Below are 288,358 nucleotides of genomic sequence, written 5' to 3' on the forward strand. Positions count from 1 at the left end.
GTAGTGCTTAGAGTAAACGTTACCATGACAGCGAACATCACGTGAGGTCCAGTTGGCGCGCTTGTGGTTTTAACTGCTTTAAACTGACGTCAGACTCAGAAAAACGTCCTTCACCTGTACTTATAAAGGAAGACGTCGTGCTCTGAGACACAGAAGCTGGATGTCCGTCCCACCGCCGTCTTTTAAAGCTCAGAGTATAAACCTCGTCTCCTCTGCAGGCCAGTTTCTGCTCCCGCCGTGTTGAACGGTATAAACCTTTCGCGATGACGCGCGCGTGCGCAGAACGTGCTTACACGTTCCTATTGGAGTGTAATCGGATTCAGGCGTTTACACGGATATTACTCTTCTATTTAATGGATTATTTAGAGGTTTACCCACCTCGCTCAATCGGATAGAAACTGTATTTCGATTGGCCTCAATCGGATTAGTCTATTGCGATTGAGGTGTTTACATGGACGTATTCTATTCCGATTGAGGTATTAGTTGGATTATTAACGGATTATCAGGCTGCATGTAAACGTGGTTTCTTCTTTTTCTTCTTTCGGCTGTTCCCTTTAGGGGTCGCCACAGCGGATCATCTGCCTCCATCTTGCCCTATCCATTGCCTCCTCTACTTTCACACCAACCATCTCCATGTCCACCTTCACTACATCCATAAATCTTCTCTGAGGTCTACCTCTTCTCCTTCTACCCGGCAGCTCCATCTCCAACATTCTTTGACCAATATATCCACTATTCCTCCTCAACACATGTCCAAACCATCTCAACCTGGCCTCTCTGGCTTTATCTCCAAACTGCTCCACCTTCACTGTCCCTCTGATCTGCTCATTTCTAATCTTGTCCATTCTTGTCACTCCCAATGAAAATCTCAGCATCTTCATGTCCGCCACCTCCAGCTCAGCCTCCTGTCTTTTAGACAGAGCCACAGTCTCCAAACCATACATCATAGCAGGATGCACTACTGTCTTGTAAACCTTCCCTTTCACTCTTGCTGCTATCCTTCTGTCACACATCAGCTCTGACACCCGTCTCCACCCACTCCATCCTGCCTGCACCCTCTTCTTCACCTCTTTTCTACACTGTCCATTGCTCTGGATGGTTGACCCAAGATATTTGAAGTCATCCACCTTTACGACCTCTACTCCTTGCATCTTCACCTTTCCACCTGCCTCCCTACTCACTAGTACATTTCCCTCTCTATCCTTTATCAGCCTAACCTGCTGTACATCCTTTTCAGCTCTATCTCTCTGTTTAGCCAAACGATACAAGTCCTTTACTCCTTCTTTACTTTCCAGCCTCTCATACAGCTCATCATAGTCCTGAGCCTTTGCCTTTGCAACCATTGTTTTTGTTATGCGACTAGCCTCACAGTACTCCTGCCTACTTCCTTCATCTCTCTGGTTATCCCACTTTTTCTTAGCTGCCATCTTCTTCTGAATACAATGATTCCACCACCAACTTTCCTTGTCTTCTTTCCTCTGACCAGACGAAACACCCAACACATTCTTGCCAGTTTCTCTCACCACCTTAACTGTAGTTTCCCAGTCCTCAGGTAGCTCCTCACTGCCCCCAATGGCCTGTTGCAATTTTTCCCTGAACTGCCTGCAACCATCCTCCTCCTTCAGCTTCCACCATCTAATCTTTGGTTCTGTCTTCACTCTCTTCCTCTTCTTTGTTTCTAATCTCATTCTACAGACAACCACCCTATGCTGCCTTGCTACACTTTCCCCCGGCACCACTTTACAATCTCCAATCTCCTTTAGGTGGCATCTCCTGCTAAGGATATAATCCACCTGTGTGCACCTCCCTCCACTCTTGTATGTCACCCTGTGTTCTTCCCTCTTCTGGAAATACGTGTTCACCACAGCCATTTCCATTCTCTTTTCAAAATCTACAACCATCTGACCTTCCGCATTTCTGTCTTTCACACCATACATACCCAGCACCTCTTCATCCCCTCTGTTCCCTTCACCAACATGTCCATTGAAGTCTGCACCAATCACCAATCTCTCCTCTCTAGGGACACCATCTACCACTTCATCCATCTTACTCCAAAATTCCTCTTTCTCCTCTAACTGACAACCAACCTGTGGTGCATATGAACTGACCACATTCAAAATTACACCATCAACCTCCAACTTCAGGCTCATGATCCTGTCTGACACTTTCTTTACATCCAGAACACTTTTCCCAAGCTGTTCCTTTACGATTATCCCTACTCCATTTCTCTTCCTCTCTACACCATGATAGAACAGTTTGAATCCACCTCCAATGTTCCTGGCCTTGCTTCCTTTCCATCTGGTCTCCTGGACACACAGAATATCTACCTTCCTTCTCTCCATCATGTCTGCAAGCTCTCTGCCTTTACCAGTCATTGTCCCTATGTTCAGAGTCCCTACTCTAACCTCCACACTCCTGCCTTTCCTTGTCTCTCACTGCCTTCAAACCAGCCTTCCTCCTCTCCTCTTTGATGGTCTTCGACCTACAGTAGTGCAATTTCCACCGGCACCCTGCTGGTCAACAGCACCAGAGGCGGTCGGTGTTAACCCGGGTCTCGACCGATCCGGTATGGCAATCATATTTGTGATCCGCATGATAGTTTTGGCACAAGATTTACGCCGGATGCCCTTCCTGACGCAACCTTCACCATTTATCCGGGCTTGGGACCGGCACCAGAAGTACACAAAGTGCACCCCTAATGGCTGGTTTTGCATGTAAACGTGGCTATTGTAACTAAAACAAAACATTTCAGATTGCCAGATTCAGGGCACTGTTTGCGTATCTATCACTATTAGGATTAACATGCATGTAGTTTCCAAGTTTCAAGTTTGTCATTTGCACAATATGTCAGGACATTTATGCATTGAAATGCTTGTGGTGATGCTCGGGTAATCACTCTACAGAAAGTAAATAAGTGAAGTAAAAAAACTTAAATATATTAAATATACACAAAATCTAGAGAAAATATACACAAAATATAGTGCAATATACACAGAATATAGAGACAATATACATAGTGTTAAGCTGTTATTGTCCATACCAGAGATGATATGATATAATAATAATACTGACAAAGTGACTGACTGAAAATGGTACTTGAGGACGGACCCACAGCTTCACAGCTTGTCCAGAAGCCTGACAGCCTGTGGGTAGAAACTGTTCATTAGCCGGGTTGTTCTGGCCTGTATGCTGCGAAATCTCCTGCCTGATGGCAGGATGGTGAACAGGCAGTGTGCCGGGTGGCTGCTGTAAAGTGAACAAAGCATTTAGAATTAGTAGGAGTGTAATGATTTTTTAAAAATCTGTAGAAATACAGTAAAACTAAGACGTGCCTGTGGCTTATGTTCACATATAAATGTTTTCATTTTCAGTTTATTAGAGCATTCAACAGAACAACATTTGAATCTAAACTGTTTACATCGTTTATATCTAATGCTGAAGCTAAAAGTTCACGTTAGCCCCCAAACAAACTAGCCACCAGCCAGCAAGCTAGTCAGAATACAACAAGGCAAATGTTTTGCATGCCTTGAAATCAGAGCTCACTCAAAATGAACTTCTCTGGACAGATAAACATTAGCGAGGCTTCACAGCTCTTAGATCTGTATCAGTTGCGCACTCCTGAAGTTTGTGATGTCACTTCGAGTTGAGGCTCTTCTGGGCTTAAACTGTATCTATATCTGATGCCTAATAATAACTGAGGATTTTCGACATCACAACAAATGGCAAGCAGGAGAAAGATGTGGAGTTCAAAAAGTAAACAACAAAACCCAGCGGCTGCACACGCGCAGCACCGCAACTGACCATTAGATGGCGGTGTTGTACAGCGCTGTTTCACTGCTTCACTTCAGAGTCGCTTTCCAATGCAACAGAAAATCGACCGTGTTAAAATCCACGCTGCACCCAAATCCACACACTTTCGCACTTATTAGCATGGTAAAGCTACTACGCCAACATTATAACCCCATTACTTCAGTATGTAGTAGATTATAGTAGTATCAGTGTAGCATTATAGTGCGCGGTTTTGGGCGCAGCTGTAGTTCTAATAAACCATCACTATAAGACGACGATGTGAGAACAACACCTTTTTATATTAAGATGAGCCGCGTTTATAAATGCAATAATCATATTCATGTCAATATTCATTCCTAGTGTTGGTTTCTCTAGTTTCAGCGCTGTACCTGTGATAGTAAACGGGCTGTGTGGTCTATAAAGTGGCGGCTGCCGGTTCTCAAAGGAGGCTAGATGTTGTTTTTTTGTTGTCAATGTCGTTGTTTGCTAGTTTAAAACGTGTTATGTGTTTATTGTGTTGTTCTCTGCTGGGGTGTGGGTTTAGTTGTGTGGCTACCGTTTTGTGGCTTGAGGAGACCACCGTGCTGTTTTCCCTGCAGCTGATGTGGCAGAATTCATCAAATCTCCTGTGTCTCCTTTTTTGCCACTGTATATGTCCACATATACACACATATTAGTTATTCATTTCTCATTGTCAAAAAGCAGTACACCTCAACAACTAAATACGTAATATAAGATTGTTCGGTGTTTAGTGCGTCCACAGCAGCCTTTATTACAGCTTCCATCCTTTACAGGAGACCTTTAAAGAAGTCTGCAGGGATGTTGTTCCACATTTCCAAAGCTCGGTCTTAGAAGTTGGTTACATTTTCTGGTTCTCTTGATCCAAGTACTCCCAAACGCAGTGACGCTGAGGTCTGGACTATGGGGTGGTCAGTCCAGCGTTTGATCTTTTGTGTCTGTTCCCGGTTACACATCCTTTCAGACTCAGAGTGTTGAGTTGTCTCCTCACAGTAGACGGATGGATTTTTCCAGATATGTGTAAGTATTACTGAGTGATCGATGTGTGTTATTAATGTGTTATAATTCTAAACCCTCTCTTGATATCACTGCACGTTGTTGTATTTTCACTCAGGCGCTCCTCAGGACCCTCCTCCTTCCCTCAGTGGTCCTCAGGGCCGCTTTAAAGCGCGCGCAGCTGCGACTCAGGCAGTGAGCGCGCGGAGAGCAGCAGAGAGCACGCGCTTAGATCAAACACTCAGAGCGGTTAGAGCGCGAGCCGCACACGCAGGAGCGTCACAGCAGCGCGCGGAGAGTTTAGTGGTGACGGGTTAAACGCACGCGGTATTTATTTATTATTATTATTATTATTACACAGGTTTAATATGCTGTTAATATTATTCATTAATATTCGGTAGAGCGGATTAGCCTAGAGGAGTTTAACTTCCACAGGGATCTGAGTGATTTATACTGCATCATAACGAAAACACAAACAACTACTGATCACTTCGGAGAAGCTGTCGCTGGAGGTTTATTAGTGCTCTATTAGCGGTTTATTAGTGATCTGTTAGTGATTTATTAGAGGTTTGTTGTGCTCTATTAGTGATTTATTAGCAGTTTATTAGTCGATTAGTCCCGGTCAGTTAGTGCTGACGTCTCGCGCTGTCATGCTGGCCCTCGCGCTGGAATTCCTCGTGGTGCTGCTGCAGGTCGCGTGGGCTGTGCTGGCCGCCGCGCTGCGCTGGCTCGTGCGGCCGAAGGAGAAGAGTGTGAGCGGGCAGGTGTGCGTGATCACGGGCGCCGGCGGGGAGCTCGGCCGCCTGTTCGCGAGGGAGTTCGCGCGCCGCCGCGCCACGCTCGTGCTGTGGGACATAAACAGCACGAGCAATGAGGAGACCGCGGAGATGGTCAGAGAAATCTACAGAGAACTGGACACGCAGACGGAGGGTAAGAGAGAGAGAATGAAGAAAGTCATAATGGAGAGAGAGAATGTAGGGAGTGAAAGAGGATGGCCGAATGAAGAGAGAGTGAAAAGTATGGAGAGAATAAAAAGAGAGAGAATGGAGAGAAAGAGAAAGGAGAGAGAACTGAGAAAGTGGAGAGAGCGAGAATGAAAAGCAAGTGGAGAGGGAATGAAGAGGGAGTAGAGAGAGTGAAGAGGGAGTAGAAAGAGAGTGAAAAAGAAGAAGGTAAGAACAGAGAGAGGGACAAGGAGAAAGAAAGAATGGAAAGGGTGAGAGTGAAGAGACAGAATGGAGAGAAAAGAGTGAGAGAATGAAGAGAGATAATGAAGAGGCAGTGGAGAGAGAGTGAATGAAGAGGGAGTAGAGAGAGAATGAAGACAGTCACAGTGGACAGAGCGACAAGAATGAAAAGGGAGCAGAAAGAGAGAATGAAGAGACAGAGAGAATTAGGGGAGAGAGAAAGAGAGAAGACCAAATCTTAGGTAATGCAAATTAGTGAAGGCAATACCAGCAAAGTGGAATATAGTATAATATATAGTATAAACAATATAGTATTGCTCTGATATTGACAGTGATGCCTTTGTTAGCGGTGAGTGGTGAGGTCTCACTGAAGGTGATGCTGAATGTGCAACATGTGCTGTTGTGATAGACGGATGGACATATTGATTGACTGATTTAGCCGAGGAAATGGCAGAATAGCACCTCGAATGCGTCTGCTGTGTCAGGACAGAGCCCGTCGTCTTAATCAGTTTGTTGATTTTGCTGAAGGTTTGTGTGTTTTGTGCATGTTCCTGCAGGTTCTGGATCAGAGGAGGGTTCTGCGTTCCAGCCACAGGTGTACACGTATGTGTGTGATGTGGGTAAGCGGGAGAGTGTGTACACCACCGCAGAGCGAGTGCGCAGAGAGGTGGGGGAGGTGGACCTGCTGATCAATAACGCCGGCGTGGTGTCGGGTCATCACCTGCTGGAGTGTCCGGATGAGCTGATTGAGAGAACGATGGTGGTCAACTGCCACGCCCACTTCTGGGTGAGTCTCGGTTTGAGTATCTCTCTAATGTAGACTGTAGCAGTTCAGATCAGATTTTTTGAATAATGTGATTTTTTTTTCTAGCTACCTTGATATGTTTCCCCAACCTCGTTCTTCCTCTCACTAGCCTCTTTATTAGAAACACTGACCTTGTACTTCCACTCATTGGCCACTTTATTAGAAACACCAGCAAGTTGGAGCTACAAATGTGGAGTTTCTGATAAAGTGGCATCAGATTTTGGGCTGCTTTTACTTGTCCAGCGGCAGATCAGTCTGATGACTTGAGGGGATAAAATGTTAATGCTACTGGTTAAGGTCAACTAAAAAACATTGTTGGGCTCTTCTGTGCATTTACCAATGCAGATGGTTTGTCTGTGTGTGTCTCTGAGTTTGTCTTAGCCATTTGTTTTCATTAAGCCCTTTGTTTGCAGCCAGAATTACTCTGTATAATTGAGATGGTATGTGCAGAATGTGTGGTCAGAGGAGCGTCTCAGTGTGACTGTTATGATCAGAGATAGTAAGAAGTCTGAATAGTAGTCAGTATTCAAACTGTAGTATCTGTCAGTATTGCTAAAAATCCATATTGCTGAGTGACACTTACACCACTGTGTTTGTATGAACATCATAATGTTCTCGCCAATTCTTAGCAACAGTAGCTTTCAACTGTTCCTTTTAGGATGGGGTGCTTGGGTGTTTCAACTGGGTCCACGCCAAAGCTTCACTGCTTAGCCAGGTCTACAGACCTGCTGGCTGGTGACAGTTGGCTTTCATTTATGGTTTTTGAAACTAGCTTACTGTTAGCATGTATTATTAGCTTTTTTAACTGAACTCTTCTAGATCTTTTGTTATTGGCATGGCGCCAAGACATTTACATAATGGTAACTGGTTTGTTTTCATTTGTTGTTAGCATTTTAAACATCACCTTATTAGCTTTTATTGTTACCTTTTGTAACTTTAGCTTCTTTGGACTGAAGTATTCCTTTATGGATGTGGCTCTTTGGTGTTTTAGTGGTGTGCCTCATCTCCAGAGCTCAGCGGTCTACAGACGTTTGCATAATGCTAACTGGTAACTGCGTTCATTTATTGATAGCTTTTTAGACCGAACTGTTCCTTCAGGGATGCGATACATTGGTGTTTGCATTGCCAGAGCCTATACACATATATACTTGAACAAAAGCATGACTAAATGGAGTTGTTGACCTTAGCGTATCCTTTATTTTGATATCCATATACATTTGCTAGTTGATTCTTATTCATTGTTAGCTTTTTTAACATTAACCTTTGACTGAACCTTTCCCTTATGGATGTGATTCCTTGGTTTTTTTAATAGGGTGCCCCTTTAAAAGTGTTTTGTCGTGCCACCCGTCCAAAAGCTCAGCTGGGTCTATAGACATTTGCATAATGCTAATTGGTAACTAGTAATGGTAATTGTAAGTAGTGATTGTTAACTTTTTTAACATGAACTGCTTCTGACTGAACTATTCCATCAAGTTTTGGGTCCTTTGGTGTTTTAGTGTGGCGCCCCTCCAAAACTTAGCCTGACACAAAAGCAGTGATTGGAGGGAGTTTGGTGGGGGTGTCCAGCTTTGGTTTGTTCATTAAAAGCCCATTGAAGAGCACATCCTGCTCGGAGAAGTGCCATTTGGACCAAGCCGTTTTCATCTGGCCTCTCTCTAATTAACCTTGTGTTGGTAAACGAACGAGCGCAGGACTTCTGCAGGCTGCATTGTTTCTGCTGGACCACCTGGGGGTCAGCAGTTTGCTGGGGTCATGCTGTGTTAAAGCCACACATTTGCAGACGTTTTGGGTGTTAAAATCTGAGCGGAGCAGGTTGTTTGTTGTTTGTTTATTAGCGGTAGAGTTATTGATGGCCGGCACAGAGACGTGTGAAGATTCACACAGCAGCAGACAGACTTTCACAAAGAATTAATTAAGCAGTGCTGATTGGGCAATTTGAATGAACAAGATGAATGCATACCTTTGAATTGGCGGTCTTTGAGGGTCCTGTAGTGAGACTTTGCGCTCATTTTATTTCACTTTTTTCATTAATTGTAGTAGGAATTAATGCAAGGGTTGGGTGATATGAAGATATGTTGTTAGTGTGATAAATTATGTTATGGTACTCTTTCCTGAGTATTTGATCAGTACTTCTACAACATTAAACAACTGCAAGGATCACAATTAATGCATGTAGACTAATTGTAAACAACATCAACCAGTGCAGACTGACCTAACTGTAAAGCAAGGTAGCTGATGGATGGCAGCCCATAATGACTTAATCATATTTCTTTAATTATTTTTTGAGAAACTGATTTCTTACTCTATCTTAAAAAGGAATTCCACCAATTAAAAAAAAAAATTCAGCATAAATAGTTAAGATGTAAACAAAGACATTTGCAGTGATTTGATGAAATGCTCTGATCTGGAGTCAGAAGTTGTCATAGTGATGGTAACATCCAAAGAGTTTGATGTAGAATTTTATTACATGAAGTGGTTATGAAACACTGCCTGATGTCTGAGACACTATTTTGTTACAGTGTTGAGAAGGATTAGGTCTATAATCTTTTTAAACCCCATTAATGGCGGTTACTTGCAGGGTATTGTGAGGCCAAAGAAAACAGATTTGCCACTTTTTTACCATCATTAACATTACATTAAAAAACTCAGACAACAAGTGTAGTTGGTTTTGGATAGTAAATAAAATGATTTGCATTGTAGACATCGAGGTGTCTGGTTTCTGTCACCTCCACTATAAAGAAATCTGAGTTGATCATTTTCTTTAGAGTGGAGCATTTAACATCAGACCACTCTGAATTACTTTGTTTACATCTGCACCACTGACTGACGTGGAAGTTTTAAAAGACTGGTGGAATTCCCTTTTAATTAATGCCTTTAATTAATGTTTAGCAGTGTCTTAAAGCTGAGTGTACACTGGACTATGTTGTGCAGTAGTGTTCCTGGTGCAGATGCACTTGTTTTGTGGTTTAGTTGGAATGCTCATTAAGGTTTTGAGAATGGTTTTTAAGCTGTGTGCGGTGAGTCCGCTGGTATAAGATGAAAGCAGACTTTAATGAATAGGGACGCGCGGTGGCCACAGTACGGAGGATGTGGTTCGTTAAAGCCACAAACCGGTCTACACCGGCACAGTTCTTTGTCTGTGAGACATACTTTAATTGGTCAGTTGGCTGCTGCTTACGATGTTTAACACACTACTCTGGATGGATGACTGTTGCTTCATACTTTCTGTGTTTTTTTAAGAAGATTTTATTTTTAATTCTGTTAGAAGAGCCACTTACAACCGATGAAAGGGGAATTCCAAATACTTTTTTTTAAATTACTGCCTAATTAAATGGTCAAGTTGTAAACAAAGTCATTCAGAGTGGTTTGGTGTGAAATGCTCCATTCTAGAGAAATTAGCTGAGGCAGACCTTTTCACAGTGGTGCTGATAGGAACCAGACATCCACCACCAAAAACTCCCTCACAGAAAGTTACATGGAATGTTTATGAATACGTTGCCTTTAAGACATTGCTTTATACTAGTTTTGAGAAGGTTTTGGCCAAAAAAAATTGTTTTATATGTTTATGTCTCAGCCACTTAATTATGCAGAAATTTTGAAAACTTGATGGAATTGTCCTTTAATTCTGAAACAACAGGAGAAATTGCCTGGAAAGTGCATATTCTGAAATTTTAACCCATAGCACATTTGTGGATGTAAGTAGAAGATAAAAGATAATAAAAGATATTTTATTATGATTGAATTTGATAAAATGTTACTGTGGTGTACAGTTGTTAATTACGTATGTAATTACATAGTTGCATTACATAGAATAGAAATGACATAATTCTCATAAATATCTCTACACAAATGAGGATTGAATGTATGTCTGTACTAATTGTCATAAGGTACTCCAGCATAAATGGGTGGAGCTAAAGTGACAGGCTAAATATGTGAATGTATGTAACTGAGTTGGTTGACTGTTTTTGCAGCTAACTTTTCATGCTATATCAAACTCACATGAGGATAGGAAAAGTTTGGAAAGCAAGGAAAGTTTGTTTTTTCTATAATATGGGCCCTTTAAAGGCCTCAGAAAGTGCATAACAGCCTTATTTTAGTCTTATCTTTCTTTTTGCTGGTAAGCTGGTTAGGTCTGTTTTTTCACAGTCAGTCTGTTACTCTGAGAGTTTTGAAGTGGACAGCTGTGTTTGGGAACAGTGCAGGCGATGAGGCCACATTCCAGATGGACCTCGTCTTTTATTTTATTGGATTGTATTGTGGGAATGCTGCAGTGCAGTAACAGCCAACAGGAAGTGAGGTCACTCTCTCTCTCTCAGCCGGTAAACTACTCAGTGAGAGTGAGTATGTAGTGAGAGAGTGAGGGGGATAAAAGTTAATACCGGAGTGATACTGTCTAAAGATACATACACTCATCAGCCACTTTATGGGAGCAAAACAGGAGAGGAGCAAAACTATGAATCGTACTTCACTTTCAGCTATACAGAAGCGCTTTTCTGACAAATCCAACTCTTCTCCCCTGCAGTGCTACTTGATCCGTGGTAGCTAATGTAGCAGGCTAAAACACATTATTTATTCAGTATGGTATTAGACTCAATATTAGCGAGTCCTAAAAATTATGTAGCTGTACTCAGTCTGAAAAAAATAGCGTCAATGCCTCCCTACAAAAACCCCATTACATCGTATTTTATACAACTATAGACTCACCAGCCACTTTATTAGGTACACTTGTTCAGTTGCTTGTTAACACAAATAGCTAATCAGCCAATCACATGGCCGCAACTCAATGCATTTAGGCATGTAGAGGTGGTCAAGACAACTTGCTGAAGTGCAGACCGAGCATCAGAATGGGGAAGAAAGGTGATTTAAGTGACTTTGAAAGTGGCGTGATTGTTGGTGCTAGACGGGCTGGTCTGAGTATTTCAGAAACTGCTGATCTACTGGGATCTTCACACACAGCCATCTCTAGGGTTTACAGAGAATGGTCCGAAAAAGAGAAAATATCCAGTGAACGGCAGTTGTGTGGATGAAAATGCCTTGTTGATGTGAGAGGTCAGAGGAGAATGGGCAGACTGGTTTGAGATGATAGAAAGGCAACAGTAACTCAAATAACCAACCAAAATCTCTGAGGAATGTTTCCAACACCTTGATGAAAGTATGCCACGAAGAATTAAGGCAGTTCTGAAGGCAAAAGGGGGTCCAACTTTTTACTAGCAAGCATCTTTAATGCTCCAGTTACCTTTGTACTAAATTAAGCATATCACTCAGCAGTATAATTGTGGTGCTGCATTTGTTCATATTGTGCAGCTCTAGCATGTATTTGAGGAAGTTTCTCTCTTCCTGCATTTCTGTCCTCATTTAATCCCCTCACTGCCCCTCCCCTCATCCTTTTCTTTTTCTGAAGTGAAGGATGTGATGTTGAACGCAGTTATTCACTGTGATTTGTGGGCAGCACATTCCACAAGTGTGACGGACACAGCTGTAGGCGGACGCAACGAGAGTGAATTTGGGCTTTGAAGAGGGATTCTGGCAAGCATCCCTGTAGAGAAGTGTGAAACGAAAAGCACGAGGAGTGGAGAAAAGAATCGATTCTTAGATTATATGTTCTTATTATTGTGATAAATTCCATCATAACACTCTTTTAATGATACTCAGATCATAAAAAAGTCAGATTTAAACCAACTAATAGCTGGTAAACAACAACAACCAGCGATACAGTTTTGTGTTTCAGGTTTACCGATACTGTGCTGATATCAGTTTGCCTTTAAAAAGCATCCAGCAGGGGAGCTGAGAGCTGTAATGTTGAGCTGCTGCCTGACCCACTTCTGCCACAATTACTTTCTTGTCTTGGGATCTGCTTGACAAGATTCCAAGTGGCAGGAGCCAGAGTTCTGCTGCATTCCTGCTAGACCTGGAGAAAAGGGCCGGCCAGGCAGAAGGGTCTCATTCGGGTAGTCTTAGATGGGCTTAGGGAGCCATGCACCTGTGTTTGTTACTTAACTTGGAAGCGTTCATATGTATGGTGCCGTTCAAAGCCACTTGTCAACTGTTGTGGTGTTGAATAGATTTTTGTTGCTGTAGACTTAGTTTTTTTTTTAAAGAGGTTATTTATAATTAGCACTTTCAATGTATATGGTTGAACTTGCTATGCTGGAGAGACTCAAAAAGAGAGAAGTTGCTTAATTTCGGCTTTGGATAAAATAGTCTTCTTGTAAGATTTGAATAGGATATTTTTACTTGTGAGAATGAAATGTCTGTTATTAATATTATTATTTATTCTTAGTTTGATTTCTTAAGCGTCACAGTATTTTTTCATCTCTATGAAATGCAACGCACACCATAAAGTAGACTTTAATCTGCAAATGTGTTTCCAAACCTGTTTACTTTTCTCTAAATGTATCTGTAGAAATAGAAGAGGAATTCCACTGATATTTTTTATTTACTGTGCAAAACTTTTTAGACTCATTCAGAGTGGTTTGATGTGAAATGGTAGATACTCAGATGTCTTTACAATGGTGGTGATTGGAATCAGCGGTCGCTACAAAACAAATGTAGCAATTATATTTACTATCCAAAACCAACAGCGAACCTACACGTGAGTTTTATATGTAATGTTGATGAAATAGTGGTAAATCTGAAAAAAATAAGCTTCCTTATTTTGCCTCAAAGCGCTCTGCATGTACCCCTCCACCATGAATGTATTGAACAAACTGGTTTCAGGGCCAAAATCATCTCAAAACTATTATGAAACAATATCTCAGCCATCAGTCTGTGTATTCATAACCATTTCATGTAATAATGTTCTGTGTGGGAGTTTTTAGAGGTGGATGTCTGATTCCTATCCCCACCACTGTGAATAATTCACAGTTTCTTTAGAATGGAGCATTTCACACCAAACCACTCTGAATGACTTTGTTTACATCTCAACCATTTAATTATGCAGAACTCTTGAAAAATTGGTGGAATGCTTTTTTAAATTAAAGGCTGATCAGGCCATTAAGGGTTGAACACTTTTTTGTTACCATAGGCATAGTAGCTTACTTCATTCAGGGCTTTGGTAGCACCAAATGGTTTACTTTTATTAGTGTATTCATTATATTCTTGTGTGTTGTCCAGTGATTCGTCATCATTCATTCGTTTCTTCCAATTTTTCTCTCTTAAGTGTGTTTTTTTTTCATGCAGCTCACAAAAGTAAAAGTTGTTTCTTTCTCTGAATTGTTTTGTTTAAGTTATCATCAGACACCAGGCTGGTCAGTCAAAGGAGGAAATATAGAAGATGCCACATTTAGTTTTCAGCACAGACTGGTCTCCTTTGTTGGACGGCTAATTAATGTCCGGCTATCCACACCCAACATTTGTATGTATTCCTGTTGTTTAAACAGTAGCACTAATCTAGGCTGACGCGGCAGCTGAGAAAAGCTTTTGTGCGGAGCACCGCACTTGAGTTTGTCTCAATTAGGAGGCGCACCGGGCATGGGCAGAGGAAGTTCTGCGCTGTTGGGAGTTAATTTAGCGTAAACGCAAGCGTTGAGAACCAATTACGGAAGCTACGAAGTAAGACATGAACTCGTGTTCGGCTTCACACGTTTTGTGTCTGAGAGGTCGGCAGGACCACGGGGGGCTGGATTCACAGCTCAAGCGATTTTGCGCGCTCTATAGCGGTGGCAAAAATATTGCATCACGATACACAGCAAGTTTTTTGGATATTTGCAAAAACAGCAGTGCTACAAAGATTTTGAATGTCTGCAAAAATAAACTAACGAGGAACAGGAGGAGAAAAAAATCAACTGGTAAAATTTAAGAATGCAGATATGGTTAAGATATGGTTAAGCTGATGCCGACAGTGATACATAAAGATTTATGAAGTGTTGAAACTTAAACTACCTCTACCTGAATTTGCACTACAGATAAATATAACATTTATTTGTGGGGTTCAAGATGCAGTTAAATTAATAAAATCCAGATACTTTCGTACAGCAACTTAACGATAAAATATCATTGTAAAAGTTGATGTGTATGGATAGTTTTAGTCCTAAAATCTGATCAGTTGAGCCGTATTTGAAGGCACTGTAAAGTACTTAATATGTGCATAGCTACCACCTCACATCAATTGAATTGATTGAATCTTTGACTGTAATCCTGCTCATATGGATAAATGAAGCAAGACCTGGGTTCTGTTTAAACTGAGTGGCTAACAACTTATTTTCTTTACTAAAAGTAGCCTGCTCTGTTAGCCAATAGGCTAAAATATAGCTAACAGGGTAAACAGCTCCTCTGTATCGTCAAAAGCTTTGAATTAAAGTCTGCTCACTCTGACATCTTGGCAACGCCACAGTGCAGTTATTTCAAGTCACACAAGACCAGATTCCTAAGACCAGACCACTGAAGGCCAAATTACCATTTCAAATACAGTAAAGGGTGGGACCCTGAAAACAGGCATCAGGTTGAGCGTTACAAGCTTTCCCATTTTCCAACCAGTGACCTGTCTCCTCCTTTATAATGTGTATGGTACTTGTTGCATGATTCACCGTGAAACTGCAATATAGAAAGTTTGAATGTCTTACATGCTTTATATCCCTTAAGTAGAATTAAACCACTGCTGAATCTCAAATGACTCTTTGCTCCCTAAATAGTGTGCTGTAGTTATGAAATTCTGACTTCTGCACTTAAACAGTCAAACTCTATTTGTTTGCTGTTTAATTGTGCATGTGGCTGAATCTCAAAGTGCTATTGGTTAAGCATATTATGCACTGGGTGCACTTTAATTCCTTTGTAGGGAGCCATTTGAGATGTGGGTGTGCTGGCTTGATGTATCCCCCACTCGAAAAGACTCGAAAACAGAGGTGCTAATTTGCATTGTCCTGGTGGTGGTAATCTAAGACCAAAAATTAATGGTATTTACATACAGTGCTTTATTGTTTTATTATTATATTACATTGTTATTTTTATTTATTTGTATGTTCATTATTGTATGACAAAGTTTTAGGCAGCTGAACGTTCGGCAGTCTCTGGTTGCTTAGCAGCTATAACATACTTTAAAGGAGCTATATTTTTAGTGGAATAATTTTTTTTCTCGATTATTATGAATAAGTATTTATTTACTAATGTATATTTTATCATATTTTATGTTGTCTGCAGTTTTATAAAAGCAAAAGGCCACTTGAAGTTACAGTGATTTTATCACGGTTTAGGAGGTCGTAACATAATTGATCACGAAAACGGTATCACCACACTGACCACCCCTACATTCTGTTTGAAATTGCTAAACTCACGTTGTCACATCACATTAATCGGTTAAACCTGAGATTAGAACAGACTAGCTGAACCGGTTTTCTGTGTACATTCTGTGTTTTAGTTCAGGTAGTAATTTTACCGTTTTGGCCAAGAAGGCCGCAACAGCAATCTAAACTTTTTCACTGACAGCGCTGACTGTAAACTCTGCAGCTGCTGTTGGTGTAAGCGATATGAGCCTCTTTAACTCTAACAATCCATTTGCTTCCATGCTAACCACCATTTAAGCATTTCAGCCGTCATTCTGTCCAGCACATCTCGGGTGACAGAATAAGATGCACTAATTTTTTTGTAAACATTGTTTCAAAATGTATTGTTAATCCATATAAAGAAGCTATACTGCAAAATCAACCTGTTTTGAATTTGTTGTGGTTGTGATGTCACAACCACAAACATATATGCATGGTGGCCTCCAGCTGTTTGGCCCCGCCCATTCAAGCTGCAGTTATATTTCAGCCGGGACTGCGTTTTGAATCAAGACAGAGCTTATTTATATACAGCAGTCCTTATGGCACAGTAACAACAAGAGGCTATACAGTTCTAAGGCATAAAAAAAGTTGGGAAAATTGTCATGTAAAAATGACTTATGGCTGTTTTTGTTTACCTAAAGCCAAACCAATGACATATTTGACATAAAGAAATGAATTTTAAGTAATATGTGCAATAATGGCCAATAAAAGAAACTGCAAACTGAACATAGTCAGTGCTGGAAATCACAGGTTGTATTATTCGTCCATTAATCACGCTAACCTGTTTCTGGACGGCGTGCATGCTTGCAGACAGTGCAGAAATTCCAGCAGGTTGTCAGATTGACGTTTTTAAAGCCTGCTGGCAGAGCTGAAAGGCATTTTAGCTCACGGAGCAGAACTGTGCGAGCTGGTACCACTCTCAGGCTCGTTTCTCTACATCACGTTTACGAACGCTGATATCACTGGCTGTATTAAGGTCTTCTCTGTTATTCTTGGCCTCCTGCTTTTTATATGCTGTTCATGGAGAATCCTCTATAAAGCCACAGACAGACTGTACTGTACTTCTGCAAGTATGCAGCAGTAAAAGGGCCCACAGCCCTGTTTTCATTTATTTGACTTTTTTCCCCAGGGCTCCATAACGTTTGTGTATGATTATACAAAAACAGTCATAATTCATTTCTACATGACTACATGACAATCTCTCTTCATCTAAATTAAATAGGCTGTTTATGTTACTGTGCCTGTAAGACTGATATATGTAAATTAACGCTGTTCTGATTGGCTGCCCTGTATTGTGCCTCATTGACAAAGCAGTCTGGGCTGAAACACGCCTTAGAACTTCAGCAATAATGTGCGTAGCTAAACTGCTGAATAGGCTGATATTTGTAAATGTGTTTTCATGACACCACAAAACAATGAATTCCATTGAGTTTGCAGCTCATTTTTCTTGTATGTGCTGTATGTACTGTGAAGTAAACATTTGACATTTGACTTACATAATGAACAGGTTTGAATCTGGACTCTTGTTTTTTCAAATCAGAAAAAGACAAAAGACGTACAAAATGTAAAACATCTTCACTTGTTTCAATGAGCTATGACACAGAAATAATTCCTAGAAAACTACAATATTTCTGACTTTAAATGCAACTTCTAATAATTAAGAAAACTCTATTGCTTCTCAAAATATCTGCATAATTAAGTGGTTAAAATGTAAAGAAAATCATTCAAAGTAATTTGGTGTGAAATTGTCTTTCTAGAGAACTGAGTGAGAATTATTCAGAGTGTTGGTTATAGGAACCAGACATCCACCTCTAAAAGCTCCCTCATAGAAAGTTATTACATGAAAAGGGTACGAATACACTGGCTAATACTGTCTGAGATCCCAGATGTTTTGTTATACGATAGTTCTGAGAAGGCTTTAGCCTAAAACGTATATTTAATGATGGAGGGATACATGCAAGACGTTATGAGCCAAGATAGTCCCTAAAGAAAACTTATTTTTCAGATTTATCACTATTTTACCATTATCAACGTCCCATATAAAAACTTAGAAAACACATGTAGGTTCACTGGTGGTTTTGAATGGTAAATAAAATGGCTGTATTTGTGCTGTAGACATTGCAACCCCTAGTTCCCATCCTGTTACTATGGATGGATGCATATGGGAGAGCAGCATTATTGCTTCACTGATTCATTCATTCACATCCAATTCCAACCTGATTTTTAAACCCAAAAAGCCAGCATTGCTAGTGTCATTGTTTGCTTTCTTCTAATGAAAGCACAACATATTACTTCCAAATGAAACATAATGTGTCTTGCTAATACTTCTGGAAGTTGTTCTTTGTCCAGATAAGTAAGTAAGTTCTGTTTAAATTAGTCTCGGGGGATCTTGTGGAAACGGAGTGGTCAGTAATAGCCTTTCAGACAGAAACAGAACTGTTCCTGAACTCCCTCAGTAGGGCTGAGCAGATGAGGATTGTTTAGTCTTTGTGAATTATTAGCAGGGGGAGGGAGGGGAAAAATCCTGGATCAAAGGGCTTTGGCAAAGATGAAGAGCATCAGGAAAATAACCCCTTTTCTCTCTCTCTCTCTTTCCCTCATCCTCTTCCAGACCACCAAGGCATTTCTCCCCAAGATGCTGGAGATGAACCATGGACACATTGTGACAGTTGCCAGTTCACTGGGCCTCTTCAGCACAGCTGGCGTGGAGGTTAGTGCACTGCAGAAACCGAATAAATCTACTGGCAGCTTCAGATAAAAGGAAAAACCATGGAAAGTTTAGAGAAGGCTTAGTGCAGTGGCTTATCACAGAATCAAACATCAGCATTGCAGCTACAACTGTAGCTGTATGTATACAACTCTTTAGATATTGTGATATTTTAATTGTCCTAAATAGTGGAAAATAATATGATATAAATGTGAGTTGAGTTGATATCTCCCCCACACCAAATATAAGTATCTACACAAGTCTAAAAAAAAAAAAAGATTGAACACCGCCCCCACCCCACCCCCCGATCAAATGACGTTTTGTTGATTTGAGTGAAAATAAATGAAAAGATATGAGAAAATATACATATAAAATGTAAAAAAGTCCACATTTTAAGTTATTTTTTTTAATATGGTAAATTCAGAAAATAAACAGTATTTGTGAATTAAAGCTCTTAGATGGCCAGTGTCCACCAGCAGGCCCAAAGTTTTATTACACAGATCTACAACCTATGAACAGCTCTGCCAGTTTGCATTTCAGGTCCCTGTAGATATGAATAAAAAGCCTGGGATTTTAAGGGGTTAAGCTGTGCACAAGTGTATTCTCTGTAGAGGATGTGTTAATTTATTTTCACTTAGAAAGTTGTGTAACTTGCATACTGTATTATGTAATCATAATATGTGCCATGAGTGTTATATATATGTAATACGTATTTAATAAGCCTAACCCTAAGTAACCCTCAGTTTACATAATGTACCACATACAGAAACAAATTTTTTGTGAAAAACATTTTACAGTCAGGGGCATTTTGCTGGTCCTGTATGTTAGAACTGATTTCCTGTTTTTAGAGTCCACAGACATAAACTCAGCAAGACATCTGCCTATAGATTCTTTTTCTGTATTGTAGCATTCATATTCAACTTTTTTAGTCTCTATTCATTAATTCACACAATGAGTCTTCTTTTCTTTTTTCTTGGATGTAAATACAGTCTGTTTGCTAGGATGGTTAAAGGATTGGTGCCAAACTGGTTACTCTAGCCTGCGCCAGTGAAAGGCCGCTCTGAGTTAATATTCTGCTGCTTGTACGACTTCCTTTCACTGCGGTCCAACCTGGTGTCATTTTTCCAGCGGCCTTTGGAGGGGTGGTGAGGTGGGGGGGCTGTCTTTTTTGTTTTGTTAGATGCCCATATGCTTGTGTTGTAGCAACCCTTATCCTCAAGTTAGCCTCACTTCAAAGCAGCCGGCAGCACATCTGACCCAATATAATGGCTAGGAACAGTGAGTGTGCGTGTTTATATGGCCAGGCCTTAATACAGTGAGTAAAGCTGCCGCTGATGTTGTGTGGAATCTCTTTATCCCTGTATGTTTATCTACACGCATCTGTGTTTGACCAGGCTGGTTTTGAAGATTATGTCCACAGTGAGCCACATCAAAACCTTCCTGCGGCTACACAAGACTAAAGAATGCTAATGAAACTGTAAAAGTTACCATTCTGCTGGAGATGTGTAATTACGAAAGAGGAAAAGAGCCTAGGGAGCTTCGGTTCCGCTCGCTTTTTAAAAGAATGCTGTTTTTTTTCCTTCCCGATTACAGGATTACTGCGCTAGCAAGTTCGGAGCCATCGGTTTCCACGAGTCCCTGAGCCACGAAATCAAGGCTTCAGAGAAAGACGGCATCAAAATGACACTGGTGTGCCCTTACCTGGTGGACACGGGCATGTTCCGAGGCTGCAGGATAAGGTAACTTATTGGATTTCCATTAAAGACAGAAGGAGACAATAGGGACGTAGTTCAAGTGGACACTGCTGAACAGCGCTTAGGGTAGCTTTGCTTGTGTCCACTCATGTCACACTCAGCTTGGCTTTCTACTAGCACAATGACGTCCCTACGCACGCACACTCTCCTTTCAGACACAGGCTCGCTTCTTTGACACGGGATCCAATTCCTGTCCCAACAGTAGTTACGATTACAGGTGCATAATAGATTAACTAAGCTCCTCAGCTGCTTTCAAGTGGTCTCAGTTCTATTGGGGTTTCCCACCTTGAGACAACACACGAACGAGGTTAAAAAACAAGTGCAGTGAAATTTCTGATGCAGAACTAATCAGCCAAGTGACATCATTTTTTCTCATGACCACGGAAAGAAGTGTAATCAGATAAAACAGGAGAAATGTCATGAATAAGGAGCTAAAACAGCAACATTGTACTGTATCGTGACTAGCTTGTTAGCTAAAGCATTAGCGCAGAACACTAAAAATCTGCTTTTGTTTTACATTTTGTACTTTTATAGTGTTCAATGCTCTAATAAACCAAAATTGGAAATATGAACTTAAGAGCATAAGGCACATTACCAACAACTCCTTATCTTTGCTGCATTGAAACATGCATAGGTCCAAAACAACAAATGCTAGCTAATTGCTTGGTAATAAGCTACAACAGCTGTTGTCCATGTTCTTTGTTTATTTTTGCGGTAGAAAAAAATTCCTCTGCCAAGAAATTTGTATTAGAAAGCTGCTATATGCTAGTCTGCTAGCTACTACAAACTGCACTGAATGACTTAAGTTTACATATACGAATGTATAAAAGATTAGCGCACTTACAGTCCCGTTTACTTAGTCTTGACTAACCTACAGGATGGAATGCCTTCAGGACCCACCCAAGTTCCACACCTTTTTAAAAAAATCTGAAATGAAGACTTAAAATTTTTTTTTATCTGGCCATATTCAGCACAATTCATTATATATCATTTAAAAGGCTATGTTCTTGTTTTCCTGTAGTCTGTCATTTAAATATAATGACTCTTGCCCTGCCTCTAAAATGCCTTCTGATTTTTGGTAGCATCACTGTTCACCAGTGGTAGAAAAAATAATATTAACCAATGGTCCATATGTTCTCTGAGATTGCCAGAGCACAAATGTGACAAAGTTTATCAAAGCGTATGGCTAAAGTTAGACCCACAGTCTTAACCCCATGTGTGTATGTAAACTTAGCTGACTTTGAAAAGTCTCTGAGCTTTTCTCATCTTGTTACTTTCTTCTCCGACTAGGAAAGAAATTGAGCCATTTTTGCCTCCACTGAGGCCGGAGTTCTGTGTGAAACAGGCTATGAGGGCCATCTTGACTGACCAGCCGATGGTCTGCACACCCCGCATTGTCTATATGGTCAACTTCATGAAAAGGCAAGTGCCGATCTTACTTTCTTCATTCATTTTAGATTTACCAAACAATGTAGATCATTTACCAAATGCATTTTTTGTTAAAGATTGAATGACAGTTGAAACTGGCATTTCAGCTGTCATTAGAATTTACAACCATTTGTCACTGTGTTTTGCACACTGTGAAATTAGACCTCTGCATTTAACCCATCCGTGCAGTGACACACCCACATACATGCACACAAATGAACACACACACTAGGGGCAGTGAGCGCACTTGCCCGGAGCAGTGAGTAGCCCTATCTACGGCACCCAGGGAGCAATTGGGGGTTAGGTGCCTTGCTCAAGGGCACTTCAATCATGGACTGTCAGCCAAGGGGATCGAACCAGCAACGTTCTGGTCACAGGGCTGGTTCCCTAACCTCCAGCCCACGACTGCCCCCATAAAATCTTTAACAAAAAATAAAGAAATAAAGAAACTTTTGATATTTAGGTCCACATGGTCATAATGACAGATTGTAATGCACTACAAGAATTTGGCACTTTGCCCATATGGTCTAATTTTTTTTTTGTCTCGATTCTAAATCTCCTGTTTTCTCTTTTTCTGTTCCAGCATCCTGCCATTCGAGGCCATTGTTTGTATGTACCGTTTCCTTGGGGCGGACAAGTGCATGTACCCTTTCTTGGCTCAAAGGAAAGAAGCTATGAACAACAACGAAGCAAAGAATGGGATCTAGACAACGACCCCCAAACTCCAGGGCATATTAGCTACCCACACAAGGAAACACCACTGAGAGCAGAGTGGACAGAAGAGAGACTGAATTCAGACTGGTGCACTTGCATTGAGCAGATGCAAAGGTTTACCATATTGTTCCTCTGGAACAAAGAAAGCTGTGTAACTACGCTAAGGATTTATTTGTCTTTATTATTTTTTGTTTGGTTCGTTTTAAAAGAAACCAACCATCTATATACTGTGTCAATAGTTTTGAAATCATACATGAGATATTCAGTAATTATTTACATAATGTAGTCACCAGCATTATCTAGTGTCTTTGTGAAAATATACAGTATGTTACTGTATGAACAGTAAAATCTTGTCACTTTTTTACTTGTAGACATGCACTGTAATTACCTAATTTCTCTACACTGCCAATGCTATTAGCTAAACCAGTACGCCACCTCATTTCCCAGAAACTAGAGGCAATCGTTTCATCTGTCAGAAATAAGACCCAATGTTAAGTACTGCGTTTAACCCAAATAAGACGGCAAACTACATTAAAAACCCAACTTTAAACCCAACCATACAGTCAACCCAATATTAAACCCAACTTTACAACCAGCTTTAAACCCAAACAATACAGTAAAGCCAACGGTAAACGCAGTGTTAAAGTCTAGCGTTAAACCTATTGTTAAACTCAATGATAACCCAATGGAAAACCCAACAACAAACCCAGTGCTAAACCCACTGGTAAGCCCAACCATGAACCCAGTGAAAGCTCAATGTTATTGTCCATGGCAAACCCAATGTTAAGTCCAAAGATGAGCTACCATTAAACCCCAGGGTTGGACTCAAATGTAAGCCCAACTTTATACCCAAAAGTAAACTCAGTGATAAAAAAGACAAAGTGTTGATGTCCATGGCAAATCCAACATTATACCCAAAATAAAACCCAACCTTCTCAAACTCTCATCTGATCCTTGTCTTTTAGACCCAAAAGATCAGTGTGAACAGTTTAGCTATTTCAGCCTTTTGCTGTCCTTTAAACCACCATCATTTGTTTATGTTTCCCCATAAACATGGTCCATACGCAGCTTTGGCTGCTTAGTGTGCATATGAAAGTTCAGCCTGCGTCTCTTGGTTGGTATACTTTGTGAAAAAGCCAGTCTGTGTTTTGAGCAGTTTGAAGCTCACTGAGTTGAACTGAGGGTCGCCGTCCTCCGTAGATAAGATCTTTCCTGATTAAAGAAGAGGAGAACAGAAACAAACCAGCCCACCTCTATTGATTTTGTGGGTCATTTGTCAAACTCTGTTTTTACATTGTATCTGGCTGGAAGAGGTGTGTGTCTTATTATTTCCTTTTTTAAATCAGCATATACTTCATTTTTTAAATCAGCAGTTCTCTGAAGCAGGGCATGGACTGAAGAAATTATGTGAACCATCGATTTGCCTGTGTTGACCGAAATGGTTTGAAAATCTCAGAAATCCTGCAAGGCATCCACTACATCTTTATTCCGATATCCAGCTGAAATCTATATCATGTTTCTTGTAACTTGGACTGAAATGGTTCTCCATGGCTAGATATATGGATATCTCGTATGTCTAAGAAAGTCATTTATGAATTTAATGTACATTCCAATAGGCACCATTTCTTCACTTATAGTGATGAGCCTAAAATCACTACCTCTTCATTATTTTATTTTATTTTTTTTTTGCCATTTGTTGACAGTATGACATTATGCCTCCTTTTGTAACTTTCTTAAGACTGCTCTGTAGAGGAGCAAACAATGTGGTTCCAATGTTTAGTGTCTCTACCTAACTTAAATTAATAAATTGATTTAGATTGTGACTTGTTTTGATAGTTGAAGTGTGATGGGATAAAATTTGCTGGGCTTTGTTCCTGTCTAGGTTTCATTCTATTACTATTTAAAAACACGAATAATGCTGTAGTGAAGTTCTGTGGTGTAAATATAGACCTAGCGTGGTTGTGTACCAGAGAACATTGAGAACACTACTAGCTATAAGGGACAATATATTAGTAGTGGGTGGTACAGCTTGAATTTATATCACGGTATAATTCGAATTTCTCTATTGAACTGGTTGAAAATCAGAGTTAAAAACGAATTTCAAACTTGGACTTGGCCATTTGTCTTTGAGTGACCCTAAACCTTAATTATGTTTATTTACTAAAATAAATGACTAAACCTTCCATTTTATCACTTATAAAACCATAACACTACCAAAACTTTACCAAAGCTTACAACCACTAGCCAGTTTATGACTAGCAACACAGCTTTAAACAGCTGCACACACATAAAATCATAAAATGGTTCATTAAAACACAAAAAGGTTTACTAAATTGTAGATTTAAAATTTAATACAAACTTTCAGACTTTGAGACACATTTAGTTTAAAAACATAGGATCTAATTGCCATTAGGGTCAGGGATGCAGTCCCATGATATACATATCAGAAGAAATGTGGAATTTTTATAACCAAAATGAACAGTAATGGTATTTATACACAAACTGGTCTCTTCCCTCCACGGCACCCTAACTGCATCTGCACTGACACAAAAGGGTTATAGGACCATCTTTGGTGCAAAATACTAAAACCAAAACTGAACAATATTTAGATAAACCTGCTTTCTAATAGCCCCATAGCCACGATTTGTAACGTAACAGGGCTGAATTTGGCTTCTTATTCAGCTATTTTTTTTTCCATTTTCCGTTCCACCTTAAATGGGTACGCAGTTATTACTTGCACCTGTACAGCTTGAATGTAACTGCGGCACCATTTAAGATGGAGCGGAAATTTCAGAAAACAAAGCAAAACGTCGAATTTCAGCTTCGTCTAATTTCTAAACATAATTTGTATCATCTGTGCATCCAACATACTCGCCCCTCTGACGGTCAGACACTGCTGGAAATTACCAAATACTGCAGTCGTTCATGTTTCGGTACCACCTTGTTTCGCGGCATCGTCTGACGCAGCTGACCGAATTAGCTCCTCGGGCTGTAGAAACGCGACGATCCGTCTGGTGCCCATGTTAGGCTAACGCTAACCCCAAAAGACCAGCCGTTCTTGTCTGTCCCCTGCCTCATAAACAAAGACTCCTTCGGGTGAAATGGACTAGACAGCGGGAGGTGAGTGACTGTACTGCGTTATTTTTATTTGAAACGTGACTGTAATACTCCTGACTCACATTCAGCTAAACGGACTAGCGTTAGCGTGGTTTGTTGTTTGTTCATTGAGCTATTTGCGCTGTACTAGTATAACGGTTATGACAAAACTCAACCCTGAGGAACAGTTTCAACCTGTATCTGTCCACCACTTTGTTCCTTAGTTGGGGAATAGAAGTGTCGCTCATTAGTGTTTTGCTAGGTCAATGAACCTGTGCTCACTTTTTTGTTTCTTGTCCCTTCTGGGACAATATGGTGACAATATGGTGTTCACGGCTATAACTATAGTTAACCCAGGTGAGTGAAGCTGACGAGCATACAACTGAAGAAAGCACAGAGCTCTAAAAGTCATGAACGTAGCTTCATAACTCCGGTTAGCAGGTAGATATTCTTGTTGAAATGAATGAACGCAGTGAAATGCCAGTTTAGGATGCTGCTAAGAGACTCTCTTTAACTTGTTTACACCTCTAACTGGATATTCTGCCCTCACTAGAGGCTCAGCAGGATAACAGAAAGCTAACAAGTTACCTCCAATAATAAAATTCTAAACAAAAAATCAGTTTCAAGCTTTCACGGAATGTTATTTAAGTAATAAACGTACAAGAATGTGACATATGCCTGTTATGAGCTGAAAATGTCTGTATTTAAACTAGAGCTGACATCAAAATCCAGCATAATGCTGAGCTAACTCCACTAGCTGGGTACTAACATTCGAGAAACATTATCTTAAGCAAATGAACAGATTTCTGCATTAAATATTGGTGTGTAGCAGCATGGCTTTGTGGTTTTATCCCTGTACACGAGCATGTAAACAAAAAGCTGACATGACTTTATTAGCATGAGTAAGCTGTGAACAGGGTCCTCTGACTGAAGCATTTCTCATGCAGTTTAAGGTTTGTTAAAAGATTGACGTCGAACATCAGCGCAAAAGCATTCAAAGATCCCACCGAAGACTTTTGGCAAGACTATATTTGAAAGCTGTCTACACTGGCACTTCATAATACAGGCATAAGCAGTGAATAGTAACAGTAACACCATAGTAGAATAGTAACACCAAGCAGCCACTTCATTATGTAGCTTACACATCCTTGTATCTGTCAGCTTCACTTACCATACAGGTGCACTTTGTAGTTCTACACTTACAGACTGAAGTCCATCTCTTACTCTGCATTATTTATTTGCCCTCTTTTACTCTGTTCTTCAATGGTCAGGACCACCACAGGAGCAGGTACTATTTGGGTAGTGGATCATTTTCTCCACTGCAGTAACACTGACATGATGGTGGTGTGTTATTGTGTGTTGCGCTGGTACGATTGGATCAGCACAACACACAATAACACACCACCACCATGTCAGTGTCACTGCAGGGCTGAGAATGATCCACTCAAATAATACCTGCACTGTGGGGGTCCTGACCATTGATGAACATGGTGAAAGGAGGCTGACCAAGTACGCAGAGAAATAGATAGACTACTGTCTGTAATTGTAGAACTACAACATGCACTTATATGGTATGTGCAGGTGATAAAATGTACAGTGAGTGTAGATACAAGGAGGTGTACTTAATGAAGTGGACAGTTGGTGTATACAGCTATACTTGAATATACATTCACTGGCCACTTTATTAGGTACAGTAAAAGTAAAAGGTTGGATCCCAATCCCCTTGCTAGTAAAAGGTTGGATCCCCTTTTGCCTTCAGAACTGCCTTAATTCTTCGTGGTATACTTTCAACAAGGTGTTGGAAACATTCCTCAGAGTTTTTGGTTGGTTATTCGAGTTACTGTTGCCTTTCTATCATCTCAAACCAGTCTGCCCATTCTCCTCTGACCTCTCACATCAACAAGTCATTTTCATCCACACAACTGCCGTTCACTGGATATTTTCTCTTTTTCTGACCATTCTCTGTAAACCCTAGAGATGGCTGTGTGTGAAGATCCCAGTAGATCAGCAGATTCTGAAATACTCAGACCAGCCCGTCTAGCACCAACAACCATGCCACGTTCAAAGTCACTTAAATCACCTTTCTTCCCCGTTCTGATGCTCGGCCTGCACTTCAGCAAGTTGTCTTGACCACCTCTACATGCCTAAATACACTGATTTGCGGCCGTGTGATCGACTGATTAGCTATTTGTGTTAACAAGCAACTGAACAGATGTACCTAATAAAGTGGTCGGTGCACGTATACATACAGGGAAAATGTATATAAAAAAATTCACCAAAGAACTAACTTATGGCATTTGATTACTTGGAAATGATGCATTGTAAAAGTGTTAAAGGCATAAATGTCCATTACTTTAGTGTAAAGCCCTTAGATCAACACAATGTCATTAACTTCATAAGACATCCTCTGTCATTTTGGCATTAGCTGTTTAGAAAAGTTCAAGGACTGCTTATTTCAATGCTTATGCATGTGTTATCACCTCCCTATGTAGGTAGACTTTAAAGAAGGTTTACTGACCTTTTAAACACTTCAGAATTGTTTGAGAACAAATTAGTGACAGTTTGACCATCATCAAATAAAGAGCATGATTCCCTTTGACACTGTTACCTTATTTAGCACTTAGGCTTATTTAATGTTCCAGTCAAACTAAACACTGCAGCGTGTTAAAAAAGTGTTACAGAAAGGTATTTAAAAGCTAAACATTTAGATTTACACTAAACTGGGGGCTGGTACCTTTGTTAGCCCCAGCTTGTAAAGTTAGAAAGTGACCCAGTGTATTGTGCACACGCAGCACAACGACGCAATGTACAGTGCATAGTAACTCTGAAAGAACGCTGAAAGAGCTCTTCTCTATTCACTATAGGCTTCTCTAATGGCACGATTGCAAAGCACATTCTAATTCTTTCCATCCGTGTGACACAGTCTTCCTGAGCAGAGCAAAGAGACAAAAACATGGATCATGTTAACGTTTATGTTGGTCTGGATGCATCACTCCGGGTTGGACCACCTACAGTCCAGCCGGCTGGAGTGGGAGTGGAGTTTGACTCACTTCTTCCATTTGTTTCTGGTCTACCCGGGCGGCCTGTGTTGTGGTTAGGGGTGTCATCGCCATAACGCCGCAGTGGGAAATGTGTCATACAGAAGAGAAGCTCGTCTTCGGCTGAAGACATGAATGGACTGGCAGTGAATGACAGTATTTCAACATTAGCAGCTATAATAAAACCTCAGCGTGCATTCTATCGTCAACTTAGCATCAATCAATAAACAAATCAGTCTTTATTTTGACTCAGAAGTTCATTTAGGGTAATCCTCATTTAACATTTAGCCAAGGAACCTAAACAGGGACTGTTAAAATTTAATTTGAAAGAATTAAAACAAATCAAAACTGACAAGACTGAATGGAAAAAGTAAAATAAAATAAATTAAAGCTCAAATAAGAAAGAGATCAAATAGCAATACTATATAATAGATAGATAACTAGATAACAGATAAGATAAACCTAAATTCTTAAAATTATTAAAACGGAAATGTGAAAGAACTGATATGAAATAAAACCGTTTCAGGCTGAGTGGAGGTGGTTAGATATTAAAGTTTTAAATGGTAGAGTGGAGCTTTAGAGTTTCCCATATTCCAGTTACAGTTGTGCACTGTAACTAAAGGCAGATTCTCAAAGTTCAGTAAAAACTCTAGGAACCTGAAGCTTGCATCCCTTGATAGCCAAGTCCTTCCACAAGATCCATGTCAAATGGCAATTTTTGTCCTCAGGGACCCCAGATGGTCCACAGTTTTGCTTAATCTCTATGTTGGGAGTTGGGATCGAGCAAAACTGTGGACCAGCTGGGGTCCCTGGGGACTGGTCCTCAAAACTGTGGACCAGTTTGAGGACCACTATAGCTTCAATTACTATTCCTCAGGGGGACAGTATTAGGAGAAAATAACACTAAGAACTCTAACTCCATCATACTTGTGAAGGTGTGGAATATTTTATGCAAAACTGAGGGAAAAACTCAAGGACACATAACTTGTTAGATCAATTTTCAATTTTAGTTGTTTGATCAAAAAGCCATGTGACAAAAATATAACATTTAGGCACTTTAATATAATTCTTGTGTCTCCTTTCTCATTAAAATGTAGAAATTATCACAAGGACATAAAAACTGAGCAGTATAGATTCAAGAAACGGTATAAAACAGATCCAAGGAGTTGATTATTTTATTGACGTGAATTACCTTTTCAGGTGAATTATAATCCATCAAAGAAGGAAAAATCTCAACACAGAACTTTTTCAGCAGTGACACTGGGCGACACTAGTAAAAATTTGATTTTTTTTAAAAGAAATGTGTCATACAGATGAGATATGTGAGAAATGTGTCATACAGATTATACCTGTGAATGATTGGCAGTGATCGACTCATGCAGCAGTTCAGCATTAGCAACAACAGTAACACCTCAATGTTAATGCAGTCAGTGTTGCAGCCTAGCTTGCATTGCTACATAGCCAAGTCACTCCACGAGGTGTGTGTCAAATGTCGAGAAATGTCTGTTTTTATCCTGTAGCGCAGTGGTCCTCAAACTCCTCAGGGACTCTAGATTTACAATCCTTATTCCCAAAACAGAGACAGAAGAAAACTGTGCACCATGTAGTGGGACCGGTTTGAGATCCCCTGCTCTAGAGTTTCAGTTACATGTTACTTTTCCCCAAAACAGTCTTCCCATCTTTTTTTGGGCCATGTAAACCTGAGAAGTCTTAAGTCATTCCTGTTGTACTTAAAATTAGAAGTATTGTAATAATACACTTATTTCATTGTTAAGTTTGGGTTAGAAGCATTTTTACGGTCAACAGAAAATGATCCAATCCAGGTTGTTTTCTCTGTGTTATCTAGGTAGACAGAGCCAAGCAAGCTCTTCTATTGGTTAAGACTTCAGGAGCTGGACTGAAGGCCTTGCACATTATGAACTATCGACATAGTTCGGCTCGACCAGTCATGCTTTGATTTACAATGGGTGGAACCAAGAAAGGTCACTAGTCCCTCTGGAAGTTCTCGATACATCACTGACTGTGAATATGAATTGTAGTCTGAGCAGGTTTCAGTGATTTGTTAGGAATGTTAAATAGCAGCAGCCGCCCTGCGCCAGGATCCTTTCCTGAAAGAGTCACTGTAAAACTGATACATACAACCTCAAATATTTGTTAATGTCTATTACAAGCTTCAGATAAAAGATGTGGAATGAGTGAATGAAGGCCGAGGTCTAATAGTTCACCACTGGATATTTTTGTTGAATTGATGCAGAACCTACCAACGTTCCTTCCTTAAAGGCTTCAGTGATCTCACTTCCTTGTGATCATGGCATTTAACTTTTTCTCTTTAATATATGTTAATATATGTTAATATATGTATATATTTATAATATGTTAACAAATCTGTGTGACAGGGTGGAAAGCAAAACTCACACAAATGGGCACAAATGACACTTTTTTTAATGTTTTATATACGCAGTGTACACCTGAACATGGCAAAGGTCTGAATGACTTGTATTTAGTAATATCTGAGGACTTTAAAGACAGTCTCCTCATAAAGAAAACCAGCATAGACCCCTAGTACCTACTATGTGTACGATTCCAACATCAGAGTGGTGCCATGACTTTAGAGGTCCATAATGTGAAAATTTCATGAGGAATGGATCAATAGAAATGGTCCTGAATAAAATTTTATTAATTCACATTAAGGTTAATGTTTTTCCACTTTGGTGTAAAGTGGAATTAAATTTCATAAAGTAGATGCCAAAAAGTATTTTTTAAATGTTTATGCCTCAAGATTACTCCTTTCCAATAATGAGGCATTCTGAATACAGCTCTCTCAATGAATATACAATTTTGAACAGCTCTGGTCATCATTTCAGACACATCTAACATTCATTTGTTTTTGTTTTCTGTTTCATAGCAATTTGTTGACAGCTATTATATTGACTAGTACAGTCATACTGGTTTCATATTCTTACATACATCTGAAACCCGGCTGGCTTTATACTGTTGACAACATTGATTCAAAACAGCAGCGCACCACTTATGAGTTATTTTCAGTGATGATACCAATAACAAAACGGGGACAGAGCCGCTGTTACTCAACATGTCAATGAAAAACGTAACGACCGCCACCTCATTATTACAAATCAATAGTATTTTCATTCAGAAGCATTTGTAAGAGTGAATGACTCTTAGTGTGCAGTATTTCATCATTAGCTGCATCAGAACCTCAAATACGCCCACTGAGCAATTGTTCTCACAACTATTTTGCAACCCTGATGACCAACCTATCTGATGTAAGTGTTACTAAATGTCAAGAATGCGCTTTCACAAAATGGGAGGTTTTTGCCTATAAATAGAAAGTTATTTCACCTCAGATTATCTACTCTATTGTACTGGAATGCAGTTTCATTAATAAATGTGTCAATGCTCTTTGAAAGTTCATGGATCATCCAGATATTTTATCTCAACTCAGTTCCTAAAGCTGAACGAACAGATCATTTAAATTTACATAACAGAATCAGCATGGCTCACTTTAGCTTCCACTGTGGAAAGTAGGCCATCTAATCGATCTATTTAAAACAGTGCTCAGAGAAGTGCTCCACACACGAAAAGGGTTCTATAGTTCAGTACAAGAACCCTCTTTGTGTGCTATATAAAGTAGTCTGTAGAAGAATCTTTAACAAATCTGTTTAAAGCACTCCATAAACATCATAGAAGAACCATATTTGGTGTCTCAAAGAATCTTGCGATGTATTTACATTTCTGTAAATGAGAGGTATGTCTCTATTTCAAAGATGGTTCTTGGAACCAAAACTGTTTTATCAGTCAGTCAACGGTTTCACCATTTAACCATGCAAAAAACCTCTCAAGAACCACGTTACCATGCAAATAATCACTTAAGCAGTCACATGCCTGTTTGAGATACCCCAGATCTAAATATAACTACTGCTTCTACTAAAGAACCCTTGAGGAGCCACCTTTCTTCAAAACATCTCCTTTCTCCTAGCAGAGTGAACAGCTTCTCCATAATGGAGAACCTCTTAAATACTTGAGAACCACTTTAACCTTGCAAGAACCACTTAAGCATTCAAATGGTTCTTTAAGAAGTCACAAATATTACACTAACTTACTACAGAACCCTTGGAGAACATTTAATTTAACAAAACATCTTTTTCCTGCCAGTCAATCTTCTGCTGAAAGAATAATTTATGGCACCTTTTTAGAGAGAGAACAACTTCTTCTTCATGGAGAACCACGCTATCTATGCAAAAACTCTTCAGAACCCTTTTAACCACAAAAAAGGAACTCTTAGGAACCATGTTAACCATGCAAAAAACCTCTTAAGCATTTAAATGCTTCTTTAAGATGAGTGTGAACAGCTTCCCCATCATGGAGGACCACTGAAACTGTGTAAAAAACCTCTTAAGAACCATGTTAACCATGCAAAGAACCTCTTAAGCGTTTAAATGCTTCCTTGAGATGTCATGGTTCTAAATATAACTGCTGCCTTTACTAAAGAACCCTTAAAGAACCCCCTTTTTAAAAAAAAAAAATCTTTCTCCTGCCAGCTGGTACCCTTCCCTGTTCTTTAACAAGGCTCAGTGGTCAGGGCGATGTCCAGTCTTCTCTGAGGCGTGACTAATCGGGTTGACTGAAGTTGTGTGGTGGGAGATTAGTTTTAATACAAAGCAAAGAAAAGAGAGCAATCCTGACAGCTCCATTCCTCCACCAGCAAATGGTCAGCTCCAATCCGTCTGCTGCAGAAACAGCAGCTGCCTCAAAGCAAAAAAGAAACACAGCTTAAGCTGCCTGCTGAGGAAATAATTGAATGTAGTCCTTCCAGGAATTCACACATTCAGAGAAAAAAAAAACTCAAGACTTAAAATGCTGAGTTTCAACCGCCTGCACTAGTAATTTCACTTAATAAGGCAATCATTTGGAGGTAAAAGGATCAATAACAAATAGCGGAAAATTCAATGCGAGTGCTCTCATTCCCCGCTGTGCAGAAAGCCACATCGATTTTACTCGTTTTTCACTGTCGGGGTTTGATTACTGGAGTGCAGGACATTCATTCATTAATGTCCTTCCCTCTGCTTTCATTACAGCAAGAGAGAGAGCATTAGTGACTTTAACCTGAGATATATCTCACAATTATTCATAAGCTAATGGTTTTCTCCAGACTGGTTTGGATTATGTTGTGTCTTCGACAGTTTGGTGGCTTAAATACCAAAAACAGTCATAATTCATTTCTATAAAGTGTCACTGGGGTGACAGTACCTTTAGTCATGGAACATAATTGTACCATAATCCACTAAAATTATATTTTCTAAGTTGTATTGACTCCACACACCCTGTCTTGTCTCCAGGCTATTTCCTTCCTTGTTCTGTTTTAAAATATTAGGTTCTGAAAAAGTACAAATATGTAATTTTCACTTGTGAAATAAACTTATTTAAGGTGCACTATTGGACCTTAAAACCACTGCTGTACTTTTGAAGGTACATTTACATTGTTTGTACCTTGATGAATAAAGAATGTACCTGTACAGAACCTTTATTTCTAACAGTGAACAGGGCTCTTCTCCAAACTTAGAATGAAAAGTTTCTGCCCCTTTATGTCTGATATATGTAAAAGAGCTCTATTCTGATTGGCTGTACTTGTTCAAAATGCAGTCTGGGCTGAAACAGGCCTTCTAACTTCAGTGTGAATGAGGGGGGCTAAACTGTAGGGTGAATAGGTGAGTAAATGAGCTTTTGCACTATAACAAAAACAACAAATAAAAACAAAGTATAGCAATTTGAAGTCAACAAAATAGGAAAATCACCTAATTATAACTGTTTATAAAACCATTCAACTAGCTTTGTAAAGCTATTTAGTCATCATAATTAATTAATAAGTTAATGGTCATCCCTGCATCCCCTCATCCATTTTTCTCAGTCTCATTTGTCATTTATAAAAAAAAATGTGGATTTAAATACCAAAAAATACCAAAAACCTTTCTTTAAATAATTATAATAACTTTCATAATTCATTTTACATGACCATATTCCAACTTCTCTTTAGCATTTAGGCTGGCTTTACACAGTGGAACTTTCATGCAACTTTAATTGCTTAAAACCTATATAAAACTAAACTGCACTAGAGCACAATGTTGAGCATCCTATAACTTACTTGATGCTCAGCCACAACAGTTGTTCATTACTCAACATTGAGACTAATTTCACTTTACATACTTTATACTTTACAAACTACAGACTGACACTGAGATGCTCCTGAATGAACGTCTTGTGCTACTAGGACAGAATGAGAGATCAGGTAGTCTTTAACCATAACAGCACTTAAACATTCAAGGCTTAACTTAAAAACAAATAATAAAAAAAATCTATAAAAATATATAGTAAAGAAGCCTACAGAAATACAGATAACAAATACATAGACACAGAAACAAATGGCTATAACGATAAAGATGATAAAAATCCTGCATATATGTAAACTATACACTATATAGTGAGAATGTTGTGTATCAGAAAATTTGGATAACTAGTGGAGTAACAATGTGTTGCATGCAACTTTTCAAATTGCTTTGGAAGTTGTGTAGCAGGCAAACCACAACATGCAACTAAGTAGCATGAAGGTTTCACTGTGTAAAGCCAGCCTAAAAATTTGGTGAGTGGAGCAATAGAAATGCTCCAAAAATATTTTTATTTAACTTCCATTTAATGTTAAGAATGTTTTTTCTTCTCCTGTGAACATATTGGAGGTTGCAACAGCGACAATATGTAGCAGATGGACATTGTATGAAGGCTTCTTATAATGAAAAATAACCACTAAATAATACAACAAAAAAAAAATCATTAGAACTTAATATGGGTTGAAATCCCACAAAAATGTAATTTTAACTCTGCTACATGACTTGAACTTTAGGTTGTAAGACTCGTTGTAAAAGCAGGTAAATGAAAATGTATCTGACTGTAGAGATGTTTGGGTTTTCATGCTGGTTCTTGGTGCGTCTCCTGATGTTTCTCAAACCCACACGGTCATAAAATGAACCGTTTTACAACAGAATTACAGATTAGCATGGCCTGTTCCTTTTTCTATCACTCAGACACAGTGAGGTGGCGATATGGATCTCCTCCAGCCCTCAGCTGTTCCGCTTAATGAGAGCAAAGACCTTCCAGAACCTTCTCTTGTCTCCAGCCGTAAAGGGCGGTTTGTTGTTGGGGTTGCATAGCTACATATCCATGTGTTCAGTTTTTAGACACCGAATACCAGGGCAGTGGTCGTCCCATGGAGAGCCGCGGAGGTCCATTAGCTCATCTGCTGAGGAATTTGATGAGACTAGCATGGAGATAACATGCTTACTCACACTAGCATTAGCAGAGCAGGGTTATATACTAGTATTCTTGGTGGCTGATGCCTTAATTAGGGTAATGTGGGGTAAAATGTAACATTCTTAATGTAGTTATAAAGAAGATGCTTTTGATCATCTCACAGTTCCATAGCAACATCATCTGTGAATGTTTACAGAACTTAAGACATACTTTAACCTACCATATTAATCTAGAGCAATAAAAGAAACTGCAGAAATCACTCCAGGTAATAATCACATGCTTTAAAACAAGCTACAGAAATAAGCCCAGGTTGTTTTAATCCTGTGCTATGAAACCAATCATAGAAATAACCCCTTCTCCTGTAAAGTTTTAATGTTGGAGACTTGAGGTTCTGTTGCAACGCATGACAACATACTTTCATATATTTAGGTGGGAAAGTTTGTCTGGTTCAAACAGAACTATACTGATTTAATTCAAGTTGGACTAGTATAGTGAATATTATATGTAGTTCCCCAATTAATTCCACCTGTCATGTAAATTGTGTCATTATACATGTTTTAAATGACAGACTGACCCCCAACTCATTACTACCCACCAACAGAATCCTACAATATTTCTGTTTTTTGGACAGTGACGTTGATGAAGGTAGGACTGAAGTGTTAAGTCATTAAGAGCAGAGCCCAGTGAGGCTTTAGCACAGCTCCATATGCTCCAGCAAAAGTTCCTGCTGGGTTTAATTCACACCATGTGTTAGCAGAAAAATACCACAACAGTTGGGTCGCTGTAAGGTGCGAATTATAGATCAGAGCTGAAGAAAATGTTTATCTTCTCTGAGTCGCTTTGTTTGGTAAAGTGGTTTAAGTTGTGATTGGACTCACGCGAGTGGCTCGGTTCAAAATTATCAATAAAAATTCACTGAATACATAGTTGAACATAGAGAGAGAGAAATAGTCAAATAAGCTCTTTAAATTTTTCTTACAATTGAAAACGGTTGAAATTTGTATTTTTAATTAAAAGATCACTGATTGAAAGAAGTATCTTCTGAGTAAATGGGCTGTTATTAGTTGTCAGTTTGAATGACTGCATATTAAACTGTCCTACTTGTCTTTTTGGTATTATTGTGTCTTTATATATGTGTCAAAATTTCATGACAACTGGCCCTACAGAAAGAGTAATAAATTGTTCAAATTAAAATTGTTGCATTAACTTAGATTAAAAGTTAATATTTTTTCCCACCTCACGTAAAAATTAATTTTTTGGGGGGAGAAATTAGGTTGTGTTCAGTTTGTTTTAGTGTTTGAATGATGTTCCGTCAAAATTAAAAAGCTGTAACACGTTTTCTCCAGGAAATAATGACACTCCAGCCTTACCGGTATGAAAGTAGTCACCAATACCAATTTTAAGGATTTAAAATTCCAATAAATGACAATATCAGCCAACATAATTCAATACGGTCAAACATTACACAAACTACAGCAATTTTAGTTAAAAATGAAACAGTGCACACTTAAAAATAATCGTGCCACAAAAGTGTTTGGTTCCCTCACCATGTTTGACAAAGATTAAGTGTGAAGAGCCTTTTAAAAGGTAACACAATGTAAAGGTTCTATACCAATTTAAGGGGTTTTCCTAGAACCTGAGGAGGTTTGTAATCAGTTTAAATAGGTTCTTCACACTCACACACAAAATACTTTATTTTTTAGTATATTAAACAATATTAAATTTTATTGTTCAAGATTTTGTGATTAATGTTTGTGATTGATGTTTACAACAGTAACTAATAGATCTAAGTCACCCTTAGATCAGCAGTATGTCGGTCAGGCCCTGACATAGACAATAAGGTTTAATAAAACAGAAAAAGAAAGACGAACACACAGGTATTTTTCAACACGAACTGATGTGATTTTACTGCATTTCAAAACTGAAACCTTTTATCATACTGTGCAACCAACAGAGAGAAAAAAATGCCCTCCAGGCAAAGTGAACTTAAACAGATTCAAGTAATCAGTCTTTTTAATTCACTGGGATCATGTGGATTTGGAAAGAAAAGCTGTTCTGGGAAAAGCACACAGCAAAACAGCATCTCTTTTCAAAGCTTCTCCAGAATGCAGTTATTAAAAGCACTCAGTTGATGCATTAAGTCAATACAACACACAACATGGGTGTAGATGTGTTGGACAAAACTGTGAGGAGAAGAACCGTAGAAACAGAATTAGCAGAAAGTTGCAAGGTCAGTATACCAGTTCTACCCCCACCCTCCAATGTACTAGTTAGCAATGTTTTTTTTTTTTTTTAGAGAACTTGTGAATCTAGAAGGTTTGCATTATCCAAAATGATGCAAAAAAAACCTATACTCGTTAAAAACCTTTCGGGTAATTCTGTTTTTATGGTACGTCATTTTAGAGGGCAAGGCAGTTGGTATTTTCTATACCAAAGCCTCCAGTTCCCTTCACTGGGGTACTTTAGGTTTCCTTTAGCCTCTACTTTTTAGTTCTAACATCAGTTTTATCCTTTAATTTTTTCTTCTGCATATGATACTCTGCAAGTCATACACATCCATATAGATAAATGAATGCTTTATGTCAGCATAAAAGGTAAGCTGGGTGACTATATATGAAGACAACAACTACAACTTTCACAGCACTGCCATTGGTTAATCTTTAAATACTCAAGCACTGTTATTCATAGATTAAAAGTAAAAGAAAACAATGTATCCCCCCAAAAAAAAGATAATCTACGGAACTTTGCCTTACCCTTATATTGTTTCATTTTATATCAATGGCATGATATACACCTGTTTTTATCCATACCACTTGGAGACTAAGTGAAAATTAAAAATAAAAAAAAGAAAAGAAAAAAAATTAAAACATCTATTTATCAGGGAAATGCTCTATATAGTCATTTAAATTTCTTTTTAAGTCAACAGTACCATGCATTAACTCATTATCTGATTAGTTTTTTTTTTCTTTCTTTTTTTTTTTACATTTGCTTGCTTCTTTTAATAGTTAATTTCTCCATACTAAATAAATGTGTTAAGATAGTGTTGTCTTCACATAGACTGAAAGAATGCTTTTTTTTTAAATCCTCTAAATCGTCGTTTCCTGGGACACATCCACCCTATTGCATGTTGACACGTGTGAAGGATACAGCGGCGGTCGCGAGGCTCCAATGGAGCGATGGAGGTTTCAGCTCCTAGACGACGGCCTTTGAATCCTTGCAGTCCTGAGCGGTGGTGCCTGAGTTAGTCTGTTTACTGTCCGTTCTCTCGGCCAGGTGCTTCGCTTGTCTACAAAATGAACACATGTATGCTGAACACTGAGGGGGTCAAATACAGGAAAATGATCCCAAATGAAAAAGTTAATTTCCTTACGAAAATGGAGAGTGATTGAACCTCTTAAGCATTTCTTAGTATGGGAGGGAAATATGACAATACTTCCAAGAAAATTTTGTTACAACATTTACCTTTTCAGTTGGAGCAAAGAAAAAAAGAACCAGTAGTGCTACATTTAAAAAAATACTATCAATGACTGATTATAGCCATTTTAATTCATTGCTGGTCAGTGTTTTACAGGTCCTGAAAATATCCACGATCTCCTCAAAAAAAAACTGTTTTGTACTTTGATTTAATTTGTCACAATAATGATCAATATTGCTGTATAGCCCAGCCCTATTTCCTGATATTACTACATGGTTACCCTGGTGTTTTAGTCTGTTAATGTGGTAAATGTTAAGAGGCTGCTAATGTGTCCAACATGGTTGCTTGCGTGTTACTCGGTAGCTGGTGTAGTGTTTCTAGGCTGGGGCCAAGCAGCTGCTGTGTAATCACAGGCGGTTGTTATGTCGTTGATGTAGTACTAGAGATGATTATTAGGATGTTGTTAGGTGGGTGCTGTAGTATCTCCAGTGGTTGGTGGGGGTTTGCCAGATGGCTGCTAAGTAACTGTTGTGTTGTTGTGGTTACAATGGTCTCTCTGGTAGTTTCTGATGTGCTGCTATGTAGTTGCTATAATACTGGACATGACTCGTAGGCTGCTGCTACATGGCCAGTAAGGTATCTCATAGTTGCACAGAGGGTGCTAAGTTGTTGCACTGGTGTTTCAGATTGTTGCTAGGGTGTTGCTAGGATTTCAGGGTGACACAAGAAGGGTGTACATAAAACATCAGCCCAAACTATATATATATATATATATATATATATATATATATATATATATATATATATATATATATATATATATATAGAGCTGAAACTCAAGTGCACTACATAATTTACAGAGTTTAAATACTGACTTTTGCACCCCAACAATGCAAAATATTGCTAAAAATTATCATTTGGGATTCATCCACATTCATACTCGACAGGTCACTATTTGACAGCAGAAGGTAGAATTTCTAAACTTAAATATTACATAGCATACTGTTTACCTAGGGAGTACACAGCCATTTGGGATTCAGCCTGGGTTTGATGCTACTTCTGAATGAAAAACAGACATTTCAAGCATGTAAGCCATTCAGGTGACATTCCTTTGACTTTTATATTGCCATTTTTCAGTGAGTCATATCATAAGTGCTTTAATTTAAGCCTGTGACATTAATGTTGGAGTTGTTTAGCATGTTAGCTTTCTTTTGCCTTGTTCACTAGCTGACCAGCCTAGTCCTAGATAAGAAGATAAGTGTTCAGCTCCTCAGTTTAAACAAAAACAAGTTCTTACTTCATCAGTCACTTGGTGCTGGATGCGATCAGCATTAGTCATTAGATGAATCCATTAACAGCAGAAAGATTTTTCGAGCCATGGTGCAGTAATGCAGAGTTCAGTTGTTGTGAGCCGGGCACAGCCATGGAATATTGTGGATTTTACAATGGTTTTGAATGCGGCTCAGCCAATCAGATTTCAGGGCTGGAACTATCCATTTTATAACGTGCCTTTAAGACAGATGTAAATAAACTTTTATTCTTACGCCTGCTTCAAAAAGCAGTATGATTTGAAATGTGAACTTTAGCTGCAATGATCCATTTGCTTTATGACAGCCAAGAACATCATATTTAATAATTTTTTTAGACTGTTATAAGCTGAAAAGACAGGGCTAGACTGCTATAAGCTGAATGGGTGAGGCTAGACTGCTGTAAGCTGAATGGGTGAGGCTAGACTGCTGTAAGCTGAATGGGTGAGGCTAGACTGCTCTAAGCTGAATGGGTGAGGCTAGACTGCTCTAAGCTGAATGGGTGAGGCTAGACTGCTCTAAGCTGAATGGGTGAGGCTAGACTGCTATAGGCTGAAAGGACAGGGCTAGACTGCTATAAGCTGAATGGGTGAGGTTAGACTTCTATAGGCTGAAAGGACAGGGCTAGACTGCTGTAAACTGAAAGGACAGAGCTAGACTGCTGTAAGCTGAATGGTCGAGGCTAGACTGCCATAAACTGAAAGGACACAGCTAGACTGATGTAAGCTGAATCTGCGAGGCTAGACTGCTGTAGGCTGAAAGGACAGAGCTAGACTGCTGTAAGCAGAATGGGCGAGGCTAGTCTGCTACAGGCTGAAAGGACAGGGATAGACTGCTACAGGCTGAAAGGACAGAGCTAGACTGCTGTAAGCTGAATGGCCGAGGCTAGACTGCTGTAAGCTGAATGGGTGAGGCTAGACTGCTGTAAGCTGAATGGGTGAGGCTAGACTTATATAGGCTAAAAGGACAGGTCTAGACTGCTATAAGATGAAAGGACAGGGCTAGACTGTTGTAAACTGAATGGGTGAGGCTAGACTGCTGTAAGCTGAATGGGTGAGGCTAGACTGCTGTAAGCTGAATGGGTGAGGCTAAACTGCTATAGGCTGAAAGGACAGGGCTAGACTGCTGTAAGCTGAAAGGACAAGGCTAGACTGCTGTAAGCTGAATGGGCGAGGCTAGACTGCTGTAAGCTGAAAGGACAAGGCTAGACTGCTGTAAGCTGAATGGGTGAGGCTAGACTGCTGTAAACTAAATGGGTGAGGCTAGACTGCTGTAAGATGAATGGGCGAGGCTAGACTGCCGTAAGCTGAATGGGCGAGGCTAGACTTCTATGGTCTGAAAGGACAGGGCTAGGCTGCTATAAGCTGAAAGGACAGGGCTAGACTGCTGTAAGCTGAATGGGTGAGGCTAGACTGCTGTAAGCTGAATGGGCGAGGCTAGACTGCTGTAAGCTGAATGGGCGAGGCTAGACTTCTATGGTCTGAAAGGACAGGGCTAGACTGCTGTAAGCTGAATGGGTGAGGCTAGACTTCTATAGGCTGAAAGGACAGGGCTAGATTGCTATAGGCTAAAAGGACAGGTCTAGACTGCTATAAGATGAAAGGACAGGGCTAGACTGTTGTAAGCTGAATGGGTGAGGCTAGACTGTTGTAAGCTGAATGGGTGAGGCTAGACTGTTGTAAGCTGAATGGGTGAGGCTAGACTGCTGTAAGCTGAATGGGTGAGGCTAGACTGCTGTAAGCTGAATGGGTGAGGCTAGACTGCTGTAAGCTGAATGGGTGAGGCTAGACTGCTGTAAGCTGAATGGGTGAGACTAGACTTCTATAGGGTAAAAGGACAGGGCTAGACTGCTATAGGCTTAAAGGACAGGGCTAGACATCTGTAGGCTAAAATGACAGGGCTAGACCTCTGTAGGCTAAATGGACAGGGCTAGACTTCTGTAGGCTAAAAGGACAGGGCTAGACTTCTGTAGGCTAAATGGGTGAGGCTAGTCTTCTATAGGCTAAATGGGTGAGGCTAGACTTCTATAGGCTAAATGGGTGAGGCTAGACTTCTATAGGCTAAATGGGTGAGGCTAGACTTCTATAGGCTAAATGGGTGAGGCTAGTCTTCTATAGGCTAAATGGGTGAGGCTAGTCTTCTATAGGCTAAATGGGTGAGGCTAGTCTTCTATAGGCTAAATGGGTGAGGCTAGACTTCTATAGGCTAAATGTGTGAGGCTAGTCTTCTATAGGCTAAATGGGTGAGGCTAGTCTTCTATAGGCTAAATGGGTGAGGCTAGACTTCTATAGGCTAAATGGGTGAGGCTAGACTTCTATAGGCTAAATGGGTGAGGCTAGACTTCTATAGGCTAAATGGGTGAGGCTAGTCTTCTATAGGCTAAATGGGTGAGGCTAGACTTCTATAGGCTAAATGGGTGAGGCTAGTCTTCTATAGGCTAAATGGGTGAGGCTAGACTTCTATAGGCTAAATGGGTGAGGCTAGACTTATATAGGCTAAATGGGTGAGGCTAGACTTCTATAGGCTAAATGGGTGAGGCTAGACTTATATAGGCTAAATGGGTGAGGCTAGACCACTATAGGCTAAATTAGTGGGACTGTTTTGAAACTTTAACAATGTTTACCTGCTACATTTACTGTTATTTCAAAAAAGCAAGGAAAATCCGATTTCAATTTTGATACAGCCCTTATAACAACAGAAGGAAAGTGGGATCATCCTGAATGAATAAAGGTGACAGATTTCTCAGGATTTTTCCTTCTAATTTCCTTACAGGCAGTCAGGCTAGAGAGTTTTTCCCTCTTAGTCTGAACATTTTTCTGTGCTGCAAAGCTGCAGCCACTGAAAATAAAGCCCTCTAACCTTTTCTTACGGCACACCTACTATGAAAATATTCTTGAACGGCTGGAGCGATTTCCGTTTTGGTGTGCCCATCATTTCCACACTCATATTTCATTCTCCACTGCCCTACTCATCAGATAAGATAATGAAAAGGTTAGAGAGAGAGAGAGAGAGAGAGAGAGAGAGAGAGGGAGAGAGAGAGAGAGAGAGAGAGAGAGAGCATAAGAGAGAAAAAGGATAAAAAGAAAAAGAGGAAGGGGAAAGACATGAAAAAAGAAGAGAGTGAGAAAGACAGAAGTACAAAGAAAAGTACAGAGAGAAAGAGAGAGATAGAGCAAGAGGCTGAGAGGTGCAAGTGAGAGTGATGGCGTAAGAGATGGAGGCAGAAAGAAAGAAAGAGAGAGAGAGAGAGAGAGAGAGAGAAATGAATAAATAAATGGTGAGTAAGTGAAACTGATTCCCATAGGCTCTCATTATTTGTGGATAAAGATCATGCAAAATCTTCCTCCGTGATAATTAGAGCAGAGCTGTGGTGGGAAATGGAAATCAGCACTACACTCCACAGAGCAGTGGCTTCACAGGGGCTTTACAACCAGCAGCTCTCTTGTACTGAGGCCAGGTGATAGGCTGTAAGAAACACTGTTCTGTTGTTTAAAGGTGGGAAAAAGGCAAGAGGACACTGTACTCTTATTTTCTGTTGTATAAAAAAGGTATGTCCCAAAAAATCAATATCAGCAGCTGTGGAACAATGGAGCACACATTTTGCTGTTGTCTGCCTAGCGCCAGCATGTGAATGCAGCATAAGCATTGGTCCCATCACGGCGAGAAAAAGGCAGCAGGTGAAAGTGTCAAGAAAATAGGGTAAAATAAATAAATAAAACAAAATTGGCTCATTTTGGCTCATTTTGCCCAGCTGGGCTCAGTCTGGGCAGATACTAACATGTAAAGCCACAGGAAAACTGAATTCACGTTTTCTTTCTAAGTCGGGTAATCTTTGTGGGCCATAATATACATTATTTTGGAAGATTTGTGCTCTAAATTAGGCATTATTGAAACTGAACATTTGTTTTTTACTGTATTAAATTTGCAAGAGAAAAAAAAGGAACAAGCTTTCTGAACATACATTTCACTTATATGTACTTACATTTCACATGATCCATTCTCTACTTTAATTGGTCCATCCACTGGGTCCAGTCCTTGTTCTGAAAGCTGTTTCAAGGCACTAAGAGCAGCCTGTGGATGGGAAACAAGAGTTTTACAGTGAGACAGTGACCTCACAATCCAAAAAAAAAAAAAAAAAAAAAAGCATTTCAGCATCCTACATCGAATCAATACAATGAGAGTATTGTAAGTATATGATTATTACATCTATTTTAAGTCATTATTACTGACAAAGTAATCTTATCTAGTGAAAAGATTCCACTGAACTGAGAGACAGTCCTGCTAATTTTTTAAGCATTACTTCAGAACAAATGATCTGGTTTAATTTGATAAAATGTGCTTATATAAGATTATTATCAGATTAATCTCTTAATATTCTTGTATCTTAAAATACAAAATATGCGACCTACATTTAAGACTTTCAGTTGCCAGCAAGATGTTATCCATGTGAGTTCTGTCACTTTTACACAAAAGTTTAACAAAGTAAAGATAAAAAGTACATCACAGAAGCCAAAATATGTTTGTTTTTAAATGGGCAATTTCTTCTGCCAAAAAGTTCTTCTATATGTCCAAGTGTTCAATTCTGAAAGCATCACACAAAAACTGCAGTCTGTGGTTAGTTATTTTGCATGTCAGGCAGTCCTTTCTTGTTAAAGCAAGCAGGTTTTTACCACAATATGCAACAAAGCCCACCAGACTCGCTCCAGTGTTATACTGCTTTAATACAACAGTTCATGAGTAATAGGGATATCAGTTGTATTCACTACTTTTACTGCATTGGTAATACTACAGAGAAAGAGTATGTGTGAGAGAGAGAGAGCAGGCAAATATGTGTGTGTGTGTGCGCGTGTGTGTGCCCACCTGGTCAGCGTGTGTGATGCTTACTGACTTTTTCTCCTACACACTGCCAATGAACACCAGATGTGCAGGATGGAGCGACCATGACATAAATCTAACAGCACCCCCACCCCCACCCCACCCCACCACACACAGATGTGAGGGAGACACTCACTCACAGTTATAATACTGTCTCACCCATCACTCCATATGCTGAACCACACATACACATACAAGAGCCTGATTTGAAGACAGCTAAACACAATTAAGGATGACTAAAGACAGCTAAAGACAACTGATGACTGATATAGAGAACTAAAGACTGAAAAGGCAACTAAAGAAATCTAAAGACAGATGGTTAAGGGCAGAAAGACAACTATAGATGAGTAAAGACTGACAAAATAAACTTAAAATAGGAATTCAAATAAAGGCAACTAAAGATGACTAAAGACAACTAAATACTGATATAGAGAACTAAAGAGTCAAACACTGAAAAGGCAACGAAAGACAGAAAGACAACTAAATACAAAATCAACTAAAGAAAACTAAAGTCTAAAGGAACTGAAGACAGAAATACAACTAAAGATACAGGCAGCTGAAGAAAACTACAGATGACTAAAGACTGATAAATCGAAATAAAGACAGCTAAAGACGGATACAGGCAACTGTGGATAAGTAAAGACAACTTATAAGGCAAATAAAGGCTGAAAGACAAAAACAAATAAAGACTGCTAAAGACAACTAAAGACGGGTAAAATGGACATAAAGACAGGTAAAGACTGATAAAGGCAACTAATGACAGCTAAGAACAACTAACCGCTATGAAGGACAGTAAAAGACAACTTCAGCCAGCTAAAGAAAACTACAGGCAACTAAAGATTACCAAAAGATGACTCAAGAAAATATACACAGCTGAAGACAACTAAAAGTAACTGACAGCAGCTAAAGGCAGATAAAAATAACTAAAGGCAGCTAAAAACCACTAAGGGCAGGTAAAGGCAAAAAAGACAACTTCCCTTCTAGTAAGATCACATATATTACTAGGGCCATCGCCGTACTAAAGAGTAAAGGAACACGCCAATTTATCAACTTAATTCTCAATGAAATTCCACAAGAAAGTAATAAAAAAAGCCTCTAGAAACAATATTGTATTAGCTGTATTAGTGGGACGTTAAAGGGCAGAGTGAATGAGACTGAATAACTTAATGATGGAGAAAAATCACTGCTAACAGCAGAAAAGCTGTGTTGATGTAACACACGCTGTGTGGAATGTCTTCTCCTTATCTGCTCCTGTAATCTCTGTTAATGATGAAGGCTTATCTATAGTGGAACATACTGCCCTGCTTTATACTGAGTGCATTCCCAGCATCTGCTGTAAATCAAATTTAAATAGATTTTTTTTGTTTGATTGATTATGAAAGTATGTAGGTCACAAGGAGGAGGAGACAGCAATGTAACTGTTCAATACAGCAGAAAACTCATTTAGAAGTGGTCAGACTTTTTGTTTGGCCTTTTCTGGTGAAATTAGAACATTGATTTTTATTTTTACATAAATATTGTATAAAACGTTACAGTCCTGTGCAAAAGTTTTAGGCACCTGAGACAGCTAAAGACTGGAAAAGGCAATTAAAAGACAATGACAGATAAAGGCAGGTAAAGACAACTTAAGACACCTAAAGATGGACAAAGAAGACTAAAGACTGCTAAAGACTGAAAGATAACTAAAGATAGCTAAAGACTTAAGGATAGAAAGACAACTAATGACAGCTAAAGATACCTGAAGACTGACAGACAACTGAGGAAAAGTAAAACCATAAAAAGGGAATTAAGAACTGAAAAACAAGTTAAGAATGATAAAGCTGAACAAAAGACAACTAAAGACTGCCAGCTAAAAACACCTAAAGACAGCAAAAGACAACTACAGACAACTAAAGAAAGCTTAAAAACACTACAGCATAAAAAATTGACAAATATGTATAAAACATACAGTACTGGGCAAAAGTTTTAGGCACCTGAGAATTAGAATTCAAAAGCTGTTGTAGGACGTTATTTACTTACTCAGAAAAAACACTAGTAAAGATAAATAACATTAATATCCAAGTGACTTTATTCAAGTCACTGTGTTTGTTTAACCATTTCCAAACATTTTTTTCAAGACACCCAGTATTAACTGCAGTTATCGTTTAATCTAATATCTGCTTTATCTAGTCACTAATTCATTAAATGGATCAGCTTCTTCGGAAGAAACTGAATAAATATATCTGATGGCTGGAAGCATCCAGAAGAAATCTGGAACCAAACTTTGTTCTTCAAACTCAAACTCACAAGATATCAAATTTTTTTTTCAAAACAGGAAATTTCTCACTTGCATATTTAAGCTTATTTTTATCTATTTTGAGAAACAGAAATATTGATATAATTGGGGTGAAATGGGCAATACAGTAGTACTGCACAAATGTCAGAAACCTTACATGTATTTCACTTATAGTCAAAACAGCCACACAAGCACAAGTTATTTTATCTTTAAGAGAGGGGAGAAAATCAAGCTCCTCTCTTGCTTCAGATCTGAAAAAGTCCACAGGTGTTTATGTCCATCCTTCCACTGTGAGAAGACAACACAGAGCTACGAGTCTGAAATGATGTATAGCTGTTAAGAAGCCATTACTGACAGAAATGGAAACAAATGAAGGCCAAAACTGAACATCCGAGATGTGGAGTAAGGTTGTATGGATTGAAAAGTCTAAATTAGAGATCTTCGGAAGCGACAGAAGGCAGTTTATGCACCACCAAACAAAGGACTCTGTTAGACTGTGTTTAAACCATCAACGGTCAAGCAAGGTAGAGGATCAATGCAAGTTCGGTACATCTGGAGTTTGTGATGTGTTTTTGAAAGAAGGCATAATGAATGCAAATGAAAAACATTTGATTCATTCTACAGTAAGATAACGAGCCCAAGCACACCACTGGGAAGTTCTTGTAAAACAAAGAAGCTGCTGGTGTTCTCAGAACAATGGTCTGGTCACCCTAGAGTCCAGTGTCCTCAACATCAGTAAACATGTTTGGGATTACTTGCATCACGAGAAACAAAAACTACAAAACTTACAAGAGCGAACTTAGGAAAATTATCCCTGCAGATTTCTTCAAAAAGCTGAAAGTGAGCCTCCTGAACAGAATGGAAGCTGTAATAAAGGTAAAGAGTGGACACTTCTAACACTGAGTTATTTTCTAATATGTGGAAAAATGAATAAGTTGTTAAGTCTTGACCTACAGGTTTGGACCAGACTGGAAATGAAATAAATAAAGTCTGGTCTCTGACTGCTGGACAATATGTCTATAAGCATTGTGATGTTCTACTGTTGCCGTATCGCCCAGCCCTGAGCAGCATGTGCTTCTCCATGGCCTGATAAAGCCCATGCATCACTGACCATCAAGCTCTAAGACAAATAGCCCTCTATCTGCAGTAACAATCCTCAACTGAGGCGTTATTTTTCTACAGAGATAGAGTGAGGATGAGTGAGATATCAACACAGGTGAAATGTGTTTAGTTTAGAGCGACAGTCTGGAAGTGGTCCATCCTTGCTAGACCCAACCCCCCCCACCCACTACAGATAACACACACCAGCACTCAGCAGAGGCATTAGCCGACAAAATGGATCTGTCTCAGCCAAACGCTACTTTGCAGGTTTCATTCATCACCTTGCCGCTGGGTTCAAAGGATGGAGCGAGGGGGGAAATGAATGTGGAATGTGACTAAAGGCTAAATATAGTGGTGTGGACTAAAAGGCCGAGGTGGATGAAGAAGAGCGAGCACTGTCAGAGGACAGAGACGACTCATTTTTCTAGGTCACTTTAATGGCTTTTCTGATTGCATTTTCATTTCCTTCACTGCCTTGGCTAAACAGTGGCGATTCTCCAGAGAGCCAGTGGCCAGCAGGAGGGGGGTGATAGATTGACAGGAATGGTGGAGGGGGTCCTATCATCCACCAACAACATGGAAACCCTCAAACCACCTGACAGTTTATCACTCACTAACCCAGGACAAAGAGAGAGTGGTTCAGATGCAAGCTAAGGCTAACATTTAAACTGCACATCTGTATCTGAACCTTTCAGGCTTCTCCCTAAGGCGATAGTTTGAAAGAAACTGGTGTGAAAGCACACCATGGTTATACATTTTAGGCCAAAACCATGTAACCTCATTCATGTAATACCTTTCTGCGAGGAAGCTATTAGAAATGGACTTCCTATTATCACCACTGCGAACAATTCTGACCCTAAGATTCTCCAAAACAGAGCATTTCACAAAAAAAACCCACTTTGGATGACGTTTCTTACGTCAGTGATGAACTGCGATCATTAGATTTGAGCTTTTTCTCCCTGTTAGAGATGAAGTCTGACTGCTAAACAGCAAGACTTTGATTTTTTTTTCCCCCCATGGTCCAGAGGAGGTTCCCACCACAGCGTGTTTCTGGCCCGATCCAAAAGCATCAGTGTGGCTCCTCGCTGCTCTTTGATCACCACGCCATTGTCTGTTTTGTTTGCCACCTTGCGGCGCTGAGGCGGAGACCATGGACCATTTAGTGCTCCATTAGCTCCAAGGAAGAGGAGCAGTGCTGCATCTTTGGCTCCACTATAAACAGCCCTGTGATCTAAAACACAATCAAACACTCTGCAGGTGTACACGCACACTTTCCCAACAGCGCTACAGACTTGGGTCCTTCCAAATGCCCGACTAAACGGAAAACCAAATCCTGCTCTGTGTTTTTCTTATTACACAACTTCAGCTACATCAAAGCAAAGTAAACAGCTGATGTCATCGTATCAGACCTACAAAAGGAGGGATTTAAATACATGCATGGTGTACTGAAGGATCTTTTTCTAGACAAAACAGTCACCATGTTAGTAAGAAGGCAGCAATGTTTATACAGTATCACAAAGCATTCATGCATGAAAAATGCATGAAAGAAATCCATGTAATGTTAATGTATCATCACTTTTACACAGACCATATTTTATCTTTTATTATTTTTTTCTGTTTAATTCAACATATAATCAATAAGTGAACATTAAAATGTGCAGATGTGTGTTCTCTGTAGAGGATGTGTTCACTTATTTTCACTTAATTCACTCAATTAATACTGGGCTTGAGAAGAGATTTGGAAATAGTTTAACACCCTAACATGCATAATATCACTACTTATTATATTAATATTGTTAGCTTTTCAAATGTATTTTTCTTTTTTAAATGATTGATTACGCACAACTCTGACATGCGATCGACGACTTTGCCATTTGGGTGCTCTGCAATTTAGTTGTTGATAACACTTCTATGTGAAATTAGCTTTATTCTTTTTATTACACTGTAGTGTGATTAGGGTGCGCTGCACTCAGTTCTTTTAAATAGTGTGTCCTCTTGATCAGAATATTAAAAATGCCTCAAAGAATCTAAAGATATATGAGTTGATTATCAACCTAAGACAGATTTGGACGTTTCAGAGGTGGTGGCATAGCTACGGCAACAGCAAGCCTGTTTTGGCTTCTGTTTAAGGTTTTATTTTCTAGCAGGAATTTGAATCCCTACTGTATTTGTAACACTACCTCTGTGCTTCACCATCATGCTCTGTTTTGTGCAAAGCTCTCACACTGGTGTTATCACATGCTCACATAAGTGTTTCTGAGCGATTTGTATGTTATTGTGTGGATGAAGAGATTTAAAAAACACTGTAAATAAGTGGACACATATGGGTGAGGCCTAAGATAATAGGCTGTGAATACTATTAAACACTGATAATAAAAGTTCTTCTGCAAACTCTGTAAGAGGAGAGCCTCCAAACCCCTTTGTAAGTGTATTTTACATCCATAAAGCCTTGCGCAGGCCTCATCGCAGCTGCAGCAGATGAGCCTCTGTCTGGAAACAGGACATACCACAGCCTTCAGCTCAATGAGCTGTGAAATCACACCAAAGGAGGAGCCCAATAGGAGGCAGACGAGGAATTTCTGCCCTTATCAGCTCCAGCTTAGACGCAAACATACTCTCCGCTTTTCCTCTCCACTCTTACTGCCCAACCACCAAAGTCACATCCACCACCCCCCACACACACAAAACAAGGAGAAACTCTTTCACTTTCTCCTCACTATGTTTATCACTGTAGAGATAACAGCAGAGGGAATTAGCAGAGTGATTAATACTCAACAGCTTTACATGTTCTTTACTGTTCCTCATTAACACGTTTCACATTCCTGTCTGGAAGATTTTGTTAACTTATAAGTAAAACAAGTATATAAACAAAGGTTTGGTTATGTAGAGGATGGATTAAACTTACTCATTCAAGGGATTTGTTTGTTGATTTTTACAGCTTTTTGCACATGATGATAATTTTGTATGTTATTTTGCTACTTGTGTTATAAAGCATTCTTGAATCTATGAGTGTGATCTATGAATAAAGCATGGTAACTTTACATGAAAAGGCAAAAAAAAAAAATTGAACTTTTAATGTATATTAATGTATAGAGATTTTGTTTTAAGTAAGTGGAACCACTTCTCATTCTGTTCATCAGGGAATGTTCAGACAGTGTAAAGCTACCGAGCTCAAAATGATACAGAATAATAAAATGCAGATGACATGACAACTTGCAAGATGCTTCTAGATTTTAAAGAGATATAAATAGTAAAAAATGTATATATAGAGAGCACAGTACAAGCAGCAGTTGTGGTTTCGACAGTAAGCAGACAGGTCAGGTAAAAACCAAACCCGCATAAGCCCACATATATACATATCTGTCTGTGTACCCGTTTTGTACCTGCTGAGGGTGGATTATGTGAGCAGACAGGTGTGACGGGAACTTGAGAAATGCAGACGTTCCTGTAAGTGCTTTTGGACATGTTTGGGTCAGTAGTTTTTACGAGGATCTTACAGTCCCCTCATACAGAAACTCTTCATTTCAATACGTAAAGAAAATGACTGCAATGTAGTTGTCTAGTGGCTTTAGGTAGGTGCTCTAATGTAAAAAATACCCTTTCGGCTAAACACGTACCGGTTCTTTGCTTACCGCAAAGCTGCGGTGTCTTTACAAAGGGAAAATACATCCGTCTTCGACACCTGCTGCAGCTCAGGATTTCTTGAAAACTCTCGAGGCCACACACTCACAGGAGTTGGCGGGAAAACTTGAATGACTATGGCTTTGCGAGTCACTGGGGTGAACAGTTGACGAACACCATTCTGTGGGTTCAAGGTACCGTTTAAATTGTATGTTACACATTATATAGACTCAAGATATAGTCCTTCATTAGACTAGTAAATGGTCTAGTAAATGATTGTGAAGCTTTTATGGAATTCTTTTTTCTCCTCAGATCTCGGTTTTATTGAATGCACATGGTTGATCCAAATTACATTTGTCTTGGCCCAGTTGTGATACGGACTTTGTTCTACTAATGCCCATCACTATAACAAGTAATAGTTTTTCTTTTTTGTTTGTTTGTCTTTTAATTATGTATTTACCTTTATCTTCTCTTTACATTTTCCTTTCCTCTACTGGTGACTGGCGTCATTTTTGTTTTTGGTTGTGACTGTCTTGGTTGCTTTGCTGCCGTTCATGCTTCATTTGTAGCTTTGTTACCCTGTTGTTTGGAGACAGGGTTGGGAGGGTGGATACGGGTCTTACCAGGTCGTTCTGCAGTTGTTAGATTAGAAAAGGCACTCAATGTTCAGTCTCTCTCACGGGGCCCACACACACACACAAATACATATATGCCTTATCTATTAAGATATGTATAGTTTATATAAATGTACTACATGGAACGTAAAGGTTTGGGCCATGCAGTTAAGTAGAATTTTTTTTTTACTTTTCTGAAAAAAGAAAACTTCTACAGCAATTACACACACTTCTGATGAAGAGCATTTTAAATTAAAAAGAGGTTGGGTGGGGCAGGTTTTCTTCTCCTCCTCTCCTCAATGCCACACAGAAGTACTGCAATCTTAATTAGTAAGCATCTACCGTTTACATGTGAATCTCTAATGACCCTGAGGGAAGATTTGTTTTAATTTCAGATAAACTGTTGGGTCAACACGTTACCATACTTGGTGTTTATGCCCCTAGTGAAGATTCCCCCCAAATTTATGTTGGACACAGTATTGTCTTTTAATCAACATTGTAAAGGGATGGGACTCTTGGCAGGTTTAACTGCACACTGGGCCATTTATTGGATAGATCTTCACCCAGCACATTTTCTAATTCTAGATGCTCATCAGTTTTAAAAGGCATGTGTAAGAATGCTGATCTAGTTGATATCTGGAGAGAACCCATTGACTAGAAATGACACTTTTTATTCTAACCCGCATGCTTCTTATTCCAGATTCCACTATATCTTTATCCCAAGTAGCTTTGTCCACATGGTCCAGTCCTGCCAGACTGATTCAATTGCCATATCAGATCACGCCCCAGTTAGTGTACATGTCAATTTTGACACTCCTAAGTGTAAAAGCAGACTCTGGAGATTTAATTGTTCCCTTTTAACGGATTCTGCATTCTGTGATCTAGTATGTTACTGGGTTAAAGAATAATGGGAATTTAACAATGAATGTAATGTCTCACCATTTATGCAATGGGAAGCTCTGAAGGCCACAATCCATGGGCATATTTTATCTTAAACCTCATCACGTCAATAAATGAAAATACAAAATTGGATGTATTTAGAAAAAGAAGTAGCATACCACGAGCAGCTGCAAATATCAAATCCTAATGAATTCAACTGGGCCTCTTTATGTAGTACCAGAGCTAAACTTAATCTAAAACATACAAATCATATTAACAAATTGCTTTTCTAAGCAAAAGTATTACGAACATGATGAACTTAGTAGGTTGGCTTATCGGATTAAAAAAGAACATTTAGAGTGATTAATCTGTGAGGACATTGACGGGTTCACATACATATGATCCAACGGTGATCAATACAACCTTTAAAAGTTATTATGAATCCTTATATAAATCCCAAAATGACGTTTTATAATCTGATATTACTGCATATTTAGATAAAGCATTTGACAGGATTGAATGGCCATTTTTATTTGCTGTTCTTAAATTCGATTTGGGTCCTACTTTAATTCATTTAGTTAAACTGCTATATGCTGATCCGCATGCTACTCTCAATACAAATGGGTTGCTCTCTGAAAAGTTTCAGATAAATCGAGGAACAAGACAAGGCAGCCTTCTCTTGCTTTTTTCCATGCCGACTGAACCACGGGCAGAAACAATTAGGTGCTGCCAGGACATTTTAGGTATTGAAGCAGGAGGAGCAGACCACCAAATCTCAGTCTACGCAGATGATGTTTTGTTGTATATGGCCCATCCAGAAAAATCTATTCCAGCTATAATGAAGTGTCTCTCAGTATACAGTAAATTCTCTGGTTATAAGATCTTTTTTTATAATCATTAGCTTTACCTTTAAATATATCCCTTAACTTGAGTAGTTAGATCCCCCTTTCAATAAGGGTTAGAGGGTTTTAAATACTTAGGTATTCATATTACTCCAGACCTTAATAACCTTATTGACATAAAACTATCTTCCACTTTATTAATAATATAAAACATGATGTTAAATTAAGGAACTTTCTCCTATTTCCTTATTTGTATTATTGGTCATCTCAAATTAAGCATATGATCAGCTGGTGTACAAAAAGGTTGGACTCTCGCTGGGTCTCTATGGAAACTGAGGCATGTAGTCTTATTCCTCTTGATTGCTTACCATTTATTAATGATCCTGCAAAGGTGAGATGTGTCTCTGAGAATTTTGTTTTATACAATACCCTTATGGCCTGAACGGATGTTATGAAATATCTTAATTTTCCTCATTGTATTTCACTGCTGTCCCCCCCGGCCCACAAACCAGATTTACCTTCTCAACTGAACTCTGGACTCTCAGTTTGCCTTAATAGAAGGATCAAAAATATTTCTTGCATGTTTTCTGGTAGTTTGCTCAAATCATTCACACAATTGCAAGAAGAATGAGTTACCTAGGTCAAATTTTTAAGTATCTTCAGGTTCGTCACCTGATCACCAGCTCAGCCATTAAGGACTGGACATTCAGAAAGGAATTAACTGACCTTGAAGTGTTGCTAGTTAAGAAGGACCAGGCTAGAGGTTTGAATCCATGGCATTTTGCTAAAGTATATTAAGCCATTGTCAGACGCTCTCAGAGGAATTTGGGAAGGGGACTTAGGCCAGCCTATCTCAGAAGAGGACTGGTGCAATATTTGTAAAGATCCACTTCCCACATGTACGTCCTGTGGTGTTCACAAGCTTAACTTTAAATTCATGAATAGAATATACTTTACACCTGTTTGCCTACAGAGGATGTTTCCAGACAGGTCTACCTTGTGCTTTAAATGTAAAACTGGAAATGGAACAATTTTTTATGCCTTCTGGCAGTGTAAAAAAATCTTTCAAACACAATGAGAAATCCCCTGCCCTGTATCTTTTGGGAATAGGAGCAGAACATATTTTTGATACTGATGGCAAACTTTTTTTCCAATGTTTTCATTTCTGGCAAAAAATGTATCCTAATTCGATGGCCCAGCCCCTCTCCACCATCTGTTGAGCAGTGGCTTTCCCAAGCTGCAACTCTGCTTCCTCCTGACATTACCAAACGGACAAATTCTGGAAACTTTGGATCCATCAGTGGACTTGCATAGAGAATCTTTCTTAAAATCCTATGTATGTTGGCCTGCTGTGTGAGATTTAAATCCATGATTGTCAATACTGAATAGAGTGCAATAAAAAAATAATGATAATTTTATAAATTCAAATTGATTAAATCTGTGGCTAGCATGAGATAATTTATCACTTAATTTGTCATACTAAATCTAGTCTTGCTGCACTTTTGATTTTAGGTTTTGGATTTTGTTGTCCAAATTTGCTTTTGAATAAAAGTAAGAAAATTACATATAATCAACAAAACTCAAATGGATAAATTAAAAATAACCATTTCACCAGACTACATTTCAGGGCTTTTTCCCCAAAAAACTTATCTAACTAAATTTGGCTGTTGGAAATGAATACATGCTACAGCAATTCACCTTTAATACAGCACCAAAAAAAAAAGACATCCACAGTTCAATCAAATCAAAAATCTTGTACAGAAGGACTTTATTACTAACACTAAACATCACAGAAATATGACATTTTGTTCGCCTGCAGTGATTTTAGCTAACTTTCACAGGCAACTCAGTCTTCCAATCACTGTTTTCTTTGGTGTTTGCATAGCGGCAAACAAGCTGACTAGCTGGCTGTGTTTCAGCAGCTACACGTTTTTTGACATACATCAGAGGGATTGGTTAGTCTTCTGCTATGTCCTGTCTGGAGCTCCATCTCCAATTGTCCAGAAACCTGAACAATATGTGGAAACTCTCAGTTTCAGTTCCTGCATTTTAAACAGATCACGGAAGTCAGATGGTTCATTGAAGGAATTTTTTCTTCCACTTGGAAGTCAGAAACTTCCAAACATGAATGTAGCATTATGTAGGCTTATTTGGAAGTAGGAGACAGGACCCAACCTAACACTTTTTTTTTTGCTCCATAATGTTACAAATATTTGATCAAGATTAATATTTTTAAACCTGAACATCTCAAATAATTACAAATAATAAGGTATGCTTTGTTTCTAGCATCTACAGTTTGTGAACAATAAAGCTGAAAGTAGCATGAATGCAAATGTAACAACTCACCCTATGGACGAGGTAACCTGTAAAAGTAGTGAGTTGCATAAAAACACTCAAAAATGTACTCTTGTAAATGCACATGGGTTCAAACAGCATGGTACACTTAAAAAAACTGCATTGAAATTCCAATCATAAACACTGGCCGGAAAAACTGTGAATTGCTCTAGTTTAGCTTTGATTCATCAGTTATTAACAATTAGTTACTCTAGCTGCTCACAGGTGCTGGGTGTAAAATTGCATAATTAGCGATATCAGGGAGTGAATAAAGATGTTTGGGCCTCAGCACCACTGCCCTGGCCTGCACTGCAGGTTTGGATCCACAGCCTGCTGAGCTGAAGTTGAAGATTCCATCCAGCCAGGTGAGGAATTACTTTCATTACACCGGGCAAATAAAAGTCTTGGCGCCCGTGAGATCCTACTTAGAGGGAGACACACTGCCTGCTGCGGTTCCCACACTCGTCTACACACTGCAGGCCTCAAACAGTATCAGTTAGCAAGCTAGAAACACCCACAACATATTTAAAGGAACAGTTCAAGTAAAGCTAATGCTGCTAACAATAAATGAAAGTGAACCGATAACAGTTAGTATGACTTAATTTGTGGTTATTAGCTTATAGTCACTATTAGCCTTATTACATCAAACTGTTTCTTTATAATTAAGTGGAAAGGGTATTATCCACAAACTAATAATGTTTAACTGAGTGGTCATCTAAATGTGGATTCATCCACATTTTTGCTATTAATTTACATTATAAAATGGAAAATATACAGATGGGTGACGTTAATACCTGTGTGGCATGCTTGCTGCTATGGTTTGGGTCAACCAGTCCCCTTAGAGGGGGAATAATAATAATAAAAAAAGAATAAGAGTAAAAATAATATAAATAATAAAGAAACAATATGTTTGACAGATTTAATGATAAATTGTCCACATGATGCTGAAAACTCTGCTCAGGACATTTAGCGACACTGAATGGGTTGATTAGTATGAAAATGATGTAAATCATACACTACATTCTTCATAGCCACAGACGATTTTGGAGCAATGTGTTTGCTTGCAATCTACACCACCATCATCAAACACCAACTGAGAACTGTGCTCCATCCCTCCAGTGCAGTTCCAGAAACTTGTAGAATCTGTGACAAGGCCTGTTAAAGTTTTTTTTTGACACTTTCTGCTGGTTCTTCCTTCAGCGTTTCTGCTGTCTGCATTAATACAGTAAATAGGTAGCTTTTAGCATATATCCAATCAAACAAGCAACTTTAAAGTGTAATTAAAATTTCATCCATTAATGCTGATGGGAAACAATGGCTGACAGAAAATTGTAAATCGCTGAGAGACACTAAATGCTAGCTTTGCGCTGGAATGCGTCTTTAACTTAATCAACAATCTCAATATTATAACTTTACTGCCTAAAGCTCATACAATTAATTAAACTCCAAACACCTATGTAGAAAAAGCTGATGTACTCTGAAGGGGCAGCAAGAAACCATCTGCATTCTCTGCAGGCTCGACTAATCAGAATTCCAGATTCTGCCTGTTCATGGAGCAGGTCCAGAGCACAGGGTCAATAATGACCAAAACGTCCCTGGGGACAGCGACTCTGCTGACATGGGAAGTCATAAATTAGCAGGCGAAATGCAAAGGCATGCCATGCGTCATTTACAGCAGAGAAAACTGCTTTATCTGCTTTATCGGCACTTCACATCTGAAGCTAAAGCACATTAAAACAGCGCAGGGCTCCACATACCAAAACGCGAACATGTCATACCAGCCCCCCCTAATTCTATACAGGGTAACCCAAACCTCACATACTGGAATCCGAATTCAGCACACCAGAATCCAAACTCCACAATCCAGCCAAGTTCCAACACCAGGACCCGAACACCACACACGAGAAACTAAAAAGTCTCAACATGCATTCCCAACACATCACAATGTCTGATGTGTTGGGAATGTCACAATGATACATCTGAAAAAATGAACTTTCTATGGGGACCACCATAATGGAACTGCATGTACCCTTCCAAAAGAATGAATTAAAAATAATACGTTTTAGACCAAAACCTTCTCAAAACTATCACAATGTCATTTCATGTTAGGAATTACTGTGAGAGAGAGCTTTTAGAGGTGGATGTTTAGTTTGTATTGCCACCACTGTCAATCATTCTTATTCGGTAAGTTTCTCTAGAACGGAGCACTTGAACCCAAACTACTCGGAATGACTTTTTACATTTCAGAAAAAAAGCCTTTTAAACTTTTTTAAATTTTCTGTCAAAACACAAAACTTAGAATGTAAAGGTGTAAAATACGTATCTTTCAGAACAAACTGATTAAATGTTTATTTAACAGTGATTTAATATGAAAAACTGACTGAGAAACAGAATAATTAAGTGAACTATTCTTTAACTGAACACATGCGTTGTTCTGCCGGACATCTGGCCTCATTCAGTTCCATTATGGCATCATGAAATTACATTCTGCACATGTTCAGATTCACAGTCAGATTCCACACCACACTTTATGACCTGTTGAGGGTGGAACCTGTTCAGGAAAATCCAGCACTTTCAAAAACATCTGCAGATTCATCAGAGAAGATGTATTTGTCATAATGGTGCATGATACATGATACAAGCCCAAAATTATTTATACCCCTGGCAAATTTTGACCTAAAGTTACTTTTATTCAACCAGCTATTTTTTTGGACCAAAAATGACAGGCATCTCCAACAAGATAATGAGACGATGTACAACAGGCATCATTATAGATAAAAAAAAAAACATTTCTCAGCTTTTATTTACATTTGAACAAAAAGTGCCTTGTCCAAAATTATTCATACCTTTCTCAGTAATCAATATAAAAGCCTTTATTGGCTATTACAGCAATCAAACACTTCCTACAATTGCTGACCAGCTTTTTTGCATGTCTCCACTGGTATTTTTGCCTATTCATCTTTAGCAATGAGTTCCAACTCTTTCAGGTTGGAGGGTCTCCTTTCTATCACCCTGATCTTTAGCTCCCTCCGCAGATTCTCAATTGGATTCAAGTCAGGACCCTGGCTGGGCCACTGCAAAACGTTAATGCTTTTGTCCGCTAACCATTTCTTCACCACTTTTGCTGTGTGTTTTGGGTCGTTGCCGTGCTGAAATGTCCACTGGTGCACAAGGCCAAGTTTCTCTGCAGACTGCCTGATGTTGAGAAACTTGACTTATTGCTCTTTTTTCATGGTGCTGTTTAATATGATTAGGTTCCCTGGTCCACTGTCTGACAAAACACCCCAAATCATTAGGTTCCCACCACCATGTTTGACAGTGGCGATGGTGTTCTTAGGGTTGAAGGCTTCTCCTTTTTTAAGCCAAATGAAGGATACATCACTGGATACATCACATATAATAATTTTTTTTTCTTCTCATCTGACCATAAAACAGAAGACCAGAATTATTCTTCTCCATTCAGATAAGCATTTGCAAAGGCCAAGCTTTTGTGTGCCTTTTCTGGAGAAGTGGCGTCCTCCTTGGTCTGCGTCCATGGAACCCAGCAGTGTCCGTCGGACTGTCTGCCTTGAGATGTTGCCACCAGCAGAGCAAAGATTCACCAGGATGGCCTTGGTGGTGATCCTTGGATTCTTTTTCTGTAGAACTGCAGTTTAGAACAAATGCTGAGCTGAAAATGCACTGAAGGTTTTCAATAACAAAAATCTAATGAATCTTTTAAAATTCTGAATTTATATAATGTATATAGCACAAAAAATGTGTGGCTCTAGCAAATATGAGTCAGCTAGCATTAGTACAGGTCTGTCAACTTACTTTAGAACTCTTTGCATCATTTCATGAGATCCATTTTTTTGTTGTTTTTTTTTTTTTTTTTTAGGAATGCAGACATTTTTAATTTTACAGCCACTAAGCCACTAAATCCATCTCAAATATTACTAAAAGTTCTTCACCATACTCAAACCTGACCGGCTTCCACATCAGCACTACATAAAGCTCTTCAAAATAACACAAGTACTTTTAAGTAAAATTTCATACATACTAAAAGCCTTCAAAGGAGTAAAGATTGAAATATGTTTTGTTGTTCTCTTCTCTGAACTAGTCAGCCTACTCTACTGAGGGAATAGAGCCAAATTACAGAACACACAGACTATAGACCAGTTAAAAAAGAGCCTGTTTTTGATACCCAGCAGTCCAATTCTGCACTTGATCGGCACAGATTTTAAAGCAAACAGCTACATGATGAAAACGGGTAAGAACAGCCTGCCTTCAGCTGTTTAGCTAAAACTGTTAAGGGGTCTTATGACAGAGTTAACATTAGCAACTAACATCTTTAGTTGGCATTAGTTGTTGGTATGTTTTGAGAATGAGGCAGTTAGGATTAATATATTAAATGTCAAGAGAATATGAAGCAATTAGCATTAGCAACTAGCATATTTAAAGAACATCAGACAGTTAGTAGTAGCTGCTGGCATCTTTGGAAAGTATGAGGCAGCTCGAGCTAGCAACTACCAGCATGTTTAGATTATAACAGGTGGAACCAATTCGGTGGATAAAAAAAAAAAAAAAATCATTCCTGCTCTTCAGAATCAGACACAGCAGTGCTGCTGGAGTTTTTAAAAACTGTGTCCATTCACTGTCCACTCAATAAGTCCACATTGTAGATGTAAAGTCAGAGACGATAGCTTATCCTATAGTCCTTCATCAGTGGTCACAGGACACTGCCCACAGGACTGGCTGGATATTGGACACTGAGGTGTTAAAAAACTCTAGCAATACTGCTGTGTCTGATTCACTCGGACCAGCACAACACACACTAACACATCACCAGTGTGCAGTGTTACTGCAGTGCTGAGAATGATCCACCACCCAAATAGTACCTGCTCTGTGGGGGTCCTGAACACTGAAGAACAGGGTAAAAGGGGGCTAACAAAATATGCAGAGGAACAGATGGACTACAGTCTGTAATTGTAGAACTACAAAGTGCATCTGTATAGTAAGTGGAGCTGATAAAATGGACAATGAGCTTAGAAACGATAATCATAATGTTATGCCTGATCGGTGTACATATATGTACATACACCATCTTGCTAAATGTAATCACCCACCCATCCAAATCATTGAATTCAGGTGTTTCAATCACTTCTATGGCCACAAGTGTATAAAACCAAGCAACTAGGCATGCAGACTGCTTCTACAAACATTTGTGAAAGAACGGGTTGCTCTCAGGAGCTCAGTGAATTCCAGCATGGTACCGTGATAGATTGCCACTTGTGCAACAAGTCCAGTCATGAAATTGTCTCACTACTAAACATTCCACACTCAACTGTCAGTGGGATTATGACAAAGTGGAAGCGATTGAGAACGACAGCAACTCAACCACAAAGTGGTAGGCCACGTAAAATGACAGAGCGGGGTCAGTGGATGCTGAGGCACATAGTGCGCAGAGGTTGCCAACTTTCTGCAGAGTCAATCGCTACAGACCTCCAAACTTCATGTGGCCTTCAAATTAGCTCAAGAACAGCGTAGAAAGCTTTATAGAAGGAGTTTCCATGGCCAAGCAGTTGTGTCCAAGCCTTACATCACCAAGTGCAATACAAAGCATCAAATGCAGTGGTGTACTGCCACCACTGTACTCTAGAGCAGTGGAGATGTGTTCTCTGAAGTGAAGAATCGCACTTCTCCGTCTGGGAATGCGATGCACGAGTCTGGGTTTGACGGTTGCCAGGAGAACAGTAATTGTGACTGCATTGTACCACGTGTACAGTTTGGTGGAGGGGGAATTATGGTGTGGAGTTGTTTTTCGGGAGCTGGGCATTGCCCCTTAGTTCCAGTGAAAGGAACTCAATGCTTCAGCAGACCAAGAGATTTTGGACAATTTCATGCTCCCAACTTTGTGGGAACAGTTTGGGGACGGCCCCTTCCTGTTCCAACATGACTGCACACCAGTGCACGAAGCAAGGTCCATAAAGACATGGATGAGCGAGTTTGGTGTGGAAGAACTTGACTGACCTCAACCTGTTAGAACACCTTTGGGATGAATTAGAGCGGAGACTGTGAACCAGGCTTTCTTGTCCAACATCAGTGTCTGACCTCACAAATGTGCTTCTGGAAGAATGGTCAAACAATCCCATAAACACACTCTTAAACCTTGTGGAAAGCCTTCCCAGAGCTGAAGCTGTTATAGCTGCAAAGGGTGGACCGACATCATATTAAACCCTACGGATTACGAATGGGATGGCACTCAACTTCCTATGCATGTGAAGGCAGACAAGCAAATACTTTTGGCAATATAGTCAATATAGTGTGTGTGTATTTTTATATATATATATATATATATATATATATATATATATATATATATATATATGTATGTATGTGTGTGTGTGTGTGTGTGTGTGTGTATATTATATATATACATACATACACACACACACACACACACACACACATATATATATATATATATATATATATATATATATATATATATATATACACATACACACATATATACATACACACATTACAAGACAGTAGTGCGTCTTGCTATGATGTATGGTTTGGAGACTGTGGCTCTGTCTAAAAGACAGGAGGCTGAGCTGGAGGTGGCGGAGATGAAGATGCTGAGATTTTCGTTGGGAGTGACAAGGATGGACAAGATTAGAAATGAGCAGATCAGAGGGACAGTGAAGGTGGAGCAGTTTGGAGATAATGCCAGAGAGGCCAGGTTGAGATGGTTTGGACATGTGTTGAGGAGGAATAGTGGATATATTGGTCAAAGAATGTTGGAGATGGAGCTGCCGGGTAGAAGGAGAAGACGTAAACCTCAGAGAAGGTTTATGGATGTAGTGAAGGTGGACATGGAGATGGTTGGTGTAAAAGTAGAGGAGGCAGTGTATAGGGCAAGATGGAGGCAGATGATCCGCTGTGGCGACCCCTAAAGGGAGCAGCCGAAAGAAGAAGAAGAAGAAGCCACGTTTACATGCAGCCTGATAATCCGTTAATAATCTGACTAATACCTCAATCGGAATAGAATACGTCCATGTAAACACCTCAATCGCAATAGACTAATCCGATTGAGGCCAATCGAAATACAGTTTCTATCCGATTGAACGAGGTGGGTAAACCTCTAAATAATGCATTAAATAATAATATATATATATTACACTACAGGTATATCATAACAATGATGCATTTATTTCAATAAGGTTTTTTAACTAATGGAGTGCCTATATCCTATTTTTTTTCTGGTCCACTTATAACTTTTGTGTGGGTTTGTGCACTCATTTACCCATAACTTAATTTTACAAACATGTTCTGTTTTGTGACATTAAAACAACAAACAAAAAGTGGCTGTTTCTGCAGCTTAGTTTCCATATATGTAAAATTTAAAAAGAATATATTTAAAATTCAGTTTTCCATAATATGGGCCTCTTAACTGTATGTACTGTGATTTCTGCAATGTTAGAAGTATCACACAGGTTATTATCCTCCGTAGGTTATTTTAATGAATCACACTTACATCAAACATTTACTGTACATGCGTAAGACAGACAGACCACAACAGAAGAGGATTCCCTTCCATTCACTTCAGCCCTGAAGCATCTCTCTCTCTCATTCTCTCTCTCTCCCTCTCTTCTGCCCACAAAGATTACCTTGGGCAAGGTGGAAAGCTGTGGGTGGAATCAGGGCTCCAGCCAATCCGATTACAGTGTTCAGGGGCTCTCCCTGTTTCTTCCCATAGATCCCATCATGCTGGAGAGATGCAGGCTGATTAATGGAGCGCAGGAAAATGCCTGCTGTGCTGATAAGCACTGAGCGAATGCAAATGCTGGGCAGCTTATCAGTGCTTAGCTGTCATGTTACTGCATAGCTGCTGGAAAAGACCTTTAAACCAGAAGCTTAACGACGGCAAAACCGCGGTTTAGCGTGGGTGGCTAATCACTTCCAGCCATTTGCATGAGTAATAAACTGAGCAGAGAGAGAGACTAGATGAAGGTGTATCAATCAATCGCCATAATCAGACCGAGAGCTCCAACAAGGCTCTTTATTATTCACTTTAGGTCCTTAAAGTGACAGTTTAGCCAAAAAAAACCCAAAAACATTTATTTACATAAACACAGCTGATTAGCCAAGACATGACTGTTTAAAGTTTGCTTCTTTATATTAGAACTGTAATATGATGATGAGGTTTCTAACACTGTATTACATACCATTTCAATAAACATGGCCAAAGTACTAACAAAATTCAGACCAATACTGCTTTTTGCTAAGCTATGTCAACTACTGTAGATAACAGTATGTCACAGCAGTAGAGAACCATGCCTATCAGAGTTAGGTCTTCAGTGTGGACCATACATTTCAAATCGTAAACCAAAAAACAAGAAAACTCACCTCTCTGAAAGCAATAATTTCCACTAGCACCACTGTGGGATTTCTGATAGTATGTTAGTGTTAAGCTAATGCTCTCATTATTTTTTGTATGTTTGGAATTATGTTCTTTCATTAAAGAGTCCTGGCATTCAGCTACTACCGCTGTTTTTCATTTCCAACAACTAACTGAAACCTGGTTAGACTACATCTTATATGACATACAACACAGTGACATATTTATAACCTCCAGAAGGCCTAGTCTAACCTTTTTTTGGTTCAACCCATTGTCATTCAAAGCGTGATTGGTTGATTCCTCTGTCACTTCCCTTTATATTGCTAGTTAATCTAATGTGTAAGGCCTTCAGTCCAGCTTCTGAAATTCTAACCATTGGAAGAGTTCGCTTGGCTGTATCTGGGGCAGGGGCAACAAAAGACTGGGAAAGTTGAGGAATGCTCAAAAAACACCTGTTTGGAACATTCCACAGATGAACAGGTTAATTGGAAACAGGTGAGTGTCATGATTGGTTATAAAGGGAGCATCCCTGAAAGGCTCAGTTGTTCACAAGCAAGGATGGGGCGAGGTTCACCACTTTGTGAACAACTGCATGAGCAAATAATCCAACAGTTTAAGAACAACGTTTCTCAGCATGCAATTATATTGCAAATATTTGCAAAAAACAATAAAGTTTATCAGTTTGAACATTAAATATCTTGCCATTGTAGTGTATTAAATTGAATATAGGTTGAAAAGGATTTGCAAATCATTGCATTCTGTTTTTATTTAGGTTTTACACCACGTCCGAACTTCATTGGAGTTGGGGTTGTAGATACAACAGAGAAAACAATCCTGATTGGATTTTCTGTTGGGCGCATGTTGGGAGATATTTTTCCATGTTCAAATCTTTTGTGGGTTGTCCAATATGGTAGAGGTTCTTCTTAAGCAGTTAATTTTTCATCTCAAAAGCACCAACAGGTTTTCAATACTGTCTAAGGAGAGTGTTTCAATATTTAGTTCAGCTAGCACCTAATAGTAACAACATCAAGTGGAGTATCTGAATGTTGCACGCAACTCTCAACATATAACTAAATGTGTGGACGTTTCGCTGTGTAAAGCAAGCCTCAATGTGTTTTATGAAACTGGGCCTATGTTATAAGCCAAGAGTTTAAGACACCCAACAGAGAGGAAAGAAGCTGGCAATAAATATAGCGAGTAACTTTTTAAAAGAGAGTGATTTCCATTGTGATCACCCACTGAGTACACTGTAAAAAGGACGCAGGTCATTTTACACAGCTGTACGCATGTACGCGCAGACGTGTCTCGCAGGTAACCAAACCCTGTAACTGGAGAGCTTCTGGAGTCAGACAGCATTTTACACCCCTCTGCTCCATCCCAACGCAGCACTAATGCAAAACCCCAATAAAATGCTCAGATGGCCAGAGTAATGAAGACAGCCAATCATTGGTCACGTTCTCATTATTCCAATCCACGTTCCTCCCACGGCCCATTTACATCTGCTCAAGACTCTTAACATGCTCAAAAAACACCTCAAAACGTTTGTGGGTCTGTTGACCTTGTTGCCAGAGCGACCCGTGGCCCATCCACTGCACATTACGTTAATATGAAATACCAAAAACAACACTTCCTGTGACCTGAGCATCTTCTACAGTTCATGATAAAAATAAAATGTGCATGCTAAGACCACTGGGCTAAAGGCACTCCACAAAATCTTAGAGGAACAAAGCAGTGTTTTTGTAACGCGATCTCCTGCAGGCTGTTATCTGTTACGTCAGAGCCTCGTGCTGGCCTATAAGAGGCGTGCAGCTGATGAAATTTCATACTGAATCCAATAACAAGCCTCGGCAGACTGACTGAATTACAGAGAAATGTCAGTCATTTGACTGAGAAACAAAAAGAGAGAAAGAAACATCCATTCTTCAGCTTTCAATCCACTAACCGTGACAATTTAGTCACATGTCTGCTGTTCCTTACAGAACATATCTTTCAAAATATATCTTCATAGTAAACAGTGCAAATCAGCATTGACAAAACCAGTGCTTCTGTAATGTACTCATGCGCTAGTCACTTTCAGGGATGTCCAATCTAACTTTACCCTTGTGGACTGAATCACAGCCTGCAACATTGTAACAGGCTGGTGTTCTGACTGTGTTGTCGATGTTGGGTGTTTCAATGCGCGGCACATGTGATTAACCCCGTATTTTGCTGTTGGACAGGTAAACTCTTTGATCTGCAACAAAACCACGTTTTGTTAGTCTAACAACATGAAACAAAATGTCTTGTATTAGTGACTGTAAGCTAAAAAAACACTGCCTCACAGATGGAAAGATGGAAAGGACAACAACAAAGTAACCATGTAACGTAACCATGGAAACAAGGTGTAGTATAAACATGGAAGTAGGTGTAGCGTAACAACGGATATGGGTGTAATGTTACCATGGAAATGAATGTAGCATAAGGAATTGTGTGTGGCACAACCAAAGAAATAATGGCAAAGTAGATGCATGAAATGCATACAGCACTACTAAAACAGGTAACTAAAACCAAATTCCTTGTATGTGTAAGCATACCTGTCCAATAAAGCTTGATTCTGATATGGGACGTAAAGGTAACTATGGAAATAGGCTGTTGGGTAACTACTAAAATGAGTGTGGACTAACCGTAGAAGTAGGTGTAGTGTATCCAAAGAAATGGATGTAGTGTACTCAAGGAAATAGAGGTAGTGTAACAACTGAAGTAAGTGTAGCACAATGAAATCCGGGGTAGGGTAACCATGGAATGGGACTAGCATAACCATAGAAATTAGAGTATTAATGGAAATAAGTGTAGCACAACCATGCAACTGGGGGGGGGGGGGGGGGGGGGGGGGGGTGTAATCATGCAAATGAGTGTAGAATAACCATGGAAATGGGTGTAGGATAACAATGCAAACAGGTGGAGAGCACCAATCCATGCAGCAGCAGTGAAGGTCTACTCAAAAGATAGTCAGCCAACAGAAAAATCTCAAGACTGACCTGTGATTCATTCAACTAATTTATACGCAGAAGCCCAAGAGGGCAGCGGTCAAACCGCAGGTCTGTCTAGTCCATGCTGTGGTTCTCTCACTCTTGTAACAGTGGCAAGTTTTGAAAGTGGTGAAACATTAATGGATTCACTGTGGTTTGCAGTTCCGAGTTTACGGGCTCCCTCACACATTTTTTACAGCATGACAAACAGACAGTAAACACCAGGCGATGTAATTTAACACATGATTAGGACGGAGCTAATTAGCCTGCGGTCAGTAAAGCCGATAGGAGAGTCGTAAAAAGGGCAGCAGAGACGGCTCTGATGGCCAGCTTTCGCAGCTGGGGCCAACAAACGGAAAGAACAGATTTCACCCTCTTCTCCAGAGAAGATTCCTTCTTTCTTCTGCTGCCCATATCAGAGGTCAGCAAACTAATGGACACCTCATGGCCTTCACAGCCGCTCAGAACATTCCCTCGCTCACTGCCTTCTTATAAATCAGCGCACTGCCTGCTCCGGGATGGCCTGAGCATCTCTCATTTCACACATTGTCCTGCAGTGCGACAGCTTGACACATAGGCAGTGCGTGGAATGAAGAAAGGGAATGAACAACACAATGGCACTGCATATACAGATGGATAAAACCAATGACTAATACCAGTAAAGTATCATTCTGCAGAACTGCAGGGGAAGAGTCCATCCAGCATGTATCAGCACAGAAACTAAGGATGAAATCAAATTTTCCTTCGAATTCTCCATTCCACCTTACATGGTGCAGCTGTTACATTCTAGGATCTCAGTCTGATGAATAAGGTTCAGCATAGGAACTAAAGTTTGACAGTTTAAAATGAAAGTAATAAGAAAAAAATGATTTAGTTTAAAATTAATGTAATTTAGTAATTAGTAACTAAATATTAATGATTAAATAACAGGAATCATTAATATTACTAATTAAAATAACCTTAATTAGGTAAATAACACTGTCTCATGAAGACTATATGTTTATGTTGTACTGTTATGTTTGTGTGCACCCATATGCAGATTGCTTACAGATTTGCTTACAGAGTGTAATTCTGGGTAATCAAATACAGAGCATGACTGTTTTCTACTGAGATGAGGAAATAAGGAGGGACAAATATAATGGGATAACAGGAAACGGCATCTGTTCTGTTTACGGACACTGCAGTCATCAACACTGGCTTAGTAAACTGTTGGTATGTTCAATGACTTAGTAAATATCTACACTCAAACTTCTCGTATGGTTATGTACAAAAGTTGGTCAGCCTCTATGCGTTGCTTATTTTCTGAGTGAAAATAAGTTAACACATCCTCTAAACTCTAACAAAAGATGGTTCCTCAAGGGATTAGTAAAGAAAAAAAAAGTTTTTATATAAAACCAATAACACTCAAAGACCTATTTGCATGATTAAATGTTCTTCGCATTAGGAAAGGGTTCTTCAGGTTGATGGAGAACGTGTTGTAGATGATTCTGCATAGAATCTTTTTGAAAAGGCTTCTATATAGTACCAAAAAAGGGTTCTTCTACTGTTACAACATCAAGCTTACAACATCAAACCCTTTATGGTTACTTTTTACACTTTAAGGAAAATAGTTAAGAATATTTATTTAAATTTTAAAAATGTATACCATCTGAAAAGACTACTAATGTTTGTTTATTAACTTTTTTCAAATCAGTGCACAAGTAGCAAACATGCTTGTTAGAGTCTAAAGAGGAACTCAACAAATGATGACTTTAGAAACACAGATTCCAGCTAAATCTCTGTGATAACTTATTAATCTGAGTGTTACTGAGCTCTACTAAAGCTTCAGTTGAGGAAATATTCCACATTTGTGCTATAGCGCACAAGCAACAAATACACGTTGATTCAAAAAGATTCATCTGATACCAAAATGGTTTGTTTCACTTTTAAATCATTGCAAAATGCAATGCAGTTATAAATGGTTTAAAGGAGCGTAAAGTTTATGATGTAATTTTACAAGTGGTGAATATGAGCCAGCTTCCTCTTTCAATTGGTATGTGAAATTATGGCGCTTTGAAATTGGATGAATCTTTTTGAATCACACTGTATATGTAATTTAATTGTGCACTTAAGCCAAAAAATTTTGCTCACAGCGTCAGGACAAGAGCAAAAAACATATCACAATTATAGCTATAAACAAAATCTGATTTTTTTTTTAAGATAAACTCTTCTCAATGTATCTTTAGAAAAAATGAATCTAAGTAAATAATTGGCTTTATTCATTTCTTGCCCACTGAATTCTTGATATTCCCTAGAACATGTAGGAAAAAAAAGAAAAAAAAAAAACTTGGTGAGTCAAAAGTTATTAATACGGCATGTGATTTCAAACTAACCAAAACATGCTTCTTTAAACCAATCCGAAATTACATTTAACATCGGTCTCTGATCGTTTCCTGAAAACCACATTTCCTGATAAGAGCTGTCGTCTTGAATACCAGCAGAAAAAAATCTTTATAACAGAAATGAGTCTCAAAGTTTTCCATCCAGGCGAAGCTACTGCTGCAGAGTGAGAGTGTAGTGTGAGAACAGGGTGTGATCAGCAGCTCTTTTTGGGGTGTTCCTAACACCAGAGAGACTCTGGTGTGTGGTGTTTGTTTTAGCAGCAGGAGTGTGTGACACCTCGGCTGTAATCGGTGTTAACCCTGAGCATCCGAGCGCTTTATGATGTCTGGCTCCTGACGTGTGAGAACGCTTTAGAGAGAGATGAGAGGGCTCTCAGACAGACAGATAAACATTCTCAGGTTTCTGCACTCAGCTCTGAAGATCAGCGCTGATTTGGGAGGTCATAATTAATCCACTCACTTTACTGCCTTTTGATAAACAGGGTCAAAAAAACTTTAGCATCAACAGCAAAGTTACTAATTTAGCATTATTAATGTTGGCACAAAAAATATAGCCAATACCGTTAATAAAGTAGCATTTAGCACTCATAAATTAAGACATTAAGACATTAGCATCAATAAAGTAAATAAGTTAATATTAAAAGTTTTATTAAAAAGTTTTAAAAAAACTTTTTAAAAAAAGTATTATTAATAAAATGAATAAGTTAGCGTCTATGAAGTTAACAAGTAAAGACCCAGGGAACATAGTTGTGTTATCTTTCTAATTAGGTTCATCTTGTTCTTGCAGGCAAACCGTAAACAAGTTCCAAGTGCGTTTGAATTAAAAAAGGGACCAATAAATGACCAGTATATTTGACCATATTCTTCTCTCAATGGAACCTGGGTGGTCCTAATCTTTGGTAATGCTTTCTTACCCATCACAAGGCTGATGTCTCTTGCTCCGCCCACACAAGTTTCAGAGTCAGAGAAACTTTGAGACTAAAACTAACTCAACATGCAAAAAGCTAGCAAACTGGACCACCAGTGTGTACGTTTGTTTATCCATACATAAACTTTGTTCGTCCGTTCCTCAATTGGCATGTTACTTCATCTGTCCACTTGTTTGTTCATCCGTCCTCACATCTGCTTTGCCTGAGTATTTTTTGTTCAGTTATTGACACAAAAGCTGCATAAAGATTTTAGCGTTGGATAAAGAGTTCAGATAAAGAGTTCAATAAAGCTGATCATTAGCCACGCCCACACAGGTGGTTTGTAGTGTTTTATCATCTTATATTTTTCATTCATGCTTTGCTGGATGTTTAGTATCAATACATTTTTTTTTTATTTTTTGTTCACTGGGACTTTAAAAGTGAATGTTAGCATTAAAGTTAAGAAGTCAGAATCAATAAAATTACCAACATTATAATTTAATATCAACACTAATAATTTTGCATCAATAAAGCTAGTAAGTTAATATTATGTTGGTATTAGTAAAGTTAGTATGTTAGCATTAAAACTTAAGTTGCCATCAGTAAAACTAAAGTTAACACAAACATTACCAATAAAAAAAGTTAATGTTAGCATTTATAAAGTTATTAAAAACAGTGCTCCTACTGGATACTAAACTGATTCTTAGACAGTGGTCACGGTGTCAGTAACAGTCTGTATAATGTCAGTAATAGTCTGAATAAATTTGAGCAAGAACATCCTTTAATCACAGCTTGTCAGAACAAAAAATAATTTTTAAAATGAATAAATCAACGCATGTAGGGATGATGTTTCATACCTGTGAAAAAAGGTTGATCATTACTGAAAAACAGTGAGTTTCATTGTCTCCTGTGTGCCTGTAGTGAGTGGCTGAAAGGGTTGTTTTTTTCTGGAGAATCACTTAAAGATGATTAATGCTGAAATGCTCAACCACATACGTATCAAATAAACGCGCAAATCGTGATCTTTAATTTTCTCACTAAACCCAATGAGAGCCACACAAAGAATGTTTATTACTGCCAACATCTCAGTCTACAGTTCATTTATGTACAATCAGATACAAACAACAGCACTCAGAGTAGACCTGATATATTATAGACCTGACCTAGACAATATATTGTCTACATTATTGGGTCACAGTAAAAGTTAGACAGTTCAACCAAAAAAAGAGTCATGCGGTAACAGGTACATTACATGTATTCAAACTAAAATATATTGAAAGTAACATTTTTTCAAAGTGATATTTTGAGTTTTAGATTTAAACTACTTTAATTGCTTGTTACCACATGAAGTAATCTTTTTAGGTTAAACTGATTAACTATTTTTATAATGTACTGCTGCTGTTTAGATTTACTAATATTTTTATTGATATATTTGATTTATAATGATTGCTACAGCAAAACTACTTTAATAACTTTATTAATACTAACTTTGTTGATGGTGACCTATTAACTTGATTAAAACCAACTTAACATTATTAATGCCAACTTAATCTTATTAATGCCAACTTTATTAAAGTCAACTTAATTTTTGTAATGCTAACATATCAATGTTCATTTTATTAATGCTAACTTATTAGCTTATTAAACATAACCTTATTAAACTTTATTAATGCTAACATTAACTGAACATTAATTTTATTAGTGCTTACTTATTGACTATTAAAAATGACTTATTTAGCTTATTAAAGCTAACTTAGCATAGTTATCTTATTTTATGAGTAATGGCTTATCTTTATATTAGCTTAATGTAAACTACGAATACTTGTTATTAATGTTAATAAACAGCCCTAATAACCTTAATTTGAAGTTTTTTGAGCCCAATTTTATTCATATTAATGTTTTAACTATAATTATAATTTATTTCCCCACATAGCCCTAAATCAGATGGATGAAATTGAGAGAAAAGCTTGTTCACACAGGTAAAAAAATGTTAAAATCAGCAAATAAAGAGTAATTATGTATTAAAATGTGCACTTGTTCACTTAGAAAATGGTGTGCACAAATTAAACATAAAATAGGATGAAGGGAAATATTTCAAACACACATAACCGTCTGAGGGTCAGAACAATTTCAACATCTGAGGATCAGAACAATAAACCTGGCTTTAAATTAAAATCTATCCTGGAGCCTCCATGTGAAATCTGCATGTGAAAGTGATCCTGAATGGCAGCTGAGATTTCTGAAAGTGTGAATGGTTAAAGCAGCTAATCAGTTCTCACTCAGCAGTGCAAACAAACAGTAAACTCAAATGCCTCTTATAATGTCACTAATCAACTGCTGCTCAAACACAGAGCACTTCTGGCACTTTGGAGTTAATGACCGCAACAGTAACTGGTGCTGAGAAACGCGACAGAAGCTGCACTTAATCATGTGAGAGTGGCTGATACAATCTGCACTCATTATTTAACCACTAACAGTCACTCGTGCATGAAACACCACAAAGCAAACATTTGTTCTCGCACGGCTATGAGGATTCATTTTCACAATGAAGGTCCTCAGTCACACTAGCGGTGTTGTGTAATGACACCACATCAAAGTAGGGGTGGGTGATCTGGCCAAAATGCAGTATTACAATACTAGAAAATGTTTTTGTGATACATGATACACATCACGATATTAGCTTTTTGATAAGTGGAAAGTCTGATAACACAGAACAGACAGAAAAAAAGCCCCAGCAGTACCACATTTAAAATATATAAAACTATGAATATTTTTTTAGACGATAACTTTTACTCAACATTTCACATCCTGATCTACACTAAATCCAATTAAAGGTACAAATTAAGTACTTTATGTACTGATATGTACAACATGCCCCGGGAAAATAATCATCATATTGCCCAATCATCAAATTATATCCATAAATATTTCTTGACATTATTACTGATGTGTTGTTCTTTGCATAAAAAACCACCGTAATTCATTTCTACATGACCATTTCCCAACCTCTCTTTATCCCTTAGATTAATTATTTTTAATAATTGTCAAAATCATGATGAATGAACCAACAGAAATGGTCTAAAATAACATGGAATAAAATCTTGTTACATTAAAATTTATTTTTTTTCTCCTAGAAATTTACATATTCAGAGATACAAAATTTTGTTCCAACAGTGATGACATGGAAATGAGTGGGCTATTATGTCAGCAGAAAAAAAAATTAATGCATCAATTTTTGCAGCTTAATTTCTCTATATGGACTGGGAACAATTTCAATAAAGAAAGGAAATAAATTTTTTCTATATGTTTAATGTAATATTACTTCAATGTGCCAACATATCTGCAGGCATTTGTCTTTTTTTGCCTTTTAATGATAAAAATAAGCGTACTTCCTTAAACTCTTTTTAAGCGAACCACCAAAATGGTTTATGGCACAAGCACAAAATTTAAATGGCAAAACTTGAAGATACGACAATGTGTTATGGTAATTATATAAAATTGCTAAATATGTTTTTCAAAATGTGTCTTAATAAATAGCTTAAAACAACAACACTATACGAAAAGAAGAGATATAGAAAAAATATTTATACATTTATCTTTAGTCTAACTGTTGCAGTGATGAGAATTAGGTCAGGTTTTGTACATTCTATTTTTTGTACATTCACTAAGGGAAAAAACATCAAGGGTTCCAAGTCATTTTTCATTGTGCGTTTGTGAAAATAACACTGTTATCTAATAGAGGAAAGAGGCTGAAGAGCTGTGGTGCAAGTGAAAACTAAAACTTGCTTTTATGATGAACGTTTCACTTCATCCATTTACAAGACAGTGTTTGAGACAGCCTTGGATTCAGAGCTGCATAAATGTTTAAAATGAAGCCTGTTTAAAATTCAACAACCACAAAGTAATGAAACACACCACCAGGCTGAACTCTTTTGTTGTGCTGAATCACAGCAGAAATGAAGCAGGTTTTACACAAAACCAACATGAGAACTCCACAGCCAAGTCTACCACAAAACTTCAAAGAGAAACCAGCAAATTCAAAACCTAAGAGAACCTCAAATTATATCATGTATAAATATTCACCATCATTCAAGTACCTGTTTGTACCCTCTTGTAAGAAACTTTAAATCTTACTTTCTGTAAATGTTCTAGCTCTTCTGAAGATGTTTTACAGTTTTTCTTGCTACAGTAACTTCGCAACTTTCCTGAGGATTCATCAAGTTGCAAGATTTCTGGAAAGGCAGCCAGACAAATGGATATAAAGAATGACAAAAGGAAAACTTGATTAATCCTCAAGAAAATAGATAGCCTGGCACAAAGATAACAACCTGATTAATCCTGTAGCAACAGACAGAAAGCTATACTTAGCTAGCTTGCACATTTTTCTTCAGGATTCATTAAGTGGCTAGCTAGCTAAATAGAGAGATAGCAGCTTGATTAATCCTGAATCCTGGAGGAACTACATAGCTAGTTAGCTTCAAAATTAATAAAGTTGCTGGCAAGCCAGATGGACACAGCAACTTGATTCCTGAAGGTAACCGGCAGTTAGCTACAGCTTTAGTGCTGCAATTTTCTTCAGAACTCATTAGATTGCTGTTGGGTGAGATAGACAACAGCCTGATAAAACAGACAGACAACAGTACATAGTTAGCTAGGTTGCATTTCCTCCAGGATTCATAAAGTTGCTAACCAGCTAAATAGAAAGACAGCAACTTAAAAATAAACAGCTAGTAAAACTAGGTTCTTCAGGTTGTTGTCTGTCTACCATGTAGGAAACAGATAGCTACAGCTTTAGTTAGCTAGCTAAATATGTAGACAGACACTTCCAGAAAGAAAAATATCCAGCTAGTTAGACTGATCGATAGATAGGGAGTGTAATGGAGGCCCAGAGGTCCTTAATAGGTGGCCAGGTTCCTAATGTTGTCTCTGTTATCAGGTCTTTGGGTTTGGAGAACCTCTTCAGCTATCAACAGCTTCCCCTTAATGTGAAGTTCATGTTTAGATTGGGAAGCTTTGGCCTGCTGAGAGGTTTTGATGAAGGAGGCCTCCTTCTCTTTCTCCCTCTCCCTCACTCCTCCACTGAGGTTTCATTCAAGCTTTCTTAAGTTCTCATCTGCCAGGCTTTGAAAATCATTAGCTAAGCGCAGCGGTTGACAGACAGATGTGTGAGCGATGGTCTTTGGGTTTCAGGCCGCTGGTGGTGAAGGGGCTATCAGGGGGATAGTTTGAGATGTTCAAAGACGGGCTAATGGGGTCTGACTGCGGCAGGACAAACTGACAAATGCAAGCTCCTACCTCCCACTGAGGCTCCAAAACCAATGGCCTTCAGATTCACAACAGGGGGATGGACAAAGGGAACTGATACAGCAACAGCACACAGGGAGCCTCTGCTAGAAGGTCTTTATCAGATTTTCTCCAGCACCTAATGAAGAGATCACTGTTTGCAATGAATGTAAATGCATCAATTAAAGAGTAGCTATACTACATATCCTGCATAAGAATGGTCATTACAAGGTCTTAATAAATTAATATCCAACTGGATATATTGTTGAGTTGAACATATAATTAATTTAAACTGCCAACAGTTTAAAATCCCTTATATGTATGTATGCATGTATGTATGTGTTTTTGCATCTCTCAAGTGTTGTTCCAACACCACTTTACACATACCAAACATATTAAATGTAATGAGAGACCATTATTTAATTTCCAATCAAAATGGCCATTAAGGACAAGTTAATTCATTTTAAGTAACACAAAGAAAGAAAGTAGAAAAACATGACAGAAAATAATGCAGAAGCCCCAACAACTAAATAAAATATCAGACGCTTCATTATTTAGTTTGTCCAATATTTACTTTTATTACAGCTTCCTTTCTTTTTAGAAGACTCTTTCAGCTCTCAAGAGTTCAGTCTTAGTATTTGGTTGACCTTTTCTTTTTTCGCTTCTCACATTGAGTGATTAAGTCTAAATCTGGACTCTGGGGTGGCCAGTCCATTGCTCTGAAATCCAGCAGCTTCTTTTTGTTTGATTTGTCCATTTGTTTACTTGACACCCTAGAAATCTTTTCAGACCCACAGCGTTGACTTGTGTTCTTACACTTAAAGGATAGATATGGAATTTTCCAGATTTGAAGCAAGAATGAAGGTTAATCTTCTCCTCGCTCAAAGGTGAAAACTTAAAGTACTGTTAATGCGATGGGGACATCTAAGTGATTGTTAAGAGTCCCACTTTTTCTGGCGCTTTAAATCAACTTTGAAGTCGAGTTATGGAAACTTCACTTTGTTTCACTTTGACTTTCTGCTGGCCTTATGCAAATGGATTAACATATCTAATCTCCTCAGAAAAATATCTTCTGATAAATGAATAACTTGTACTTAATGGCCTGGACTGGAAATTAAATTGATTAAATTAAAAAGTGAAGGGTGGTCTCTAGCAAGAAAAAGAGAGCAAGAGAGATATTTAGAGAATATGAAGTAAACTTTATAACCTTAAAAGACCATCAGCAATTTCATACTATAAAAAGAAAAGCCTAATGCTTTTCTGATAATGGAGATTAGCAAAGACCCTTTTGGTGTTTTTATGTAAACAGATTTGCTGCGGGTCTGACTGAGGTGACCGAAAGGATTATGCAACTCCAGTATGTGTGACTGAGAGGACACGTGAACAGCTGTTGGGGAAGTGAGACGGCCTGCTGCACTAACGTCTCCAGCTCAGCTTCAAACGCCCTGCAGGAGACCCTGTGAAGGTCCAGCAGACCCCCACCATCTCACCATGAATCAGCCTGTCGCTGACCGTCCCTTCAACAGGTGCGTGTACTAGCCTTTACAATCCATTTTTGTCTCGCTGTCATATTGAAACTCTCATTTTCAGACAAGAGGAGTGCCTGCCGGCTACAGGCCCGGGGTGGGCCTTACTGGAACATCGGCACTTTCGATCCTGATGTTTCCTTCTCGGAGTCAGTGTCTACATAAAAATAACTACACAGAGTTTTCTTGAAAAAATAGCTATATTTAAACTAGTGTTTAGGGTTGACCTTCATTTTCTTTAATTGCTTCATCACATTTGATTAAGCAAAAGTGTTTTTAAAGGCTTCCGGTTTAATCTTTATCCAGGGAAATATTCTGATTAAGGGTAAAAATAATGTATCATGATACTCAGACATTTTCATAACACATGCATGACACCGACAAAGTGCACTAGTAATGCCCCATTTAGAAATGTTCGCTTGTGGTTTCGGATAGTAACTAAAATGGTTATTACTGTGATTCCTATTCCTGTCACCACCACGATAAAGAAATCCGAGTCTCTACAATGAACTTTTTTTTACATCAAACGACTCAATGACTGTTTACATCTCAACCACAGTATTTTTTTTAAACTAAAACGCAAAGGCCTTAATGCACAAATCACAGATTTTCTCTTTTTATGTGCACAAGAAGACTTTTACAAGAATCAGTATCAATACTCAGTACCAGACTGAAATCCAAATCGTCCATCCCTCCCTAAAGACTAGACACCACTCATTCACTCTAAACAGCTGCAAAGTAAATTAAAAAAAAATAAACTAACATCTGTTATGATTTTTTTTTAGGTGCTCCTATTCAGAAAAGTGGATGCTCATGTCCTAGTAAATACAAGGATGGTTGACATCATGAGAATGAAACTTTTGGGATTTTCCTGATGCATTCATGACTAAACAAAGCATGCGCCAGATCAAGGCCTTATTTGTAATCTCGCCCACCTCCCAATTCCCAGAAAACCTCTTAGACGGCACTGAAACAAGCATCTACACTTTAATTACTCAGCTACACTAATCATTACAGTCATGTCAAAACTTACTAAGATCCCTTTTCCAGTTGTCACATTTACACTAGCTGAAATGCCACCTGACCTTTATATTGTGTGAATAATTAATGAAGAAATGGGCAGTTGAAACAGTACACAATTAATGTACAGTAAAATCTTCTGACATTTTTACATCAATTTAAAGCTGGGAACCAGTTTTAAAGAGACTACATCCTACATTTTCTTGTACAAAATAGTTGTGCAAAATGTAAAAAAAAAAAAAAAAAAAAAAAAAAGACGTGCAAATCATGTAAACCATATATTTAATTGAACATAATACAAAGACAGCATATACTATATTGCCAAAAGTATTAATTCACCCATCCAAATCACTGAATTCAGGTGTTCCAATTACTTCCATGGCCACAGGTGTATAAAACAAAAGCACCTAGGCATGCAGACTGCTTCTACAAACATTTGTGAAAGAATGGGTCACACTCAGAAGCTCAGTGAATTCCAGCATGGTACCATGACAGGATGCCACCTGTGCAGTCCAGTCATGAAATGTCCTACCTACTAAATATTCCACAGTCAACTGTCAGTGGTATTATAACAAAGTGGAAGCGATTGGGAATGACAGCAACTCAGCATTGAAGTGGTAGGCCATGTAAAATGACAGAGCGGGATCAGCAGATGCTGGGGCGCATAGTGCGCAGAGGTCGCCAACTTTCTGCAGAGCCAATCGCTACAGACCTCCAAAGTTCATGTGGCCTTCAGATTACCTCAAGAACAGCATAGAGAGCTTCATGGAATGGGATTTCATGGCTTACATCACCAAGCACAATGCAAAGCGTGGAATGCAGTGGTGTAAAGCCCCACCACTAGACTTTAAAGCAGTGGAGACGTGTTCTCTAGAGTGACTAATCAAGCTTCTCTGTCTGGCAATCTGATGGACGAGTCTGGGGTTTGACGGCTGACAGGGGAACAGTACTTGTCTGATTACATGGTGATAAGTATAAAGTTTAATGGAGGGGGGATTATGGTGTGGGGTTGTTTTTCAGGAGTTGGGCTCGGCCCCTTAGTTCCAGTTAAAGGAACTCCTAATGCTTCAGCCGACCAAGCATTAAGAGTTCCAATCCACTTTCCAGGAAACTGTTCATCTAGGAATGCTCGGACCTGACACCCATAATGTGGTGGTGCACCATCTTGCTGGAAAATTCAGGGAACATGCCAGCTTCCAAAGTGGATTGGTCGTCGTGGGCCAGTTGAATGGCCCCCAAGGTCTCCCGATCTGACCCCCTTAGACTTTTATCTTTGGGGTCATCTGAAGGCAATTGTCTATGCTGTGAAGATACAAGATGTGCAGCACCTGAAACTACGGATACTGGAAGCCTGTGTTAGCATTTCTTCTGCGGTGTTGCTATCAGTGTGTGAAGAGTGGGAGAAGAGGTTTGCATTGACAATCCAACACAATGGGCAGCACTTTGAACACATTTTATAAGTGGTCAGAAGCTTGTAAATAACTCATGAAAGAATAAAGTTACGTTAAAACCAAGCACACCATTGTTTTTCACGTCACATGACCCTCTTCCCATTGAAAAAACTAAAGTTGGATCCAAAATGGCCAACTTCAAAATGGCCACCATGGTCATCACCCATCTTGAAAAGTTTTCCCCCTCCCATATAATAATGTGCCACAAACAGGAAGTTAATATCACCAACCATTCCCATTTATTTGGGTGTATCCATATAAATGGCCCACCCTGTAGATTAAGAATGGGATGTCACTCAAGTTCATATGTGTGAAGGCAGACAAGCGAATACTTTTGGCAATATGTAGTAACTAACTGCTGTCGTAAAAAAGAGTGAAATGTTTTTTCCATTCTTGCTTAATATAGAATTTTAGCTGCTGAACCGTTCAGAGTATCCTGTCATACTGCTATGGAGCCATGCTGCGGTAATACATTGAGAATGTGGTTTGACATTGCCTTGCTGAAATAAGCAAAGCCTCCCCTGAAAAAGATGTCACCTGTATGGCAGCACATCCAGCTCCAAAACCTGTGTATATATATATCGTTTAGCAATAAAGGTGCCTTCACGCGTGTCATGTGTACTGACGCACCCCCCATACCATCATAGATGCTGGCTTTTGAACTATGCATCAATAATAAGCTTGACAATTCTTTCCAGAAAAAAAATGTAAAATTTTCAAACCACAGGACACTTTCCACTTCATCTCAGTCCATCTTAAATGAGCTTGGGCATAGAGAACCTGGATCCTGTTTATATATGGTTTCTTCTTTGCACAGTAGAGTTTTAACTTGCATCTGTGGGTGTAGCGACAAACTGTCCACAGACAGTGGCTTCTGGAAGAGTCCATGCAGAGGTTTTCACTACAGAATCATGCCTGAATTTAATGCAGTGCCTTCTGAGGGCCTAAAGATCAGTCATCTAATACTGGTTTTCAGCCTTGTTCTTTGCATACAGAGATTTCTTCAGAAATTCAGCCTACAGCAGTTTAACCCCACTCATACACCCTGAAGTTATAATGAGTGTTTCAAATCTAGACCACTTTTTGAACAAGGCACAATACAGTGCAGATAACCAGAAAAGAGCTCATTTACACACATCAGTCTTAAAACCACAGTAACAAAAACAGCCTGTTTAAATGTATAGTACATGATTATGTAATTAAGAAAAGCCCACCATTTTGGTTGGCAAGCTGTAACAACCCTGCAGATGAAAAAATGGCAAGCAAAATGGACCAAAATGAATGTGAAAAAAATAAAAAGACATGGACACTTCAGATGCAGCCTCCAGAAAAATGATTAGAAAAAATCAGCTTCATTGGTGGACTGGATCCATATAAACTAGATGCCTCTCAAATTCAGAACATTCCAATGTGTAAGATTTTACAAAAACTAATGAACACAGCTGCCAAAACTGCCAAAGCTCTATACACACACACAAACACACACTCACACATATATGAAGCTGAAGTTGGCTTTTTATTCACCAGCTTCATATTCAAATTTCCCCTTCCACCTTAAATGAAGCAGCAGTTACATTCAGGTGCCTTATACACAAAGCAAATTTTGAAAAAGAAGCTTGAGAATAAGAATCCAACTTTTCTCAATATGTGCATTAGTTTACCTGAATAAATACAACTTTCACTTGGAAATGTTTAATGAGCAGCTAACAAGCATCACAGCAGAACTATAATCAGCCACTGGAGCTGCTGGACTGCTGAACGTATCTCACCGGCTGATCTAATGCTATGTCCCAAACCACACATTTCTCTACTTTACATGTTTCACTAATGAGTGAACTTCTAATGGTACTCCGCTGTTTATATACTTTTTAGTGTGTTTACGGTTTGGGTTGTGAGGTGTAGATTTCAGCTTTCATTTCTTACTACTACAACAAAAAATTCAAGGTGATACACTCAAATATGTCCATTAATACACTTTAACCCATTTCAACAAATCATGTTTACTGCCTTGATAGATCGGTCGGTTGCTTTTGCATAACAAACTACACTGCGTTGCCTAATGAACTCAAAATTGTCTACCAAAATGGTGGCAGCTCGAGTGCGTGACATCACAGGAACACAATGAATTCTAAGGGAGGAAAAGAGGTGAATTATTACTTTCTTTTACATAAAAGCAGACCAATGTTATAAGTGGGCATATCAAGACTAATTGCAGGATATGGGCCTGTAATATTATGATAGCAACATGCTAGGCCTGTTGTCACAATCACCAGCGTTAAATGAACTCATACAGACTTAAATCAATACATAATTTACTCGACCAAAGATTCCATACAAAGCATCAGTTATTAGTGTGAGAAAACACAAACTGACAGAGATCTCACTACTTGTATGAACTGAAATGGTCTGGACACACTCATGGCCAGCTTCAAGTTCAGGCTTCAACTGACAACGTTTAAGAACTTCTGAAGTTTCCTCATGTCTGCAGTCTTTCTCGGCTCAGCTGGGAAGCTGGGGGATAAAGCTCAGGGGGAACACGAATGCTCCAGCTGAGAGCAGGCCACTCACACAACAGTGACTACACAAGTTCAGCCACTTCTGACCTCAGAAGAGCCATGTTGGATAAGCAACACTTGGCTGTTAACGTTTACACACATCAGCTCTTTTCCTCTGCACACAAAGCAGCAGAAACTTTGGCAGCAGAAAAATGGAACTGGCATTCAGTCCAGTACTGAAGGGTCCAGTTTTATGGCTTTTGGTACCAACAGAACCTAATGGTACTCAAGGGAGTTCTCTTGCAGCTGAAGCTAACAACAACTTTGCCAATTCTTTAGTCTTCCAAGAGAAGATAGTCAACAAGCACTATTTTATCACTAAAAAGAACAAAAGAATGTAAACTACATGAGTGTCGGCTTATATTTTCACAGCTGACAGAGAAAAATTTAAACTTTGATTCTTCATGATTCTGTACAAGTGCCTCTCTGTACTGGGCTTCAATTCTGCAACCCCAACGTTGTCTATTCAGCAAAGCGCTCAATTACAAGTGCACATACATGCTCAAAAACCACTTCATCCTTAACTAGTACGCTGTAAAATTGCTTATGCATCACCATAAGCAAATATGTATTTGTTTGTTTTCGTAGGTCTAAATAATAACTTATTTTGCACATTTGAAAGAAATTTTTTTTTTTGCTATTTCCTTCAGGGATAGATTAGAGTCCCGTTTACACAGCAGAAAAATCAATACAATTATTTGCACTTGCTGCATATCCAATCGCACTATTTTAATCAGAAATTCTAACAGCTTTACTGAACATTGCATGTTATGTCTATATCACACAGTGCAGTATATTGTTTCATATTAGCTGGTACTTTAAGTGTACTAGCAAGAAACATCACAAATTCGATTATGAAGAGTGGATACTGACCATGTTTATCAAGCAGAACTAGAACCGTAAGGTCTCATCAGTTCCCACTTGAATCAGCTCATTTTTGAATGTGCAATAGAAAAATGACTTAAATGGCAATCAAGTGCTTCAATTAAAAACGGCTCAGTTAAAAGATGTGTGTTGTCACTTAGATCACAAAACATGAGACGTTCCAGTATTGGTATCAGTTTTAGAGGAGAAAATCTCATCACTGTGGAACACTGGCAAATCTAAAGGGTCTAACAAGCTCAAAAGCCAGCACAACACTCTAAGAAGCCCAACAGTAAACCTTCTTTTTTACAAACAAGACCATGACAGTAAGAATATATACAGTAAAACACACGATTCCCTTAGCAAACCCAACAAACCCACCCAGCTCCACTGCAGCCAGTACATGCAATAATCAACAGTGGAGAAAAAAAAAAAAACATTTCAGGAAAAAATAATCATCCAGAAGAGGAGGGGAGGAAATCCAACAAGGTCAAAAAAACGAGCAGCATGAGTAAACTTCCAGTTACTGCGCGTCTGGTTTATCTCGGAGCCTGGCTGTGTGAAGCATATGTTTGGCAGATGGCACAGGAGAGTGGGCATGAGGGCGGCAGGGGCATCCAGCTGTTTATCACACATACACGCCCTACAGGAACACAAATGGCGAAGCGGCCGGAATATCAGTGTATCCAGGGTGGAGTAAGGCTGAGTGATATGACTATATGGTTAAGTTATTGTGATCAATTCCTTTACGACACTCTTTTTTTGTGTATATGATGGGTATGGTCAAAACTTCTAGGACAGTTTTCAACTTGTAGGCCCTGGCCTCCCAGTGTTCCATGGTGGTACTGCTAGGAGCAGTGAATATCTGCAGCTTTTCACTCTTCAGCGCAACATCCACCAGTCAATAGCTCCATCAACTCTCTCATTAGGTGTGTCAGAAAAAGACAATTTGATCGGGCAAATCTTGTGGGCCACTGAAGCTTCTGTGGTCATGTGTGTGGGCTGCAAGTAGAAAAAGTACGTAAAAAAAAACGTAAAAATAAAAGTTTTTAAAAAAATAAAACTTTTTTTATTAAAAAATAAAAGTAAAAGGACGCAGTGGATGAGACAAAAACGAATGACAACAAAATGCGGAATATTCATACATATTTTCTTCACATTGAAACTATATACACTGGACCTGACAAGAGTTTTTGGAATTCTGTCATTGTGTTCATGCTGTGGAAAAAAATGAATAAACAGGCAGAATGTCCATCAAAAACATTTGCTTCTCACAAAATGGGCAAATCGAGACACTGGGAAGACTTCTTTTGGTAAAAGCTAAAGAAAAGCTGAGAGTTTCTCCACATTATTCAGTTCAAGTTTTTTTTCTCTCTCTTTTACTTACAGCTTGGAACTTCGTATCTTGTTTTGAGCTGATTTTGGAAATGCAGTTCTACACAAGATGAAGCAGAAGATGTTTGTCAAAAACTGCTTCACTTTAACATTGTCTGAAAAGATGGTTTCTTACATGATGTGTACAACTCAGCCTTTGATCGCGAGGATCCAGAGAAACACATTCATGGCTGAAAACGACGAAAGCTTAGCATGGTGAGTAAAACTGTGAAATTCAAAGGCAGTGGATCGTTGTCTGCTTTCCAGAGAGCCTGGTTTGGGTCTGATTTGGCTGAGGAGATGGGCTGCTAAAGAATACTTTTTGTTGTGTGGCTAATGCACACAGACCTGCTTACCCTCATGGATATGGATATTTAGTCTGCTTTCTTTCTCCATGTTTTGGCTGCACTAACATTTGTTTTCATGTTGTTGATGTTTTCAGGTGTTTTTCAGGCTGGATATTTTAAAAACTCCAATTCTGTGTTTTCATCACACAGGTTTACTGCTGTTTAGTGAGTGGTGAACATGCTTTATAGCTCTGCACATCAATCAGGTTTGATTACATGATATAGACAAACTAATTGATGTATCTTTGCTTTATCATTAGAGGAGAATAGCAATGCAAAGTTCTTGAATCTAAATACGTTTATAACATGGACTGCCATGTAAGATTTCATGTGTTGTTCCTTTATTGTTTCTGAAGTTTTCACAAGGATTAAAAGTGGGTTTTTGAGGGCAAAGCAGAAGATTTGTTGATCTTAATCTATGACGTAGAAGATTGTGCAGATGTTTTATGTTTGAAAGAGCACTGTGCAAAAGAAGGAATAATCCTTGTATTTGTAATTCGTGTAGGTCATGAAATATTAAGTTATTGACAGACTAGTTGCACTACTGAGTCAATAAATCAATTATGGAAATCACTGTTAGTTGTTGTTTTACTATAAACAACAACCAGTATATAGTAATTGAAAATATTGCATAGTAACATTGCATAGACTGAAAAGACAGCCCATAATGACATATTATATATATATATATATATATATATATATATATACACATACATATATATATATATATATATATATATATATATATACACACACATACATACATATACATATATATATATATATATATATATATATATATACATACATACATATACATACACACAATTGTTTTTTTTTTCCATATTGTACCAAGCAAAATTAGAAATAATTGCATGTATAGTTTTTTTCCTGATGTGTTTGGCAATTCTTTGTAAATCTCAGATAAACTGAACATCACAAAACACATATAAGTACAGTGAAAAGTACTGTCGACCCCTAGACTAGAGCACTCCTCGGGGGTGTGAAAAGGAAAATACAGTAGCAACAGAAACATCATAACATGACCTTCAGTTTAATCAATGTAGGTCCCATGAGTCAGTGCTGCAATGTGGGGGAGAAATTACACTCAACACAGCCTGATACTCTCTTATCTGCAGACTTAGACTGGATGATATGGCAAAAATATAACGTCACCATACCAGAACACATTTTCAACATTTACAATATTGTAAAAACTGTTGTCACTGTCATAAGAAAAGGTTCTCCACAATGGTGGACTTATAGGAGGGAATAAGAAATGTGTATAAATGCATGCTCATGCAACCAGATTTCAATTCTGAACCTTTTCTATTTGCCAAAATGTTCATGAATGTTCACAGGACAAAAAATTGTGCTAAATAAATAAATAAAAGCAATAAGATTTTTGACATGAAAGTTACAATATCCAGCCTTAATCAAAGGGAAAAAAAAGAAAAATTTCAACGCTCTTATTCATAGTATTCGATTGTGTCATTAAGAATGCCTCACCAGACAAGCTCTGCTCTGATAGAGCTTGTCTCGTCATCATTTCTGCAGCTACAACCCTGCAGGTTAATGAAAACCAAACAAAATAGACCAGAACGGCAACACAAAAAGTTTAACACACTATTCAGTGTGCTGGTATGTGGTTTGGGAAGCAGCAGAAGCAATGCGATGGGAAATCTCAACCATTTAGATTTCAACTTTCACTTTTTATCATTACAGCAACAAATCAAATAAAGGCAATTCACATATATACCGTTTAATATGCTTTGAAATGAGTTTTAAATGGAATATTCCTCCCAAAAAAGTGTTTTACTGACTTTGCTGGATTGATTATGGCTTTGTTGTGGAAGGGTCCATAATAAACACAGAAAAGCCTATCATTATATAACATATTGCAATAACAATAACATACCATCATACTATTACACCCCCCTACTTCAGACAAACACTGTTTGCAAGAGCAAGACAAATAATCAATCTATCACGTTCTGTTTTCTTGCATAATCAGAACTCTCCGATACAAAATAGTAAAGTTTCTGGCAGATCAAGCTCATCATTTTATTAAAATGCTGAAGCTCTCGCAGGTTGATGGCCTTCATTCAGCCTGTCGATAAGCTCCAGGAAACATTTATCACCAAGTCCATCACATTTCCCCCCAGCTACATTAACAACGTTTAATTACACAGATAAGCTCATCTATCTGAGAATCCAGCACACGTGGATCTGCCCACGTGTTACAACCAATCGATTCTGCAGTACATGTGAGCCTGATTCATTGACATTGTGCTCCGCCTGTGTAGTGTTAATCACTGCACAGTGAAACAGCTCTGCTGTATTCCCTGTTAGTCACAACAACATGATGTGCAGGAAAATGAAATCTCAGAAAAATGAATACCATGTATTACCATGAATTTAAAATGAAACAAATAAAGCTTAAAACCTCACATGGCCTAAAGCCTAAATGTGGACATGTGATCTAAAGTCGAATATGCAGCACAGAAGCACTCATTATAACAGCGACTCACTGCACAGAGTTAAGCAGCGTAAAAGGCAGCCTATAGTGAGTTGTCTGGACTAATGCCTAAAACCTAAAGCTGAATGTGTGCACAAAGCCTAAAACCTAAAGCCAGACAGGTGCCCTATAGCTTAGTGTCTAACTTCTAAAGCCAAAAAAATCTGGCCTAAAGCCTAACACAGATATCTGGCCTAAGGTTTAAAGCCTAAAGACAGGCATGAGGCTTAAAGCCTGGAGTCTGAAAGCAGACATGTGGCCTAAAGCCTGAAGGCACAAATGTGGCCTAAAACTTAAAGCCAGACATGTGGCCTAGAGCATATAGTCTAAAGGTAGACATGTGGCCTAAAGCCTGATGACAGACATGTGGCTTAAAGCCTAGTCTAAAATCAGGCACATGGCATAAAGCATAAAGCCATGTGTGTGGCTTAAAGCCTAAAGCCTGATGTATGGCATTACGCCTAGAGTCCACATGTGGCCTAAAGCCTAGTGTCTAAAAGTGGGATGCCAAAGGCCAAAACCCTAAAGCATAGAGTCTAAAGACAGTGATGTGGCCTAAAGCCTAAAAATTAAAGCCTAAAAGCAGACATGCAGTCCAAAGCATAAAGTCAGATGTGTGGCTTAAAGGTAGATGTGCAGTTTAAAGCCTAGAGTCTAATAGGAGATGTGATAAGTCTGATGTATGACCTAAAGCCTAGCATCTAAAAGGAAACATGTGGGCTAAAGCCTGATATATGGTCCAAAGCCTGGAGTTTAAAAGGACATGTGTTTGGCCTAAAGGCAGATGTTTGGCCTAAAGAATCTACAGTCTAAAAGTGGGATGTGAGGCCTTAAGCCTAAAGCACAGACAAGTGGCCTAAAAAAGCTTAAGGGCTAAAGTAAGATATATGGCCCAAAGCATAAAGTGTGATGTGTTGCCTAAAGGAAGACCTAAAGGGTCGCCTAAAACCAGATGTGTGGCCTAAATGCAGACATGCATCCTAAAGTTTAAAGGCAGGCATATGGCCCAAAGTTTAAGTCAGATGTGTGGCCCAAGGCGTAGACTCAAAAATGGAATATGTGGCCAAGAGCCTAAAGACAGACACATGGCTTGAGGCTTAAAGCCTAAAGCATAGGGCCTAAAAGCAGATACATGGCCTGAAGTCTAAAGTTTAAAACCTTAAAAACATGGCCTGGAGACGTGTGGCCACTCTAACACCAGCCAAGTAGTGCACACACCATTATGAGAATGACTCTCTGCACAATGCTAAGCAGCCTAGCCACTTGTGGAGGCGTCCCAGCCCAAAAACACTCAGAACTCATTGTCCAGCCTCCTTTTGTGGCTGAGCGCCACTGTACTAAGGAATCTGGAGAAGAAAAGCTGCCTAACAGTTGGTCATGCACCAGTGCTCTTGGCAACAACAAGGCTGTGGCCTATATTGCCTTAATTTTGCTTTAGCGGCCATGTCCTCTCAACAGAAAGCCCATTACCAGTTATAGAGCAGGCTTTATTGGAGTGGGAGCTTTGAAGGGCAGAACAAAAGAGTGTCCTATGTTTAGATTAGGTAATGTAAGCAACGGGTTTTCTGCATGGACGACGGCACACAATAAGCCACCTCCTGAATACCAGTCAGCCCAGAAAAAACATACTCTGATCAGAGGGACATTTCTCTGGTAATTACTTGAAGAAAGGAGAGAGGGGAAAAAAAACTAATCAAATGCAGTCTGGCCTGTCGAAACTGTAACTAAATGATGCTTATCATTAACAATGAGGATAATGGCTATGCGTGTTCTGATTGCCTAACAGCAAATTTGAAGGTAATTTGTAGTAATCTTGCACAGTTGAATGTAATTTATCGCTGAGGCTTACACAAATGGGGGGGGGGGGGGAGAATTATATGTACAATTTGTGAGTAACCACAGCAACCCTGAAACAAACATTGTGATGAAATATATGTGCAGAAATCGGTCTCTACAGGTGCTTCAGCATTTCTGAATTTCACTTCACACTATTTAAATATATTGTTCAACTCTTTCCAAAAACCAAAGTTTTTTTTGTGTATAGTAGTGTAGGTTTGCTAACATCAGCTCAGTATTTCAGCAGTTAAGAAGGCTATTAGAAGTTTAACTTTTATTACTACTCTTGTAAAAGTCAGACCTTCAAAATGGCTTCGATGGCTTTTTGCCTTCAAAATGAGGCCAAACAATATTTGGAGCTGAAATCTTCTATAGACAAGCTGTCATCATTTCAAAACAAGGTTTGTAGGTAAATAACTTATGTATAACCCTTTGTTTTAAACTTCTGTAGGCTCCAGAAACAGATGGAATAGAGAGGGGAAACAGAAAACTAGCTTATCTAATCTCATAAATCAGGATGCCACTGATTCACATGAAAACATATGCTTGGACCATATTTTAATGTTACTCAGTAAATAAATTACAAATACTGTACAAAAATACAAATAAATTTAAAATAAATACTGAAAATACCAACACAACACAGAATACATATAAATAAAACAAATGTCTTGTGTTTTGAAGAACAGAAGTTTGGTTACAGTGTTTGCCTGGATGCCTCCCTTCTGGATTTATTCAATTCCATCAGCAGCACCTGATTTAATTTAATGAAGTACTGATAAACCAGGCGTTAGATAAAAAATACATATCAACATTTACTGACCAAATAAAAAGCTTTTCTGCCTAAGACGTACTGCTTTTCAAGTAGTGTGAGCTAGAGAAATGCGCTTTTTACTTCTTTAAACTAGAGAAAAAAGCCAAAGTTCGTGTTTTGTTGGTCACTTACTTGACTTACTTGCTATCTAAACCTACAGCGTAAATTTACAGAAAACATCCGCACTTGGCACAAAGCTAATCCAACTGTTTTGTATACAGATCATGTTCAATCTTTAGCCTTTTTCGTGACATCATGTGATGCATAGTCCATGTTTTGTATTTGACTGGCTTTGGTTAGCAATCAGAGTATGTGATTTGGAGGTTTTAATGTGCACTGCGCTGAAGGGGGCACAGACTGGGTTTGCCTGGGTTGCACCAGCCAATAGCGATATCTGATGTAAAGAAAGTTGTAGTGTTTTTGGGCAAGCAGAAACAGAAAAACTAATAATATGGCTGAGGCTTTTGTCTAAAGACGAGGCTCTAGAATTGAACAACACATGAGGCACAGCGTGAATCAGATACCAACTCGTTACTCGGAAGACGTGAGTGATGTGGGCATCATGATGCAGATTATACAGATTGTATGCAAAAAAAATACAAAACAATTGTCCCTTCTCTAGTGTGGGGTCTGCAAAGTACTCTTTTGTAACTATAGACAGAAACTGCCAAGAGAACTTTCATATATAAGCAATGTTCCACAAAAATGCAGATGGACACTGTCCATAAAATAGGGCATAACTTGAAAATAATAACTTTTATATTCAATCAGAGGGCTTTGTGTAGTTTTACCACAGTTGTACCACTGTTTATCCCCCCCCCCCCCCCCCCCCCCCCCAATAAAAACTGCCAAAAAATTAGGTTCATTTTTGTGCTACTTAGGTTTAGTTTGTGAATTTACTGTTTTTAATGACATTTTATTAGCTGAGGATGTCCTGAATCTGGGGGGAAAAAACTAAATAAGATGAAAGTGCCAAACACAAAAGTATGCAAAGGCAGAAGTGTGCCAAAGTAGATCTTTAATGGTGTATAAAAAAGTAAAGCTTGAAGAAAATAAAGGAATGTAGATCTTTTTGAGAGAAACCACTCATACACGGCCGTGCAGAATGTTCTTTGTTAATCCTTATCATGATATTGGCCTTTGCACTACTGAAAACACAGAAGGCTGTAATATGCAAATGAGCCTATAACCAATCAGTGTTCGTTCACTGCGTGCTGTGAGCATCTAGGCCAATCACAGACACTGATGAATCAAGTCATTCACATGAACAAATAAGGTAAAACAATGCAATCTTTAAAATCAATGGCTCCCCAATGTGTTGTAATATAATGCAATGCATATCATAACTGCACTCTGTCCATATCACACAACCTTACAATATACAGTATTAAAACAGTGTGTTAAGCATACCTGGTCATGGCTAGCTTGAATGGAACTCCCAATGCCATGGAAAGTCATTTGGACAGGTGAAAGGGTCAGATAGGTCATAAATTCTTTGTCAGTCTGCCCGTCTGAATACTGCACCTGCAGAGGAGGTTAAAAAAAAAAAAAAAGATGGGGGATTAGCCAGAGCGTCACACAGGAACATCATGCTGGCCTTGACCGGAATAAACAGCACATCAGACTGAAAGTAGTCAAGACACACAAACTGTAGTTTTAGTTTCACTATAAAACACAGCAAAACAGACACTTAACTGAGTGTTATTATGTCTTTCTGGGGGGAATTTTGGCCCAGTGTTATCACTCAGGGTCAGCTGAGGACACAAACAGCAACTACTGTCAAACTACTCAACAACACCAGGAGGAGTTTTCACTGCAAGCACTTTCTGATCATTTCATGCCTGACCTATATACACCTCCAACACACACAGAGAGAGAGAGAGAGAGAGAGAGAGAGAGAGAGAGAGAGAGAGAGAGAGAGAGAGAGAGAGAGAGAGAGTGAGAGAGAGAGAGAGAAGAAAAAAGAAGTAGAAATGGAAAATGGGGAGGATAAGCAAGACATAATGGAGAAAAACAAAGGAAAAACAGAAAATGAATAAAAGATAAGAAAGCTGAGAGAAAGTAGATGAGAAAGGGGAGGATTTGAAAAAAGAGGAACAACAAGAAGACAAAAAATAAAAGAGGAGGGAAAGAGAGAAAGAAGAAAAGTTGAAAATTAATAGAAGAAAGAAAATATAAGCAAAAATAAAGACAAAGGGTATGGGTAGAAAGAGAAGAGGATACAGAGAACAGATAGAAGAGAGAAAAAAAGAAAAGAGGAGAGAGAGTGGAAAAAGAAGAGAAGAAAAAAAGGGAGAAGGAGAGAAAGTGTTTGGTGAAATGAGTATAAGAACAGAAGGAAGAAAAGAGGAAAAAAGAATGATAAAGAGACGAAAGAAAAGTAAGGTGAAAAGGTGTAGAAAGGGGAGAGACAAAGAAAAAAAGAAAAGTTTAAAGGAGGGAAGAGAAAAAGAGAACATGAGAAGGGAATAGAAGTGTTTGGTGTGCAAGTGTTTGTTTGACCTGCAGCTGTAAACAACAACCTTAATGCTAAATATTTGTTTGACAAGAATCACTTTCAGAATGACTAAACTGCTCTGATAAAAGGCTGTGTGGGAGGAGAAAGTCAGGCGAAGAAAAATAAGAGGAACAAGAGGAGGATGAGAAATAGAAGGGGAGAAAGAAAAAAAGAGGAGAGTAATCAAACAAGAAGAAATATGAAAAGAAGGAAGAAATAAGCAGAAGAAAGAAGGAGTAACCAAAATGGAGAGAAGAAAGAATGCAAAGAGAGCAGAGAAAAAGAAAAAGAGAAAAAGAGAAGAGAAGAGAAGAGAAGAGAAGAGAAGAGAAGAGAAGAGAAGAGAAGAGAAGAGAAGAGAAGAGAAGAACGTTTTTGGTGTGCAACTATTTAACCTGCCAGCTGAAAACATCAGCTTTAAATGTCAATTATTTGTTCGACAACATTCAGTTTCAAAATGACTTAAAACACTTCATATAAAAGGCCGGGACGAGGGGAGTGGTGGTGGGTGGCGTGCTGGGGGTGTTTGCGAGGTAGTGACTGTGGTGCATCCTCTGGGTCCAGGCTGCGTACTAGATCATTAAGGAAGTATAAAGGCTCTGCACAATGGTGTGAATTATTACACAATCAGCGTGTCACAGAAACACATGCTTGATTAGCACTGCGCGTCATTAGTTCTCAGTCCGTGTCAGAGTTTTAGTTAAACTGCTGCCCAACATGTGGCAGCCTTCCAGCCAGCTCACTGAATCATGGGAAATGGAGGCCCCCGTGACACTCCATACATCAGGCGCACTGGAGGAGCAACAGGCTACACAATGAAGATGCCTGAAAGATCACGCTGAGAGAAGGAGAAATTAAGCTCATCTGATTGATCTCTTTCCCGATCACTGTAGCGTTTGTTTGGCTAGATTTTCCAAAGGATTCAGCACACCAACAGTAAGCGAGTACATGACTGACTGAGGAGAAGGAGCGGGAATTCCTACAGCATACTTAGCTCAAGGATCTAAGTATAAATATATATGCATGGCGGGCTTTACACACACAAGAAATATCAATGCTATATTATTGAAATCACAATTTACGATGTCAAGCTTAGAACAGCGGAAGAACCCATTTTGGACACTATTCAAAAAGGTGCCATATAGAAGCATTTACAGCACATTCTTTATCAAGCTAAAGAATCTTTTCACCAAGCAGAGAACCCTTTAATCATACATAGGGTGCTGTGACTGTTCATGGTTCTATATAGAACCAACTTCCTTACTCAAGAACCATCTTTTTAAGTGTATACAGTGGCAAGAAAAACCATGTGAACCCATTGGAATTACCTGCATATACGTATAAATTCATCTTAAAATATGGCCTGGTGACAATATATGACAATAAAGGGCAAACACAATCTGTTAAAGAACAAAATATTTACCATTTGCAAAACACTAAACAGGCACGCTGCATGCCAAAGAGCAACTTGACACTCCAAAACACTACTGGAACAATGTTTTGTTAACAAAACTAATGTTGACGTCTTCAGAAAGACCACATAGCACTACGTATGGCGTAAAAAGGGAAAGCGTGCTAACATGAAAACATGATTCCAGTGGTACAGCATGGTGGCGGGAGTATCATGATGGGCTGCTTTGCTGTCTCGTGTCTGGATCAACTGCCATCATTGAGGAAAAACAAATTCCCAAGTTTAATAAGGTATCCTACAGGATTATGCTGTGGAATGACCTCAGGAAAGCCGTTCGCATCAGGCATCTGAAGAATATGTCTGAGCTAAAGCAGTACTGCAAAGCATCTGTAGCATCAGAAGTGCTTGCTTGACTGCACTGCTGCCAAAGGTTTGACCAGTTACTAAACCCAAGTGTTCACTTTCTTTTTTCACCAGCAATGTGGGCATTTAAATGGTGTGAACAATATAGATATGAAAGATTGAGGTGTGTGTTATTAGCTTTAGCACACTGTCCATAGTCGTGATTTGGATGAAGAACAGATCACATTTTATAACCAATTAATAAAGAAAATTTGCCAATTTCAAAGGGTTCATATACTTTTTTTTGCTAATGTATACATATAAATACAGCACTGTGCCAGTGTCAAGAGATATTTCTAAGCAGATATTTCACCTGAATAAAGAAGCAGAAAACTGAAAAATGAGGATTTTCCTAAACTGGAATTCAAAGAAAAGCTATAATAAAGGTAAAGAGTGGACATTATATTTTATATATCATTATATTTTTATACATAATTAGCTGTTGAGGCTTCTGAGTAATTTTCTGTTAAATATGTTTCTGCTTTGCTTCTCTGAGGCTGAAAACCAAACCTGTTGTTGTTCTAACCAACATATCAACCACATCATAAAAATGTGTTACTTTATATAAATGTATTTTTATATAAAAATTATATAAAAAATATGTTTGTGTTTATTCAAATATTTTAGTGTTTAACTGGTAAAGACACCCTTACTGGTTCACATTTAACAGCACATCATGCTTTGCCAAAAAATAAAAGTTTCAGTTTTTCTAATATACTCATTTCACCTAATTCTTTTTTTTTACCGACTCCCTACCTGCTAATGTAATTTGTCCACTTTTATCCTATAAAAGCCAAACAAAGCCAAAAAATCTTGTACAAAAACTGTATGTGCCCAGTCTCAGTGGGATATTTATTAAGATTAAATTTAAATTCAGTCCAATATTACATTTATGCACTAGCCAAAAGATTACAAAATGGAAACAGTCCTCTGCTGTAATTCATTTTAGATGCTAATGCAATTATGTAATTTGCACCGAGAACTGGAGCGGCCCCAAATGGCTCACAATGTCAACACGTGTCAAAACAAATGATGCACTCTTTTCTACATGTGTAGCAGAGCCCTGGACTGTAGAGCTATAATTTCCGCAAAAAAGTTATATATAGGAAAGTGTAGGTCAGACTTATCAAGCCAACAGGACATAATACAAACTGAACAACAACGATTATCACAGAACCAAGACACTGAAACTTGCATGGCAAATCACCCCATCCACTCCCTCTTTAAACCTTTATTTACCAGGAGAGCAAATGATTCAAGAAATCATACTTCTTTAAAACTGGACAGTAAACCTGCATACACCCCTCCAATTTAGTTGTGTCCAGTTTCCCCCGTTAGAAGGTCTCCCTCACTCACACCGCTCTACCAAGCTGGGAGAGTGATGGCTCCGCTGCTTCTACCATGTTAGTAATGCTGTATGAAAGATGTGCAATACTCCCTTTATTGTTGGATGCACAGTGTGTTTACCAAGCATTCAGAACTGACAGAATGTTCCATTTCCCTAATAATTTCTTACAAATCCTGAATTTTTGACTGAAACGTATGTCCCTTGTAAAAAAAAAAGGTGGTAGACCACTCTCAATTCAGTCAACTTCCACGTGTTTCTGATGGCACAATTTCTTATTTAAAATATTGGGGGAAAAACCTAAAATATATAAATTGTGCCATATTTGCAATTGCCACATGTTATGTTTTATTTTTCCCCAATATGTTAAATACAGCACATTAATAGAAACTGTTCACTAAAATGCACAAAAGTGTGATCTCTGTAGATGTGTTGACTTCATTTCACTTAGAAAATCAACAAAACATGGAATTTGACCAGGAGAGCCAAACTCTTGTAAACAACTAGCAAGTATTAATTTGTGTTTTGCATGAGACCACTGGTGAAATGCTTCTATTCTGCAATTTAATACAAAGTGTTCATTACAAATGGTTTGATGATGAATAGTAGAATCTCTAAATGTTTACATGAATTACAGAATTCCTCAGTATTTGGTATGTTTCTTATTTGCTTTAATGACAGCATGCTCTCAAGTTGGCATAGACTCCGTAAGTTTGCTTAAAGGCCTTTAATCAGTAGATCAAATCCACTTGAGAGTCATCTGAACTTGCGCTACAATGAAACGGATACGACTCAAAAATATGACATTTTTGTACAAAGACTTTAACACAGTCAATGTCATACATTTGCTTTGATTTCAGTAGTGACAAACACACCGAAAATATTTCTTAATTTTATATTGTCATAACTTGATTGTCAATTTTTCAAGATTCCAAAACCTCTGTTTATTTCCAGATTTAAAAGGAAAAAAAACGTACACAAGATTTTAAGCGCTGAGTTCTGGACCTCACTGTAAACTGCACCTTTGTATTTAGTATTTAAAATAACAATGCATAATCCATAGTTATTATACTGAATTTGAAGAATGCTTCTTTCCTTTTTCCTGTAAATATAGTGAAACTCTAATTTCAATTTGGTGCAAATAGTAAATCCTTTTCAGAAACAGACGTATGGTAGGAGGCTTTCTCCTAAACCAATATTTTGCCTGCAACAAGGAAAACCTTTAAAAAAATAACCATCAAATTTACTGGTATTAGTCCAATGTATAGCAAAATCAGAGGTTTATAAAATTATATATCTCACCTCGAAACAACGAGGTTGGATGAAAGTACAAAACCAAAATATGCTACCGTGATCCACCATAACTGTTCCACACTCCCTCCAACATTCAAACTTGAACCTTGTTTGATGAGACCTCTATTTAAGAGTAATGAAAAAAATGAACAATATTCTTCCAGCAGAAGTTGGCAGGGAGTCTTCCCAGGCCCTTAGCCACACCTCCTCAGTTACTGTTATGCCTGATTCTTTTTACTACCATAGTTTTACGTAATCTGAGTCGTTAATGGCAAGTGTTTCTGATAAAATGATCAACTAGTGTAAATACAAAGTAGGTGCACGCTTGGTTTATATTTCACGTAATCTCAGGCGCTGTTTTTCTCCTGTAGTTTGGATCCCCAAATGCTCACCATCTTTGTATGTGTTTCTCATGCTGTTTGTGAAAGTGCCCGAGTTGAGGTTTTCCTGCTGGAATTAACTGTGGTGCAATTTTATCACTCGAGCTCATCGCGCAGAGCCACCACGGAGCCCCGAGACCCAACACAGTGCCAGCTCTTCCTCAACCACAACATTCATTTCCCTGACAAACTTAGACAAGTTAAGCCACAGCTGGAACCCATCAGAACCAAGCAAAAACCAAAATCATGCCCAGCCTGTGTTTGCTAATGTAAATCCCAGCATAAACACTGGCTGCAGGGATGGAAGAAGGGCGAGAGCGATGGAAACAAACTCTATGGCTCTTTGAAGGCTGGACAGGAGATGTGTTTGATGTTGAAAAAGTGCATGAGAACAGAGAGCCGGCAAAGCTGAGGAGAAAACACCGCAGGCTCCATGTGAAGTGGTTTTCACACAGGCGAGAGGAGGAAGGAGAATGCACACAAGAAGAAACTGAAGCTTGCAGAAATATGCTACAGTCCAGCTGTTGGAAACATATAGGCTATTGCAATGTATATATAGTATACAACATTCTGCAAAAGTCACTGTGTGAGAAATATGCAGCGCTATTTTTCCACATCCACATTTTCTTTTCTCACCATCCAAGTAATGCCAAACACATTCAGTGATGCTGAGGTCTGGACACTGGGGTGGTCAGTTAATTGTTAGAACACCAGCAGCTTTTTAGCTCGATCTGTTTCCTTTACTCAGTAAGAGCTTCTTAACAGCTACACATCCACAGAAGAGTTTTAATCATTTATCATCACTCTACTCATTACTCTAAACTTCCTAATCACTGTGTAGTCTAACCACGCTGGGGTTATTCATGATTTCATTTAAACTGCACGTGCAAAACAAACATTCCTAATACACTGACAGAATCTAGCTATAACAAACTAAAAACAGCAGATAAGGACCTTTATTCTGTTCACATTAATGCTTCACTTTTCTAACTAAATATGGTCTACACAACAGGAACGGCTGATAAATATCCGTCCAAAAACCTTACAGACATGACAGGTGCCCAAATTTACAGATAAAACGGCTCTTTTCATGTCTGACCAGAGCAATTTCAAGCCTAAAAATGACTAATAAGCCAGTCCATTAACAGATCTGAGCAGCAGGCAGTGAATGAGTCATCCAGATGCATTACCTAATAAAATGAAATCTTTCATTATAAGTTGAGTCATTTCCCTCAGCACTTTCATCACTTGACCATCGTTACTAAAATTAAACAGTGAAACCTACAATAAAAACACTGAAGCTCAGACTTCCCCTCATTAAATCAATCAGGTCATCATCAGTCAGTGCTTAGCCATTAAGGTAGTGAGGGATAGTTCCACAGGAAGCAGGTGGGTGAAGAAGAAAAAGGGGGTGGGTTGGAGCGTTATTTAAAAATACATTGTGTATTCACAGTGTATTACAAAGCAAGCTCTCTGATAAGTATTATAAAAAGTATTTATAATAGGGATGCGACTAATTGTGATAAGAATCCGTCATATCATAAGGTCGTAAAATAAAGAAAAAAAATTACTTACATGTTACATTCATGTTTTATTGAGCAAAAAAGGTATTTTGTGACACAAACTAAACAATAAGTAGTCCATGTGTTCAAGTAATCATGGTCAGAACATTGTAAAATTTCTCCAGCCACAGTTTTCAAGCTAGAACCAAAGCCACAAGGCCTGTCACACCAAAGCCACAAGGCCTGTCACACCAAAGCCACAAGGCCTGACACACCAAAGCCACAAGGCCTGTCATACCAAAGCCACAAGGCCTTTCACAATTATTACATAATCACCTAATCTCAATCATTGTGAATTATTTGAGAAAATCACAACTACTGAAGCTGAATGCAATCACCACCTGAAACATCACAGTAACTGCTTAGCAACATCCTAGCAACCACCTGGGAAACCACAGCAATCACTGAGCAAGATCCTTGCAACAACCTGGGAAACCACAGCAATCACTGAGCAACATCCTTGCAACAACCTGAAACATCACAGCCACCACAACCACTTAGCGATACCAAAGGAACTACCTGAATAACATCATAACTTGACAACATTCTAGCAATCACCTGGGATATCATAGCAACATCTTAGTGACACCCTAGCTATCACCTAACTGCCTGGGCTACTATAGGAACCTTTGATCAACATTCCAGCGACCACCTTCAATACCACAGCCACTACCTTGCAAAACAATAATAAGTTTGTGAAACACTGTATTAACCACCTAGCAACCCCTGATACACCATAGCATTCAATAAGGTCAAAGTGCTCCATGTTTAAATAAAAAAGGAAATAACTTTAATTTTAAACCTATTTGTTTATGAAAAACAATCTTCTGGCAGCTTAAGCAAACCACTACCTTTAAACAACCAGTACAACATAAACTTATTATAAACAAGGTAATTTCTTTGCTAAACTATTGCTTTAAATGATGTAACAGGGCTTCAGTGTCACAATGTGGTGAAGGCTGGGCTGAATGGTGGTGGAACTGAGAGCAGGACTGTCCCTCATATCAGCTCTACCTGCTCTACAGCATACAGACTCTCTACAAAAGGCTCTTTATGATGTGCACCTGACGTGCTGCACCACGACGGTTCCCACAGAGATTGACTTCACTATTCAATCCCCCCAGCAAGGCTCCCCAACCCCCCCACCTCTTCACCCTCCCACGGGTCCATAGCTCCCATTGCCTGATCTTTTTGGGTGCATTTTGGAATGATGCTGTCATAGCATGAGCTAAAGTGTAGAAAAGCTGCTACTGATACAACTAAAAATAATAATAATAACAATAAGACATATCAAAAGGCTGTACAATAAACTAGTAAGTTTAAAAATACAGATAAGAATGAGTAATGAAATAAAAGTAAGTAAAATAACATGGAAGACTGGTGTGTATTGTACAGTTGTACGTAAGTTTGAACACCGCCAGTCAAAATAACTTAACATCACCTATACAGGGAACTTTTTGTGCAAACATAAGTGCACAATTTCTATTTATTTGCTAAGTTTTTATAAACAAAAAAGTGTGAAATGACAACAAATGACATAAAACATGAAATGTGCCATGTGTTATTTTAATTTTTTCTGTAGATGATGTGTTATTTATTTATTTTCACTTCAACAAAACAGGAATTTCACTGTGGCGCCCAAACTTTAGCATTAGTCTATGAGTATAGCGTAATGGTCCATACTTGGTGGCTTTGGGGGCAGATTTAGCTGAGCAGCACTTCAAATGCAGACCTTGAATCCAGTTTCGGGTCCCGGATTTTGTAATTGCTGGTAGGTGCCCAACCAGTTACATCAACAATTCAGGTTATACAGTCCGGTGAATACAAAATCCAGGACAGGAAACTGGATTCAAGGCCCAGAATTAACTCTACAGTGTTTCCCATCACTGTATAAAAGAAGTTCCATGCCAGTTTTGTTGTTGGATTCACACATTCAGAACAGTGGTTTAAGAAATGGTTTTACTAAAAATATCACAAAAAAACAAAAATAAAATATGAACTCATTTCTATTTAATAACTAAATGCAGTGTGGTGAGGAAAAATGCCACAGGACTTGCCCTGATTGATCTAAAGTGTTGACATTTTGTATTTTCATACCTCGCATGAAAATTTAACAGGGCTTGTTTGAATTGCTTTGATTCCATGTAATTTTTATACTTTTACTCATAATCATTAGATTTCTTTTTTCAAATTTCATGCAAAGACTTGAAATCAAAATTTCTTCAGATTTGTGCTTATAAGAAAAATGAACTTCAAAAGTCTACATATGGACATTAAGAGGTTAAGGATAATGGAGAAAAAATAATCATGTGATTTGGTTCATGAAAGAGGATTCCTAGAAGAATTGGTAGGCTGAAAAGCTGGATAGAGAGAGAGGAAGGGAGAGAATGAGTGTGTTGGGAATTACACTCGCTCCATTATTTCTGCCCTACTTGCATCAGATTTGGTCCGAGCCAACAGCGTGAACTCTGACAATAAGAGCAAACATACAGAGCTGTCCAACAGCCTGCACTGGAGCCAGCACAGCGCAGCCTGACCACTGCTGTCTACACACAACAATGAGTAATCAGTACATGTGTAATTGTACCTAGTTAATGAGTACCTATTAATATGTAATTGTACCCATGTATTAACATTTTATAATAACAACAACAACAATAATAATCATCATCCCCAAAGGAGCATGTTTTCAGCTTTAGTGTAGTGTTTGGCCTTTCAGTTCATATACATGCACTCGTGAGCTCCTGCTGGTGTGGGCTCATACATATTTTTCAAAAGCTACTTGAGAGCTTATGGCTCCCCCTTGTGGAAGAAGTTGTTACTGAAATGATACAATTTAAAAATGCAAAGACATTAAATGATTCATTGTTGATTCATAGAGAAGGTAAGTGGGCCAGAAACTATTGAATATTTTTATTTTCAAATATTCTATCAAATGTCTTGAATATTTGAATATCCTACTAGAATAAGGAAAAATCAAGGTGTTTCACGTAAGAATTTTTACAGTTTTTACAGTAATTTTTACTTTATTTTATTAACGTTTTAGTATTTATTAGGGAAACTGGAAATACTACAAAATAAAGGAAAAACATCTCTGGTAAACAACTATTGTCATAGCAAGTACTATAAAACCGGGACATATCTAGCAACCATAGCCGAATTGATGAGACTATTTCGGAACAGAAGAAACATTATCTTTTCATAATCAATATTTTATTGTTCAATTATTCAAACTGCACTGCTGTTTTTAAATATTTTAATCAAATTTGATCATTAAATCGAATATTTATTTTAAATTAAATAATCAAGTTCCATTCACAAAACTCTCCACTAAACTCTTCACTAAAAGCTGAACGGGACTTTCTGAGCATTCAGGTTTTCATTACTGATTTCCATCGTTTACATCACTGCCTCACATTTCCTGCTATGTTACGGCACACAGTCAAATCCCTGCTGGTAGGAGAGATGGGAGAGATATCCCGGCCTGCACTAATCCTGTGGCTTTTAAACTCTAATCCACAAGCAGACTCTGCTCATCCTTTGCAGCTGCCCCTTTAACTGGAACCTGCTGGCCCTGCCGCTGTTTACGTTAGGCTGCCTCTCTGCTCCTCATCGAGTTTCGGGCAGCAGAAAGTCTCAGAGCAAAAACAAAAAGCTTTATCAAAGGCAACCTCAGCAGGTTAAGATAAAATGTTTTTACTCTCCATTATAAAAAGCACCTGGAGTTAAATGAACAGCACACAGACTGACTCCACTCATCAATTCAGTTTCCTGAATCTGAAGGTATATGACACACAGGTTCCTATTTATACAATACAGGCTGGGGGTCATGTATATGGCCCAAACATGTAAATAGCCATATATGATGATAATAATATGTCCCATATATTGCAAGTATGGTTGCATGCAAAACTGATTTTCTATGTAAAAAATGTCAGTATCCTCTAAAGACAACAATCAAATGTGGCATCTTTTCTGTACATTTTTCTGCACAATTTCTACTTTTATTTACTAAGTTTAACATATTTTATATATGCACATATAAAATGTGCCATAACTTTTGAAAAGGCTTCATTTTCTGTTTTTTTCCACAATATCTTAAACTCTACCTAAATGATCCTGCCGAAAGTGCTCAGCAAGTGAGTTATCCTGAACAGACGGGTGTATGAATGGCCATTATAATAGCATACCTGAAAGCCCTGGATGTGAGCTAGGTACTCAAGCTGCTGTGATGGCTGGACAGAGCTACAGGTCAGCGTGGTGGGTTTACCCTTCAGTCCTTCCCCTGTGGGGGTCCCACTCAGCAGCTCCCTGGCCATGGAGGCGGTGCTGCTGCTACCGGGGGAGCTGTAGAAAGGTCCAGCAGACCCCTGGCCCAGTTCTTTAGTGCTCATAAAGCTGACAGATGCTCCGGAGCTACCTTTATTCCGACTGGCTTCCATCTCCTGATACACATCCGGGGACAGGTGCAGAATTCCTTTCTGTGCTGCAGGAGAAAAAGAGACAAATAAATGCTGCTTGCACCTGATACATACACACATGTAAGAGTAAGGGTAAGAGACAAATAAGTTTTTTTAAAATGACAATTTATTTTAAAAATCTTATTAAAAAGCTTTATCTTTTTATCATTTACGTGCATTTTATGTCTTACATATAGTCAGTGTTACCAAAGCTTTTAATTGCCTATTTCAGTTATTAATTTATTAACTGTAATTTATTAACTGTACTTTAAAAGTTGAACACTTTTAAAGTTTTTATTTATGTGGCAACATGGATTTCATTTTAAAGTTTTTAAAAACTTTTCAAAGTTTTTAAACATATAATTATGACGATTTTATCTAGCATGTTATAGTAATGACTATAACTATTTTATATAGAACATTATACAACAAATACCTTTTTGATAGTTTACTTAATCAACATATTGGATGGATGGTTACACCACCTGACATTTTTAGACTTCTGCAGGTTTAAAGAAAAAAAATGTAATATATATTTCTTTTTTCTTTTTTTTTTTTTTTACATGGATGCACTGAAAATTCTTTTACATAAAAAGGTAGACCATTAGTTAGACAGAACGATAGATTGACAGATCAGGTAGATAGATAGGTACACAGTGGACTGATAGACAGACAGAAGCAAAGACAGACAAAAGCACAGACAGACAGATGTATATATTAGACAGTCAGAGACCCCGATAGATATGAGGACAAAATGTAAAATAAATAAATAAATAAAACTGGTTTAACAGATGTACTTCATTACTTGTCAAAAGAGGATTTTTTGGACAAGAAAGAGGGAAAATCTTCTCTAAAAGTCTGAAATGTTCCAGCAGACAGATAACAGCTAACCTTTGCTGAAAAACCAGCATGATGTTTAAACACAAACCATGCTGAGAAAATGTCCACAGAGCCAACGATAAGGTAACTGCACTAAAATCTGAACAAAATCTCTACTTCTGCAATATTACAAAAGGTCATTAGTAACAAAAGGAATGAGATGTGAACAAGATGTGAAATCATGTGCGCCATTTGTACAGATTTACATGACCACTTGGACGGCTCACTTTACACTGAAATTTTCATCTAGCCAGTAAAACACTGTTAAGAATCCAGTGGATTATGTCATTAAAGGAGTCATATCCTACATTTTTCTTCTTTTTCCCATAAAACTTCAGTGTGAATGGGCAGGGACAAACTGTTGAGGTCTGAATAGGCATATATAAACATGTTGCTCACATACTACATCAAAGTGTCATTCCAAAAAAGGAGAAAAAACGTTTTCAATGTTATGCCCCTCTTAAAATCTGTGGAGCATGTTGGTTCTAGGCCTGTCTGCCTGGAAAAATAGGCAACATTCAGGCTCAGACAAGAATCCAGCTGTGCTGATGTGTGCATCTGTGCTTCAAGGCTACTTCCTGTTTGTTTGCACTGCAGGGAAACAAATGCTGGAAAGCAGCATGACTTTAAACAGAATTACATAAGCAAAAAGAGTAAAGTGATTTAACACGGTGTTCACTCCATAAAGCCTGTAAACATTACTTTAGAAATTAGTAAGAATAAACAAGGCGTCTACCGAAGGCTGAAGCTCGCTGTTAACACAGTCTATAATTTATTGAATGGAGTCATCAAATAAAAACACAGTGTGGATTTCCCTGAGCTCTTTTCAATCAGACCAAATGCAATAAAATCACAGAAGAGGCTTGTTTCCACTTAAAACAATTTTAGCAGTTTAGCAGGGTTATTAGGACTGCATCGATATGGGGTTTGTGGGCCAATGCCCATATCTGATATTTTGTGTATGCATTTATATGATTCCAAAAATCCTGGCAAAGTACATAAAATGCTAATAAAAACAAAAAGCAATGATTATTAAATCTGCTAAATTTCCTTCGGGATCAATGAAGTATCTATCTATCTTAAAATCTGTTTGGATTGAAAAAACTGCTTTTTGTAAATATAAACTCATACAATATAAAAATTTGGCATGAGTGCATGTTTACCACTGTGTTACATCTCTTTACCATTTAGCCACTCTTCAGTTATGCAAGTCTTCAGATGCACAACCGTGCATGGCCTTTGTTGATAAGACACATGTATTTAGCAACACACAGTTCTGGACTGCAGACAGGCCAGTCTAGCACTCAGACTCTCTTACAATGCAGTCATGCTGTTGTAGCCTCTGCAGAATGTGGGTTGGTGTTGTCAAGCTCAAATAATTATAACGTCTCTGAAAAAGACGGCGTCTAGAGGGCAGCATACATAGTTCCAAAACGGGTTCCGCATTAATGCTCCTTTCACAGATGTGCAGAATACCCATGGATACACCCCTAACACTAGGACAGATGCTGGCTTTTGAACTTCACACTGGTAACATTCTGGAGGGTCCGTTTCTTATTTGGGCTGGATACCAATACATACATTATTTACATATACAAGACTGACTTAGACTACATTACATGTTTCCTCTGTGCATCAATTATTTTCAGGTAAGCTTTAGACGTCCGCAGCGGATCTGGACATTGTTGATATATGATGTGATATATTGCTTGATATTGCTGTGCACAGTACAGTGTTAACTTGCAATGTTGAATCCTTTACTAATTCAGTTTTGGCAAAGTGTTGAGACTCGACCCATCCTTGCTCATAAAGAATCAGGTCTTTGCTAGATGCTCCTTTTATATCAAAGCATGACTGCATCACCAGTTTAAGAAGTTTTTTTGAACATTTCAGGCATGAATTTCAGAAAGAACTCTTAGCAATTCAATAAATACACAATCAGATATTAAGTCTTTTTTTTAAATTGCTTTTTTAAAGCAATGATTACGCCAATACCAAAACAGATACCATGGCAACATAAACATCACTGTACATTCCTAATATTTATCATTAACAAAAACGAAAACAAAAATACTTGTATTATCTTATCCTGTTTTTTCAGTCTGTAAAACACTGAATGGCTGCTTTGAAAAGTGCTGTATAAATAAAGATGTTTTTATTAGTAGTAGTAGTAGTAGTATTTTATTATTAAAATTAGGGCTGTCACGATTAAAAAAATGTAATTGTGATTAATCTCTACTGAACCCACAAAACACAAAATTGGATTTGTAATATATTAGGGAGCTTTAGTCTCAAATATAAGACATGTAGTCACATACTACTGTGTCTCAGTTCAGATGTGTAACAAAAGAAAATAATAACTAAAAACTTCAACTGTGCTGAAGTTGTATTCAGTCACAGCCTATAGGACTTCACAGTACTGCACAAACAAAAATAAATCACACAAAGTTGGACATGTAGTGTCATACCACAGTGCTACAGCATTGTAAACAGCATGTAAACGTGGCTACTAACTAGCTATGTTTACATGCAACCTAATAATCCGAATAATAGCTCAATCGGAACAGAAAACATCTATGTAAACATCTCAATCGGAACAGTCTAGTCCGATTGAGGCCATTCGGAATACAATTTCTATCCGATTGAACAAGGTGGGTAAACCTCTAAATAACCCATTAAATAGAAGAATAATAACCGTGTAAATGCCTGAATCCGATTACACTCCAATCGGAATGTGTAAATACGGTCTGCGCATGCACGGCGTGTCATAGTGAAAGGTTTATACTGTTCTGATTTTTAACTGTTGCGACTCAAAAATAATCACAGCTTTTATCTTAAAATAATCTACAACTACAAAATAAGTTCAAAGTCCTCTTTAAAGGAAACAACTACATAAAAATACTAAATAACAGTTAAAAAAAAATTTAAATTAAAAACTATAATAAGCCTGGAGTTTAGCCTTTAATGAAGTACAACTAAAAGCACAAACATAACCCAGTCTATCAGACCCTGCATAAGAAAGAGAACAGAAGAGAGGTGTTAGCCAAGATTACATCAGCAGAAAAATACAACAAAAAGCACATAAATGTTCAATAAAATTATTCCCCCGTTGAGCCTCTCGCTGTGAACTGGAGAGCAGCCAGCCAACAGCCAAAGTACTCTGATTTAAAACAGATAAAAACACAGCTCCATTTCTGTAAATCAACAACACAAAGCAACGCACGGAGAACCTAAACATCAACATACTGTACTGTAAATGAACACCACCCACTCCAGCTATTTTCTTTTCAATACCTTCTGCACTGAAGTACACAGACATCTTACAGACAAAACCTCACAGCATTAAAGGGCCCATTTAAAAAAAATATCTATTTCTACTGACACTGAAACATGAACATTACATTTTATATATGACATGTCAAACATTTAGATTTGCATTATAGTCAAACATAACACTCTGTAGTGTTACAAATATTGTAAAATGAATAAAAAGCAAATAAGTGCAACAACCCAGAGTGACCTCAACATTCTGCTCTTCTGTCTTCATTAAATAGATCATCAAATATTTGTTTGAAATGTTAAAATTTAAATGCATGTCTGATGCCACTCACAAAAACTTATTTAAACACAATTATTCCCCATACACTCCATATGTTAAGTGGTGCTGGTCACAAACATGAGGACATTTATATATGACCACTCCTCCAGTAATTCAGAACCATCCACTTAAGATGCAGTAGTTTAGCCCCGCCCATTCAGCCACTATTTATTTATTATGTATTTTACACTATATTTCCATCTATTCAGCCTATAACAATTTAGCGCTACAGGACACAAGCCCAGCCTATTCAGCCTCCAGCACTTTAGCCCTGCTCATTTATACTACAGTATTTTCCTCACCCAATCAGCCTACAGCCGTTTAGCCACGCCCATTCAGCAGTTAGAGTGTTGCTCCTGCAGACAGTCTGTAGCACAGTTATTGCAGCAGAAGATGGGGGGAAACAAATGTTGTGTTGTTTGTGGCAGTCAGCAAATGGATTTTTCCAACTTTTAAAGATTCCACACTTCCAAAAAGAGCAGCTGAAGTTTATTTTTCCACCGACAGGCCTTAGGATTTCAGTCTTGACTTCATAGTTTGTTGCACATTTCAGCCTGGACTGCTTTGAATGAGGCACAATCAGACCAATTAAAACAGCGAACAATTAAAAACTACTATTTAACTACCATTTCAAACATTTTTCATTGCTGAGCTATTACTAGTGGACGTCTGCTTCCTATCACCACCACTGTGAACAACACGGACTCAGTAAGTTTCTCTAGAACAGAGAATTTCACATCAAACCACTCTGAATAACTCTACTTACATCTTAACCGTCTAACTGCCCAGGAATTTTGAAAAATCTGTGGAATTCCTCTTTAAGCTTAAGGAAAAGCCTTGAAAGCTAAAGCATTGGGAAAGGATCTATCACTTTAATGAGTGGGAAAGTAAGATGGAGCAGCTCTGGCTGCAATGAGCTCTGGATCATATCAGCGCACTGTGGAGATGCTGCTGGTTCTGCTGGCAGAGCTGTGGAACTGTAAATTAGTGGCGCTTTTCTGACAGTAAAAGCTGGGCGGTTGGGAAAGTTTACAGAGAGAAAGAGAGAGAGAGGCAGATCGAGATGAACTACGCAAAGTTAACACTGGAAAATGGCTCTGTTCCAGCTAAACAAAGCCAACACTACATCATGAAGTAAGGAATTCACACCATCACTTTCTCTCTGTTCTTCCTCTGATGACCTGTTTATGTGTTTATGTGGTTTCTGCCTGTGGGCTTTATGTCTGTATGTGTGTATTTTTGGGGCATCAAAGTTAATATGTTAATAAATTGTTAATGTCACTATTGTTTTTAATACTGTTAAAACTTTAGTTTGACCCATTTAACCATCCATTTTTGGCCAAAAAAATAAATACAGTGCCCTCCTTAAATTTTGGCACCCCTGGTGAACATGAGTTGTACTTTACTGCTTATCCTTTTGATCAGTTTTTAAAAAATGTTAACAAAAATCTTTACCTTTATTTGAAGTGCAATGATTGAAAGAAAAAATCAGATTCATTTTGTATGTTGTAAAGTTCTCCTCTGTTATCTGGAACAGTTAAATGGTCAGCCATGACTTTCTCTTTCACTGGGGTAAAAATGTGAGGTGACACCCAGGCCAAATTCCCATGTTAACAAAAGACTGTTAAGCTGCAAAAATCAGGAAATGGCTACATGAAAACATAGTGCCCCGATAGTGGATGAAAATCCATATAATTCAGATGCTTCAAGCAACTTGAGATGCTAAAAATCTGCCCGGAAGAGGACATACTGACCTCACTCACAGCAAAGAGGAAGGCTTGAGTAGCCATAGAATCTCCAAGGATTACAGCTGAGGAATTGCAGACATTAGTTATATCTTGGGGTCAGAATGTCTCCTAAGCTACAATCAGATGCCACCTACGTAACCACAAGTTGTTTGGCAGGGTTTCCAGAAGAAAGCCTCTACTGTCAAACAAACTCAAGCGCCTACAGTTACTGGAAGTCTCAGTGGGATTGTGTTCTGTGGTAAGATAACACCAAAATAGATCTTTTTGGCAACAAACACCAAAAGGTGGGTTTATCCCACACACAAAGAAAGCTATGCAGAAAAGTATCACCCCCTCACTGTGAAATATGGTGGTGGATCTGTGATGTTGGGGGGGGGTGGTTTTCTTTCCAAGGCTTTGTACAACTTGTTCAGATACAAGCTATCATGAACTTCATCAAGTACCAGCAGATGCAAATATTGAAACTTGACTGCCTCAGAACAAGTAAACTGTGCCATGGTTGAATCTTCCAGCAGGACAACGATCCTAAACACACCTCAAAATCAGCATAATATTGTTTACTGACCACAAAATCAATGTTTTGTCATGGCCACCCCAGTCCCTTGACCTAAACCCCTTAGAAAACCTGTGGGATGAGCTGAAGAGGAGAATCCACAAGCATGAAACTGAATCTGAAGAATCTGGAGAGATTATGCATAGATGAATATTCTCAGATCATTTGCCATGTGTTCTCCTGTCTCATTGAGCATTATTGGGCACAGAGTTAGTATCTTTGCAATTGGAGGCTGTGCAAAGTATTAAGATGAAGGAGTGCGAACTACAGTGGCACACAGGTTTAAGAAAAATGCTTACTTCACAATAAAATTTAGTTTTTTCTTTTAATCATTGTGCTTCAGAAAGCATTGTGCATCTCATTAAAAATTTGAATGAACGATGAAAAAGGATAATTAATTAATAAAGAATGTTTTTACAGCCCATTTTGCTCATGGTTACCAGTGGTGCCAATATTTGCAGAGTGCACTGGAAGCTTGCAATGTTTCAAAGGCTAAAATTTAAATGTGATCAATATTGAAAAGTACTGTGATTAAAAAGACTGTTTGAACATCGGAAAACCAGTGAAATGCAAATACACTCTGTTACAGCTGTGTACCTGCATGCTCTTTAACCCACATACTTCTCAACATTAACTGATTTAAAGCTCTAACTCTGTGGAACCGGTGGTTCAGAAATGCACAGTCAAATAGAATGCTAATGTAATTTTATGACTTTTAAATGATTATTTTTATAAAAAAATTACAAAGAACATCTAAGATTTTTGGCTTTCAGTAGTACATTGTAAGCATATAAGTGTATGAACATAAAACATTTTCTGTTAATTTGAAGAGAGCTTATACAAAATAAATAAATGAATAAAACTTTACATTTCTTTCATGGAGTTACTGAATAATTTACCTTACGATTTGGGCATGTAAATTCGGATGGAAAAAACAAAATATGGTCACGAGCATAAGAGGTTAATGATGGTCTTTAATGGAAAACACAAATACAACCCCAATTCCAATGAAGTTGGGACAATGTGTAAAACATAAATAAGAACAGAATACGATGATTTGCAAATCCTTTTCAACCTATATTCAATTGAATACACTACAAAGACAAGATATTTAATGTTGAAACGGATAAACTTTTTTTTGCAAATATTCACTCATTTTGAATTTGATGCCTGCAACACGTTCCAAAGAAGTTTACCTCTATGTTACATCACCTTTCCTTTTAAAAACACTCAATAAGTGTTTGGGAACTGAGGACACTAATTGTTGAAGGTTTGTAGGTGGAATTCTTTCCCATTCTTACTTGATGTACAACTTCAGTTGCTCAACAGTCCGGGGTCTCTGTTGTCGTATTTTGCGCTTCATAATGCGCCACACATTTTCAATGTCTGGTCTGGCCAGGTCTGGACTGCAGGCAGGCTAGTCTAGTACCCGCACTCTTTTACTATGAAGCCACGCTGTTGTAACACATGCAGAATGTGGCTTGGCATTGTCTTGCTGAAATAAGCAGGACGTCCCTGAAAAAGATGTTGTTTGGATGGCAGCATATGTTGCTCCAAAACCTGTATGTACCTTTCAGCATTAATGGTGCCTTCACAGATGTGCAAGTTACTCATGCCATGGGCACTAACACATCCCCACACCATCAGAGATGCTGGCTTTTGAACTTTGCGCTGATAACAATCTGGACAGTCCTTTTCCTCTTTGGCCCGGAGGACACGACGTCCATGATTTCCAAAAATTTGAAATGTGGACTCGTCAGACCACAGGACACTTTTCCACTTTGCATCAGTCCATCTCAGATGAGCTCGGGCCCAGAGAAGCCAGAATGATGTCAGTTTTTAATGTAGTGCCACCTGAGGGATCGAAAGTCACGGGCATTCAATGTTGGTTTTCTGCCTTGCCGCTTACTTGCAGAGATTTCTCCAGATTCTCTGAATCTTTTGTTAATATTATGGACTGTAGATGATGAAATCCCTAAATTCCTTGCAATTGCGTGTTGAGAAACATTGTTCTTAAACTGTTGGACTATTTGCTCACGCAGTTGTTCACAAAGTGGTGAACCTCGCCCCATCCTTGCTTGTGAACGAGAGAGTCTTTCAGGGATGCTCCCTTTATACCCAATCATGACACTCACCTGTTTCCAATTAACCTGTTCACCTGTGGAATGTTACAAACAGGTGTTTTTTGAGCATTCCTCAACTTTTCCAGTCTTTTGTTGCCAGTGTCCCAACTTCATTGGAACGTGTTGCAGGCATCAAATTAAAAATGAGTGAATATTTGCAAAAAACTAAGTTTATGTATTTGAACATTAAATATCTTGTCTTTGTAGTGTATTCAATTGAATATAGGTTGAAAAGGATTTGCAAATCACCATATTCTGTTTTTATGTTTTACACAACGTCCCAAGTTCATTGGAATTGGAGTTGTAATACAGAATAAATCAAATGCTTTTTGTAATACATTTTGTCACCTCTGGTTTGAAAGATGTTTAAAGATGTTCTGTTTCTTCTCAAAATGCTAATCATTAAAGCAAGGTGTGCCAATAGCATCACCTGCTGGAGAATCTTTAGGTTGTTCAATGGGAGCACCAAAGCTAAGCCCACATGCTTTATGTATATAAAAAAAAAAAAGGGGGGGGGGGGGGTTCTGTTGTTATGGAGAAGGTCCTTGAATTCAGCTTTAGATACATTTCGGAAGCTATGAAGTATTCTCATAATTATACAACTTTTAATATATATATATATATATATATATATATATATATATATATATATATATAATTTTTTAAATAATATTAACTTTCAAAAAGTTTCTTTTACTTTTTGGGGGAAAAAAGAAGTTTAATATGTAAGCACTGTTAAAGTTATAAAAAATTACAATTCATTCCTCTGTCATATGCCATATATGGAAACCAAGCAGCAAAAGCTTGCAAAACTTCTGAAATAACTGTTTGTGATACCACAAGAACTAGATAATTTCCACCTATTCTGTGTTTATAGTAGTTTAGTCTCACCCATTCATGCTGAAGTTGTAAGGTGCACCAAACAGAACACTTTATTTCAATGTAACAACACAGTAACAAAAACAACCTGTTTAATTGTAAGGAGTAAAAAAATGGCTAGAAAATGGTATAATCCTATTTAGAACATAAAACCACATTAAGGTTACAAGTGGACCTCAGGGGAAAAAATAACTACATTTAAAAACCCTGCTATGACTGACACAAGCCTCTATCTGGATTTCAGTACAAACTAAACAAAAAACGTCATCCTTGTCCCAACATTCTCGCCACCAAAGACCTAACCAGTGCCCAAATTCATATTTATTACATACTGATTCATTACATACCAGCATTACATAGAGCAAACTGAGACCACATATTACCTTTTTTATGTATTTTTTAAACAAAAATATGTTGGACTAAAATTTCAAAATGTTCATTTTTTTAAAGAATTTACTTTAATAGTGAAATTCATTCTGACAACCCTAACGTATGTAGGTGTGGGTGTGAGAGCATGCTTACGTGTCTGTGTGTGTGTAGTCAGTAATCCTGAGTGACAAATAAAAGGCGTAAACAGAAAAATAAAGAGCAGTCTGTCTGAATGGAGGAAAAGGCAGCACTGTGTGTGACTGTGTGTGTGTGTGTGTGTGTCAGTCAGACAGATTAAACACTGGAGCATCACCCGCGACAACACACACACACACTTACTGTTCGCCGATGCTTCAGGAAAACCGGCCCTCTGTCCATTCCAACCTTTATTATCCATCTGTGACTGAGAGAGAGAGAGAGAGAGAGAGAGAGAGAGAGAGAGCGGGAGGAAGTGAGAGAAAGTGCAGAGAAACCGAAAGAAAGAGAAATAAGCCAAAAAAAAAAAAAGAATTAAAAGAATGAACACATGAATGAAAAAAAGAAAGGAAGAGGGAAAGAAGAAGAAAAAGTGGAGAAAAGAAAGTTAGCGAGAAGGTAAGGAAAGATAGAAAATCAAAGAAACAAAAAAGGAAAGAGATGGGAAAAAAGAGAATGAAATAAAATGAGGAAAAAAAAAAGTGGAGAAAGAGAACAAGAAAAGAGAAAGAGAGAGGGAAGGAGAGTTGGGGGGGCAGGGAGAGAGAGAGAGACTCTTTTCATGCATGTCAGATAAGTTGCTCTTTGCTGACCTTACCAGAAATAAAGGACAGCCACCAGATTGAGACATCGCAGTCCAGCGGCCAATAACACGGCAGGAAATCAGAGGGAGGAGGAGAAGAAGCTCAGTCCTACAGAGCTCAGTATAATAGTGTATACACACACACACACACACACACTCCATTCTCCCATTTACTCCATTCTCTCATTCAGGACCACTACCCCTACACCTCCCCACTTCCCCCAAATCACTTGGACTGAATCTGGTGAGAATTGGGAGAACTCACTAAAGCCAAATGATGGCAGCAGTGTAATGAGTGCTGCTGTATAGAATTGAAATTAGGCACGCCACAGTTATTACTGTCAGACCAGGGTTGGGAGGTTTCCTCTTTTTTTAATACCCTAAAACTTCCAATATCATAGCAGTACACGGTATTGCATTATGGTAGGGTGTTGTAAGTCGTATAAGTGACTAGCATTAGTTTGCTTTCGTGCCATTTTGTCCTCTGTTAACTCAAAATTTTAAAAATAACCTAAAACTTCCATCTATTTATATGATCACACAATTTTCAAGCCATCTTTCAATAAATGTTGAATCATCTAACAACTGTTAAATATCAAACAATCGACCTTTTGGGCACTACTGACATACATGAAAGTAACCAAGTGTTCATTTCCTGACCAATCAATGAACACCTACAAGAGCCTGTAACTAAACTTAAATGCACCTATATGGTAGGTCTTTTTGACAAAACAGCCAGTAACAGCAGGTAGGTGGATGTAAAAAACTGACTTAGTGAAGACAGGGTACAGGGTGGATACTGACCTTGTCTGGCGAATCCTGCACGGTTGAAGCTTTATAGCCTAGTTGCAGCAGCATGGCCTCAGCGGCTGCACGCTTGGCTACTTTTTTGTTGGGTCCACTTCCTGTGGTCACCTCAGCACCTACTTTCACCTGTTAACACACAAGAACAGGGGCTTGGGTCAAGGCAGCTGTGGAGAAAGAAAAGCTTGTAATACGGCGAGTTTATTTTAATATGACCAAAAGAGCTACACTACCCGATGCCATTCTAACATGTCCAGCTGTGGCTACAGACTGACAGATTATTTTGTAGTTGGGTGATCAGAAATAAATAAATGAGTCCCAATCTACATAAAAAATGATTTTAGGGGACTTAATTTCAGGTAATTGACAGTACAAGTAATATTTTATTTATATTATATTACAATCAGTTCTTGGTCACACTTAATGTTTGTCTTGCGGTTAAAAATTTGAAAACTAGAAAATTGCATTTACTGGAAAAAATACTGCCTGTGCAGCTTCAGCTATTCCATTTGCTAGGGTGTCGCTAGGTAGTTGCTAGTGTTTCAGGTGGTTACCAGGACGTTACTGCGGTATCCCATGTCGCTGTTAGGGTCTTGCTAGGTGGTTGCTAAGGGGCCATTTGGGTGTTCCAGTTGGTTGCTACTGTATCCTAGGTTGTTCCAAGGGTGTTGTGAGGCAGTTCCTACAATATTTTAGGTGGTTGCTCAGATATTACTAAACAGTTTCTATGGTACCTATGGTGACTGTTAGGTGGTTGCTACAGTTTTTCAGGTGGTTGCCTTTCAACACCCTAACATACCTCTGGTTTTTAAGAATATGGTTTAGGCCAAAGCCTTCTCAAAACTAGCATAAAACAGCATCTTGTGAAAATAACCATTTTGTGTAATAACTTCCTGTGAGGGAGATTTTAGAGGTGGATGTCTGGTTCCTACCAAAACCCCACTCTAAATGAATTTGTGCACATTTTAATAAGAAATAATGAAAACTCATTTAAATACACAAAATCACAGTTCTTAATTTTAAAGCTGAAAGCTGCAAACAGAAACTTATTTATGCCAATGGCCTGAGAGCAAACTTTTTTGGAAATTTTAGACACAACCAGGCCATGCAAAAGAAACAGATAGAAGCAGAGCGTAAAGCAGCGCTGACAAAAGCGTGGAGAATCAGTTAGAGCCGTATTACTGAACACAGTGCTGCTCTGAATGAAGAGGATTAACAGACACATACAGGGATGCAGTCTTCCTCCAATGATGTAACGCCTTCCCCAGAGCAAACCTGCAATGTCTGTGTTAGCATCTTTCTTCAGTTGTTCTGAAAAGTATCCAGACTGCGCTTCCAATGAGTGAATTTATGGTCCATCTTTTGCCAATAAAACTTGCATAATCTCTATAAAAAGGCATTGGCCAATAGAATAGGATGCTCTGGAGCATCAGCACACATGAGTCTACCAACCAGCTGTATCTGGATATTTCTAAAAATGAGGTTTTAAAAAACAGTGGTTTTGCGTGAACGGACAAAACACATTTCTGAAAACACCGGCGCATAGTTGTTTTCATTGATTGGGCATGCAGGACTCATAGAACATGACTGATAGCTGGGTTGTTGGCAGTTTGGGGGTGAAAACATATTACTGAACTTAGCTTTTTCAGTGCACCGTAGTGTGGAGGTGTCAAAATGCACTTGGCTCTTTTAAAGAGGTTCTCAGGTTGATTACAAATATTGAAAATACCTCAGTGATTCTAAATACATGTGATTTTATGATTATTAACCTATGGCATGCTTTGGGTTTAAAAAAAAAAAAGAAAGAAAAAATCAAACAAAAAAACTTAATCTTTTCAACACTGTGTCTCAGAGACGGTGGCAGAGGCATAGCAACATAAGCAAATTCACAGCATCTTTTCACTTTTTTTTTTGTAAGCTTTTATTTTCTGACAGGAATCAAACTTTGAATCCATGTGAAGTACCGAATTACAGAGGTATAGCTGCCTGAAAGTTAAAGCCTGCAGTGTTTGTAACCTGCTGCCCTCACTCTGGTAGAAAATCTCAGCTTCGGTTCAGATTGAGAACATTGTGAGCAGTACTTGACATTTCATTTTCAGACATTATCAACTTCTATTCTGCTAGAATGACCATGTGAATGTTTTGAGTCCTTTTCTCAAGTTGTAAACAAAGTCATTCAGAGTGGTTTGATGTTAAATGCTTCTAGAGGAACCTACAGAGCCAGAATTGTTCACAGTGGTGATAAGAACCAGGTGCCCATCTCTTAAAAGCTCACTCATAGAAAGTCATTACATGAGTTTTGAATGCAGTTATGATGTTATGAATAAGCTGCCTAATGTCCGAGATGTTTTACAATAGTTCTGACAAAGTACTGGCTTAAAACATCTTTTAAAAAAATACTTATGGTGGAGAAGTACAAGGCAAAATATATATATTTTTTCAGAGTTTCCATTATTTTACCATTATTTTATTTGTCCAAGTTTTTTCCCCCCTGACACTAAACAACACTCAATGAATTGGTTTACATGTCAACCACTGCATTATGCAGAAAACAGAAAAAAATCTCTTCCCATGTAATACGTTCTGGGTCACTGTGCTAGCTGTCGTTGACCCTTGGAAAGGAAGTAACTCCTAATTAGCCAGAAACAGAAGATAAATGCATGTTCCTGTGTTAAGCGATAAAGTTAATTCAGTGAAATCTAATAGAGAAGCAAAAGTCCATCCAGAGGCTTCAGCTGACCCTGTTTTCTGAAAGCAGTGCAGTAAATTTACTAATCTTTGTGTATAAAAGCCAAGGCTGTACAGTTCCCTCCCATTTCTCCAGAGCAGCTCTGCTAGAGCACACATTCCAGCAGAGTGACATAAACTCAGAGTGATATCAGTGGAAAAGACGCTGGGCAGCTGCTATTCCAGCTTTAATGATCCTCAGTAAATGCATGGGCATTAGCAAGCGCCAGGACGAGAAAGAGGTAAAGGAGTTCACAGCAAAGAAACTTACAATTATTAATTTCACTATATGAAAAACAGATACACATCAGCACCAAGTTAATGGTTTAAGAAAAATTAAAAAAAAAAAAAAAAAAAACAAATAACCCTATCCATTAGGGCTGCAACAAACAACTATTTGGAAAGTCTAATAATCTGTTGATTATTGAAATAAAAAATCGATTTTTGGATCAAGTACCAATAATCCTTGGGTAAATTTAGCTTGAGGTTGTTTTATGCATTTGCTAACAATGAAGACAATAATGAATACTTTATTCAAAAATATACTCTTTTAATTAACATGCCTGTTAAAATAAGATAAATACAACAATTTTCCTGTCAAAATTTCAAGGATGTAGAAAGTAACAGCAATAAATTATAACAAAACTAAATCAGTTTTTCCTTAAATCACACCAACAGCATCTCTGAGCTTCACCAACCACACATCCACATTTACACAAACCCCAAACAAACAAACAATAAACATCACACAAACATGAGAGTGGATATATGTATGTGTATCTACGAGCAACACGTCTCCAGCTATAAACGTGAGTTGCATTCAAATTTGGCAAGCAGTGGCAAAAGTTTGCAGGAAACTTGTTCTCTATGAACAGCTAAATTTGAGCAATTTTGTGTAAATATTCCATTTCAACCATGAACATTCGTCCAGCTGCCCTGTATATTCGCAGAGAACTACCTTCTGAAACTGTTTGCGAGTGGTGGCAAATATTCTCCTATGTTCGCCCAATCTGAACACGACGTTAAGACAATGATGCAATGCTTAAACCTGTAAACATTATTTGGAATGTGAACGGGGGTGTTGTGAATAATAGTTACTTGCTTCTCCGTCTCCATTTTAAACTGGAAAACAAACGTTATGTAAGAGCTCTAAACAAAATTGTTCTAGTTTTTCAGTAGGTTGAATGAATAACTCTCTCTAAATGTAGGTATTGTGATATAAACTGAGTCTGTTCTACAGTTTCTCAAAAGGTTGAATGAATAACTTACTTTAAATGTAAGTATTTTGATATAAACTGAGTCGTGTTCTACAGTTTCTCATTAGGTTGAATGAATAACTCACTCTAAATGTAGGTATTGTGATATAAACTGAGTCTGTTCTACAGTTTCTCATTAGGTTGAATGAATAACGTAGTGGTTGGTTGGTGTAGTGGGTAACACCTCTGCCTACTATGCTGTACACTGGGGTTCAATCCCCCGACTGGGTCAGCACCCTACGCTCTACCAATAAGAGTCCTTGGGCAAGATTCCTAACAACACCTTTGCCTACCTGTGTAAAATGATCAAATTGTAAGGCGCTCTGGATAACAGTGTCTGCCAAATGCCATAAATTTAAATAAATGTAAATGTAAATAACTCACTCTAAATGTAGGCATTGTGATGAGTCATGTTTGTATGTCATGCAATAGGAAACTACAGTTTCTTATTAGGTTAAATTAGATTTGTTCAAACAAAATAGCCTAGATAGGTCAGGTGAATTATTCAGTAACCACTATGAAATGAAAAGTTCTGTAGGTCTAAGAGGAACTGTCTCTGAAGTGTGAATCTACACATGAAGGGATTAAAATGGATCATCCTTTAATTTTATTACTGAGATGAGATTTAGTCCCTGTGTGTGTGTGTGTGTGTGTGTGTATGTGTAGGTCAGCAGTAATCAGAGTCAAAGTGTATGTGGAGGGGACAGACACACTGATTAAGACAGATCACAGAGTGGGAGATTATCAGAGCCTGTCCAGAACTCTCTCTCCCTCTTTTGTTTCCCCTTTACCCTTTATTCATTGCTCTTTTCTCTCCCACTTGCTGTCTTTACTTTCTCATACTCTTTCATAGTCTTTTCTCTTTCATTTCTTGATCTCCCTTTCTTGCTCTCCTACCTCCTTTTTCCTTCTTTCTTCTCTCTCTCCTTTAATTTTTCTCTTTTCTTCCTTTCTCTCTCTCGATCCTTTCTTCAGCTCTGTAATCTTTTATTGCTCTCTCTCATTGCTTCTCACTATCTTTTATCTTTCACGGCTCTCTTTCTCTTCTTTTTCTCAACTTCCTTTATCTTTCATTGTTCTCCTTCTTTCCTCTTTATCTCTCTGTCCCCCCTTTATCTTCCATTGCTCTCTTCTCTCTCTCTCTCTGGTTGTACCTGCATGATGAACTCTCTGCGGCGGGGCATCCCTCTCTCAGACAGCAGCATGTATTCAGGTTCTTTCTCCTTCTTGGCCTGTTGGATCTGAGCCAGCCTGCTGATGGGGTTCATGCCCTGCCCGTACTCCGGTCCAGTCTACCACAGACAAAACGGACAGCTTTTATTTACCCTTATCACTGACTCCCAGGCTTGCGCAACTCTCACTTTTCTGGAAAGTAGATTTCATGATTCAGTGCATCATAAAACCTCAAATTTCACCACAAATCAAGCTTTACATTATTACAAAATTATTACAAAAATATACGGAACACAGAAACATAAATGAATGAACTACTTAAACAGTAAATGCACAAATGTTCAAGAACAATCAACAATCTAATTTATTATTTATAATCACAATAATTCTGTCAAGAAATGTAGCTTCTTTTAAATAAGCCATAAACCAAGACCTGATAATCAACAAAAAAAAACTTGTCTCTTTATATTTGTGTCTAAATCTTTTCTAATCAAATTACCAATGCAGTAATAATGCTAATTCGTCTGTTAGCATCAAGCTAACAGTGCTACACATTCATTTGCCCACACTGTATTTAATAGTACTTAGAAACAGATCTACAAACAATAGACATCTGAAGATTGTAAGCTGTAAGTAGCAGATTGTGGCAGTCCTTCAGCAAACAGTTTAGAGCTAACACTGAATATGTGTGTGCATGTGTTCCGCTGTAAGTATGCTGGTGCAACATGGCTGCCGATTTACATAGGTTTTCTGTTATTTATGCATTGTTTGTTTTGATGTTTGCCATCATATCCACTGAGATACTGGCTGAAAGCGGTTTTTAAACTGTAACTCGGGGGCTTATTGGACTGGCTGTTTACGTGACGCTGCATCGTGGCTATTATGGACTGGTGACCTAAACGACTTGACATCGCATGACCTGGGCCGGTGGCTTGGGTAACGCTGCATTGCAGCTATGAAGCTGCCTGGACTGGTGGCGTTCGGCTGCAGGAAAACGCTACCCCTTTGTGGCGAAGGACATCTTCATCCTTCGAGGCTTCCTGGGCTGGCCTCCTGTGTGATGCACCATAGTTGCAGCGTGAGACGTTACCTCTTTCCAGGCTAGCTGAGTGACTGTGCTGTGGTCACTGAAATTTCTTTTGCTAGCTGTGGGAACCATGGAGTGTGTGTGTGTGTGTGTGTGTATACACGTGTTCTGTTATGTACTGTTGATTATGTATTGATTGTAAAGCGTCCTTGAGCATGGGAAAGGGGCTATATAAATAAAAGTGATGTTGAAGAATACTAATAGAGGGGCATTAGCATTAACAATGCTTTTCTGTAGTCTAAATTCAGATAATACCTTTAATATGGTTTTGGGGCGTTTCTTGTAATGCAGTTTGGGTTTTTCCACCACTGGAATGATCGGCAGTTTCTTTAGCTCCTGCAGGATGGAGAAGGCTGCTCTCTTTTTGGAAAGTTTCTTGCTGTTGCCCTCGCCCTCGGCCGAGAATTCTCCCACAGTTACACGGGTCAGGAAGCTCTTCATGTGCGGAGGACCGCTCTCCTTCAGCACCTAAAACACACATTGCAAGGGTAAAAAAACATCATCTTTATTAAAAGGAGCAATTTTTGCCATCACTACCTAATTCATACAAATGAAGCACTCCTTAAAATAAATACTGAAAAAGAACATTTTAAAACAACATGCTTACTAGCAATTTCATCTCTGCTTTAAAACATTCTAAATTAACCCCTAAAACATACACAGTAATAGCATAACAGATACTGATGATTTCATAGTGGCCACAAGATAGTTTGTAGTACATATTGAATAATTCATAACAGTTACTGGATAATTCTCTGTAGATACTGAATAACTTGTAGCAGAAAAATTCATAGTGGCTACTGACAAATTAATAGTAGACACTAAATAATTCATAGTAGCTAGTTACTGAATCATAGTGGTTAATCTTGAGTGAATTGCAAAAGTATCCTTTAGGATAAGCACATAATTTGAAGGTGAAATTAGAGTCAGGTCTTTTCAAATCAATGGAATGGCAATGAAGATTTCTCTCAAAGTGGCTAATGTTAATGTTCATGAGTTCACCATCAGGAGAACATTAAACAGCCGTGTGCATGGCAGGGTTGCAAAAAGAAAGCTGCTGCTCTCCACAAAGATTGTTGCTGACTGTCTGCAGTTTGCGATAGATCACATGGACAAGCAAGAAGGCTACTGGAGCAATGTTTTAGAAAATAGATCTTTTCAGTATAACAAGAAGCATTATGTTTGGAGAAAGGAAAACAGTGCATTCTAACATAAAAACCTTAAAAAACCCATCTGTGAAACATGGTGGTGGTAGTATCATGGTTTGGGCCGGTTTTGCTGCATCTGGGCTAGGATGGCTTGCCATCACTGACGCAGCAATAAAATCTAGCAAATTCTAAAGGAAAACGTAGGGACACCTGTCCATGAGCTAAAACTCAAGAGAATGTGGGTCACATATCAAGACAACGGCTCTAAGCATATAAGTCGTTCTACCAAAGAATGTTTAATGAAGAATAAATTTAATGTTTTGGAATGTCAAAGTCTGATGCCAAGTCAAAGTCCTGACCTTAATCCTATAGAAATATTGTCAAAGGACCTGAAGCAAGTAGTTAATGGGAGGAATTTCACCAACACAACAGAGTTGAAGCTGTTTTGTACAGAGGAATGTGCTAAAATTCCACCATCGATGTGAGGGATTAAATCAATAGTTACCGGAAACATTTAGTGGCGGTTATTGCTGCAAAATGGGGTCACACTAGATATTGAAAGGTTCACATACTTTTGCCACTCACATATATGTAATATTATGTAATATGTTTAGTATATCATTTTCCTCAATAAATAATTGACCAAGTCTAATAGTTTAGCCTCATTTGTTTAATGTGGTTCAGTTTATCTACTTTTAGGACTTGTGTAAAAATCTGTTTAAGTTTTAGGTCAAATTTATGCAGAAATGGAGAAAATTCTAAAGGGTTCAAAAGCTTTCAAGCACCACTATATGCTGAGATAAAGAGAGGGAAAAACGGGGGTAGTTTGATTTTTAGCTGAACTATCACTTTAAGAACATGTGTGAAATGCATGAGCAGTCACATTCACTTCCTGTGCCAGAGTGCTGATGCAGGTGAGCTGGGCGGCAGCGTTAAAGAGCAGCACTGGGGGGATCAGATTTCACCTACCCCAGCTGAGCCTAGCTCTCTCAGTCTGGAGTGAAAGTTATCTCTCTCCTGAGAGTTCCTCACATCCTCTTCACACACAGGCCCACTCTGACATTCACACACTCACACACACACACACACACAAGCTGGTGCAATAAACAGCCACCACTACACTGCAGACTGCCATGCAATGTTCAACTTTTGTTTATGAAACCTCCTCTGAATAAAAGCTTATAGACACACAACTACTCTAATAATCCTCTCCAGGCTCCACCCACAAATGTGTGCTTTTGTAGCTACTGTTGTGAATTTGGACAGTCTTTACAGAATACGGGAAAAAATCCCACTCAAAATATTGAGAAACTGTAGAACAGACTCCGTTCATATCACAAAACCTACATTTAGAGTGAGTTATTCATTCAACCTAATGAGAAACTGTAGAACAGACTCAGTTTATATCACAATACCTACATTTAGAGTGAGTTATTCATTCAACCTAATGAGAAACTGTAGAACAGACTCAGATTATATCACAATACCTACATTTAGAGTGAGTTATTCATTCAACCTAATGAGAAACTAAGACATGACTCAGTTTATATCACAAAACCTACATTTAGAGTGAGTTATTCATTCAACCTAATGAGAAACTGTAGAACAGACTCAGTTTATATCACAATACCTACATTTAGAGTGAGTTATTCATTCAACCTAATGAGAAACTGTAGAACAGACTCAGATTATATCACAATACCTACATTTAGAGTGAGTTATTCATTCAACCTAATGAGAAACTAAGACATGACTCCGTTCATATCACAAAACCTACATTTAGAGTGAGTTATTCATTCAACCTAATGAGAAACTGTAGAACAGACTCAGTTTATATCACAATACCTACATTTAGAGTGAGTTATTCATTCAACCTAATGAGAAACTGTAGAACAGACTCAGTTTATATCACAATACCTACATTTAGAGTGAGTTATTCATTCAACCTAATGAGAAACTGTAGAACAGACTCAGTTTATATCACAACACCTACATTTAGAGTGAGTTATTCATTCAACCTAATGAGAAACTGTAGAACAGACTCAGTTTATATCACAATACCTACATTTAGAGTGAGTTATTCATTCAACCTGATGAGAAACTGTAGAACAGACTCAGTTTATATCACAACACCTACATTTAGAGTGAGTTATTCATTCAACCTAATGAGAAACTGTAGAACAGACTCAGTTTATATCACAACACCTACATTTAGAGTGAGTTATTCATTCAACCTAAGGAGAAACTGTAGAATACGACTCAGTTTATATCACAATACCTACATTTAGAGAGAATTATTCATTCAACCTTTTGAGAAACTGTAGAACACGACTCCCAATACCTACTGTACATTTAGAGTAGGTTAGTCATTTAAAATGTTATTGCATCTGTGTGTGAAAGGCCACGTCCAACAGATCAGGTGAAGTATTTCAGTATGTTATCTTCAAGCCATGCTATCAAGCTTACATTACCACGGTGGCTAATTCAGTTTTGTTCCCAACCTGCCTCATTTAAGTTAGCTCCAACAAAATTTGTACAGGTAGGCTGCGGAGCATTTCAAACTGGAAACTCAAGATTCCGTAGAGATATTTAATTTCAATCTAAATACACGAGATATTTACACATGCTCTTTAAAGCTTGTTCAACCTCAGAACAGTATCTATGAAAGTACATTTGGGGGCATGAATAGGTTCGTTAGCATACTGTGACACAATTATGATCTTTACAAAATTAGAGCAAAAAAACATCCTGAACGAATAAAAGTACATGCAATGGCACTGAGGTAAAGCACCACTCTTAGGAAAACTAAAAGCTATTTGAGTGCCTAAAGCACCCCCTTGTGGGCAATCTTCAGCTTGCTAAATGTGAGTGAGTTAAAGATAGGTCCATAAAGCGCTTCATGGACCTTGCCTTAAAAAGACATTTAAGTTTGCTTGTTCAGTTGCTTTTTATATCTGAACCACACTGTAGACATGCTTGGTACTCTGATGCAAACTGAAGCATACGTTACTGTAGCTACCTAACAGCGTAAGTTTAGCAATGTGCTTGAATATCAAGAATATATATATGTGTTTTTTTTTTTTTTTTTTTTTTATATTTAAGCACATTGCTAAAATCAAATATACTTCAATATTTGAATCTGAAAAGCCCTAGCGCAATTTCACCATCTGCACTGCTGACTAGCCCAATTTGTTAAACATAGCTAAGCAAAGTGAACAGAAGCTTCAACGAGTCATCGATCTTCATCAGAGAAGTCACTATCTTCTGAAGTTTGGGCTTTAATCTCAAAGTTTGTTAAATCTGGGGGGTGGGGGTGGGGGTGAGACACAGAGGAACTTCATGCATTCCTCACACGCTCGATAGAATGTCATGACCCAATATTTACATGGCTTTGATGTGGGGAAGATTTGATCATCACACTCCAACGTTACATAAGAATTTAGAATTTCTCCAGGCAGCACCATCCGCTCTGAGCTTCTTCGCATGGGTTTATAATTAAGTGCGGAAATGAGCCTTATCCTCAGAAATGTAAGACAGTTATTTCGTCTCTTCCTGTGGAGGAAAGCTTCAACGAACAGAAGGGAAAACTTGTAATGGTTTTATTCAAGAAAATCCAAGTAAAGTTTCAGAGAGAGTTAAATAATCTGCAGGAATCGAGATGTTTAAATGTCTCTGTCCTTTTAAAACTGTGCTGATTCTTGTGGCAAACAAAATGAAAATGTGTGATTTTGTTGGTTTCCTGAAGTAAGAACTTTAAAAATGTGTAATTTATTAATCAAAGAAATTTATTTGTTTTGATCTGAATTCAACAGGTATATTTACTCATTAAGAAGGTATTTGTGACTTCAGGCCTGTTTGACTGTTTACTGATAAACAAGCTCTGTACCACATTTGTAGTGCAGTTCCAATATCACAGTATGTGAAAGAGCTATGTGCTGGAGCCTATCCCAGCTGTCATTGAGCGAAAGGCAGGATACACCCTGACCAGGTTGCCAGTCCATCACAGGGCAGACAGACAGACATACACATTCGCTCACACACTCACACCTAGTCTAGCAACCGAACTTTCTAAGTGCAGCCATGCTGTTAACACATGTAGAATGTGGCTTGGTGTTGTCACATAGAAATAAACATGCATGTTCCTGAATAAGACAGAATCTAGAAGGCAGCTCCAAATTGTGCTCAGCGTTAATCGTGCTTTCACAGATGTGCAGGTATCAACTTCACAACGAGGGTATATTTACAAAAGAAAATTGTTTTTGATAAGTTGATAAGATAAAATGTTACATACCATGTCCTTGTACAGTTTGTTTTCAAATCCATATCAAAGAGTTTTATAAATTACTATATTCTTTTCATTGGCATTTTTCCTAGAGTCTTTTTTTGGAATTGGGTTTGTACATGAAGCGTACCACCACTTCATCCAAGAAAATCCAAGAGTTAAATTATGTGGAGAAATCAAGATGTGTCTCTGTTTGTGTTTAGTCTTTTTGCCCTTTTAAAGAACTGGGGCTTTGGGACTTTGCATGTCTGAATGGCTCATTTTGTGCCATTTTTATGACACTAACTTAGGTTCAGTGTTGTCTGTCCATTCTCTGTGAATTAAATTAGGTAACTGTAGTGGAGAAAGTAGCTCCATTAGATGTTCCTGAGTAGTCCAGACTTGAACAGATGAAATAAATCTGAGGGATGATACAGAATGATGATGCAATTGTTTAATATAAATTCGTTCATTTCTTGATTTACTTCATGCAAACCACAGCAAATCAGCAGTATTTCCACATATAAACATAGCTGGACTTACACAGCTGTGATATTACACTTCAGTATCACACTTATTGTACCCAACACAGATAAGTTTGTTCTAGAAATGCAGCAGCACTGGTTAAAAGTGCTTGTTGCTATAGACAGATATCAAAAAGCTTTCTATGTTAAGGTGTAAATTTTGGGACCCTCATATCACACCTGAGGTAACAAAAATTGCGAATAAATGTATAAAAGTAAGAATAATAATTGCAAAACATGTCAATAACAGTTATTACTGTTTGTAATACAATAATTATTGGTACTGTTGACACTATTATTACTATCATAGCAATTTTATATAGATTTATATGGAAAAGTAAAAAAATAATAGGTTAACTCTCTTGCAGAGTTTGCAATTGAAAAGTATTCTTCATTGTGTAAATACTACCATCCATATTCTTCATTCAACCTTAAATCCACTTTGCACTTTATAGTTGGTGTCTAAAATAGTACTTCGGTGTTTGCTATGTCTAACAAAGGCAGCTGGATTTTAAAGTAAATTTTATGAGTATTATGAGCTGATTTGTTCTTTTTCGTCAGGCTCAAGAGTTAAATCTGTTTTATTCAACAGAATTGAACAAAAAGTAAAAAAAAAAAAAAAAGCCAGTAACATGGAATGTTTTCGTGATGCTTCATACATGTGGCACATGCCCAACAATGCACTCGCTTTGCCCTGCGGCCGTGTAAATACTGCACAGATTAGTGTAGAAGTGAATGCAAGTGGCATCTGACACATCCTTTAATTAAGTTTCCACTGTTTTTTGGCTTATCACAGCATCACCAGCAAAATTCATATCATGAGAGAACATCATACCAGTATTCCCTCTTGTACCAGTATAACTTTCAGCCCTGCTATAAGCACAGCTCTTACTCAGTTGAGCTTTTCTGGCGTCCTTTCATTTGACAACGTATTAGACTAACCTCACACGCTATCACTGTGTCTGCTCATGTGGCCACTTCAGTGTGAGGGACAGTTACAAAACTGCTGGACAAAAAAGCAAAAGAACCTCTCTCAACCCGTTTTAACTGCTTACTGCTGTTACCATCCGCAGAGGTACCTGGATAAGAGGAATCAGGCATCTGGTATCCTTAGCACTCAAATAGGTTTAGTACTTTCATAAAGGCTTCACATCAATGACAGGGTCTTTACACATCCCTGTGGTCCATGTTCCACGTTCACTTCCAGACAGTGACAGCTCCATCACAAGAAGCGTTTTTATTCTTAATTTTAGAACATTTTCACATTAAGATGACTGATTTAATAATGCATGATAAACACTTGTTAAGCAAATTACTGAGCATAAATTTACATCACAAGTTCACATATAATTATACAGATAATTTTGTGATCAGCTCTATAGCACCAAAACACATCAAGTTTATCACTTTAGAACTAATAAGAGTCACTAATACATCCGGATGTTTTCCATATGCTAAAGTGTATTTTTCTTCATCCGTAAATAGAGTTTTCATTTCATTTATTCATCAGTAAATTTTCATTTTGTCAAAAAATGAAACATTTTCATGCCTTTCTGATTAGTTTCAGACCATTTAAAAAAATTCAACATATTGTGAATTGGTTTTGAATTTCTGATTTAAAAAAAAGTCACCAACTGCACACGTGAATTCATGTGATTAGTGTGCTTCATTTATGCACAACAATGTGCACAATAAAGACTTAAATTGGTTATTCTGCATTATTAAAATGAATGTGAAAGTATAAGTGATTTTCACACAACAGCTCTTCAATTCCATATTAATACAGATCCTAAAGATTACAGATCATAAAGCTTATGGTGCAGTGAGCAAACCATTTAATCTAGTCTAATTTGGATCCACTGAGTATTAAAAGCAACAAAATTCCAATTTTTCATAAAAATGTTCATAAAAAAATATTTTTTGGCCATTTCAAACAAGGATACCATCAAGTATAGACAGTAGACTGTGTGAAAAAGCTGTCACCCCCTCTGTCAGAAATGGAAACTGTACCAGACATACTGAACGTTACCAACATAAACCCATGCTTTTAAATGATGACACATTTATCAACCGTTATCCTGATTTATCAATTTAGCTCAAATTTGCTTATTGTTCCAGCCTTACAATAACAAAACAAGCACACTATAACTTACCAAATTCAAATCATAAAATGTCTCCTACTTACAAAACAAAAACATGGTATGGATTGAACAATTAAAATCTGTACTTTCTGCATAATCATAAACATAGGAGCAGATTTTTGTGTGTAATAGCCACAGGGGACCACAGAGGGTTAAGAAAGACTCAAGTCTGGAGCATCTGGACTCAGCTGGCCTCATGACACAGTTCTCAGAGCCCGTTTTACTGATGGAAAAACTGCTGTAGAGGCTTTTGCCTTCAGCCAGTGTCTCAGGTCTGTGAAAGAGTCCTGGCACAGGGAGCTGGTGGCGGCAGACGAGCGGCAGCCATGGCAACAGACGCCATGGGATCTGCATCATGGTGATGGAGTTTCAGAGCAGACTTTGATGCCCGAGTGTGATGGTGGCCGATTCTTCTGTCTGCCCTCTTGTCTTGCGCGTCTGACGACACGGATCATGTTCTTTTGGAGGAAAAACTGAAACTTGAGGTTGATCATCCTCCATCCCGCCCAAAAAAACCCACACAAATACGGTATTAGTGGCAGGATCCGTGCCTAAGAAACACCGGCATCTTCAGCTTAGTGAAAAGACAGGATATCAGGCCAGGGTGGGACAATGGCAGACTGGCAGGCTAAAGAATGGCTCTTTTGTACAGCTTGTTGATGCGTCTGCCCTGGAGAAAGGTACTTATGTACACGATGGGTGGTTCTTGGCCAAAGCTTATACCTCTTATGTCTCTCAGTAATGTGTCATCCGTCCAAAAGCTTAGAGCTACATATCGATATCTTTGAACATTACAAGGCACTCAACGTGCCTTGAGAAGCGACTTGAGTTGTCCATGCACTCCTAGATAATTTTGTACTTTATACAAAGACGAACAACCGGAAACTTGCATTAAGGAGTATAATGAGCAAATATAGCTTTTGAAAGGTCTGCAAAGATGAGTCAACAAATTCTCATGTGAAAATTTCAACACAATGTTCATGTAAATAAACATTTTCATTTATGGCATTTAATAGCCTTTTTTTTCAGAGAAATCATAAATAAAAGGTAGGTGAATACAGCAATAGGAATCTTGCTCAAGGACTCTTATTGGCATAGCACGTTGTGATCGTCCAGATGGAGAAACAAATCTCCAACGCTCTGTAATGTCCATATGATCAAACGGTCATGCTGACAGATTGCAATACACTACAGCAGGGGTGCCCATACTTTCGTGGCTTGAGATCTATATTTTCCAGTGGACAGGTCACCATGATCAACCGTGATCATCCCTTTTTTTTTTTTTTTTTTTTTTAAGTTTTGAAACTTTTTTTTCATGCACTTCAGTTGCCCATATTGACACACAGCTTTAGAGGGCAAACGGCTAATCACACCAATCTAATTCTGATTTGCACTAAATGGTGTGAACCGTGTAGACTGGACTACTTTTAGCAGGGAATTTGTCATGATAGTTTCTGTGTATAATTTGAAAATGCCTCTCGGCATTCCCCTTCTTTGGAAGCATGATGGCGACATCAAGAAGATGCATTAGGAGTTTGATATTGTTAAAAAAATAGACCTCCTCTTGCTCTGCACAGAAGAGGTCAGTTTTTGGTTTTGTTGTGCTACATCTCACTCATCTTCTGAAAAGATCAGTGTAAGCTACAAAAGGAAAACTCACAAATGGCGCTACACAAACTGGTTACCCATAAATGAAAACTTTCTAGATTGCTGGAAAGCAAACTCATAGCAGTGTTTTAGGCAGGCTGTGGCACAGCTATGGTAAACAAGCAGTAAATTAAAAGACACATTGACCACATTTCACATCACTCAAACACATTAGCCAGCCTGTCGCTAGAAGCAGTAAAAAAGTGTTGAAATTTGATAGCCAGTTGGAATGAGGTGCAATCTACCAACATGCACTGTGATCAACACATTGGGCACCCCTGCACTACATGAAGTGTAGGGGACAATTAGGCTTCTATTGTTTCACTTAAAAAGCGATGTGTAATGCTCTATAAGGTTCGTATGGTCCACATCATTTTGGAAGTGTAAGGAGCGATATAGCATATAATATTCTGTCAAAAACAAAAAAAAAATGTTCATATGACCCACACACTCATTCTGACAGCACCGAAAGTGTAGGGGATAATATGACCTCTATGATCCACACAGTCACTCTGACCGATTGTACTTGACTACAGAAAGCATAGGGGGTGATTTGACTTTCATCTAAAGCCATTCTGATAGACTGTAACAATACACAACAGGAAGAGTGGGGACCTACTGCTTCATCAAAAATGGGCTCTTTAATGCTTAATAGTGTTCAATATGATCCACATCATTCTGAAAGTGTAAGGAGCAATGCAGCTTCCATCAATCAATCAAAATAAACAAGAAATTGCTTATAGCACAGAAGGCAGAACAGTTAAGGTTAGTTGATAAAATTAAAATGACTTGATAGTTAAATTAACTGCAGAAATAACCATTAGTTGCAGACTTGCTACTCAAATGACTTCACTGAGGTAGAAAAGCCTTTCAGCAAGAGCAGCAATTTTCCACTTTCAGCATCTTTCTCATATTGTAACACTTATTCTTGGTTTGAAAGTTTATTCAAAACAGAAAAAAAAAAAAAAAAAAAAAAAAAAAAAAAAACACATTCTTCCCAAATGTCAAGGGGCAAAATTCCTGAAAAGATCAGACGTGAGCTGAAAGAAAATCATTCCAGGCTCTCTCAAGTGAATTACGGTCAAGTTGTTCATGCGCAAATAATAAAGTTGGATTTGGTCCCTAGGTGAAGCAAGCTGCATGCGAGTGTAGAAGGAACTTGGAGAACATAATTATGTCAAGAAATTTTCTGGAAAATGCAGCTTTCGCCAAAGCCCAAGCTGATGAGTGCAGAATGTGGGGTTGGAGACAGGCGTGGAAAAACACTTTACATAATGAAGATGCAACAGAGACCGCAGACATCCGTTTGTTTTCCCAAAGAGCAGAAGCTCCAGGCTGTGAGTGTGGAGCCGAAATGTGTGTGGCTTCCAAACACATTCTCAGTGCTAAAACTTCTACAGCAATTATTGTATTAAATTCATGACAGAGCGTGACCAATGTGAGGCGTTTAACATAATCTCTATTGTACTCCAGTCCGCTTCACTGAGCACAGCACATCATCTGCACTCTGCTGAATTAATTGATGTTTTCATAAGCGCTAATGAGGGAATCTGTGATTAAAATATGGGAAATGTCTGAAAAGTAAATCTTGTGAGAGGGAACAGGCCATACATGAGCTGACCTTCATTCAGAACAAAACTCCAGCGAACAGCAACATGCTAAATGCACTTGAGAAAGTCCTCAGCTTGAAAGGAAGCTAGCCAACTAGCGAGTGCGCTACTAAGTCAGTTAACTAGCTGAAGTGGTGAGGTAGCTCACATTAACATTAGGTAATTGAACCGTTTCTGAGAAAGTAGTGTGTAGTTATACAGTTATGTTTGAAAGTTCATAAAACTGGGTAACAAAATGAATCTTTCTGCATGTGCTGGTGATGTACTTCTGCTAGCTAACGTACTTAGCTACATAGCTTCATCCTTTTATTTAGCTAACGTTCATCAGAGTTCTTAATGCTTAAGCTAGCTGGCTTTTTCTTTTTTCTTTTTTTTATTTATCTAACATTAATGCAAGCTACCTTAACCAACATTTTTGCCTAGCTAGTTAATGCAACTGGGTAACATCTGCTCAAGCACGGAATTACTCCGCCTAAGCTGGGGCCGTGCTTAGCGTAGAGCTTGGTCATGGGACAAGTATATTTGGAATAACGTGATTTCATGTTACCTCAAAGCTGACAGGAAGGTTCCGCTTGAGAGCAATTTCATACACCAGGCTGATCTCCGACTTGCTGGCATCACTGTTTTCTTCCACTCCTTTTTTCTCCTCTGGACACTGAAACAGTTCCACAAACAAAACTAAGCTGGACAGAAGGACTAAGCTGACAGAAGATGTCTTTCTATAATCATAAAATGACAATAATGTACTGTATGTCATGTGTTATAGTTGATTTTTTATTTTCATATTTAAGGAGTGTTCTACATGACAAAGTGGAGTAAAAGCCCTGTAGCATGTGCAATCAAGTGTATTATTGCTTTAATAAAACCTAGACAAAATATAAATTTGACAAAACGTACCATTGTTCAATATATAAATTCATTGTTGTTATTAATAATAACAATAATAATAATAATAATAATATTATTATTATTATTATTATTATTTCTTCAATACACATTTTTCCTGCCAAGCACAACAGTTTGTTAAAGGCCCTGTCAACATATTTTCATATATTTGAATTTTAGTTTTAATTGTAAAGATATGCCACAGAATTGTCATATTTAAGAAATATATATACATTAATATAAGGCAACTGTTCCAAAATTCCAAGCTGCTGCCTGATCTCAACTGTGTAGGCATGTCAGAATGCAAAATGATTGACAGTAGCGTCTCTCGGGCAGCATTAACAGTCCGGATCAGGTCCCACTCAGCTCAATCCAAACAGAAGAAAACGACAGAGAAATTTTATGTGAAAATCAAAGATAACAGTAATATTGGCACAGTGTAGTTGGTAACACGTCTGCCATACACATGCAGATCGGGGTTTGATCCCCCACCCAGGCAAGACCCCTAACACTTCGCTTACCTCTGTAAAATGACTAACTTCTAATTTACTCTGGATAAGAGTGTGACAACTGGCATAAAAGTAAAAGCATAAATGAATGTGTGTGTACTGAGTATTATACAACACTTCTGCCCGATGGCACTATGGCTGATTTGCGTCCTCATATCTGTGATAACAGCATGTTTCCCCCCCCACAGTAAGTGTGTCACTGCATTGAGCACCAGTCACTAAGTAATGACTCGCTTAACTCTGCAGCTAACTCACTAGTTTCCTACAGAAACAGTAAATGGACACATAGTAACTTCTCTAAGATAATATATGACTTGGAGCCCTTTTGCTCAGATTCTGAGGAAGAGAGTGACGCAGGACTATACCAAATTCCTATGCTGTTGTTGATCCTAAAGCAAGCTTTTCTGTCAACAGCTGTGATGGAACACCTAAACAAACTGGAATTAGCCAGAAAACAAGAGAAAACAATTCAGTAAACAATTCAGTAAACAATTCAGGGCTGTGAAATGCTTCACAGACTGACTGAAAAAAATAAAGAAAAAAAAAATCACATTCAGCTTCCCTTGGAAAACCCTCAAAAAGCTGAGCTCAATCTGATCTTGAGACAGATTTATGGCTCTACCTGTAAGTTGGTTTCATATTGGACATTCGTTGGATATTTGACCTTTTATATTTGATTTCTCAAATGTCTTGGTTTAAATAAACATCCGAAAATGATCAGACAGACATATTCTCGCTCTTGAAAGACAAACTACAACCTAATTTGAATTTGAACAATGTCCGTCATTTAATTTTTTTTAAAATGATGGTTCAGATCACCCGCACTATAAAAGACTCTCTAAAAATTGCATTTTGTGCTTTATTTTTTGCAATAGCTTTAAATGTAGCTCAGCCAATCAGATTGTGGAACTGGAACTGTCCATTGTATAAGTACCTGTTGCCTTACAGATGTTACTGAATTATCAGCGTTGTGGTTTCTCTGTGCACCTACAGATTACAGACCACAACCACTGCTGTGCGTGCGTGCGTATGTGTATGCACCCTGGCAGGTAAGCACTGTTTGCCCTCGGGTGTACATGATCATCGCGTACTTCAATTTGTAAAGCAATACAGGAAAGAAGCGTCTGACAAAGGATTCATTCTGCAAGACAAGACTGAGCAGGAGAAATCTCAGTCATCGCGGTTTAAATAACCACTGTGGACGCCAAGCCATTTGGAGCAATATGTGATATGATTTCCGGCAGCATTTCAAGAGATGACCCCAGGCTGTGTACTTTATTCACAGAAACCAAAACCACATATTAGACTTACAGAATTAGAATACAGTGACTGATTCTCAAAAAAAAACAAAAAAAAAAACACAACAACTGTCGCTTGCCTTGCCTCACTATAATCCTCTGGCTTTGTATTGCTCTTATTTGCCCAAACACGATTACATTATTACATTTAGCAGGACATGTCCTGAAATAGTAGAACTCGTTAGCATGAATACTCAATTATATCTCAGTCAATCCATGTGAAGTCACTGAAGGCCTCCCAATGTATCTCAAATTTGTTTGCCTCTTTCAGGAAATGTCACTGTGCCCAGTAGATAGTGTGCAACACTTTAGCCATTAGTTTTGAGGTGTAGGGCTAGACTCATTAAATGATAACAACACTATCCATCCATCCATCCATTATCTTCCGCTTGTCCGGGGTTCGGGTCGCGGGGGCAGCATCCTAAGCAATGAAGCCCAGACCTCCCTTTCCCCAGCCACTTCCACCAGCTCTCCAAGGGGGATTCCGAGGCGCTCCCAGGCCAGCTGGGCGATATAGTCACGCCAGCGTGTCCTGGGTCTTCCCCGGGGTCTCCTCCCAGGTGGACTCGCCTGTGACACCTCCCGAGGGAGGCGTCCAGGAGGCATCCTAACCAGATGCCCGAACCACCTCAGCTGGCTCCTCTCGACGTGAAGAAGCAGCGGCTCTACTCCGAGTCCTTCCCGGATGACTGAACTTCTCACCCTATCTCTAAGGGAGAGTCCAGCCACCCTGCGGAGGAAACTCATTTCGGCTGCTTGTATTCGCGATCTTATTCTTTCGGTCATTACCCAAAGCTCATGACCATAGGTGAGGGTGGGAACGTAGATCGACCGGTAAATCGAGAGCCTTGCCTTATGGCTCAGCTCTTTCTTTACCACAACAGACCGGTAAAGAGCCCGCATCACTGCTGACCCAGCACCAATCCGCCTGTCAATCTCCCGCTCCCTTGTACCATCACTCGTGAACAAGACCCCGAGATACTTGAACTCCTCCACTTGAGGCAAGAGCCTATCCCCGACCCAGAGAGGGCTCTCCACCCTTTTCCGCCTGAGAACCATGGTCTCGGATTTAGAGGTACTGATTCTCATCCCAGCCGCTTCACACTCGGCTGCAAACCGATCCAGCGAAAGCTGAAGTTCGCGGCCTGATGTCCCCAATAGGACCACATCATCTGCAAACAGCAGTGATGTGACCCTGAGGTCACCAAACCGGACACCCTCCATCCCTTGACTGCGCCTAGAAATTCTATCCATAAAAATTATGAATAGAATCGGTGACAAAGGGCAGCCCTGACGGAGTCCAACTCTCACTGGGAACGAGTCTGACTTACTGCCGGCTATGCGAACCAAACTCCAGCTTTGTTTGTACAGGGCCTGAATGGCTCGTAGCAAAGAGCCATGTACCCCGTACTCCCCAAGCACCTCCCACAGAATACCCCGGGGAACACAGTCGAATGCCTTCTCCAGATCCACAAAGCACATGTGGACTGGTTGGGCAAACTCCCATGAACCCTCCAGAATCCTGGAGAGGGTGAAGAGTTGGTCCAGTGTTCCACGACCAGGGCGGAACCCGCACTGTTCCTCCTGGATCCGAGGTTCGACTATAAGCCGGACTCTCTTCTCCAGTACCCCTGCATAGACCTTGCCAGGGAGGCTGAGGAGTGTGATTCCCCTGTAGTTGGAACACACCCTCCGGTCCCCTTTTTTAAAAAGAGGCACCACCACCCCAGTCTGCCAAGCCAGTGGCACCGTCCCCGATGTCCACGCAATGTTGAAAAGACGTGTCAGCCAAGACAGCCCCACAACATCCAGAGCCTTGAGGAACTCAGGGCGGATCTCATCCACCCCTGGAGCCTTGCCACCAAGGAGCTTCTTAACTACCTTAGCGACTTCGGCCTCAGTAATGGACAAGCCTATTCCCATGTCCCCAGACTCAGCCTCCTCACTGGAGAATGTGTCGGTGGGATTGAGAAGGTCCTCAAAGTATTCCTTCCACCGCCCAATGACGTCTTCAGTCGAAGTCAGCAGCACACCATCTCCACTATATACAGTGCTAGTGGCACACTGCTTTCCCCTTCTGAGTCGCCTGACGGTTTGCCAGAATCTTTTCGGAGCCGACTTAAAGTCACTTTCCAAGGCCTCACCAAACTCCTCCCATACACGGGTTTTTGCCTTGGCAACAACTGAAGCCGCAGATCGCTTGGCCTGTCGATACCTGCCAGCTGCCTCTGGTGTCCCACAGGCCAACCATGCCCGGTAGGACTCCTTCTTCAGCTTGACGGCATCTCTCACCTGGGGTGTCCACCACCGGGTTCGAGGATTACCGCCCCGACAGGCACCAACTACCTTACGGCCACAGCTACAGTCAGCCGCTTCAGCAATGGAGGAACGGAACATGGCCCATTCTGAGTCAATGTCCCCCACCTCCCCCGATATCTGGTCAAAGTTCTGACGGAGGTGTGAGTTGAAGATCAATCTGACAGGTTCTTCTGCTAGACGTTCCCAGCAAACCCTCACTATGCGTTTGGGCTTGCCTGGTCTGACCGGCATCTTCCCCCACCACCTGAACCAACTCACCACCAGGTGGTGATCAGTTGACAGCTCAGCTCCTCTCTTTACCCGAGTGTCCAAAACACATGGCCGCAAGTCCGATGACACGACTACAAAGTCAATCATTGAACTGCGGCCTAGGGTGTCCTGGTGCCATGTGCACTTATGGACATCCTTGTGTTCAAACATGGTGTTCGTGATGGACAAACTGTGGTTTGCACAGAAGTCCAAAAACTGAACACCACTCGGGTTCAGATCAGAGAGGCCATTCCTCCCAATCACACCCCTCCAGGTCTCACTGTCATTGCCCACGTGAGCGTTGAAGTCCCCCAGTAGGACAATAGAGTCTCCAGAAGGAGCACTTTCAAGCACCCTTCCCAAGGACTCTAAGAAGGCTGGGTACTCTGAACTGCTGTTCGGTGCATAAGCACAGACAACAGTCAGGACCCGTTCCCCAACCCGAAGGCGTAGGGAAGCTACCCTCTCGTCCACCGGAGAAAACCCCAACATACAGGCACCGAGTCGAGGGGCTATGAGAAAGCCCACACCTGCCCGCCGCCTCTCACCATGGGCAACTCCAGAAAAGAATAAAGTCCAGCCCCTCTCAAGGAGATTGGACCCAGAGCCCAAGCTGTGTGTTGAGGTGAGCCCGACTATATCTAGCCGGTATCTCTCAACCTCGCGCACCAACTCAGGCTCCTTCCCCGCCACTGAGGTAACGTTCCAAGTTCCAAAAGCCAGTTTCAGCAACCGAGGATCAGAACGCCAAGGCCCACGCCTTCGGACACTGCCCGATCCACAACGCACCGAACCCCTACTACTGCCCCTCCCATTGGTGGTGGGTCGATGGGAGGGGGGACTCATGTAACTCCTTCGGGCTGGGCCCGGCCGGGCACCATGAGTAAATGCCCGGCCACCAGACGCTCGCTGGCGAGCCCCTCCCCCAGGCCTGGCTCCAGGGTGGGGCCCCGGTAACCCTGTTCCGGGCAGGGTACACAAGTCCTGTTTTTCTGTCTTCATAGGGGTTATTATGGATCACACTTTGTCTGACCTGTCATCTAGGACCAGTTTGCCATGGGAGACCCTACCAGGAGCTTTTGCTCCAGACAACATAGCTCCTAAGATCATTCAAGCACGCAAACCCCTCCACCACGATAAGGTGGTGATCCAAGGAGAGGGATAACAACACTATGCCAGGCAAAATGTTTGGCACAGTAAATAAGACTTATTCGTTAAGTCAGTGATTAGGGTGCCAGTATCTTTTTAACAGTATTTTCACCATAGTCCTTCTCTAGAGCCAATCAAAATCCACCTGTAAATGAGTTCATACATATGAAAGACCCATGTCAAGTGAAGCTTTGTTTCAGCTGCCAAAATGGACTATATGAAAGAAAGAAAAAAAAAAAAATCAAGACAAATGAACAAAGAAAAACTAAATTCTCAGAAAGAGTTACAAATGTTAAGGGAAGAAGTGCTGCAAAACAGTAAAATGTTTAGTAAAATATGTTTTTAACTTTTAAAACATGAAAACGCTGAATTTCTATGACTGATAAAAAATACAATCTAATTATAATACTTTTTAGTAGGAATTATATTTTAGCATGCCACATTTAATGTATAATTGATGAGTTCAAACCTTTTTCCAGTTCACTATAATTGCAGTTACAATTTTACTAACATGAATTAGAATGTAAGTTGATGATTCCCCCCTCCACACACAATTAAAAATTAAACTGACATGCTGAAACTTTAATTAGTAAGACAAGCTGTTTTAGCTTTTATTTCATATTTTTCTTGTTCTCAGAAAATGAATTTACACAAAGTAAATATAAATAGTAAACAGTACATTTTGACTAGTAAAAATCAGTTTTTACTTACAAGAAATGAATTTTTCCCAGGCAAATTTACACATGTGCAAATTGTACATTTCTTTGGAAAATCCATTATTGCTTAAAAATTAGGATTAGAACTCAAAACTACTTGTAACAAAATCAATACAAACACGTAATTAGATTCGTAAACATGTCAGCTTACTCTTCACTGATTTGGATTACAAGCTAACCCTACTCCACACAAAGGAAGAGGATTCACCAAACATCAAATTTGGTGCAGGAAGAAAAGGTCAATTTATGCTCACTGCTAGTTAAATCTGCTAGTCTCAAACGTTAGGGAAAAATCACAAGCCAGTGTAGTTCAGGTGTTATTTTTGTGGGATTGTGTCCTGTCATGAATACAGGAGTATGTAAATGGAGGGAAAAGTAGGGCGATGCCTCACATCACACAAGCAGTAAAATGCACTGGTAGCCCTTATATATGACTGAGCAAAAATGTTCCTGCCAAGCTATTTACTCTTATCATCGTGTTGAATCTAGTTTCATGAACTTTTGTTCAGAAGATTTAACTGGTAGTGAATTGTAAACTGACCTTTTCTTCCTGCATCAAATTTGATGTTTGGTGAATCCTCTTCCTGTACTCCTCTTCCTGGAGTAGGGTTAACTTGTAGTCCAAATCAGTGAAGAGTAATTTGACATGTTAAGAATCTAATTACATGTTTGAATTGATTTTGTTGCAGATAGTTTTGAGTTTTAATCCTAATTTTTAATAAATAATGGATTTTCAAAAGAAATATAGAATTTGCAATTACAAATTCTTGAAAGTAAAAACTGAATTTTTACTACACAAAATTTATTGTTTACTAGTAATATTTACTTTTTGCAAATTCATTTCCTGAGAACAAGAAAAATATTAAATAAAAGCTAAAACAGCTTGTCTTACTAATTAAAATTTCAGCATGTCAGTTTAATTTTTAATTGTGTGTGGAGGGGGGAATCACCAACTTACATTCTAATTCATGTTAGTAAAATTGTTACTGCAATTATAATGAACTGGAAAAAGGTTTGAACTCAATTATACATTAAATATGCTAAAATATAATTCCTACTAAAAAGTAAGAGTATTGTAGATTGTAATTTTATCCATCAAAGAAATTCAGCATTTTTTGATAAAGAACTTTTTTTTCCATGATTAAAAGTTAAACATAGTTAGAAAACATTGCACTGTTTTTGTAGCACTTTTTTAATGGCCTTCAAATGCTAAAAAAAACAAATAAATAAAAGTCAAGTTTTACAAGTTATTCTGTGCTAAACTACAGCGAGGTGGTAACAGGGTGCATGATGTTTACCTGAGGTGGTCTCTCTGGGATGGGTTCATTCCTCAGAGCCTGAAGGGCCTTCATGGCAGCATTGTGTCGGGCAGCTTGGCGAGTCCGACCTTCACCGATAAACTCTTTGTTCCCAACAGTCAGCTGCACATAAAACACCTTCGGCACTGGGTAATGGTACCTGTAGTTAGGAAAAGGGCCAACAGAGAGATTTGATTTAAAAAAAGGATTCTCTCAGACCATCGCCAGACCATTACTTCAAGTGTTTTAACTTCTTTTCACAGCATCCATAAAATTTAATTTCTTGAAGGAACATATTTTGAGGGAAATTATTTAGAAACTGGTGAGCAATCCAGTTAACAATTATAAAGATATTTTTACTGAGTTTATTTTTTGTGTCAGTTGTAAAGGACTGTTTGATATGAAGAAAGCTGCAGTTACACTGTCCATTTTATCTCAGCACGGATATCTTAGCACTTCCCTTTCCCTCCTCGTTGCTTACTAGCAACTCAACACAGAGACAAAGTGCATTCCTAATGGATACAAGGTGAGCAGTTAAATTCCACTGTTTTTAAGTGAATGTTTCCCAAAGTCTGAAAATCAGTGTGTAACATTAAGAATTGTCATAACCGAAACACACATTTTTGTGTTTTAATGAAAAGTATGATGTGTGTACAGCTGTTCAAAGCTGTGTTTTCTAGTGGTTTTTACCTAAAACGTTTAATGTTAAATTGACACTACTGAAACAACCACTACTACAACACTTGGTAAAGGTATTGTTGTGATTGTTTTAGCAGAGACAAAATGGAACGTTCAATAATTTATTTTAATAGAAACAAACATAATTAAGGTATAGGGTCACTCAAAGCAAAAAAAGATTTTAGTCCAAGACAGTTAAAAATGCAACATGTGGTTTTGGTAGAATGATCCATATCAAAATAAACACCAAAGCAGCTCTGTGAAACTACAGAATTAATAAAGAAAAGCAGATTACAAGGCAGAAATGGACACTTACTACCTATGGTACAAGAGACATCTAGTTTATAATACCATTGACTATAAAGCTTTAACTAAAGAAGGATGCTTCAGACACTAAACATGTCTTGGTTGATTGAAAACATTTGGGCTAAAGGCTGGGGGAACTGTGTAAATCTATCGGCATACTATTCCTTTAATCTTAATTGTTTAATTCTTCCCCAGTGAGTTCTTTTTGCATCCTATGCGCTCCCACAGTGAAGGGACTAAAGACAAGATGGCAGAGAGGAGTGGTGGACAAAAGCTTAAAACAACAGGAGAAAGGACAGATTTATACCCGAGGTGGAACCTGAACAATATTGGTGAAGTTATAAATGGTAAAATCAGAGGGCCCTTCTTTCTCGGGGTCAGTGACACTGGACGGATGGCTCCCCGCCGGCCTTCAGTTGAGGATCTCCAAACAAAAGAAGCTCCACATATATCCAGCTTTCTTTATCTTAACTTTGGCTCACCCATGCAGGGCTGTCAGGCCGCTGCTCAGTGGGCAGATTTAGGGCCCTGTTTGCACTCTCGGGCCTTTATGAAGAGGACCACTGTCTGACCCCATTTACTCTATATACGCTTTCCAAAATCACACTTTTAGCACTTCAGCAGGGAAAACGTCTCCCACAGTCATACAACAGGGCCAGAAAACTTTTTCTGAAAAACTACAAAACAGTTTATTACCCTTAACCTGCAGCAGAGCTGTTTCTAAATATTTGGGGGCCCTGAGCAACATAATTCTGTGGGCCCCAATCCACACTAATATAATTACATACTAAACATTAATTTACACTGATTTAAATAGTACATCAAACTTAACAACTTAACATCAGATAGTACCAGACAGAAGAATTCAAAAGGTCCCGACGAAAACCTAAGAGCTTAGTTTTTTACGTACAAATGCATTAATATTGATATTGGCCAGATATCACACTCATTTAGTCATATTCATACTCCTAAAACAACGCACCAATATCTACATCTAATACCACCTGATATCATGTGACGTAAGTCTAGCATACACTGCCATGTTAATAATTAAACAACTAAAGCTGGCAGTGAATGAACGTCAGAACACACAGCAAAGTCCTGCTGACTCCTTGGCTTTCAGAGGCAAAGTCATCGGTCACTTTAAACACCCTGCCTTGGCATATTTCCACCAGATTCAGACTGTGTGGTTTTAATCCATTTTTTTAAAACACAGCCACTTCCTAGAACAGGTGGAAACTTGCAGGCTAACAAGACGTCAATATTTGCTACCAAAGTCCATATATGCTGACTTTACTCTGTTTGACTGAACAAAACCGTGACATATACATCAATATGGTGATTTTTTTTTAAATGTCTTTGTAAAATAGGTTAGAGAGAGACAGTATTGTACTTCCATGTACACCACGTACATGGCTGCATGACTTTAGTTTCAGTGCATAGTGTGGCACAAGTTAGTAAAGCTTCTGTAGCTCAATTTGTTTGGTTGGTACTCAGGTGCACAGCATGTTTTAAAAGAAACTTGTCTATTGTAATTATAGACAAAGCTGTCTGCAGCGGTAGCTATTCATATCGAATGTCTATTTCTATGGACCATTAATATATAAATGCTTGGCATTATGAATACTATTTATAAGCATTTGGACTTCAGGAAGAGCAACAGCTGGAGTTATACTGATAAAAGTCCATATCATTGAAAACCATGTTTTCACTTTTTTTTTTATTTTTAAATAAGTGTTTAATGTAGTATGCAAACTAAAAAAAAGTTAAAGTTTCACAGCGTACCATTCACTCCCCAGTCCATAAGGCACTAAGAGTGTGTTTATGCTTAAAGTTCAGTTACTTTGGTCAGACCATAGCAGAAAATGATACATCGTCGCATTTTAGTTCTGGTTTGTTTAGCATTTAATCTCATATTTCATATATCAAATCAAAATAAAACAAATATCGTACTGACTGGGCAGTTTTAATGATGTGCATTTGGCGAACACAACTGGGATAATATCCAACAAACCTTCTTAACTGTGCTGTATTCTGGCCTAAATGGGCTCCTAGCTTTTATGAATGTCTTGTTTTATCTGTCTTGAAATGTTCTATATGGCATAAGAGGCCATGCATTACTGAGGCACTCACAAAGAGCAGTGTAATCACTAACACATGGCCTCGAGTGTCTTAATGCTGTTACAAAATGTCAAAAACTTGGTGCATTATTACATTATTTAAATGATGTATGCAGTTGTATCTGTATACATCAAGTATTTTATGAAGGCGTTCAACATGCTATAGCCAGGTTTTTAAAACAAAATCTATCTGTTCTGTAATTATCGATTTAGATCTCATAGAAAGTTTTAAATGAACCACACCAGAATTTACTTTGTGGGAGCCAGGCTTCTAATTACATATTACTGTTTATTTGATTGCCAAGAAAACCAACTAATTTACATATCTCCACCTATTCAGCCTATAGCAGTTCAGCTCCAGCCACACTGAAGTTATATAGAGTGTTTCATCAGCCCAGATGGCTTTTCGAATGAGGTACAACCAATCAAAACAGAGCACATTTACATAAAGGCACAGTAACAAAAAAGGGATAAGAGAGAGAGATTTGAAATTGGTCATGCAGAAAAACAATGGTACAAAAAACCCTGCAAATGCCACAAGTGAATATCAGAGGAAAACAATAAAATATAAGTAAAATACAGAATTTGAGCCTTGTAGGATTTTGGGCACATAAAATGCACTTTTTGACACATAACAAAAGGCACTGTTACTAGGACAAGCCTAAGCTTTACTGAATCCAAACATCTCTGAAATATTCCAGCTATTTTGTTTCAGCTGTAAGAGAACTTCCACTTCATTAAGAGATTTGTGCTATCAGATTCAGTTCTGATGGAAACCAGCTGGGAAAACTTACATTCAGGGCAAAAACAAAAGCCACCAAGGAAGAAGAAAAGATAGAATTACACGCATGCTAATGAGATACAGAGCACATTTCCAGTGCAATAAAACCAAAAATAGCCCTGGTTGCTTTGTTTTTTTAGGTGAGTAATGGAACTGAGCTTGCAAACACCAGGCATTAATAGAGCTTCTGCTTTTGCTTTAGTATGTCTTTGGAGTCAGAGTTCTTAAAGCAGCATGAAGAGCTGGAAGTTGTCAATAAAAGAGAATTATCTGGAAGCAATGAGGAAAGAAAAAACAGAACTTGAGCAGAGTTCACAGCTAATTCAACAATTGCAAACATTCTAAAATACGCTAATGTGCATCAACTGGTAATGACCACACTGAATGAGGAACATGAGGAAGGCTGTTTGTTATTAACCAGCAGGGGAGGAAATGGGGCAGAACACAGTGGAACACACCGGAACACCGTTCCTGGAGTAAAACTTGACAAGTAACGGCATTCCAGCTGAGATTTCAAATCTCAGAAACTATTTTGTAGGGAGACTGTGTATGGTTACTTTACTCGGTTCTAGTGTGTGCATGAAACAAAGTGCCAGGTGAACCTCAAGCTCCGCCTACATCCAATTTAGCCAAAGGAAAGTCATGGTAGGCTCCACCCACCCTCTCTCTATGGCAACAATAACCATAATGCAGAAACCTTATATTGGTACTTTTGTTGTTTTTTTAATTTTTGCGTAATTTGAAAATGTCTTATCCTCTGCATTGTGTTAAAATGTCATTATGAATAAACCAACTGAAACTATCTAATAACTTGGTGAATAATGATTTTCCTTTAAGTTTCATTGCAGGTTTGATTTTTTCCTTCTCCTCTAAAATAACTATTTCTAGAAACACTGTGTGCATTGTCTTGAAACCCCTGTATAGAAAAATACAAATATTAAAATGTGTACACATGATACACCCACCTATCAGTGACATGGCACTTCTCTCATAGAACTCCATGGGGCTCCTTATATTGTGAGGTCTGGGGTGGAGTGTGGCCTGGATGTGCAGAGGAAATGCCAAGTGCAACAAAGGACGAGTGCAGGATGTGATTGGCTGCAGGTGTAGCGTGCGCACACACACACACGCACACGCACATATACACAACACAGCTTTTGCTCATATGAGTGTAATGTGGGAAAGACACCATCCAGGCAGTCTGTTCTGTATTAAAGAGAAATGTGAGCCAGTGCGGGAACACCTAACAGTACGGGAGAGGAGCCGAACACGCAAACAAAACTTCATAAAATAATCACCATCTTTTACTGATATGTGGCTACACTAGGGCTGACCTGAACTTTTTACAGTAATTTACATGAACACTAGTTGGTCTTTACAAATAAGCACCCGTATACTCCTTTTCAAATTTCACCCTTACAAATAATATTTACATTCCATAATTAAGCATAATTTAAATCATCTTCGTTACTGCAGTTCAAAATACACTATACTGCCAAAGGTTTTCACTTGTCTGCCTTCACACGAATGACCTTAAGCGACATCCCATTCTTTATCCATAGGGTTAAATATGACCTTGCTTTGTGCACTGGTGTGCAGTCATGTTGGAACATGGAAGGGGCGATCCACAAACTGTTCTCACAACGTTGGGAGCATGAAATTGTCCAAAATCTCTTGGTTTCCTAAAGCATTAAGAGTTCCTTTCATTGGAACTAAGGGGCCGAGCCCAACTCCTGAAAAACAACCCCACACCATAATCAGACTCATCCATCAGATTGCCAGATGGAGAAGCGTCATTCATCACTGCAGAAACCACATCTCCACTATTCTAGAGCCCACTTTACATCATTGCATTCGACGCTTTGCATTGCACTTGGTGATGCAAGACTTGGATGCAGCTGCTCAGCCTTGGAAATCCATACTGTGAAGCTCTCTACACGTTGTTCTTGAGCTAATCTGAAGGCCACATGAAGTTTGGAGGTCTGTAGCAATTGAAAGTTGTTGACCTCTGTGCACTATAGGCCTCAGCATCTGGCCTACCACTTCATGGCTGAGTCGCTGTCGTTCCTAATCGCTTCCACTTTGTTATAATACCACTGACAGGTGACTGTGGAATATTTAGCAGTAAGGGAATTTCACAACTGGACTTGCATAGATGGCATCCTATCACGGTACCATGCTGGAATTCACCGAGCTCCTCAGAGCGACCCATTCTTTCATAAATGTTTGTAGAAACCGTCTGCAAGCCTAGGTGCTTGAGCTCAATCACAGTCAAGTTCAACAAAACTGCCTAATAAAGCTAAAGCCCATTTCACAACAGACGGGGTAACCACACCACGACACTCTACGCAATAAGCTCCTATATTAATCAATGTAGCCCATTACACTAGCCACACGCATCAAACGGCACCGCGGTGGTGAAGTGCCCATGAAGCACAAAAAAAACGCCCAATTTCTGACAGCAGGGCATGTTAGTAGTTTCTATGCAGAAACAGTAAAGAAATGCAAAGTCTTTGTTATATTATACAATCTAGGCTAATAAACAAATCAACAAATCTAGTTTTAACAATTGACAGGTAGACGGTAACGCCTTGAGTATGCTAATGTTGTGAACACATGTGAAACAGGCATCTCCTCCTCTTCATATAGAGCTACATCACCTAGTGAGAAAGCCAGCAACAGTCAAGGCAGCTTTCAATTTTTTTTTATTGTTGATCTCTGTGCGTCACCTACATGAAGTTTATATGAGAGAAACGAACAATGTAGACATTTATATTATGTGAAAACGCAACACAAACAGTAAACACTCTTGTGTGTTGCATCTGGTGTGAAATACCAAGCGTTGAGGAGTGTTTCCGGATTAACATGCGCACACATCTGCGTCGCATCTGGTGTGAAATGGACTTAAAGATATTAGCTTATTTATTTTACCAATTATTTTCTCCCCCTCCCGTTCCTCGTTCTGTTAAATGAAAAACATTTGAAAAGCATTTCAAATGTATCTGTAATTTTTTTTGCTAATTTTTTTGGCTAATTGCCAATGAAGTAGTTCTAACCTTTTCATCTTAGAAGAACTAAATATCACAATATGCATTGTGTAATGTTAATGATTTAAATATATAGCAATATAACTTTTTAGCCATGTCACCCTTAATGACTCAAATAACTCATCAGTTTGCAGGAGCCATCAGAAAGCTTCACAACTCAGAGCTTCAGCGGCGCTGCTGATGGCGTGAGCTGAAAGAAAGCTTTAAAGGAAAACTACTGAAGTTCTATCAGACTGACGCATCAGTGACATTCAGCTTATTCAGCCATCAAAGCGTTCCACATTAAAGAGTCATTCTGTAAAGGAGCAGAGGATATCTGTCTGCAGCAGCTGGTATTAATACAGCTGCATGGAGCACCAGAATTTAATTAATGTTTTGATTCTGTAATACCAAAACAGAGCAGACAAATGATGAGATGAGTATATTGTGCAGTTCTCAGAACTGGACGAAAAGTTTGCAACTAAAACTACTTTGTTGTATTTACTACTAATACTATTACTACTAATAATAATAACAATAATAATAATAAACTAACAATCAATATAGCATCAGGTTTGTGTAATTTTCTAAAGTAATATACTAATTTATATATACACACACACACACACACACACACACACACACACTTTTGTACACTGCTCAAAAAAATAAAGGGAACAAATAACACATCCTAGATCTGAATGAATGAAATATTCTCATTGAATACTTTGTTCTGTACAAAGTTGAATGTGCTGACAACAAAATCACACAAAAATCATCAATGGAAATCAAATTTATTAACCAATGGAGGCCTGGATTTGGAGTCACACACAAAATTAAAGTGGAAAAACACACGACAGGCTGATCCAACTTTGATGTAATGTCCTTAAAAACAAGTCAAAATGAGGCTCATTATTGTGTGTGGCCTCCACGTGCCTGTATGACCTCCCTACAACGGCTGGGCATGCTCCTGATGAGGTGGCGGATGGTCTCCCGAGGGATCTCCTCCCAGACCTGGACTAAAGCATCCGCCAACTCCTGGACAGTCTGTGGTGCAACGTGGCGTTGGTGGATGCAGCGAGACATGATGTCCCAGATGTGCTCAATCGGATTCAGGTCTGGGGAACGGGCGGGCCAGTCCATAGCTTCAATGCCTTCATCTTGCAGGAATTGCTGACACACTCCAGCCACATGAGGTCTAGCATTGTCCTGCATTAGGAGGAACCCAGGGCCAACCGCACCAGCATAAGGTCTCACAAGGGGTCTGAGAATCTCATCTCGGTACCTAATGGCAGTCAGGCTACATGGAGCACATGGAGGGCTGTGCAGCCCTCCAAAGAAATGCCACCCCACACCATTACTGACTGACTGCCAAATCGGTCATGCTGAAGGATGTTGCAGGCAGCAGATCGCTCTCCACGGCATTTCCAGACTCTGTCACGTCTGTCACATGTGCTCAGTGTGAACCTGCTTTCATCTGTGAAGAGTACAGGGCGCCAGTGGCGAATTTGCCAATCCTGGTGTTCTCTGGCAAATGCCAAGCATCCTGCATGGTGTTGGGCTGTGAGCACAACCCCCATCTGTGGACGTCGGGCCCTCATACCATCCTCATGGAGTCGGTTTCTAACCGTTTGTGCAGACACATGCACATTTGTGGCCTGCTGGAGGTCATTTTGCAGGGCTCTGGCAGTGCTCCTCCTGTTCCTCCTTGCACAAAGGAGGAGGTAGCGGTCCTGCTGCTGGGTTGTTGCCCTCCTACGGCCTCCTCCACGTCTCCTGGTAGCGCCTCCAGCCTCTGGACACGACGATGACAGACACAGCACAGAAAGCAGAAAGGTACTGAGAAGTGGTTTGTGGTCCCCACCTGCAGAACCACTCCTTTATGTCTTGAGTGTGTCTTGCTAATTGCCAATAATTTCCACCTGTTGTCTATTCCATTTGCACAACAGCTGTGAAATTGATTGTCAGGGTTGCTTCCTAAGTGGACAGTTTGATTTCACAGAAGTTTGATTTACTTGGATTTATATTGTGTTGTTGAAGTGTTCCCTTTATTTTTTTGAGCAGTGTATTTATACTTTACTTTTACAGGTATAGGCAAGCAATAAGACAAATGTCACATTTTATTGGTTTATTGACCTTTTTATTGATGATTTTAAGGTAAGGTTTTAAAACCTGCATACTCCTCATATGTTTTACAATAAAGGACTAAAGATCTATACAAAGGCCACTCTCAAAAGCCCTGCAAGAGAGCATTTTATCAAATTATTTCTTGTAAAAGCAACATAAACCTCAAAACTATTAGTTTCGTTTTGTTTACTTTCACCTCAGAAGCAGCAACATTTTTTTTTAACAAAAGGTTCCTTTTCTTGAACCTCAACTCATCCTCCAATGCACCCACTCTTTATTAGTTCTATTAACGTTAAGTTCTATAATAATGATGCAGTAGGGCAATGTGCTGAACACCATTATAGCATTAACTGGGAATGAGCATTCTGACTAATATTTCAGCATTCATAAGTATTAACAAACAAAGATTGCTGTGGGGAAGGGAAAAAAACAAAGGAAAAAAATCTACTTTAGCCTAAATGAGCTTATAAAACTGCTGCAAATATGTAAATAACACCTGGTGTATGACTTGATATAGCTAAAACAATGTACCAAGAAATACAAACCGTTAATTTGCCCAACTAGTAAAGTTACCAAATGTACTGTGTGCAATGTTGACCGTTTTATAATTGCTTCGGAAATTATGCTACAATTAATTCACAACATGCAAGTAGTTGCATGAAAGATACACAATGTAAAAGCCAGCCTAAAGCACTTATAATGTATAAAGCACAATGTAACGACTACCAAACGTTACGACATTACTTAGTAGGTTTTACCTTTGCTCACTGAAAGTAGTTACTACCACAATTATAGAGGATGAATAAGCTAGTTATCATATCAAAAGCAAAACAAAAGAATAAATAAATAAATGAAAAAAAAAAAAAAGTAGTCTGGACTGAAACTCTCCTTATAACTTCAGCTTAAGTGGGCAGTGCTAAACTGCTGCAGATTAAATAGGCAGATGTATTTGAATACATTGGGTATTTTAAAGACATGGGGCTTAAAGATGCTTTTGGGATGCAAGATGTGTTATATACACACACATTCAAATGAATTTACAGCAGTCTTAATAATCACAATAATAAAACACACTTGGTATCAAAAGGCCTTACCTCATTAAACACTTTTCAGCTTTATTTATTTATTTAACAGGCTCCAAAAGCATCACACTCAGCAAAGTCAATAAAAACCCTCTTAGCCAGCCCATTTCATGAAATGTTGCAACATGAATTATGAAACTTACTTTTTCTAATAAAAATTCACTTTTAAAACTTGTTTAAAAGATGATGCACTAGCAATAAATCCGAGGAGATCAACCTCCTTTCCACATCTGTGCATAAAACAGGAGAAATGCCATAAATTTATGAGCTTGTGGGTCAGGATTAAACAGTTACCTCCTGCGCCAGTGCACTGCTTCATGGTCAGAACTAGGGATGAGTATTCTCCCTGCACGGAAGATAAATGTATTTACTGAATAGGTTTTAAAAAGTATGAAAAAGGTTTTTTGACATTTTAGGTTGATACACTGCATTTGAAATGTACTTCAAATATTAAACACTAGAGTTAACATTAGAACTAAAGCTATAACTAACACGTGAACTAGCAGTAAAACTAAAACTACAACTTACCCAACAACTAATGCTAATAATATGACTAGCATTAATAACAGAACTAAGAATAAAACTAACACTAGAATTAACACTAATGCTAGCATTAATTACAATTAATGCTAACACTAGAACTACACACTAGAACTAATACTAACCTTATAATCAACACTAGAAATAACACAAACTAATTCAAATTAATTCAATTTGCGTTGTCACTGTTTAAATATGCATGTACAATATAATAAAAAGCATTCAGGCAGTTCATGGGTATGTGCCAATATACTGTTGCTGTCACAACAAAACCCTTGAAAAATCTTCAAAATGGTAATACCCATTTAAAAAAATTTAATAAATTCTAAAGGGCAGCTGGCAAAAAATGAAATACAAGGTTTTATTCTGACAGCAGTGACAGTATAAAACTAGCACTAGAAGTAATTCTAACTAACACTAGAACTAACACTAGCACTAAGAATGCTAACATTAAAAAAATAACACTAACATGAGTTAAAACTACAGCCAACACTACCACCAGAGCCAAAGCCAACACAAGAGTTAATACCAACACTACAGCTATCATTACAAAAATATCTAACACTAGCTAACAGAAGTAACAGCAGTAAAAGAGTTAGTACTCTAACAGTAAATACACCGTTAAACTCCAGCAGCACCGCTGCATCTGATCCACTCATAGCAGCTCAACACACACTAATACACCACCACCATGTCAGTGTTACTGCAGTGCTGAGAATGATCCACCACCCAAATAGTACCTGCTCTGGGTAAATGGGGGCTAACAAAGTATCAGAGAAACAGATGGACTACAGTCTATAACTGTAGAACTACAAAGTGCTTACTACGCATGTTTTCTCACCAACTTCCCAAGATGCATTGTAACAAAAACTCAAATAGTGATTTCAGTATTCTAATACCAGCACCTGAACGGTTAAGTGAGTATTCCTTTAGCAGCACACAGGCCTGGTCAGAACAGCTTTGTGTTTGCTAGCGGGGGGTAGAGAGTCATATAAGCCAGACTGCTGTTTAAAGGGCCTCATGGCTAACGGCCCAAACTCCTTTCAAACAGTTATGCTTTACATGACACAGCACAGAACATCCAGCTTTCATAACTTTTAAATAAGCTCAGCTAAATTGAAATTCCTCCTTGAGCCCGGCCTGTTTGTTATGGTTTCTGTTGCAAACAAGAGATTATGACTGACCCCTGCTTTTTAATCAGAGTAAAGTTTCCCATCTTTATCCCTTCAATATTTGAGCAGTACTTTATTGCTTACTCATAATGACATGCTATGCTTTACACAATAGTTAATTGGATTCTTGATCTTAAAGTGATGCTTTTTGCTAAAGAAAAGACAGAATCACTCACTTCGGACTGTTAAAAAGATCAGTCTTCATAAGCATACGTTTATATGACTATGTATGATTACTTTTATTAATTGGGAAAGAGCTACTTTCTTGACAAATTGTGTCAAGAATATTGCCCCTTGTTCAGAATGAACAAGTTGATACAGTTGGAATAGTGTAGTGGGTAACACCTCTGCCTTCTACACTGTAGACTGGGGTTCAATCCCCACTTGGGTAAGCACCCTACACTATACCAATAAGAGTCCTAGGGCAAGACTCCTAACACCACCTTCGCCTACCTGTGTAAATGATCAAACTGTAAGTCGCTCTGGATAAGAGCGTCTGCCAAATGCCATAAATGTAAAATGTAAGAACATTTTTTCAACTGGTATAAGTCTAGAAACTGAGAGGGCCATTGAAAAACCCTGATTTTGTTTTAACAACCACATTTTCAGCTAAAATGTTTGGTACTAAATGGAATTCATTATGCCACTGGCCTTAACTAGAGCTTGCAGACCACTGGCAGGAAAACAGCCCCAAAGCATCTAAGAGCCACCACCATATTTTACCATGTGCGAGGTGCCCTTTTTTGTACTGTCAACTTTTTCCGCCAAACATGACGATAGTGCTCAGGTCAAAAAGCTCAATGGTCATCTCATCTGACCACATCACATGATTAAAGTAGTAATTCCAACATTTCTTGGCAATGCATCTGCTGGGATTTGTGTCCTAGTGTCAGGAAGGGCTCCTTTCATGGAACTAATCCAAAAAGTTCCTGGTCATGAAGGTGGTGTCTTACTGTAGATTTTGAAATGGTGAAACTGAGGGGGCAATATGTGAACATGTCGCCTTGCTTTGTTACTATAGCCCTGGTTGTGCTTACTGGTAATTTGAAATGACCTATTTTTTGTAGCCATTTCCCAATCTATGTAGTTAAATATCTTTTCTTTCCTCATTTGAGCTGAGAGCACTTGGTTGGAAAACCTCCTTGGTCGCAGAGCACCGGGTATGGATGAGATCCGCCCGGAATTCCTGAGGGCTCTGGATGTTGTAGGGCTGTCTTGGCTGACACGCCTCTGCAACATCGCATGGACATCAGGGGTGGGCCCCCTGGAATGGCAGATCAGGGTAGTGGTCCTGCTTTTTAAGAAAGGGGACCGGAGGGTGTGTTCCAACTACCGGGAGATCACACTTCTCAGCCTACCCGGTAAGGTCTATGCAGGGGTACTGGAGAAGAGAGTTCGACTGATAGTTGAATCTCAGCTACAAGAGAAACAACATGGGTTTTGCCCAGGTCGTGGAACACCGGACCAGCTTTTTATCCTCACCAGGGTCCTGGAGGGTGCGTGGGAGTTAGCCCAACCAGTCTACATGCGTTTTGTGGATTTGGAGAAGGCATTCGACCACGTCCCTCGGGTGATCCTGTGGGGAGTGCTCCGGGAGTATGGGGTGAGGGGCTCGTTGTTACGGGCCATTCAGTCCCTGTACAAACGGAACAGGAGCTTCATAATTTTTTATGGACAGATTTTCTCGGAACAGCCGAGCGGTGGAGGGTGTCCGGTATGGTGGCCTCAGGATTTCACGTCTGCTTTTTGCGGATGATGTGGACCTGTTGGCGTCAACAGGCCAGGGACCTCCAGCTCTCTCTGGACCAGTTTGCCAGCGGCTGGGATGAAAATCATCACCTCTAAATCTGAGTCGTCAGTCGGAAAAGGGTGGAATGCTCTGTCCAGGTAGGGGGTGAATTCTTGCCCCAAGTGGAGGAGTTTAAATATCTTGGGATTTTGTTCACGAGTGAAGGAAGGACGGAGCGAGAGGTTGACAGGCGGATTGGCGTGGCGTCTGCAGTAATGCGGACCCTAAACCGACCCATCATGGTGAAGAGAGAGCTGAGCCAGAAAGTGAAGCTGTCAATTTATCGGTCAATCTATGTCCCGACTCATCTATGGTCATGAGCTTCGGGTAGTGACCGAAAAAAAGAGATCGCGGATACAAGCAGCCGAAATGAGCTTTCTCCGCAGGGTCGCCGGGCTCTCCCTTAGAGACAGGGTGAGAAGCTCGGCGATTCAGGAGAGGCTCGGAGTAGAGCCGCTGCTCCTCCACATTGAGAGAAGCCAGTTGACGTGGTTCGGGCACCTGGTATAGATGGCCTCTGGACGCCTCCCTAGGGAGGTGTTCCAGACATGTCCAACGGGGAGGAGAACCCGGGGAAGACCCAGGACACGTTGGAGGGATTATATCTCTCAACTGTCTTGGGAACGCCTCGGTATCCCTCCGGAAGAGCTGGAGGAGGTGGCGGGGGAGAGGGAGGCCTGGGCCTCTTTGCTTAGGTTGCTGCCCCCGCAACCCGGACCCGGATAAGCAGTTGAGGATGGATGGAACATTTTTTCCTTCAACGACCCACATTCCTTTGGTTTTATTTATAGGCTTCTTCAAGGGTGCTAATAATTTTGACCAAATGAACTATTCTGATAACACAAAAACACTTTTCAAGAATAATTTTTATTGAATGAATAGTTACCAATATCTCCAAATATTTGTGGAAAAACAAAATCATTAGATTAATCACCTATATTCAATTAATGTTTCTGCTCACTTTGTTGAGGGGTGCCAATATTTCTGGAGTTGACTGTAGATGCACATGTGTGATCAACAGAATTATGATCAACACAGGTGTGTTCAGTACAGGTGTGGTTAATGCATGTGTACTAAGTACAAGATCAGCACAGACGCAGTAAATGCAGGTGTGGTCAGTGCAGCCAATATAGGTGTTAATACAGGTATGGCTAGTACATGTGTGATCTTTGCAGATGCAGTCACAAGTGTGGACAGTACAGATGCTGTAAGCATGGGTGCGGTCAGTACTGTTTAGGCTAACAGGTGTGGTATGAGCAGGTGTAGCCAATACAGATGTGACAGACAGGTTCGGTCAGTGCAGTCAATAAAGTTGCAGTCAGTACAGGTGCACAGAATACAAGTGTGGTCAGGACAGATGTGGTCAGTACAAATGTAGACAAGTAAAGCTGCACCCTATACAGGTGTGATCAGCACAGATACAGTTAGTAGAGGTGTGGTCAGTAGAAGTGCATCCAATACAAAATTGGTCCAATACAGGTGTGATCAGTAGAGATGTGGTTTTAACAGGAGTGTAAGAAAGTACAACTCCCCCACCCCACCCCACCCCCCCCACCCGGTGGGCAAGCCAGGGGCAACAGTGGCAAGGAAAAAACTCCCTCAGAACTGAGGAAGAAACCTTGGGAGGAACCAGGCTCACCAGGGGGGACCCATCCTCCTCTGGTCAAACTACCTACAAGTGATTATATTACTAATATACCTCACTTAATGATCTTTCCTGGCAGTTAATGACAAATCATAATACCTTGTTTTTTGGTAAAATAAATATTCTGCTACATACAACATTGTGTTGATCTCTGAAGTCTTCAATCACTCATTTACTGCACAAACCTGAATTACAGACCCACTGGTCATCCTCTAACAATCTGAGAGTTCAGCCATTGTCTGGGTTAAACGCGAAGAGAACAAATTCTGGTGAGTAAAAAAGGAGGTTAAAGGTTATCTGACCACATTTTGAATTCCTGAGAAACCCATTTTTCTGGTCAGAACTCCTCCCCTGACTCTTGCAGAAGATACTCCTTTTTCTGTGCTTATGTACAGAGCTTGTGGAATCCGTTCATTTATTTCTCATATGAATGCAGTTTCATGAATAAGCTGCCCAAACATTTTTCTTTTGAACAGTCCACTGCAGGAGGGACTGTTCTTTAAACATGACTAAGGCCTGGTATAACAAATAGCCTTCAGCTTTCTCATCAAAGCATGACACTCATCCTGATGACCGATCCATCCCACTGTAATTGGACATGTCTTACTGGAAATGTGAAAGGAACAGAACATGAAAAGAGATAATAAAAAAGGTCCCTTGAGATACCTGGGGGGATACTTTGTCTTTTCTGGAAATTTGACAATAATATGGAAACATCAAGGTATGACCGTATGTGTGGATGTCTGTGATGGACTGGTGACATGTCCAGAGCGTTTTCTGCCTTCCGACCAAATGACCGCTGGGATAAACTTCACGACAATCAGACCAATATAACTGATCAAAAATAACTCTGAATAAAATGTCAATTCATTGACTTACACTGAAATTTAAGTAAGTTCCTCCTCCTGTACTTTTCTGGAGATACGACACATGACAGAGCAGATTTGTGACACTGTGTTTAAGGTCTTTGTACGAAAAGTCATCTCTTCTGGTGATCTTATCTATTCCAGTGAAACAAGTTTAGCTGACTCAAAGAGCATCTGATCTACTCATCAGATTCTTTTGCACAGTCTTGTGGAGTCCACACCTGCTGTCATTAAAGCAACAGGACATACCAAATACCATGAAATTCTACAATTTGCATTAAAATTTTCAAACAATTCTGCTTTTATTCAAATTGGTATGCTGATAATAGAATTTGCCATGAAAACTTTGTTAATTTAGAAAGAAATGAATATGTATATCAAAAATACTCAAAGTAAAATTTCAAAGTTTAAATTCATTATCTGTCAGCAGATCTTTAAAAAAATAAAAACTGAAAAAGGCTGCTTGTTTAAGCATTCAACCCTTTCAAATCAATACTTGGTATAACTGCTTTCCACTTTTTGTAGCTTTGTCAGGTGGAACACGTTGCTATGAGCTTTGCACTGTTTGGGCATCAGTTCTTTTTGGCAGATTTGCTCCAGGTTGTTGAGGTTGGCTGGACACTGCTTGTACACAGCATTGTTCCAACAGTGAACCAGACTCTCGATTGGACTGGACTTGGTCATTGTAGAACATTCACTGTTTTACTGCTCAAACAATTCCATGCTGCTGTAGCCTTGTGCTTGGACAGGTTGTTTCGTAGTATCTCCCTCTATATTATAACATTGACTGTTCAATTTTAACCAGATGCATATTTCCTGCTGAGCAAAGCATCCCATAACAGGATGCTGCCACCCTCATACTTCACTTGTGGCATGGTGTTTGATGAGGAACAGACAGTGTTAGGAGTCACACACAGCATTTGGACTTTTAGTCTAAAAACTCCCCTTTTGTCTTATCTGACCACAAAGCCTTATTGCACATTTTAGCTGGGTCAATCTGATGCTTTCTGGCAAAGTCCAGATGCTTTTTTCTTCAGTAATGGCTTCTTCTGACAGGCCAGTTGTATGCTGAGCGCTTGATATAATTGACTGGTTATGATGCAGCTTTCCTTTCCTCACAATTGATCCAACAGTGCTCCCTGTGATATCCAAACACCTGCATATTATTTTAGATTATTACATTGCAGGGGCTCCTGAGTGGTGCAACCGTCCAAGCGTTGTTTGCATCATCAGGATATCGCAATTTCGATCCCTGGTGATGCTACAGCCATCCATAGCTGGGAGTCCCAAGAGAGCACAAGTGACCTTGCTCTCTCTGGGTGGTTAGCATCAACACGATGCTAGTCAGCGAAGGCATCTGTTGGCTCCTCCAAACTTATTCAGCTGTCTAGTGACGTTGCATAAGCGGCAGTTCAAAAAAAAGATATGGTGGCTGGTTACACAGGTCTCAGAGGAAGCCTGTGCATTGACAGCATCGTGCGACTGGGGGAGTCCTAACGAGCGGGTGGAACTGGAAATGGCTAAATTTGGGAGAAAATGGGGTAAAAATCCCCCCCAACAATAAATAAATAAATAAATAAATAGAACTTTATCTTTGATTACTTTAGAATACTCTTTGGACGTCATACTCACAGCTTGCCTCCAGATTCACAGTCTGATCAATGGTACTTGGATTAAGGGGGCCTTTCATCCAGAAGGTAAACTTTTGTAATTCACAGACCAACTGTAAGCCAACTGTATCTTCATTAGGGTAAGATCTTTCAACTGTGGAGCTTCCACAGCACAGGGGTTGTATTACTTATGCACACAGTATTTTTCCAGTCACTCATTTTTTCATAGGATATTCTACATATAACTAATATCACTAAATTAATTCTGATGGCTGCTTTTATACCTTTATTTATTATTATTGTTTTTTTTTGTTGTTTTTTTTTAAATATGGCACAGTCCACAATATCAGCAAGTGGCATCTGTCATCCAGATGTATCTGGTGACTTCAAAGGATAGAATACCTGCAAGGTACTGTGAAAGGTACTATGTTTAAAACTGAAGATTACAAGCGTTGCTTTACTGAATGTCATAAAGATTAAGCCTGGAGAAGCAGCTTTTTGTTATTGAATATCAAAGATTTGGAAATCTTTTCTTTTTCAGTATTCTTGAAGCACCTACCATTACTAGTTTTAGAAAACATCTGAAAACATTTTTACTTCATTTAGCATTTTAATATCCTTTTATTGTTAGAATTCTTGTTGTTCTATTCTGAAGGGTAGAGAGGAATCCAGGATCAACCTGGAACCAAACCTTTACCAAATAAATGACTTTCAAGAATGCGCTTAGGTGCCCAAGACTTTTTCCCAGTATTGCATGCATTGAAGGTGTTATATAAACAAAGTGAATACGCAACAATCATTAAGGCTCTTCACTCAGTTCTCAGTAAAGGTCATAAACACAGTCACTATACAAACAGTAAAACAGAGAACAGTGGGTAAGAACAGTTCATTTTTTTGCAGTTGCTTTTCAAACAGAGCCTTTTGCTGCCAACGTTCACTTTATCACAATGAAAATAAGCCAGCGCACCGCTGTAGCCTCCGCACTGACGCAAATTTCCAGCGGCAACATGCAGGCACCTGCTAGCTGCTCGTTATTCACTCCCGAGAATTTCCAGCCCGGCTCAGTATCAGAGCAGGAAATATCATTGGCCAGCGGATCTCCTCACTATTATTGCAGCTGAGCTGCTGGCCCTGACGTAATCTCACTGTCATATCCAAATCAGCTGGGATGATGAGGTTTCCCGGAAACACATCATCCAAATCCCGACTTGGATGGAATGCAGGCGTTTCCCAAAGGGCCTGGAAAACGCAACCTCCAAAACTGTCCGTGATGACTAAGAGTACTACAGAGAGCAAAAATCTGAATGAGTGAAGCTACATAACACTGATTACTGTCCTCCTCCCTCAACTTCCATTTGAAGGAGAATTCCACAATTTAAAAAAAAATTCTCCAGAATGAAATGGTTCAGAATGGTTTCGTGTGAAATGCTCTGTTCTAGAGAAACTTACAGTCAGAACTGTTCGCAGTGGTGGTGACAGGAATCAGATGTCCACCTCTAAAAGTTCACTTGCAGAAAGTTGTTACATGAAATGATTACGCTGTGACACACTGGCCAAAAACATATTTCATGGCTAAGACAGGCAAAGCAAAAGAGTCACTAAAGAATGTTTACCACTATGTTACCACCAACATTACATATAAAAATAAGAGATAGCACAAAAATGATGTACCAAAAACTATTTAAACATAACCGTTATGATAGGTATTTAATGTTGAGAAAACAACTAACTGCCATAAATGATTCCACAGTGCCCCTCAGAAACACCACACGGAGACTTGCATATATACTAACACATATATACATACACATATCAGCAAACAGCTGGAATACCTTAGCAACCACCCAGCAACACCATAGCAACCACCTAGGATATCACAGCAATAGCCTTGAAACATTTTAGCACCCACCTAGGACAGCAGTGTAATAACCTAGCAACACCTTAGCAACCACCAGGAATAAGATAGTAACGGCCAAGCAACAACAATGGGATAGCATACCAGTACCCTTGCAACACTAACAGCCACCTGGAATACCACAGTAATGGCCTAGCAACACTATCAACCACCTGGGATTGCATAGACCGTAAGAACTGTCTGACACTATAGCAACAGCCTAATTACACCATAGTAGCCACCTGGTGTACACCATAGTATAGCCAAGCCAAGTACACCATAGCCAAGTAACACCATGGCAAACACCTAAGATTCCACAGCAATGTCCTACCAACATATTAAGCACTTGGGATAAAGCACAATAAAGCTAACAAATTAGCATCAACAAAGTAAAAAATAAAGTGTTATTACTATTCTGTACAAAAATAAGGTATTATGATCATGACAGAGTTTGCTTTGACTGGACTGTGTTGTCCCGTTTTCTTCATTTATACTGTGTTCACAAATCTAATCAGGTTTCTTTAGCACTCTGTGTATGAGGCAAAACTCATCATGATAACAATGCAAACATTATCATGCAGTCATAGTTACCATTATAAATGATTAAGCAGCAATAGAAGCCCTAATGGTAAATACATAATATTTATATTACCATCAGGGAAATTGTGAGCTATAGGAAAGGTTATCTAAAGCTTGGGATACTTCATGATTAAATTAGGAACACAATGATTGCTTATATGATAATCTGTCTAAATTGACATCATCGTCCAGGCTTAAAAGACATCAATATACTTCTATAGACGATATATTGCACAGCTGTATGTGAATCCATTTAGGTACCGAGAGTTGTGCTCCGTGTTCAGTGAGTAATAAATCAGCGCAGCTGTCTGTGAGCTGAGGAGCAGAAAGCCCTGCTGATCTACAGAGTTCATAAAGCTACTGAACCTCCATATAAATCAGCATATAGTTCCACCAATCAATACAGAGTGATTACAGTAGATACAGAGAGCACCATTTTAACACGCCACTCACTCCGCCGCACACCCACGGTCATTATAGCAGCAATACATTAATTCATTAAGACATCAAACTGACCATGGAGTGGACCCTTGTTTAATCTACACATTTAACACTGCTACGGCAATCTATATATTTGTGTTGTTTCTCTTTCTCTCTCTTTTCCTCCGTCATCTCTTTCTTACCTTAACTCCTCTCCCACTCTTTTCCTCTTTCTCCCTGGCTTTTCTCTCCCTCTCTTTTTCTTTCTTCTACTCTCTCTTCCCCCATTTTCTTGCTCTCTCTGCATTCTCTCCTTCACCTTTTCCTCTTTCCCGCTCATTTCTTTCCCTCTCTCCGCTTTCCTTTTCTCACCTGATTTTGTTCTCATTTCTTTCCTCTACTCTATCATACCATCTATTCTCTTCTTTCTCACTCGCTTTCCCTTTCGCCATCTCTTTTCCATCCGTTTCTCCATCTCTGCTCAATTCTCATCTTTTTCTTTTCTCTCTCCTCCAATCTGTTCTCTTCTTCTCCTTTCCCCTTCTCGCTTATCTTTCCTATTTTCTTTCCTTTCTCTCTCCATTTCCTTTCCTCTTTCCTATTTGTTTTCTTGCTTTCCCTCTCTTTTTTTCTTATTTTCACTCTCCTCCTTTTTCTACCCTTTCCCCTCTTTTTATTTTCTTTCCACTACCCTCTCCCTTCTCTCTGTTTTTCTCCTTCTCTCTATCTTTCGCTCTCTGCAGCAGTATGATGTAATCCTGTGGTGGATCAGATTAGCATTGGCTCCTCTCTGTCTTAGGATTTCAAAGGCTTTATGCCAGAGACCCCTGATTGACAGCAGAGGAAAAAAAAAGAAAGAAAAAAGATCACCTCATGTTGAGTCTCTTATGTTATAGGATAAGAGAATTTGTCAGAGTTTCTCACCTTTCCTTCACTCACTCCTGTTTCACTCTCCATCGCTCTGTACTAAAGAGAGATCAACTCAATGTTATTCTTTTTAACTTCACATTAGTTCTGTTATACTTGAACATGTTCTTTGAAATTAGAGATGAAGGACGGCTCATTTTCTCTTCCAGCTAGTATTCTCTTCTCTCAACTTTAAATATTAAATGTTGCCAAACAATTACAGTGTAAATGTCTACAAAATTTGATTATTACAACCGCACTATACAAGTTTGGTTAAAACTGAAAGAAGCATGACTGAGCCAGAGGAATAAAAATAGGCTAAAACATTGTGTGTGTGAGCTGCTTGGTGTTGGGTTTGGTAGTGTTTTGTAACGCATTATTTACATCACACACAGGTTCAGAAAGAAGGTTCGGTTCGATGTTTAGTTCAATAATGCAAAATCAACATCATACTAATGAAGATAGGATGACAATAGTAGATAATTCACGCACTCAGACTCGTCCTTCACAAAGTTTTGACAGAGTTCTCTTTGAATTCTCTTTCAAGAACAATTCTGTAATGTATGTTCTGAATAATGTTTTGGAACATGGGTTATATATCGAACTCATTTTCCCAAGTGGATGAACATTAGCCACTCATTGCTCTTGTTGTTCAATATGCAAACCAGGACTTTCAGGCGGTTTTGGGTTAAATACTGAAACATCACAAGGTACAACATTACAAAGAAACAGCACAAAGAAACAGCTTGAAAAAAAAGTTCAGGTATTGGAAATGGGGACATACAATAATACAGGTACTGGCAGATGATTAATCTGGTGGTGTATTTATTAAATTCCAGAAAGGCAGAATGTTTAGGTGGCACTGAGTTACGAACAAAATATCTGCATTTTATTCATTTTTCTGCAACTGTAACTCTACAGAAATAAACATCTCTCTCTGCAATGCTAATCCAAGTGGATTAAGTCACAATTAATACATTTCACGTATGCATTATATTGGCATATACACGTTTAAAAAAAAAAAAATTCCCACAGTTCCCATATCAGTAGCAAGTAAAAACTTGCTTCACTAAACTTGTCACTGCTTCGCGTTCTTACTTTTCCTGACAATAAACAGTCTTTTTTAAAGACAAAGATAAAGCATTCTGAATACTTTTATACAGAAAAGTGATGAACTGAAGCTTTAACTTGTAAGACTAAAGCCTTAAAGTGAATGAATTCAGGGGTGTTTGTTATAAAAAGAAAAAAATGAATGGAAAAATGATCTTACACAACTGCAGCATTGCTGATTATAAACAGAGCTGTACTGCCCTCTGCTGGGGAGTAGAATGTCTGCTGATATTTAGCCAAAAAAATAATTCCAAGCAAAAAAAATAAATACTCTAATCATCTACATTGTTCAAGGCAGAAAAATAATGACAGTGTTATATATTATTATCAATGATTAAATGATTTTTGAGACAAGGAGACTTGCAGACTTTGTGGTGAGTGAGCAGCATAACTCGAATACCTAGGGGCACCACACGGTCTTAATCTGGCACTGTGTAACGGTAATATATATCACTTCAAAAAGTGAACGTGCTGGGTCCTCTTCTCTTTACACTTGTTCTGTAAATGTACTATCCTCTCATGGCTTCTCTCATCACTGCTATGCCGATGACACTCAACTAATGCTTTCGTTCCTTCGGACACACAGGTTTCCAGTCGCATCTCAGCATGTCTGACTGACATCTCGTCATGGATGTCAGTGCACCACTTGAAGCTCAATCCTAGCAAGACTGAGCTGCAGCTCTTCCCTGCAACTACAGGCCCTCATCATGATCTTCCCATCTCATTCGAGAACTCTGATTGTTCTGTCTGTAGAGGCAAGAAGTCTTGGTGTGATTCTGGATGGCCAGTTATCGTTCTCGACTCACATCACGAACCTAACTCAGTCATGCAGGTTTCTCCTGTACATCCAGAGTATCTGACCCTTCCTCACCCGAGAGGCCACCCAGGTGCTAGTTCAGTCTCGTCATCCCAAGGCTTTACTGCAACTCTCTCTTGGCTGTGCTTCCCATGCAGGCCATCAAGCCTCTGCAACTCATCCAGAATGCGGCAGCACGGCTTGTCTTCAATCTTCCTAAGTTTAGTCATGTCACCCCATTGCTGCACTCCCTTCACAGGTTTCCTGTAGCTGCACGCATCAGATTTCAAACCCTAATGCTTGCCTACAAAGCCAAAAAATGGACCAGCCTCTCCCTACTTGATGGTAATGGTGAAATCTGAAACTGTACCACGAATCCCTTCGAGCACAACTCAGCTCAGCTTGACCCGCCATCCTTCAAGACGTGTGGAAGACAAGTATCAAGACTGTTCTCTGTACTGGCACCCAGGTGGTAGAACAAACTCCCACTGGCTGTCCGTACAGCAGAGTCTCTCATGGTCTTCAAATGTGTCTTTATACAGCACTTAAATGAGCACCAAGTTAAGTATTCATTGTAATGCATTGTACTGCACTGCGCTGCGCTGAACTCTTTCTTTTCTCTAGGTATCAACATGGACTTTGTTTCTAGCAGTATCTGAGCTCAGGACTAGCTCTCTCTCTAACCTATTGGTAACTCGCAAAGATACTTTCTCTATATAGACAAAGTACCTTGTGTAAGTCGCTCTGGATAAGTTCGTCTGATGCTTTAAATGTAAAATGACTGTCACTTGTCTTTCCTATTAAGTGTGCATAATTTGATCACAATGCCTGTTTGTGCTGTTTATTTTATGCAATTTTGATTCAGTTTGCTGGAAGTACATTTGTTATTGCGTACGGTAGGCTACTTTTCACCTGTTTGATATGTGTCAATGTTGTATTTTTAATATTTGTTATATTAGGGTGCCTCTAAATATCTGGTCAGGACCGACATATGAAAATCAGCCCTTTCAGCTAACTCTGGTTCAAGTACAGTGTTACTGGTACTATTACGAATGGATGCTTTACTTTTAACTGATTTGGATTTCAGACTGAAACCCTTTGGCTTTTAAAGACTCTATACCTTAATTATATTTATTTTATTAAAAACAAATGCTTAAACATTGGTTTGTTACTGACTAACTAGATCATAGCAATACTGAAACTTTGCCAAATACTGTATGTCAGTGGTGACAGTTTTAGCTCATTTTGAGCATAACACAAAAACGCTAGCCAGTGCATAAACACTGGCAAAGACGGGGGCGCTATGGAACCACGAACCAAGATGGCAGCTTAAAGTGGATGCTCCGTGTAGCCTGCATCGAAAATTCAGGAAAACCCAGGATTAGAAATGTAAACCAAATTGGAAAATGTCAAAAACGACTACTCTCAAGGACTGTGATATTTTCACCCGAAAACGCGGTCCCCAAAAACAAACTAAAACCGACATTTCGGCAACAGATCGCGACAATGAGGGGGCCGCTAGGGTTAGAAGCATGATCGATCTTAGCACGGTGTTAGCTGAACTTCGGTCACTGCGTTCCGAGTTCAGTGGATTCGCAACCAAGCTTGACAGCACAGATAACTGTATGGGTGAAATGAAGTCAGTCGCTGCTCTGGAGAAAAACATGACTGAGGTAAAACAAAATGTAGCTGCTAATGTTACACGACTGGAGGAAGCTGAAAACAGAATCATGTCGGCAGAGCAGCTCTTGGAAAAGAGCATGGCCGATCTTAACAATGCCATGAAGCGAATATCCTATCTGGAAGCAAAGACTGACGACCTGGAGAATCAGGGTCGAAGGAAGAACCTGCGCTTGTTTGGCCTCCGGGAGGGCGCCGAGGGGCAGCGACCGCTGCTGGAATTTGTACGGGAGATGTTGCCGCGCTGGCTGGAGACCGACAGATCCTTCGTCATTGAGAGGGTTCACCATACCCTGGCACCTCCAAAGCCAAACCAACACAGAGCTGTCCTTATCCGATTCCTGAACTTCCAAGATTGGAAGTTTGTTTTTCGCTCCACAAAGCAACGTGACATCGAACACGACGGAATCAGACTCTTTTTCACCCAGGACTTTTCGGCCGAGACCATCCGACAGCGAGCGAGTTCAGCATCATCAGGAAAGTGTTCGCTGAAAAGGGGATGTTCCGTTGGTTTCAATATAATCCATGTAAAATGAGGATCCTCCACGATGGGAAGATACACCTGTTTTCGTCTTCAAAGGAGGCCGAGGATTTCCACCATAGACATATCGGACAGGACTAACTGTAGCGGTGAGCGGTTCACCTCCTGAATTAGAGAATCAGCTGCTCATAACTAATAGCTGTACTTTTAAGTTATGTGTGGTTACGGAGTCATAGTATTCAGTTTTTTCTTTCTTTTTCTCTCTCGTTAATCACTGACTTATTACTTTATTAGACATAGCAGCTAAGAGAACTTTTTTTTTTCTTTTTACTGACTTGCAAGATATCTTCTATGTTTTAAAACGCCGCTAAAAATATATACACATAGATGCTTTCCTTTTTGCTCTCAACACTGACACCTATTTTAGTTAAACTTTTATTCTTAAGAGAGGGACTTTACATGGTCATATAAGAGACACTGCTGTTGAATAATTCCATTCAATGACTAATCTTATGTTAACATGTTTATATGGGTTTGCTAGATTTATCTATTTTTAGTATGGTGTATGCATGGTTGACGGACACCGCTGTTGCCTTTGAAGTTGGCTTTTTATAGTTTAGCTACTCCTCTCTTTAGTGGATTAGCACAGGCCCCAGTTTACTAATCTGAGTAAGGGAGGGGGGGGGGGGGGGTGGTTAAGTATTATGTGTCACTACCAGGATTTTCTTTTTTCATTTAATTATTTACTTTACTTTATTCAGAACCTATCTGTATTTTGTGTCAACTCAGCATCATGTGTTGCTATACTAATATTACAAAAAAAAAAAAGTATGGAACAAGTGAATGCCCATAATATCACTGTGTCAGGGGACTCAGGAAACGAAGTAAACTAAAACAGGTTATAAACAGGATTAAACAACTGAAATCGAAAATAATTTTTCTCCAAGAAACGCATCTTACAGACTTAAGAGTTAAAATTTGTAAAGAACAGATGGCCTGACCAGGTGATATATGCGTCATACAATAACTATGCAAGAGGTGTAATTATTTTGATTCATAGGAGCATACCATTCCAAATGACAAAACAATAAAAGACCCTGCTGGTAGGCATGTAATCGTTCAGGGTAATATCCTTTCGATTACATTAAATTTAGTGAGTTTGTACGGACCAAATGAAAAACCAAAATTTTTCGAAGATCTATTTCTTACTGTATCTAATTTGCAAGGACTTTATATAATTGGGGGAGACTTTAATTGCACTTTAAACCCAGACATAGATCGCTCAACAGGATCCGATGCCTATAAAGCCCAAACCAGACAGTTAATAAATCAATATATATTAGATATCAACTTGGTGGAAGTGTGGAGGGAACAAAATCCTGACAAAATAGAATTCTCCTGTCACTCAAGTGTACTTAAGTCCTGCTCACGTATAGACTACTTTCTTGTTTCAAGAGAACTTTTATCAAAGATCAAACAATGTCAGTATGATAGCATAGTAATCAGTGATCATGCAGCTATCTCACTGAATGTTCATATAGAAAATTTTATTTGCAACCCCCCAAATTGGCTATTTCAAGCAAGATGGCTACAGAATTCAGATTTTGTTAAATTTATAGGGGAGAAAATAGATAACTACTTTGAGTTAAACACAGATCAAACTTGTGCCTCAGTGAGATGGGAAGGATTTAAAGCATATATTTGAGGTGAAATTATTAGCTATTCGAGTACAAAGAATAAGCAACAATGAATACGAATGGAAACCCTGGATAAACAGATAAAATCTTTGGAGTTAGAGATAAACATCTGTGATGATTCAGTAAAGCAAAGTAAACTGTTACGTATGAGAACTGAATATAATAAACCATCTACTGATGCAGCAGTAAAAAGTCTAATGTGGCTGAGGCAATCCTATTATGGCCAAGGAGAGAAAGCGGGAAAACTCTTGGCATGGAGAATTAAGAAAATGCAGAATGAAAGAGCTATTAATAACAAAGACCTCCTCAGGGAGAATAACGGTAGATCCCTCCAAAATTACTGATAGTTTTAGACAATTTTATGTGAATTTATATAAATCAGATTGTTTCCATGTCTCGGAAGAACGAGACATATTCTTGGACCAACTTCAGTTTCAGACACTCACAGAAGACACAAAACAAGAGTTAGATAGAAATCTACCTATTGAAGAATTTTCACAGGCTATCAAAAGTATTAATAGTGGTAAGGTTCCTGGGCCAGATGGCTTCCCGATAGAATTTTATAACATTTTCAAAGAAAAACTAATAATTCCACTTTTTAACATGTATGAAGGAGCGTTTAAAAAACATGAGGCTCTTCCAACCACTCTGAGACAGGCAATGATTACTTTCATATTAAAACCCGGTAAACCTGCCACAGAGTGCTCATCGTTTAGACCAATAAGTCTGATGGGGGTTGACACTAAAATACTTTGTAAAGTTTTAGCAAAAAGATTAGATCCCTATATTTCACATTTAGTTCATAATGATTAAAATGGTTTTGTACCAATACGTCAAGGATTTCACAATATCAGAAGAGTTCTAAATATAATTCATGAGAAATCTGATGCTAAAGATACGGCTTTACTATCACTCAATGCTCGTCAGGCATTTGACAGAATAGAATGGTCATATTTATTTAATGTTCTCCCGAGATATGGATTTGGAAATAACTTTCTCAAGTGGGTTAAGCTTTTGTATACAAATCCTAAAGCTAGTGTTTTAACAAACAACACAGTTTCTAAACCTTTCACATTGGAACGTTCTACTCGCCAGGGTTGCCCGTTATCTCCAATGTTATTTATTCTGGCTATAGAACCCTTGGCAATGAATATTAGAATGCAAACTGATTTATTTGGTATTCAGATAGGAGATCAAGAGCATAGATTGGCCCTGTATGCTGATGACCTGATAGTTTTTTTTTGACAAGACTGTCCATTAGTATACCAAACTTAATACAACAAATTTGTAATACAACTTTTTGGCCGATTTTCTGGCTATGGTATAAATGATTCAAATTCTTCTATGCTTTTTCTGAACAAAGATGAAAGGCTAACTCCAGTTACACAAACCCCATTTATTAACGCAAAAGAGGGATCTGTGTATCTTGGTGTTAAAATCACCCCAGACATTAAAACTATTGTATCAACAAACTATGACCCTTTGATTAGTGAAGTGCAGGAGTCTCTAAATAAATGGCAGATAATGCCCATATCAATGATTGGCCGCATAAACATGATCAAAATGAACATACTACCAAAATTTTTATATCTGTTTCAATCACTCCCTTTGCCTCTTTCAAAGCTATTTTTTGATTATCCATCCATCCATCCATTTTCCAAGCCGCTTCTCCGCCAGGGTCGCGGGGGGGTGCTGGAGCCCATCCCAGCAGTCTTCGGGCGGAAGGCAGGATTTTGATTAATTAAACAGTATTTATATTAGATTCATTTGGAATAATAAAAAACCTAGACTAAGACTTTGCTTGTTGCATCTGCCATATGAAAAGGGGGGGTTACAACTCCCTAATCTTAAATTGTATAATTGGTCTGCACAGCTGCGTTCAGCTGTGTTCTACTTTTCAAATGAGACACCTCCTGCATGGATAAATACTGAACCAGTACGTGGGAGATACCCCTCCCATCTCTCGTTTTTCACCTATTTTGGGCAACACATTTTTTAAGGCAGGGAGAGTTGATGGGGGTTTCAAAATCTGGGCAGATAAAGGTGTGCAGAAGCTGGCAGACCTTTACAAGGATGGCAACCTTCTTACATTTGAGCAATTATGCCAAACATAACATTCCAAGGAAACATTTTTACAAATATTTACAAGTTAAACATTTCATTATGTCAAAATATAGGCCAATCGAATCCGAACCACCACCGTCATACCTAGAGAATACCGTACTGCAAAATCTAGAGGAGAGGCCATATTTCTTTATTTTATAGTTTTATTAACACACGATAAGGAATCCACTACTGACAGGTTGGATGCATAGAGATCTCACATTCAAGAGGAGATAGAGGAGACGGAATGGGAAACTACATGTTTAAAAGCCCAAAAGCAATCAATTAATACAAGAATGAAACTTCTCCAATATAAGTGGTTGATGAGAACCTATGTAACTCCAGTCAAATTGAATCATTGGTCTCCTGATATTCCAGATGTTTAGCTGGAAAGGGTACTCTCTTTCACTGTGTATGGGAATGTCCAAATTGGGTATATATCCAGAGAATTGTACTTTTAGTTCCAGACAATTAAAATTGATTGACTTTGGTCTCCTGTAGGCCAGGCGATTAATATCTTTGTACTGGAAGAAAATGGATGTACCCTCAAATCATATGTTGGTGAAGGAGATGGCATCCTGTATTGTATTGGAATGACTCACTTATATTGTCAAAGGAAAAGGGATAAAATTTGAAGAAATATGGTCACCATAGACTGAGTTTCTGAGACATTATGAAGGAAATTAATTAGGAAAATGATGCTAATTTATTTTTATTTTTTTTTTTTTGGGGGGGGGGGGGGGGGGGGGGGGGGGGGGGGTTGTGGATTAGGTTGTTTAATGTACATCTTATGTCAACTCATTATTTGCTTGTTTTGTAATATTGAAAATCAATAAAAAGTGAAGGGATAAAAAAACATTGGCAAAGACAGCTTTGAACAGTTGCACAAACAAAATCCTAATATTTTTTATTAATACATAAAAATGTTTACATAACTGCAAAAAAATATGTATTTCTGCAGTGATTGTTCTTAATGTTACACACAGATTTTCAGACTTTGGGAAACATTTACTTCACAGAGATAGTCTTACTTTTCTGTTTTGCACCTGAAACTTATGTAAAAGACTCTGCACATCAGGCATGTTCTGAATTCTGCTGGCTGAAGAAGCCCTGTTCTTACCTCTGGTTGAATATTCCTCTAAAGTTGTAGTTGGCTCTGTAGTTGGGGACGGGTTTAGGGTCCAGCGGTCTGTAGATGGCCGGTTCCCCTCTCTTCATCGCCAGGCCATTCAACTCCACTGTTGGTGTGATGCTGCCTGTACAGCACAAAGAAATACATTCAAGTTAATTTGCACATTTTTAAAAATCACATTAAAAACAGCATCATATTTAACCTTGTTATTAAAGCACACATACACCATATGTCCATAGGTTTGTAGTCGTCATTGTTTCTTCTGAAATCAAGGGTATTAATAGGGAGATTGTCCCCCTTTGCCGCAATAACAGCTGTTACTCTTCTGGAAAGGTTTTACACTAGATGTAGGAACATTGCTGTGAGAATTTGATTGGATTCAATCACAAGAGCATTAGTAAGGTAAGGTGATGACTCAACCCAAAGGCATCGGATGGAGCCCCATTATTCCAGAGCAGTTCCACTGCACCACAGCCCAATGCTGGGGGGCTTTACACCTTTCTAGCCCACGACTGGATTTGGGCATGATGACCTTAAGCTCATGTGCGGCTGCTCTAGGGCGCCCTATTCTATAGGCCAATGCTTTTCTATGCACATTTTAATGGCTAAAGAATCACCTATATTGAACTCGATCCAGTTCCAGTAGCTGGTTCCTTTTTTTTTTTCTTCTGCTGTATTTGATGATTTCATAAACAGGTAGGCTATTAACCACAACCTGCATCACCGAAGAGCATGTTCAGAAGACAAAGAGACTTAAATGTCTGCAGGATGGAACTACTTTACAGTAAAAAATTTAAACCGTAAAAACTATTAAAGTAGAATTTTAACCTAATTTTGGACAGCCGATTACTTTACTAAAGCATATTATTTTATATTGTTGCATATTTTATTTATGTGCTCTAGTAACATTATAGTTGTGCAGTACTGTCAAGTTTCATTTGGTCGATAATGACTTTGGTCAAGTTCAGACAGAATTTTGTGGGGCTCACCCTCAGAGTCCTGCATTCATCTTCATTATAATAAAGTCAGTATGCGAGGCACTGTGACGGTTTCTTTACCTGGGTTGCTGTTGGTGTCCACTTTAGGGGAGCGGGGCGGAGGTCTGGGTAAGCTGCTTTCAGCCAGCGCTTTAGTGGCTGTGGAGTGTTGAGCTTTTTTAATGCTGGTGCCCTCAGCCTCCCACTCCTGCTCCCCCAGACACAGCTGCACCGTGAAGATCTGCAGACATACAAAAAAAAAAAAAAAAAACACAACAAGCGGCCAGTGTTAATATAATTAACATATAATTAAATATAAAATATAAATATAATTAACAGCCACCAAATATAATTCCTACATCACATACTCATGTAGAGTTGTTAAGTAACCTCTAATTAACTTGATTACGTGGTTTCTGTATGACATACTTATCTAGAAACACAGACAGAAGTATGTTAGCATAGCTAAAGACAGCAGGAGCCATGATGAAGCCTGAATTCTGTCCATACCTTTGCCAGTGCTATAGCAAGTTAACACATGAAAACAGTGCATATTAATAAAGAGAATTCAGCGGTCACAGTAATAAAGTACATGCACCCTGTTACTGTGCATCTTTCAAAAAAATCTGAAAAAATAAACAGTTAAGATAAAACAGTCATTCAGTGGTTTCATGAGAAATTGTTCACAGAGGTGGAATCTGTAAGTATTTACATGAAATGGTTATGATCACGCTGTCTGATGTCCAAGACATTATTCCTTGATGATTTGTTTTATAATCCATTCATGGTGGATTGTACATCCAGGGTGTTATGAGGCAAAATAGTGCGGAAAATAATCACCACCACTGTTAAGAAATCTATAAAGAGTTTCTGCTATTAACAATTTCACATGAAACCATTCCAAACAAATGTGTTTACATTTCAGCCCAACCAATGAAATACGCAGAAATTTAGAAAAGTTGGTGGGTTTCCACTTTAAGTAGTTTTCTTTCCCCAATTACCTGCATACTCTACTATATTTAAAGATAAAATATCCTACATTTTGCTCTTGTCGTTAGTGGCAGAAATACCAAACCCCTCCAAATGTAATTCATGCCACTATTTTTTACCAAAACAAAAAGTTTGCTTTTGAACGGAGCAGCTAAATAGGCCTTAATACAAACTGTTTTTGCGACACAACAATTGAAACAGCTTGAGCACCTTTGTCTTTTGATATATTTAGAAGCAATTACTTTTGTACTTTAACTCAGGTGATATATAAATAGAACACATCCTTTTACTTGAGTAGTATTTAATAAAGTACAAAGTGTGTGAGTTGTGTATTTTTACACCAGTGGTGTAATGTACCTTAGCATGGGCAGGCCCCCTTTCATTCAGCAGCTTGTACTGAGGTTGTATCCTGTTGAAACGGGCTAACTCATTCACCAGACACATGGGAGTTTTCTCTTTGGGGTTTGCCATGTTATCCTGGGGAGGACCTGACAGAGACATTTCAATCAATCAACTGACCATATAATTAATGAATCAGTGAGTCAAAGCAATCAATCACTTTGTAATAGCCAATAAAACTGAGTAAATTATATGTAAACCTGTTTAACTGGACAGAAAGCATTGATTTTGATGTAAAAACAACACCAAAAACATTATTATTCTTACACTAAAGACACATGTAACATTAGAATATATACAAACAATCCAGTGTAATTGGTTTGTGAGCGAGTGTTTTATCTCAACCATTTGCAAATATCTCATCAGTGAAGTCCAGTATTTACAATTCCTAGTTCCATCTAATAAATCTCTCATTGAAATATTCAGGTGCTGCTGATGGAAATAAACAAATCCATGCAATGGCCAGAGTTCAGCAAGAGGTCAGGAATCAAAACTATGTTCTTCTAACCTACATAGGCAAATTTATTTATATAGCACCTTTCATACACTTCAGTCATTCAAAGCACAAATAAGAAAATACACAATATTAATTCAAATGAAAAATTAAAAAGATGTAGAACAACAGACATTTAAAAAAATGTTACATTAAATAAAATGTTACATTTAATTAAAAATCAAATAAAAATTTTAATTAGGACAATAAAGTGCCATAACATGATGGAAGTGCGGTACAGCTAACAGTGTTTTCAAATGAGCTGAAATCTGCTCAATTGCAAACATTTTCAGCCCAGAGTTCCATTTAAGAGCAGCATAGTAGCTAAATGCATCTTCTCAATGTTTAGTCTTAATTTTAGGCTGGACTAAGTGACTAGTTCCTAACAATCTGAGAGTTCTACTTGGCTCATATCGCTGCAGCACATCATTATAGGTTAGTAACAGTACCTTAAAGTCTATACTGTAACGTACAGGTAGCAGTAAGAATTTAAGAACGAGAGTGATGTGTTCCCTTCTTTTACTCTGGCTGCATTCTGAATCAGCTGAGGCTGTTTATCTTGTGTCTCACATTCTTAACTTTACTGAAAACAACACATTCTTCCATCTTTTAAATAATTATATTTATGTATTCTAATATATTTATGTATTCTAATGTTATATAGTGTTTTTACTTTATATGTGTGTGTGCCCATGCTCATCAGTCTGCAGCATTTGTTTCCAAAATTCCTCTGGCTTGTCAATTTTGCATACATCACATGTTACAGAACAGGTTTGTGCAAGTAACACTGCACAGTAGAATAGTGAAACTGCAGGTCCTTTGCTCTCATATGAGGGTTTTGCTTTGCCTTTCTGGCCAGCATATGAGCAGGTCTATCTGAGAGTTTTCTTGATCTTCAAAACTAGTTTTGACTTCCAAAGTTCACATTTAATGTCATTTCTCAATGACATTTCAGACAGTGGTAACCGTAACCTGGAAGACATCACTTTGATCTTTTCATAGCCTGCTTTGCAGGAACCAATTTGCTTCATTTTCAAATCCTCAGCCAGCTACTTAAAGGAGCCCATGTTTCCTGAGAGCTAGCGCAAGGTTTGAAGAGTCATACATTTTTCATATCAGCTGACAACTCCAGATGATCATCCTTAACCTGATTAAATCAGTCCTACTGAGTATACTGAGTAAATTCTTTTTTTTTTTAATCCATCAAATATAAGCCATCTGTGTATCAACATTTGCAGTAAAATGTTCTCCACTGATGTCAGTTATAGCCCGCCCCCCCCCCGCCCCCCCCCCCCCCCCCGTAGCCTGTAAAGAACATACAGATTAAACATACATACCTGGTGGGCTGGCGGGCACAGTGGAGTCCACGAAGCCAGCGGGCGGACTGGAGCAGGCGGGCATCGTGGTGGGCACTGTGCCATTTACAGTGGGCTGCAGACCCAAAGCTCCTGGACTGGGCACAGCAGGCACAGAGGGCACCAGGCCGGGCACAGACTGGGGTGCTGACGTCTGCACTTTCACTTGAGCCATGCTCTCTATCTGACAGGACAAGAGAAAAGACACTTATCGCTCCATTTCGGTTTTAGCAGGGATTAGAGGGTTAATCTAAAAACGTATTGCGGTGCAGATTATTGATTGACCTTTAGACCCCACAGTGGCCTCACCTGGCCGCTCTGAATTTTACTGCATCAGACATGCACTATAATTCACCTCATTAAATTGAGGTCAGTTCTGACAGCAAATGCAACAATAACAGCCATGTCCAAGTGATCACATTTTAGATCACTAGATGGTTAATTTTTTTTTCATTTAATCTTTTTATTAAGAAGCATAATATGGAGAATGTACAACATACTGCATTATAGTACAGTTTTTAACTGGATTTTTAACAGGATTTTAAATTACAAAAATGAAGACAGGACATCAACATTCAACAACAACGCCTACCCTACCCCCCACCCTACCGCCCACCCTGCTGCATGCATATAACTCTAAAACTATCATGTATCCAGAAGAGTTTTGTAGAACTCTAGGGTAAAGTCATAAAATTCAATTTAGACAAGATTTCAGCAAGTTTTCTTTAATCTAACAGGGCAAAGTTAAGTGAAATGGTCAAATCCAAGTGAAGCAACATGCACTATAATTACACAAAAGTATTCGCTCATATGCCTTTACACGCATATGAACTTAAGGGACATCCCATTCTGAATTCTTGACCAAAAATTCCCATAAGATTTGTTGGATAAGAAGGCCTGGCTCGCAGTCTCCACTCTAATTCATCCCAAAGGTGTTCTAGCGGGTTGAGGTCAGAACTCAACTAAGGTCATTCAAGTTCTTCCACCCCAAACTCACCATGTCCATGTCTTTATGGACCTTGCTTTGTGCACTGGTTCGCAGTCATGTTGGAACAGTAAGGGGCCATCCTCAAACTGTTCCCACAAAGAATGAAAATGTCCAAAATCTCTTGGTCTGCTGAAGCATTAAGAGTTCCTTTCACTGGAACTAAGAGGCCAAGCTCAACTCCTGAAAAACAACCCCACACCATAATCCCCCCTCCACCAAACGTTACACTTGGCACAAAGTAGTCAGACAAGTACCGTTCTCCTCTGTAGCAGATCTCCAAGAGAAGGGTTGGGGACTATTGCTTTAGGACAACTCAGAAATGACCAACATCTCTCCACAAAAGGTTTTGTGGGACTACGGAAAGAGAGGAAACTAGCTTCTTCGCTGAACGTGGACCTTAATATAATAATAAATTACTTATATAATAAATAAGTAAATATTACAAAATAATAATTGCAATATTTACTGAAGCTGCTACATACAAAAGAAAGCATAAGCTGTTTGTCTTACAAAGGGAGTCCCCGATTCTGGTCCTACAGATCTACCACACAGAGTTTAGCTCCACCTCTAATCTACCTGATCTAGGTAATAAAGGCCTACAGTGCTATGAAAAATTATTTGCCCCTCACCCAATGTCTTCTTTTTTTGTTTAACTCTTTAAAATGTGGCATTATGTGCTGCTTTTTGAGACCTTCAAGCATGCTTCACACTGCCAGAGAGGCTCTATTTCAATGATGTTTAGATTAAACAGATCTGGCAGTAATCATGCCTGGGTGTGGCTAATGACACTGAACCCAATAGTCAGTTGAATTTGGTCAACTGGTTGCTACAGGAGCAATTACTTTTTCACATAGGGCCAGGTAGGGCTGAAGAGCATTTTTGCTTCAAAGAATGAAATCATCATTTAAAAACAGCATTTTGTGTTTATTTAGGTTATTTTGCATCTAATAGCAAAAGTAGTTTGATGATCTGAAACATTCAAGTGTGACAAACAAGCAAAAACAGAAGAAACTGGGAGGGGTGACTATTTTTTTTCACAGCACTGTATCCAGAATTTAGAGCCAGATGTGTTGGATTTGAAGTCTCCAAGACGAGGATTGAGTTGCCGTGTCTTAAAAGCCCGTAAGGTTTTGTGGTTCTAGCTCAAAAAACTGCAACCTGTGAGTCTTTTACTCTTGCCATCTAATGGAGCACACAGTCAAACTGGCTTCTAAGGACTTTCTGTTTTTTCCATTAGATTGAGGAAAAAAAAACTCCGGTCCAGGACTGTTTTTATCAGGCCTGATTTCCAGGAAGCAATGTCATCTGGACCAGCAGAACCTCTAACAATGTTGTCAGCCGGCCAGAACCATTTCTGAACATCCTGCTTGGGGTGCCCTAAATAACAGAATCTATTTTTTATGCAAGAACAAGCTAATAAAAACTACAGAAACTGCTGTTTACATAAAGAGATTCTACTAGTGACTTAAATTACATGTTGAATAAACAACAGAAAAAATGCCCGAGGTGCACTTATTACAATCAAACTGCAAAATATATTTTACCATTCAACCCAGAGGTGTTTCATGTAGTCTACACCAAAACTCATCATTAGCAAATAAACATGAGTTAACAAATACCTCATCATTAACACAAGCCACTTAGCCACCAGTTGCACAAGCCAGGTGTCTGTATATTACCAGAGAGATTTATCTGCTAACTTTAAAGAGGAATTCCAATCATTTTTCCGAGACAAATTCCAATAATTTCCAATAATGTCTGCAAAATTCAGGGGCTGAGATGTAAAAAAAGTCTGAGTGGTTTGATGTGAAGTGGTTCATTGTAGATACTAATTTCTTTATAGTGGTGGTGATAGCAACTGGAGTTGTGATGTCTACAACTCAAACACAACCACTTTATTACTATCCGAAACCACCATGTGTCTTCTGAGGTTTTATATGCAATGTTGATGATGGAAAAATTGTGAAAAATCGGGTTGGGGGTTGGTGGGGGGCCTCCCTGCACATACCTCCCTATCCTTCAACTACTTTAAATTAAAAAAAAAGACAGCATGTTCATAATTTCATGTAGTGTTTTCTTGTAAGGGGACTTTTCAAGGACATCTGGTTCCTATCATCACCACTGTGAACAATTCTTTAGCACAGAGCATTTTATACCAAATCACTCTCAAAGACTTTTTTTCCTTTTTAAACATCTTACCCATCTAATTATGTACACATGTGGATAAATCAGTGGAACGCCCCTTCAACATGAAAAGGTGGTCTGATTGGCTATTCTGCATGTTAATCACAGACAGCTGTTTTAGTGGTCAGTAAACACACAATGATATCTTGCTTACTAGATGTGAGGCGATGATACGATTTGCACGAAATACAGGTGGGTGATATGGCAAAAATACCTAAAGACAGTTTAACGATACACGATAAGCATTGCGTTGTCTTGACACACAAAAAAGCACAGTAGTGGCACATTTAAAAATAGTCATATAACTCTTGGCACAATGATCTATAGCCAACACTTCACATACTATGCTGCACTAAATGCAAATAAACAGGTTTTATGATCTCTTTTTGATAAACCATGCAGTTGTTCAGTGTTCTTTCAGTACTCCTGATAACCTCAATACATTCAGGAAACCATACTATCATGATAATAAAGCTGATTACATTAGAATTATATAAACTATAATTATAAAATATTGTTATATTGCCCATTTCTACAAAACACTAAAAAAAAAAGTCTGTCAGACAGATTAAACACACACGGACATGTGGATGGCCCATCAGAAAATCCTGATAGTTATGTCCAACTTAATGCACAAAATATCAGACACTCCAAATCCCTCTGACACGACACTGCTTCTGTACAACTAACCCAATTTCCTCACTTTACAACATGATACATATTTAATGATGATTCAAGGGTTAATAACGAAGGAACGAGTTTGAAGGAACGAGTTTGTTTTTAATATAGTGCAGCGTGTGGATGATGCACTGTATTGCACCAGACAACCTCAAGTAGGCGTCAGTTTTCATCCATCCCACAGTATGATTTACATCTATCAGAGAGATTAGATTAATAAGATAAATCATTTTTCATGTTATGAGAAACAGCTGCGCACCTCACAGCTGTATATATGTTGCCTTAAAGCAACACTGAATAACAATAAAAGGGATTTAGCCAGTAGCAAGTGAGGTGCACTTATGCAGCCACATCAAAGAACCGTTTCTTTCCTGATTTTTTTTGAGAAGTGTTTTTGCTTATTTTGAAATTCTTAGGCTAGAAACCCCTTCCAGATCAATAACATCATGTAGCAGCCAGCATGTAATATGTCAACATTCTCATTAGTTTTATTTAGAAAGTGAACGGCAATTCCTATTTTTTCCAACTTGATTCTTTTTTTTTTTTTGTTTTCTCTCTTTTGTTTTACCTTTTTAAGAAAACAAACATTACTCTAAAAGGTAAACATGTAAACAGTGTTTCTTTGAAAACCGCATACAGTAGCATGTTTTATAGCATTTAAAGTGTGTCAAGATGCACAAGTTGTGTATTTACTCTGCTTTGTTTCAAATATACAGGTTAAAATATCAAGTTTCCTATATAACACTGTCGAATTCCTTTCTATTTTTGAGCAATGCTGCCGCAAGGCAACAGACCCCAAAATAACCTCTGCATGCATTAAATGTAAAATGTTAAACATTCACTTGAACACTGCTCTACTAATGCATGTGGATGGACATTTGTGGGGGTTAGCCAACAACCTGCAAGCTTTAGTAGTGGGATCAAGAAAAACAAACAAACAAATCCAACTAAATTCACTTCTTATTGCCTGAACCATGGACCCACTTCATTAGCACACGATAAAAACCTAAATGACTGCTTATCACATGTATCATTATAGATTTTGCTACAGTTGGGACCGTTTAAAAAACGTTAATTAAAAAAAAAAGAAAGCAGTGATTTCTAAAATCTACTTTGACTTGTGTTTCACTGCAGACAAGATACTTCATTTGTAAACATACATCCATTCCTGCCAGTCAGGTCTGCAACACATTCCAAAAAAAGCTGGGACAGGGCAGTTTAGGGCTAGTAATTAGGAAAAATAATTAAATAATGTCATTTGTAACATAACTAATGATGATTTGGTACAAAAGTAGCATACAGGAAAGGCCTAGGAGCATAAATGGGCTGAGGATCACTAGCTCGTCAACAAATGCGTGAGAAAATTATTAAAATTTAATTATTTAAAAGCAATGCTCCTCAAAAGCGACCTAACCACATAGCAAACTTTGGTTTGGTTACTTTGGCAAAGCCCTGTCAAGCAATACATCATGTAGTTACATCCACAAATGGCAGTTAAAATTTCGTGTGCTGAAAGGAAGCTTTATGTTGACCGTGTCCAGAAGTGGCGCTGACTTCTCTGGGCTTGGAGGCGTTTGGAATGGACCATCACACAGCAGAAATGTTTATTGTGGTCAGTAGCAGTATTTTATGTCTTTTTTTGGAAGAAACAGAGAGTGCTCCGGATAAAACACAAAAAGAGCCATACGGGCTCTTACCAGAAACAAGACAGAAAGCCAGGGTCCGTCACGGTACAGGGCTGCGTCAGTACCCTTGGCAAAGGTGACTTACACTTCTGCGACGGCACAGAGATTTTGGAACAACATATGCCCATACATATTTTTACAAGACAATGCAAAACCACATTCTGTACACATTACCAAAGCACTGCTGCAGTAGGAGAGGCTTTCAAATACAAGCGGTTCATTTTTGTCTGGTTAATAAACACACCTGACCAGATGGGATATGAGGCATGCCATAAAGTGGGTCTTTTTGGTCAGGAAAGTAAAGGTCTCCTTCTTGTAAATGTAGTAAATACATAAACACTGCAGCCTAATGCAGCCCTACCACAACTCATATAACTCAACTGCACTTATTAAGTTCAGATCAGCAGCTGCTGACTTAGTGTACCATCTCAGGTTACTATTTTATATATATATATATATATATACATACATACATACATACATACATACACACACACGCTGCAATATCAATAATGTAAAGGTTTGGAATTTCTGTATGTATTAAAAGGACCCATATCACAGAAAAAAATTAATTTCTCACTTTTTATTTTTAATAAAAGAGTTTGTTGAAGTACAGTGGCCTCAAACCCTGATCCTGAAGAGCTACCTTCCCGCAGAGTTTAGTTCCAACCTGTATTCAGTAAGCTTCCCCCAATGCCGACACATCTGAACCAGCCAATTAATAACTTGGGAAGAGGCTGATTAGCTGGAACACGTGTGGCAAATTGTGGTTGGGACCAGGCTCTGCAGCAAGGTAGCTCTCCAGGATCATGGTTGGAGACCTTGGACAGGTCACTCCCCAGTCCCTACAGTCATTCTGAAGTCATTGTTTTTGTGATGTCACAAGCATCTACATATATCTGCCCATTCACAATTAATTCACACAAAAGTGTTTCTGCATGGAGAGGCCTTCACATGCATATAAACTTGAGTGACATCCCGTTCTTAATCCATACGGTTTAATATTATGTTGGCCCACCCTTTGCAGCTATAATAGCTTCAACTCTTCTGGAAAGGCTTTCCACTATGTTTAGGAGTGTGTTTATGGGAATTTTTGACCATTCTTCCAGAAGCACATTTGTGAGGTCAGACACTGATGTTGGATGAGAAGGCCTGGCTCACAGTCTCTGCTTTAATTCATCCCAAAGGTGTTCTATCAGGTTGAGGTCAGGACTCTGTGCAGGCCAGTCAAGTTCTTCCACAACAAACTCGCTCATCCATGTCTTTATGGACCTTACTTTGTGCACTGGAGCGCAGTCATACTGGAACAGGAAGGGGTCATCCCCAAACTGTTCCCACAAAGCTGGGAGCATGAAATTGTCCAAAATCTCTTAGTCAGCTGAAGCATTAAGAGTTCCTTTCATGGGAACTAAGGGGACGAGCCCAACTCCTGAAAACCAACCCCACACCATAATCCCCCCTCCACCAAACTTTACACTTGGCACAATGTAGGCAGACAAGTACTCTTGGCAACCACCAAACCCAGACTCGTCCACTGAATTACCAGACGGAGAAACGTGAATCGTCCCTCCAAAGAATACTATAGCGTCCAATGGTGACATTTGACGCTTTGCATTGCGTTTGGCGATGTAAGGCTTGGATGCAGCTACTCAGCCTTGGAAACCCATTCCATGAAGCTCTCTACGCTGTTCTGGAGCTAATCTGAAGGCCACATGAAGTTTGGAGGCATGTAGTGATTGACTCTGCAGAAAGTTGGCGACCTCTGCGCACTACTGGCGTCAGCATTTTTTTCCACTAATGTTCATAGAAGCAGTCCTCATGCATAGGTGCTTGATTTTATACACCTGTGGCCATGAAAGTGGACTGAACACCTGAGAATACTTTTGGCTATATAGTGTATATAATACAAGAACAGTGGAATATGTGGCATTTAAAGAGCGTAAATCACTGCAACACTTCATAAAATTATGCTAAATGCTGATAAATTATTTAAATTTTATATTACACCCTTTAGTAAAGCAGGGGGTTCCTTATCAAAGGCAGGGACAACTCAAAGAACTACTTGAACGGATAAGTGGTTCTTCTACAGGATTGAAAACCTGTACATGGTTCTTTAGAGAACCTTTAAAACACAGCCAATAAAAGGACTCCGTTATTGTTACAAGTCACAGAACTATTAACTGGTCCCGCTTTTGCTTTTAGAGTTGTACGAGTACTTATTAACATTTAAACATAAATCTGAGTTTGTTTATTAAGCCTTAACGGTCAGTCGATCCCTTTACCATACAACATTACTTCTGGAGGGGACAAATACAAAGTAGCAAGTGATAAAATGATGCAAACGTGTGATACATCGATATTATACTATCAGTTTATTTGGCGGCCTGTTGTTGGATCACAGAGCTCTTTCTTCAGTTTTGCGTTCCACCTTAAAAAGGTACAGCAGTTACATTCTGGTGCCTATAACCGCCTAATGTAGCTGCTGCACTATTTAAGGTGGAACGGCAAATGAAAATAAGGAGCCCACTTCAGCTTCACTGCTGGTTCTCTCCCCGCTCTCTGGAGCTCCATAGCCGGTTCTGAGAATGCAGGAGCTCGGGAAGGTTTTATTGCAGTTAAAAGAATCAAATAAATCCAGCGTGTTCTTCATTTTGACTGGCCCTGAGCTCACATCATCATGGCTGAAGCTCCAAACTGCCCCTCCGCATCTCAAACACACAAACACTTCCACAGGCCATAACTCAGGAGCGCCACAAGCTAAAAACAGGCGCTACAAAGCCCCCGCAGATCCACATGCAAAACGGTGCACAGCTCCAACATGAAACATTCCCCCATTTAAATATTATATTTTACCTTTTTTCCACAGCCAGACCCACTCACACCTCCAACATCGGCAAACACTAAAGAGAACTGATGACACGGACTGAACCACTACATAAACTCATCTCATCACATCTCAGCGCTCTCCATGGCGTTTATGGTGCAAACATTTTGATCACTGCTGATGTGTGATGTGATTTAATAGCGACTTCATTTAGCCGTAAACCCACTTTGTCTCAGAGTAGACAGTATTTGTGTTAAGTTCAACATAGAACCCCCTTCTGTTTTATATACAATGGTACAGTCCGGCTTCCTGCTCTGCACAGCGGGCGTTCCAGCACATGAAAAACAAAATAAAAGTCCCTATAACCTGCTAATACCAGCCTAGCTGCTGACTGAACGCTCGATAATAAACAGCTTAATATTATTTCAGTTCAAAATGTCAATTGCAAAACTCATTCAGTTAGGCTGCATCTTCCTCCAGCTCTATTGACTTGGTTTATATCTTACTATTTGTTAGATTTTTTTCATTTAGAGAGATTAACTTAATGGAAACCAGTTTCATTATCTTAAACAGTAGGGGGGTGTGTGTACATATATACCTATTGTGTGTGTGTTTAATTGAAGATTTTAATTTCAAAATGCATTGGCATAATACAAATAAATTACTACATAATTTGAACATAATACAAACAATATTATTAAAGAGAATCATCATACAGTTTCATGCAAAATTTAAACATCCTCAGTCAAATGACGCTTTGCTATTTTTTTGTGCAAATAGGTTCACACATCCTCTACAAGGAACAATCTTAATTGTGGTATTTTCTGCAATTTTTGTACACAATTTCTATTCATTCACAGAATTTTACAGATTTGGAAAAAATAAAACTTCAAATATAGAATGTGCTGTAACATTTTTAACTTTAGCACAGACCGCAGTATACGCTGGGTTTTATGTCCTATATGGGACACAATAATGCACATAATTTGAAAACAGCAGCCAGCCATACAACATAATTGGTCCAAGATTACTTAGAAAAAATTGCTTTCACATTAATCTACATTATATTTTAAGTAGTATATTCCTTCTTCTCTTTACACACACACACACACACACACACACACACACACACACACACACACATTTTGGATTACCCCTATATAAAACTGAAAATCTTCTTCCACACCTTAACCCACTGTATCCCCTCCTGTACCCCCTCACACACACCCCTACTCACAAAAAGAAAACAAGACAAATGAACTAAGAATGAAATATTCAAGTATTTCAGAACAAATGGCAACAAAATACATCTTTGGAGTGAGTGACATTATCAGAAACATTGTGGAAGCCCACCAACCAACGACCAGACACGTATGTTTTGTACATACTTGACTGCCACAGCAGCAGCCAATCAGTTTAACTTCTCTGGATGCATGAGCATGAGCGTTTAGAAAAAAAATCCAGCTTTCAAATCCTACTGTGCATTTGCAAAAAGTGCAAAATAAATGGCAAAATAATCACATTTGTGCTCCGTGGTAACATTATTTACTTAATCTACACGAGGAGCATGCAGCTGAAATTAACTTGCGATTCAAAAGAGTAATACACATACAATTTAGGCATACACGTTTTGTTTTTGTTTAGATTTTTTTTTTTTAATATGTAACAGTCCTTCAGGAGAAAATATCATAAAATGTAAAATATCTGTAGGAAGGTGATTTCTTCTTGGAAAAAAGTACCTGAGGCAGAAGAGAGTGACCAGGGGAACCAACACTAGAACCGTTAATTACACCGGCTAGAATGATATGGAACACACTTAAATAAAATATGCACTGTCAAACCTTCTAAAAACCCTTTAAAGACTTAAAAACAAAGACAATATTGTATTTTCAATATAAAACACATAAATAAAAAAGCAACACATGTTTTGCCCACATTCATCAAAATAATGATTTCATCCATTATAGCTCAGTGCATATGGCTGCAGAAAGATGCTTTTCAAATCAGCTCAGCTCTTGGTTTGACAATTGATGTCAAATATTTAGACCAAATGCTAAAACTTTCATCAAATTAATGCAAGGAAAAAGTGGCTGTTGTTGAATAACAAAATAGAGCAGAGACAGCAGAGCAACACAAACCCTACTAACTTAAAGTGGCAAGCAATGTTTACAATAATTATTCGGTACCTTTAATGTGGTCAAACCACCTTACAGTGCATAAAAACTGAGTTTGGGGAAAAAAAATTTAAAAAGTAACAAAAATAAACAAATGAACAGAGATGGAGCACATCCTCTAGACTTTAAAGAGAAATTCCACAAAATCCTTTTTTAAATTTGCATAAATAAATGAACAAGATCATAAACAAGGTCATTCAAAGTGGTTTGGTGTGATATGCTCAATTATAAAGACACTTGTAGAGCCAGGATTGTTCACAGTCATGGTGATAGGAACCAGACATCCACCTCTAAAGGTTCACTCGTACACTCTTACGTTATTTGTAATACACTGCATGATGTCTGAGACGCTGTTTTACGATAGACTAAAAAGTATTTTTAAAGTATTTTTCCATTCATTGCAGAGGAGTACCTGAAGGGCATTGAGAGGCAAACCAGGCCCCAAAGAAAACTTATTATGGATTCATCACTATTATACCATTATTGACATTACAAAAATTCAGAAGACACATGTAGGTTCACTGGAGGTTTTGGGTAGTGCATAAAATGGCTTCATATGTCTTGTAAACGTCATAACCCTTGGTTTCACCACTGTAAAGAAATCCGAATATACAATGAACCACTCTCAATAACCTTGTTCACATCTTAACCACTGAATTATGCAGAAACTTTAGAAAAAACGATGGGATTCCCCTTTAAAGCTAAAATCTCTTTCAGACAATCCACATGATTTGGATTTCCATCAGTATTGCACAACACACACATAATCAATACAGAAAAACAAAGTGAAACCATACAATAATACATAGATTTAAAAAGGAATAACCTCATTATCCCCCCAAAAAGAAGACTCACTGCATGAAACGACTTCCTGCTGGAATCAATCCCATTTATGTGTATTTCCGCTTCTTTGCAACGTCATTATTCTAACCTTTGCAAATCCGCACTCCACATCTGACTGTCCTTCTCATAACAGGCCAGATCCTCCGGATCATCTGCGGTCCATAGTTTCCGGTTCAGGGTCCGGAGTCCAAAGACTTAATGATTAAAAAAGTGCTTATTTTTGTCAGTAGGACTTCTTTCTTCTAAGTGTTTTACAAAGTTTAATATTAACATGTATCATCTGCAAAAAGAACAGTGCAAACAAATAATTTACAACGCTCATTTATTAATTACATATACTGTATTATTCATATTCAAAACCAATATTCTCACCATGATACCACCATTTTGTCTTCTTTGGATTTTTATTACATGTCCGTACATAAAAGGAGTTATCAGGAGGCCGCCTCTGTAATAAATAAATAAATGTGCTCATAAATAAATACAGTAATACATCTTGTTGTGTTCTGATCAAATTTGACTGATTTACTCTGTTTCCCTATCATAAATAGAATCTTTCATCTAATTTTCATTAGACTTTGTTAACTTCTCTTAAAATTATTACATCATCCATTTTGTAAACATATTTGAAAAGTATAAAAATTACAAATTTAACACACATCCAATATTGTAATAAGGTATTACATGTAGTCAGCCTGAAAATGTAATAAATTCCCAATAAGCAACCTCAGAAAAACTAAATATTGTGATGGATCTTCTGAATGCTGTAAACATCTTAAAATATTATGATATAACATTGTAAAAAAAAGCATTACATTATCTGTTACAGTACTGTTACATTATCAGCTAAGGCACTGTATTAAATTACTGGGTATGTTATTACATTGGATTTATTTTCAACCAAGTTAATTGCAATTTTTATTACATTACATTATTGTAAAATTGAATAAATCTATGTGATTTTTTTGTTTATTTGCAACACAGACACATGCTAAAGCTGGTCAGCAACACCCTGAACTGTCTGATTTGTCCAGTATCAAGCGTAACTGCACAGACCTTCAGTTCAGATGCTTTGCATTCCCTGAAGTATTATTTTATGTCTACTGGAGAACGAACTAAATGACATAAAATGTAAATAAATGAATATATAAATGAATAAATACATGCATAAATCATATTTATTTATAGTGTATTTATAATTCATTATTTATTTTATCAGTAGCAGTATTTTACTGGTACTTGTAGTGCTGCAGGAGTTTATAAACACCTCAGTCTCACTGCTTACTGTCACACATGTAGGTCCACTCACCTTTTCTTTGCAGCTGGACAGCATGCTGATAATGCTAAGACAGACTGACTGCACTGAGAGTGCTGGTGACCAGTCCTCTGTTAAAATGGACAGGCAGATGTGGCCGTTGCTATAAACATGAGGATGGATGGGTATGTTATCTCCTGTGAACATTACCTGCTCAAAAACACAGACAAGAGCACAGAGTTATTAGAATTTCTCTATCCTTCTGTGACAAACAATCACTAGAATCAAATCTGCAGAGGATGATGTTGAAGGATAAAAGCTCTCAAGGTTGTATCTTCAAGTGTTAATTCAGTATTAAATGTTGTCAATTAGCTACAACATGTTTGGCATCTGAAGTTTAAAGTTTCTATTCATCTTCTCAAACCTCATCATTCTCTGTCAGTGGAGCTAGAAGAATGTTTGCAGTTTGCCCAAGGCTATTTGCTGGAGTACACTTGTCCATTTCTTGCATTAGCCTCATTTTAGAGGCAGTTTAAGGGAAGTCATGACGACTTAAGTAAATCATTAGCTATACAAGAACATCACTGGGCAACACTAGACAACACTGTGAGTCAGTCTTCAGTGAATATGAGTAACTTCATTTTGGAAAGCAGAAGAATGTTACATAATTAAAATTAAACATTACAAAATTTATGAAATTATACTTGTAGTTTTTCGACAGCAACTGGTATTGAGGTCTGAGTTCTAATTGGTTGGCATTGCTTCTACTGCATGTTGATTGGTTAACATTACTTCTACTGAGTGCTAATGGGTTAGGGTTTCTGCTACTGAGGGCTAACTGGTTAGCATTACTGTTATTGAGTACTAACTAGCTAGTATTACTGCTACTAAATGCAAATTGGTTAGCATGACTGCTACTGAGTGCTGATAGGCCAGCCTTACAGCTACTGAGTGCAAATTGGTTAGCATGACTGCTACTGAGTGCTGATAGGCCAGCATGACAGCTACTGAGTCCTAAATATAGGTGATCAGTTAGGACAGGCTTGGTGTCTGAAGATTCTTTAGTTTGTAGTGAGCAGCACTGTCACTCAGTAACATCTTCCAGGTTGGTCACATACTAAAGGGTCCACCTGAGAGTCCGAAATGAGTGGGTTTTTTCATAGAGCTTTCGTGTTTTTAGAAATCCTTCTTATACTGACAGATCCATTTGTGCATTCAACACTGTTGTCATATTTCTGAGTTTTTGGACAGTTAAAAGAGCACAAACCACTGTATTAAGCCAATGAGCTGATTAACCTATTAGCATTTAATAGCAGTGATTCCAACCAATTATCACTCATTAGCAGTAATGCCAACCTGTTAGGGTAAAGAGGGAAACCACTTTAACAGGGAAAAATAATAAGTAATAAGCATAATAAGTATAAGTAACTAATAAGAATGAAGCAGATTTGGACAACGACGCTAGGAGCTATGGGGAATTTGGCACGGATCCATCCTCACAAGAGGGACCCTGTTCATACCACACCATGAAATTCAGCTCTAATCTCAAACACTTCTCACAAACACTACAGACTGCATTAACTTCACCCAACAGCTCTGAGCTTAAGAGCCAAACTCTTGACCTTTTCACCTACCATACCTTTAAAAAGAACACACAGAGAACAAGCTATAAACCCACTGCAACTAAAAGCTCCCAGTGTTTATAAATTCTTTATTTATAAACAAATTTATAAATTTTTATACATTAATAAAACAGGCGAACTGTGAAAGCATAAACCGGATATTAAAGTAAAATATAAACGTCCTGTTTAAATGACGAAAAAGCTGGAATCAATAACAAAAATATCACACAAACTGAAAACGTCAAACAACAACTCATAATCAGACAATCCTGATCAACTCTTAGGCCATAATGTTATGCTTTGTTTCTTTATTTTTCCTTTCTTTCTTTCTTTCCTTTCCACTTTCCTCCCTTTGTCTCCTTTCTTTTTTCTTCCATTTTTCTTTCATCCATCCTTTTTTCTTTCCTTACATCCCTCCTTCTTTACATTCTCTCTTCATTCTTTCCTTCCTTCTTTCATCATTTCTTCTTTTTTCTTTTATACTAATTTTTTCTTTCCTTTATCCTCATTTCTTTATCCACTCCTTCATTATCACTTTATTCTTTTCTTCTCTCCTTTCTCCTTTCTTCTTCCCATCCTTCCTGCTTCCGTCCCATCCATTTTCTTGTCTCTATTCCTTCCAATCTTCTTTTCTTTCATGTCTTACTTCCTTCCTTCTACCAGTCTTGTTTCCTTTCTCACTTATTTTTTTCCTCCTGCACACTTTTTTCCCCTCTTCCTTCTCCTGAAAGAGTTTGAGTTTTCTTTCCTGACAGACACAGTGATGATACGTAACACGGTCTACGCGATACACAAACACAGAAGTGCTAAAATCAGTGAATAATTTAGTCTGAAAAAAGTAGCCGAGTCCTCAGACTCAACACAGCTAGGAAACCATTGTACTTAAATAGTTAACTTTAGTTTTTCTTAAGCAGAATTAATTAGGGTCTCTTTGTAAGGTAACAGTGTTTAAGGAAAACTGTAAACATTGACTAAAAAAAATCTGTTTACTCCACAGTTAACATCACGATCAACACTGTACCTGAGGCGAGTCAAAGGGATATCGACTACTGAATTTGAAAAGCAGCTGAAATTTTTCTCCTTCATAAAGAGTACCAGAGGCTCCTTCCATGTCTACAATCCACCTGCAAAACACACACCAGCAAAGCGTTCAGATGATATCAATACAAAACATCAGCAAGAACAGCATCATAACAAATGATTATGATCTTCCTTCATCATCACTGTATAATAGTCCACGATTGTTATCTATGATATGTCTATGTTGTCCTGTGTATTCATTGTAATTTTCTGCACTGAACTGTGAAGCTTTCTTTCATTCCAATTAGTGTAATATATGTCTTGGTCACTTGCAGGGTAATGTAAACACAGACCCATTTTCTTGTATATGTATCTCCTGTGCTATGAACAAACCATTGGAATAACCCAAAGTTGTATTAATCCTGTGTTATAAAATAAGATGCAGAAACAACTCAAGATTTGTTGACTGTTTCAATGTTCCTTCTTTGAGCAGTTTTGATATCATACTGAGTTGGTAAACACCAATATTTTGCAGCTCCCTCCGAAACACTGACTAAAAGGAAGACGAAAGGAAACAATCAGGATGAACAAGTTCAGCAGCCTGCTGTCAGGCTGGCACCTCATACTTGAGATTCCTTGCAACTTACTGTGTTATTGTATTCTGTACACTTTTTTCATTCAGAGTCATTCCAGGAGGCGGATCGTTCTGCAAGGCCAACAGCTCTTTCTGAAGCCTTTTCTGTTGAGGAAAAAGACAGACGTGCAATTTGAGGAAGGACACAGATGCTAAAATTGAATTCGCTAAAAGATTGAATGAAATTCACAAGAATGAGAAATATTTCAATGAAATTATTCCTGTCAACCTAAAACAACATTAACAGACAGACACACCCATAGAAATAAACTTTGGTGATGGAAGCATGACCATATGAAACGAGAATTTTAAAGATTTTTCCTAATACCTGCCTATTTGAATCTTTAAGACCTTTTTCAGAGGAGTTTCACATGAAATTTTCCATCCTCAATTCAGAACTGTTCACAGTAGTGGTGACAGGGCCCAGACACCGACCTCTAATAGCTCCCTCACAAAGTTATTACATGAAATGGTTATGAACACACTGCCTGATTTCTAAGACCCTGTTTTACAGTGGCTTTGAGAAGGTTCTGGGTAAAAATGTATTAAAATCCATTCAGGACATGCAGTGTGTCGTTAGGCAAAACAGTCCCCACACAAAAATTATTTTTTCAGATCTTCCACTACTTTACCATCATCAACTTTACATATACAAACTCAGAAGACTTTAGGTTCACTGGTGGTTTTGCACTGTAAATAAAATGGCTATATTGGTGTTGTAGACATCGTGACCCCTGGTTCCCATCACCACCACTGTAAAGAAAACCGAGTCTCTACAACAAACCATTTCACATCAAACCACTCTGAATGACTGATTCTACATAATTCAACATAATATGAAATACATACAACAGACTTGACCTGTAGGATTTTACATTTACATTTACATTTACAGCATTTAGCAGATGCTCTTATCCAGAGCGACTTACAAGAAGTGCTTTGCCAATCTAGAGAAAGTATCTTTGCTAGTTACCAATAGCTTAGAGAAAAAGACAGTCCTGGGCTCAGATACTACTAGAAACAAATATGTCACTGCAGACACCAAGAGAAAAAGAAACGGAGTTGAACGCAGAACTCTGTGCCATTCAATGCAATAAAATAAACTACAATACAATAAACTACAATACAATAAACTACAATACAATGCAGTACAATAAAATAAGTGCAGCTTATAATTCAATGCTCATTTAAGTGCTGTGTAAAGAGATGAGTCTTCAGTCTACGTTTGAAGACTGGATATTATATTGGATATAGGATATTATATTGTGTAGTTCTGCGTCAATAACTTACCGTACAAACTCTAATAACTCTAAAACACAGCATGATTTAATAATTTAGTGTTTACTTAGTTAATTTAATCAAACTTAGAACAAGTAAGGCAAGACTGGGTTTCATTATTCACTAAGAAGGAGTATCTGCTCGCATCAGCTGAATAAGTAAACGACGCTGATTTATAGCAGAAATGTTAATGCAGGAAAACCAAGGACCGTTAGAGCTCAATGGTTTTGAATATTCTCTAATTAACTGTTTCGTTTTTATAATCCCCTGTAGCTCGGTCCTAATTCTCCATCAGCTCTGCTTCTGATATTCTTGCTTTATTTCTGTTAATAAATATGGTTTTAGAGAATTTTCGATTTCTGTTTTAACGCCAAACGTCAGAACGGCTGAAATGACGAGTTACAAAAAGCGGCTAATATTGCGACCTAAGCTACAGAATTCAGTTACCGCTGTTTGGAGAGTATAAACGCTGGAGGACTTTAATTCTGCTGAGACAGAAACTGACACTAATAAATCTGTTTAGAGCTTAATGTAATGCTATACACCTGAAGACATTCAGAAATAAAACTCATAATAATACCAAACAAGAGAAAAGCCGAGAGAGTTAATCAGGATAAAGACAAATCAGCAGGTAGCGTAGCTTAGCTTAGCTCAAGCAACCCAAACCCGGTCACAGTGCAGCAGGTTATCGGAGCTAAGCTAGCTAACCTAATGAAGCTGAAGTTGGCTTCATGTTCGAATTTCCGTTCCACCTTAAATGGAAGCGGTTACATACTGGTGTCTTGGAGGCGCCCCAACGTAAATGCCGCACCATTTAAGGTGGAACGGAATAATAAGCCAACTTCAGCTTCGCGCTAAGCTAGCACGGTGCTAGCATTTGTGAAACCGCAGGAATAAATGATTTTAGCGACGGATTATGAGCAATTAAAATGACACGAATTAACGCCATCACTGAGGCCAGTTTGCCAGTCTGAAGGAGGTGCCAGGAGGTGCCAGCAGCGCAGTGCGGACAGAGTTAGGCAGGTTAGCTTAGTGATAAGTTGCATGGCTAATAAAGCTCTGCAGTCAGACACACATTAAACAGCGGAGCACTAAACAGCGGGGCGAACACGAAAATACTCATCCAAAGAGCATTAAATAGAGAATAAAACAGGGGAACAGGTGAGACTGACTGATACAGCTTACCTGCATCGACGCCATGATGGAGGCCCCAGCATCAGCACTGAACACGCTCTCTCTCTCTCTCTCTCTCTCTCTCTCTCTCTCTCTCTCTCTCTCTCTCTCACACACACGCACACACACACAGGGTCCTGTGACTCTGCCACAGTACTGTGTATTTCATAATAATAGATACTTTTTGCATATTGTACCAAATTTTCATTCAGTGCAGTTATTCATTTCCACGAGATATTTCTGAGAAGGTTACATAAACATCAAATGTGTTTGGGAGCACTTGGAAGGTGATGAGAAGCAGAAAGTGCCAAAGTGCTAAGACTAAACACCGGAGATGTAAAAAAAAAACCCTGCAGATTGCTTTGAAAAAGTGAAAGCAGGTCTCCAGAAAAGAATGAAAGCTATAATAAAGGTGAAGTGTGGACGCAATAAACACTGAATAAATATTAATTCTGTGTAGTTTTCTGATAAATGAGCTCCCCTCTTTTTCTTTGATACTGAAAAATGAATAACACGAATTGAATGGCGGTTTTGACTGGAAGTGAAATAAATGAAGGCAGTCTTTATTTTTTATTACAAAAGGATACTTAAATATATATGATACGTATGGGGCAAGTTATGACATACAGATACTTACACGCAATCGTATGCAAAAATTTGAACATCCAGGTCAAATTATGTTTCGTTGATGTTCTAAATCAATGAATACACCCTCTACAGAGAATACACTTAATTCTGATATTTTCTGCAGTTTGTGGTGCTTAGTTTTTATTGATTTGCTGAGTTTAGCACGTTGGAAAAAAAAAAAAAAGAAAAACAAATGTAAAATGTGACATAACATTTGCACAATATGTTACATTCAGTTAATAAACAGTAACTGCGCATTAAAATGTGCAGAAATGTGTTCTCTGTGGATGGTTTGGAGTTTTAAACACCTCAGTGTCACTGCTGGACTGAGAATAGTCCACCAACCAAAAAGTATCCTGTAGTATACTTGGGTCCTGTGACCAACACAAACTGCGGAGCAGCAGACGAGCTATCATCTCTGACTTTACATCTATGAGGTGGACTCACAAGGTAATAGAATTGACAGGGAGTGGACAGTGTTTGAAAACTCAAGCAGCACTGCTGCGTCTGAGCCACTCATATCAACACAACACTTCACACCACTACCACATCAATGTTACTAGTGCTGAGAATGATCCACCATACAAATTGCACCCACTCTGTGAGGGTCCATGGGGGCGCTGACCACTGAAGAACAGGGTAAAAGGGGTCTAACAAAGTATCAGAGAAACAGATGGACTACAGTCTGTAACTGTAGAACTACAAAATGCACCTATAGAGTAAGTGGAGCTGATAAAATGGACAATGAGTGTAGAAACAAGGAGGTGGTCATGATATTATGCCTGATTGGTGGGTATACATGGGATATTTCATTATGACATACAAGTACTTGCATAGATACAATACATATGGGATGTTATTGTTATATTATAATGTAATACATATTCATGTATGTGTCCTCTTTTACTTTCATTCTTATTGTTATAATTATTATTGTGATTATATTTTTTGGTGTGATATACGTATTGTTCATTTATTTACCCATTGTGATGATGCACACTGTAATAGGTGTGTAATCACTATTCAGGATGAATTCAGACATTTATCTGAGCATCACATCCCGAATATCAATAATAATGGTCATAAAGAGTAATTTTTAAAAAAAAGTAATTTTATGACGGGAAACTTTTTTTAAAAATTATTTAGCTTTGTGCTACAGTAAAGAAAGATTAAACAACACAAAAGAAAAAAAGCTTTTCTTTCACCTTTTGTTTAATCAGCTTAAAAAAAAACACACAAGGTTAATAAAACAACCATAAAGTGATGAGTAATGAATAATAAATGCATTAAAACAAACTCCTAAAGCACATAAATAGAATACACAATCAGACGATGTCTTTCTATTACAAACATATCATTCTGTCCAAATAAGCACAGTGCAAAAACAAACAAACAATTCTGATAAACTCTGCATTCACTGTTTAATCTTCAGTTCATGGCAAACAATTTAAATAAGCACATATTTAAAACAACCTATGGAATAACTGGCATTATTCCACCTAACAGTCTAAAAAATTGGCAGCCATCAGGAGTTCCAGCGCAATCTCGGGAGCGATGGGGAATTCTGGGATTTCTGTGGAGCTGTTTGTGTAGCGAACTTTGTAAGTGAAGTACATGCACACTTTGGAGAGCACGTGCGACGGGATCTCCCGGAAATTAATCTCATTCGTTTCATTCTCTGCAAACTGACCTAGGCAAAAAGATCAAACATATAATCTTAAGTCAAGCAAAACACTGTTATGGGTCAATGTTTGTGTTTTTAAAACTGGACAGAACCTAACAACCAAGCAAACTACTTCTCTCCTGATACCTTTTCCGATATCTAAAACCGTGTCGCCAGACTGGACAGTTTCCCACCTAACTGGGCAGATTTTGGTTGGATTCAAAGAAGAGAAATGTATTTTGGAAGTCTATGGCAAAATATTTGTCATGAGTTTGAATATCTTCATAATGCAGCTGAAACTTGAACTAACTTCTTAAATCCATTTCTAAAACTTTGAATGATACTGATTGTATTCAATCCTGTTGGCATGTGGCCTCACAGGGCCAGTGGAGGAGGCCAATGCCACGCCCACTGGTATCTTTTACCATCTTAAAGTCAAGTGTAAGTTTTTTGTAAGTATGTACTTAAGTGTGTGTGTGTGTAGTCATTACTACGCTCTTAGTTAATGCAAGTTTGAAACTATCCTTTTATTAAGTGTGGTTGCATCACAAATGCTTATGTCACGTCTTAAATAGTAACAATTAATTAATGTGTAAGGTGGCTTTAACCTGACAATAAAATGTTCAGAGCCAGTCCATAAACCTGTTTGCTACATCTCACTGAACTGGAGCTATAAGCATTAGCTTTGTGCTCTGTGTTAAAACCAAAGTCATAATTAGAGCTGCTTCTAAACTCACAGCAGTGGTAGTTTTTAGGTTAGTGATTCTTTAGTCTTTTTGTGCTTTCTATGTGGTTCCTGTTGGTTTCCCCAACACTTAAACCTAGTTTGTGTGGTGCAACCCGTTTTGATTGAGTAATGCGGAAACCTAAACTTGAACTTATACTTATTAAGCTATTCATAGCAGGTGCAACTGGTCGTTGGTGTAGACTATCCAGTTCACTCAGCATTAATTGGAAATTACGTTTTAATATTAGAGGTCGAGGCACTCCCAGGCACTATGCCACTGAGCTCATCTTAGGAGGCATTCAACATTTCTCCTGACCACTTCTGAATAGTAAATACTGGTGTCAAACATATTACTCTGTGTGCTGCTGAACCTTCCTGTTTCTGAACGTTTTAGCCTGTTCATACCAGTATTATTACCTAGCAAATTAAGCCTGTTGCCTAAACCTAATCTTGACACATTCACTGAATGACTCTGGTCATTCCTGAGATTTTCCTTGGATCAGCTGATATATCACTGGATAATAGTGATGTATGCATATATATCAATATTTCGGAAATATTTCTGATAGATCCCTTTAAATCTTACACACTGGACCTTTAAGAATCATATAACTGATTTTTGAGATCTTACGTACATACACTGCCTTATCTGTGATTTACAGTAGACGAGCTGCACTTCAGAAAAATAGTAAAGAAAAAAATGAGAGGAAAACTGATGCAAGATTTCCTGTTAAGGAGAGACAAATCTTATCCTGACAATCTACTTTGATTTGTGTTAAAATATGCGTCATTCTGTACATGCTGAACTTAAATACAGAAAATAGTTCAAGTACACTGTCCAGAAACACTGTTTTTAAGGGGCATCTTACTCTAAATATAGAGTCTAAAATATGAAGGTGGAGACAATCATACACTAGCATTCTTTTTAGGATTGAGCAAAGTTGTAAATTCTACTGTTCTGGAAGGTTTATAAAATTCACTAGATCCAACTTTAAAATGACCATGACTGAGAAACATTCTGCCATGTATAGTGATTCAGTGTATCGGCTCAGTGCATCAGTAACAGGAGCACTCACCTGGTCCGCTCAGCATGGCTTTAATGGTGCCAGAGGTTAAAGCGTGTTCTCTCTTCACTATAAACTCATTTTTACACTATAAACTCGTTTTACATACAAAGCGTCTGGGCCCTCACAGCCACCGTATGTCTTCTCCTCACCATCTGGAAGAAATATTGTAAAAGACATCCATACCACGATTTGGATATAGTGTCAATTACTTAATTATTCAATTCAATTATTCAATCATAAGATTTGAAAGAAGAACTAAATAAATCACAGGACACATTCATGATACGCCTGCTAAACACATTCATGAGCAATAACTGTATTTAGTATCACACTGCTTGTTTGAATTGGTCTTAGAGGAGAATTCCATCAGGTTTTCGAAATTTCTATATAAGTTGTTACAATGTAAACAAAGTCATTCAGAGTGGTTTGGTGTGAAATGCTCAGCTCTAGCGAAGCCTGCTGATTCAGAATTGTTCACAGCGATGGTAACAGGAACCAGACATCCACCTCTACAATCTCACTCACAAAGTTATTACATGATATCAATGCATATTTTTAACCATTTTAACACTTACAGAACACAGATGAACCCCATGTTTCATTAAAAAGATAGCATGATTAGTGGATTTAGTGCAGTACAGTACGTGAAATGTTGAATAGAGTTCTGATGGCAGTTTTTAAATGTGCAACTACTAGAGCATTGTGTCTGTGTGTTACACTATTATGACATGTAATGTGTACTGTGAAAATGTCTTAAAGCATTGTCATGTGATAAATTTGGCATTTATTGATAGGGTTTTGTTCTAAAATATTTTTGATTCCATTCATGGAAGAGGGGTGTTGCGAGACAAAATAGTCACCAAAGAAAGCACAATTTTTAAAAATGTCAATTCAATTGAGATTTCAATTCAATTCAAATTCAAAATCTCAGACATGTGAAGAGATAATAAACAAAATGGCCAGATTTGTGTTGTACACATTGGGACCCCTGGTTCCTATCACCACCACAGTAAACAAGTCCAAGTCTCTACAATGAACCATTGCAAAATTTTTGTCAAAAATTTGCTTTTAAAATTCAGATATGGACATCAACAAGTTAACGAATTGGCTTGATGTTTCATCCTAGCATGTTGACTTGGCTGGTAGAAATGTTCAGATAATTCTACCTTTAAATATCTATGCATTTTTCTTTCATTATTCTTATTTTAATACAGACCCATTCTTTCTTGGAGAGAGAGAAGTTCCTGCAAAACAGTACAGAGAAAAAAAACACGGATCAAAACAGCACAGAAACCCTGGATACTCCATAAATTGAATTCCTTATTTAACCCATTGCTGTTCTAAGCTAGGTAAAGGCAATTTGACCAAGAGGCTTACAAACTTAAAGGGAAATTTTGCTAATTTTTCTGCATAATTAAGTGGCAAAGATGGACACAAAGTCATTCACAGTGGTTTGGTGTGAAATGCCTCATTCTAGAGAAACCTTCTGAGTCAGAACTCTCAACAGTGGTGCCGACAGGAACCAGATGTCCACCTCTAAAAGCTCCCTCACAGACAGTTATTACATGAAATGGTAACAAATATGCATCCTGGCTGTCTGAGACATTGTTTTATGATAGTTCTGGGAGAGGGTTTTAGCCTTAAACATATTTTTGTTAAACCTATATATGGTGGAGAGGTACACACAGGCTTTTTAAGGCAAGATAATCCTCATTACTTAACACCATTTTATCATTAGTGCATAACATTGCATAAGAAAACTAAGGACAGATGTGTAGGTTCACTGGTCATTTTGGACAGTAAATAAAATAGCTACATTTGTGATGCTGACATCACAACTCCTGGTTCCTGCGACCACCACTATAAAGAAATGGAGAAACCTGAGCCGACGGCTACGTTGCTCTGCAATGATCCATTTCAGCTTAGACCACTCTGAATGGGTTTATTTACATCTCACTGACTCAAGCATGCAGGAACATTGGGGAGTTGGTGGATTTCCAATTTAACACTGGTCTTATTTTGCCTTCAAGTCTTCGTAATCAAGTCCGTAAGTACGACTTGTTTTATGTTCAAGTAGTTTTGGTTAGAAATATACAGAGCCCTGATGATGACATCCTGTAGAAATAAAAATAATGCGTGGCCCTGCCTTATTATTCGATTAGGAATGCGAACCTAATGTGTGTCCATGACTTAGTATGGTGTGGGAACGAGATCATGGCTCTGCATTAGGATCTCATTCTCATGCTTTCCTAAGTCACGGCCACGCATTATTTTTATTTATACAGGATGTCACCGGCGGGGCTGCGTAGTAATAGATACTCTGGAAATAATATTTCAGATATACTTTTGTTTAGCTGTCAAAGAAAGACTATATGTTGTGTTACTGCAACAAAGCACAGAATGCTTATAAGAAATGTTTAAATGGAGTTAGATGTATCACATAACGCGCTTATAGCTGATAGAAGATATATATGTAGGTGGTTTTAGCCCGCAGTGTTGAGGGTACGGCTGATGAATAACTGACATACAGCCAGTTTATCAGCCACTATTATTGCTCTTGGTTGACTCGCCCCCAACTCAGAAACTCGGGGTTCATTGAGAAATCCGAGTTTCCCTTTAGTACGACACTGTGGTGACGTTCTTGTGCATTCATCTCGTAAATCCGATGTTTTTGAAAAGAATTGAAGGCAGAAGTAGTTATTATTAAATAACTAGTAAATAAATAAACTCTTGATAAACTAGGATGTCCAATCTCTAATCTTGATACTTTAGCATAACAGCTAACGCTAGCTGGTAACGGCCCAGATTAACCCCGAGAAACAATTAGTTAACTATCTAATTTACTGTCTCTTCAATTTTGTCTAAAATCTGCATTATTAAACTTACAGTATGAAAGTCGTATTTCTTAAAAGTGTAACTATTTACATACAAAATTTGTCAAACATTTTATTTCCTCCGACACTCACCAGCAGCGCTGAGGAAACACAAGGCTGCACAGCGGCACTTCAAAATAAAAGTCTGCTAAATATTTCAAATAAAACAACATCAAGTAAAATAGAACTTAAATGGATTGGTCTTTAAAAGGAAATTGCCGCATCAGAGGCTGGCTTCCTTACTTGCTTAGTGTAATAAATAGGTGGAAAGCCTGAGGACGGATAGCATTATTGCTTTCAATAACGTAAAACATTATGTTGCAGATACACATAAAGATACACTGTGCTTAATAAGCAAAAAGTCCTGCCGTGTGTGAGATATGAGAATGGTGGTGCAAACTTTATGCATATTAAACTATAAAGGCTTTGCTTTAAATCTTTTTTAAACTCCAGCTTTTGCATAAGCTCTGAAAAACATTTATTTCATTTCTAAACAGTGTTTAGTTTCGTGCGTTCTATCGTCGTTTTAATGACGCGCCTCGCGCCTTTTTTCCTGGTGTTTCTCTTTTCTCCTGTAAATTAGGGTCACAGCTTTACTAGGACAGACATCTTTCGTTACCTCATAAATTCTAATACTTCCCTTAAATATCTGGAGCTTTGCAACACATTTAAACCCTTTCATCATGATAGGATTTATTTTATTTTTTATTTGATTGTATTTCATTTTGAACTTTTAGATTATTTTGCTGCTGTTAATTAATCCATTTAATGTAGTATCTGTTATAATTGCATAAATAAATAAATAAAAAACATCACGACTTTTCACTAATTTTCAAGTGTTTGAATATTTTTTTCTTTAATGTAGATGCCCGAAGCGAAAACACTTTTGTTCACTGCATGTCCTTGACAAACAGCGACCGTTACTGTTCTTCAGTAGTGCGCCCTCCAGCGGTAACATGATCTGATCATAATAAACGTCTTTGAAAGAAAAAAAAAAAAAATCTCACTGTAAAGCATCAGAAAGAACCACTGAGAGGAACCAGCACTGAAAGGGGAAACCTAGAACAAGTTTATATATAGGGCAAGTTCACAAGGATGATTAAAGCTACCTGTCAATTTTTGCAGTCAAATTTTTACTTCATGTCAAACACAACAGGCTCGCAGAAACAAAACACCAAAAGCTCACTGTCCAAATATTTATGGGCTGCACTGCGTAATTTTAAAGAACTTGTTGCACAGGACAACATGAAGCATGGTGTAAGCTATGATGTCTCTTACACTTAATGTTAGCCTGCTTTATCCATTCCACAACCAGCTTTGTAAACCAAGTTTCTCATCATATTGTTGAATAGTGAGTATATAAAACACCTCAGTCTGAATCTGTAATCCGATTGTAATCAATCAATTGGATTGGCAAAAATCTTTTCATGTAAACCACAGCCACTTACGCTGCTAAGCCAGCAGAATGTTTCTTATAATTAATTAACATTCTCAAATCAACAGTTGAACTGTCAATCATTTTGATAAATTATAATGTGCATGTACAAATACTAGAAAACCAATTTCTCCAAAGCAAAAAATAAACAAAAAACGTACACAATACTTAATTTTTACAATGTCTTTTATTTTTTTTTTTCTAATTACAGACTCATGGGTTAAAAATAAAAATAAAAAAGCAAAACTTTTTTCCCCTCCAAACCCACTCCCCATCTCAAAAAACGAAAAGAAAACAAAAAGGGGGGAAAAAAAACCCAAAAGGGGAAAAAATTAAAAAAATAAAAAAAAGGGGAAAAAAAATATCCCTCTCCATACAAGTCTCCCCAAAACCACCCCCTCTTCAACCCCCTCCCACCTCCCCCCCGTTCCGGCAAAAGCTCTGCACCCTTCCTTCTTTAAATAGCCGATTCCTGTGGCCCACATGTCAGTCCTCGAATCGTGCCGGAATTGCACGGCGTGCTGAAAATTCAGGGCTCCTAAACATTTTTTTTGTATCCCCCCCTTAATAACCCCTCTCTGCTCCTGCCTCAATCACTTGCAATTTTAAACCAGCTGCTGCAGCCATCGTGCAGCTTTTAGCTGTCGCCATTTTAAATATGTGGTGGACGTGTGTAGTGTGCGTGTATGTGTTTGTGTGGGCCTGATGCATGTCAGCCAGTGGGGTGAAGGGGGTTGGGGGGGAGGGGGGGTTGGGGGGGGGGGGGGGGAGTAAAAGCTTCAGCGCTTGTTACTACTGTAGTAAATGCCGCCTGCAGTGGGCCGGTGGTCTCCCTGCCCCCCTCCCCCTCCCCCCCACACAGACAGGATGGGGTGAGTGTGTATAGCAGGAGCAGAGAGAGATAGAGACGCTGCCGAGACAGTAGGGGGCGCTGCGGCCACGGGGGGCGGGGTGGTCAGCCTCCACTGGTCCTGAAACCTGAAACGACAAGAAGTGGTCTAGTATACAGAGAGGGAGAGAGAAGAGAGAGCGCACGCTAGAGAGAGAGAGAGAGAGAGAGAGAGAGAGAGAGAGAGAGAGAGAGAGAGAGAGAGAGAGAGAGAGAGAGAGAGAGAGAGAGAGAGAGAGAGAGAGAGAGAGAGAGAGAGTATATGATGGGGAAATAAATCAGAAGACAATGAGGAAAAAAAAAAAAAAAGAAACCGGTCATGCCTGAGGATGCTGTTTGTAGAAAGGAGGGATGAGGGTGAAAAAAGAAAAACTCATTAAACTCTGAACTAAGCCACTGTCACGGTGGTGCAGAACACAGGGCTATAAATTAGGGATGCACCGATATGGGAATTGCCAAATGGGCCGATGCAGATGTTCATCCATGTACTTATCTGCCAATGCTGATAAATAAACGCATATAAAATCTAGACTACCTAGATTAGCATTACAGAAAAAAAACCATTTCTGTCACAAATGCAGTAAAATGAATAAAATGCCGACTTGTAGCGCAATAAATACAGCAAATATCGGTTTAAAATCAGATCTAACAGATCTAAACATCCAGCCGATGCTCATACCGATATGATTCCAATATCATTGTGCATCCCTGCAATTAAAAAAAAAAAAAAAAGAAAAAGAAGAAATGGGAGTGCAAAAAACATGAGGATGGGGGTGAGCATTAACTTTTCGAAAGCGCGCAGAAAGAAAAAGCAATATGAACTTCCAATACCATAACTTGGGGAAAAAAACACAAAACAAAAACAACAAAAAAAAACATACTTGCTGTTGGAACTTTCACATATTCACGGTACAAGTAGAAAAAATGAAAACAAATAATCCTAGCTTTTTGCAAACATTGAGTGGGCTGTGTGTTTTTTTTTCCTTTTGGTATGAGGAACTCACAGCCAGACAAAGGAGACACATCTGCAGCCTGAGATAACATCATCTCAAATTTTGAACAAAACAAATGCCACCAAATTCCAAAACTCCCCCAAGGACCGTTTCTGTACCTTACCAGGGTGACTGCAACACCTCCGCACACGCACGCACACACAATCGCACACTGAGGCCAGTCAGTCTGTCTGTCCACGAGATGCTCTTTTCTTTTTTTCTCTCTTTTTTCCATTTTTTGTCTTTTTTCTTCTTTTTTTCTTCTTTTATTGAAGGGGGAGGGGGAGTATTTTCTTTTTTGTATGGGGACAGGGAGGGTGACAGTAAAAGAGGGAAATGAGTGGGGGGGGGGGGTAGTGGGTGTGGTGTATTAGTAAGGGGAATACCACGATGTTGATCGCCCTCGGCCCCTGGAAAAGAGAGAGAAAAAGAGGGTGAGTTTTTTTTTGTTTTCTTTTTCCCGGTTGAAGATGGACACCAAATTTATTTATTTTATTTTTTCCCGATTATAGTGTATGTGCATGTACCTATGGGGCTCAGGTAGACATATAATACAAATAAAAATGGCATACATGTTTCAGGTATACAGAATTTGCTATTTGTTATTATGATGTATACCATCTCAATTTTAATAATTTGCATTGTAAATCTGGTAATTTAGCTTTAAGAGAAGCTTGAGGGAGCTTCAAGTGCATTAATATAATATTCCAGTGTTGAAAAAAAGATAGTGTTGAGGTGAAGGCATCCTCTCTCCCTCTTTATCTCTCTCTGTAAGGGCACCTCCTGTTGTCACTGTAGGGGAGAGATTTTGGGGACAAGTTGCCCCTTCAAAACACAGATACTCAACCAAACATACGCTCACATTCACTCCAGTATTATGCAGTCTCCACAGAACTTGGCGCACGCCAAATGCAAGGACATCTAATTCAAGCAGCCAGATTTCCATAAACACAGCTGAACAGTCACCCGTGCCCCCCCACCCCCCAAAAAAACAAAAACAAACCAAAAAAAAAAAAACCCCCAACAACAACTCCCTATTCCCACCCCCTCCAAGCATGTGCTGATAAAAGCACAGCTTAGACTACACACTAAAGTGTTTAGATATTGAAGTCAATATCAGGCTGCAGGAATGAACCCTCCATTCTGGAAGTGAAGAATAGCTCATCGTAGGATTGAAGACTAGCTTACCCCCTACAAACAGGTCATTTTTATAAATATCAAACACTTTTTTAAAAAGTTGCATAAATTTCCATAGTTACAATTCATAATGTGGCTGCAGAGTAGCACTAAATGGATTAATGCAAATCTAGCAATCAAACGGAATTAACATCTGCCATCTAATGGCAAGACACAACCAGTATTTGACACCAAGTCACAGTTGTAAACTTCTAACAGTGCAAATTTTAAGCAATCCAGAACAATACATTTAAAAACCTGCAGCATTATAAAAACAACCCAAAAAAAAAAAAAAAAAAAAAAAAAAAAAAAAAAAAAAAAAAAAAAAAAAAAAAAAGGTACCTACTACAAAAATGGATTTGCAGAACAATTTGCAAAAATAAATATCAGCGCACTCTACGTACCTACTTACTAGCGGGAATGTTGCAACTAGACATACCATGGGATTCCTAGACAAAAATCAAGCCTAGGCCTAGACTCTGCAGCATTTTGAACCAATTTTGTCTACTGAAAGGAAAACCATGCAGGACTACTGACTCCACATTGAAAACAATGCCAAATCACCCAAGCCTAGTTATGAGACTACCTACACATGTAGGCATCTGATGTAGGCATCTGCAACGCAGTAACTAAACCAGATTTGCCCGAGTGGTGGAAAAGGGAAATAATGTCCAAAATGAATAAAACATCCTTACTTAAAACCATAACCTGAAACCTGACAACTCTGACCTATCACCTCTTGTACAGACAGTTATTCTAACTGGAGAAAGACACTACAAATAACACGTCTATGTCCTGAGCTTTTATCACCATCACTAAGCCGTTTACTTTTTAAAAAAACGAAACGGCTAAGCTCCATAAGAAGGACTTTAAACCTTAAAACTCCAGGGCTACTAAGCATATCAACATTAACAAATAACCACGTTTTTTGTAATTTAAGCATGCTAATCAAATGCAGATGTTTGGATGAGTGAATGTTCTGCAGGCATTCATGCAGGATGGAAAATGCTTTGCCTTTTGTAAGTAACAGAAGACTAACTGTAGTTCCATCTCTACATAACATGCAAGCGTGTGCCCATATTCTGTCATTGCAAGCCCATATCCTAATTTCAAACAATTTGTCCAAGTAACTTGTCCATGCTCCACCCACAAATGTGCTATTTTGTAGCTACTGTTGTGAGATTGGAGGCGTTACAGAACGCTGGTATATATCCCATGTAATCTAACAAGAAACTGTAGGACAGATTGTTTATTTCACAATACCTACATTTAGATAGTTATTCACACAACCTAATAAGAAACTGTACATGACTCAAAACATTAAATGTGTGCAAAAAGTCACCCTATTGGAGGTCAGAACAGTTTGGGTTGTTTTCTTTGTCCTATAATTGAGGTAATAGGTTTCCAACCTGCCTAGTTTGGATTTGCTGTCTAGTTCAGTGGTGTAGCATCTAAACCGGAAACTGGTTAATCAATGTTAAGTAGTGACTTCAAAACAAGTCTAATTTGAGTTGTACACTAGATTTTCTGATTAGGTTAAACAGATTTGCTAACATTCTGTATCCCTTCTGTTCAAAGCAACAAAACTAAAACTTTACTACAAAACTAAAACACTTATGGGCTTAACCAAGGTAACCATGACTGTTTGGCATTCTAATGCTCTGCAAGCCTTGTGGCTTCTACCTTTTAAGACAAAATTATTGCCTCAACAGACTACAACCTAGGTATTACTGAATCAAAAAGTAGCTCTCTTTAGGGTGGGTCAGATTACTTATCACTAGCCTATACAGTTCTGTGCTTAAGTCAAGCACTTAGCTTAAGCGGTGTGTTTAACTTGTCAACATATGTAATTAAGATAGATGCAATTGTAACTAAATACTGTAAAAAGTAACAAGAATTTCTCATTGTGAAAGAAGGTAAATAATATCTTTCAAATGAGTTGAAGAACAAAATGTGGTTCCTGGTTGCCTGGACAACTCGCCTGGCTGTTAAATGACATCAGCAGCAGACTTAATTTAGCTTAAGTACTGATTATCCAAAGCAGATATTGGATGATCATCACAATTAATACAGGACTGCTAGTAGTAGAAAGCTGGAAATGTTTGAATGAAAACACTGGCATGTCACTATTTACTGTACTGTTATTTGTGTTTATTCTAATGTGTCTTTCTAAGCAAGTAAATGTTAAATATCTCAAGTCTAATTTTCTGAGGTGCCAAAAACTTCGGCTGAGTACAGTTAAAAAAAAAAAAAAAAAAAAAAAAAAAAAACTCTGCCATGACTATTTCTGTATTTTCCCCTATAATAAAACTACAGTTTCACATGTATTACTGCACTCCAAAAATAGTACAGAAGTTTTTTTTTTGTGGTACATATTAAGCTGCAAGTTAAATTTGTACTCAACACCTGCCATATATTTGTATGTTTACAGTTACAGAGTGTAGACCATTTACTAGCGCACACTGTTCTGTCCATCAACAGAAAGGGCTGCAGCCTAGCTGTACACCAGCAAGCTGGAGCTGCAAGGAACGGGTTTCTCATAAAGTGGCCAAAGTTTACATCTGGCCTGCAATGGGTCCAGCTGCGCCCACGTCTATTGTATGTCATGGTTTGTCTCAAAAAAAATGAGAGCATGAATTCTAGACCTTAAACAGAAGCCCCATAAAATGTTTTACTTCCATTTGCAAATAGAGACCCCTGGATGTACACTAGACATGCCAGAACCAAACATCTGCTGGCTTTTGACTAATCTGACCTCTTTAAATTTCTGCTAAATTAATGTTTGTGAAGTGTGCATCTGTCATGAGTCTGCGGGATGCAGTAGCGCTCACCTGAAGGCCCGTCCTCTGCCTCTAGGGGGTGTGTAGCCACTGTAGTATCGAGCCCGAGATGAGAAGTTCCCTCCACGTGAACGGAAACGGGCCCGGGGGAACCCGCGGTCTGTGGTGCTGATTCCGGGCCGATTTGTTCTCTTAGCCCCAACCTGGAACAAAAGAACACAAAATTCAGGCTTTGATACTGCTATTTACAGCTATGCAACTCAGTTATCCATGTTTATACATGACAATGTGTCAGTGACAGAAACTACACAAGCAAGTCTCCTCAGAGCTTAGCCTCATAGCTCCTGCATTAAAATTACAGAAGAAAACTTTAGACATCAAACATATCTTGGTCGATTGACTACATTTGATGCAAGATGGGGAGGGGAGCCTATACAAAAAAAAATTTTTTTAAACTGAACTACTGCTTTAAGAGGCAGCAGGCAACTTATGATTCAAACGTTAGTGAGTGAAAGAATTGCTGCATTGCTCCTAAGCAGTTATGTTGACTTCTCATATAGCATGGATTACAGACAATAAAAGCAGTAATGTATCAAAAATTCTATATTGGTTTTCTGAGAGTGCCTCACATTTTCAAGTAATTTTTTTCCCAACGAAAACACCTACTTTGTTCACATATTTACCTTTATCTGCCTCCCTCGGAATAAGGACTCGTCCAGCGCCATGGCTGTCCGAACAGACTCCTTGTCTGCAAACTCAATATATGCAAACCTTTAATTTGAAGAGAACAAAGTTGTTAGACAAGCATAGACAAGCTGAGATGTTAAAAAGCAGTCACAACGTATTTTATACGTTTTTGATCTGTAGGTTAAAAACAAAAAAAACAAAAAACAAAACAGAAGAACAGGTTTGCTGAGGAGTTTTCTGCATGGTGTTGCAAGGCACAATAGCACCCCACTTATTCTCTACAATGAACCATTTCACATCAAACTGCTCTGAATGACGGCATTATGTGGAATTCGGAAAAAACTGGTACAATTGTTTAAGCCAACATGAACATATTAAAATCACAACATACTCTTAATTAGTTCTGTTAAATGTTAACCTCAAAATATGTGGAAATGTGTACATGCAATGTGCCAAATAACATTTTGTAACACTGGTTGTGCTTCTGACCCCTTTTCTAGTCTGAATTTATTTTTCTATTCTAGCCCTTTTTGCATAAGCCTAATTCTAAACCCCAAAAAGCAGAAAAGCAGTGCCAACAGAATGGGAGAGGAGTTGGGAGTAGCGTTTATAATCTAGAACTAATCATCCAACACCAACTTCCTCGTGGCTGAATGCAACAATGTTGTAAAAACAGCCTTCCAGAGGCTGTTACTGCAGGAAAGCAGGACTCCCTATTAATACCCTTGATTTCAGAAGAAATTGCTGCTGTGTATAAACTTCTGAACACAAAATCGATACAGCTGTACACTGGTCAGGCAGAGACGCCTTCATGTTCTCTATTGCTCACTACAAGGAGCCTCAAGTGCCTTTTCTGAAGACCAAACAGATGGATTACTATAATTAATAACAAAGCTATAAAGAATCTACCTCACAACCTGCATCATGATGTTCAGGAAGGAAGGATTAAGCAGAGAGTTAAGTGGAAACAAAGAAAAATAGCAGATTTAGCTAACAGAGCAATGAAAGGCGTTTCTGTAAAACAAGAACACCCACTTATTCATTGGCCGATATGTCTGCAAAATCGCTCTCATTGGTGGATATGACTCATTGGGGAAAATACATCAATAGTTGCTAAAACGTTACTAATACTAAATTAATATTGTATCTACATAACTATCTAATGAGCATTTGGCATTTAAAAACAAATATGCATGTATTTATAGCTTCTGCTGATTTGTATTGAGTTCTGTCTCACGACATGTAATTGTCTCCTGACATGAACTTGTGGTCTGAACAGTAGCAGCACTACGCAATCTGCTCCATAACAGTTTTATTTAAATGAATGCATAACAACTGAATCTAAATGTTAAATGTTCCTAATGAGAGAAGAAAAAGAAAAAAATGTTTCTGTTGGTTCTTGGGGGTTTGTAATGCATTTTGCCTTTCCTTGATGCGTTGATCATATAAAGGAGCCTAATGATTTAGCAGGAGATTCCAGATTTCAACTTGGAAACTAGCGGTCTCCATTGGTAACCATTAGGAGGCAAAAACCATTAGATTTTAATCTTAATGGTCTTTATTCAGCAGGGGTTACCATGGTGCTGCCAGCTTATATAAATAACTTTGGCAAAGTTAAGTACTGTTAACCATCAAGCAACCACGTGCTTTTAAGATTGTACCAAAACGTTAATGTAACAGTAAACTTAATCTGTAATGAAAGCGCTCGTTTTCAACTTTAGTAATCGTCACAATTTTTCACGCTGTTCTTTACGATAGCGTTTTAGGAACACTTAATAAAAAAGTCAGAATATTTTGAGAAAACCTGTATTTTTTATAAATAAAATCGTAACATTTGGAGAAGAAAGTCATAATATTTCAATGATAATATTTGGAAATTAAAGGTCGCAATATTGTGGCCAAAGTCTTTGCAAAGGAAAGGCAGCACCTTCTCATGTTAAAGTGAGTGCCGTTGTGGAGTTGGTACAGTTATACGTTCATACCGATTTCACCCATAAAGAAATACTCAGTCTCCCTGCCTCTCCTGCACATCAGCACCAGCCTGTTGCTAGTATAAGAAACAGCTGTGCAGGAAACTGTTTATTTAGAATAAAGAGCCAGACATACTCTGAGGAAAATGTTTTGTTGAAGGAGAAGACCCCAACGCATTACGGCAGCCCTCCTACAGTTAGCACTTAAACTAATACTGTCTTTTTTTTTCATAACTTTATATCTTTAATCTCAAAATATTATGACTGTATTCTCAAAGTCTATTTTTATTAACAGAGGCCTCAAAACGCCATTGTAGTTCTGTTTACTCAGCAGTGTTACTGGTCCTGCATCACAAACACCATCAATTGGTACTGCAATTAGACCCTCCTCGATTTACCTAGAAATACAAAGCTTCCCTGTCTGATCAGGGAGGTGCAGACATTTCAGAGACTAATGTAGTTATGGTAACATACAACCCTGTGACAAGAAGTAGGTTTTCTTTTGCTCTTTTAAACTTATTTTCCAGTTTATAACACCACTGTCGCTTAGTTAGAAAATTTCTGCTTCATGCTTTTGCACAGCACACATCCTTCTTGAGATGAATAAAATGATACATTTTTACTCAAATATACTTAAAAAAAAAAAAAAAAAAAAAAAAAAGATAGAAGACTTCAACTTTAAACTCAAGCTATTTTATTTGTAGGGGTGATTTTGAAAGTGCATTGCTGATATAGTATGTTCCTTGCTTGTGCCCAAGCAAGCCTTATTTGCAGACTTTTGTTAAATATTCATAGAAACCACTAGATGGAGAAGGAGCAGGACTATCACATTTATCTTGAGTTCTAATTACGTTCTACAATTAAAAACCTTAATAAAAACAAACAAAAAAATCTAATCCTGACCTCATAATCGAAAATTAAATTGAAGCTTAAATTTCAAGTATATAGAAATACCTAGGGGAAGTTTCCCCACAGCATCACATGTACATCATCTACTGTAAATTGACTCTTTTTGGCCTTACAGTGAGAACTACGACAAAGAAAGAATGGCATGACAAGAAAGTTTAATTTGTTGATTACCCTTTGGGGTGTCCTGTGAACTTGTCACACAAGATGGTGACTCTATTAACAGAGCCACAGCCATGGAAGTGAGCCTCCAGCTCTTCTGCTGTTGCACCATAATCCACCTAGAGAGAGAGAGAGAGAGAGAGAGAGAGAGAGAGAGAGAGAGAGAGAGAGAGAGAGAGAGAGAGAGAGAGAGAGAGAGAGAGAGAGAGAGAGAGAGAGAGAGAGAGAGAGAGAGAGAGAGAGAGAGAGAGAGAGAGGGGGGCAATTCAGTGTTGTAGAGGTGACAAAGATAAACTATCATTTTTAAAAAGCCCCTAATACTTCAGTTTTAAAGCATCATACACTAAACATCAACAGACAGTCCATTTGTAGAAGGTGTATTTCAAACCACATTGCTTACAATATCTTTAAAAATGCATGCAATTCCATACTATGAGCTAGTTGGAACAAATAAGTCTTGAAAACATTATGTAGCTGGACCATAAACACACCACCATTGGATTAATAAATTCCTCTAAAATTGGAAAATTTGGCATCAAATATTTTTAAAAATGCCTGAACATTACACTGTATTAGAATTGTTCAATTTTGTTTATGCTTCTGAAGCTCACTTAAAAATTTCAAAAATAACTCTGCAACTGTTCCTTACATTTAAAATTAAATCATTATTGAGCCAGAAAAAAATAAATGCTCTTATTAGCTGCAATTGAAAGTAATTTGTGGGAAGCGCATCACCTACTGAGGTACTGACCATTACAATACCTTACATTTCTAATCTAAGTAGTAATACACCAAGTATTCAGAAATTAAAACAACTACTCTACATTTAATAACATTTTTTTTATTTAAAAAGAAAGAAGTAAATAGTGGCCCCTACATTCCCAACATAGATTGATCTTCCATCTGCCTCCATCTTCTCTTCAATGGACATGATGACAGGACCAGCTGCACAGGGGGAACAAAAAGACACTTCACTTTAAGACACAATCAATAATGAGGCATTCTTTTAAAACAATTACAACTAAATTTATCTTGATAAATGCTCAGAATTTGCTCTGATTGGTCTAAAGTTGAACAAACATCAACAGTACTCATCTAAATTGTTTCTGTAATTTTCATACTTTTAAGAGATCTGTTTTTAAATGTTTCTTAAAGTGGGTGCACAGAGCTTCTTAGAGTACACTGCACTTGACTGTCTTAATAAATAAAAACAAAAACAAAACATGGAACTTAATTCCACAATTTAAAGCCATAGTAATCAAAAGAGCACTCTTCACATTATGTGCATTTTGCAGAATGTATCCGCAGAAGGCCAATATCTGCAGATTTAAGATCACATGCTGTAGCAGACACTGCGATGTAAGCAGGTGCTAGGTCACTTGGATGTTTAAATACTAGAAGCAGAACTTAAAATCTATCCTGAAAGATACAGACAGCCAGTGAGGTTCTTTCAAAATGAGTGACATGATCTCTCTCCATTTTTGTTAGGATGTGAGCTGCCACATTTTGTACGAGTTGTAAGGGATGTATTGTTTTCTTAGGAAGCCCAGTAAGAACATAATGTATATGTTTTGTAATGAGATCACCTAGAAAAAACATGACAAGGACAAAGGCCCTAAAACTGAACTTTGTGGGAGTCAAAGTTTTTTGGTTTTTTTTTTTGGAAGAGATTTCTCCAAGGTGATTTTAAAAGCATGTGGAAAGCACTTGTTGACGGAGGATAATTTACAACAGTTAAAACATCACTTTGAATATAATCAAAAAACATCTTAAGGAGAAGTATGACTGACTGGATATTTTCCTACCATTACTTTAAGTGATCTGCTTTTTGAGAATAATATGCCTGCAATCCCTGTTTAGTTTTACGATTTATGACAACTCCTCTGGTGTATTTTAGCATGTACCTATGGATTTTTATGAGTACGCAAGTTTTTCTTCCCTTTAACTGGAGCATAATTGACAAGTTTCCCTTAATCAAGCATTTAGATCAGAGATCAGATCATTACAGGAGAGAGTCAGAGCTGTATTTGATCAAACTGCTTTTTAAAGTAACTTTCAGGTACTTTTTAACCTTACTTCTAAACTGACTTGAAGGAAAATACAGAAATGATCTGATATGAAATCAGTGATGAGGGGCACATTTGTGTTTAAACCTTAAGTGATGATTAGATCCAGGCTGTGACCGAGCTTGTGGGATGGGCTGCCCCTGTGCTGTTTCAAATCAAATGTCTCTAGAAGTCTAATGAATTCAAAAGCCTTGCTGTTTGACAGATTTTCAATATGCAAGTTAAAACTCCCCAGACAGAAAAATTGTTACAGCTTGTGGATATGACTGATATTAACTCAAATTTCTGCCAAAAACTTACCACGATGCACTGGAGGTATATAAATTACAATTAGTGACATAGAAGTATCACTAAAAAGTTTATCGCAACATACTTAAAATACATACACTGACCAAAACTGGTATTTTTGCAGTTAGTCACAATTATAAATGCATACTACTCCTCCTCCTCCACCTCTTACTGTATGCATAAATCTGTAGTTTTCAGGAGCCGCTTCAAGTAGAATTGCTCTGCCGTTTTGACTGAGCCATGTTCAAGCTTGTGCTTTTCAAGATCTCAAATCAGTGTTTTGTTATTTAGTGACCTTACATTGAGCAAAGTGAAGCTTAATGTTCTGCTCACTACACTATGTTTTATCATGTCATCCTAAGCTCACTATTCACAAGCAGTCCTTTAACAGAAAGTAGGTTATGTCCTTTTTCAGTCAAAAATCTTGACTGACCCCATTGAATCTGCCCGCTGTAGCACAGACCTATTTGTCAGTAGTGGCTGATGCGCAGTGTTCTCCCCACCCCCACCCCCACCCCACATTGCCCCTGCCTGCACACTCTCCAAAACCCTGCTCTCCCTCTTACCAGGCGGAGGACTGAGGTTCATCTGTTTCTCCACCTCGTTCTGAAGCTCCTTCAGTTTCTCCGCTTCCTCCTCCATCTCTCTCACACGGGCTTTAATGGCCTCCAGCTCCTGCAGATTTATAATACAGAAACATTTGTTAAATGTTACAGTAGTGTCAATGTCAGAACAAAACCTTACATTTTTTACAACAGCACATAAAATATATTTCACTCTTACGTACGCTAAAGTAAAAAAAAAAAAGCTATTCTAAATAATTATGGATTTTGCACCATAAGTATTGGTCTATTCTTTATAAAGTGTTCACACAAAGGACAGCTAGCACTTTTCAAATGATGCAAAATAAATGCAAATATGAGAACCACACCTTCCATTTGAATTTTTGCTGTTACAAATGGTGAATAAACCAATACATACAGTCCAAAATTAACTTGAATAAAAGTTGCCAAGGATGCATGATAGAATCGCAAGGACTCACAAATTTGACTCATGTTTCAAATGGTTAAATATTGATTGAAACACCAAACTTCAAAATAGGACGTTTACTTGACTGTATATAACTTAAAATATCTGAACTTCATTTTTTTTATTTGTTCATAAATAAATAAATAAAAATTACAATAACCGAGTGACACTTTCCCCAATTTCTACATTGATATTTACACAAAAAATAACTGTTGTGGGCCAGAACTCTGGCATCTGTGCATCCCTACATGCTAAACCACCTCACAATAAAAATCACGTAGAACATTCCTTTCCCACTACTATGAGATTTTGCTCCAACAGCGATGACAGATATACACTAGAATATTTTTATTTATTACACTATTTATAACAATGTATGTATATGTACATAGGTGACTGTGACAAGGTCAACAAGACCTTTGTGGTTTTCTCCCTACTGATAAAGCTGCAGCGTACAGCGCCAATTCCACATAACATTACCGTTAATGACCCGGGGGTTTATCTCTTTCATGTCTAAAAAAAATATGATGAATATTGTTGGTTAATCTCAGGCCAGACATGTCAGAGTAAAGGTTCACTTATACTTCACATTAAACACAGATACTGATACAGAGTAACAACAGTACTGGTGGAAACTGTGGGGACAGCGCAGCAATAGTTCAAGCAAGACATGATGTCAGTTTCTCTCATTGGTAAGTGGAAGGAAAAAAAAAAAAAAAAAAAAACCTTGTCCACATGTCACAAAGCACTTAATGGCCTCACAGACCACTGCTGTCTCCAAGGCTGCCTTTTCTGTAGCAGGTACATTATTACGAACCCTCCACCAACACTGTGCTTGTTGTCATCAAAAACTTTTGACTCGAGTGCCCTCTAGCAGATGTATTGCATAACATCCAAGCCAATGCAAAGGACACAAGGAAGTATATGAGCAGTGACCGTTACATCGTTTGAAACGGACAGTATTTATTTTCGTGCACAAACACAGTACAAATGAGCTTTAAGTGATCACCCATACACACAACTTTAATATATGAAAACATGCTTCAGTTTACATGGCATCATATCAATACTGATGGAAACTAAAAAACCTTCACAATAATGATCACTAACGACTATAACGACACAACTTATCTACGTTTCTGCAGCACCAATTAACTAAGTTTTTTGATATCAGAAATCAGTTAAGTAACAGATTTAATACAATTAAAATTAAATATGACATTAAGCAGTTCATTCTAACAAGTCAAACTTCAACATTTACAAGCAAAAAATATTTTCGCATGCAAGATACTGGTTCCAGCAAGATGTTAGCACTAGTACACTAGTAAGAAGCCTTTACTTTCCCCAGCACAAATGGGAGGAGAAAAAAAAAATTACTAGCATGAAAGAAAATGGGGGGGAGGGGGTGTAATAATGAAAAATTAAAACCATCATAGTAAAATTTTAAATCTAACACTCAAATTTCTTTATTAGTTTAATTCTTAGATGTGACCAAAGATGTCCTTTTACGTTTTAACATGCAACAATTCAATTTTCACTAGTTAAATTTCAACATGAAAACTGCATTAGCATTTCGCTAGAATGTAATTCATATTACTAAAAACTGCTCCTGCAATTAAAATGAACTCCGAACAGTCAAAACTCATATGACTAAGAGGTTTTCATAACTGATATTATAATGAAGTTTTAACTTAATTTTAATTTCTGATATCAAAAATGTAGGATTAAAAACGAAAACAGCTTCCACAAAAAAGCCATGAATTCTTTTGCATACTAAAAAATGAATTCTATTTAAATGAGTTTTGCTGTTAGAATTTGACACGAAATTACATGTTTTAGTAGCACCCTACATTAAACATTTCTCTTGTTCTGACTGCATTTTCTGACAACAAAATGCCAGTAAAAAGATCATAACGCTTTCCATATAGCTCGCTCATGGCCGTTAAAGCCTGATCCAGGGCGTGATGCCTTTTCTCCACAGAGCTGGAGTCTGCTCTTGTGGCAATGCTGCATTGCAGGGCAGCAGGATCCGACCATGCTCCATCCTAGGACAGCACAGCAGCATCCAAGCGCTTCTGCCAGCGTGCATCACCATCAAATCCACTCCTGTCATTATTTATTCCCTATTCTCGCCATACATAAATGCGTTTACCATATACTGAGATGCAATCATGTCAGCAAGCTGTTAAGAACAGCACGTGTTACCAGCATCATGTCAACGCCTTACATGTAAGGCTATGCATTGGGAGGCATACCTGCACTGCTTTAGAGCACCACACCTCTTTTTACGCACATATATCAAATCCTGAAATTTCACTGTCCATCTTTCACATCCCAAAAATCTCAGTTTACATCCAACACATCCCCCAAAACCAACCCCTGTTCAAAAAAATGGGGGAAAAAAACCCGACTCATTATACAAGACATGCCACCCAAGATGCAAATATACAACAAAGAGATGGTTTGTGTTCTATTAAAACAGAGTCTAGTCTCTTTATAAAGTCATTTACCACCACCTACATTACATTCTCGGACACAAATGAGTAACAAAAACGAACAAAAATGTGACAACAGGGAACTTGCCGGCAATAAATCAGCAGAATCCGTGCTAACGTTAGCTAGCGCCCGTTAGCTAGCATGACCTAATAATCCTAAACGATATCTTTACAAAAATAAAGAATAAATAACAATACACATTCACATGTGCGTTTCCATCCAAAGTAATACGCATATCTTGCATTTATTGCATTTTAACTGGCAAAAAACAAGTCGTCAGCGTTTTATCGTTCCAACCCGACCGACGACGCGAAGCTAAAAAGGCTACAAGCTAAAGCTAACGCGTTTAAAGTCGTAAGATAAAGAGGCGTCGTGTTTACCGTGCGCCGGTTAAATTTTTATTTTTATTTCGCCTTTAATCTGCAGACAGGCTCCCACAGCAGCGGTAATGGCGGCCCGTGTCCTCCCCTCGCCCCCCCACCGTCTCTCTCGCATCTCCGTTCGGTATTTTTTTCTGCTCGGTGTTTTTTTCCCCCCTCTCTCACTCCCTCTCTCACTCTCCTCCTTCAGCAGCGGCAGAAACTACAACGTTTTGCGCCAAAATGGCGGCCGAACAGCTGCGCGCCAAAACGCGGGCTGAGAGCCGGAATGGCGACACCACAAACCACACTTTCTCTTAACAAAACCTAACATACTTCGACAGTAAAACACCACACCGTTTGTAAAAGACGCTCAGCGTTCGATGTGTGTGGCTGTAATCGCGATAACCCCCGTCGTCCCTGTCCACTCACCGGGTCCTCGATAGCGGCCTCTCCCTCTTCCAAGCCCGGCTCTTCGTCGCCCACGCCCGGGTCTTCCAGCTCCGGATGCCCGGGGTCTGAGTCCAGCAGCGACTCCTCCGCCAGCCCGTTCCCAAACTCAGCCATGCCGCCCGTTTCCCGCTGCTCCACTCCTCGCCTCGTGGTTGTGCGGTAAGGGCCCGACTCACCCCTGAGGGGGGGCAGATAGTGGGGCAGGAGGGGCAAAAAAAGATCCACACACTCACACAGCGGAGGGGGTTAAAGAGGAATAAAAGGCCTGTCCTTTCGTTTTTTTAAAAAAACAAACAACAAAAAAAACTCAAGACCTTTTTCTGTAACCCACTCTAACGCGCAACAGCAACAGCTGGATCGGCTTTAATCCCCCCGTAATAAAATAAAATCAATTTCTCTTATTTTACATGAACATGTTCTGAAACCCGCATGTGTTTTATTCGCTGCGCCGCGTCTTCCAGAACACTAATGCGAGTCGTGGGCGGGTACTACACGCACTGCAGCCACCAACTCATCGGCACATTGGTCCATTCTGGGTGTGGGACACGCCCTCTTTGCGCATTCAGCGCACCCATTGGCTATCTATCGCTCCTCAGGCGGAATCGGTTTTACAATGTGATTTGTGATTGGATGACGGCGTGTCAGTCACGGATCACACTGTTGCGGAAGAGGAACATTCAGCACGCCGCTGCGTGGCACAACGTTTAAGAATTGAATGAACTATACAGCACAGACTTGCTCAGTTTAACAGTAATAGCTTATTTGTAGCGAAATAATTTGCAGTTCTGTATTTTTGTATTTCCAAAGTACAATGTTTTATATCTTATTTAAATACTTATCTTTATTGCAGTGTTTTGTCATTTATTTTGGTGCATTTACATCAGTTTTTTGTGTATATGTATTGTGTGTGTGTGTGTGTGTGTGTGTGTGTGTGTGTTTATATATATATATATATACACACATACACACACAAGGTCACATGCTCGAATTATTTATATATATATATATATATATAAATAGATATATATATATAGAGAGAGAGAGAGAGAGAGAGAGAATTTATATATATATATATATCATTTATATATACACATCATTAACGCAATTGGAGTTAATAGGAATATAACGCAATAAGGAATATGTCAGTGTTTTCTACTGAATGGTAAACTATAAATGAAATTACAAGTTGTCTTGATTTCATATGACCTTTTCTTTTTTTTTACTATAACTACCAAAACTGGTGATGAAGAATGCCATGGACATTCACTTATTCTACAGCTTTTAAACTGCCCTCTATAGTGTCTGTATCTTTATTTCCCTAACAGCAGCACCGTCTATGCTGTCTATATTTATATCATGCAGAAGACATACTTGTTAATGGTCACTATAGTGACAACAGCAATAAAGCAGTGGCATATATTAGCTGCTGAGAATTCTCACTGTTCTTTTCTTTCATATGACTTGATTTCAGACATGCTGGAGTAAGATGACCTGACAGATTCCAAATTTGGCCCGTGAGGACGTTTGATTTGATCCAGCAGAACATTATCCTAACCCCAACCCTCCACACAAGAGAACAAAAATATTTTTATCTGGTATATACTACTTTTAATTATAAAACTGTATCTTTGATGTTTTTAATGTTAAAATGTAGATAAATGTTCTATTTCAAACCCGCCCTGCAATGGACTAGTGACCTGTCCTGGGTGTATCCTGCCTTCCCCAATGACTGCTGGGATAGGCTACCGCTCCCCCCATGACCCATAAGGATAAGCGGTTTAGAAAATGTGTGTGTATTTAAAACCCAGCTGTATTTTATTTTGTCTTTTTGGCCTGTGGCCCACCACTTTGGCCCCTAAGACAAAAGGGCAACCCTGAGCTACAGACTAAATGTAGCATTTCCACCATTATCTCAGTGTTCTTTACTGTTTATTAATTATATACAATTTTAAATAATATTTTCGAGTCTGATTAATGCATGGTTTGACTCAAAACATATTTGCATTAACTTTTCCAAAAGAAATGGGGATCAAATGGGTTCAAACAGCAGCATATCACGTCTCTGAAAGTGAGTGTGAATAAAAGAAGCCATGCATTAGCTGTGTGTGTTAATACTGCCAATATATCATGATCAGTCGCCAAATGAAATAATCAGACTAACCCCCTCCCCCAAACATGATTGTAATTTTCTACCAACAACCTTAACATCACTAAATGAAGTTCAGTTTATTTTTCTGTATAAGAAAAAAGGAGATCCAACACAAAATAAGGGTACAAGTAAGGAAAAAAAAACAAGCTTAAACAATAAACTAGTATTTCATAACAACACTGTCACCATCGTTGCTCAGTTTACCAAAACCATCTCAGTGAATGTAGAGATGTTATTAAAAACCGTTATTAATCAAGAATAATCAAAAACAGTGATGATAGTAATGAAAACAATAGCAAGTAGTAGTTAACAAGTGATAAGTGTTAATGAAAACAAAAACAAAACAAGAAATCAGACAAAATAGCAGGTTTCTATATTTACTTATCCACTTTAAAGAGTGCAACACCGTGTTATCCCATCATGCACTGCATCCAGAGCTACAGCTCCACACTGAGTGTTATTACAACAATCACAGAGGCGCATTAAACAAAAAACAAAACAAAAAAAAAACCTCTACAGTGCTCCACCTTGTGTTGATCGAAATGCACCTGCTTTCAGCTCAGTGTGTAAAACGTCCTGGAAGTGGCATCAAAGTGTCAGTGTGGGGAAAAAAAAATCCTTTACAATTTGCATTACAAACAAATCTCTCCCACTCCTCTAACTTCAAAATGCTTTTTGGTTTGTCTGTTTTTTTTTTTTTGTTTTTTTTTAAATGACAGAAAGCAAGAGGAAGAATAACTTTGGAATACCATTTTCTTAATATAGTTCCTTTAAAAAAGTTACTTTTTAGTTTTGCATTTTGTTAAACTATTAATAGTAACATCATTATTAATAATAATAATAATAATAATAATAATAATATACAACTTAAAACCAAAAATGACAGTTCTCTTTAGTATTGTCCTTCGGATCGCACTGCTTTTGATTCCTCATGTGTGAATCATCAGTGACCTGAACCACCAAAAGAAAAAACAAAAAACAAAAGGGAAAAAAAAAGGGTACCTCAAAACAGCGGTCACCTCTGAGGGCTGGAGAGGCTTTAGGATAAAACGTGACTACATGACCACTAACCAGTACAAGTAATTGATTTGCACTCACATAAAATGCTCTAAGGAAAAAGGTCTACAAATGACTGTTCTCTCCCATTTTCATTCACAAAATGTAGGGATGCACTGATATGGTAATTGTGGGCCCCGGTCAATATCAGATTTGTTTTTTTTCAGGTTGATATTGATACTGATAATTATGCATTTATAAAATGTAGAAATCGGTACTAAATCCAATTGGATTAGGATTACAGAGAATGTAAATTATTTGTAGAGGGTTACAAATGCAGTACAATGAGTAAAATGCAGATATTTGAGCACTGGATTATAATTTAGCATCTTCCAGAGGGCAAGAACTACAGAAAATATTGGTTTGAAATATCAGTCAAATCTAAACATCTGTCCAACGCTAATTTAACGGTTATCTGCTAATACAATTTCAATATCATTGTGCATCCCTATATAAAAAGGATTGGCGTATACTGTAAATAAGCAGTAATTGGTTATGCTTGCCAGGCTAAAGGTTATGACAGAACAAAAAAGTGATCCAAGTGGAGATTATCATATTTGTTGAAGTTTCAGAAATCTGTATCAAAATCATTTAAAATTGCGCTAAAAGTATAGAGTTGACTTTGGCTTTTTGCACAGCGGCTAGGTCTGATCCACTTCTGTCTATTTTCAACTATGTGCAGCACAGGTCTTTAAAAAAACAAACAAACAAAAAAAACCCCAGCAAAAGCTGTTAACACTTCAATATAGTCTTGACTCGGGCATACAGTAAGACATCACTATAAAACAAACGTTTATTCAGAGTAACGTGAAAACCTTTAAAATGCTTCAGACCTTAAAAGGAACAAAGTGCTGTATGATGGCTGTTTGACATCTTTAGCTTTTGCCAGTGGTGCTCAAACAATGTAGGATTGTCATGATGGATCCATTCAAATAAATGGAAGAGGCCACTGTGTCTTCCTTGTTCTAATAGCATGGATTCGAATCCCATTCAAATTCCCTTGGTTCCTGAAAACCATATGAACCCATCCCTGAACTAGCCATTAGCTATTTTGTATAGTTTAGATTTATCCATGATCTGACTCACGTAAAAACTCCGAACGACACTTTCTTTAAAATTTATGAGTAGACCATCTGAATACGGTAATACATTGCTAAACTGAAACTCTGATAAAATACAAAAATGACTGGAAACAGATTGAAGCCTCCCATCTCAAACAAAAGCTGTACCGTCATCGATCCAAATCACTTTTGTTGAGTTTGAGGGTGAATTTCTCCCAAATCAGACCAGAGTTTGATTGAATAAGCATGAGAGGATAATCATACTAACAATAAACAAGCACAACAGAAATTAGATGTTTTAAAAGACAGAGCCATGAAAGACATAAAAGAACCATTACCACACAAGCATTTTCAATTTGTCCAGTATTACCATTTCATTGGATTATTTTTTAGTGAACTGATGCGGTGGCAATAAGTATTTGAAAGGAGTTCTTGTTTAGAACCAAAAGAATATCGTCCCCTGCTGTCATCCAGGCAGCATTAAGTTCTCCGGGCCCACTCATAGACTCAAAAGAACATTAAGCTTGAAAAGACAAGCACCCTTTCTCTGTTAAAAGCTTAAAAGTGGGTCCGCCAATTGCACCAGCTCCAAGTCCGTTTCTTAGCTGGTGCTGCTAGCTGGTGATGTGGAAGAAGACTGGCTAGCGACACCAGTGGATCCCGTGGAGGAACCGTTGTTGACTAGTGTTGCCGGCTGACCAAAGTTAGTGGTTCTCAGTGTGGCCAGATGCCGAGGAGAGAAGACGTGGTCACGCACTGCTGCCCTCGACTCAAACTCTACGTCACACACTTCACATTTTCCTCGTAGTGTCTCGCGGCCCGCTGGCTGGCCCACAGCGGGGGGTGGTGAAGATTCCAGAACTGTCAGTTGTACTGGTTTGGGAAGGATTGGACGGTTGGCTCTGAGCGCGTTGTACTGAAGATAGCTGCCCGAACTTATGTCCACCTTCTTGGAAGGGTCAGTGGAATTAGGAGACTGTACAACAGGAAAAGATGGTTGTTAATTTCAACAGCAGAATGCATATAGTCATAAGTTTCAACATCCCCAGTCAAACGCTTTTACAGAGAACAAATATGCCATTTTCTGAACATTTTTGCACACAATTTCTATTTGCTGTTAAATATATTGAAAAGCAACCCCTCCCCCCCAAAAAAGCCCAACAACAAATAAATAATATGCACGCAAAATGTGCCATAACTGTAAACAGGCCACATTTTATATTTATGTTAATTTCAGCAAATAAACAGCAATTGTGCATTAAAATGTGCAGAAGTCCGTTCTCTGCAGGGGAAGTGTTAACTCATTTTCATTTAGAGACAGAAGGGGGGAAAAAAAACCCAACAAAATATGCAAATATGGGGTGCCAAAACTTTTGCATAGGGCTGTACATTTTATAAAATGGACAGTGAATGGTCAGTAAAAATTGTAAAAAAAAAAGGCATAAAAAAGTTTAGGGTCAGTCCTGCTGTATGTTGTAGTACAATACTTCAGATACAGTTCTTAATGCAGTAAATATTGCCAAGATGAATAAAGAATGTTTGAATAAAACATTTCCTCATACTGTAACTTTAAGATATAACCAGTGTGGTTTGGTGTGAAATGCGCCATTTCTATAGACTTGTTGACAGTGGTGGTGATACGAACCAAATGTCCACCTCTAAAAGCTCCCTCACAGAAAAGTATTACACAAAATGCTATGAATACACTGCCTGATATCTGAGACACTTGTTTATGAGTTTTGAGCAGGTTTCAGTTTTAAAAACATTTTTTAAATCCATTCTTGGTTAAGGGGTAAATGCTTGGAGTTGAGTAAGGACACATCAATAGCATTTTTGTTCAGACTCCAAGTACATATTTACTGAGTATGAGTACAAGTAAATGAGCATTGTATAATGGCCTGATAACCAATATACCAGTATTTTTATATTTTTTCAGCTTTATGACTATTTTACCATCAACATTATACATTTCACTAGGTGTTTTGGATAGTAAATAAAATGGTTATATTTGAGGTCTAGACATCATGACCATTTGTTACCATCACCACTGCAAATAACAGTGAGCAAGTTTCTCCAGATTTAACGCTTTCACATCAAACCTTTCAATCATAAGTACACATTAGTAATCAAATGTACCAAATGTACATTAAAGAATCTTATCCAAGTATACTACAACTCAGCTGACTTACTGATTTAACAGAAATAGCTTGTTTCAAATAATCCTTAAATGGCTGTGTAAAAATATAATTTACACTACTATCCTAGATGTAGTTAGAATGTGCAATATTTAACTGCCCATCAGAAATCATGAATTTAATTTAACAGCCATATGCCTGCATGATGTGCATGCACATGAAAAGAGAGCTTGGAGATTTTAGCACATCATCTAAACACAGCTACAAGGATCTGTTTTGTTCTTTTTGTATCTTACAACGAGTCATACTGTGTTACACTACATCGACAAGTCTGCACCACCTTGTTGCATAATAAAGACTTGGATGTGGGCTGTTGGAGATGTATTTACAGAAAAGATCTAAGTGACTAGTGACCATTGACTGCTGACTGTCAGCAGCATTATCTTCATAACTCCTGTGCTAAGTGTCTTGGTGGATCCTCTATATCTGGGGGAAAAGGGGAAACTGTACACAGTAATATATTTCACTGAACCATTCCTTTTAAACTGGCTCTGTTATTGCAGTACTATGCACAGCCTTCTGGAAAACCTTTGCAGTAAACAGGTCCAGTGTATGGATGGTCTTACCAGCTTCTCTTGCTGCAGTCTCCAGCGTTTCTCCTTGGCACGTGTGTTTTGGAACCAAATCTGCACCACTTTAAGTGGCAGGCCAAGCTCTGTACCCACTGCTTCACACTCTAACGCATTAGGGTGAGCACAGGTCTCATAGCAGGACTGTAGGATTGACAACTGCAGACAGTTCAGGTGTGTTCGCGGTCTTCTTGGTGTGGAGTGCTGCTGCGTGTAGCTTGCTTCCTTTTGGCTTTGACTGGATGGTGGTGTACTAATTGTTACAGAAGGTGTTACAATAGATGTAGTGAGTGTCAGCCGTGGGGCACTCAGGCCCAACTGTTCCCTGGACAATGTATTTATCTTAAATTGACCCTTTTGAGACCAGTAATTCAGGCCATTGTGTTTCGGAGATGTTGCAGTGGAAGCTTTGTTAATTTGTGTAGTGGACACTTTTGGCACCACGCGTTGAGCTGCCCCAGAGCCAATTTTTTCTTGACTGTGACCATCCTTCTCCTCTGCTCGGTCTGCTTTAGACTGTTCTTCAAGCTTTTTCTTTGGGGGGGGCTGAGCAAGAGGAGCCCCACTGCTTAATATAGGAATTGAAACTGCAGGAGCCACAGCCTTGGGGGCAATTTTAACCATCGTTACTGTGCTTACTGCTTCGCCTTTGGTTTTGAGTGCTGATGTACTGCTGGCAAGAACAGAAGATGCCACCTCCTTTGGCCTACTGAAACCTTGGATGGGGATTTTTAGCGGTTCCTTCTCCTCTTTAACTTTTTCGACCTTTGGAGGAATGTTTCCAAGTTGTGGTTTGGAAGGAACCCAGCCGGGACTTGTTGGGCTGGGGTTAGACTTGGGTGTACTTGAGAAAATGGGTTTAGTTAGTGGCCAAGTGAACTTTATGAGTGGTTTGCCTACAGCTGCCAAGGTACCATCACTGATAAAGCGGACCTCCCCCTTTCGCTCCCTAGCCCTCATGTTCTGAAACCAAATCTGGACCACCTTCTTTGGCAGATGCACCCACTCTGAGATTTGCTCAAATTCATGCTTTCCTGGGTTGGGGTCTTTGAAATAACATCCATAAAGCACATCCAGCTGGTCTGCTTGAATGATAGTCCTCGACCTTCTCATATCCCTGAACCGTCGAGCATTAGGTCGTTTCTGCTCTCCCATTTTGTCGCTCTCTTTCTCCTTCTCCATTATGGCAGTGCTTACCTTCTCTGCTGCCCTCATGAACACTGTGCTAGTCTTAGCCACATTATTGCGGTTTATAAGGGCACTGTTGCTGGAATTTGGGATTGTTATGGCAGAATCTGGCTTCACCTGAACAACAATAAGACTGCCATCTGCAGGGACACCAACTGTTGCAGGCCTTAGTCCAAGACCATCAAGTAAATTGGTCTTTTGTATACAGGACTTTGTACTTGCTGAGACAGATGTGGATGTTGCTGAGCTGTGGTTTTTCCCAATACTGAGGTCTAAGGCAGACTCACAGTCGTTGCCGTTAGATAAGAACCGGGTGGACTGTGCAAGAGAACCAATGGCTGAGAACGGGGCTTGTGTTCGAGCAACAGTTGGGGTATTCGTGAAGGCTGTTACTTTGGCTCGGTCTCCTTCAGAAACACCAACTCCAACAACAGATGAGGGAACCGAAAGGACATAAGGACTGAATAACTGAGTGGAAAATGGTGCAAGAGAAAGAGAGAGGGGTAAGGGATGTAAGATTCCAGTGGGAAGACCTTGATGGTCAACAGTAACTGACAGAGGAGTAGGCGGATCAGCTTGTGCTTCCAACTGAAGATCAAGATCAGTATCCTGCCTCTCCTTTTTGCTCTCTATCTCCTCTTTATCAATCTCCCTCTTTCTCTTTTTGCTCTTTGCAGCCTGATCATCATCATCATCATCCTCTGCATCCGAAAGGAATACCGTAGTGGAGCGGAGGACCTTCCCTCCACCACTTGACTTTTCACCCAATGTCTCTACCTGCAACACCTGTTTTGCTGGACTACCTGGCTCTTCCCTCAGTGAACTACTTTGACTCTCCTCATCTGTCACAATAATAGAGGTGTAGAACTCTTCACTTTCTGAGTCGGATGTCAAACAGGAGTCTCCTTGGCTCTCCCTGTCGGTCTTGTCCCTGTGTCTTTCTGCACTGCTAGACAGATCCATAGCATGGCTGCTTGTGACCGACGGACTCTGTGCATATTCGCTTTCATCAATCATCAAAGCACCTTCTTCATCTTCAATACTTTCTTCCATCTCATCTTGTTCCACTGCTTCTGCGCTCTGCCTATCTTTGGCGTGACGGGCATCCACCAGCCATTTCCGTACTTCCTCCTCAGTGAGCCCTACTTCTCTGCCAAGGGCTTCGCAATCTTCTCTTGGTGGACTAGCTGCATCAGACTCATTTCGCGACTCCAGAAAGGCCCACAGAACCTGAGACTGAAACTCAGTTAGAGCCGGAGGCCCGGAGGACAAGTAGGGACGAGCCTTGGCACTCATATGGCCTGAGGAAGTTAAGGCAAGGTTAGTGTTTGAAGGGCTGCATTTTGCGGAACTAGGTTTTGACTCAGAATCGTTAACAGTATGATCATGGTTGTGCATGGGACACTCATTAGATTCATTAAGACATGATGATGGGCTACTACAATGAAGGACTTGCGCTGCTGAGGATTTATTTGCATCAGTATCTAGAACTGCTTTTGCATTTTCCTCGACACTCTCCACTTCAGCTGAGCCATCTACATCCATTTCATCCGTCTCCTGCTCCATGTTGCCACATGCCATGCTGTCTTCAACTTTATTCCCACATATACTAGCGTTATATTCTTGCTTAGGCTCCACCTTCACAGAAGCGTCATTTGTGCTGGCCTCTTCCGTCTTCTGTGACACTTGTTGATCACTAGGCTCCTGTTTAACCTCATTTTTCTGTTTTGCTTCTATTCCTTTTTGTGCTGCTCCATCCTTCTCTTCTGGAGCCAGCTGAGTTGCATTGGAGGGTCCAATACCAGCCCATTGATTCTGTAAACCACTGAGACCTTGGGCCAAAAGAGCCTGTTGCGCCGCACTGAGACCAAGAACTGGTACCGTTTGCTGCAAAAGCTGTTTTGGGGACTCTGGGTTTGGACTTTGGGTTTGCAGTCCATTCAGGATAAGGGGTACTAGCATCTGAGGCTGGGGTATTAACTGAGGAGTGGTTGTGCCTGGGGTGGTGCCTGCCCCAGCAGCAATGAGAGAAGGTAGGATTGAGTGCGGGAGAGAGTTTGGGCTAGAGGTTAAGAGAGTAAGGAAAGCAGAAACCGCCTGCGCTGAGGCTACCGGAGAGGAAAGCAACGAAGGAGCTAGTTGTGGCTGAACCTGTTCTCCATCTTTGGTCATTGCTGATGATGTAGCCAAGCTTGCTTGCGTGACACAATTACTGGTTGTAGCATAAGCCAATTGTGTCGTATTACCCACCGTGGTGGTTGCCACCGCTCCTCCGCTTCCAGAACTTGCTGTGGAACTAGCTGCCGCATTTCCTGCATTTCTTGTACGGCTCTGATGCAACACGGACTTTAAATGACTTTCCAGGGTGATGGCATGATTGTACGAGACACGACACACGGCACACTGGTATGGTTTGTTGGATACGTAAGGGCGAGAAATGAAAGGGGCTGGGGAATCATTTTCACTTCCCCCTCCTGTTCTCATCCTTTGGATATGGCTGGTTGAATTATAGTGTACACTCAATGCCGATCTAGTGGGAAAGAACTCCAGGCATGCATGACACTTGAATGGACGGTTAATGTCACCTTCTGCACCAACACTGCTTTTATCAGCAGATTTATCACTGTTGATAGAGGCTTCTGATGTTTTTACAGCTTGGGTAATATTCTCTTGATCTGATTCCAAACCACCCCAGTCACCTTCTTCTTTTTTCATTCCTCCTCTTTCATCATCCACTTCTTTTTCCTGGGAAGAACCATCTTTGTCATTTGCATCCATAGATTCACCTTCATTTTGGGAAGCCATTAAAGGGGAGCTGGTGTTTTCTAAACACTTCTGCTGTGAAACGCCATCTTTGAGAGAGAAATGAGAGCGAATGTTATTATTTGGCACAACAAGTAGTGATGTGCAAATTCAAAAATTCTATAAGAAAATGCTTGCAAAGGAAAACTCACTGGTATCATTGTGAATGCTGGATTCTACATCTTCATCACTGGGACGATGAATAGGAACCACCTTATGTTTAAACATAAAGGACAGGGTTCAATTTTTACAATAAACCATCGTCGATTTCATAACTGGCAATAAATAATACCATTACTAATTGTTTTAAAATAAATAATAATAATGATCATAAAGTATTCACAATGTCCAATAGCTTATCAAGGCAAGCAGGAAGCACGCTGTGTTTTTCGGTCAGATGTAAAGCCAAAGCACTGCGGTCCGTGTGACCATCCTGACACAAAGGGCACAACCACAATGATCCTCCATCATTGTCACCACCCATGGTCTCTCCTGGCTCCTCCTGAAATCAAAAGGATACGATTAAACATACTCCTTGGTATTCTGGGTAACAAGCTAGGTTTTGATGCAAACTCTGAAATATCACATACGAAAAAGATGGCAAATGAAATTCACAAAATTTGCATAGTTTAGATGCTTGCGTGAACTGAATAAACTTTATAGATTGTGTGATTGTATTATATTTAACATTTTACTGTTGTTTCTAACCTGATGACAATTCGCAGTACATTTTTAAAAAAATACTGAATTCAAGAAATAGTTTTCTTATGTAGCAAAAAATGTGAGACTAACTTCCTTAAAGATCACATTCTAGTGCACAGGTAATTTACTCTTGGATGACCTGCTCGTGGTTGGGTATTTAAATACTGAAAACAATACTTGGGTATTAGTTTTTCTTCGTTTCATTATGAGAGCACGCAGAAAATACAGAAACTAACAATTTGGTATAAAATATACATTTAACAGGACTCAACATGACAATTTCATTGATAAATGAGTATTATTAAGGATGTGACTGAGATGTCAAATTATGCTGCTGGCTTTTTTTTTTTTGGCCTTTTTCTGCCCTGTGGTTACCCAAATGCCAAATATCTGTCCATTATTTGTTACTCGGGATGGAACAATTCACAAAAGTTACTATTTGAATTTATGTAGTGGAGTCTCAATTCTTTTTTTGTTACAGCAAAAATAAGGAGTTGCACCCAATAAGTGAGAATTAGAGAGGACTAATTTACCATTAAACAGCTGGAAAAATAAACTGGGATCATGTGCAGGCTCATGTAACAGTAGTCACTTTCACACACAAAGAGAGAGTGGGAGAGACACAGACAGACAGAGAGGGAGGTTTGTTACGAAACTGCCTGTTCTTTCTCTCTGCCAACACTAATGTTAGCTTTACCCTACAGATTTCTCTTAACTTACTTTACATGAATGTAATCGAAAATTAATGCTGACATGCTTGGACCTTCAACTTGCCTCAAAGTGACTTGCTGCAGCAATAAAAATAACTAAAATGTGCTTCTAAATCTTCCTGTGCTTTTTGATTCACATTATCAGTGGAAATTGATCCCAGCACACTGTTCCTTGCTCAAGACAGTAAATTTACATCAATAAACAGACCTAACAAAATTCTGAACATGGAGTTTTTCTATGCAAGACCTCATTGGTAAATCAGTCTGAACGTAAAGGCGGTGATTCAACTGCACTAACAACAACAACAACAACAACGACATTCAAAAATAAATACACATTTTAATCTAACTATATATTATACATTACTGTATTTTGGGGTGCCCAGATATAATGACAACATCTTATTTTTCACATACATATCTGACAATGCTGACATTAACACACACTCACCAGCCACTTTATTAGGTGTTCAGTTGCTTGTTAACACAAATAGCTAAACAGCCAATCACATGGCCGCAACTCAATGCATTTACGCATGTAGAGGTGGTCAAGACAACTTGCTGAAGTGCAAACCGAGCATCAGAATGGAGAAGAAAGGTGATTTAAGTGACTTTGAACGTCAATGTTGGCACGGTTGTTGGTGCCAGACGGGCTGGTCTGAGTATTTCATAAACTGCTGATCTACTGGGATTTTTACACACAGTTTTTACAGAAAATGGTCAGAAAAAGAGAAAATATCCAGTGAGCGGCAGTTATGTGGACGAAAATGCCTTGTTGATGTGAGAGGTCAGAGGAGAATGGACAGACTGGTTCGAGATGATAGAAAGGCAACAATAACTCAAATAACCAACCAAAATCTCTGAGGAATGTTTCCAACACCCTGTTGAAAGTATACCATGAAGAATTAAGGCAGTTCTGAAGGCAAAAGCGGGTCCAACCTTTCACTAGCAAGGTGTACCTAATAAAGTGGCCAGTGAGTGTATATGAAATGCAGCTTACAGAAAAATAAACACTTATTACAATCTCTAGAGGTACAAATGCAGATATTTATCACAGTAGACCAACATCACCTAAAGATTCTACTCTACCACTACTACTATTTTACACCATCCAAGTAGATAGACAGACAGACAGACAGATAGATAAATAAATAAATAAATGAAAGAAAACACATCTAACAGAAAAATCTGCACATAATCCATTATTACCTGCGAAGACAAAATGCATTTTTGGCATTTCATTCTTATGTTCCACCACTAGAAGGTAGCACACATCAACTTTAAACATCAGTTCCTGGCTCCTTTCCTCAGTGTGCGTGGAAAAGTGTTAACTTGGACAAGCTCTACAACTGTGGTCACCTAAATGAATGCTTCATTCACCAAATCAGAATGAACCTCGCTGTCAAAAACTGCAGCTGACTGTAATCCTCCGAGACTCCCAGTCAGATGTTCTGCACCAAAAAAGCCATAACCATTCTGTGCAAAGCCTCCAGAACCATAAAACTACAGAACCAGTTCTGCAGTTGTAAAGATATCGATGCATGTCTTCCATATAAGAACTTGGATCTGTTTGCACTCTGACAGAGGTAACTAACCATTAATGGCATCCCAAGCTGAGAATGTTTATTGCTTTACAAGGCTTTGAGAAACACACTAAACCATCACTCAAATAGCAGCTTGTGGTACACTAAACATGTAAATATTCATTCAGCACTTAAAACACACATTTGTGAACCCACAGGCTGGGGCTGTGCAAAATAAAAATATTTATCATTGTTATGATGTTACAATACGCCAATATGTAGAAGGTTTTCTTAGAATATCACGGTTATCACGATATGGGCATCAACAATACTTAAAAACACTTCCCAACTGCATGTTTGACAACAAAGAGAGCATAATAAGGCCTGATTAGATTTAGTGAAGCACACCACGTGAAATATTCATTATAAATTGTTGTATTAATAGTTTTCAAGAGTTATTTTAATTTGATACTATGTCTTTTCCAATTTACAGATGTCAGAGAAAATATACATTGTGATCATTTTATGTTCTGTGAAAGTACCGCGATTACATTTTTCCATACTGCCCACCTCTAGCACAGCCCTGTTTAAAGTGAAGCTCCACCAAATTTTAAAGTGTCCTGTATAATATTAGTTGAGTTGATAAAGTCATTCACAGTATTCAGTTGTGAAATATTTCACTGTAAATACTCTTCCTTGTGGTGGTGATGGGAACAAGGCGTCATGATTAAAGATGCACCAATCGATTGGCTGGTGATCGGAAACATTTTTCGGCTTGATAACCCATGACAGGTGTACGGTCGATCGGTCTCATTTATCTGATTCTGTGCCGGCCAAATTTACACGCATGTGCCATATGATAGAGCGGCACAGAGACAGCCCAGCCATACGCACACAACATCAGCGTGGAAGTTCTTCTCAGCGTGTAAAGAAGACGCAATTTGCAATATTAATATATAACAAATTTAATAAGACACTTAAAATACCCTGCTTAACAGATACATTTCTATGCAACGTCATCACAGATAAGGGGCCCAAGAATGTGCTGTAATGGTGAAAAAAGTAATACTGCAACATCACGTCATCAGAGGTGAACTTGGTTATAACACGCAAGTTTCTGCTTTGAGATTTGAGAACTAAAACTGCACTCAAAGTGTTCTAGTAATATTTCTCATTAAGACATTCACTCCCCTGAGTTCTCAAGTGCTGCTCCAACAACCAACATCCTTAGTTCATTACATAAAACTAAACAACGTGACCATGTTTGGTTTTAGGTCCTGTTGTGGTGTTTGCTGTAGAGGAAAATTAGAGATTAACCGTTATTTATGCACAGAAACCAAATCAAAATCACGAGTGTAATCTGTAGCGTCTACACGACTGCAAGATGTGTGTGCACATGTAGGGGAGCTGGACTCTGCTGAGGAGTCGGAATTTGGCACACCACCTGTCAAGCCATTTTCTGTAGTGGGGGATTGAGGTTCCAGAAATTACTTGAGACCAAGGTACACAATACAAAAAAGGTGATGATTCTCAGACGTCATGTTACCAGAATTGTTTAACCTTGTGTCACGCCAAACATGCAGTCTGCGACACGCAGATTCCAAAGCAGCAATTCGTTTCACAAATGAAATATGAACATCTAACATAAGCTTGATGTCAGCGTTGAGCCTGACTGCTCACTGGGTGGATTTTCAGTTACACCATATTTTTTATGAGACCCTAAAGGTGCCTTGTTACAGACTATTCTTCTGTTGGATACATACAAATACTGCACTTCATTTTTAGTTGGAGGTTTGTAAAAAGAAAAGTTTTATCCTGTAAACAGTGCACCTTTGATTTTGACACATGAGCATCTGCCAGTAAAGCAAAGTTACAAAAATGTTTGTGAAAGAAAACCCGCCAAAACCGGAATCGGCAGGTCCAATTTATAAAAACAAACAAACAAACACAAAACAAAAAACAGGATTGGCCAAGAAAATTGCAACCAGTGCCTCCCTAATCATGATGACTACAACAAAAATAAGGCTATTTTAATCACTATCCAAAACCATCAGTAAACCTACACATCAGTTTTTACATGTAATGGTGGCCACAAAAAAAAAAGCAATGGTAAATCTGAAAAACATTTTTCTTTGGGGACTATTTTGTTGTAGAACACCAACTTGTACTTCTCTGCCACGACTGCGTTTTAAAAACACATTTTAGGCCAAAAAGACCTCAAAGCTATTGTAAAGCATCGTCTCATTGTCCCTGGTTCCTATCATCACCACTGTGAACAATTTTAATGGTAAGGTTCTCAAGAATGAAGCATTTCACATCAAAGCATTCTGTATGACTTTATTTACATATTAACTATAACTCAAATTACCAATAACCAGGTGATGTTCTACAAGGGGGGGTGGGGGGCATTTAATTATAACTACATAACACTCAACTTAAAGCACATATTAGTCAATGTTTACTAGCAATTCCATCACAATATATCTGTTATGCTAGTGTAATTACTATTAGAATTAATATGATAATTAACAATCATAATTATGGTAACATTTTAAAATATTAGTAGTAGTAGTAACGGCAGTAGTAGTATATAGTATTGAATACGTAATTAAATCAAACATTTAACAGTAGAATTATACGTTGATACCATTAACATTCCTGATGAATGTAAGTGAAGTTATTGAGAATGAAGTGTTGGCAGTTAACTCTGCATTTTACTGCTGTATTCTGACTGATTCCATGAAGGCAGATTTAACTACCAGTCTAAATTTGAATAATAGCTAAGTTATTTGTAGCTAAATTACAGTCATGCACACTACGTGTGCAGCGTCCATGCTGCATCAGGTTTTTGTTTTAATGATTGATCTTGGATGCAGCACTCCGTTACTACTTTTAACACTGTAAATATCAGTCTAAGCTGATTTTATTGCACTTAATGTTGGGTAACCAGCCACACTGTCTGGTGGGTGAAGCAGCTCTTCCCATCATATGGAGGTTATTACAGCAGAGTAACATTTTTAAAAATTGTGGACTGCACATTTATACAAAGAACATACGGTACACATATGACAGGACATACGAAGCCATCTTACAGCACAGATATCGCGTGTGGGCCAGAAGTTACACTGGCTGATGTCTACAGACCTCACGGTTCCCATCACCACCACTGTAAAGAAACCTATTTCACATTAAACCACTCCGAATGACTTTGCTTACATCTCAACCATTAAACTTCACAGCAACTACAATCAGTTTCATTTCCGTTTAAATGAACAATCAAGAAGTGTGCAATAAACATTGAGGCCTTTACACTTTAGTCCTCCAAAAACACAAGGATATTCTATTAGCTGTAGTGCAGTGTTCACTTGTCCCGTTTTGCGACAGTGTAAGGAATATTTCAGCCGCTACAATTAAGGAATGTGAGCTAAGGTCACTTTAATGAGCCCATAATTAACATTTTTCTTGTTTTATTTTTTTTACTACGAGGACCACTTACAATAATAATTTGATTTACCAAAATCATTATTCCGATTTTCCAAACCTCTCTTTATCCCTGTAGCGTCCCTCCATTGCTATGCCTTTAAGACTGACATATGTAAATGAGCCGTGTTCTGACTGGCTGCTTAGTGTTATGCCTTGTTCCTAAAGTAGCCTGGGCTGAAACACTCCTTATAACGTATTCGAAACAGACACCTTTGAAATATTAAGTGTTTACATACTACATCAAGCACTTTTAAAATGGAAAAAAAGTGAGGAAACTTTGTTTTTCCTTGATATGGGCCCTTTAGTTAACTCCAACTACACCTCTAGGACAATCTCAGTATACTCAGAAAATCGACCAAAACATCACATCAAGAAGAAACAATGATAGTCTAGCAAATACTTAAGTTTACAGATTGTTCTGAAAAAGTGTATAATCACTAATCATAACACAACATAAATAATAAAACAAATAATAACATAAATAATATCACAACCGGTAGAATTACTGATCTCATTCCAAATTAGTGACCAATTTAGGCCAAAACAGGACATCTACATTACCATAACAGACTACAAACTAAACAAATAGAAATAAAGCTAGAAATAAACTAACTTCTAAATTTCAAATGCTGGAAATAAATACAACTACAGAAAATACATTACTTTCATAACTGCGTAGTAAAATGACGTATACTCAAAAGCAGTATAACCTAAAAAAAACAAACAAAAAACAAACAAACAAACAAAACCCAACCCAATAATCAACCTATACAAACAGCTAAAGCGCCTTGGCCATTGACTTCATAATTATTGAAAAGGATGAAACATTATAAAAAAATCGTGCCACCGCTTTCACATTACAATTACAAAACTCAGGACTAGCGTTACATCTCTGCTGATCATTTTCCCGCAGCATAATGTCGCTTTAAAATAATTAAATAAATAAACAAACACCTAAAAACAACATACAAAGATGCATCGACTGAATATTATTAAACACATAACCACAAATATGAGCTCAACACTGCTTCAGCATGAACTGTGCACGAACAATTCACGAGTTTTGCGTGTAAAACAATTCAGCGCAGACAGCGGAGGAGCAGTAAATGCCAGCAGTCCCCATTTGCAGTGCCTCTCTGCTAAAGCTGCGACTCCACGCCAATTAGCTTTGCTGCTACTGGGCTCCCAAATAAAAGTACTCCCAACTAGTCACGAAAGTCCAACAGACCCTCAAAAACACCATACTCGACATAAATCACGTATTCAATATTTATCCAACATCCTGCGGCCGCTACAACGCTTGATAATTGTGTTAATTAACACACAGGCTCATTAGCAAGATTGGTGTGGAATCAATTAGCAGGGTTAGCTAGCCTGTCCTGTTAGCAGCTGGCTAACACCCCAATTAGCACGATAATGACAAATATGACAAATAATTACAAACCACTCCGACCTGGTTAAACATTTTACTCGATTCCAACCCAAACCGCAGCGGTGTTACCCGAATTGGTGTCGTTTTAATCAGCGTTTCGACGTCTGTTTAGTTTTTAGCTACTAAACAAATTGGCTAGCTCACTAATTACGCGTCGTGAACCTCATTTAACTTCAAATAAAGCATGAAATCGGAGCACAATCGGACACGTTGTCCAGCAGACCGGACTGTCTCTTTAACATGTAGTCGAGAAACACAGTCGAGTAAAAAGAACACTAATTGAATTTCGTAAATAGCCTTTATCCCCCACTCTGATCCAAAAGCCGCGGCCTTGATTGCTGCCCCTCTACCGCAGATTGTATCTGCTGGCCGGGCAGCCAGTCACGGAGCACCCGCTGACTGCTCCAGCACGGATACTGCGGCCCACACAGGCTGAGCTACTTAATTAATGCATTTCTTTAACAGATGCGTGGAAAGAAAAACACGTTTTCTACCTTCTCTCATTCGCTTAAAAAGACCAGAACGGTCTACTTCGATACCGAAGTCCATCTCTCAATAGTAAATAGCACAGTTAATGACAAATGTGAGTGTTTTTTAATATGATCGCAGTAATTAAGGGCAGAATTAATACGCAGCTGGAGGGGCGAGTGGGAGACGGAGGTAGAAAAGTTTTGGGATTTAAGGTCCGTAATCCAACTATATGCACAGTGCAAAAGATCAACAACAGCAAAATAAACCAGTCACCCGCTTTTTAAACGCCGCTCACTGCACAACATAACCCGGATTGGCTTTCAGTACAGCGCAGATTAATTAATTAAGAGCCGAGCAATTAGCCAATGCGTTTACCTGCATAGTGAGACTCAGAGCACCACGCTGCCTCTCCCTCTTTAAAACTGAAAAGTTTTCTCTCTCTCTCTCTCTCTCTCTCCCTCTCCCTCCCTCCTCGTCTCCCTCTCTCTCTCTCACTGTCTCTCTACCTCTACCTCTCTCACCCTCTAGTAAACACACAACAGCTCCCCCCAAAGCTGACCGCTCACATTCACCAAAACTGCACTAACAGCCTCATTAAACAACTCATACAAGCTCGAAAACACAGCGCACTCATTATAATCCCTAATTCCAGGTTTCCTCAGTGTTTATTTCGGTCATGCTATCAGCTTTAATAACGCTGTAAAACATTATTTGGTTGCCTGGATATTGAATTTCTGCAGTTAGTTCATTATAACAAATATAAATAACTCTGGAAAATCCTATTCAGTAAGATGTCGTGTTCAATAAATGTCCCCAAATTAAAAAAAAAAGTCCTTTTTAATCAATATCACTCTTAATTTTTTTATTGTATCAAATTGAGTAATTTTTAGTAAATACCACAAAATACTTTTTTTTATTTTCACAAATAAAAAGGTGTCCTATTTAATAAATACCACTTGATTTTAATACAAAAACAATTTTACAAATACCATTTTTTGTCTTATTTTTCTAACATTTGGGGAAAACACGTGAAATGAAATTTTACATATTTGTTATCTAATAATAATCTTATTACTTTTTACCTTCGGGAGTGGTTAAAATAATAAATAACTGATAAATCTTTAAAATGGACAAATTTGAAAATGATTCCAATTCAATTAAAAATTCTATTTAATATTACATGTTTGTTTAAAATTAAACGCATCTATTTTATTTTTACCGTGTAATTCATGTTTTTGACGCTTCAAAATGGTTAAACTGATGAATAAATGAAAACAATGATTTAAATAAATAAATAAATAAATAAATAAGTATAATCCGACCTTGCTGCGCAGAAGCTACGCAAGATGACGTACGGAAAGACACTAGAGTGTCCGGAAACATGCCTGAGCAGAAAGTGCGCTGCGCCGAGTTACTCAGATTCTCTCCGGCTTTACTGCAGTGACACGCGGCCCGTCACGCTGGAGCCGAACCTCCAGCCCCCTTCATTCACATAACAGGCAGGAGGAAAACCGAGCGAAGCACAGGGAGTTCTGGGTTTAGGTACTGCTTATGTGGTGAAACCGCAACGATTCTTCTGTTTACTTAGCGGTTCTGTATTTGTTCTGTTTACTGAGCGGTTCTGTATTTGTTCTGTTTACTGAGTGGTTCTGCATTTGTTCTGTTTACTGAGCGGTTCTGTATTTGTTCTGTTTTCTCAGCGGTTCTGTATTTGTTCTGTTTACTCAGTGGTTCTGTATTTGTTCTGTTTACTGAGCGGTTCTGTATTTGTTCTGTTTACTGAGTGGTTCTGTATTTGTTCTGTTTACTGAGCGGTTCTGTATTTGTTCTGTTTACTGAGCGGTTCTGTATTTGTTCTGTTTTCTCAGCGGTTCTGTATTTGTTCTGTTAACTGAGCGGTTCTGTATTTGTTCTGTTTACTGAGCGGTTCTGCATTTGTTCTGTTTACTCAGTGGTTCTGTATTTGTTCCGTTTACTCAGTGGTTCTGTATTTGTTCTGTTTACTCAGTGGTTCTGTATTTGTTCTGTTTACTGAGCGGTTCTGTATTTGTTCTGTTTTCTCAGTGGTTCTGTATTTGTTCTGTTTACTGACTGGTTCTGTATTTGTTCTGTTTTCTCAGTGGTTCTGTATTTGTTCTGTTTTCTCAGTGGTTCTGTATTTGTTCTGTTTTCTCAGTGGTTCTGTATTTGTTCTGTTTTCTCAGTGCTTCAGAATGGCTGTAGAGGTGGAGAGGAAGTTTGTGTGCGAGGCAGACATCCAGGAGAAGCTGAAGGATATTAGAGGTGTGTTGGTGAAGTAAGATGAAATGTAATCCACACAACAGGCCCTACTTTGCCTCACAACGCCCTGCATTTCCCCTCCACCATGAATGGGATTTAAAAACACGTTTTCTCAGTGAAGGTTGCAACAATGAGTGATTTCGTGACCCAAACTGACTGAGAAATTTTGAACATGAAGTTTGTTTTCCCTTTCAGTTCAGCTTTGTTTCAAATTCATCCTATGTAAATAAACTCTTTAAGATTTGGAGATATAGGTAAATGTTTTTGTCATCACAGAAACAGTTCTTTCAAAACAGGCTGTTTTGCAGCTTAGTTTCCATGTTTGCACTAAAAAAATCTTTCGTTGTGAAACTATGATACACAGTCAGGAACCTATTTCTATTTTTGCTTCTGTGGTTTTACCGTTTTTAAGTAAGTTAGCTAGCTTTCTAACTGCAAGGTCAACTCCTTGGCTAATTGCAGCTGCACACAAGTCACCCCACTGTCACCAACCATGCCACACTAGAATACGGCACTATGTTTTCAAAAGTATTTAATTATTTGATACAATTATGTTCAATTTTATGTCGTTATTGTTCATTGTTAGCGAGGTAGCTATGGAGGTCTTTTTTCCATCGTCAGTATTTCAGCCTCAGTAACACCCATTTCTCAAGGTGACGTAAACTGCTAATGTCTAGTCTGACTGTGGCTTAAACGATTGCTATAACTTGTATCCTATTTTAAAGCATACATGTCCAATACCAATGTACACTAAATGGAAATGTTTTGTTCATTATATTAAAGTATTATATAACTAAATAACACACAGTATTTATAAGTTGTAATGATAAATGTTTTCTCACTGAGTGAACATAGGCAAGAACAATCATTTGATGTTGCAACTTTGTTGCAATTTTGTCTGATTTGATGTTAAATAAAGTATTTTGCTTAGTTTATGCATCATACATTATAAGGCCAAAAGGATGTGGACACCTGACCATGACACCTAGATGAGCTTCTTCCACTTTGCAGCTAAAACAGCTTCCGCTCTGCTGGGAAAGCATTTCACAAGAATTTGTCTGTGGGAATTTGTGCTCATTTAGTCAAAAGAGCATTTGTGAGGTCAGGCACTGATGCTGGACGAGAGGGCTTGGCTCGTAATAGACCTTCTAGTTCATCGCAAAGGGGTTCAGTGGGGTTGAGGTCAGGGCCTTGTGCAGGCCACTGGAGTTCCTCCACATCAAACTTGTCAAACCATGTCTTCATGAAGCTTGCTTTGTGCACAAGAGCACAGTCATGGTGGAACTTGAAAGCATAAAATTATGTAAAATGTCTTTGTATGCTGCAGTATTAACATTACTCTTCACTGTAACTAAGGAGCCCAAACCATGAAAAGTAGAACCAGACCATTATCCCTCCTCCACCAAACTTTATTCTTGGTACTATGCATGTCAGTAGCATTCTCCTGGCATTCACCAAACCCAGATTCATTCATCAGACAGACTGCCAGGTACTGAACCTTGATTCATCGCTCCAGAAAACAATTTTCCACTGCTCTTTAGTACGACCTTGGTACGCCTTTTTACACCTGTTAGTAAAGGGTGTGGCTAAAACAACTAAACTCAAAAATGAAAAGGGGTGTCCACATGCTTTTGGCTATATAGTGTATATCAACAGTACTGGACTGAATATCTAATTGTGACTTTAAAATGTATAGTCCATTCTCATTACATTTCTTTCAGCTTTAAGTTTTCTCCTTTCTTTCTTTTATCCAGCTGAATGTATTGGTCAGTACCACTTTAAAGACCAGTATTATGACTCGACTGATTTCACTCTAACAATGGAAGATTTCTGGCTGCGGAGACGAGAGGGATCCTGGGAGCTAAAATGTCCAGCAGCCTCAAGAACAAATCCAGAGAAGAAAGCAGAGGCACTGTGTACAAATTACAGAGAGGTTACAGATCTACATCAGATTAAGATTGAAGTGATGAAGGTTATGAAACACTGCACAGGAGCTTCTGAAGACTCCTCAGAAAGGGAACAGATGGACGCTAATGCAGAAGATGATAGCTGGCTGCAGGATTTGAAGCTGGTTTGCTTTGCAGAATACACAACGCTACGATGCTCTTACATGCTGGAGAGCGACGGAGGGGAAGGAAGAGTGCGAGTGGATCTGGATCAGGCTGATTTTGGTTATTGTGTGGGAGAAATAGAAGTTTTAGTTTCGGAAGGAGACGACATGCAGTCCGCACAGCAGAGGATTCAAAAGACAGCTGAAAAATTAGGTAAGTGACTATCGTATGTCCATACAGGTGAAGGATATGGCAAAAACTGTTATCCCGCAGTACTTAAATAAGTTTTGTCCTGCTGTTTATTTTTTCTGACGTCTGTTCAGTAGAGCAGACAATCTAGTGCTACACTTTAAAAAGTACTAGCAAAAACGATGAATACAATCATCAATAAATCCAATTAAAAAAACGAATTGAGTCTCTTTGTAAAGAAACATGCAGTTGAGAAGTGTTTTTAAGAATTTGTAATATCCACAATATGCTGAGGAAAGCATATTGTGGCCTATTGTGATGTAGTTTAGCACAATCATGATAAATACTGTCACATTTCCAAGCCTGATACATCCACACAGTCTGATTGATTAAAAAGAGTTTCATGCATATTGTTTGGCTCCACGTTACTTCATATTTTCTCGTTTTAATGTGATGAGACTTTCTGCAGTACATATTTTAAGGGCTGCAATGACCAAACGAATCAAACCACACGTGCGCAACTGAAAAACTACTCTATTTTTGATTATTAGTCTGTAAAAATGCTGAAGATGTGGTTAGACCTTTCACAGTTATGACAGTCTCTTAATCGCAATCATAGATGATCGCAGTTATTTAAAGGGCACCTATTATGCTCTTGCTTTTTCCCCCTTTTTAGCCCGTTCTTCGATGGTTTGAACCCCCACAGGACCCCCACAGAGCCAGTATTATTTGAGTGATGGTTCATCACTGCAGTAACACTGACGTGGTGTTAGTGTATTGTGCTGGTATGAGTGGATCAGACACAGCAGTGCTGCTTGACTTTTTAAACACCTTTGTGTCACTGCTGGACTGAGAATAGTCCACCAACCAAAAATATCCAGGCCACAGTGTCCTGTGACCAATGATGAAGGCCTAGAGGAAGACTAACACAAATTGTGTCTGACTTCACATCTACAAGGTGGACTGACAAGGCAATCGTTTCTAATAGAGTGGACAGTGAGTGGACTCCAGCAGCACTGCTGTGTCTGATCCACTCGTACCAGCACAACACATACTAACACACCACCACCACATCAGTGTTACTGCAGTGCTGAGAATGATCCACCACCCAAAGATTACATACTCTATGAGGGTTCTTTGGGGGTCCTGACCTTTTAAGAAGAGGGTAAACGGAAGCTAATGAAGTATGCAGAGAAACATGGACTACAGTCTGTAATTGTAGAACTACAAAGTGCACTTATATGGTAAGTGGAGCTGATTCAACTGACAAAGAGTGTAGATACAACGAGCTGGTTTTAGTGCTATGGCTGGTGTATACAGAAAATAAAAACAGCTATAGCTCTTATAGAAAAAGCTGTTTGAGGACTTCTGACTGTCTCAACCCTACAGTGCACCAAAAATATGCTTGTGGTTCTGTCATTATTTTAATTTTGTTTATTTAAAGAAATTATTAGGTATGTTTACAAACAAAAACTATAATAACAGCACAATTATTTAAGCCTATGGCTTATTATTATTCAGTGTCTACTATAAATTGTTTGGTATCTACCATAAATTATTCAGTGTTTACTATGAATTCTTTCAATATCTACTACGAATTACCTGCTGAACCCTTAAAGAGTGGTTAAAATGACTCAAAAGAGCTTTTCAGAATTTCTGTTTTCCTTTGATCCTGAAATATTTGTAAAGAGCAACTGGAATGGATGGATGGAATGGATGGATGTACACATGGTAGACTGACGGAACCCTGCTATAATTTGTGCAGAAGGGTTCTGTCTTTATTGTGCCCCATCTTTTACATCATTTGCCAGCTGCTAAAAAATCATTACTAATTATTACAGAATTACCATTGCATTAACATACTTTTTAAGGGAAAACTGCTCCTTATTGTGTGTTGAAAAGAACCATTTCAGACACAGAAGGTTTGGTTTGTTCCTGTGCTCATCTTTTCTGTTCATTATCTCTCTCCCTCTCACTCCCTCTCTCTCTTTCTCTCAAGGTCTTGGTGGTGAGAAGAAGATTCAGGGGAAGATGGACGTGTATCTCCAGCGTTATCGCCCAGAGCACTATGCAAAGCTACTTAGTGCTCATGTCTTATGAAAGAATGTTTGTTTCATTACTTTAACAACAGAAGTAGAGCATGTTTACATGCACTTAATAATCCAGATATTATAGGATCTCAGCAGTTATCTGAGATTAAAAGGGAACTATTCTGCTCATTTTCAATTATTATATATATATATATATATAGTTGTTGTTTCAGTGTTCCAAAAACACGTCTAATAATGCTGTATCTGAAACGCTTTGTTAGGGTGCTGGTGTCATTATGCCCTTCCTCCCGATGAGCCCATTGTGCTCTGACAGGTCGGCTCGCCCACCTTGTTCTGACTGGTGAACTGCTGTCTGGAGACCAAGACATGCAGAGAACAGAGAGGCAAACAGGAGCAGCAGGGATGAAGCATCCACTTTGAGTGCATTCACACAAAATCCTTCCCACAGGATTGTGCAGAAGATGTTAGAACATAACTGCTGTGAAACAATCAGGAAATAAAGTTTTACTTCTCTGATTCACTGAAGGCACCCTTCGTTCTTACCAAGCAGCCATTGAAGAGAACCGGATTGTTCATGAACATAACATCACTAGCAGACAGACCCTTTTCTCCAAACAGCTGTAAACATTAGTGTGGCTGTTGCTTCTGCCACATCAGTTTGAGCCAGTGCCCAATCCTGAAGGTCAGGTCAGCATCTTCTCGACACACTACAAAACTGAACAAACTCTTCTCAGCCTACAGTAGATGCTGTATGTGGGGTGAGGGCATGCCAAGCTTGCCAGCAGGTGGGCAATAACGACTGTGTTACGAGGTGAGATCACCTTGTAACAGAGGAAAGGGCTGGAATTCCAACAAGGCGTTTCAGGCAGCTGAGAAAAGTGGTTCCTGTGGGAGAGAGTTAGTCCCTGTGGCTTGTATTAGGGTTTTTAACCTTTAAACTTTAAGACCTAGAAATCTAGCTAGATTTTAGCACAATCTTGTTTTTCAGCATATGTATACCCTTACTCTGATTTATTTCTGTTTAAAGAACTAAAATAAAGCACTATTTAGAGCAACTGGTGAGGTTTTGTGGGATGCATGATCTGAATCTGCAGGTTTTTGGGGTTTAAAAAACATAATTTGCGGTTGGCCGGTTTATTCATTTAATTTTGCAGGTTTATGAGATAAATAAAGCAAGACAGCTAAGTGCACTCACACTGTATTTGAATGCTGCTGTACCATGCTGCAGCCGTAGTGTTATAATTGTACACTAGGGCAACGAGACATCCCCATTTTCAGGGGATACTCCCCGTTTTTGGTGGCCTGTGACCAGCTAGAGCTGTCCCTGTAAATGTCCCTGTTTTTAACTGTGAATAAAAAACACACCGGAAGCTCTGAAGAAGGATCTGGCAGCAAAGCAAACAGGCACTGTGCTTATTTTGGCCAACAGAGGGGACTGGCTGCTGCTACCAACCACTTCTAAAGCTTGTCTAGTTGTCTGTCTTGTCTAGTTTTAGAGAATACTGCTGTGTGAAACACAACTAGAACGTCATGCCCGTCCACAACATTACTACAAACATCTTTTCACAACCCAGGGACTAAAAGCAGGGTTGGGGTTATGGGACTTAACTAGGGGTTATGGGAATTGTACTACCTGGTGATAGGTAGGCTATGATTTGTACAGTTTCATAGCTTACAGCCATCTCTGTCTCTCCAGAACTCCTTTTACTGCCAAAATATTTTATATGAATATGATTATGGGCGCATACAACCACTGAGTCTTTTGTGGCAAACATACCCCTGCCAACCAGCTGGACTTATTGATTTCTGAGACTTTCTTAGTTTTTTACTTTATTCCTAAAAAATGACAGTTGACAAATCTCAAAAGCAAGTAATATATTTCTTTTGTAAAACTACTGTAATTTATTGCCATGCATGCTGCTCGGAGTAACGTTAACATCGATCTCAGTCAGTAGTCCCTCTGGCAGCAGTGTCTTCCTCTATTCGCACCATGCGCATGTGGCTGGAACTGTCCCCCTTTTTTATTTTATCATTAAAAACATAAGATATTATAATGATATAATGACTGCCAAACTGGAACTGTCTCTGTCTTTCGTTTCAGAATCTGGTTACCTTACTATACACGATCAGTGATGTTATAAAGGAGGAGACGGTCACTGGTTGAAATATGGATCGGAAAACTTGTAATGCTCAACAGTTAGTTTACAGAGAAAGTCTGAGAAATTATGGTAGCACAAAAGTTCCAATCAGAAAGTGATTTTTAATCTGTTATCTATTAAAACTTTTGATCGTGACTGGCAGATGGCATAATTCTACACTTTTCCTCCCCGTAAAAAAAGTTATGGGCAAATTTGGCTGTAAAGAAATCGGAATCTAAATTGGACATAAAAGTTATGATCTTTGCATTCTTAATATTTTACAACTCCACACAAGTATCAACATTCTCCCATTTTTCATCATTTGGGATTTTTGCTGATGACCGAACAAGCTCTGAGGGGCACTTTCTGGACTGTTAGTAGTTTCTTCCAGTTTTCATATAATTTATGTCCCTCTATGTACGCTATACTTTATTTTAGTGCATTTTCTGGAATCACATTAATGTACATACTACTAAAATGTACAAAATAAAAGTACAGTGTTCAAACAAATCTGAACGGAGTTTCTATACGCAGCATTAAATGAAAATTTTCTGTAAATCTTGGATTCCTGTTTGTCTTAGGGTCCCAGGCAACAGCGTGTAAAATATTAAAAATACCAAACTCAAGCGTAATATTAAACATCCAGAAGAGAAAGAAAAAAATACTGCTCAGAAAACAGCTGAATTCACTGATCAAACAAACCGATCTGCACTGAAAAGTGCTGCATTAAATTTATGCTTTTAAATACACACATAAAACGCAAATGAGTACAATATAACGTAAGTAAGCTGAACGACAGAACTGCGTCGCTTTCCTGTGTTTAATTCACGCATTTGGTTCAATTAAAGAGCAGCACTTTAGCGTGGGGGCGTGGCTAATGAGCATGTTTGATCGACGTGCCCTCCAGTCTGCTACACTTCTCTAGATCACTATGATAAGAGCTAAATCTGCAGCCCTGGTTACTTACATGTTGCGTTTGTTGGTTCTGGTGATCTCCTGCCGAGTCCTGCAGAGAGAGAGTGGGCTCAGCTCCGTCCTTCAGGTTCAGAGTTTTAGCGAAACCGCTCGCTTTCTGCGAGAAATTACTGAAGCTGTCCTCGGTGAAGTGTTTGCTGCATAAACAGGTGGTGTTGTAGACTCTCCCGCTATGTCCATGGCTCACTAAAAAGCTGATCCAGCTTTTATGTGGCGACACCTTAAAGAATGACACGTTTTTATGCACTTTACCGCTGGATGTGCATCCAGGGAATGTACACACACGGTACGCTGGCATGGCCGGTCAGACGAACCACAGCCTGACGATAAACAACAGACAACGAGCAGCCGGGCACACAGACACACAGCCAGGTGAATAAACGGACAGATAGAAAGATATTTAGCAACAGGAGTGTCAGTTAAGTGCTTGAGCCCCGAATGATTGGTGCTTAGCCCAGAATTTATTTTTTTGTTTTTTATGGAACTGGCCGGGGACTGAGTGGAACTGTAGTTAGAGATCCAATTTTTATCGGCGCCAGTTATGCGCAGCACCGGCTAGAAGAAAAGTCCCCAAATGGCGAGCAAACAAAAGTTTGTTTATATATATATATATATATATATATATATATATAGAGAGAGAGAGAGAGAGAGAGAGAGAGAGATACATATATATATATATATATATGGAGAGAGAGAGAGAGAGAGAGATATACATATATATATAGATATATAGATATATATATATATATATATATATATATATATATATATAGAGAGAGAGAGAGAGAGAGAGAGAGAGAGAGAGAGAGAGAGAGAGAGAGAGAGATACATATATATATATATATATATATATATATAGAGAGAGAGAGAGAGAGAGAGATAGATAGATATAGATATATAGATAGATATAGATATATTTATATATATATATATATATATATATATATATATAGATAGATAGATAGATAGATAGATAGATATGATTAGAGAAAGATTGCAAGAATAACATTTAAATTATTATGAAACAGCATCAACAACAACAGCAAAAGCAACAACTATAACTAAATTTTTAACGTTTAAAAAATTGTTACATCATTATATAGAAAGGAATACGCTTTGAACATGTAGCAGAATGTCCTCATGATACCTGGAAATTCTGTATTTTATACCTGCAAAAATTGTAAAATTGTATATAGCATGACCCATAATGAGAGCGTGGCTCTTGCGTGCTATATAACATTTTTGCAGGTATACAATATACAGTTTTCAGGTATTTTCTTACTTCAATTAAAAACTAACAATAAAAATCGAACATGAATTACACCATTGATTGGAACGAAAGAAGACAAGGTGTCCCAAAATTTAAGGCGGGTGGTTTATTACTTATCCTTAAAATCTAAGATTCTCTGTTTGGGCCCACGCTTCAGTTACTCACTCAGAACTTATACTTTCCGTAGTAGTTACAAAAAGCATAGAAGTAATTAACAATTAATAGTAAATGCTGAGTAATTCATAGGCGTGACTGAAATTTCACAGTAGATGCTAAATAATAATGTTTCACATTATTAAACTGAAAAAATAAACCTGCAGTTTTAGCTTAACTCAGCAGATGGCGCTGTTACTAAATAATGTGAGTACTTCAGTTCGCCACCAGCAGATGGCGCAGTGCTTGAAGGAAATTCAGGTCAAAATGCTTTGTAGTTTTAATATTTGATAGCAGGGTGATGGTGTTGACTCCATATTAGAGTTAAACCACTAGGATAGAAATATTTAACGTATCACTTCTGTCTGGAAGCTGTGAAAAATAGATTTATTTAAGACTAAAGTTTTGTTCTGTATTGAGATACATCAAGAAGATCAAGATAGATAAAAACTCTTTTTTTACATGAGGGGTATAAAGCTCTCTGGCATTCGGCCGTGAAGCAGTGGAGCTGTGCTCTCCGGAGTGACTGAGCTCCATCTAATACCTTTGGGAGGAGTTGTAGTGGTCCAGAACTAATCATCCAACATCAGTACCTGACCTCACTAATGCTATTATCATTTTTTTAGAGTCTATTTAAATTCACAGCTTTCCTGTTTGCCATCTATTCAAAGTTGTTGTTACACCATGGGGTCTGAGAGTAACACAATTTTTAGTACACTGTATGTCCTGCTGACTTGACTTGATTGTGGTTAATTGCAATCGAATCCTCACAGCAATGTGCCAAACTAGTGTAAAGCCTTCCCAGAAGGGTAGAGAAATGAAACTCCCCACACCCTTGATTTTAGAAGAAATGCTGGTTTTTACAATATTTTGGATATACAGTGTGAATTTTAATCAGTGCCTCTGTGATCAGATGCTGGAAAGAATATACATGTAAATCAAGGAGTTGTATGTCTCTGTGAGGAACCTAGTAAGGCCCTTTGCGAGGAAGCATTTGAGGCTGTTAGAAACTGAGACGGCAGATACTTCGTGCCATCTGTTCTCGCTTTTTATTGACTCCTCTCAATAAAACGGCTATAATTACAGTTTTCTGGGTATTTGCCACTATGTGCATTTTTTTCTGTCATGTATTTTTTCTCATATGCTGTCATAAATCTGAGAGAGACAAGATCCAATGCAGAGCTAATTGATAAAAAGCAACAAGTATGGCTGTGTTACTGAAAGGCTGCATGTTGGTTCAATATCATAGTAGTTGATTTGCTGATAGCTGTATGTTTAAACACTCTTATATTCTGTGTCTTTCCTCAAAATTGCCAGTGGTTTTACAAAGATTATCTGTGCAGTTTGTCACTTATGAGCTATTATGATATTGTTTGTGGAGTTTGTCACTCATGGAATATTGTGATGTCATCAGTGCAGCTTACTTATGGGGTAATGTGATGTCATCAGTGCAGCCTGTCACTTATGGGATTTTGTGATGTCGTCAGTGCAGCTTGTCACTTGTGGGATATTGTGATGTCATCATTGCAGCCTGTTAGTTATGGGCTGTTGTGATGTCTTCAGTGCAGCCTGTCACAAATTGACCATTGTGATGTCTGCTGTGCAGTCTGTCACTTATGGCCCATTATGAAGCCATCACCGCAGCCTGTTACTTTTGGGCTATTGTGATGTCATCAGTGCAGTTTGTCACTTAAGGTCCTTTGTGATGTGGTCAGCACAGTTTGTCACTTGTGGTCCATTGTAATGTCATCAGTACAACCTGTTACTTATGGGCAGTTGTGATGTCATCAATGCAACCTTTTGCCTATTGGCCACTGTGATGTCATCAGCGCAGCAAATTATGTATAAGTCTTTATAATATGATTAGCGCAGTCTATCACTTATGGGTAATTGTGATGTCATCAGTGTAGGGAGCTACTTATGTGCAGTCACCAGTGCCACCTGTTAGTTATAGGCTATTGTTACGGCATCAGTGCAGCATGTCACTTATGGTCCACTGTCATGTCATTGGTGTATGAACCACTGAAGTTATCATCTTTATAAATACAATGCCTTTAAAGCACCTAAGCTATTTGCTCTCTCTCTCTCTTTTTTTCTCTCTCTCTCTCTGCATCTCTCTCACTCCATCCATTTTCCTCTGTAAACAATCAGTGAACTTTCATAACTCTGTTCCTGTGCTGATCAAACAGAGCCACATATTGCCGCAGCTTTAAAGGTTCTCACATTTGACTTTGCTCTGAGCAGCTGCCTCGCACTATTTTAGGGAGAGCCAGAGGCCAATGACAGGGGTACCATTACACACACACACACACACACACACACACACACACACACACACACACACACACACACACTTTGAAGAACAGTGCATGGATTATTTTATCAACTGTCCTTATGACTAATAAGCCCCATTAAGAAGATGATTACATTAACACTAAGTGTCAGAGCTACAGTGAGTACATGAGACTGAATGAGTAAGATTAAATACTCAGATTTAATCAATCTGTCACCTCAGTATGGTACTGCACACACTCTATGCTTTATACTCTCTTTACTAATTATAGGCATAGATTAATATTTACCTGAAACCCATTCATATTTTCAAACACTATTGCATTTGGAATCTCTGACGTTGAAACTGTAATTATGAGTAACATATAGAAGCCGATTTTACACCAGGTAGACAAGAAAAAAAATCTAAAAATAAAAGACTTTACTTTTGAAAATAATGGCTCACGTTTTTGCAATATTAATTTCATATCTAAAGCAATTACTTTTCCAAACATTGGCTCAATAGTTCAAGAGAATGACTTCTCAAAACATTGACTTTACATCTCAAATATTAGCTCATTTATTTGGAAATACCACTTAATATCTTAAAATAACTTTTTTTCTAATATTGACTTCTTGACATTTTGAGAATTGTAAGTAAGTAATTATTTCATTATTGTAAGTCAATGTTTTGAGACAATAAGTAATTATAAGTTATAATTCTAATTATATGTGAATCTACATAGTAAGTTCATTATTACAAGATGCTATATCAGCATTTAGAAATAGTAAGTCAGTATTTTGAGACAATTAGTCAAAAGGAGAAACCTGGAAGGCATGGGCTTTCACTGAATAATTTGTGTTTAATTTAGCCTGGATAAACCTGGTTGTGATGAGTTCAGTCCTGATTCTACATATTCTTTTTAACAATGAGCCTCATTCACCAACTGCTCTTAGGAAGAAACATCTTAAAACCCACTTTTGCAGTTATCACAAAGACGCTGTCGTTGAATCTGCACACACTCAATAGCAAAAAGGTGTGAACAAGTCTGCAGTTTAAGAAAATGTCATGAATCTGACGTGTTTCTTAGCACCTTCTGAATTGTTTCTTCTCTGGACTGCTTCACATGAAGGGCCGTCATAGCAGTAACATGCATAAAGGGAAATCCATCTGTCCATCCATCCATCGTCTAAACCGCTTATCCTTCTGGGTCGCTGTGCTTAAAGGCACACTCTGGCCTAAAAGGAACATGTAACCTTATTACTATCTTCCTACAGTTGGGATGTAGTCATCTCTAGAGTGAGATTTTCAAGATTAAAGACTGGGAAACCCTTCTGATGATGTGTCTTGAAGGTGGGAGGCACTAAAGTGCTTTAGGGTGGATACATTTTTTTTGCCTAGCTGGCTAATGGAGAAGGAAGGCAAAGAGCTGCCAGAAGCCAAATATCATGCTGATTTTATTGACCTCTACATCTATGGATTTCTTAGTCGCAGCAGCGACTTCAATTGATGTACAATGTATTAGTGCAATGTATGCTGGGTATTGTAGTGAGACGAAGCTGAAGTATACAATGCTGCAATACAGAATATTATGATATATTAATAGCTTATTAAATGGTAGTTTTAGACAGGAATGCCCTTGATTAAAACCAGAGACATGGGCAGTGGGTAGTGGTCAGTCAAACTGATGATGCATATTTTAGGTTCTCCTGCGTTTCTCTCTCACAGTGAGAAATGAAGCATGGTTTAAAGGCAATTTTACCACATCGTGTTTTTACATCATTTTTAATGAAGTGTGTGTAAAGCCTTCTTAGCTTATAAAAATTGCTTAGTTAACGTCATTTTTAGTGTTAATGATCAAAATAATCAGGTTACTGAATCACTCATATGATGGATAGCAAATACCCTACACTCAGAAAATGATTTATGGCCAGCATAAACATTACGCAAATATTTTACATAAAACCTTTTTGAAAAAACATAAAAATCTACTTATTTATATTCATTAGAAGCAAACCAATTTGGATAAATCCAAAGCTGATTTGATTGAATTGTATAAGACCTGTTAGATTTTTCCACTAAATCTTATTAGGACCAGGATTTTGCTTCAGCTGGTGTGGTGGACATGAAATGGCTCTTTTTATTTTTACAATCTCCAGCTATCCTTTGTTGTTCAGTGCAACTGCAATGAAATAGTGATGCACATTAACTTAATTTGTGTTTTTAATATTTTGACCATATATTATTGCTTCATTTGGCTTATTTTGAGAGATACTGTAGACAACAGCAAACTAGCTAGCTAGCTAGCATCCTTGCTAGGTCTGCCGTCATGTTAACAGGTACTAAAGGCAGATTAAATAAAAAAGGGGAGTGATTTATTGTGAAGCGTAGTATATAAAAATGTATCCCATTAATATCCAAGACAACAGTTCATGGTTTTTGTAACTGTAGGTGACCTCAACATAGTAGCGTGGCATGAAGCGACCGATAGGGTTAGCTAGCTAACTGGCATGATGGTTAGCATGAGAGCTGCAACAGAGATTTTACCACTCTGGAATGTGCTCCGGTTCTCTCAAACGCTAGAGGGCGCTCCCGAGTGGGTCCAAAATGGATGGGTTGAGCTGGAGCATTTGAGCAAAGTAATAGTTTATTAAAGGCTTAAACATTTTTAATGTGAAAGAATGCAATAATTTCCTGAGCAGTGAATATAATAAAACAGCTGTTATATTTTTAAGAGCGTTCAAAATCGAGCAATAGGAGTTTAAAACGGCGCTTCATGTAAATCCATGACGTCAGTGAGCGCGAACAGCCAATGAGCTGCTCCGCTCGCCAATCAATCATCACTCTGTAGCAGCAAAGCCCGCCCCCTGCTGCCCAAAACCCATTTACTGTAGAAAAAATATATATATATATATATATATATGTGTAAGATTTCTTGAAATACATCCTTCTACTGGTTGCACCGCAGCCAGTTTATGTTGTGCACATAAACATTTGCTTTAATTAGTAGTTCAGTTGTGAGTGAATAGAAATTCTAAAGCAGGGAATTTGATCACACCTGAAATATAGAAGGTTATGTTTATTTCTTTCACGTTAGACTTTAAATGTTTACGTGTACATTTTTTACATTGAGTCTTTTAGTGAGACTTAACAAATGCTGTTCAATACAGTTTGGACTACAATAAATGTTTGAATTTAACATATATTGTCATTTAATAACATTTACACAGTCTAAGTAATTGTGCTGTGAATACAGAAGGTGCTATTAACTCTTTAGATATAAATGTCATGTAAAAAAATTGCGTGAATCCTACAAGCACTTCTAATTTAAACCTTATTTAATTCATTCAGGTTTATTGAACATGATGGAGAAACATAAATTATAATAGCATTTTTTTACATTGGATTTATGTATTTAATTTGAATGGAAAATTGTCATAATTAAAATACATAAATTTAATCTTTTGGGCTTAAATTTTTTTTTTTTGAGTGTAAGTCTGTGTTTGAATAGACAAAGTTTTTGCGAATGAAGATGAAGTATGTAGCTTTTTTATGTAACGATTGCTCTGTACAATGGAGTAAAAAGACTACAGATCAATGGAGCAGCCTTTTTGGCCGTTTTCTGTATGTACAGTACAGTGAGAGAAAGCCTTCTCATGATTGGTCAGACCCTCTTTAATAAATTAAGGTCAGCAGGACATCTCTCTGTGAAATCTCCCAAGAGAGAGGCGTGGCAAAGACAGCATTATATCACATTGAATAAAACTCAGTCAGCCTTTTCAGCCTGAAGCAAAACCTGGGACCCAGGACACACACTGCGAGACTAGTGCTTATCTTTAGATGCAAAAGAGCTCCATAAATCTTTGCTTCTATAAGTCTTCAAAATCCAGTCTTTATGGAAGATGTAATGACATTTAAAGATGAGATTCCTAGAAACTAAATGTAAAATTACTACAAACTGCAGTGTTAACACATTTTAATGGATTAATAAAATAGTATTTTCATTACTTTTACTATGTTTTCAAAATTTGGACTAATATTTGGACTAATTTGTTAGAGGTACAGTACAGAACAATTGTTGTGAAACAGAAAATTAGCAAAGTATTGACTTTCGTTTAAGTACAGCGTTAATGCTAATCTATAGACGTACAATGAGGTTCAGGATCTGATTCTAATATTTCTAAGTAATATTGACCTTTAGTTACAGTGTCCACCACAAATATTGACACCCCTGGTGAATATGAATGAAACAGGCTGTAAACAACATTCTTTGCTTGCTTTTCCTTTTAGATCGTTCATTAAAAATATTGAGCTTGATATTTATATTTTTATATAAATTTTATACATGACGTTCAGTTTAACAGAACGTCATGGCTGACTATTCGCGTTTCTGATCACTCAGTTGAACTTTAAAACATAACATCTGAATGGGAATATACACTGTTAGAAATAAAGGTACCATGGAGGTACATGATTCATTCATCAAGGTACAAACAGTGTAAACGTTCCCTCAAAGGTACAACAGTGGTTTTAAGGTCCAGTTTTACCTTATATAAGTATTTCCTAGTGGAAAAGTAGCTATTTATATCTTTTGGCACAGACCGATTTGAGAAAAATATTTCCTGACAAGATTTTGTTTTTTTTTCTTTCATTCATAAATAAAGTTGATTTTTTTGTTTATACTTGGAATAAAAGATCAAAAGGATAAGCAGTTAAGAATGTTGTTTATAAATGTTTTTGCTCATGTTCATCAGGAGTGCCAATATTTGTGAATGGCACTGCTTTTCTGAAAAGGTCCTTGCTGTTTTGAAATGAAAGAGTTTGATGTAGTATGTAAACATTGTCTAAATCTGAATATTAAGTTGCTAATTTTGAATTCAGATTTTGTGTAGCCACAAAAAATAATTTACAGCAGTTTAACCCACCCGTACTGTAGGTTTCAGAATGGACTGCTTTTTGAATGAAACACAGTGCACGACAGCCAGTCAGACCAAAGATCATTTACCTACTTTTGTCTTGAAAGCACAGTAACAAAAACAGCCTGTTTATTCTAGGGGATAAACAGAGGCTGGAAATTAGGACTGTTTTTGGTACATAATTTACAAAATGTTCTATTATCACTGACAGTGTGTGAACTCTGCTGAAGGTGGAGTGGTCGTTTCTTCTCAGAATAATTGTTATCTTGAAAATATGTCTTGTGCCTCAGATATTTACTTTATAATTTCATTTTACAGTAAATTAGTTCAGGCTGGTTTATGTTTATGAACAGAGACCTACAGATCCCTATAGTAAAGGAAACTCATCTGTGATCTGTGAGTTTAAAGCAAGTTTTTATTAAACTTAAACTTTTGTCCTTATGATAATTTTAATATACATCAGTGTCGGACTAATTAATGTCATTCTATTAAAAGATTTGTATACCAAGAGTGACACTGGAGGATTTTTACCTAACATGAGTTGATAAAGGAAGAGTCTTGTTACAAAAATTGTAATTGACATTATTGGCATAATGAATCTTTCAGTACTTTTACTTTCAATATTCAATTACATTCGAAGGCAAATACTTTTGTACCTTTACTCAAGTGGAGGTCTAAAGAAAGGACTTCTGCCTTTACTGGAGTAATATTTTAACTTGGGCATCTCTACTTTAACTCAAGTACATGATTTGTGTACATCATCCACCACTGATTGTAGGTGCAGTACTGTAGGTCCCAAAGCTGCCTCAAATTGGGCTGTTATGCTGATGTCTCAGTGCACATTACAGGCTGCAACTGCCAATTATGAGCTCCATTCACATCTGAAATATAACGAAGTGAAACTCCAAATCTTGATTATTAAATATCATCACTCGGGTCTGAATGGCTTCAGCTCAGCTCTGTGCGCTGGATCGAGTTATGGAAAGCATGGAAAGAGGATCTGTCCACTACTGATGCTTTTTTAAAAAACACACAGCCAGTCGTATCCTTTCACTGCTTACAAGCCTTAATCTAATTTTAGCAACACGCTACAGGCGCTATTTAGCCAGTGGTGGAGCCCCAGCCTCTGATGAAGTTTAAGATTACACATGTGAAAGCAACTCTTTAGTATCAGAGCTCTGCTTTAGACTACACGTCTGCGTGTAGTCATGGAAAAGTAAATAGCTGGCAGTATTTTAATGTGGCGAGGTTATTTATTGCATTATATACAGTGCTAGAATGCTGTCTCTGCTATCAAGTACTAATAAGTAGACAAACACTAATAAATCATTATGTTGCTATAAAGAAAAATGTAGAATTATCTTCTTGTGATCATAAATCACCATAACAAGGTTAACTCAAGTTAGGAGTTTGGACAGTACAGCGTGTGATGTTTTTAAAGAACGCTACCAGTTCTCCAGCGGAGTGTAGCAGGATGTTCTGGTCCTGAAGGAGGAGCTTGTGTAACCTTACAGCTCAGAAGAACAGATTAATCAGTGGAGACATGCCGTGCCTACAGGCCCACACATACCTGCAGAGGTGAGAGTAACAAATTACAGCTGATCTTCTTATAGTGCTTGAGTGCATTTTCCCTTTAACATGTAACTAAATCATCTTAACAGTATAGCAGTATGAGTAGTATGGTAGTACACTGGTAAGGCTCTGTTCAGGGACGTTTTGTGTTCATCAAGGTAGGCAATTTTTTTACAGGTGAAAAGTATGTATTAGTACCTTTTCAAAACCTTAAAACATCATAAAATAATTTCAAATGTTGTGAAATGTAATACAGACAATGCAGTCGTGCTTGTGTATAAAATGAAGATCCAGGAGAGGCCACGTTCCTGAAGAGCAAGGATGGGTCGAGGGTCTCCATTTTGCAACATTCCTCAACAAGTACAAGAATTTTAGGTATTTCAAATTTTAGGTAGTGCAAAATAACATCAAAACATTGAGGAAATCTGGATCTCTCTGTGTAAAGCATAAGCCCAAAAATTTTATGCAAAGACATATATTTACAAAAAATCATGGTTCCCCATTTAGCAGCACTTCAGTAGGAATTTTCAGTTCCACTCCGGCAAATCTGTATTTTGGAATGCAAATTCAGCCTGATGAGAACATGGCAAAGCTCTGATAAACAAAACCATAACTGATAATGGATTAATAGTTTGAAAATACACTGCTCAAAAAAATAAAGGGAACACTCAAATAACACATCCTAGATCTGAATGAATGAAATATTCTCATTGAATACTTTGTTCTGTACCAAGTTGAATGTGCTGACAACAAAATCACACAAAAATCATCAATGGAAATCAAATTTATTAACCAATGGAGGCCTGGATTTGGAGTCACACACAAAATTAAAGTAGAAAAACACACGACAGGCTGATCCAACTTTGATGTGATGTCCTTAAAACAAGTCAAAATGAGGCTCAGTATTGTGTGTGTGGCCTCCACGTGCCTGTATGACCTCCCTACAATGCCTGGGCATGCTCCTGATGAGGTGGCGGAGGATCTCCTGAGGGATCTCCTCCCAGACCTGGACTAAAGCATCCGCCAACTCCTGGACAGTCTGTGGTGCAATGTGGCGTTGGTGGATGGAGCGAGACATGATGTCCCAGATGTGCTCAATTGGATTCAGCTCTGGGGAACGGGCGTGCCAGTCCATAGCTTCAATGCCTTCATCTTGCAGGAACTGCTGACACACTCCAGCCACATGAGGTCTAGCATTGTCCTGCATTAGGAGGAACCCAGGGCCAACCGCACCGGCATATGGTCTACACAAGGGGTCTGAGGATCTCATCTCGGTACCTAATGGCAGTCAGGCTACCTCTGGCGAGCACATGGAGGGCTGTGCGGCCCTCCAAAGAAATGCCACCTCACACCATTACTGACCCACTGCCCACTGCCATGCTGAAGGATGTTGCAGGCAGCAGATCACTCTCCATGGCATCTCCAGACTCTGTCACGTCTGTCACATGTGCTCAGTGTGAACCTGCTTTAATCTCTGAAGAGCACAGGGCGCCAGTGGTGAATTTGTCAATCCTGGTGTTCTCTGGCAAATGCCAAGCATCCTGCATGGTGTTGGGCTGTGAGCACAACCCCCATCTGTGGACGTCAGACCCTCATACCATCCGCATGGAGTCGGTTTCTAACTGTTTGTGCAGACACATGCACATTTGTGGCCTGCTGGAGGTCATTTTGCAGGGCTCTGGCAGTGCTCCTCCTGTTCCTCCTTGCACAAAGGAGGTCCTGTTGCTGGGTTGTTGCCCTGCTACGGCCTCCTTCACATCTCCTGGTGTACTGGCCTGGTGTACACAGCCTCTGGACACTACGCTGACAGACACAGCAAACCTTCTTGCCACAGCTCGCATTGATGTGCCATCCTGGATGAGCTGCACTACCTGAGCCACTTGTGTGGGTTGTAGAGTCCGTCTCATGCTACCACGAGTGTGAAAGCACCACCAACATTCAAAAGTGACCAAAACATCAGCCAGAAAGCAGAAAGGTACTGAGAAGTGGTCTGTGGTCCCCACCTGCAGAGCCACTCCTTTATTGAGTGTGTCTTGCTAATTGCCAATAATTTCCACCCGTTGTCTGTTCCATTTGCACAACAGCTGTGAAATTGATTGTGAATCAGTGTTGCTTCCTACGTGGACAGTTTGATTTCACAGAAGTTTGACTTACTTGGAGTTATAGTGTGTTGTTTAAGTGTTCCCTTTATTTTTTTGAGCAGTGTATATTCTGGGTTCTGTTCCAGAACCAGCTATGCAGTATGTGTGATAAAATAAACATGACAAAAATGACAGAGAAGGAGAGAAACTATGGGGTATAACATTTATTGTTATACACAGGAAAACATCTCCAGAGTACAGAAGTCACTTGGGCCTTAATGAGCTCAAAATGCTCCAAAAAACGTATACTTTCTTCTTTTAATGGTGAAGAGTTTAAAAGAAACGTTGCAGGTTCTTCATTGTGTAAATCAACGGCATTGAAGTCATTTTTTGCTGAACTTGTGTGATTATTCAATAGTCACCAATAAATAATGTGCAAAACTTTAGAAAAATATCATAGAGCTCATCTCAGATTGTGGACTGTGCTCTGTAAAAACTTATACAAACAGAATAAATCTTTTATAGTTTATAAATGTATTGTTTGCGCAGCAGGTGTTTTTAGAAAAATAATTCTGCCCTTTTATCAGTTAATCTCTCAATTGGAAAAAAAAATCTACCAGAAAATACATTAAGAGTGGCTGCATACTGCACACGGCCATAAAACATTCACAAATGATAAGAAATTATAGGGAAAATGAAAATGGCAACAATAGCTAACATAGTTGTTTCTTTAGGTTAGATACAGCAAAATAACCTTTGTTTTCTAAAAATGCCTCTGCAAAATGATTTATATTTATGATTGTTCAGGATATAAATATCCTAATTTGATATGATTATTCTTGTAAACTCATTTTGACCCCAAGATTGAAAACCTCTGTCCTCATCTACAGGCCTGCTAACAAGCCTTTCAGTGCTAACATGACCTTAATCATGTTCTGGCTGCTGTTGACTTTCATTAAAGGAGAATTTCACTAACTTTTCAAAAGTTTTTGCGTAATTAAATGGTTAAGATATAGACGGTCATTCAGAGTGGTTTGATGTGAAATTCAGAGAATTGTTCACAGTGCTGCCGATAGGAACCAGATGTCCACCTCTAAAAGCTCCCTCATAGCAAGTTATATGTTTTATGATAGTTTTCAAAACGTTTTTGGTCTTAAATGTGTTTTTAAAATCAATTCATGGAGAGGTACATGCAGAATGCTGTGAGGCAAAACAACACGAAGAAAATGTTTTCTGATTTTTCTATTTTACCGTCATCAACATTACATGTAAAACCTCAGAAGACACATGAGGGTTTACTGGTGGTTTTGGTTAGTAAATAGAAGGGCTATATCTGTGTTTTAGACATTGTGACCCCTGGTTCCTATCACCACCACTGTAATGAGTCTCCTAAATAAACCATTTCACATCAAGCCACTCTGAATGATTTTGTTTACATCTGCATTATGTAGAACATTTAAAAAATGCCCTTTAAATGCCCTATCTGTAATTTCTACTTGACTAGACACACATCTTTGCACACTTTGCATCATTTGGAGTTCTATTTTTTTTGTAATTTCTAGTCAGTTTGTGCAACTTTTACTGCAACTTTTTTTGCACTTTTCTTGTACATTAAGGTCTAGCAATGCCTGCCAAATCAGACTAGCAACATTTTCATACAGTTTCTGACATTTGTTTACCTTGCCTAAATTTCCATATTTTTTCAAAGGTGGAGGCTAATTTAAAAGAGAATCTTTTGGCATGAATTATTGTACTTAATATTTAATTAATATTTAAATGGTTACATAGCAGATTTTCAAAAAGCTGTGCTAATTAGTAATGAAATATAAATGTGATATATGTGATAGCCTATGTATGAAAATCTTACTTCTTCAAAGCCCTTTTTCTTTGAGCAAATGCTTAAAACAATATAAACGACTACTTATTGTAAAATAAATAAGTCTTTTTTGAAGTGATAAAATGTAAATATTATAATACATAAAATAACAGTAAAGTCGCCACTCTGTACCAGCAAACAACGAAATAAAACAATGAAGCAATGTAGCGGCACATTAAAAATTAAATTTCCAAAATATTTCAACAGTCAGAGTTCCCATAGTAGGGGATTAAGACAAGAATTCTTTCTTTTTTTGCTTTTTTTTTTTTTTTTTTTTACTTTTTTCATGTTCTTCTGAGGTAAACAGTAGTTAAAGACTCTTTAAAGGCAACACATCCCTCGTCCAAGGTACCACATCTTTCTTTCCTCGTGGCACTACCTGAATTAATTCAATACAAAAACATCCACAGCTTTGGATATCCAGTTTCTCCAACATGCAAGCAAGCTCAGGCCCTCATGGTGCAGTTTTCTGTCCAGCCCCCTTTTAGAAATGACTACTCAATTACTAATGCTTTCAATGCACACAATATCAATAAACTCGCATGCACAATGGTCTATACGCTGCCTACTCATAACGATTCATATAGACAATGTCTTCTCGTAGAATTAAGTAAATAGGTGTCAGGTTAAGTTCCATTGTGGGTAGGCAATCATTAATACTAAATATTACTGGGGAGAGCGGGACACAAACTAATGTGGGGTAAAATGTAGCACAAATATTTTGTTGTTCCAGCAGAACGTGCTTCTCCTGTTCCCATAGCAACGTCATCAGTAAATTATGACAGCAGACAGATATTTCTCCAGATTCACCCTGAAAACTGTTTATATACCACAAAAGTAACATTTTTCATCATGAGAGCTTCTGATTACTGAGTTCAAAGTATTTACTCCTATATTATTTTAATCTCCATCTTGGTGACTGTAATACAGCACCATTTAGAGGCAAATAAATAGCTTACAGTGAGAGCTAAACAGGCTAAAATACAGCCTCCACGCGGTGGGGTTAGTTTAACATACTGCTACAACTAAAAGCTGATTAACGTTGAATCAAAGCAAAGTCTACACCATAGCCATGGCCTACGCTGTCGTGAGCATTTATATTTGTGGATTAGTGTGTCAGTGTTGCTCTGCAATTGCACGATTTTTCATCTTTCGGTCACTTCATCAGCAGACATTTCAGTCATTCAGACAATTCCTGTCACTCCCACATTAATCAGTCGACTTAACAGTTATAAGTTTGTATCTTCTATACTTGTGATATCGCTCAACTTGAGCCATGTTCATCCAACTCTCAACTGAATTTAAAAATGTAGGTGAAAACAGGAGCGTAGTGCGTAGACAAATGTGTAGGAGGAAATGCGTTGCTACCATGTGGATCAGTCATGCTTGTTGCGGTATGTGTCACAGTGGCATGTAAGTACATTTGTGGGGAGGTACGCATCAGGCTATGGTGTAGGGTACGCTGCTATCTGGTATGCAGAAGCATTATTTGACCCCAAGGTGAACAGTCAGAAAAACCAATGTCCCGTTTTACACATTCAGAATAGTTCATTTTTTGAAGTTATTACGAAAATGTGCTATAGATATCATGTAAATAAATCTATTGAAATTTTATCATGCTGATATTTTGCTGTTCTACTACACTGTCAAAAATGTATTTGCCACATTGAGCACAGCCTCTTTTCAGTAATCATATTTATATTAATGGAAACAACTTTATTTATTTAAGTTGGAAAACTGGTTCAAACAAATCAAATTCTGAATGAATTGCTCATCAGACTCAGCGACTGTTACAGCTCGCCCCACCTACAAGCATGAAGATGTCACATGTAGCAGAGGTTGCTTGTTTAGTGCTATTATTCATCTTAGTCAAATACTTTTAAAATGATTTAGCAAGAAACAAAATGTTTCATTTTGTGCTCCGCTCTCCCTTCAGTAGGCAATCGCATATCTTAATCGCCGCAGGCATCATCTCTTTCAGTCATATTCTGCTTTCATTTCTAATTGAATACAAAACATGATTTTTTGGGGGCTAAAGAGCTTCTTAGTATTTCGATATATAATCCTTTTTTGTTTTAAATAAAGCTTATTGCACATCTCAAAAAAGGTTTTCTTTGAAAATGATTGTAAAACAGACTACTGACAGTAATTCGCTGAAAAAGTGGTGCAGAATATATAAGTTCTTCATCAATAAAATCTATTATATCAGCACAAATACTGCCAAAAGGAAGACAGTAGCTATGTGGATATAACAGATTTTATTCATGTGGAAATGATGAACACATTTACATCAGATGCGGCACAGTTCAAAAGCTTGGAAACAATGCTATTGTCAATAATATAAACCCATTTTGTTGCAGCTAAATGCTGTAGAAGGTTCTAAAATGGCTAAGTTGAATAACATTAGGCATTACATCATAATAAAATTAATATCCAGAATGCATCATATTTCAAAAGTGAGGATCAAATCTCAAGACAGATAACAACACAATATAATGTACTTATATTATAGATCATTTACAGTATATTAGTTATAATTTACTTCATAGAGATCTTGAAATAATGCATAAATCATCTGAAAATACCTTTCAGTGAACAGTGTAATATTTAAATCTACACTTTTTAAGTAATTACCTTAACACTTTACTGAAGGGCAGCATATATTAGGCTACATGATTCCTACTCAGGATTCCTGGAATAAGCCTGTATATATGTTTATGTAGGTTTATGTAGGTGCTGTGTTGCCTTATGAACACTGCCCAACAGTAAAGAGTTACTGATACACTGTAAGAAATGAGAAGCTCAATTTAAAATGATAAGGTAACTGATTACACTGCTTTTCTTCAGTTAACTCAACTTGAGGACACCAGAGTTCACCCAGCTCAAACCTTTAGTTTAGTCAAAACTCTCATTTCTAGTTTCTCAGTTAAGCAAACGATGCAGAATTAGTTTTTACTCCTTACAGGCTGCTACTCTTATCATTACACAATTCCATGAGGCATCCTCCTCTCTTGAGCTTCCAGATATATACTTTTATTCTTTTAAAATGCACTTTATATATGTACACAAATAACTTTTACAATGCATTCAACACAGAAATCAAATGCAGTGAATTTGAACCTCAGTGCCATTCCCTCCATAAGTGGGAGCCCCAGAGGAGAAAATGGGAATTGTCTGATATAAAGACAGCTGCTGGGGAAAATTAGTAAAAAACATGCATTTAATATTGTTTATCCAGAGATGGATAATCAAAAAAATAAGGAGTTAGGAGAACTTTTGACTCAGAATTTGAGTTGGTTGAACTCAAGTAGTGTCCTCAAGAAAAGCAGTGTAATCAGTAACCTTATCATTTTAAGCAGTGCTGATCATTCATTGTTAACAGTGTATGTTTGTATTTAAAATCAGGAAAATAGTTTTGATTCCAAACTTTTGAACAGTAGTGTGCTTTTTTCAGCATATGTTTTAATTCAAATAACCCTCTATGACTGAACGTTGGAGGATAAAAGCTAACATAAAGAGAAACAACACACAAAAGAAAACAAAACAAAACAAAAACATCAGTAATAAATGGTACCATGCACAGGGCGTGTCAAATCAAGTCTCGATAAAAGAACGCAGGAGAGGATGGAAGAAGCAGCAGAGGCTTGGTAACGCTATAAGAGCGAAGAGTGACGCTGTTGTGTGTGTTTGGTTTCCTCTGGCCAGTGTGGCATGATTGCTGGAACGCAACAAAGTTCCCTGAACAAATTCCTCTGGCACTGAGCGCACATCTCCCCACTTACACGTCACACGGCAAAAGAGCTAGGCAGCTGTTTGTGCCCGTCACGTTTAAAGAGCATCTCCCAACATTTCCAGTAAAGTCTCTGCACAGAGAGGCTGCACTCTTCACAGCCGATGACTTAGATAAGCATACTTCACTTTACTTTCTCTTACAAATCTTCTGGTTTTTTATTCACCCATGGCTTCTTCTTAGTCCTTCACATGACTCAAAGAGCCACATCTTTACTGAGGGCTGGTCTTCCTCCAAAAACGTGCTGTGTATCTCAAACTTCTTCCATACATTTATCTTATTGTTGCCACTGCCAAGACTCTTCTTGATTTCTTCAAGGCCATTGACACTGCGCTACTGAGGAATCAAAGCAATTACAGTGTTAATACATGCTGCAAACTTAAAAGTTAAAACTCAAACATACAGTTCTGTGCAAAAGGCTTACACATGAAAACTGTTCAGAACTATTTATCTTCATTCAAAGAACTTAAATGTTGAATTTATTCAAGTTCCAACTTAGCTCCATTAAGCAAGTAGCTAATAAGATACAGTTGTATCAGTAAGTTTGAACAGTCATGTTGATTTTCTAAGAGAAAATAAGTTATCATATCCCAAAGGGATCACATTTAAAAATGCAGGGTTTTTTTCCTGCAAATTTTATGTGCACAATTTATGTTTATTTGCTCAATAAAGCATACAATATAAAATGTGCCATAACTTTTTCAAAGGTCAGACTTTGTTTTATTTTCCCCCACTAGAAATTCAGCAAATAAACAGCACTTGTCCAAAAAATGTGCATAAGCGTGTTCCCTGTAGAGAATGTGCTTATTTTCAGACTTTAGAAAATCAAAATGACATGGAATTTGATCAGCAGTGCTCAACCCTTTGCACAATGCACACCAAAATACATTTTTTGTTTTTTCAGAATTTCACCAACTTTGAAATTTCTGTTTAAACTTCTGATTAAACTTGTCAATACTGAAATCTTACAGAGGACCAGTAATAAAAAAAAAATTAAAGATAAAAGGTTGCATATTTAGCAGTGTGGCCACATGTACACTTAGTCCAGAGAGATTATTTGTGCATGTTTTGGTAGTGACATGATGATTATTTTTCTGTTTTTAAACAATTTTTATACAACATTTTTGGAGCAACATATTTCCACTTAATCTTCAAAGGAATTGGCGTATTGGTCTCGGGTAAGGCTTGGAGATATATGCACAATATAGAACACATATAAACATCATTTTCATTAAATAGATCAAGTGATTATTTAAAATAGCTCAGTTGTTCAGTCTAAGTGATTTTGTATCCCATTAAGTGCTTTGAACCACTTCAGTAAAACGACCTTTATCATTAGAATAACTATAAATAACCACATATACAGTAATACAAGAACGTGTTGTAAAGTTATGAATATGTAGGTTAGGAATTCATATAAAAACACAGGTTTGGTTCCTGACTTCTTGCTACACTCCAATCATCGCATGCATATTTTCACTTCCAGGACCTTATGTAATTTAATTGATTAGATAAACAAGGTATTGGATGGTAACTGTAAATACTGGACTTCCTTCTGGAGACGACAGGAAACGTCAAGATACAAAACAATTACACTGGATTGATTATTTGTATTTTTTCTTATGTGAAACAAATGCTTACTGCATAGGTATCATTTTCTCAGACACATAAGACTTTTGCATAGCACTGTATATAATCATAATACAATACATATCTATAAATAGAAACATTGTAGAATGTGAAATAAACAGATGTGGTAAAAATCTGTGCTTACCTGAGATGCCACTCCATCATGTCAAGAAGTGAACAAAAATGATTGCCAATCCAATATTCAAAAGCATTACCATGGCAACTAAAACTGAATTAGGACCCTGGAATGTAGAATTAGGTGGGTTATTAGACAAACCTTCCAAATTACAATTATGCCAAATGTAACTAACCAACTCATCTATCCATGCTGCACCCACAAATGCATTTTTAGCTGGTTCTACAACTGCAGCTATGTGCAAAAAGCTTTAGGGCCACTGCATACAAAGATATATACAGTACAATTCGCAGCTATACTACATAGAAATTTTACACTTGGAAGGATGAAAACCTTCATCATTGTTTAGTGTTTTTATTGTTTGATATCAGCTAACTAACTCTGCACAAACTCACTTTTTTCCAGCTAAAAGTTACGAGGTGTAAAAATGGACTAGTTGCATTAGAAGCAGTAACAGTAGGCACTTGAGCGTTTATCTGTAAGATTTTAGACTAACTGCATTTCTCTACGTAAATGTCAAACTACATGTGATCCACTATGGCTTTCTGTGGCCTGGGTAAGGGTTTAATTTAATGCACTAATAGCAAAATTCTGAGTGTAGAACACTACTCAGTTTAGAGTGAGTTATTCATTCAACCTAATGAGAAACTGTAGAACAGACTCAGTTTATATCACAATACCTACATTTAGAGTGAGTTATTCATTCAACCTAATGAGAAACTGTAGAACAGACTCAGTTTATATCACAATACCTACATTTAGAGTGAGTTATTCATTCAGCCTAATGAGAAACTGTAGAACAGACTCAGTTTATATCACAATACCTACATTTAGAGTGAGTTATTCATTCAACCTAATGAGAAACTGTAAAACACGACTCAGTTTATATCACAATACCTACATTTAGAGTGAGTTATTCATTCAACCTAATGAGAAATTGTAGAACAGACTCAGTTTATATCACAATACCTACATTTAGAGTGAGTTATTCGTTCAACCTAATGAGAAACTGTAAAACACGACTCAGTTTATATCACAATACCTACATTTAGAGTGAGTTATTCATTCAACCTAATGAGAAACTGTAGAACAGACTCAGTTTATATCACAATACCTACATTTAGAGTGAGTTATTCATTCAACCTAATGAGAAACTGTAGAACAGACTCAGTTAATATCATAATACCTACATTTAGAATGAGTTATTCATTCAACCTAATGAGAAACTGTAGAACAGACTCAGTTTATATCACAATACCTACATTTAGAGTGAGTTATTCATTCAACCTAATGAGAAACTGTAGAACACGACTCAGTTTATATCACAATACCTACATTTAGAGTGAGTTATTCATTCAACCTAATGAGAAATTGTAGAACACGACTCAGTTTATATCACAATACCTACATTTAGAGAAAGTTATTCGTTCAACCTAATGAGAAACTGTAAAACACGACTCAGTTTATATCACAATACCTACATTCAGATTTTTTTTATTCCGTATGCATTATAGCAGTAGCTATGAAAGAACACATCTGTGAGCATGGATAGGCTAGCAGAGAAGGGAGGAGAACAGCTTACCTTCTCTTCTTCTAATACCTCATTGTTGAGTTCCATGCTAGCTTTCTTGGTTTCTGCAAGGCTCTTTGGCTTTATAGATTCCATTTTCCTGAGCTTGGGCTCTGGTTTGGGGCTTGGTGTCCTGAACAGTTTAGGTGGGGATGGTGGCATCCTGGCCAGACTGGACTGGGTCATCTCTAGCTCGTCATCCTCTGGTTCTTCTGGTGGAGGAACCTTTACAGTTGCCTTCACCAAGTAGCTGTGGTAAGCACTGTGCAGCTGCCCATTGCCTGTGCTAACGGGATTAGGTGCTGGTTCATTAACTTTGGGGGGCTTTGGTGGGGGAACTTCTTGCAATTTGATTGGTGCTGGTGCTGGTAGTGCAGGTAGAACAGGTACTTTGGCCATCTCTGCCACAATGAAGGCCCTTTCTTCTTTGCTTATTTTACGACCTATGGCGGTGTTGTCTTTGCTTATCTTGCGGGTGACACTGCTATTGACCTGCTGACTCTTCTTTTTTGGTGAGGTCGGTGGAGATGGGGTGGGGCTTTGGGCGGGTGTGTGGGAGGGAGTTGTGCCACGTCGATAAAAGGGGCTTCCGGTTGAGGATTTCTCTTTTTTCTTTTCTTCCTGTGGTGGGGCCTCTTTAATCTCCTCCACATGCTCGCTGAGTTTTTGCTTGATGTAATCTGGGCCTGTGAGATAGGAGAAAACAATAGATCTGTTATATAATCTGATATAATTTTCAATGTTTTATGCTCTAATATATTTATTCTACAGAGTTTTAATTCTATCCACAGATTTAAGAAAGTTCTTCAATAGAACTGTTTCGGAGAAAAAAGAGACAGCCTCTAACAAAATAAACCCCGAAAATCAAAACCCCTACAATTAATGCTTTCAGAAAAAAGGCTCAGTCATTTGAGCGTGCGATTGTCGACAGAAGCCTTGCCACCTTGTTACACATTATACTCTGATAGGCTGCACGCAGATGCCTAGTTTTGATCACTGAAAGTGGTTCACATACTGTCCAAGAACATACAGTACAGACCAAAATTCAGACACCACTCATTTATTTAATCTCTAGTTACAATAAGCATCAAGAAAAAGAAAACGCATTTCACGTGCATTCAGTGATGTTGAGGTTTGGACTTTTTGAACTCCAGTTTTGTCGGGTTTTGAGACTTCACAAAACCAAAGCAGGTAAAGAAAACAAAGCCTCTCCGCAATCCTGACTGTACCTTTAAATGAAATAAAACACTGTCCACTGAGTTCCTCTGACTTGTCCCTGGAGGTACTTACTCATCGGACCGCTATGAGTTGTTGGATTAGATGTAGAGGGTCATGCAGGCAATGAAAAGTACAAGTTGACACACAAAACAAACAGCTGCACAAACGGTGCAGCAAAGGGCAAGAGCCAAAATTTTACACTAGCAAAAAAATGTTATACCTGACAAATGTTTGCAGTAAATTGGTGTATGAGACTTTTTGTCTTCCTCAGAGACAAGGGAATGTTGTCTTTGGTTGAAAGAGACAAATGAAAGCTAAGAAACAAAACAAAACAAAATAGTTTTTTTATTTTTTATAAAAGCCGATAATCCTTTTTTGTTTTGTTGTGTCATCCAAATTTTTCTTATTGACAGCACTGAGTCTGCACTTCTGACTTTTATGTTTGTTTCAATGTTAAAAAGTGTGAAAAACATACACAATGTAAAGGATATGTTTTCTTTCTGCCAAACAAGACACAGCAATAATTTTTCATTATATCAAATCATGATAAAGTATCTCCTCTTTTAGTTACAAACACAATTTTGGTATGGATTGAAAGATTAGCATCTACACATTCCACACAACTTCTCCACTTGTTTCAATGAGCTGTGAGTTAGAACTAATGCATATAAAATTACAACACGTTTGTTGTCACTGGTCACAACTACGACTTCTAGGAAAAGCAATTATTCTTGACTTTCTGCAGCAACATTCAGGTGGATGTATGTCTCTCCTGACAAAAAATGTCACACAACATCTTGATAAGAACCCTCCATGCAGTATGTCTGTGCAAACTTGAGTCTAAATAAGTTCCACTTATGATTTGAATAACTTGCTGAAACGCCTAGCCAAATTATTCACTGACTGCCAGATAAAATAAGGAACCTGTGACATATTTTTCAAGTAAACTTGTCCAAAAGTAACCTTTCTGTTTTAATAGAATTTACATTCAAATAATAAACACTACGTGCATTAAGTTCCTCTGTCTGATCTGGCATCTCTGTGACTGCATGGACATTTGTCTTCTAGCCAATGTCAAAAAATTTTAATCTGTGAGTTGAGAAGCAACTTAAAAATAAAGCCAGCATAAAGCTTTAGGATCACTTTCATCTCTGTTTAATCAGACAGCAACTCTCTGATGGTGGGGGATTGCTACCAATCTAAGATGGGAAGCTAAAATAGCAGGACATGAATCTAATCATAACAATAACTGTACTTGCACTAAAATGTCCACAGATTGTAAGTGCTGATAGTCCGAAATATTCCTTAGTTTTTATCCTTATTTAATGCTAATGTATTTGCTAATTACATAACCTCAAAGGCCACAATAGCTAAGCTAAGCTACGTTTCCTCTAGCTGCAGGCTACACCCAGGAAGACTACTTTAACTAGCTAGTTATCCATATAACTCTGAATTCATACCAGTGTCATTTTCCTTTGTCCTCTAGTTAAAATTAGCAATGTTAGCTTGCTTCCTAGGACGTAACAGTGTAGGTAGCTAGAGAACTGTATCTAAGCTAACTGTCACAAAGAGTGAATGTCTGTTCTTTGATTTTGGCCTCTAGATAAACTTTATCTACAATAATTAACTATTTACAAGTGACCAAAGGGAGATGTGTTGATTTTTTATTGGGGGGCTGGTGGTACTGCAGTCTGGGGGTACTTTTTCAGGATTTCAGGACTGCAACTGCAAAAGCAACTATATACAGAAATCTGAACTTTTTTAATAATATGCATGTAGCATGGCTCCTGTGTGCTTGTTTCAGAGTGAAGTTTGTACTTTTCAGTTTTTGTTTGTATATTTTTAAATTTGCGGTGCTGTGCACTGTTAAAAGAGCGCTTTGGGGCATGCCAATAAAACACATGCAGGTTGAGTTGCAAAGAGCGACACCGTATGCCAAGATAGAGGCCAATTCTGAGCCCCAAAATCAGCCTAATGATGTCTTTAAACAATTAAATGTAATGACGTAATGAAGATGATCAACCACTGTATCTCCTGTTTGGTGTGTGCTCTACCGTGTGAGGGCGAAGGTAACACAGCTGGTTAAGGTGTCACTTATCTGATTGGTTGCCACTCAGTTCATTTGCAGAAAGTTTGTCAAGATTAACAAATGAGAGAGCATAGAGAGGATGTGGATCAGCAGTATGATGTGCCAGTTACACATACATATTTTCTCTCACCTCATTATAGTGCAGTATGACACATTCTATTTGATGTAAATAAAAAAAATCTAATTGAAAAAAGGCAATTGTGCATGATGTAATCACTCATATCACACATATGCTGCTTAATATTTCAGCATCCCTAACTCAAAACAGCATGCACTGTATGAGTTTAATCAGTAATGCTGCATTTAACAGTCCATAGTTTCACAAGTTAGTGATTGTTATTGAGAAATAATGATAATGACACTGAACTTAGAGCAGCAGATCTTTGTGGCCTAACATAAATCTACAGGACAAATCAGCGTTACGCCTTAACGGCAAAGAACTTACTTTCAAGTGGATATCACAATAGCATTGATACAATAAGATTTTGCACTAATCATGAGACAAATTTAACCAAGATATCTAGATATTTAACCAAGAAAATTAGAAAGCTTTTCTAAACTGATCTTACCAGGTTAAGAACTTTACAACTTTTTATGGTTAAATCTTGTCATTAAGTTATGAATGTGCACTAGCCACACATTTCATTGCAGTTTAATTTTCAAGGGTATTTTTCCCATGCACATTCAAAAACAAGAACTGACTCAAATGAACTTATGGTTTTAGTTCTAATTCATTTCTCACCCTTCTCAAAAGCCAACTGGAACTGGTATAATGAATACGATTAACAAATTACTAGTCTTTTTGGCCAGTTTATTTTCCTAAAGCATTTAATTTGGCGATCTATGCCCGCTGCCAGTTAGCTTACCTTATTGTCTGATATGAAATACTGCACTATTCTGCACATGCACACATACAAATATCTAGATTTGTAGCATATGAGCAAATATGAACAAAAAAAAAAAAAAATAGAATAGCACAAATGCTCATAGCATTAGCATCTTGGCTTATATCACCTTATGCCAAACTCTCTACAAAGTAATAATTAAAAAAAAAATCAACACATCAATATATTGTCCTAGTTTACAGTCTGCACTTGTTGGTCATGTAATAGTGCTTGGTGACTTCTTCTTTATCTTGAACAGCAAAGGGAGAGAAGCTGTATATAGATTTGCTTTGAAAGCTGGAAAACAGGAAAAAGCAGAAAAAAGTAAAATCCATTACATATTTGGGCACATTTGCCATTACAGCTTCAAACATAAGATTTTACTATTACTGCCATGCTTTTTTTCTGTTATGTTTAAATGTATTGTAAATTGTGCTGTAAATTGAGCTGCTTCCATGCTACATGGATGCAAGTTATCCACCTAGAAGTCCACATTCAGTGCAAATGTGTTTTTAAAGCTTAAATCTAATAAATATGTTCAAAATAATATAAATATAGTAATATAAATATATAGGTTTATAATTAACACAGCATATATAGCACTGTTGTCAGAACAGTACCTCGTATCTCAATTTTCAGTTTTTGAAATAATTTGAAAATGCATGTTGGCCTTGTCTGTAAATTTCATGAAGGATGGAACAAAATAAATGACTAAAAATGACTTGGAAAAAATTCTGGTTTCATTGACATACATTGAAAGTAATGTATGTTTTTTCGTTCTCCTGTAAAGTTACAATTTGGATGTACAAGGGTTTGTTCCGACAACAGCGATATTATATATATATATATATATATATATATATATATATATATATATATATATATATATATATATATATACACATACATACATATATACATACACATATATGTATATACACATATTTTACGTAAAATTAAATAATTTAGAATATATTTACATACCCTTCTGTTATACCAACTTCTTAATTCATGGTTTATTTAAATAATTCCTTTCTCAAACTCAAGGTCACATTGTAAAATTTATAAACAGAAAACATCAGAACATCACCTTAATGCAACATCCATGTACAAGCTTCTATCTGACTGCCCTCTTCAAGAATATGGCTATGGCTAGAAGAAGGTCAAGTGAACACAGAGGTCAAACAATGCCGCTGTGGCCTGTGACCCACACAAGGTCTAACCCAGAAAACCTCCAGTTCCTGCTGTGAATCCTTGATTCAGTGAACCACCAGTTAATCAAGCTACAGTAGCTGCTGAGAGCTCAAAGTTTTATCCCCCTCAACAGCTTTATAAAAAGAAAAATATGTTTCTTTGTTTTATCCACAGATGGCAGCTGCAAGTCTGCATATTTCTGCTCCATTAAGCACATTTGGCAGGGAAACATGATTATATATGAGAATATCAGAATATGACCGGTGCTTTAAATCATCTGAGGGGATGAATATGCTCTTGTGTGTACAGTGGGTTCAGCCAATACATCTGTTCCTCCTGCTAAGCAGGTTATGGTACCTGTATTGTTGAATAACATGCAAAACTGAATTAGTACACTAAAGGAAATCTTTATGAACACAGGACAGGGATTTACTGAAACTTTACTGAATGGGCCACATTAAATAAATAACTCCTCATGAATGTGTTTGTCTGACCATGATTTATCTGAAAGGTAAGTTCTGATCAAACAAATATCACCTACAAAACAGTTCAGAGGGCTAGACTGAAACAGCATTAGATGCAGATGTTACTTCATTTTATAGGTCTTTTAGCAAACATCAAAAAATGCAAATGATTCCATGCATATGAGTGCACTAAAATTTGTTTTCAACCAGCATGTTTTAATCCTAAATGTGAGCAACAAAATGTGACAGTGTAACGTGGAGTGATGAGGAGGCGGAGGCATGTGCGGAGAAAAGCAAGATTTATTGAGGGCAAATCTATAATCAGGGTCAAGACAATCCAGGTTCAGGGAGCCAACACGGATAGAGTGACAGACATGACAAAAAATGAACACAGGGAAAACAGACTACGGAGGCCGGAAGAAACACCAAACAAAACAATTCAAACATACATCCAAAGACCAGCACAGACCAGGGCAAACACGGGGCTTATATATCACAGGGATGATGAGGGACAGGCAGAAAACAAGTGGAAACAATCAGGGGCGGAGTCACAGTAAACACAAGTAAACACAACACGAGACTATTATATTATTATAGACTATTTATTACTAGACATTATATTAAAATGGATGCTAGCAACAATAGTAACCTTGAGTAAGGCTATTCTCACTGCAGGTTTATTCTGAGGACTTCTGCCAGAGTTTTCATACACTTGTTGGAAGAAGTGATGCTTAAAGATCGGTGCTAAGCAGTGATTTGTTGGGTGTTGGGTCAGTCTTAGATTTTAAATTCATCTGGTGGGACAGACAAGAACCACAATCTGGCTGATCCCAACCTGTGACCTCCCTGACATAGGAAATCTACAGAGGAACTCTATGACACATACAAAAGCACTGAATACTATAATCAAACCGCAATACTTTAATATTTATGATCAGCTTATACCAACAAGATTACATAAAATGTCTTAAGTAAATGACATTGAGTGTACTGATTGAAGAACATTAACTATGGAAGATTCTAATGCCCTCAAATATAAAATGATAATTTTCATATATATTTTTAGTTGTATAAATACCAGCAGTGGAAATAGTGGAAATCTATACTGCTTCTTGAGTACAATTGTACACAAAATGACTAGTTTTAGGAGTCAACAGTAAAAGCACTATAAGTTATTACAGGTATTATGAAATATTCTTCTGAGGAACAACTGAATCAAAATGGTTATACAGATCTACATGGCTGTAGACATAAACCACTTATAAATCTCTAGAGTTAGCTCTACATTGTACAAATGCACAGAACTTATATATGGTGTTATTCACTAGGCCTGCTCTATGCTTAAAAAGAGTGTTACAAATGGAGCACATATTTATGATATTAGTTTAAATGTAAATACAATGTCATTTACCTTAACATTCTATGCCATCTTGCAAATACTGACATACACCTTTCATAAATACACTATAAATTCCTTATGCATGGGTTATGAAATTCCTAAGTAGGCAGACTTTAAATAATGCGTTATCATACATTCATAATCCAGCGTCATAACTGTCTGGGTTAAGGATATGAATCTAGCACACATGTCCATCACAATCAGGATTATGATTTTTTTCACTTTCTGTCCACAAACACTCCATTAGTTTGGACTACAGAGCAGCTGCTCTAGAAGCCTTACTATTGTTTGTACACAATACAGATTACACTAGAAAGCACCGTAAACAAACTACATAGTGGAAATACATGATATACATTGAAACCATTTGTATTGAGCTTGCTTGATTCAAACATATATAGTCATAATTCTTAGGGTCTGTAGTTTTATATATGTTAATGAGAACATAAAGGGTCCAAAAGTTTGAGAAAGGCGCAATATAAATAAAATGATGATTACTGTTATTATTATTACCTCTTGAATACAGAGGCATGAGAGTTCACACTGTGATATAAAAAGTACACAATCCAATAAATTAGCCATTTAATTTATTAGGAAACTAGTCACATTCATTAAAATATTGTTCTGTTTATTCCCAGCTTATATTTGAGTTCAGCTGAGTTATTCTATAAACACAGACACACACACACCCACACCCATACCCACACACACATTTTCTAAGCTGCTTCTCCCTCAGGGTTGTGGGGGATGCTGGAGCCTATCCCAGTGGTCTGTTCTGTAAACAGTTAAACTCAATTTTTAAGATGTGATGATGGGGCACACTTTAAAATGTAATAACTAAAAAAGTTACTTGTAGCATACTTGAAAGTTTGCATGCCTGCTTGAATGCAATGGAGGTTTTTGCTTGATTTTCATGGAAATCCATGATGTCACATGCCAGGTTCTAAGTGATTGGCTGTGGAACGACCCCTTTGCTGTTTGTACATTCTCTACACTGATGACACTTTGAACAGACAGTCTATTAAAACACTGCACAGGTTCTCCAGCAGGACAATGCCATGCATTTATGGAGCCCTTAATAAAGACTTACGAGCATGTATTTATATTAACAGTGTTGGGGGCTGGACATGGTGAAGGCCACCTGCTTTCTATGCACCTTGCATTGGTGGAACGGAGGTGGGGGAGAGGCTACAGTAGTCATTAGTTTGGACAATATGAGTGAAGGAATGCACAGCTGCGATGATTCAGAGACTCTCTCACTGTCCTGCCATTCAGCCTTCAGCTTACGACCATTCCAGCAATGTCTTTATTAGTTTCCACTTCAGGACACATTTGCTCTACATATAGCTTCATCAACGTCACTCCATTAAAGATTTCAGATGAGCTCTGATCAGCACTGCAGCGAAAGGTCACTGCAGTAACACACTGTCTGCGCTAATCTGCAATAAGTCAGAAATGTCCATTAGACCTGCAGGCGGTAGTTCTTGTCGCTCTGATGTTTTGCTTCATTTGTGCTAATATGATGAGGTACCAGATAGCGCTTTATGGGCTGGATTAGACAGGCTAACTGATAGCATACAGGACAGTTAATTTATTTCACATGCTACATACATCTGTCACTGTAAGCTCCTCCTTCTCTAGCTATTCAAGCCGACTTGAACCCAGTATCTTATGAGTTTGAAAGACAAAAGTAAATAATGACCTCTGAAATGAATGAAAGGCAAATCATGTCACAATACGTTGATAAAATCAGTATCTTCTGGTGATGATGAGATGATCTGACTGATATATAATTTGATGTTAAAGTCAATATGACTGATGTGTGTGATTATAATTAAGTATGAATGGTTGTGTTTTGTGTTGAGCCTGAGGTGTAGGGTTACAGCTGTCTTGGAAACCCTCTGAGCTTTGTGTTCTTGAAGCAGTAACAGAGAGCTTCATTGTAGTCATAGGAATAGTGCTCAATAGCTGCTGTCTTACATTACATCTGCCTGTAAAACCAGTTCTAGTAGCTATTCAGAACAAACACAAAACCAACACTATGTGAATAAACTCCTCTAAACCAAACCGCCTGCAGCGCAACACTGACTACACAGCTTTACCATGTTATCAAAAAGTAAAAGATGCATCATCAGTCATTAAAACATAAAACTAAAAGTGCACCAAAAATATAGACACTGTATCACAAATTAAAGCATTTAATTTTGAAATGAGTAATAAATAGAACAGCAGTTTCATTATGTACACTATTAAAAATTGGGTTCTTTAGTATGGTAATACTAGAAACATATATGTAATCAAGGCTATACACACACACACAGACACACACACACACATACACATGTATATGTATACATGTGTATATATATGTGTATATATATATATATATATATATATATATATATATATATATATATATATATATATATATACACACTTTATTAGGTACACCTTGATAGTAAAAGGTTGGACCCCCTTTTGCCTTCAGAACTGCCTTAATTCTTCATGGCATACTTTCAACAAGGTGTTGGAAACCTTCCTCAGAGATGTTGGTTGGTTATTTGAGTTACTGTTGCCTTTCTATCGTCTCAAACCAGTCTGCCCATTCTCCTCTGACCTCTCACAGCACAAAGCATTTTTGTCCACACAACTGCCATTCACTGGATATTTTCTCTTTTTTGGACCATTCTCTGTAAACCCTAGAGATGGTTGCGCATAAAAATCCCAGTAGATCAGCAGTTTCTGAAATACTCAGACCAGCCCGTCTGGAACCAATAACCATGCCACATTCAAAGTAACTTAAATCACCTTTCTTCCTGATTCTGATGCTCGGTCTGCACTTCAGCAAGTTGTCTTGACCACCTCTACATGCGTAAATGCAGTGAGTTGTGGCCGTGTGATTGGCTGATTAGCTATTTGTGTTAACAAGCAATTGAACAGGTGTACTTAATAAAGTGGCCGGTGAGTGTATATACAGTGTACACTGTTGGTTCTGTGCAGGTGCATTTTTCTTTCATCAAGGTACAAACAATATAAATGTACTCTCAACTGTGGTTTTAAGGTCCAATTATGTATATATGCATATATTTGTACATTTTCACAACCTAATGTTTTAAAACAGAACAATAAAATTAAAGCCTGGAGATGAGACGGGTGTGTGGAGTTAATACAGCTTAGAAAATATCATTTTAATGGATTATAGTACAATTATGTTCCCTGACTAAAGGTACTGAGATGTACCCTTCAGGGTACCACCCCAGTGACAACAGGGGAAATGCCCCAGTAACAGTTTCAAACATTTATTTCTGGGAGTGCAGTGTTTTTAACACAAAATGGCAACAACATTGTAAGTGTTAAATGAGGACTTGCCAAAACTATGCATACAGTTGCCACAAGGCTAAAAGAGCATGGAGGGCTCCTGTACTATATGTTTGAAGAACTGTAAAATGCTGTTTGAAAGCCTCTATTGTGGTGCTGACCAGCAGCCGGCCTACTAACTGAAGCCTCAGAATATAAAGCAGTTCAGGAAGAACTGAAAGCTCCCAGAATAAATTAGTGATATTGCGCAATCCTTCAGATTACAGATTCTGATCATGCAAGCTGTCATCTATAACAGAATACATTTTGAAAACCAAGATCCAATCCTGCTCACATGTTATGTCTGGTAACAGAAATTAATATGTATCAACAATTCAGAGCAGCAATATATCAGTCATCAGGGATGAGGATCCACATTTCTGGTGGCTGAACGATCATATTTTAGTGATACAAAATAATAGCCGGACAATGAAGACTAATAATTAATGCAGGCCTTTTATCATAGTCTCTTAAATTTCAACAAGAGAGTGGGGGCCAATTTTATACTTCCATTTTTTGTCCCTTTGCTACCTTTCAAAGTGATCTAGAGGTTGTGGGAAATTTTGTAAATAGGCCTATGATAGAGAAAGAATTATAATATGGGCTTACTGCTAAAAATCAAGAATAACTGCACTATTTATATGGATGGATCAGTGGACTACATTCGTTTCCATGGTTACAATGCACTGGATTCAACGGTTATGCTACACTCATTCCAACAGTTACACCACACTTGATTCAATGGTTATACTACACCCACACCAGTTACCATAGTTATAGTACACCCATTTCCAGGGTTATGTTACAACTGATTCAGTGGCTAAGATACAAATATTGGCATTGTTGTTTGACACCACTTTCCATGGTTATGCCACACCTAATTCTGTGATTATCCTACACTCTTTTGCATTGTTACTCTACACCTGTTTCCATAATAATGCTACACCTGGTTAATGGTTAAGCTACACCCATTTGCACTATGACTCTACACTCATTTCCATGGTTATGCTACACCCAATACAAGGGTTAGGCTACACTCATTTCTGTGGTTGTACATATATTTCCATTGGGTTCCAGGGTTAAACAACTTGTGAGAAGAGCCGCCCCATTACTAGCTGAATTACTGAGGTGCTATTACAGGGAAGATGTAATGAAATTTGTTTAAAAAATTCTAAATTACTGATCAGATAAAGTAGAAAAGTCATCTAATGAAAAGTTAATCTATTGGATAATAAAGCAGCACTAATTTTAATAATGTTATAGTTTTTAGTTATACAGTATCACATAAACTGTGAAATAAGCTAAGTCAGTAGCTAACATAATCTGGAGCTTTAGGATGCCCCCCTTCCCCTCCCCTTCTGAAACCAAAACTACACCCTTGGCCTCAATGACCAGTGAGCACCATTTAGTGGTCTCTGGAAGGGGGCATTAAGTTACACATCATCAGTAAGAGGTCAAGCTTGGTGAATATGACCTTTCAGCCTCTATGCACCTGTCACACTTTAGGATAGAGTAGAGAGATATAAGACCAGCTTCTGTCAACCAAATCAAATGTACTATGTATAATTGGCCTCAGTTTAACACTAAGAATTTCAGAAGTGTATAGTGTCTACAAAAACCTGAACTCTGTAAACTTTTATTGCAATTTAGAGGAATAGTTCAGCAAAAACATTAAATTTCCACCATTTTCCATTAAATTTCCATTTTCCATTGATTATCCAAGACATGTCTAGTGGAAAAAAGCACAGTCAAAATTCAGGCTTCGATTTGGCTGCCACTGCTTTTAGTTACGCTAACGTACTTTGGTCCATGATTTTGGCTAACAGTGTCTCTCACAGTGTCAGAAACCACATAATCAGTATTACACATCAACTCCACACGGTTTGAGGCAAGTATCTGATGATTTTGGCATGCAGTTAGCACCATGCTAACTGGTAGCATATGAACTTGTATTATTTGTTAGCTTCATTAGCCTCGTAGCTTCAGTACCAAACCTACAGAAGCGAACTTCAGACACCAAACGTCTTAATTATATTTGGGGTAAAACAGTGGTATTGAGTATGTCACATATTTGGCTGATTTACTGCCAGACTAAAGGATTATTTTGTGTTTTTACGAATGAGTCAGTAATGTGTTTAGAAGCTGAATAGCAGAAACTGTTGTAAGCACTCTGTACTTAGTGATTTAGTATTTTCAGTTCATTGGACACTTTGGAATCTGCAGCATCAGACTTACTGCTGAGTGGTGTGGCAAAGGCCAAACTTCAAAATACTGCTCCATCTCAGCCGTCACATGAAGCATCTTTAGTATTCAGTGGAGAACTGTAACTATCAGAGCTGAGCCTAGTTTGGCGCTATAAATGTCAGAACTCAGTCACAACACTACGATAATGCTATCTTTGCTAGCATTCCTATATGGATTCTCGTAGTATGTTAGTGCTTGCAATTCACATGAACATTTTATCTGCTCTAGGTTAAACACAGACATTTATAGCTGTATATATATATATATATATATATATATATATATATATATATATATATATACATATATACACACACAGTGGGGCAAAAAAGTATTTAGTCAGCCACTGATTGTGCAAGTTCTCCTACTTAGAAAGATGAGAGAGGTCTGTAATTTTCATCATAGGTACACTTCAACTATGAGGAGACAATATGAGAAAAGAAATATGAGGAAATCACATTGTAGGATTTTTAAAGAATTTATTTGTAAATTATCGTGAAAAATAAGTATTTGGTCAATAACAAAAGTTCAACTCAATACTTTGTAACATAACCTTTGTTGGCAATGACAGAGGTCAAACGCTTCCTTCAAGTCTTCACCAGGTTTGCACACACTGTAGCTGGTATTTTGGCCCATTCCCTAAAATCTCACGATATATGGCTCCGTTCATTCTTCCCTTAACACGGATCAGTCGTCCTGTCCCCTTTGCAGAAAAACAGCTCCAAAGCATGATGTTTCCACCTCCATGCTTCACAGTAGGTATGGATGCAACTCAGCATTCTTCTTCCTCCAAAAACAACGAGTTGAGTTTTTACCAAAAAGTTCTATTTTGATTTCATCTGACCACATGATATTCACCCAATCCTCTTCTGGATCATCCACATGCTCTCTGGCAAACTTCAGTCGGGCCTGGACATGTACTTGCTTAAGCAGGGGGACATGCCTGGCACTGCAGGATTTGAGTCCCTCTTGGCGTAGTGTGTTACTTAGGGTAGCCTTTGTTACTTTGGTTCCAGCTCTCTACAGGTCATTCATCAGGTCCCTCTGTGTAGTTCTGGGATTTTTGTTCACCGTTCTCATGATCATTTTGACCCCACAGGATGAGATCTTGCGTGGACCCCAGATCGAGGGAGATTATCAATGGTCTTGTAGGTCTTCCATTTTCGTACAATTGCTCCCACAGTTGATTTATTCAAACCAACCTGCTTGCCTATTGTAGATTCACTCTTCCCAGCCTGGTGCAGGGCTACAATTTTCTTCCTGGTTTCCTTCGACAACTCTTTGGTCTTGGACATGGTTGAGTTTGGAGTCTGACTGTTTGAGGCTGTGGACAGGTGTCTTTTATACAGGTAATGAGGTCAAACAGGTGCCATTAATACAGGTAACGGGTGGAGGACAGAAGAGCTTCTTAAAGAAGAAGTTACAGGTCTGTGAGAGTCAGAAATCTTGCTTGTTTGTGGGTGACCAAATAATTATTTTCCACCATAATTTACAAATAAATTCTTTAAAAATCCTTCGATGTGATTTCCTGGATTTTCTTTTCTCATATTGTCTCTCGTAGTTGAAGTGTACCTATGATGAAAATTACAGACCTCTCTCATCTTTCTAAGTAGGAGAACTTGCACAATCAGTGGCTGACTAAATACTTTTTTACCCCACTGTGTATATATATATATATATATATATATATATATATATATATATATATAAAAACATGTCATAAAACTTTTGCTTCTTTTAACTGGACAATCAGTAATAATGTATACAGCTGTGCAGAATGTTTCCTGCTGATATTTACTCTGTATGTGTTAATGTACCTGGTTGATGGAAGCTGGGGGACAGTTCTCTTGCTACAGTTCTGGCCAGATCTGATTCTTGACATGCAGCGACTGCAGCCTGATCTGCTGCTTCACTCTTCACTCTGGCATGGGCTGTCCTGTGAAACACATTTCACAAACACAGTTCATATTTTGCACATTCACACAATATGTAAAAACTATACCATACAATAACTCTCCATACTCCATAATACAGCACGTAATGCTGTTGTTTAGAGAGCGTATCCCTCTTAAAGGGGAATTCCAGTGATAATATTTTCAAATTTTCTGCATGATTAAAAATGGTTAAGATGTAAACAAAGCCATTCAGAGTGGTTTAGTTTGAAATGCTCTGTTCTAGAGAAACCAAGTCAGAACTGTTCACAGTGGTGATGGAAACCAGACGTCCACTTCTTAAAGTTGCTTTACAGAAAGGTTTTACATGAAATGGTTATGAATACACAATGCCTATTTGAGACATTATTTTATGATAGTTCCGAGAAGAATTTGGCCTAAATCTTATTTTTAAAATCTATTCTCCAAAGAAAACTTTTTCAGATTTACCGCTATTTTACCATCATCAATATTACATAGAAAACTCAGTAGGTTCACTGGTGGTTTGGATAGTAAATAAATTGTCTATATTTGGGCTGTAGACATTGTGACCCCTGGTTCCTATCAACACCACTGTGAAGAGTCTCTCTGAACCATTTCACACCAAACCACTCTGAGAAACTTTGTTTACATCTCAACCACTGAACCATTCAACCATTCATTCATAATTACTTCATGTACTACCATTATGTGATAGGTTTTTTTAGAGGTGGATGTCTGGTTTCTATCACCACCACTGTAAACAATTCTGACTTGGTGACTAGAACTGAACATTTCACACCAAACCACTCTGAATGACTTTGTTTACATCTTAATGACTTAATTATGGAGAAATTTTGAAGTTGGTGAAATTCCCATTTAAGGAATACCATTGTGTTCTAACTTCCCACACTGTGATGCATTGCTCTGAAAGTGCATCAATTTTGGAATTTTATATTCATAATTATATTCCATTCTAGTTCACTCCTTCCAAGTGACATTCACACTACAATTCTGCTCAAACTCTTACTTTGATTTGCTTGGCTTATCTGTTTTCTTTTATCTGAATGTTTTAGGACAGATGTCAATCATCTCAGGCATTGCTCTATATTCATATACACAGTGCATACACCTCAGAACGTTAAACCTACCTGTGTTTTGTCAAAATATCAGTCCTGCTGTAATGTGGATTTAATCTTCTATAACCTGAGCGAGCTTCTGTGCACATGCATCAGTGAAAAAAGTCTGTGTGTGCTGTGACTGGGTCACTGAAACGAGTCTGAATTGACATTAAAAATGACATGGCCTGAATTTTTTTAGGGTAAGAGAGGAAGAAGAAGGGGGGGCAAGGACAGACAAGAAAGTTCCTGACTCTATAAAGTGCTTCTTATAGATATGCCATGTTTCATTTTTTAAAAGTCAAAGAACTGTGTGTGTGCAATACATGTGTATATGGGTAGGTGTTTAGGAGCCTCTGTAGGGTCACTCAGCACATTGACCCTGTGTCAAATCCTGCTTTTACAAATGGATGGGAGGAGATCCAACAAAGAACTTAATCCAGTCTGAGGATCAGGAACACACACACACACAAAGCACAGGAACCCGCACACACTTACAAAGGAGGACAAACAGATGCGCAGTGACTTTTTCTGCTACAGCATCACAGCATAATGAGAACAACAATCAATTCACTCACATCATGGTTCAATGAAAATGTGACTTGACTTTTGACAGTCTACACTGTCAAACTGTTCACTATGCGTGAACACAAATGTTTTTCAATGATGTGTGGCCTCGAATTAGGCCTGAAACTGCAACTTAAAAGAGTACAATTTTCGCATCGCAAGAGCAACTATTAGTCTGTAATTAATACCTGCTCTTGTGATGCCCAGTTGGGGAAATGTAATCAAATAAACTGTTTTATCAGACCAATAAGAAGCATCTTAACAGTATCAAAAGTATCAAAGTTTACTAGTTTAGTTACTAGTTTAGCTCAAAGAATTTAAATCGCAATCATAACATTGGTAAGAAAAATCACAATTACATTTTTTTTTACAAATTTTTCAAATTTTCATTATATTCATTATAGGTTATTTTCAAGAGTTTCCCTCTGTTTCATGATATATGATGTTGGTAGCAAGCTTTAAACAAATAAGAAATAATAGTGCTATTTTATGAGTAATACCAGTTTTACTATTACAGGTTTTATTATTTTTAAAAACTCATTATGTCCAAATTGTTACAAACTCTTTTTTGCCCCATCTGAAGGGCTAAAAGTTTGTTTTACTGTGTGTTGCATGTTTTTAAATCATATAAAAAGCCAATCCCAAGCTTAGCTACATCTGCGCAGTCTACTGCATTGCTGTCTAACCATTATTAGCCCAAATTAAAGCCAAGAGTGTAGATTCTGTGCTGTCATTCAAACTGACCACCAAAACAGATGCTGAGCAAAACTACTAGCAGCTCAACAGTCCTTGACAGAAAAATATCCTGAATAGAGTGTTTAATTTGTGATACCTACAATACAAATATAACACAAATATTTACTATCCAAGCAAATATGTTTTCTGTGGGGACTATTTTGCCCCACAACAGCCTTCATGTGCCCCTCCACCATGAATGGCTTTCAAAAAGTATGTCAAAAGCATAAAAAAAAAATCATAAAATAATGTTTCAGCCATTGTGCAATTAGTTTGTTACCATTTTAATAATAATAAGATAATAACTTTCTGTGAAAGAACCTCTAGAAGTGGATTCCTATCACCACCACTATGAACAATTCTGGCTCTTTACATTTGTTTAGAACAAAGCATTTCACATGAAACCAC

At 38.4% G+C, this 288,358-nt stretch overlaps 8 protein-coding genes across 15 annotated transcripts in view; 2 read left to right on the top strand and 6 right to left on the bottom strand.

Moving 5' to 3' along the window:
* Positions 1-4,996: 4,996 nt before the first annotated feature.
* On the top strand, positions 4,997-24,478 carry rdh10a (retinol dehydrogenase 10a). The gene is made up of 6 exons (XM_017696211.2): positions 4,997-5,733; positions 6,548-6,777; positions 18,664-18,762; positions 20,353-20,498; positions 21,804-21,935; positions 22,525-24,478. Exons 1-6 carry the CDS (start codon positions 5,454-5,456, stop codon positions 22,646-22,648), a joined length of 1,011 nt encoding a protein of 336 aa, XP_017551700.1. The 5' UTR covers positions 4,997-5,453; the 3' UTR covers positions 22,649-24,478.
* A 13,509-nt stretch (positions 24,479-37,987) lies between these two features.
* stau2 (staufen double-stranded RNA binding protein 2) lies at positions 37,988-186,004 on the bottom strand. 2 transcript variants are annotated; one of them, XM_017696214.2, is made up of 15 exons: positions 185,867-186,004; positions 177,461-177,662; positions 175,589-175,719; positions 174,323-174,482; positions 173,253-173,388; positions 142,725-142,884; positions 134,849-134,956; positions 123,226-123,438; positions 121,865-122,002; positions 116,728-116,856; positions 115,485-115,542; positions 104,727-105,022; positions 93,057-93,170; positions 44,814-44,902; positions 37,988-39,395 (listed from the first exon to the last, which is right to left on the bottom strand). In XM_017696214.2, exons 2-15 carry the CDS (start codon positions 177,651-177,653, stop codon positions 39,302-39,304), a joined length of 2,019 nt encoding a protein of 672 aa, XP_017551703.1. In that variant the 5' UTR covers positions 177,654-177,662; positions 185,867-186,004; the 3' UTR covers positions 37,988-39,301. The 2 variants fall into 2 exon arrangements, with proteins under 2 accessions (XP_017551703.1, XP_017551701.1); XM_017696212.2 differs by having other exon boundaries at positions 115,485-115,548.
* A 1,094-nt stretch (positions 186,005-187,098) lies between these two features.
* Positions 187,099-195,903, bottom strand: flj11011l (ubiquitin conjugating enzyme E2 W). The gene is made up of 6 exons (XM_017696215.2): positions 195,849-195,903; positions 193,399-193,490; positions 192,753-192,855; positions 190,164-190,319; positions 189,227-189,302; positions 187,099-189,134 (listed from the first exon to the last, which is right to left on the bottom strand). The coding sequence occupies exons 1-6, from the start codon at positions 195,861-195,863 to the stop codon at positions 189,121-189,123; spliced, it is 456 nt and encodes a 151-aa protein (XP_017551704.1). The 5' UTR covers positions 195,864-195,903; the 3' UTR covers positions 187,099-189,120.
* A 1,754-nt stretch (positions 195,904-197,657) lies between these two features.
* On the bottom strand, positions 197,658-200,097 carry eloca (elongin C paralog a). Its single transcript, XM_017696216.2, is given in 3 exon segments — positions 197,658-198,153; positions 199,930-200,004; positions 200,007-200,097. Coding segments are annotated over 3 exon segments (357 nt in total). The 3' UTR covers positions 197,658-197,962.
* A 4,299-nt stretch (positions 200,098-204,396) lies between these two features.
* On the bottom strand, positions 204,397-220,948 carry pabpn1 (poly(A) binding protein, nuclear 1). 3 transcript variants are annotated; one of them, XM_017696218.2, is made up of 7 exons: positions 220,461-220,948; positions 216,711-216,819; positions 214,668-214,735; positions 213,803-213,909; positions 210,749-210,836; positions 210,117-210,268; positions 204,397-205,206 (listed from the first exon to the last, which is right to left on the bottom strand). In XM_017696218.2, exons 1-7 carry the CDS (start codon positions 220,593-220,595, stop codon positions 205,008-205,010), a joined length of 858 nt encoding a protein of 285 aa, XP_017551707.1. In that variant the 5' UTR covers positions 220,596-220,948; the 3' UTR covers positions 204,397-205,007. The 3 variants fall into 3 exon arrangements, with proteins under 3 accessions (XP_017551707.1, XP_017551709.1, XP_017551708.1); XM_017696220.2 differs by lacking the exon at positions 220,461-220,948 and adding an exon at positions 220,050-220,196; XM_017696219.2 differs by lacking the exon at positions 204,397-205,206 and adding an exon at positions 206,101-206,519 and having other exon boundaries at positions 220,461-220,947.
* A 1,739-nt stretch (positions 220,949-222,687) lies between these two features.
* On the bottom strand, positions 222,688-249,824 carry zfhx2 (zinc finger homeobox 2). 2 transcript variants are annotated; one of them, XM_017696221.2, is made up of 5 exons: positions 249,499-249,824; positions 231,845-232,003; positions 231,654-231,714; positions 227,509-231,551; positions 222,688-225,723 (listed from the first exon to the last, which is right to left on the bottom strand). In XM_017696221.2, the coding sequence occupies exons 1-5, from the start codon at positions 249,802-249,804 to the stop codon at positions 225,349-225,351; spliced, it is 4,944 nt and encodes a 1,647-aa protein (XP_017551710.1). In that variant the 5' UTR covers positions 249,805-249,824; the 3' UTR covers positions 222,688-225,348. The 2 variants fall into 2 exon arrangements, with proteins under 2 accessions (XP_017551710.1, XP_017551711.1); XM_017696222.2 differs by lacking the exon at positions 249,499-249,824 and adding an exon at positions 240,198-240,269.
* thtpa (thiamine triphosphatase) lies at positions 241,200-247,448 on the top strand. 4 transcript variants are annotated; one of them, XM_017696223.2, is made up of 4 exons: positions 241,200-241,364; positions 242,027-242,105; positions 243,857-244,366; positions 246,342-247,448. In XM_017696223.2, exons 2-4 carry the CDS (start codon positions 242,036-242,038, stop codon positions 246,440-246,442), a joined length of 681 nt encoding a protein of 226 aa, XP_017551712.1. In that variant the 5' UTR covers positions 241,200-241,364; positions 242,027-242,035; the 3' UTR covers positions 246,443-247,448. The 4 variants fall into 4 exon arrangements, with proteins under 4 accessions (XP_017551712.1, XP_017551713.1, XP_037389811.1 ...); XM_017696224.2 differs by lacking the exon at positions 242,027-242,105; XM_037533914.1 differs by lacking the exons at positions 241,200-241,364; positions 242,027-242,105 and adding an exon at positions 242,154-242,356.
* Positions 249,825-263,254: 13,430 nt separating the features above from the next.
* Positions 263,255-288,358, bottom strand: part of jph1a (junctophilin 1a) — a 50,979-nt gene continuing 25,875 nt past the window's right edge. Inside the window, exons 3-6 of the mRNA XM_017696225.2 lie at positions 285,438-285,556; positions 270,784-271,457; positions 269,211-269,307; positions 263,255-267,772 (exon numbers count right to left, since the gene is read on the bottom strand). Coding sequence (XP_017551714.1) covers positions 269,227-269,307; positions 270,784-271,457; positions 285,438-285,556 — 874 coding nt within the window. The 3' untranslated portion in view covers positions 263,255-267,772; positions 269,211-269,226. The remainder of the gene's footprint in view (positions 267,773-269,210; positions 269,308-270,783; positions 271,458-285,437; positions 285,557-288,358) is intronic.

Source organism: Pygocentrus nattereri, chromosome 24 (genome assembly GCF_015220715.1).
Source record: "Pygocentrus nattereri isolate fPygNat1 chromosome 24, fPygNat1.pri, whole genome shotgun sequence".
Lineage (NCBI taxonomy): Eukaryota > Metazoa > Chordata > Actinopteri > Characiformes > Serrasalmidae > Pygocentrus > Pygocentrus nattereri.

Excerpts from the sequence above, each read along its gene's own strand:
- pabpn1 (XM_017696218.2), bottom strand. The coding sequence starts at position 220,595 with ATGGCTGAGTTTGGGAACGGGCTGGCGGAGGAGTCGCTGCTGGACTCA. Across the intron at positions 216,820-220,460 it reads AGGCCGCTATCGAGGACCCG|GAGCTGGAGGCCATTAAAGC; the intron begins GTGAGTGGACAG and ends ATAAATCTGCAG. Across the intron at positions 213,910-214,667 it reads GATCAATCTATGTTGGGAAT|GTGGATTATGGTGCAACAGC; the intron begins GTAGGGGCCACT and ends CTCTCTCTCTAG.
- zfhx2 (XM_017696221.2), bottom strand. The coding sequence starts at position 249,804 with ATGCCAGCGTACCGTGTGTGTACATTCCCTGGATGCACATCCAGCGGT. Across the intron at positions 231,715-231,844 it reads TTGATAAGCTATTGGACATT|GTGGTTCCTATTCATCGTCC; the intron begins GTGAATACTTTA and ends TTTAAACATAAG. Across the intron at positions 231,552-231,653 it reads CAGCATTCACAATGATACCA|ATGGCGTTTCACAGCAGAAG; the intron begins GTGAGTTTTCCT and ends TCTCTCTCAAAG.
- stau2 (XM_017696212.2), bottom strand. The coding sequence starts at position 177,653 with ATGGCTCAAGTGAAAGTGCAGACGTCAGCACCCCAGTCTGTGCCCGGC. Across the intron at positions 173,389-174,322 it reads GGACACCAACAGCAACCCAG|GCAGCATCACACCAACAGTG; the intron begins GTAAAGAAACCG and ends TGTGCTGTACAG. Across the intron at positions 93,171-104,726 it reads CTCACATCCAGGGCTTTCAG|GTGCAGTATTCAGACGGGCA; the intron begins GTATGCTATTAT and ends CCTCCTCTGCAG.
- flj11011l (XM_017696215.2), bottom strand. Across the intron at positions 190,320-192,752 it reads ATCCCTTTGACTCGCCTCAG|GTAATGTTCACAGGAGATAA; the intron begins GTACAGTGTTGA and ends GTTTTTGAGCAG. Across the intron at positions 189,303-190,163 it reads TGTCCAGCTGCAAAGAAAAG|AGGCGGCCTCCTGATAACTC; the intron begins GTGAGTGGACCT and ends TATTTATTACAG.
- rdh10a (XM_017696211.2), top strand. The coding sequence starts at position 5,454 with ATGCTGGCCCTCGCGCTGGAATTCCTCGTGGTGCTGCTGCAGGTCGCG. Across the intron at positions 5,734-6,547 it reads ACTGGACACGCAGACGGAGG|GTTCTGGATCAGAGGAGGGT; the intron begins GTAAGAGAGAGA and ends ATGTTCCTGCAG. Across the intron at positions 18,763-20,352 it reads TCAGCACAGCTGGCGTGGAG|GATTACTGCGCTAGCAAGTT; the intron begins GTTAGTGCACTG and ends TCCCGATTACAG.
- thtpa (XM_017696223.2), top strand. The coding sequence starts at position 242,036 with ATGGCTGTAGAGGTGGAGAGGAAGTTTGTGTGCGAGGCAGACATCCAG. Across the intron at positions 242,106-243,856 it reads GAAGCTGAAGGATATTAGAG|CTGAATGTATTGGTCAGTAC; the intron begins GTGTGTTGGTGA and ends TCTTTTATCCAG. Across the intron at positions 244,367-246,341 it reads AAAGACAGCTGAAAAATTAG|GTCTTGGTGGTGAGAAGAAG; the intron begins GTAAGTGACTAT and ends CTTTCTCTCAAG.